At 41.6% G+C, this 230993-nt stretch overlaps 2 protein-coding genes across 7 annotated transcripts; one reads left to right on the top strand and one right to left on the bottom strand.

Moving 5' to 3' along the window:
• Nucleotides 1-13184: 13184 nt before the first annotated feature.
• Upf2 (UPF2 regulator of nonsense mediated mRNA decay) lies at nt 13185-125150 on the top strand. Of its 5 annotated transcripts, XM_076939456.1 has the most exons (23): nt 13185-13337; nt 14233-14432; nt 18875-19254; nt 22428-23207; nt 34676-34836; nt 39632-39826; nt 44603-44752; nt 47465-47568; nt 50881-50966; nt 66466-66574; nt 73152-73265; nt 81650-81766; nt 86222-86407; nt 89608-89811; nt 90689-90964; nt 92867-93050; nt 97651-97790; nt 104304-104405; nt 104672-104770; nt 108454-108621; nt 114490-114631; nt 115557-115677; nt 123890-125150. In XM_076939456.1, exons 3-23 carry the CDS (start codon nt 18893-18895, stop codon nt 123897-123899), a joined length of 3810 nt encoding a protein of 1269 aa, XP_076795571.1. In that variant the 5' UTR covers nt 13185-13337; nt 14233-14432; nt 18875-18892; the 3' UTR covers nt 123900-125150. The 5 variants fall into 5 exon arrangements, with proteins under 5 accessions (XP_076795571.1, XP_034366000.1, XP_034366001.1 ...); XM_034510109.2 differs by lacking the exon at nt 14233-14432 and having other exon boundaries at nt 13228-13337; XM_034510110.2 differs by lacking the exon at nt 14233-14432 and having other exon boundaries at nt 13228-13337; nt 108457-108621; nt 123890-124038.
• A 31858-nt stretch (nt 125151-157008) lies between these two features.
• Proser2 (proline and serine rich 2) lies at nt 157009-188559 on the bottom strand. Of its 2 annotated transcripts, none has more exons than XM_034511032.2 (4): nt 188370-188559; nt 170208-170428; nt 161565-161817; nt 157009-160009 (listed from the first exon to the last, which is right to left on the bottom strand). In XM_034511032.2, exons 2-4 carry the CDS (start codon nt 170343-170345, stop codon nt 158985-158987), a joined length of 1416 nt encoding a protein of 471 aa, XP_034366923.1. In that variant the 5' UTR covers nt 170346-170428; nt 188370-188559; the 3' UTR covers nt 157009-158984. The 2 variants fall into 2 exon arrangements, with proteins under 2 accessions (XP_034366923.1, XP_076795570.1); XM_076939455.1 differs by lacking the exon at nt 188370-188559 and adding an exon at nt 187931-188249.
• Between the last annotated feature and the right edge of the window lie 42434 nt (nt 188560-230993).

Raw genomic sequence — 230993 nt, 5'->3', positions numbered from 1 at the left:
CAGGTCTACATCTCTTATCTCCCCAAACATAAACAATGAGTTTAATTGTGTACCTGTATCTATCTCCTGTTTTATAAAAATTTTTCTCATTGTACTTTCTATCACTCAGTGATTTATATCTCCTACTAACCCTAGATCACTCAGCAGAAATAAAGTTCGAAGTTATGAAAAATCAACCCATTATATTTTCATCCAATGTGAACTGGCAGACATTATTTATTTAATGTATCCAGTACCTACCATACGCCAAACCCATGCTAAGAGTTTCAGGATGCAGAAAGATAAGAGCCACACAAGGTCCATGATGTTAGGAGTTTTCAGTGCAGGGGTAGATAGTTAAGTAATGAATTGTTATTGTAACAGTGCCATTCGGGACAAATGCAGGATGAAACCAGATGAATGAGAGGCTCTTACCTGGTGTGGAAGAGGATGTGCACTCAAACCTTTAAAATAAAGTAGGGGCTAGACAAGCAAAACCTGTAAGAATGGGGGCTTTTCCTCCTGTCCACAGGCTTCCAGAATAACGACTCTGAGACTCAATTTATATTTACAAATACCTTGGCCATAAGCTTTGGCTGTTTCCTGACTAGCCTATATATTAATCATCCTGTTATTATATCCTAAGTTCTACCACATGAAGGGTCACCTCTGTTCAGCCCCCATGCTTCTATTCTCCTCCATGTTCATGTACATGTATGTACAGAGGCTGTATGTCAATCTCTGCCAGTATTTCTCAAGAACCACTGTTTGTATTTACACAGGGTCTCTCATTAACCTGGGTTCACTCATGTGGCTAGACCATCTGGTCATTGGGCTTCAGATAGCATCTCTGTCTCTGCCTTTCTAGCACTTGGATTATAAGTGAATGCTACAATGCCAGGCATTTCCACATCAGTCATTCGAGATTGGCCACCAGTCCTCAAGCTTGCATGTTGCTGGCTGAACCAGCTCTTTAACCCCTAAATTTTACCTGCTTCTTCATCTTGGGTCTGCCATTTTCTAGCCAGGACCTTGGGCAGATTCCTAATTTCTTTACACTTTACATTACACATCAGCAGAATGGGCATATTAACAGAATCTACTACAAAAGCTTAATAATTAATGCACATAAAAACATAGTTCTGTAGCTGGAGGTGTAGCTTAATGAAAGAATACTTGTCTACCACAAATGAAGCATGGGGTTTGATCCCGAGGAACACAGGGGATGGGGCAGGGAGTGGAAAAATACCTGTTTGTAGACAGTAAATTCTAAATGTTAACTGTTGTTATTATTATATTGAGCTGTTTTAAAATAGAGAACAGATGTACAGTAATTGGCCCATAATAAGTATGCAAAGGTAGTGATTGTTATTAGCTTATTATTATTGATAGTGACCTTTTAATGTGAAAACATGAATACAAAGTAACATCTATATTTAGGTGAGTCTTTAATTAAACAGGAAACAATGGATTGGCTCTTCCTAAAGCCTTCATAGGGAAATAGATTGTTGTGTCTGCAGTGTGGCTGTCTTAGTCAGGTTTTCCATTCCTGCACAAACATCATGACCAAGAAGCAAGTTGAGGAGGGAAGGGTTTACTCAGCTTACACTTTCCACATTGATGTTGATCACCAACAGTCAGGACTAGAACTCAAGCAGTTCAGGAAGCAGGAGCTGATGCAGAGGCCATGGAGGGATATTACTTACTGGCTTGCTTCCCCTGGCTTGCTCAGCCTGCTTTCTTATAGAACCCAGGACTGTCAGCCCAGGGATGGCATCACCCACAATGGGGCCTCCCCACTTGATCACTAATTGAGAAAATGCCTTACAGCTGGATTTCATGGAGGCATTTCCTCAAGGGAGGCTCCTTTCTGTGATAGCTCCAGCTTGTGTCAAGTTGACACACAAAACCAGCCAGTACAGGTAATTTCCAGAAGAAACACATGCTAGAAATGATAACTCTATCTTTATCTCCAGCAACTGAAACAGAGAGTGAGAACATGAAATATTCTCTTGGAAAGAACTTTTCTCCCAGTGATATTTCTCAATACAATATCACCAAGTTATGAACACAACCACTTTGCACTGGTATTTTAAAATACTTAGAAGCAGTGGTGGTAACATGTTGCTAGAATCAAATTAAAACAATACAGTTTAAAATTCTAACTTAATTCTATAATAAGCCACCTGAATCCTAAAGTTACAATAACTTGGCCTCTCTTTTGAGTCCCCAAAGTCTCTGCTCCCATATGGAAGATCAGAGGTTCATGCACCATGCCCAGCTAAGATGACGATTGTTGTAAAAATCTCACTTATGACACACTTTGTTTTTTTGTTTGTTTGTTTGTTTTTGCTTTTTTGAGACAGGGTTTCTCTGTGTAGCCCTGGCTGTCCTGGAACTCACTCTGTATACCAGGCTACCCTCGATGTCAGAAATCCGCCTGCCTCTGCCTCCCAAGTGCTGAGATTAAAGGCGTGTGCCACCACCGCCCAGGAGATGACACATTTTGTAAAGAGATAATTCTTCTCAAGACTTTGAAGAGTGTTTAGTTCTCAGAAGGCTGCCCACTGGAGATGGTATTGGCAAGCTGGTAATGAGCAGGCTGTGAAGAAATTCACAAAGACAGAAAAAAGGCAGAAGCAGAGTCTATCAATATATCGAAGCCAAGCACATTTGTGCACACCTTTAATCCTAGCACTTGGGGGGGGGGGCAGAGGCAGGCTGATTTCTGAGTTCAAGACTTAGCTTGGTCTATAGAGTGAGTTCCAGGACAGCCAGGACTACCATAGAGAAACTGCCTGCACAGAGGCATTCCATGATTGGGAATTTCTCCACAGGCAGCGAAACAGTAACAGATATGGGCCACCAGGGGGTCAAACTTCTGATTATTTGTGCATACTCATCTTTATTGTATGTGTATGGGTGTGTACTGCCTGCATCATGTGCCTGTGAAGCCACATTGGATGCTCTGGAACTCAGCTATCATGTGGATGCTGGGAATCAAACCAAGGTCCTCTATAAGAGCAGCCAGTGAGTGTTCTCAATCTCTGAGCCATCTTTCCAGCCCCTGTCATTCTCATTAAAGAGTGAATTCTCTACAGTTCTACAGGATACCCTAAGACAGACTACAGCCAGGACTTGTTAATGTTACCTTTGTTAGATCCTGGCCAGAGGCAGCAGGTGCTGTTGTGCCAAGCTTGCCCTGAGGCACAACAACCTTTTTCATGTGCCAGAATGGCTCACTGCAGCTGTCTTGGAATGGGCCCGTAAAATCTACTCACTGTATTAAGGAATCAAAGATTCCAGCTTTCTAGCTGATGTCGTAGTCCATACCTGTAGTTCCAGGGAAGGATCAGTAGTTCAGGATCATCTTAGGATACATAGTAAGTTTGAGGCCAACTTGAGCCTCTCTCCTCTGGCACATAAGTATACACACTAACACCAATATTAAGATGAAGTGGAGGTGAGCAAGAGATTCACTTTACTCAGTCCTGTTCTGTACATATGTTGGCATTAGGCCAGGCCTTACCACATATCACTTTGTCACATTTGTCAAAATGTCCTACATATACACACAAGAAAAGGTAAACAGGAGAGGGATCAGTATTCAATTATGTTGAAAATTTTAGCTCTGAATTGTGTGTGGACTATTTCATCACAGATACCCCACACCAGGTACTTAGCAATTCAGCTAGTGCCAGGTAGTGGTGGTAGAGCACACTTTTAATCCCAGCACTCAAGAAGCAGAGGCAGGTGGATGTCTGAGTTGGAAGCCAATCCGGTTTACAGTGAGTGAGTTCCAGGACAGCCAAGGCCACATAAAAAATCTTTGTCTCAAAAAACAAACAAGCAAAAAAAAAAAAAAAAAAAAAAAAAAAAAAAAACCCAAGCAAACAAAAACAAAGAAGGAAAAGGAAGAGAAAGAGAGAAAGAAAAGAAAAAGGAATACAGCTAGAAAGAAAACTAGTTTTCTTACCTTACCAGTCTGCTTCCCCAGAGGGTACCATGACTGGTTATTCTGTGCACATTTACAAACCTCAGCCATTACTGGCTACCAAGCTGAGAAGAGTCTTCCTTCCCACCCTGCCCTTACATTTCAACCTTCATTTTGAAGTTCATTTCTTTGGCACAGATTGCTAGTATTTGGGGTAAAAGGAGTCAGGTTCACTGGTTTGTAAGTTTTAAGACAAAGAAAGTAGGGAAAGTTACAATACTATTATTCAAACTGCAAAGCCTTTGGATTGAGTTTATTATTTGCAAAATGATTTGGCAATAGACAGCACTCATCAGACACAATCGTGCTAAGTGGATTTATTTAGATCTTTACAGTTTACTATTTAAAACACCCCAGGAAAAAGCACTGTTAGAATCTCTCTCTCTCTCTCTCTCTCTCTCTCTCTCTCTCTCTCTCTCTCTCTCTCTCTCTCTTTCTCTCTCTCTCTCTCCTTTCTTTAAGGCAAGCCTCAAACTCTCTTTTCCTTCCCATCTTCTAGGTGCCAGGATTCTAGGCCTGCATCACCATGCCCAGCTGTTATCATGACTCTTAACCAAAACCTAGATGCAATTCAAACTTGTTAAATTAAATTGTGCTGGAGTGTAACTCAATGTAGAATCCTCTCCTAGCACTTGTTAGGACTCTGGGTTTGATTCAATCTGTGGAAGAAAATAAAACAACAAAAACAAACAACCAAAAACCCTAAAGTTCAGTTACATACTTAGCTCTAGTTGAAACAGACACCAAAATTGAAGCAGGATTTGAACTCTCGCTGGACAATTGCATAGATGGGCATTCATTATTTTCCATGCCTGATTCCCAACCATTTCTCTTGCACACTCGAATTCACTGATGCTTAGAGTCCCACTCTGTCTTCTTTGCATCCTTTCCTCCCATCAGGCTGTGAAGCCCACACATCCCCTCATCTGTTTTGTTTGACTTCTCCTTCCTCCTCACCCATTGTCAACCCCATGACCATCATTTTAACCCCGCTCTTGCAAACATTCTCATTCTCTTTATGTCCTCCTCCTCTGACATCTCTCTCCTCTACCTACCTGTCCATCTCTTCCACAGAAATTGACATATGAGGTCTTGCTTCAAGTAGCCTGGCCTGCCAATTCTTCAAAGTGCATTTCCCATGTTCTCTCATTTCAGATCCCCACTCTCGCCCCTCACCCTCCTCTTAGTTGACGACTTTGCTTCAGTTATATCACTCAAACAGAATCTCTGGCATACACGAGCTATGGCTTTGATCCTGAGCAACTGTCAAAAGGAAAGTGGGGGGGGGGGGCGAAAAAAGGAAGAATAATATGAGTGGATTGGGGAATCTCAGTGAAGTCCTTGCTGCAAAAGCATAGGTGCTTGGCTAGGATCCCAGCACCCATGTTAAAAACTGGGTAGGTCAGCCGGGCAGTGGTGGCACACGCCTTTAATCCCAGCACTTGGGGAGGCAGAAGCAGGCGGATTCTGAGTTCAAGGCCAGCCTGGTCTAAAGAGTGAGTTCCAGGACAGCCAGGACTACACAGAGAAACCCTGTCTCGAAAAACCAATAAATAAATAAATAAATAAATAAATAAATAAAAATAAAAACTGGGTAGGCTGTATACCTGTAACCCCAGACCTGGGGAAGCAGAGACAGAAGGAATCCTGGGCTGGCTGGCCAGCCAGTCTAGCTGGTTTTTTGACAACTTTTAGTGAGAGCAGTGTTTCCAAATAAATAATAATAATAATAATAATAATAATAATAATAATAATAATAATGTGGAGAGTGTTCAGGGAAGACATTTGACATCACTGTGGGTCTTCTCAGGAGCATTCACACACACACTCAAAGTAAGAGGGAGGGGAAAGTCCTTCCTGATTCCCTCCTAATTTACAAGCTCACTTTTACATGTGCCTGTTGTCTTCTAATGTCCAAATGTCTCTGCTTGAACTCCAGTTGCTGTTTCCTCCCGCACTTGCAAGTCTTTATCTTCATGTCACCACAAGGAGTTTGTCCCTAGGGTGGCCTTTTTCTCTATTCTATATCATCAAATATTTGCCTCCCTATTGGATCGTTTTCATATATTCTACATTTTTTCCACTTAAAAATACATCCAGGAACAGGAAAAATACAGCAGAGATACAGGGTATGTATGTTGTGGTGCTGTGGTAGAGGAATTCCCCAGCATGTAAAACACAGCAGAGATACAGGGGATCTTGTGGTAGAGGACCTCTCCAGCAAGTGTGCGACACTGGGCTTCTTCTCAACACTGTGAAACAGAGAGCAAACAAATCCCCTAATCTCTCTAGTGGTTATATTTTTTTTCTGCTGCTCTTCACCATAAAAATCTTCCAGATATCTGTCTTGTGTTTTTTTTCCCTCCAGCTCCAACTTAATCTTCAACCCTCTTAAGAGAGACTTATCTTTTTAAATATTAACCTGTCATCTGCAAGGCTGAGATGCTTCCTGAAAGCTCATTTAATGGTAAGTGCCTCTTATTGTTGTATTCTTCATTTTCTCCCTTCCCTTCCATGGAACATCCGTTCCTTTGCCTTTCATTACACCATCACTCTTACTGGCTCTCCTTCTTCTCATTTATATCCCATTCACAGACCTAACTTTTATATATTTAGAAGTTTCTCTGGGACTAGTCCTGAGCCTTCTGCTTCTTGATATTTTCTTTGGCAATCTTCCCCATTCTTATGGTTGCTAAGAATGGTCCCCTATGTGACTACAGTTTAACTTAGGATTTTTGACTTTATGATGGTACAAAAGTAAACTTATATTTAGCAAAAACTCACAGTTTGAATTTTTTGTTTTGTTTTGTTTTTTGCCTTGAGCTACTAAACTTTGGCCTGGATGCTAGGCAGCTGCAATTCCCAGTTAGCTCTGTTAAGTACTCATGAGAGATAGCAGCTATTACCTCTAAACGTACTGTGCAACTGAGCTAGGATGTTTAACAGGCTAGGTGGCTGAAATAGTTTCTTTTTTTATTTTTATTATTAACTTTTAAAAAATGTTAAACAAAGGTTTATAAGTTTGGTAATGCTCAATACAAGATGCCTATACAATCAGAAGTGTAACCCAATACCCAACCTAGATATACCAACTATCTTTGACGGGCAGAGACATGCAAACATCTGCCTCCATGTCCCCCCAACCTCTCCTCTCCTAGCTCCTCCTCTCCTTCTCCTCCTCCTCTCCTTACTCCTCCTCTCCTTACTCCTCCCACCTTAGCTCCTCCTACATTATCACCCTTACTGTTAAAATAAAACTTTCCTCTCAAAATACAATTAGAGCATAACTATACCAATTTGTATCAGTAAGGTACAAGATAGTCCTAATACCCAGTCCATCATTGTGTTGACTAACCAGAACCTCTGTCATCTCTCCTAACTAAAAGACTTAGTTCTGAACCTGGCTTTTTTCTTGGCTTTAGAATGAATGTCAGCTGAAAACCATCCTCTCAAATCTTTTCTCTGAAAGTAAATAGTCCGGGTTGGTGATGAGACTATAAGTCTTCAACCCCATCAGGAATCCAGAATGACTGAATTAACTGAAATTATGAGAAACACAAAGCATAGCTTCTAAAACTTAGCCAATTTATAGAGACTGCTGAAAACTGGACAGTCCCTATACTACAGAATGTTGGAGCATCCGATCTTCGGCCTTCTGGCCCAGGATCATCTGACAGACCTAGTGATGCAGAATTATTAAGGGCTGATTACTCTGTCTTGGCAGATATAATCAGTCGACTATTGCACAAGTGTGTCCTTTTCTGGACAGTGATTTGTCTGTAGATGAAAAGAGGCAATTCTTGCCTAGTGGCTATCTCACCACAACTGGAGTAACTCCAAAGATGCTCAATTTCTTCTTAGAATCCAAGACAGGAAGTTGTCAGGAGCAGACAGGTCTCTAATCAAAATGGACATTAATACAGAAATGTTTGTAATGTCAATTCTGTGGATTTCTGATGTTTTGAAAACCAACTATTTATGTAAGGCAATCTGGACTGTTAACTCCTCTCAGCTATTTCTAAATAAAATATGGAAACCACCCTAACAATAAACTCAGAGCCATGAATTTGTTATAGACCTTAACTCACAGGCTAACCATCACAAATCAGTTAGAAAAGTTAAAGAAGGACTGGGTCTAACCCTTGTATTCCTAAATGTGTTATATAGGCACAATGTCTATGAGAGTAACAATAGTAATCTTACTTTTATATCAATAAGAAACTGGTACCAATGAAAACCTTAAATTTGAAATCAAAATAAATTTTGTACCATTTAAGAAATTATAACTTCAGCTTAATAACAATTATACAGATTTTTACCAATAGTTTATGGCTATGCAATAAATCCTAGCTATTTCTCCCTGTTCCAGTAAAACCACTACTTTTCCCTAGAAAGACAGCCCAATATTAATCACCTCAGTCCCCAAGCCCAGGGAATAGGGGCACTGACACTTTATTAACTTCTTCAAGCTGATTATGAGAGCTGAGATATTAGAAGAGGGGTGTGGGGGAAGTAAATTGATAAGCCTCTGACACTGTGTCTTCACTGCATCCAGCTGGAATTCCATCCAGGACATCAGAGGTTCCAGCAGGTCTGCTCAGCTTGCTTGATGAGTAGATACACCAAGGCTGTGTATTTTGCAATATACAATTCTCAAAACAAATTTTAGTATCAAGATGTTGACAACCGCACTGCCTCATGCTTTGGGCTAAGTGCTTTGGTCAAGAGAGAGAGTGGTGGAAGAGATGCAAAGAATGAGACAAGCCAGAGGGTCTGATCAAGTCTCGTTTCTCATTTATTGTTTCCTCTTATTGTCTCCCCTTATTGTTTCCTTCTTATTGTCTCCTCCTATTGCAAAGAAATCCTGGGTATTTATAAGCACAAGCAGGGGAATACAACTGAAGACACTTTATCACATGCACCATGCAGCTGGGGTCACTAAACAGCAAAACAAGATATGTGGGATAAACAAGATGTTTATCAGGGTGTGCTTCAGCTGTTGTAGGCTGTTAAAAAACAAGTCTCTATTCAGGATATATGGCTCGAGATGGCTGCAAAGTTGATAGCCGATTTCTGCTAAAAGTCAGCTCCCAACATCAAGATAATTTTTTGTTTGAATTCTGGGATCTAGTCTTCTGGCAGCCTGCCTCTGTCATGTCTAATCCATATAATTTGAGGAGTTTCTATGAGGGTGTGCTTCCACCATCCTCCCATTCCCGCCCCCCTGCTCTCGAATTCCCCAACACTAGGGAATCCAAACTTTCAGGCATTAAGGCCCTCCACTTCCACTGATGCCTGACAAAGCTACCCTCAACTACCTATACAGGTAGAGCCATGAGTCCCTCCCTTTGTGTTCTTGGGCTGGAGGTTTTAGAATGGTTACTCCAGCTTGTTTCTTAGGACCATTTGCTTGAAAAATTGTTTTCCAGCCTTTTACTCTAAAGTAGTGTCTGTGTTTGTCACTGAGGTGGGTTTCCTGTATGCAGCAAAATGCTGGGTCCTGTTCATGTATCCAGTCCATTAGCCTATGTCTTTTAATTGGGGAATTGAGTCCATTGATGTAAAGAGATATTAATGAACAGTGATTGTTGCTTCCTGTTATTTTTGTTATTAGAGGTGGAATTATCTTTGTGTGGCTATCTTCTTTTGGATTTGTTGAAAGAGGATTACTTTCTTGCTCTTTCTAGGGTATAATTTCCCTCCTTGTATTGGAGCTTTCCTGATATTATCCTTTGTAGTCCTGGGTTTGTGGAAAGATTGTGTAAATTTGGTTTTGTCATACAGTATCTTGGTTTCTTCAATTATGGTAATTGAGAGTTTTGCTGGGTATAGTAGCCTGGCCTGGCATTTATGTTCTCTTAGGGTCTGTATGACATCTGTCCAGCATCTTCTTGCTTTTATAATATCTGGTGAGAAGTCTGGTGTAATTCTGATAGGTCTGCCTTTATATGTTACTTGGCCTTTCTCCCCTACTGCATTTAATATTCTTTCTTTGTTTTGTGCATTTGGTGTTTTGATTATTATGTAATGGGAGGTATTTCTTTTCTGGTCTAGTCTATTTGGCATCCTGTAGGCTTCTTGTATGTTTATGGGCATCTTGTTCTTTAGGCTAGGGAATTTTTCTTCTATAATTTTGTTGAAGACATTTATTGGCCCTTTAAGTTGGTAATCTTCACTCTCATCTATACCTATTATCCTTAGGTTTGGTTTTCTCATTGTGTCCTGGATTTCCTGGATGTTTTGTATTAAGAACTTTTTGCATTTTGCATTTTCTTTGACAGTTGTGTCAATATTTGCAATGGTATCTTCTACACCTGAGATTCTCTCTTCTATGTCTTGTATTCTGTTGATGATGCTTGTGTCTATGACTCCTGATTTTTTTCCTGGGTTTTCCATCTCCAGTGTAGTCTCCCTTTGTGATTTCTTTATTGTTCCTACTTCCATATTTATGTCCTGGATGTTTTTGTTCAATTCCTTCACCTATTTGGTTGTGTTCTCTTGTAATTCTTTAAGAGATTTTTATGTTTCCTCTTTAAGGGCTTCTAACTGTTTACCCGTGTTCTCCTCAAATTCTTTAAACATGTTATTTATATTTTTCTTAAAGTCCTCTATCATCACCATTAGAAGTGATTTTAAATCTGAATCTTCCTTTCCTGGTGATATGGGGAATTCAGGACTTTCTAGTGTGGGAGAACTAGGTTCTAATGATGCCAAGTACCCTGGGTTGCTGATGCTTATGTTTTTGTGCTTGCCTTTTGACATCTGGACCTTCGTAGTGCTACCTGCCCTGTCTCTGACTGGAGCCTCTCTTTCCTATTATCTTGGTTGAACCAGTGCTCTGGGCCAGGAGTCAATTCCTGGGTTCTAGTTACTCCCTGTTTGGGGTGGGTGTTGCTGTCTCCTTACCTAAGATACTGCCTGGGTTAGAGCTCCTGGGAGGCCCACTTCCTCTGGGTTTTGTGAGATTGGGTGCAGAGCTGCCAGCTTGGAATCTGCTGAGTGCTGTGGCCCAGACCAGAAGGACAAATATTTTCAGTTTCAATTTGGATTGAATTTAAAACAGATGTAAAGAAGATGCACGCCTGTTGTAATTGGAGCAGCACCTGTAATGTTTAGTTTGATTACATTTTCATCCCTTGGGCAGAGTCTCTTCCCATGTTTCAACTGTTCACTTAATTGTATCTAGCTGGATAACACGGGCTTAAGTGTTTAGTGTAGGAAACATATTATGAGTTAGTGCTTTGGGAGCAAACATAGGGTTGTTTGCATGCTAAGTAAATGCTCTACCATTGAGCTGATCCTTAGCTCTGCTTTTTTGATCCCTGTGACGACAAGGTTTCCTAATATCACCTGTTAACAAGACAAGGGTTGACTTATTTAGGATAGGAACTTGTTCATCAATACAAGAATAAATCTTTTTTTCTTCCTTTTTTAAAAGTTAAAACTATATGTGTGTGTGTGGATGTATACATGTGAACTTCAGACACCAGTAGAGGGTACCAGAGCCCCTAGGTCTGGAGTTATACAGTTGGTTGATTGTGAGGTACCATGTGGGTCCTGGGAACTGAACCCAGCTATCTGCAAGAGCAGCAGGTGATTCTAACTCACGAGCCATCTCTCCAGCTCCCATATTTCCTCAGTTTTTAAATGGTATGCTGAGTTAGAGGTCAGGGCTTCAGGAAACATAAGGCAATGCTGTAAGCTACATTCCCCAGGCCCAGAAAATAAATCCTTTCTTTTTTGAGTAGGATTTTGCTATGTGTGCCAGACTGGCCTCTGACTTGTAGCAATCCTTCTGCTCCAGCCTCCCGGTGCTGAATTACAGATGTGAACCACCACACCAGATCTGGAGAGGGTAAGACAGACAAAAGAAGAAAAGGAAACCGGAGACCTGCAAGTGGTTCTCAGTTGTGTGGTATCATAGAAAAAACTTCTCATAATTACTTATCAATGGTATAGAATGGCAGCCTTCACGTCTCTCTCCTTTGGTACCCACACAGGAAGTGCACAACTTGAAAGAGATAACACAGGGAGTGCACAAATTGAAAGGTAATTTATTTGCTAAAAATAATGAAGGGGGTAGGGAGAAAGCAAATGGGCTAAGGCGGAATAAAAACGGGGCAAAGACATCTCAAGCATTAAGATTGGAGGCAGATCATTGTACGGGCTTGAACACCGACGTGACTCCTCGTGTCCAGCAAGAATCCAGAACTTGTTTTGCACCTTTGTTCCTTTGGCTACGGGCCAGCCAGAACGGAACCATAGGCACATTCAAGCAGACCACAATTTCAACAAGAATCGGAGGTCAGACGCACATTATATCCACTTGGGAAAGCAGGTTGAGCAGCTGATAACGCACTTCAAAGTCAATTTGGTTCAAGTTCGTAACCCTATCCCTTTAAAAAGGGGCGATTTCGTTCCACTGTGGAATTTAAAATACTTACAATAGAGGACTTTCTATATTTCCCATATGAGAAAAGCCTTGATTGTTCTCCATTCTAGCTGTTTTTCAGGTCCAACACCTAAAACCGGTTCTGGAAATTCCCTCACCAGTCAGTCTAGTCCTACTCCGAAGCAACCTCTACCTTCCTCGCCAGCCACGTTCTTTAGCTTCTCCAGTTTTCAATATCTTAAATCTTCATCCTTTCGGTATTAGTCCAATCAAACTTTGCCTCCAGGAACCTCTTCCTTACGTTCGCATCAGGTAACTCTTCTGAGAACTAAGTAACCAAACTTGACCTCGATAGCGCCCCGTAATTCTACTATCCCACCACTCTTCTACGCCTCCTTAGAGTTCCGCCCCGCCTCACTCCCGCTCCCCCCCACCCATCCGTGAATTGCTTGCGCCTGCGCATCTCCAATTCAGGCGCTTTCCCTTTCCTGACGACCAATCCACTTCCCGCCTCCGGTCCTTGGAACACTCCTCCCCTCTGCTGGGGCCCTGATCGGAGGTGCTGGAAGTAGTTGTCTTATTCATTGCCTGTATAAAAAAAATTTTACAGATAGGAGAATTTCAACAAATCACCGAAGTAGACGCACATGCTTGATAATAGATGTATATTTATCACTTAAGAACCAAACTGAGCGACTGAACACGTAGAGAGGATCGGCAACGAGGCTCAATTTGGATTAGGCAGTAGTTCGGACAGCCTTTTCCTTTCCCCTCCTTTTCTCCGCCCCGCCCCCTAGCAGCCCGGCCGCGTTGGTGAGTGGCGGGCGGGAGGGCCGACGGGAGGAGGGAGGAGGGGGAGCTGAGGGAAGGCGGGCCCTCGGCTGCGAGATAGGTGGGGGGAGGGGAGGGGAGAGCCCGAGCGCTGGAGTTGGTGCTGGGAAACCCGGGGCTAATGTTGACAACAGGCACTAGGTGAGTCCCAGGGATCTTCCTTCCCCTCCGCTCCAACGATAGGGAAGAGCTGGCGCGGAGGGGTACCGGCCTGGACTCCTACTCCCCGAGGGACCCGAGAGGCGACTCCGCACTCCAGCTCTCCGGGGGCGGCGAGCAGTGGAGGGACGAGCGGGTCGGACGTCGTTCTCCTCAGATCCTTCTCCCGGAGGGTCTGGTCAATGTGGGGGTGTCTCGGCCGGGCCGAGGCTGGCGTGAGGCGACAGAAGAGGTGTCTGCCCCACATGCCTGGGCCCAGCCTCGGGGCTGGAGGCGGGGGAGCCTGCTGTGGAGGGGGAAGGTGTTCGGGGGCGTGGAAGAGTGCGAGGAGAGGCTGGGGCGAGCTCCAGAGTCTGGACGGAGGGAAGCGTGGACGAGGAAACGGGGAAGATGTAGAGTAGTCAGACAAGCTCGAGAGGCTTCGGGGCTGAGGCAGTGTGGGCTGAGAAGTTAGGGTTGGGGCTTAGATGTCCCCACGGAATAGGAGTTGTGGACGGGAAGTATGTCAATGGTGGGACCCTGAGCCACAGCGGGGGTTTGTGGGAGATTTGTGGGTGATGCGTGTGCAGGGGAAGAGGCTTGGAGTGGACCTGCAGATGGTGGAAATGGGGCTGTTTGGGTTTATTTCCTTTTAATCAGGTAGTAGGCTGGTTGATTCTTCGATTCTAACTCAAGGCTCTCATTACTTCCCTTATGGGTACTGTTGAACTAAAGAGGTGATCACAGGGTGTTTGATCTGGAGAGGCAAGCAGAGGCTGCTTCCAGGTTTTGGGGTACGCATGGTAGCGAATAACCCTGCTCTAAAAAAGCCTTAAATGTACCGATTGACACATTAGCTGAAAGTAAGACTGTTACTGACCCTTCTCATTTGTCATAGTTTTTAGGTGTTCATAAAAGTCGTACAAATCATCAGGAAAGCCATTTTTGAGCTGTGGTGAAATTTCTGAAAATTTTGAATAAGACTCATACATACATATATAAGGACTTTGTAAAAGAATAAACTCAGAAACCGGAAGATATATCTGTGCTGTTCTACCTTTAGAACATTTTGAGTTCAAAACACAGACTTGAAGAAAGGTAAACCAGCATTCTCTTACTCTGTATTATTTTCAGAGCAGTCTGATTGTGATTTCATACATAGACCATATGGTACTTAGCAAACTTATAGCTGTATTAGGGAAACACCTCCGTTCTCTGTCCTCTCTCCAGGACACTGCCTTAGAATCTGTTTTACTAGTAAAATAGTTTTTACTTTCTTTTGGAAATATAGAATGTACTTAGAAAGGCAATAAAATAATACAGATCAAGTGCCCAGGGCAGTATTTTGGGAACTAGAAAGGTGGTTTTCAAACATACTTTCCTTTTAAGGGCTGTCTGAATATAATTGTATTTAGTAGTTTGTAAAAGTTAATCCTATTTCAATTTCAAGGCCACTAACTTTTCTATTCGTTTTTTAATATAATATTACATGGGCAATTTAGAAACACTTTAGGTGTTATATTTAAAAACAGCTAAATTTAGCTGTTATTAAATAAGAATCTAGCGTTTTTATTAGATTTAATTTATTAAATTTAAATTGACAGGATACAAATGTGTGTCGTTGGATTCATGTTTGTTTTCTAGTTTACTTGGTTTTCAAAATCCTGTGTGAGCACAGAGGAAAGGAGCACTGGGTAGCTACTGAAGCAGTTGAGTAATCTTGGGCAGCTCACACTGCCTTCAGCACTCCGGGTAAACCTGAAGCTTGGAGTGCGTGGAGTCCCATAGTCTTTAATCCTAAAGCTCTCTCCTTTTGTAAAAGCCTCTCGGTGTCAGGTATGAGAGAGAACTGACATTTATTTAACGTCTTTGTCTGTGGTGGCTACACAGTGCTAGAGGTTAGTAACTCTAGGCCACAGCAGCTCCATTGCATTGAAAATGACAAGGATGAACAGAGGAATTAAGTCGCCTGATTCCATAGCTAGTAAGGTACAAAGCTGGGATGCACACTTAAGGGTGATGTCAACACCTGTTCTGTTTGCTCAGTCTCATTGCTGCCTTTTGTTATAAGTTAGTGAGCTGGAATTTGGTTCTGACACCAAGACTTACAGATGTTTTTGGGGATCTGTTTTATCATCCTCTGAAGCAGGATTTGTCTTAATTTATCATTGACTGTTACTGTTTGTTAGTGTGGTGGTTATTTACATTTGCTGAATAAATGAATATTGGTGAGCCATGAAAGTTTGGGAGCCTGGTGAGCTTATAAATGATGGTCTTTCATGGATTTGTCAGATAAAAAGTGAGTTTGTTGAGTCTGTGGAAGAATTTTAAATTTAATTTGTAAGGAATACTTTAGTTATAAATTCTGATGTCATTGTTTTTGTTGTCTGAGAATTGTATGTTCTTGTAATTTTGAAATATCTTGTTGATTCTTCAAATTACAAAATACAAATTCCATAAAATTTTGTTACATATAATGATTAATACCCTTAAATAAGATTGTGTTGTTACCTTAAACATTACGTTGTCTCCATATGTTCAGCCAGAGTGTGCCAGTAAGTTAATAACATTATGTAGCAAGTGCTTTGCCATTATCAGAGCCTCTGCTGAGATTCATAATTCTATGATTTGTCATAGTCGGGTGTCTGTGATCAAGTCTTCCATCTCACAGTTTGGTACTCTCAGGGTTCTTAACTTTGGTTAAGACTGTGAATTAACATTCCAGTTCTATCACCAGCTGTGGAGACCTTGGTCAAGTTACTTGGTTAAGTCTCAGTTTACTCATTTATAAATAGGGAAAACAATACCCACCTCATAAAAATTTTAGTATTAAATGAGATAATGTACATAAAATGTTTAGTGTGGTACCTGTGACTAGGTACTGGTATTATACTGTTTGAAGGTTTGTTTTAGAGTGTGATATTTTCACATTAAAGATGGGTGTATACTGGATAAGAAGGTAAATGAGAATAGAGGGGAGGCTGAAGGAGGGCGAAGGCTGACAACTAAGCTATCTGTGTACCTTCAGGATTCTCCTGCTCTCGGTTGTCTTTCTGATAATATTTAACTCTAATACATTCCTTATTTATTTATACTTTATTATTGCAAAGGCTTTAGCTATTAACCTGGGATTTCTTGCTATAATTTAAATGCTGAAGTTGAAAATATTTAAGAATACTTGTATATCCTTAACTTTTACTAAGATACCAAGAAGTTTAAATAATTTTACACTTCTTAAATAAAATTGTGATTTTCTTTGTATGTAACATGCAGATAATTTAAAAGTAAAAACGCAAAAGTACTGCCTGAAAAGTTATGTGTGATAACTAGCTCTAGGTAGAGAGATACATTTTTTGATATCTCATTTTGGTGAGATATACAGGTTTTTTTTTTTTTCTTTCAGTATATGTAGTTTCCAGTTGAGAATGTGAGTTTGTTTAGTGCTGTCCAAATAGCACTTTCTGTGATGGTGAAAGTGTTTGGTATCTACACTACTCTGCTTGGAAGCCACTAGTCACGGGGGATTGAACACTTGAATTATGGTGGTCCTGAGTAACTGAATTACAGGTTTATTTATGCTGAGTTTGTGTTTAAGTGGCTTAGTGCAGTAGTTTTTCAGCTAGTGATACTTCTGTCCCTCGGAGCATTTATTACTATCTGGAGTAATTTCTTGTCATTTACTACCTGGGAGGCAAAGAGGTGCTTAGCTGCTTCAGGTGTATGATAACCTTTTAGTTCCACAAAGAATGAATTGTCTTATAGGCTGAGAGTATAGCTCAGTGGTAGGATGCTTACCTTGTGGGCAAAAAGCGTGAGTTTCATTTCTAGTACTGCTAAACAAACAAACAAACAAACAAACAAACCAAAAACCATCAGACTTGCTCATAACGATAGTAGTGCTGAGTTTTAGAAACTCCTGGACTACTGGCTACCCTACTGACAGATGATATAGATGATACAAAATATACATTATTTTAATATTAATCATTATGTTTATAAATATTGTCTTGTACTATTGAAATTGAAGGCCTGCTCTAATTTGAGAGTTAGTTTATTTTAAAAGTTTGGTAAGATTATAGTAATGGGGTAAAGTGTATGACTCTTCTATTCTCTGCTCATTGATTAGTAGGAAGCAAGAGTCTTTGCATTGTAACTATTCTCTTGTGTAAATACATTCCATGAATATTGCATAAAATAGTAAGCCAAGATCGCTGTCTCTACCCTCATTTTTGAAGTTGCTGAGAATTGGGCTTCCCTCATGTTAGACAGCATTCTCTCAGTGAACTGTGATCACAGCAAAAGAGTCAAACTTGTTTGTTTCACAGTGCCGAGGATCAGATTCAGGACCTAAGACATGCTAAGCGCTTGTCCACCGAGCTGCATCCCCAATGTTCAGTTTCTTAATCCTTTAAAAACTTTTTAAAAAAATTTACTTATTTAGTGCATTTGGAGGTCAGATGACAACTTGTAGGAACTGGTTCTCTCATTCCATCCAGCCTGTGAGTTCCTGGGGTGGTCAGAGTTGGTGCAGCACCTTTACCTACTGCCACTTCTTGCCAGCTGCCTCCTCTTCCTCCTCCTCCTCCTCCTCCTCCTCCTCCTCCTCCTCCTCCTCCTCCTCCTCCTCCTCTTCCTCCTCCTCTTCCTCCTCCTTTTTCTTTCTTTCTTTTTTTTTTTTTGTTACGGACTTAACTGTATAGCTAAAGCTGGTATGCAATTCACTATAGGCTGACCCCTTAACTCACAGCAGGTCCTACGTTGGCCTACTGAGCATTGCTCTTGATACATGAAAAAGCTTGGGTTAAAACTTACTCGTGATGTTTCCAGTTACAGTGATGAACTGTTTTGAAGTTAATCATGGTTGGAGCTGATGGTATGTGAGTAGAAGTTCTAAATGCTGTGCTACCACTGTTTGTTTTGTTTATTTTTTGAGACAAGGTTTTTTCTTTTTCTTTTTTTTTTTTTGGTTTTTCGAGACAGGGTTTCTCTGTGTAGTCCTGGCTGTCCTGGAACTCACTCTGTAGACCAGACTGGCCTTGAACTCAGAAATCCGCCTGCCTCTGCCTCCCAAGTGCTGGGATTAAAGGCGTGCGCCACCACCGTCCGGCGAGACAAGGTTTTTTCAAGCCCTGGTTGTCCTGGAACTCATAGAGGTCCACTTGCCTCTGCCTCCTAAGTGCCAGGATAAAGGTGTGCACCACAATGCCCAGCCCATTTTATGCTTAAATATTTCCTCAAAGAGTAAAAGCAAAGCAACAATAAAAACCCTAGATACAGAAATAACTAATAATAATAAAACATGTAATGTGACCAATTTTTGGAATGGTGCCGGGGATTGGTACTGTGCGTGCCCGGCAAGCACTTTACCACCAATCTAGCCCCAGCTGAGGCGATAGTTCTCCTCACAGCATAATACTTCATAGCATTTAAAAATGCCATGGTTGCCAAGCTTTATTAATATGTTTTGTTTTAAAAATAATGCTGTGTTGTTAAATAAAAACCGTTCTGCCCACAGTACTGACATTCTTTTACCCTTACAGATTGTCCTGGGTCACATAATGCCAGCTGAGCGTAAGAAGTCAGCAAGTATGGAAGAAAAAGAATCTTTACTAAACAACAAGGAAAAAGACTGCAGTGAGAGGCGCCCTGTGAGCAGCAAGGAGAAACCAAGGGACGATCTCAAAATCACTGCCAAGAAGGAGGTCAGTAAGGTCCCAGAAGACAAAAAGAAGAAACTGGAAGAAGATAAGAGAAAAAAGGAAGACAAGGAACGCAAGAAAAAAGAGGAAGAGAAGGTGAAGGCAGAGGAAGAATTAAAGAAGAAGGAAGAGGAAGAAAAGAAGAAACAAGAAGAGGAAGAGAGGAAAAAGCAGGAGGAGCAGGCCAAGCGGCAGCAGGAAGAAGCAGCTGCTCAGCTGAAGTAAGAACCCCGGGTTTTAGGGGTAAAGGGGTGAGAGTGGGTGCCTAAGGATACAGTGAGGAAGTGGTTGTGTCAGGTGACACCTGCTTGCAGCTGTGAGGTCTGGGAGGATGGCAGCTAGACTCATTGCTTCCCCTGACCAGGGCCATGCTTGAGGTGCATTGCAGTCTTTAGTGTTTTATAGGCCTAGGGTGATCAGTGTTTTTGTTTGTAAAAACCTTGTTCGTGATACTTCCTTCTTCTCACTTCCTACCTCAGTGGTAGGAAGTAAACCTAGAACCTTCTGCATGCTAGGCCACTGCTCTTCAACTAAAGTTTACTGAGCAACTCAACTTTACAAACCTTCTATTTCTCCTTTAACAAACAAAAGAGGTGTGTGTGTGTGTGTGTGTGTGTGTGTTGTATGCATGTGACCAAGGAGACCTGAAGAGAGCATCAGATTCCCTGGGGCTGTAGTTGTAGGTAGTTGTGAATCATCTGATGTGGGTCCTAGGAACCAAACATGAATCCTCTGGAAGAGTGGCAAGTTGTCTTAACCAGTGAGACATTTCTCTAGTCCCAGTTCTCTCTTCTTAATCAGAAGAAAGAGTAATAGTGAAAGAAAGAGTAGTAGCACTGAAAGGCAGTAGTAGTGGCCACATTTAGACTATTCACGTCCATGATTCTTCAGAATTTCTTATTTTTCTTGCAAAATTAAAAAAAAATTTAAATTGTGTGTGTGCATGTGCACTTTCATGCGCACTTGTGTGAAGGCCAGAGGACAGTGTTGAGGAGTTGATTTTCTCCTTCTGCTCTGGGCTTTAGGGGTCAGACGCAGCTGTTAGGCTTGTGTAGTACATGCTGATCCTTCTTCTAAAGTTTTCTTTCTTTCTTTTTTTTTTGTTTTTTTGGTTTTTTTTTTTTTGTTTGTTTGTTTTTTGTTTTTTTGTTTTTCGAGACAGGGTTTCTCTGTGCAGCCCTGGCTGTCCTGGAACTCACTCTGTAGACCAGGCTGGCCTCGAACTCAGAAATCCGCCTGCCTCTGCCTCCCAAGTGCTGGGATTAAAGGCGTGCGCCACCACTGCCCTGCGTAAAGTTTTCATTCGTAAACATACTTGGTTTCACAGCACTTCCTTTGCCAATTCAAAGTTGGCTGTTGTTGTTTTCCTGAGACAGAGTCTCACTATGTATATGTAGCTCTGGCTGTCCTGGAATTCACTGTGTAGGCCAGACTGGCCTCTAACTTGTAGAGTTGCCTGCCTCTGTCTCCCAAGTGCTTGGGTTAAAGGCATACACTGTATACACCCAGCTTCGAAGTGTTTTTAAAGTATGAAAAAAAAAAAAAAAAAAACCCAATTCTTTTGTTGTTTTTGAAGATTTTTATTAATTTCATTATTTTGTGTATATAAGTGTTTTGCCTGCATGTATGTCTGTGTACCACATGCATGGAGGCTGGCTGAGGCCAGAAGATGGTGTTGGAGTCTCTGGAACCAGTTATGGATGGTTGTGAGCCACCATGAGGTGCAGGAAACTGATCCCAGGTCCTCTGGAAGGATAGCCAGTGCTCTTAACTGCTGAGTAATCTCTCTAGCCCCACTTCCTAACTTTTTACTGGAAAAAATTTAAATATTTATGAAGACAAAATGTAATAAGGAACCAGTCTTACCCCACAGCTCTTATTTGCCCTATTCAATAATTACCTACTTTTCTTTTTTAAAAAATTATATATATGTATGTATTAGTGGAGTTGGACATTGGACTTGAACCCAAAGCCTTAGAGAGTGAAAGGCAAGCAGTGTGCCATGGAACTATATCTCCAAATCCTTTCCTAGAATATTTTAAAGCACATAGGGATTTTATAGTTTATTTGCCTGTAAGGGCTTTATATTTTAAAATGTTTTCAGTACAGGATAAAATTGATTTGCTTAATTCAAATGCATAATGAGTTATGCTTTTGTTCTTTTCATTACAAGTCCTGTAGTTTATGTGTGACTAAAAGATTTGTATACTCAAATGCAGCCCCTGTGTTAATGCATTGTAGCTTTTCAGCAAGGGGCTTGGAGTTAGCATAAGGTATTTAAGAAATGATTTTTGCTGAGAAGAGGAAAATTACTTTTTTTGCAGATTTAAATTTAAAACATATATTCTAATATTTTAAAATCAAATTCACTCTTGTCTCCACCTCTGCCCCAAGTCATTACTTCATTTTAAACATCTAGGTGAAAACAAGTTATGTCAGCTTTTAACTGTTCTTTTAGGTTCAATTTTTATTGCACTCATTAAAAGATTTTAAACTTGTAGTTCTCCTAGAGTTCCTTTCCAGACTTCCTAAGTCATGAGTGTTTCTTGTTACTGATGCTCTTGAAAAAAAAAATTGGATTTTTATTTTATGTATATGATGAGTACTTGCCAACATTTATGTCTTGGCTCCACATACATGCAGTGTCTTAAGAGGCTTGAAGAGGGCAGCAGAGCCTCTGAACCTGGAGTTCAAGATTGTTGTGAGCTGCCATGTGGGTGCTGAGAATTGAACCTGGGTTCTTTGGAAGAACAGCCAGTGTACCTATGTTTGAGCCATCTCTTCAATCCAGGATCTTCTTTTGGTGTGTGGGGGGAGGGGAAGGGGGAAGTTTCTCGTATAACTTAGGCTGGCCTTTACTAATTGTTTGATAAATGCTGAGTATGGAGAAATCTTGACAATTCAGAATCTTTTAAGTACATTTTATAATTGTTGTTCTTTAACTGAAATGTTTCTTGTGTAAATGTTTTTCTATTTACCCAGTGCTTTTGTTTAACATTTTATATTATTCCCAGGAATATCATTTTATATTTTACATATTGAACATTGTGTCTTAGATCAATTGAACTTGCAAATTGACAGAATGCTTAACAATTTAGATGATTGGAAATCATTGTACCACAGCAGGTATCTAATTTACTGTGCTGTCAGTATATTAAGTCATTAATACAATGCCTTTGAAAGTAATGAAAGAGGTGGTGAGTGCTTTAGCATGCACAAGGCTCAGGTTCTGCAGGACCCCGGGCAACAAAAGCAGTGGGGCTCTGTTTGCTCCTTTTGTTCCTCTTGGATTCTGATACTTAGATTGTAGTTTTTCATTGACTTTTACTCTTAAGTGATTTATAAATGATGTTTCAAAATGTATGTCTTTATTTGTGTTTTGTCTTTTACATAGAGAAAAAGAAGAATCTCTTCAGCTTCATCAGGAGGCTTGGGAACGTCATCAGTTACGAAAGGAACTCCGTAGCAAAAACCAAAATGCTCCAGACAACCGACCAGAGGAAAATTTCTTTAGCCGCCTAGATTCGAGCTTAAAGAAAAATACTGCTTTTGTCAAGAAACTAAAAACAATTACAGAACAACAGAGAGATTCCTTGTCTCATGATTTTAATGGCCTGAATTTAAGCAAATATATTGCAGAAGCCGTAGCTTCCATTGTGGAAGCAAAATTAAAAATCTCTGACGTGAACTGTGCCGTGCACCTCTGCTCTCTCTTTCACCAGCGGTACGCTGACTTTGCACCCTCACTGCTTCAGGTGTGGAAAAAACATTTTGAAGCAAGGAAAGAGGAGAAAACGCCTAACATTACCAAGCTGAGAACTGACTTGCGTTTCATTGCAGAATTGACAATAGTGGGAATTTTCACTGACAAGGAAGGTCTTTCCTTAATCTATGAACAGCTAAAAAGTATTATTAATGCTGATCGGGAATCCCACACTCATGTTTCTGTGGTGATTAGTTTCTGTCGCCATTGTGGAGATGATATTGCTGGACTTGTACCGAGGAAAGTAAAAAGTGCTGCAGAGAAGTTTAATTTGAACTTTCCTCCTAGTGAGATAATTAGTCCAGAGAAGCAGCAGCCTTTCCAGAATCTTTTAAAAGAGTACTTTACGTCTTTGACCAAACACCTGAAAAGGGACCACAGGGAGCTTCAGAATACTGAGAGGCAAAACAGGTGATTTTCAAATGTTTCTCAGAATTGAGAATTTATTGTGGAGGTAGTACTTAAAATGTTTAAAGTCTTCATGCCACTGAGAGAACTTAGGGAAAAGGGCTCCTTACAGGGGATTTCTTAGCATTCCAGGAAAATTTCAGCAGTGTAATAGTCTTAAGTACTCATGTTGAAATGTGAGTCTACAATAGATTTTATTGCTGATTTTAAAGAACCCCAATAAGAAGGTGGTAATTTTTTCTTTGTTGATATATTTTCTTCCTGTGGTGTAAAAAAAATCTCATTAATATTGAGAGTAGATTTTCTGTTTCTGTCACTTTACCTGACCTGCCACTATTTTTCTGTGTTTCAGCGTTCCTCCTAACAGGTTTGCTTTCATTGTTTTGTGTTTTAAGTTGTTAATGTCACTGCTGTTACTGTTACTTGCTCTTGTAAAAAAATGAGTCATTCGTTAGTAGTATTTCAGATCAGAATTCTGAGAAGTAGCACAAAGTTAGCTATGAAAAGTGTCCTTGATATTTTTTTTTAATTTTTTTTCCTCCTCCTTGGGTAAGTTAAGTGCGTTGACAGGAGTATTCTTCCTGAGTACTCCTGTTCCCAGTTTAACGGAGTCATGTATTGTTGCTGTGGTCATTGGTGAAAGGACCCTATTAGAAACCAGATTCAGTTGTCAGAAGATACTGTAGTTACTGCACTGAGGAGACAACAATCAGCTAGACAGTTTGTGTGCATTGGGCCAACTTGAATGAGGCTGTTGATTTGTTGGAGGTTTGGGCCTTACAGAAGGGAGTAACAGCAGTTCTACTTGGCTGAGTACTTTACCACTAGTTAAATTATAGGCTTAAGAGTCTAAAACTTTTCTTGATCAGCAATTAATGAGGAGGCATACCTTTTTCTGTCCTCATGAGCACCCAGTGGGGGAAGACTGGTGTGAGCAGTTATCCCTGGATGGTGATTGATTTAACCAGAAAAACAGTGAGTATATCACTGTAGCAGTATATTGTACAGGGTCATATTGATGCTCAGTCCTGGTGACCAAAGGTCACTTAGATGAGAATTATACTCTCTGGGCAACATAATGAAATCACATCTCAAAGAACAAAGTAAAATAGTGTTTGTGGTTTTGAATACTAATTTTCATCTATTTAAATCTTCTTAATTGTGATTTGCATAATGCCTTGTCAGTTCATCCACCTGTCCCTTTACAGTCTACCTAATACATCTGACTTTGTAAACATAACACTTGATGGGTTTTATTGTCTACTTTAAAGTTTACGTATTTACTTCTAGCCTTATGTTGTCATGGTAAGAGAAACTGCAGTGATTTAATACCACTGTGAGACATGTCTGTCTGATCTCTGTGATTTCTCTTTCGTATTTGCTGACTGCTAGATGCTTTTTTTTTTTTTTTTTTTTTTTTTTTTTTTAAAGCATAACTGTCTTCAATTCTGCACTCTTCCAGTCCTTTCCAGACACTCACTATCCTTAGGACATTTGGTTCTAATTTGTTCTTCTGTGACTAAATCGCTGTAGCTTATTTAGCTGTCTTGTCCTTTGTCTTTCTGTGAGGACTTTCTACACTGAAGCCTGATTCTCAAACGAACCCTTTTTTTTTTTCCCCACATCCTCCAACAGTTGTTGGTTGATTCTTTCTTTCTTTCTTTCTTTCTTTCTTTCTTTCTTTCTTTCTTTCTTTCTTTTGGATATATTCTCTATTTACATTTCAAATGTTATCCCCTTTCCAGGTCTCCTGTTCCTTTTTAAATTTTTTTGTTTGAGACAGGGTGTCACTAGGTAGCCTTGGCTGCTCTGTAGACCAGACTGGCTTTGAACACAGAGACCCACTCACCTTATCCTCCAAGCACTGGGACTAAAGGCATGCACCACTACGCCTGGTTCACATTGAACTGCTCTTACGTTAGTTCTTTACTTTGAACTAGTGCAGTAAGTTTTGCCCTGAATACATGCTTCTGGGCTCTCCTTTTTTTTTTTTTTTTTTTTTTTTTTGCGGTGGCATCTCACTCTGTTTGCTTAACTCAGGCTTATTTAAATGGTTTGGATATGTTATTTTAACCTAATGATTTTGCAGATGATGTTGTGTGTGTGTTACTAAATGCTAAGGTAAGTAAGTGGGTATTTTGTTTTTCAAGACAGGGTTTTTCTGTGTAGCCATGGCTGTCCTACAACTTGCTCTGTAGACCAGGCTGGCCTCAAACTCAAGAGATCCACCTGCCTCTGCCAGCTGGGATTAAAGGTGTATGCACCACCAACAGGCAGTAAATGGGTTCTTATCTGTTGGGCCACTTACAATTTTGATAGGCATATCTTCTGTTCATTTATTATTGTGGCCTTTCTTCAGAAACTTAGCTGCTTTGATAACAGAACTGGGTTGGGGTTTTTTGATTTTTGGTTTTGCTGGGGTGGTGGTACTGGTGGTGATAGTAGTTTCGAGACAGTTTTACTGTGTATCCCTGGCTGTCCTGGAACTCACTGTAGAGCAGGCTGTTCTGGTTCTGCCTCCTAAATGCTGGGGTTAAAGATGTGTGCCCTTACCACCCAGCAATAACAGAACTGTTAATCTACAGTTTTTAGAGTTTCTGTCCAGTATAGACGGACATTAACATCATGGAAGTCATTTATTGCAGCATATTTTGTCTGCTTACTGATGCAGTAATTAGGGATGTGACAATCTTAATAGAAAATATTTGACATCTGGCTTACTTTGAGCTCAAGATACTTCAAGTTGCTAATCAGCTTTGATAGTGAAGGTGCAGATAACCCAAGTAAGGAAAAATAATAAACTTGGGAAATGGATTAACACAGAATCTCTTTTGGTTAGTATCCTTTCTTCTGAAAATACTTTATTACAATTTACTTCTGAAGTAATCAGTTTTTAAAAGTGTCTTCTTTGAAGACATGATCCAGTAGTTGTTTTCAATCAAATGTCAGACTTGGGCAGTAGTTTCTCCAGTAAGATTTCTCTTAGTTGTGATACCCTAGAAAACTGAGTAATAAGTGATCCAAGACTTTAGACTCACATGTAATTAAAAATTTTTATGCCTTTATTCAGTGCCTTGGGAAAATCAAGTGCACTATTTTTAGTCTAGAAATCATAAGTGTTCTTGGTCATTATGCTGTTTAACGTGTCAGAAAGCACTGTTCTTAGAGCTAGTGAAATCTTATTCTGTGTGCATTAAAGTTTATACTTTAAATTTGATTCAGCCAAATTTGTTGATGTCCTTTTGAGTCATATGTGTAACCCACATTGGCCTCCTGCTCACCGTCCTCTTTATTTCAGCCTGAAGTATTGAAATCAGGTGTGTGCCACCAGTACCAGCTCTGTCCAACTAAGTTTTAGAGATAGACTGACTCAAAATTTCTGGTGCTTTTCTTGGCTGGGCTCCATGGCACACACCTTTAATTCAGCTCTGGAGGCAGAGGCATGCAAATCTTTTTGAGTTCAAAGCCAGCCTAGTCTACAGAGTGAGTTCTAGGATAGCCTGGGCTACACAGAGATCCTGTCTCGAAAACAAAATAAAACAAATAATAATAAAATAAATTCTGCTGTTTTCTTAAAGACACTGGAATGAATGACAGTGTGAGTGATAATGAGTTTTCTAACTATTCTTTACTCATACTTGGGCCTATACTATATGCTTCAGTACTGCTTCTAAGCCCCTGAGGAATTTATAGTTTTGACCAGCAATACTTTAGGTAAGGTTAACTTTGGCAAATTTGAATTATAAATTTTTTTTACTTTAAAAATATCATGTTTATTATACATTTTGCTTGTGTGATCTTAAGCAACTCTGGGAAGTTACAGCATATGTAGATTTTAAAATTAATATTTGACAATTGGAGTCAATAGCTTTATATGCTTGGTAAATGTTTCTTCTGTTGTATTCAGGGATCATTTTGTTAATAAAGATCTTACTAGTTTTTTTTGACATTTAATAAAATAGATTAGTAAATATAATGTCATAGTTAACAGAAGATTTTCTTTCAATGGACTGAAACAATATATCTAAATATTAAGCAGTCAATTCTCAGTACTCAAAATGATTAGTTTCTTGGTGCTGTGACAAAAACCAGGGCTTGTGTTTGCTGGGCTAACACTTCCACCAACCCCTAAAGCAGTGTGTTGTGGGGTTGCCTAAGACCACCACAACAGGAAATACAGATACTTAACATTATAGTTCATAACAGAAGCAAAATTATAATTAAGAACTAGCAAGGAAAAGGATTTTATGATTGACGTTACCACAACATGAGGAACTGAATTAAAAGGTTGCAACATTAGAAAGGTTGAGAACCACTGCTCCAGAGTGTCTTTATCCTTCCCCACAATGGTAATTGATGGAAAGAGTAGTAAGTTTTGTTTTTAACACCTTTAAATTAGTCCTTTCCTGATTGCCCAAATTGTTGGCAATAGCAATTTGATTTTAAAGTTTAGTAAAAATTGTAAATAGAATGCAAATATTCCCCTTTCTCTACTGTTAATAAAATCTGAGAAGTACTATTAGTTTGACTAATGTTGAAACTTAAATATACTGATTTAAAATTTACTTAATTTTAAATTGCTTTTACCTTAATTTCCTTCAAGTGGGCTTTACCTATTCTCACAGGTTGATCAGTTGGTTATATTTACACACTATTAAGATACTGCCTCACGCCTCATAACTGTACATTCAAGGTTATATGTAGAGTCTTGGCAGTGGTGGTCAATTCCTTTAATCCCAGAGCTTAGGAGGCAGAGAGGCAGGTGTGTCTCTGTGAGTTTCAGGCCAGCCTGGTCTACAGAGCTAGTTCCAGGTCAGCCAGGGAGACACAGAGAAACCCTATCACAAAAACAAACAAACAAACAAAAACAAAAACAAAAAAAACCCAAAAAAAACAAAACCCTTAAAAAAATATTGCTTTACTAAAATTTTTTTTAAGCAAGCTCTAACAGTATTACAAGAGTCCTGTGTTGTTACTTCCTCTTAGTTTACTAACTCTATTTAAATGAATTTAACACAGTAAATGAATACACACTGGTGTCTTTTCCTAAGATAATCATAATCAAATTTAAATGAGATTGTAAGAAAATTTAATATAATTTTATGGCTTATTTTTGTGATGATTTGAAAAGGTAAGAAGCAAATGGGAGGTAAAACCCAGTATTTTTTGTTTGTTTGTTTGTTTGTTTTTTGGGTTTAGTCATGACCATATTTTCAAGATTTTATGTCTCTTATTTTCTGTGATTGTACAAGATCAAAATTAAGAGGATGTTTGTACATTTGCTGAAATTTTTAAAAATAAATTTACTTTACATCCTGACTATAGTTTCATAGATCAAAATATTTGGCATTGAAGCTTTTTACTTTTTTTTACAGTGTTTTTAGTACTTTTTTTCTCATGAAAATAGCATTTTCTATTGATATAATAAATGACATGCATAATCTTACTGATGTCTTCACAGTATCCCTAAAAGAAATATCTGTAATTTGAAGGTGACTGATGAAGTAATTTGAGGTTTTGTCTAAGGTAATGTGAAGAGCCAGTGACAAAATAAGTTTTTTTTTCTCAGAGCTATATTCCTCACAGTTGTACAGCGTCCATTGCTGTCACTCTTAGTAGTACTATTGCTCGCTGGAAAACTGGCTGGCCGCTCAGTTCTTACCGACTCTAATGCAAGCCAGAGGAATCCTGGTTATATTTTTGGCCAAAAAGAGAATTTAAAATAGCACCTTGATTTTGGTGGTTTGCTTTTGGTATGTACATTAAAGAGAGTTTGTAATTCCAATATAATGTACAAAACAGAGTAATTTTAATTTTAGAGGCAGTCATAGTCTACTTTTTAATAATGCAGACTCCAGAAGCAAGGTATTCAAGTTCAAAGTCTAGATCTGTCATTTACTCTGTATTCTGTATTCTTGGGCAAGTTACCTCACACACCTGTGCTTCAGTGTTCCTAGCCTTCCAACGGAGATAATAGTAGTGTTCCACTTCTGATGTAATATAAGCTCTGTTGTGAATCGCTTGTGTACGTGCACTTTAACAGCATCTGGCACTACTTTAGTGCTTTTAAAAATGTTTGATCTTTCTGTAAACCTCTGAGTGAGTCATTATTGTTTTGAAAATTGACGTGTTAAATGTTTTAAACACCAACAGCCAGCCTTGAACTGATATTTCAACCTCAGCTTTGCTTGCTTTAAGAATGTGTTTATAAGGCAATATAGAGCAAATAAGTAATCTATATAAAATAAAAGAAAATAACAAAAATCAATTCATAGAAGTGAAAAAATGGGAAAGAAAAAGTATGCCTTTTAATATGAGGCATTAATGGGTGAATGCTTGATTCAGGAATGAACTCCTTGATGTTTCCTGTCAGTGTTATAAGAGTAGCATAAAACCCCTTCCTGAGTGTGGTGGTCGTCCATGCCTTCAGTCCCAGCGCTCTGGAGGCTATGGTAGTCAGAGCTCTGTGAGTTTGAGAACACTTAGGGTGTTTCTAGATGGTGATGTTTCATATTGTTTTTGCTTTTGTTTGTTTGTTTGTTTGTTTGTGACAAGATTTCTTTGTATAGCCCTGCCTGTCTCTGAAACTCACCCTGTAGACCAAGCTAGCTTCGAACTTAGAGATCCTCCTGCCTCTGCCTTCGAAGTGCTGGGACTAAAGGCGTGCACCAGCAACACCTGGAGAATAAGCTGATTGATTTTTTTAAAATGGGGTCTTATTTCTATAGCCCTGGCTGTCCCTGAACTGTTCTCCTCTGCCTCCCCAGTGTTGAAATTAATGGTGTAACAGGCAAGAAATCTTTTTTACACATATTTTTGTTATAATATGACTTGGGATTGGGTTTATTTCATTACTTTTTACCTCAGTGTAGTACAATCATGGAGAGGGACCAAGGTAGTTAATAAATGTGATGATTAATTGATTTGACTAATTGCAGTACTGTGGCCCACTGGTCTGAGCAGGTCATTGACCAGTTTTCAATGCCTAGTGTAAAAAAATGTAAAAGGTGACTGCTTTGTGAAAATTACATTATGTTGACATCTCACTGTTCTTAGAAGTTTTATCTTAGCATAGTAAATTCGTGCATTTTCATACTGCCTGGCCATTACTGTTTGCTACAGTAGCATTGAGCAGTTTCAGTGAAGATCCTGTGGTCTGGGAAACTTAGAATATTGATTTCTTGGTTCTTTCCAGAAAAGGTTTACTGACCTCTGATTAACAGTGGTTTCAAAAGAATGCTTTCAGTTCAGCTTTATATAGATATGTTTCTAAAAAGATTGGAATACTATATGTTAATCATTAGTGTAGTTTTGCTTGTATTTTCAGTGTTAACATTCTTATGCACTTTGTATAAGAAACTTTGGTGAAGGGTAAAGTAGGGCTCAAGGTACATTGTTTGCCTGCCATGCATAAAGCCCTGACTTCTGTCCCCAGAAATATGTAGGAAAAAAAGGTGAGGTTTGGATTTTTGTCTTTTTTTAGTTTTAATTTACTCTTTAATGGAGGCCTTGACAAAGCTAGAGTCAGAACTCCATTTCTACCCAATACTTTTGATGATTGATTTCTGTTGCTAAAATTGAAATAGTCTTAGTGTGTACTATAGATTCTGTGAGCTGTTGAGTAAGCATGTGCTAGATAATTGATCAAATTAGGTACCACTTTGGGCTCTGTTTGTAACAGAACTTGAAATTCCACTGTTGGTATCCTGTCCTATTAACTAAGTTAAGTTCTCCATGTATGATGTAGTTAGAAAACAACCCAAAATCATAGTTTCTATTTTCCTAAGAGGTCTTTTACTGAATAGTTAACCTAAATACATGTTTACTAAGCAATTATATAAATCGTTGTTAAAGAATTTGATCATGGTCTTGGGGTTGGTGATGTATGCCTGTAATCAATCCATAGTATTCAGGATCCAGAGGCAGGAGGAATTGCTAATTCTATACCATCTGTGTAGTACATTGAGTTGAAGGCCAGACTACACTATAAAACCCACTGGCCTCTCCTTCCCTCCCCTCTCATCCTTTCTCCCTCCTTCCCATTCTCCTTCCTTCCTCTTCCTCCTACCCTTCCTTCTAGACTAGGAGTTGAACCTAGGACCTCACAAGGGTTAGACAAGTGATCTACCACTGAGCCTCATCACTGAGACCCCGGTTTAAAAAAACAAAATAGCAACAAAAAACAGAAATGAGATTTGAGGGAGGGTTAAGGGGTATCTATGAAGGTTTAAAGCTTATTTTTTAAAGATATATTTATTTGTATTTTATGTGTATTTTGTCTCCATGTTTGTTTGTTTACCACATACATCCATGGTACTCACAGAGGTGTTAGAGCCTCTTGCATTGTAGTTACAGACACTTGTGAGCACATGTGGGTGCTGGAATCTAAGTCAGCTCCTCCAGAAGAGCAGCAAGTGCCCTCTCCAGTTCCAGTTTTTGTTTTATTTTATATATATATATATATATATATATATATATATATATATATATATGCTTTTCTTGTGTGTTCACCACATACGTACTTGGTTATTCCCAGTTTTAGAGTTCTAATTTGGTCTCAGAGGAACTGGAGAAGAACTAGAACCTTAGATACATTGAATTAAATTTAATCATTGATTTGAATCTAGTCCATACAAGTACTAGAACATGAAGTTGATCCTGAAATAGTTCTGTTTTCAGTCTTGGTAAAATAGTTACCACTTTACTGCTTACGTGCCAGAAGTTCTTAGTGTTGTATATTTCAGTGGACTGAGTATATGCTCTTTGGATGACCAAGAAGTTAGAACTTGAAAGAGAAATACATTTCTAAATTGTGTTCTAGGCTTCCCCTACCCTGGTTTTGTTTTGTTTTTGTTGTCAAACATGGCAGTCATGTTACATTTTTCTTTATTAAAAGCCTATGCGTGTGCACAGGTGTTGTATGGTGTGTGTGTGGTCGGAAGACAACTTTTGGAGGTTGATTCTCTTCTTTCACTCTGTAATTCCTAGGAACAGAACTTAGGTCATCAGGCTTTGTGGCAAGCACTTTACCTTCTGAGCCATCTTGCTGACCCCAGTGGTACATGGTAACATGGTAATATTCATTAGCTGTACTGACATTATTATTATCATCTCTCCTAACAGAATTGTTTTTCTTTTCTTTTTTTTAAATTAAAGTTTTATTTTTCTATTATGTATACAGCATTCTGCCTGTATGTATGCCTGTAGACCAGAAGAGGGCACCAGGTCTTATTGTAGATGGTTGTGAGCCACCATCTGGTTGTTAGGAATTGAACGCAGGACCTCTGGAAAAGCAGACAGTTCTCTTAACCTTTGATCTATCTCTCTCCAGCCTCACTTCTTTTGTTGTTTTGTTTTCTTTTTGTTTTTCAAGTCAGTGTTATTCTGTGTATCCCTGACTGTTCTGGAACTCATTCTGTAGACCAGATTGGCCTCAAACTCAAGAGATCTGCTTGCCCTTGCCTCCTGAGTGCTAGGATTAAAGGCATGTACTACCGCTGTCCAGCTCAGAATTTTCTTTAGAATAAACTCTTTAGTTCTTACCACCTTTGACAATAATTTTCATATTATTCTTATTTGAAATGTAAAATTTACATTTATGTATGTATTGTATGCAGGTGTGTATAAGTGTGTCTATATAACAGTGTGCATCTACTTCTCTAACATTTTGGGTCCCAGAGATAGAAGTTGTGTTGTGAGGCCTGATGGCAAGTGTAGTGGCTAGACCATTTGACCACCCACTGAGTATCTTAAAACTAGAGTCATTTGGGGGCAGTATTTTTTTGAATAACTTACTGGTTTTGATTAAATTTTTTTCTGAATTTTCTTAGGACTGATTAAATATCTTGATAAGTTCATAGTAATGTTAGTTTCTTTCATGAATGTACATATTTTTAAGTTTTAAAATCTATAAACTTGCTGAAAGAAACTTTTGTTTGTTTATATATTTTATATATATGGGTGTTATGTCTGTATATATATTAAAAGAAACTTATTTTTGCTTATCACATTACTTTGAAGTAAATAACAGGGAAAACGTAAGACAATAAATAGTTTTGGTCTTTATAGAGAAATACCTTTAGCTTAGGTAAATATGGTTATACTGTTATCAGTTGCTAATTTATTTTTAAGTTGTAAGATGAGTGAAAATTTCTAAAATTTTAAGCATATCTGATAGTAAGTCATTTTTTCTCCTTCCCTCCACCCTCCCCTACCTTCCTTTCATCTTTGCTGTTCCTACAATTGGAATCCAGGGCCTGTGCATGCTGGGGAGGTGCTCTTCCACAGTTACACCCCTGCTCACACAAGCTCTCTTTGTAAGAAGACATCACCTCAGAAAACAAGACCATATTTAATTTATAAGAATGCTCAAATGCCAAGCAATAAACTTATAAATATTTACTTTTGGAAATGTTTTAACTTAAAATTCATAGTTTTTGTTTTTTGAAAACTTTTGTTGAAAGTTGGGGTGGAGACAGGAGGATTATGGAGTTGAAGGCTAGCCTTGGCAACAGAGTGAGCTTGAGAACAGCCTGGGCTACAGGAGACCCAATTTCAACCATTCTACAAAACATCTTTTATGTGTATAGCATTGTTTATAAATAACAGTTATACTACCAGATGAATATTTAGTGTTGAACAAATTGCATCCTTCTGTGTAAGTCTTAACTGTCTATACCAGTATAGTGGGAATTTTGACTTTATACATTTTGGTTCTTTTCCAGTAGTTTTACATTAGTAATCAAGAGTAACTTACAGTACTTTTTTGTGAAGTAGGAAGAATTATATCCTTGGGCTTCCCCATGAAAGCATTGAGTAAGTGGGCTGATCATTTCTGTTTATCCATTGAATAACTAATACTGTAAATTGAAAACTGACTGTATTAGAGAAGTGGATTTTGTAAAAGGTAATCTTGATTTAAATCATAGAAGTTCATGGATGATAATTCTGCCTTTGAACCTGTTAAAGCCTGTTATATTGGGAAAAAAAAGCCTGTTATATTTAGAAACCGACTTTTGTAGATATATTTTTGGCTAATAGTATGTCTTAGGAAAGCATAGTTTAACAAAATAACTTATTTTACAGTAAATTTCAAGTCATTGTTAAGGTTTAAGGATAACTGATTCTTCTCATAACTTGTTGCTTTTGAAAATCAGTGATTTGGAGTAAATATTTTTGATTAGCTGGAAGTCAAAGGGTTCTATTCTTGTAACATAATCTTTAGTTATTTAGTAAAGTTAAATATTATGGTGATTCTGAATGTATATATTATTATCTTTGAGTAAGCTTAATTGGGTGATTTTTGTTGTATGTATTTTAATTTTAAGGTAGATCCTGAGAACATAAGATAAAAAAATAAGTTAAAGAACATTATGTTAAATTTCTGTGGTCTGATAAAGGTTTATAGACTGTTCCTCACGGTCATGTCTGCTTTGACAAGCTTATCAGATTATTTCTCCATTTATTTATAGGCGTATTCTGCATTCTAAAGGTGAGCTAAGTGAGGACAGGCACAAGCAGTATGAGGAGTTTGCAATGTCTTACCAGAAGCTGCTGGCAAACTCTCAGTCCTTAGCGGACCTTTTGGATGAAAACATGCCAGATCTTCCTCAGGACAAACCAACCCCAGAAGGTAAGATATAACACAGCCCATGTGCACATGTGTTTGTACAACTTTGTGGAGGCAGTTCTCTGCTCTAACTATTTTGGTTCTTGAGATTGAACTCAGGTAATCAAACTTGGCAGCAATCTTTGCCCACTTGGTCATCTCACCAGTGCATGATATACTTAATCATCATTTTTTTAAAATCAGTTTTTGTATGTATGAGTGAGAGTGTATTTTTGTGGTGTACAAATGTTCAGAGATAAATGTCAAGTGACTTCCTTAGTTTCTACCTGTTTGTGTATGTGTGTATGTATGTATCTCGATGAGTGTGTGTGTGTGTTGAGGCCAGAGGTTGATGTCAGGTGTCTTCCTCTATTGATTTTTTTCTTCCCTCCCTCCCTCCCTCCCTCCCTCCCTCCTTCCCTTCCTTCCTTTTTCCTTCTCCCTCCATGTTGCCTCTCTTTTTCTCTCTGTCTTGGTTTCTCTTTCTATCTCTTTCTCTTTGTCACATTTTGACAAGGTTTATACACACACACACACACACACACACACACACACACACACACATATCTCCATGGCTGAGGGATCAAGAGATGGCTCAGAAGTTAAGAACACTTGTTACTCTTGAAGAAGACTGGGGTTTGATTTCTTGCACCCGCATGGTGGTTCACAACCATTCTTAACTTCAGTTCCACAGGATCCTAAGGTGTCTTCTGACCTACTTAGGTACCACACACACACACGTTACACATACATACCTGCAGGCAAAACATATATATAAATTAAATAAATATTAAAAAATGTATAGCCCTAGGTGGGCTTAGCATCATAGAAACCCACCTCCTCTGCCTCCTGAGTACTTAGGTTAAAGACATATACTGCCATGTCCAGGTGCCTCAATTTTTAAAGATTGTTTCTTGCGGGGCCTAGAGATTTGGTCAGACACACTGGCCAGCAGGTCGCTGGGACCCACCTGTCTTTATCCCCCAAGTTTGGAGATTATAGATGTGTACAATCACACTATACCGATGTGAGTGCTGGGTATTTGAAATAAAGTTCTGGGGCTTGTGTGGCAAGTACTAACTGTCTTCCCAGCCAGATCATGATTAAAAAAGAGAAAAGAAAGAAAAGCACTTAATTTAAGGCCTTAATTTAAGTTCACACTAATAAAAATTTAAGTTTTATAAATAACTTCGATTTTTTTTTTAAGTTAGGTATTACAATCTAATAACCTTCTATTACCACTTGAAATGAATCCTTGAGTAGACAAGGCTGTGTACCTAGAGAACTGCTCCTTTCATACTATGAGTTCCTTCAAATTCTTTTGTTAGAGTTTTCCTCAGATCATGTCCAATAAGGACCTGCTGTAAACAGCATTTGGGATTAGAGAAAGATTTATTTTGTCAGATGTGTAATAAGAAAATGAATCCAGTATTGTAGTTCTGATATTTCTGTACTTTTTTGCATCTATTTACTTAGTAGTGTGTGTGTGTGTGTGTGTGTAGGTCAGGGGATAGCTTCTATAATTCAGCTCTTTCCTTCCTGCCATATGGGTTTCAAGACAACTCAGATCACCAGTCTTGATGACATCTTTACTTACTTCTTGCTAGCCTATGTATTATTATTATTCTAAGATTTTTATTTTTAGTAATGTGTATATGTGTGTATGGGTTGTGTGCACCTGCTTGCAATCCCCACAGAGGTCAGAAGTGGATGTCAGATCTCCTGGAGCTGAAATTGCAGGCAGTTGTGAGTAAGCCACCCATGTGAGTGCTGGGACCGAAACTCTCATCCTCTACCTAAGCCATTTCATTAACAGCTTAATTACAAATTGTATCTACTTTTATATTATTATTTATTTGGTGCCTTCAAAGGCTAGAAGAGGTTGTTGGAACCCTTGGAACTGGAATGATTGACAGCTGTAAGCTGTCATATGAGTGCTAAGAATTGAACCAGAGTCCTAGAAGAACAGCCAGCGCTCTTAACTGCTGAGCCATCTATCCGGGCAAGAAGTTAAGTTTTTAAAAGTGATTTCTTGCTAGTCTAGTATTTTTATCTGTGTGAAATTCTTGCTCATATTTTAGGACTCAAAATATACGCTGGGCAGTGTTGATGCTTCCCTTTAATCCCAGCACTTGGAAGGCAGAGGCAGGTAGATCTCAGAGTTTGAGGCCAGCCTGGTCTATAGAGTGAGTTCCAGGACAGCAATGGCTACACAGAGAAACCCTGTCTCACCCCCACCCACCCCCAAAAGAGTTTTTGTTGTTGTTGTTACTCTTTTTTATTTATCTGCTTAGGCACTATCAGTTTTTGTCTTATATTAGTGTATAGAACTTTTCAGAAACACATACATACACTTTTCTGTATTCTCCCACAAAACTTTACTGTTGCCAGATATGTGCCATTTTTCTCATACTGGCCAATTCTCTGATATGATTTGTTTATCTTAAACTTCATTTCTGAAACTCCCTAGAAGTAGTGCTAACTCTCACAAATAAAGTACTAGATTCTGGCTGGGTTTGGTGTTTTTTGCCTTTAATCCCAGCTCTTGGGAGACAAAGGCAGGCAGATCTCTGTTGGTTCAAGGCTAGCCTGGTCTACATAGTGAGTTCCAGGACAGCCAGGGCTATGTAGAAAGACCTTGTCTCAGAATGCCCTTCCCACTAAAGGATTAGAATCCCTTTAATGTGTTATTTGTGATAATTGTTCAATAGTCCCCACCTAAGATGCCACTGCAAGTCTGGCCTCTTGTTCTATCTGTTGAGCCGTAGAATGCAGGACTTCTGTAGGTGCCTCATGTGATTAGATAACTTACTAAAATGGCTAGTAGAACTCAGGGAAATAGTGTAAACTTACCAGATTATAATGAAAAACTATAAAGGATACATATATGCAACCAAGGACATTGTTCTTATGTAGTGGGTGTAACCAACTCTTCCTGTATAGAGAAGTATTCTTTCACCAACCTGGAAACTCATCCTCTCTCCCTATTCCAGATGGTTTTGTTTTGAAGGTAGAGTTCCACTAGATAGGATTCCTCATATTTTTCAACTTTCCTATTGCAAAATTTTTTAAAACTAACCTCTGTCCTTTCCATCTTAAGGTCTGTGAGTACTAATTTGTTTTTCCTGATGACTAGACTTATTATAAAGCTAAGTGCTCAACTATAACTTATCCTGTTAGCAAAAGCTTAAATAAGATAAACTTTGAATAAAAAAGCCATGTAACTCAGGAAATTGCAAGAGTTTCAGGGAGCTTTGTTTAAGGGATCAGGAACAAAACCCATGTTTTAGTATATAAATACATATTATATATATACTATGTATATAATATTGCATAAATTTTTTAATAATATATATGTAATTACATATAATCTTATAATACCTTATAAATAACTTTTTTTGGTATTATAGGTATTGTCTAGTTTGTTTGAATTTCTGCTTTTGCTTATATTTTTTTTCCCAATAGAATTTGTGAATCTGTCAGTGTTTTCCTTTTTGGTGTATGGGTTATGCCCTAGTAAGGCTTTGTTAAAATACATTATTTACAAGGAGTGCAGAGTAATTAAAGAGCCAATTTTTTGTTGTTTTTCTGTTCTTTTTTAAAAATGACATTTAGTGAATAATTAACCTCTATGGGGTTAATTTTAATCTACATGATTAATTACGGTATTTGTTTATTTCCTGTGTGCATATGTGAAGAGCTTATATGTGCCATGGTGCACACGTGGAGATCAGAGGACAACTCTGGGAGTTGGTTTCTCTTTCTACCTCTCCCTGTGTTCTGAGGATTAGACCCATGTACCAAATTTTTCTTTTCCCCTAGGTTTTAGAGGTACTGAGGACAGAACCCAAGACCTGGGACGTGTGAGGTCAGCACTCTGTCAATAAGCTGTAGCTCTAGTCTCCCCTCCCAGTATAATCTCTTAGAGAATGAAGAACTATGTCTGTATTTATTCGTTTTTCCCCTCCTTTTTTCTCTCCTTACATAAAACCATAGAGTAATCTGCTCAGAATATAAAAATAAACTAACAAATTAATAAAATTCCTACTTCTTAATCATGAGGCCATCCACGGGCTTTATTCTTTCTGTACTTATCTCCAAGCTAAAGTCACAAATAATCAGGCATGTGAGGTGGGTAAAGTACTCGCCTCACAAGCCTCATAACTGGAATCGGATTCCCTGGATCCACTCAGAGCTGGGAGGAGAGAACTGACTCTTAAAATATTGTTGCCTGACCTCCAATACAAACTTAGTAGTACATGCGCACATGTGCTCACACACACCCACACGCACACACACACACACACACACACACGTGAAATATTTATGATAATTAAAATATTAGTGGGTGAAAAGATGGCTTAGTAGTTAAGAGTACTACTGCTCTTCCAAAGGACCAGGCTTGGTGTCTAGTCACCCACATTAGGCATCTGTAACTCCAGTACCAGGGAACCCAGTAAACTCATGCAGGTGCACAGACACATACACATAAATAAGAATAAATAAAGTAAATCTTAAAAAAAAAAGGCCAAGCATGGTGACTCTAACCTTTATTTCAGCACTCAGGACACAGAGACAGGTGGATCTCTTAAGTTCAAGACAAGTCTGATCTACAGAATGAGTTCCAGGAAAGTCAGGGCTACATAGAGAAACCTTGTCTCAAAACAGAATAAAAAAAAGATAATCATATGTAGTCTTACATGCTTGCTGATTCTAGGCACTTGAAACATGGAGATTTAACAGCCACAAGATTGAAAATAGTGTAGTGCTGTGTTTACCTCCTATTTCTTACGTGTTCTCTGCTCACGGTTTATTGTAGAGCATGGACCTGGAATTGACATATTTACACCTGGCAAACCTGGAGAATATGACTTAGAAGGTGGCATTTGGGAAGATGAAGATGCGCGGAATTTTTATGAAAACCTCATCGATTTGAAAGCATTTGTTCCAGCCATCTTGTTTAAAGACAATGAAAAAAGTCAGAACAAAGATTCTAACAAAGATGATTCCAAAGGTAAATTATGCTTTAAAATTATAATAATTATTTATTTATTGTGTGCACATTTATTGTGTGCCACAGGTTGTGGGTCATGCGTGCAAGTCAGAGGACAACTTTACAGAGTCAGTTCTCTTTTTCTACCTTTATTTGGGTTCCAGGGATCAAACTTGGTTGTCAGGCTTGCAGGGCAAATGCTTTACCAGCTAAGCCAACTTACCCACCTTCCAAAGATAAATTCTCAAGGAAACAGCTGACATTCATGTGGTAGGAATGATACATTCAGAATGGTATGTGTTTAAAAACAACTGGCGTTACAAGCATAGATTAAATGAATAACATAATGGTGAGGATCAGAGGGTTGCCATGTGTGGTTGGTGTGCATACACATGGAGGTGTACAGGCCAACTCCACATATGGAAATCAGAGGAGGGCTTTTCCTGCCTTCCTTACATTCCATGTTATTCTCTTGAGGGTCTCTTACTGAGCCTGGAGCTAAGCTGGCAATTTGCACGCCCCCTGTCTCTGCTCCATGTCATCATTCTGTATCCTACACACTCCCGTAGTGATGGGTTATGGGTTTCTGTGGCCAAATCTGTGTTTTCTACATGGATGCTGGGGATTAGAACTTACTTTTCTATATGTGCTCCTACCCACCCAGCTTTTGGCGTACTTTTTGGGGCTACATTGAGTTATGTTATTTACCTCTCTTCCAACCTATATTCTACCCCAATCCCTTCTAACCTCACAGTGGGTAGAGAGACAGAAGGTTAGAGGGGAAAGGGGGTATCGACCTTGTTAGACTACTTCCTGCTAATTAGGGGGCATCAAGATTCTTGGGGGCAAGTCCTATCTTCCTAAGATATCTCTGTGATGGTTTGTATTGTGCTTGGCCCCGGGAATGGCAGAATTATTTTTACTCTCCTTACTAACATTTTTTATTTTAAGATTTATGTGTGAGTGTTGCCTACATGTATTTAAATGTATCATGTGTGTGCAGGTCCTGAAGAAACCAAGAGAAGGAGTTGGATCTGCCGAAAGTGGAGTTATATGCAGCTCTGAGCTGCTGTGTGGGTCCTGGGAACTGAACCTGTGGCCTCTGGCACCTGATGACAGATGTTCTTAACTGCTTAGTGGTCTCTCTAGCCTCCTTACTTAACTGATATTCCTTTTTTTCTTTTTTGTTGTCATTTTTGTTTTGTTATTGGATTTTTTGTTTGTTTAGACAGGGTCTCACTTAGTATTCTTGGCTGTTTTTGAACTCTGTGTAATCAGGCTGACCTTAAAGGTGAAGAAAACTTGCTTCTACCTCTGGAGTGCTGGGGTTAAAGGGAGCACTGCGGTGCCCAGTGACAATCTTACTTTATTTTCCTCTGAGACCAGATTTCTCTGTGTGACCCCAGCTGACCTGGAACACAGAGATCTGCCTCTCTCTACCTCTTAAATATAATGGGCATCCCAGGGATAGATTTTATAGCTTTATCTGAGTTTGGAATTCAGTTTAAAATTGTTATTGTTGTCTCTAAAACACTGCATAGTTGTCTCAGAGTTACCATATCATCATGTGTATTAATACCTTTACTTCTCTATCTTAAATGTTATTCTATGAAATAAGCCAGTCTTGCCTGTGCCTCTCAAACATTACTAATATGTTGTCCCCCACCATACACACTTGACTTATTTATGAATATTAGTTTAACTTCCTGTAAATTATACATTTCTTAGCTATAGGAGACATTTTAAGGCTTTTTTTTTTTTCTCAGTATTCAGTAGCTTAGCATAGTTGTAAATGTGTAGTAGCTAATCAGTAAAATTTTTGTTTTTTTTAACCAGGGACTGAGGCATGCTAAGTAAGCAGTCTACACTGAGCAATAACCCTGTGCGGTAAATGTGTTTTGTAAAATAAAAAGAGACTTATTCTTTTTTTTTCTTGTGTGTATGCACATGTGCTCTAGCACACATGTGGAAGTCAGGGACTACTTTTGGGAGTCAATTCTCTTTCCACTCTGAAGGCTCCAGGGATCAAGACTGGGTTCGTTGGGTAGCAAGGGCCTTTTTCTGCTGAACCATCTTGCCAACCTATTTTTGATAACGAGATATTAGTAAACATTGAGGAGTAAATACATGCTTCGTTTGGGAAGCAGCTTTTTTCTTTATATTAGTCAAGTATCTCTGGTGTTTAGAGCAATATGTAGCTGAACAGTAGGACTTCAGCAAATAGTCGCTGAATGAAAATGAGTAATCATTCTGCTTTTAGACAAAGCGAGAGCAGTCCTTAGAGCTAGCTTCTTTTCTTACAGCTATGGGAAGGCATTGAGTATCATGATATAACTAGAGGCTATAAGACATAAAACTGCTAATAATTTAGGTGGTTTAAGTATACATTTTAAAAATTGTTATAAATTATATGTGTGGGTTATACATAAGTATAAATTTTTGACCTTGAGTTCTTAAATTTTGTTTATTTATTTATTTTTAAGAAAGGGTTTCTTTCTGTAACCCAGGATGGCGTATAATATAACTTGGGTATCCCAGACAGGACTTGAGCTTGTATTAGTCTTCCTATACCAGTCTTCTGAGAACTGTATTATAGGCACGAGCCACAAGAGCACACATTATCATTCTCTCTTTTACACTCATACACTAAATAGTTTTTTTTTTAAATCTCAAGGAGAAAAGAAAAGCTAGTATGATGAACTCATAGTTACCTATCACTCTACGTCTACAGACATCAACATTTTTGCCAATTTTTTGAAGATTTGGTTTAGTTTGGTCTTGTTCATTTGTTTCCTCTAACCAATTTTCTAATTGATCTGTCCTACTTTTAGTCTTTTCTTATTTATTTAGTATATTGCTACTAAATTGGTTTTTATACCAAATTATATTTTAGTGTTAGCACCTGTATAGCCCAGGAAAGATCATAATACTGAATATAAAAATAAAGGGGATCAGAGACATACCTTAGTGGTTAAGAGCACTGGCTGTTTTTACAGAACCTCAGTTTGATTCTCAGCACTCTCATAGCAGCACATCACCATCTGTAACTCCAGTTCCATGCGATCTGATACCCTCTTCTGGCTTCTGCAGGTACTAGTCACACAAGTGGTACACAGACATATATTCAGGCAACAAATTCATACACATAAAATAAAGTTGAGAGAGATAGAGAAAATGAACTTACCTTGGAGTTTGAGTGCTTTCTTACATGAGACTCCTCTAATGAACTTTTTTTCCTGTCTTTAGCATAGACCTGTTAACAGGTAAGCTAGCCTGTGTAGTGGTTAGCCACTTTGGCTTCTGTCTCTTTGCATAGCAGGGGCTCCCAGCATCTCTGAGCTTAAGCTCTTTGTATATATCAGAACCAGCTGCAGGAGGAAATCCCCACATGGCTTGGTCAGAATCTGTAGCCTGCTAAGAAGCCAGTCCTCCTTCTCCTGATCTTATGTCATGATATGTGTGTATTCCATCCAAGAATCTCTAAACAATTTGTAATAGTGAGTTCTTGCCTGCATGCCATTTGTAGCAATGTATTAGTTAAACCGCTTTGGCTCCCAGCAGGTCATGCCCATGCTACACCTGCCCAAGAGCTCTCTGGGTTTGCAAATCAATATCTCTCTCTCTCTCTCTCTCTCTCTCTCTCTCTCTCTCTCTCTCTCTCTCTCTCTCTCACTCTCACACACACACACACACACACACACACACACACAGAGCTAATTTTGATTTGCCTTGACTAGCTCAGTGGTTGGGCATTTCTAATCCTCCCTGTGGCTAGCTTTTTTTTCCCCTCCAACTTTCCTGAGTCACCTTGCTAAATCAACATTTTATCTCTGCTACCCCAGACTACTAGGGCCACTATCCCGAATTCGTTCGTACATGGCTGGTTGCTTTCTTTCCTGCAGCGCTTATGTCCTGATCCCTCATTTCCAAGTCTTGGTGATTCTCCCCTCTTCTCCCTTGGTTCCTTTCCTGGCAATCTAAAAGTCCCTCCTCTTTCACCTTGCCCAGCCATTGACCCTTGGCAACTTTTTTTTCCCAATCAGAGCCGACTGTGGGCAGGCTTCCTTTAGCATCTGAATGTGCAGTTGCCGGTGATTCTGGGAGCCAAATTAAGACAAAGCATTAGAACCAATTCCCAATATGCCTGCTTCCATCACTTTCTTTTTACCTTCCTTCATTTTTTTTTTTTTCTTTCCTCTCTTCAGTGAACAAATGGTGTGTAGAACTGTCTAAGTTGGGCTCCCAGAAAGCTCAGTTTGTTTTATAAAAGTCTCAATTTTTTTTTAAGTTTTCATTCAGATTTGCCAGATATATACCTAGATTTTTATCCAAGTTATATAGATTTGTCAATCTCTAATTTTACTTTTTGTATCAGGATAAAAAAAGAGAATTTATATAGATTTTGTGAATGTTTTTGTAGCAGGATTTAGAAAGTTTGCTTTTTTTTTTTTTTTTAAATGGGTCAGTGTTTTGCCTGAATGTATGTCTGTGCACCTAATGCTCCTGGAGGCCAGAAAAGATGTCATATCCCCTGGGACTGTTGTTATAGGTAGTTGCTACATCTACGATGTAGATGCTGGAGATCAAGCTTAGGCCCTCGGGAAGGCCTGTCAGTGTTTTTAGCTGCTGAGCCATCTCCCTAGCCCTATAGCAGGATTTTGAAATGACCTTGAATTAAAAAATATTTTTGTTTGTTTTTATATATTTTGATTATTTTTGCTACATGAACCCAATGTCCCCTGCATGCTAAGCAAATAGTCTGCCATTATACTTTTCTTATTCTTTGTTCTTAAACAGAGGCAAAAGAACCAAAGGATAATAAGGAGGCATCAAGTCCCGATGATTTGGAACTTGAGTTGGAGAATTTAGAGATTAATGATGAGACTTTGGAGTTAGAAGGTGGAGATGAAGCCGAAGATCTCACAAAGAAGCTCCTTGATGAACAAGGTAAAGGGCTGTGCCATCAGTTTTTATTTGTTACTCTTTTACAAAGACCGCTTGCCTTAAAATACAGATTTTTTTTTTAATTCTCTGTTGTTTTCTTAATGCTTTTATTTTATTTTATGTGTATGAGTGTTTCACTTGTATATATATATGTGTGAACCATTTGTGTTCCTAGTACCCATGGAATACAGAAGAATGTGTCAGATTCCCTGGAATTGGAGTTAGGGATGGTTATGAACCATGTGGGAGCCAAACCCTAGTCCTCTGCAAGAGTGACAAGTGTTCTTAACTACTGAGCCATCTCTCCATATTTAAATTTGGATTTTTAAATATCTATGTTTCTGTTGTCTTTATTCAGTCACTATGTAGAATTTGATTTAGAATGATAGGATATTACTTAATATTATGTGACTCTTAGCTTTACTAACTGTAGCTGGACTTGGCTGCTTTGTGAGTTCTTCTTTTCCCACCCTTTAATCCCCTGAGGCCCTAGCATTTTTATTCCCTCTGAAAAGTCCCCAGAATTTCAAATGTCACACAACTGCAGAAACTACCTGCAGCTGACAAAACCATGCCTTTGCTTGCACGAGGCAAATCATAGCTACTGTGGGCAGTCCAAAGCAGCCCCATAGCCCACACCTGCGATTAAAACAAAAACATAATATTTCTGTGTTTTTTAAAAGAAACTAAAATTCTAGAATTCTTACTACAGCTGCTCATGTATTACAAATATTTTAATTATAAATACATTTAAATATTTTCCCAACAAGTTGTTTTCATTTTCCTGAATATTTTAATTCTGTGTGTGTGTGTCCACGTGTGAGAGCGCGTGCGTGTGCCCATGCACATGTGCACATGTGTGTGTGTGTGTGTGTGTGTGTGTGTGTGTGTGTTGGCATGTATATGGAAATCAGTGTGACAGCTGGGACTCTCAGTGCCTGCTTTTGACCTTCTCTGTGACAGGGCCTCTTTCTGTTCTTTGCCTCCTAGGCCAGGCTGCCTGGCCTGTGATGGTGGAGGTTCTCCTGTCTTCACTTCCCACAGGAACAGATTAGAGATGTATGCTACAGTGCCTGGCTCACATAGGTTTCTGTCTCCCCAGCCTTGAATATTTTAAATCTCTTACTATCATTGTTATGACACTTGCCATAAATGTGTTTGACAGCTACTCTAAAATTGTTGACTTAGAAATGACTAGAATTAAATTGTGACAGTGTTAATATTATTTGTCTTTTAAATTGAGTTTTTTTTTATTTAGTAATAAGAAATACATTTATTGTTTTCTAAATATTTTCTTTTTAGTTTATTTTTAGAATCTTATTTTTGCAGTATGAGGGAATCAAATCCAAGGCAAGCACTATACCAATGAGCTTACGTCTCCAGCAACTATTGAGTTTGTTAGGATTCTTTTTTCTTTTAAAGAGTTTATTTATTTGTACATGTATGTATCCATGTGAATGCACGCTATGCATATGTGCAGGTGCCTTCAGAAGAGGGTGTTGGGTTCTCAGGCAGTTGTGAGCTGTTTAATGTGCCTTCTGGGAACTGAATTCCTCTCCTAGAAGAGCAGCAAGTGCTAACTGCTGAGTCATCTTCCTAGTCCTTGTTAGGATTTTAAGATTTATTTATTTTATATATGTGAGTACACTGTTGCTGTCTTCTGACACACCAGAAGAGGGCATCAGATCCTATAACAGATGGCTGTGAGCCACCATATGGTTGCTGGGAATTGAACTCAGGACCTCTGGAAGAGCAGTCAGTGCTCTTAACCACTGAGCCATCTTTTTCGTTCCCCCTTGTTAGGGTTTTTAATTAGAATGATACCATCTATCAGTATTTATTTTCTCTGTTTACTTCATTGTTTTATGTAGAAAATTTTCTCTATATCAATAAGGAAAGCGATGGACATGGCTAGTGAGTTCCCCAGACCTAAATCATACCAGTTAATGATATTAAAAGAACTGCGTTTCTTTTACGGCCTGTGTATAAATATTACAGAAGGACTTAATTCCATGCTCTGCTTATACACTTGGTCCAACAGATGATAGTGTGCTGTACTTTGGCAGTGACCACCCTCAAGGTTAGACAGAATGGGGAGGCTTAGTTCTTTAAGGGAAAGAGTTGGTAGTGCTATTAATTGCAGAACATGAGAAAATAAATGTCCGGCAGATAAAAACACTAGATTTTCTATATACATTTTTTTGAGTAGATTTTCTTTACTTTTTATTTATTGTGTGTGGATGTTTAAGGGTAAAAGTTGTTTCTTTATAGCTAGTATCTGAAATATAATGACTTGGTATTATGATATTTAGGCATGTTCTCAATATCCCAGGCTTTTAGAAATATCTTGCAAAATAAATTTTCTGGGCTGAAAGTATGGCTCACTGGTAAGGAGCATTTGCTGCATAACTGTAAGGACCAGAGTTTGGGTCCTAAGACCTATATGGCAAGGTGAACACTGTCTTCATCAGGGATGGGAGGAACATCGACACTGACTGTGTCAGTCTAGCCAAAAGACATGAGTTCTAGGCTCAGGAAGAAACTGGACACTGACTCGCTTCCTCCTGCTCTGGCCTCTTTACAGGTTGTACACATCTGCACACATATCTGTGCATACACCACACACATATCCTCTAGGCGGTTCATTTCTCAGATCACTTAATAGTTGGATACTTGTTCTTTTTTTAACCTTTCCAAAAACTGATTTCATATTAGAACAAGAAGATGAAGAAGCCAGCACTGGATCTCATCTCAAACTCATAGTAGATGCTTTCCTCCAGCAGCTACCCAACTGTGTCAACCGAGACCTAATCGACAAGGTACTCTTTTTTTTTTTTAAATGAGTTTTTTGTTTAATTAAATTTGATTTTTTTAATTAAAATTACATAATTTCCCTCTCTTTTGTCAACTCTTCTTAGGTTGTCATCTCTTATGCTCTTGAGTTCCTGGCCTTCTCATTAATTATTACTATTAAATATATGTGTATGCATATAGAAAGTTAGGGGGCTTCTTCCTGGAGGAGGATTTTTTCTGCTCTAGGCATCCTTTTTCTGCCCATAGCTCTTTGACAAGGTATTCTTAGCATTATATGATTTTACAAAAGCACACAGATCTTGACAAGTGTTAAATGTTGAATATCGGTGGTTTTCAGGCTTTTACAACCCATACAGTGAACCATTTTTTCAGAAGGAGTCTTTTGTGAGAATCCAGAGTAAATACAGATAAAATTAGAGCTGGTTGTACACTCTTTGTTTGGAAGGATAGCTCCAGATTCCTGATGGTCTGACACCTTTCCCCTTATACAGCAGCCTCCATGTGGTTTTAGATGAGAGTTTATTTTAGATGAGTGCTGTGGAGATTTGCAGTGGCACCTAAGGCAGCCGCTCTCTTCATAATACTCAGAGTGCCCTGCCTTTTTACTGCTGTGGTGTTTGCAAAGATGGTAGTGAGGACTGTTGCTAGCACTGTATGTGAATGAAAGCATTAGTGCCATTTTATTCTTTACACCTATGAATTGTAATTTTAAAAAATGTTAACTTTCATATAATATCCTTGCTAATTCTGTAAAAATAAGTGATTTTATTGTATTTCACCTTATATATCTATATATGTTTTTCTCTTTTTATCATTAGATTTTTGTTTTGTTTTGTTTTGTTTTGTTTTGTTTTGTTTTGTAAGATGGAGTCTTGGTATTTCTTTAGCCCAAGCTACCATGGAACTTGCTGTGTAGACTGAGGCTTGTCTGGCATTGCTAGTGCCTTTACCCTCAGATCCATTAACCACTATATATAATAATGAGAAAAAAAAGAGTTTGTTCGAGTCTGCCAACCGTTTTAATCTTTTGCTTTAATTTTTTCTTACTTTAAAAAAATATTTACTTTTATGTGTACAATGTTTTGCTCACATGTATATCTGTCTGTGTACCGTGTGCATGCCTGGTGCCCACAGAGGCCAGAAGAGGGTGTCAAATGCCCAGAACTCAGTTACAGATACTTGTAAGTCTCCTTATGGCAATTGAACCCAGATCCTCTGAAAGAGCAGCCGATGCTTTTAATTGCTGAGCCATCTCTGTAGCTTCTCTAATCTTTCTTAAGTCACTAGACACATTTGTGTTATCTCTAGTTATTGTTCTGAAATCTGCTGATGGAAAAATGTACACAGTCACTAGATGTGGGCTACTCACCATCTACTCAAGTGCACTGTGAGCCTCCTTGGCTCATACATTGTCTCCTTCCCAGGAGGTGATTTACTTTTGTTTATATGCACTCATAAGCAATTCACTTTTGACTTTTTTAGTTTTTCTCATAGCTTTTAATTATATGTTTATAAATACATGTATATATGTATATAATTTACCCTAAGGTATTCTCTTAAGTGACTTCTATAAGTAATGCCATTCATTTTTCCCCATGAATTTGATGATCAGAAAAGTTTATTTTTGTTCAAAGTAAAACAGTGATTATTGAGCTTTATTTTATTTACTTGGGCATTTGAAACACATTCTCAAAAAGCTGCTTAATGTGTTGTTATGCACAAAACACATATGACCAACCTTATCCTTATATGACAGATACTGATTAGCCTGGAGTTTAACTCTGCTTTGTGTCTTGAGTACACAGGTGTGTGCCTCCATGCCCAGATTTTTGTTTTGTAAAAAATATTCTCAAATATATTAATTCTGGTAGTTTTTCTACTCAAGTGTTTTTTATTCATTTTACGTAAACCCTGTGTATACTATATTGACATTCTGTATTTAGCTTCTGATATGTGGCACATTATAAAATTTTTTATTAAATTTATTAATAGTGTGTGTGTATGTGTGGGGGGGAAGACACTAGAGCACTGTTCCAGGGAGTTCAGAGGATAACTTTAAGGGAGTTGATTCTCCTAGTGTACATTAGGTCTAGAGGATTAAACTCAGGTTGTCAAGCTTAGTAGAAAGTACCTTATCCTTCAGGCTCTTTTGTTAGCTCCCATGTAGAACACTTTAACACAGCTTTCTGTGTGTTTCCTTTGATAATTATAGTAAGAAGAGTCTTATCTAGACCTTTAATCACCATGCACTCAGGAGGCAGACGCAGGCAGCATTTGATGCCAGCCTGGTCTACAGGGCCAGTTCCAGGACAGACAGAAGTACACACACACAAAAAAATTATTGCCTTGTCTTTTTCTGGAATTCATTTAGATGATGCAGGGTAAGTACAGGCATCCTTCCATATTTGCTGGTTCCACTTCTGTGGATTCCACCAGTCACATATAGTAAATATTTTTTGGGAGGAAACTGTATCTGTCCGGAACACATACACACTTTCTGTTTAGGTCATCATTATTACTTATACCTATTTATAAAGCATGCATAAATTATAAACTGTTGTGTTACTGTCAGGAATCTAGAGATGACTTAAAGTGTATGAGAAGATGTGCCTAAGTTACATGCAAAAACTAGGCTATTTTACATAAACAATTTGAACACTTGTAAATTTGCATATTCTGGGAGATTTCTGGAACCAATCTCTTTGTGGGTATGCAGGGACAATTGTACCAGCTAACTAATGTTTCTGTTTTCCAGGAACTTTCTAGAGTGTAAATCTTTTCTTGTTTTTCTTTTTATGTTTTTATTAGATCTGAGACATTGATGAAATACTAGTTACATTTTAGTTCCTAAATACTGTGTTTTGGTTGTCCTTATTAGAATTAGTAGCTTTCTTTACTTAGGCTAAGTCTTTCTGATGTGACCCCAGGCCTCACACATACTAAGCAAGCATTCTGCCACTGGATTGCGCCACAGGCTCCTTATCCTAGAACTTATTTACTTATTTTAGACATAGATTCAACTTTAAGGATACTTGCCAAATACTCATGGTAGGTTTGGAAGCTACTGTTAAGTTCTGTTCTCAATACAAAGTTGCATATTTTTAAAAGTAGGAAATGTATATTTTGACTCACATAGGGAAAGGACTTGTAGGCTTAATGTTGTAGTTTGGGATGTGCTTATTGTTTATAATTCTAGTGTCTTAAAACTGTTTTGGGGTGTTTAAGAAGAATTAAAACTTTAGCTAATTTTAGTAGCTGAGTTGAGGATTTTCTTTTTTATTTTAAGAAAAAAAAATTTTTTTTTTCTCCCCCTTTAGGCAGCCATGGACTTTTGCATGAACATGAACACAAAGGCAAACAGGAAGAAGTTGGTTCGGGCACTCTTCATAGTTCCTAGGCAAAGGTCAGTATTTGGAATATTAAACTGTTTGTGGGAATATAAGATCAACATTCTTACTGAGTTATTTCTTTAAAGTGATCACTTGGCTTAGTTTTATTAGCTCAGCAGCTATTATTATTAGCATATTTTCTAGGGCCTTATTAATTTTTGTCTTGTTTTGTTCTGATAGAAGTAATTCTTCTAGTATTTACATACTATTTTAAGATAAAATATTTAATAGTAAAAATAACTTGGTGTGTGTGGTGCACTATACTATAATCCCAACACTCAGAGGAGGCTGAAGCAGGTGGAGTAAGCTTAGACTATCTGTGCAGTGAGACTCTTACCTTAGAAAACAAGCCAGGCTGGGATCAGTGGCATATGCCTGTCCACCTGAGCACACTCAGGCTGAGGCAGGTGAGTCTCTTATGAGCTTAAGACTAGGCTGGTCTACATAGCGAGCAAGCTCCAGGCCAGTCAGGGCTACACAGTGAAATCCTTTCTCAAAAAAGTAAAAATAAAATGAAACAAAACAAAGCAAAGAAAAAAAAAAAATAAAAGAAAATGGCCAGGTGTGGTGAGCCACATCTTTAATCTCAGCACCCTGAGGCTGAGTCAGACTGTGAGACTGTGAGGAGACTGAAGCATGTAGTTCAGTTCAAGGCCAGCTTGGTGTATATAGTAATAATATCCAGGACAGGCAGGGCTATGTAGAGAGAGCCTATCTCAAAAAACAAACAAATAAAAAAGTAAAACAACAGAAAACCTTTAAATAATAAACTTACTAATGGCTAGAAGCAATTGGTTAATTGGTTTATATTTTTCCCCTCTGAGGGGAAAATAAAATAAGTTTTGTAGAGTTTTTTGGAAGAGTTTATATTTTTGTATAGATATGATGGTAATTTAGTATACGTAACTCTCAAGCTTAAATGAAAATTTTCAAATTGTTTGAGCTATAATGTTAGAGAAGGGATATCCTGCATAGACTTTTCACTCAGTAAAACTGAAAACTATGTTAATGATGCTATGAAATGAAAGCTATGTTAATGATGGGGCTGTTAGTAACTCAAGATACTCAGTTATGTAACGCAAAGAGAAGTTTGATGCTCTGTTATTCTAATTGAAAATCTCTACTGTATCTTTCAGAACTATTCAGACTTTGACCTAGATCTGAAGGAAGGCTATTTCTGTTATTGTAGTATTCTTTTCTTTTATGAAACAAGATCTTAACTATTGAGGCTGGCCTTGGAACTCTTTCTATGGCCCAGTCTGCCTCAAATTTGAGTTTTTCCTGCTTTAATCTTCTGAACAATAGGATTATGGGTGTGGCCACTGTGCCTGGTCATTTCTGTTCAATAAAAAATTATGAAGTTTGCTGGCCTTGAGATGATTCAGTGGTTATAAGGACTTGTTCTCCAGAGGACAACCCAGGCTTGACTCCCAGCATTCACATGGTAGCTTATAAATAATGTCTGTAAGTCCCGTTTCAGAGGACTTGACCTAATGCTCTATTGTGCCATGACATTGGCGGGCACTAGGCGTACATGTGATACATATACATACATGTGCTCAAAGTACTCATGCATGTTAAATAGAATAAAATCAATGAATCTGAAAGGAAAGGAAATATGTTAACTGCTTTATTAGTTTACAGTATGGCTAAGATTGGTTCTTGCCTCCAAAGATAAAGGATTTTGAGGGATCTGATTGAAGAGTTTCTAGTCTATTGATACATAGAGACCAGAGTTACTTTAGTACTACTAAAACTTTCTTAGTGAAACCAAATCTTTACTTAACTTTTTTTTTTTTTTTTTTCCCTAAGACAGGGTTTCTCTGTATAGCCCTGGCTGTCCCGGAACTCACTCTGTAGACCAGGCTGTCCTCAAACTCAGAAATCTACCTGCCTCTGCCTCTGCCTCTGCTGAGATTAAAGGCATGCACCACCACTGCCTGGCTTACTTAACATTTTATCTTTAAAAAATTATTTTTTCTTTATTATGGGTCATGAGTATTTTGATGGCGTGCATATTTATACTGTATGTACATCTGTTGCCCAGATAGGCTGGAAGAGGGTGTAGGATCTCCTGGAACTCGAGTTAGACATACTGCTGAGCACCTTAGATGGGTGCAAGGAATTGAACCCAGGTCCTTAATCACTGCTCTTAAACTCTGAGCTGTCTCTCCAGCCACTCTTTAAAATCTTTCTCAGCAGTGTTAATATGAGTGTGGGTTTTTTTTTTTTTTTTTTCATTTTAATAGGTAGAGAGAGAAGGAATACTAATACAGTGAGATAATAATCAATATAATTCAGAAAGATGACTTTGTTGTCTATGGCCATAACATTTGAAATCATATACTTTATCAAATCTGAGGTGCTACTGATTTATGTGTATTATTATCTTATGTACAAGTAAGAGAAAAATGTTGTCAAATATTAAGGCTTTACTTGAGGTTCTGTTTTCATACAAATGAAAATAGAGATAATATATACACTTTGAATTGATGAAAAGTCCACAGTTTTCCCCCAATGTCTTAGATTGCTTTAAAAATCTCTATGTACATATATAATTTCATTTTACTGATCTATTTTGTGTTTGGGTGTACGTGTGTACATTCACATACTTGTAATGCTTGTAGCAGTGCCCATGTGGTGATCAGAAGACAACCAGAGAGTTGGTCTTCTCCTTCTACTATGTAGGTCCTGGGGGTTGTACTCAGCTTCTCAGGCTTGGTGACAAATACCTTTTCCATTAAAGTTATCATGCCAACCTACTTGAACTAATTTTTTTCAGGTGATTTTACCTTATAGAAAGGAATACTTGTTTTTATGCTTTTTTTCATGTGTTTTTGTTTGAATGAAGACATGTATCAATAATTATGTAGACTCATTTTTATAATATAACAACAAGTCAGTATGCAAAATGAAAATGTTATTTAACAAAAGGAACCATGCTGTGTGGTTTACCTATAAAAGACCAACTTCTTTCTCTGTATACTGGTACCTCCACCCAAATCTGAGAAAGAAAAGGATTTTCTTTTTGTTCATTTGTTTGTTTAATCTTGTCAAATGTTCTTTAATTTCATAGACAATATGACACATACTCTGTAGGCACATAACAGTTTTGCAGTTTCCAAGTATACACAGATTAGAATACAAAGGTTAAATGCTGGTGTACTGACCACAGCTAAAACTTTAGATAAAACTTTATATAAAATATACAATTCAATTATCAGCCAGTTGAAAACTTTACTCTTCTCATAAGTGACTCTCGATATATTTTTATAGTGAGTCTTTATAAATTCTAATGTTGAATTTTTAATGATTATTTTAAATGTTTATATAGTTTATTTAGTAAAAAGTTTGTATCTCAAAGAAAAAGATCTTTAAGCACCATTTGTTTGCGTGAGTGCAGAGGAGGAAGCTCAAGTTCATGTTTGTGCAGCAGGCCCTTTACCAAGTGAGCCCACTCCAAGTCCTGGGTAGAAAGTTACAGTAGTTCAATTGTGCTAAAAACATAGACCTGAAAATAGGAGGAATTTATGAGTTTAGAGTAGCATTCTTAACCAGTTAGTCAAAACCCCTTTAGGGGTCTAATGATCTTTTCACAGGGATTGCCTAAGACTATCCAAAAACATATATTATGATTCATAACAGTAGCAAAATTACAATTATGAAGCAGCGATGGAAATAATTTTATGGTTGAGGATCATCACAACATGAAGAACTGTAATAAACCATAACAGCTTTAGGAAGGTTGAGAACCACTGGTTTAGAGGAAAGAAAAAAATGTGAAAGAAAGAAAAAGGATGCATTTAAACTGGGTGTGGTGGTACAGATATGTAATCCCAGCACTTGAGAGAAAAACTGCCTGGAGGAACAGGAGTTGAGGATCATCCTCAGATGCTTAGAGCATCTCAGGCCTGAGATATAAACTCCTGTCTCAAAGATTTTTTTTTTACAAAAATTGTATCACATCTTAAACTCTGAGAAATAGACTTCATAGTCTAATATTACCTTAAATGCTTAATATAATAATTTAAGTTGTTTAATTAAACATATAAAGATGAAAGTATATTCTAAAATCTAATCATTAAATAATTGTCAGCTATATGTTGTGACTATTAGAGAAGATATAATAGTGAACAGATTGATTTCACTTTTGTATTTGTATAGAGCTTAAAATGTATAGAGAAGATGGATGAATAATTCTTAGTTTTATTATCAAGAAGAGAAAAGCCTTTGAAATATAGAGCAAATGGAATTTGAAGATTTAGTCTGGGGCAACTAACTAAAGAAGGCTCCTACGAAACAAGAATTGTGTAATAGGAATACCAAGCCATTAGCTACCCAAAGGGTGAGCAAGGAAGGCAAGTCTGGGGGGACAGATAGCAGTCTGTGTACAGAGACTGGGAAGATCATGGCCTCAAGCTACAGCACAACCCCTTTCTTAGATTCCCGGCCGTGTATGGAGGATATTGTTTTGTATACTGTAAACTGCAGGAAGGGGCCACATTTACTACTTTATCTCTAGCACTAAACACAATGCCTAACATCAGAAGTCGATAAAATTATGTGACATGTTTAGTTTTAATGCCTTTTTTTTTTTTTTATTGTAGTTTGTGTTTGTTTTCAGATTCAGTCTTAATTCTTAAGTCCTCTTGTAAAATCCTGATGTGTATAAAGTGACTTCTGTAGAGTGACCTGCTGAATATTTTTTTCTCCACCCCTGGAAGTGGAGTTCTTTCTACCATATGGGATTCCTTGGTTTTTTACTGGGAGTGGTGACTTACCTTGTAAGCCCTAGTACAGTAACCATCTTGCTTGAACAGCTGTTCTTATTTCCCTTGTGTAAATGGAGTGCTCTTTAGGGTCTTTCTGTCATGTCTTCATGGAAGAAATCAGGCTCATTATGTTCCAGTTGTTGACTCGCTGCCTGTATTGTTACCAGACTGTAAAAACAATCAGCTCTTCAGGAGACAGGACAGGAGCTTTGAATTTTACACATCTCTAATACTAAGAAGTGCTTTTGAACTATACTTAGCTGGGTATTGTAGTGTATAAGCCTATAAGCCTAGAACTTGAGAGGCTGAGACAGAAGGTTTGCTCCAAGTTTGAGGCTAACCTCAGCTATACAGTAAGCTCAAGACCACCTTGGGTCACAGAGCAAAATCCTGTCTTAGAATGAAAAACAAAAGAAAATGCTTTGTCTAAAAACATTTGAATTAGTTTTATATGCTATTAAATTAGTTTTATATACTATTAAAAAATAAGTTACATTCTCAAAAAAGTGTCAGGCGTCTTTCAGTAAAGAAGTATCCCTGAGAACCACTGTCTCGATTCTTACATGTATCCTCAGGTTTATTTTGCATATACAAGAAAGCCAAGTTAAGGTTCTTCCCAACCTCTTATGTATATCTTTCTTCTCAGTATGATCTTTCTCTTGTTCATTCTTAGAAGGCTGCAGTGTTTCTCTTTATGAATATACCGTATTTAACCATTTCAGGCTTCCCAGCCCTTTCCTGTGATTGACAAAGTATATTTGTACTTCCTTTTTGTCTTCTTGATTATATTAACTAGTGGTTTATTAGTTCTGGTCTTTTTCCTACCAAAACTCCCCCTAGCTTTTAGATCTTTCATTAATTCTATTGTGTTACTATTGTAATTTTTGGCTTTTTAAAAATTTATTTCTATCTTTGAGGTTATTTCTTTCTGTTACTTTGTATGTGTCTTGGCCTTTTGAGTATGGATCTAGATATTCTGTAGTTTTGACATGTGGTGACTTAATGTTTTCTAGAAATTTTATATCTTTCTATGATACTTGTACAATTTGGCTTGCCTCTGAAGAAGATGATTTGGTTCCTGTCATTCATGTCTCAGTTTTCTCATTGCCATTCATTTGGAAACTTTTATTATTTCTTGACTAAGAAAGATAACTGGTACAGTTTAAAAGATGTGTTTGTGTATGTGTGGGTGGGAGGGAGGAGACAGACAGACAGACAGACAGAAAAGAGAGACAGAGAAAGGGAGAGGGAAGGAACACAAGTGAGTAGGGTTTAGTATGGATGGTTAGACTATTCTGGAATGAGAAAGAAGTGTTAGTGGTAAAAAGTTACTCTTTGATCTGTCTGGATCATATAATGTTGGCTTGAACTCACTTGAGAGAAAAAGCAAGAAAATTGTTTTTATCATCTACTTAGAATCCTGGCTTCCTTAGCCATCCATGCATATCTCTTCTTCAGCCTCCTGTCCTAAAAGACTCCTCCATTCTGTGACACTTTGATGATCATCCTCCCTAAGGAGATGGAGTCTTACAGAGTGTCTATTCCTTACTGTGGCTGGGATTCCTTTCATCTAACATAGCCAGGCTAAAGGTATGCTAGCGAAACTAGTAACGAAATAGATCGTTTACTAGTTATATATTTGAGTATATAAGTCTATAGATTATATGTAGATTTTGGTAGTGAGCTTAGCTGTTTTCCAGTGTGTATACTTTGTTGAGGAAAATGCTGAACTCTTAATGACTTTTATCCTTCTTTTCCCTTTTAAATAAAAACTTTCGGGGCTGGAGAGATGGCTCAGTTAAGAGCATTGTCTGCTCTTCTGGAGGACCCAGATTAAATTAAATTCCTAACACCCACATGGCAGCTCACAACTGTCTGTAACTCCAGTTCCAGAGGATCTGACACCCTCATACAGATATATATGCAGGCAAAACACCAGTCAATGCTCATGAAATAAAAATAGATAAATCATTTAAAAATGTAAAGATAAGGCTGACAAATATGAAAAACAAACAAAAATTGTCTGTAGTGGACAGTTCTTTTAAGTAGAATCACACAATACATGACCCCTTATATCTGACTTCTTGACTGTAGCATAATGTTTTCAAGATTCACCCATTTCCTAGCAGGGACCTGTACTTGAGTCCTTTCTGTGAAACTTTGCAAATATGGAGTGTTGTTGTTTGAGTATTCGTAATAGCCACACCACATTCAGAGAGAAAATAAGAAGTTTTTACATGGAATATTTAATCTTTAAATAAGCATATGTGTCTGCCACCCAGATCAAGTTATGCAGCATTTCATCAACCCAAAGGTCATTTACCTAAGCTAGATTTTGATAAAGTGCGAACCGGGGAAAATACCTTAAAAATCTCTTTCCTTAGTTACTGCTGTCGTGTATGTTCTTTTAGTGACTTTGAATCCACATAGAGTTAACCAAGTGTTGAGAGGTAAATGTGCAGGATTTTCTTAGGGTGGTGCAAACACAACTCTCTTTACATGTATTTCACTTGGTTTTGTTCCATACAGGGTCCTTTTGTAACCTTGGCTGTCGTGGAACTCACTATATAGACCGGGCTAAGCTTGAACTCACAGAGGTCTACCTACCTCTGCCTATAAGTGTTAGGATTAAAGGCCCAGCTGGTTTTTGATATTTTTTTATGAGACTTTCAAATTGGTTTTCTATCCTCACTAAATTTAAAATGGAAAGAATCAGATTTGTTTCTGTTTTTGTTTTGCGTCCTCCTTTACTTCTTAGTAAACTATACCACGTGGTGGCGCTGTTTTATTTAGGATGTCAGCAATAGAAAAAGAAAATGACCAAGTGACTTGGTTATGGTTTTCAGAGAAAATGACCCCAGCCTTTATTATATTTTGTCATTTTAGAATAGTACTCTACTTTAGTATTATTTTCTAATTGTGAGAGTATACTGCATGCGTGCGTGCGTGCGTGCGTGCGTGTGTGTGTGTACTTATGTGTAGCGCAGGTAGGCCATGTGAAGGTATAGGACAGCCTGTGAGAATTGTTCCTCCTTCCACCGCTGGGTTCCAGGGATCAAACTTGAGTTGTCAGACTTGGTGGCAAATGCCGTTTCTCACTAGGCCTTCTTGTCATCCCTGTTGTAGTGTTTTCTATGGTAAAATTGCTATTGTTGTTTTGCAGGGCCAAGAATCAAATCTGGGGTCTTACACATGCTGAGAAAATTCTCTGCAACTCGGAGCTCCTCTACTTTCTAAATGGAGCCATAGCAGTATTTTCTTTCATATTCAGTGTTTTCCAAAGCAGCTTTGAGAAGAGATAAAATTCATACCTTTCAACAGTAAAATATGTTTTTCAATTTTTTTTAGATTAAAAATAGAGGTAGGCTGAAGCAGGAGGTTTGTGAGTTTAAAGTTAGCCCCACCTACAGAATTAGCAAGTTTATGGCCAGCTATGCAGAAGGGCTCTGCCTTCAAGGGAAAAAAGTGGGGAAGGGGACATTTGTTTTAGAAGGCTAACTCAGTAGTGGGTTAAAATGCGGGAAGACGTTCTTCTCAGGAGCAAGCACATGTGAGTTCTCTGTCTTTGTATTTCTTGAGCTTAGTGACTGAGTGCTGATCATCAACTGTAAGTGATGTATGTAAGTCTGTGGTTCTTAGAAGTACAGCTGAGGTTTTGTTGTTTTAGGAGAATTGTTTTTAATGTTGTTCACTATTTACTGTTGGTTAATAAATAATTATTCCTATCAGACTATTTAGAACTCAGCTTTGAGAATAAGGATCTTTGAGAAGAAGGATCTTAAGTTATTTCTCATTTAATTTTTAGAAAACTGAGTAGATTTTGCACTATATTGTGATGCAGAAGTTTACTCTTTGCCAGGCCTAGTGGCATTTGGGCTATATAAATGTGGTTCCAGAGATGAATGAATCAAAAAAAACCTCTCAAGTTCAGGGTCTCCCTGGTCTTGGGAGACTTTGGACAGCCTTAGCAACTTAGTAAGACCTTGTCTCAAGAAGCAAGATGAGAGCAGGTTATTTGCCTAGTATGAGTGAGGTCTTAGATTCAAATCACTGGCATGGAAGGAGGAGAAATGGAGAGGAGAGAGAGGAGGGAGGGTGGGAGAAAGGGAGGAAGGGGAAATGTGGTCTGTAAGTTGACTAAAATACCTCATTTTCTATTTTAATAACTTTAAAATGGTTGATGCTATCTACATTTTACAGTTCAGCTCACTTAGGATTCTATGTATTCTTAGGAAGGGTGAAAAGACAAAGCATCCTAAAGTGTTCTGTATTGTCCTGAGAGTGACTTATGTTAGCTATGCTTTCTGTTTTAAATGAATGAGTTTATTAAGCAAAAGTAAAATAATAACTAGCAAGTGGTAGATTTATAGAAACAGCAGATGTAGATTTATAGAAATAGCAAATGTCATCAAATCAGGCTGAGACAACTGGAGTAGTCTCACTGAGAGAGCCAAGACAGCACCATCATATTGGGCTTACAAACATCCAGCAGAATTACTAGAGAAGCCCAAAGGAGGCAGTCAGTTCCCGATTACAAGTCTCAGATGGAGCAGAGTATCCCCTTAGATAAGGCTTCTAAGTTAAAGAACAAGTAGCAACAGATAATGTCATCAAACAGAACACTTAGAAACATCCACAAAATGGACCAGAGAAACTGGCAGTCAGCTGGAGTTTCAGATTAAATTTCTCTTCCAGGATAAATTTCCCATTGCTCAATTTATGCTGCTTGTTTCCACTACAGTTTGGTTGTTTTTGTTTTGTTTTGTTTTGAGATGGGCATCTTGCTGTGTATACTCAGGTCTGCTGCCTCCCAAGTGTCCAAGATCTAGCTAACTCTGCCTCAGTGCTTCGATTAAAGGCCTGTGCCACCACTGCTCCTGGCACACTGCAGACATTTTTAATAATACAAGATAAGTAATAGTAACATCAGTTAGAAAGTAATCACAGCTAAATGCCCATGCCTGCCTGGTATATTTCCTCTCCTCATTGTAGAGCCAAGAGGGACAGCCTGCCTCAGGACAGAGTCTTGGAGGATACTGGAAGTAAACCTGCTTGAGTCTGGGATATGAGTCGGCTTTCAATAAGCTTAAACAGTATATGACATTTTACCAATATAATGTACAATTCAGAGTGCCGTGACTAGCAGTGAGCTAGACATATTTTATTTACTGTCTTATTCACAATGTAAGGAATTTTGTGAAGCAGTGAAAGGACACAGAACTAAAGATACAGCAGGGTAAAATTCAGTATGAGCTATTTATTTTATAGGAGTAGAATACTCTGAGGAAATGGAGCAGGTCACTGCTACATGAAACAAAAATTAAGATTACTAATTACCTGAAATGGTATGAAAGACAAACTGTTCTTGAGTCCTTAAGCTGTTTAAAAGATACGCAGTTTGGCCAAAAGCGCCTACTTGTGGATTCCTGCTCACTTTAAGATGGGAATGAATGCCATCACTTTTGTTTGGATCAGGAAAACTCTCCAAGTAGATTCAGTTAATTGGAGAAAGAAGGACACATACATACACTGGGATGATTATTATTGGTTGTCAGCTTGACTGCACCTGGAATTAACAAGATGGAAATGGCTGGGCACTCCTATGGGGAATTTTTTTCTTAAATCATTTGAAGTGGGAAGACCCACTTTAATGTGCATCTTTGAGGTGGGATGATCTACCTTTAATACAGATCTTTTGAGGTAGGAAGATCTACCTTTAATATGAGATAAATTCAAGACTGAGTCTTAGAAAAATCCAGGCAGATATGTAGAAAAAGAAACATTAAAGATTTTAAATATATCTATTTTAAGGCTTTAATGTTTCTTTTTATATATGTGCATATATATTTGTATATGTACTATATGTGTATATATATATCTCATATATATATATATATATATATATATAATCTCATAGTTTGATATGTTTGAAATATTTAAGAGACACTGGACGGCTAGAAAGATGATTCAATGAGTAAAAAAGCTATTGGTGTATACAGATGAGGCCCTGAGTTTGAATCTTATTAAAAAAAAAAAAAAAAAGGAGGGTGATGGTACTTCTTTAGTATGGTGGGATAATATGCATCTTAGAGTACTTGTTAACAGTGCACTTGAATGAGATTTGTTTATATAACACATATGAATACAGAGTACTAACTTTGTTCCAAGAACTACCTTTGAATGTTGGCAAACTATCTCCACACCTACCATTTCACGGGGGGAGAGATGTCAAGATAAAAAATAACTTCAATAAGTAAATTATATATGATGTTAAAGGTTCTTTTTGTTTTGTTTTTAATTTGTGTGTGAGTGCCTTGCCTGCATGTATATGTATACACCACAAAAGCCAGAGGAGGGTGTCAGATCCCCTGGAACTGGAGTCACAGATGGTTGTGAGCCACCATGTGGGTGCTGAGAATTGAAGTCAGGTCCCCTGGAAGAACAGCCAGGGCTCCTAACCATTGTGCCATCATCCAGTCTCTTGTTTTTGTTTTTGAGACAGACTCTTACTTTGTGGTCTTGCCTGGCGTGGAGCTTACTGTGTAGACCAGCCTGGCTTCAGATTCATGGGCAATCTTTGTGCTTTTGTCTCTCAGGTAGAATTATGGACATGTGCCACCGCACTTGACTGTTAAATTCCATTTTAAAAATGATTACAGGATAAACGAGGTGGGGGTGGTGCAGAGAGAAAGGTGGATTTGCAAATTCACTGGGATATTCAGTGGGTTTCATTGAAGTGACTTGGATGCAATGAAGGAATATAGTATGAGTGTTGGGAAAGTGTATTCTCCTCAAATGAAGGAGGGATGCCGAGGTTTCAAATGAGGTAGATGAATGCTAGTGTGCAGGGAGTGAACAGAACGGCTGTTGCATTGGCCCTGACATCATGGCAGAAGTACTGTGTGCAGGGCCTTAACCAGGCCCTTCTAGTTTCTTGTTCTGTTCTGCAGCCTCAGTTCTTGAGTCAGGAGAACAGATGATTAGTTTAAATTTCCATATTTGAATTAGTTTTGAAATTACTTTTTTAGATTTATCTATGTGTATGAGTAATTTTTTGCCTACCATGTATGTGTTTGCACCATATGTGTATGGTACCTTCAAAAGTCAGAAATGAGTATTGAATTCCCTAGAATCAGATGATTGTGAGTCAAACTCTGGTCTCTGGAAGAGCAGCCAGTGCTCGTAAGCACTGAACCATCTCTCTAGCACCCCTGACAATTGATTATTAATTGAAAAAGACCATGTGCTGTTAAAGTAAGTGTGGAAAACAAAGGACCTGTATTTTAGAGAGAATTTATAATGTACAGGTTAGTATAAATTTATCTTGTTGATATAAGAAAATTAAGAGTTCATTTGTTCCAGGTTTTTTTAAAGTATGTATTTCAGATATAGAGAGATAGCTTGAATATATTTTAAAGGTTTATCTGTTGAAAATCAAGTGTCTGACATACAAAGTGTGTGTGGGTGTATATACTTGTGTATATACTTGTGTATACTACTTGTGTACATGAGCCATTGGAAGTCAGAGGGGAATTAAATCCTTTGGAACTGGAGTTATAGGTGATTGTGAGCCTCTGTGTGGGTGCTGGGAACCAAACCTGGGTTCTTTGCAAGAACGGTAAGCACTCTTAAGCACAGAGCCATCTCTCCAGTCCTCCAGGATTTTTTAAAATACCAGCAGCAACACCCAAGAAATCTGTTTTTGTTTTTGTTTTGTTTTTCAAGGCAGGGTTTCTCTGTGTAAGCCTGGCTGTCCTGGAGCTCACTCTGTAGACCAGGCTGGCCTCAAATTCAGAAATCCACCTGCCTCTGCCTCCCAAGTGCTGGGATTAAAGGCGTGCGCCACCACTGCCCAGCAATACCCAAGAACTCTTAAGGTCAATAGCTATATGTTTTCAACCCCATCAGAAATCCAGAATGACTGAGTTAACTATAATTGTGGGAAGCACAAATCATAGTTTCTAAAACTTAGCCAATTTATAGAGACCTCTGAACACCTGGACACTCGCTCTACTTCAGAACGTTGGAGCATCTGTTCTTCTGCCTTCTGGCCCAGGATCATCTGACAGACCTTAGTGCTGCAGAATTATTAAGGGCTGATTACTCTGTCTAGGCAGATATAATCAGTCGACTATTCTGCAAGTGTGTCCTTTTCTGGACAGTAATTTGTCTGTAGAAGGAAAGTGGCAATTCTTGCCTAGTGGCTGTCTCACCACAACTGGAGTAACTCCAAGGATGCTCAATTTCTTCTTAGAATTCAATATAGGAAGCTGTCCGGAGCAGACAGGTCTCTAATGAAAATGAACATTAATACTGAAATGTTTGTCATGTCAATTCTAAGGATTTCTGATGTTTTGAAAACCAGCTATCCATGTAAGGTAATCTGGACTGTTGCCTGTTAACTCCACTCAGCTATTTCTAAATAAAACATATAGAACACCCTTATAATAAACTCCAAGCCATGAATTTGCTATTGTCCCTTACCTCACAGGCTGGCCATCTCAAATCAGTTAAAAAAGTTAAAGAAGGACTGGGTCTAAGCTTTGTATTCCTAAATGTGTTATACTGGTACAATGCCTATGAGAGTAGCAATATTCATCTCACTCTTATATCACTAAGAAGCTCATGCCAATGAAAATCTTAAAATTTGTAAACAAAGTAAATTGGTGCCATTTAAGAATTTATATCTTCATCTTGATATTAATTATACAGATTTCTACTAATAGTTTATGGCTATGCAATAAACCCTAGCTAATCCTATCTATTCCGACAAAACCACTACTTTTCCCTAGAGAGACAGCCCAACATTTACCACCTTAGTCCCCAAGCCCAGGGAATAGGGTCGCTGACTCATCATTAGCTTCTTCAAGCTGATTATGGGCGTTGAGATATTAGAAGAGGAGTGAAGAACTCTTAAGGAAATTTTAAATCATTGAAAGTGTTCTGAACACAAACATTTAATATCAAACTTTAGATATTTAAAATATTTTAAAGGTTTCTCTGTTCAAAGTTAAGCATCTGACCTACAAAAAGGATGTGATGTGAGCCCTGTCACTCCTTGATAAAATGATAGTACTAAGGTATTCCTTAAGAGAAACCTTTAAAATATTTTAAATATCTAAAGTTTGATAATAAATGTTTGTGTTCAGAACACTTTCAGTGATTTAAAATTTTTTTAAAATTTATTTAAACATGAGTGGTTAGCTACCAGTCTTGTGTCTGCCTTGTTAGTTCTGACATGCTGAGTATAGTAGTCATCTCCTGCAGAGGTTGAGTAATATATGTGTGTGTATATTAGGATTAGGACTAGCCCCACCCTACTACTTTCTTTTAATTTTTAAGGTTTTTTTTTTTTTTTTAACGTAAATTACACTTATTTAAATGTGCCACAGTGTGTGCATGAATGTCAGAGAACAGTTTGGGGGAGCTGGTTCTTTCCTTCCACTATGTGGCTCACGTGGGTTGAATTTGTGTCTCCTGGCTTAACTCACTGAGCTATCTCTCTGGCCTTCAAGTTTTGTTTAGAATATCGAGTTTGGTTTTTTTTTAAACTTACTTTCCTACCTTAAGAACAGACAGTCCTTTTCCCTTCTTATAATGGTAGACATTCTGAGGTTAAGGGGTATTCTATCACACATAAAAAGGTTTTGTTTAAAAACGAAATGTTAAAATTTAAATGTTTTAAAAGAAATTATAGGGGGTTAAAGATAAAACAAGTTTTTAAGACTTTTAGCTCTAAATTTACTTTTCCTTCCCATAATCCCATATCTCCAGTCTTCCTTTAACCCCCACCCCTTTGTCTAAGGGTCAGTCAGGGACACATGTGGGGATAGGTAAGAGTTGGAGGATTATTTGTTTGTTCTAAGTGCGTCCAGACATCATGGTTTGTACTGGTGTTTGTAGTGTTCACTTCCTGTCTCAGCCCTGGTGGCCCTGCTGTTGCCAGTGAAGCTGCTTTTTTTTCCTCTGACTGCTTTTCATCTCCAGCCTGTGTGTGGAATGGATGAATAATGGAGGTGTGTAAGATATGAGCTGTGATAGGATTGAAAATAAGTTGTAGTTTGTGTTGATTCCGGTCAGCAGTGCCTGCCTGGACTATTGGATTAAGTCAGCAGGATTCTGGAGCTGCATCCACACTGATGGGAAAGAAAGAGTACTCTGTCCGTGGAGGGGGAGGCAGCATGAATGGAACACACTGCCACTGGCTACAGTGACATCGGGAATGAGGGTCTGGATGGGTCTGTGATGAATAGAGTCTGCTCGGACTTTTTGATATTAATATTTTACATAATACTTTTTAGTTCTTGATTACTTTCTTACTTCAGAAACTGAGATTTGTAAATGACTTACTCCTGGATAAATAAAGGAAGCAGTTTGAAAGAATTCTGATTTGCAGTATTTAAGTTGGCTTTAGGTTTGTAAGTATTCTGTCACTGTGCAATTATATTATTAAAATTTTAATTCATGTCAGAATGCATTTTCTTCACATAGTATTTCATATATCAAAATTACATATCTAATTGAAATACAGACTAGAAAATGTCAGGTTATTAATCCACTTTTACAAGGCTTACTGAATTTTTAGAAACTTAATAATAGCATTAAATTGGCATATCTGAATGATTATTAGCTTTTTAAGAAATTATTTACTATGTGAGTAAATCTGAGAAAGTTTAAGTTTTAAAATGAATTATTTCTGGTATGTCTTTCTTTTTACACATATCACATATAACTTTTGCAGGTTGGATTTGCTACCATTTTATGCAAGATTGGTTGCTACATTGCATCCCTGCATGTCTGATGTAGCAGAGGATCTTTGTTCCATGCTGAGGGGGGATTTCAGATTTCATGTATGTATTTAAGCATTTATTTTATAATAATTATATGTTCTAATAAGTTGAGTGAGGATTCTTTGAGCATAATTTTGTTAATAAGCATAGTTTGAAATTGATAGTGGCACAACAGTTGAGAATTTATAAAATTTAAAATTTCAAAGTGTAGGTGTACTTAACAAATTTTTGAGTTGATGATGCTGCTCCAGCCGGAACAGGAGCTATTGTTACTCTCTTGTATGCCCATGATAGGTCTTGTACTTTTTTCTTGTTATAAATTAAATTCTCCAAGGGTAAGACACAGACCTTTGTTGATCCCAGAAGAAAGAGAATTAGCCTGGAAGACAGTTGGGTATGCTGCCCCATAAGTGCCCTGTTAGGTATTGAGTTCTAAAATTTTGAAATGTAACAGCTTTTATCAATTCTAAGACATCAGGGAATTCTGCTGTTGCCTGTGTTTTATTGACTCTTGGATAGCGTTAAATTCTTTAAAGAACACTCTGGTAAATACCAGCTCCTTTACCAGGTAGCTTCCCTTCCTTTCTAGTTTTACAACTGGACTATGTTAGTAGTTCTCCTGTCTTACTTACCCAGTCACCTTATGGAATTAAAATTCACATCCTCAAATACACAGTGGTAGGTGACAATGACACTGCTAGTGACTGACAGTGGACATTGATAGCCTTTGGAACAACTTGAAGTTCTGTTTACAAAACTTTAGAATAAGTTGTTTGGAATATCAGTAAAACTGTTGTTTACTGTGTTCAGTGAACACTCATGTACTCAACTGGACAAGTCAGCAGAATTGCTGAGCAGCCAAAAGAAAGCAGATAATTTCTGAGGTCAGGAACCTCACAATATAGCTCAAAAATAAAACGTAAATATAAAAGCAAGAGGAAAATAATAAATTATCATTGTATACTTCTATGATTATAGACTTATTATGGAGTGGGTGCTATGAATTCAGAGCAAGAAAATCTCATGAGGGACAGAATGATCTCTAGTTACTGCTTGTAATAAGTGTTTATTTGTTACTATCTTTGTGATTGAGATTTTCCTGGGCTATGTTTTGCTTAAGTGTGGTTTAGATTTTCATAGGTAAAGTTGAGCCAGGTAAGCTTTCTGTATTTAGAGAACTTGGGAAACACTGAGCTCATTAAAGCTTAACAGTTTTGTTTTATTATAAAACTTTGTGAGGGTTATTGTGCTCTGTGAATGTCCTAGAGGAGTATGAGTATATATCCCACAAAGAACACACTTTGATAAATGCTGCTATTTCAGGAATAGATAGAGCAGAAGTCAGAGTCTTGGGTATGTAATGGATCCCTTGTCCATTGAGGAGCTGTTACAGCAGTGAGCATTACGAGAATGCAGTATTAATTACATGCATTGCTTTCCAACCAAACTCCCAATCAAGCAAAACAAAGAGTGTTGGACTAAGTATGATTAGTAACTTTGGTGAAAAACTTAAAAATTAAGAGCGCCCTATACATGTATACACCTCTCCTACCTTGAAAATTGAAGTGGTAGTTGAAGGGACTGGCTTAGTTTATACTGCTAGTTGAGTTGATGGATTATTTTCCATCTCTCTCAGGATCTCTCTTACCTTATTCTTCAAACCTTCTTTCCTAAGTTATTTCTGTTAGGCTTTAAGTGTGTTTAATGTACAAGTATATCGAATGAAAGCAAAGTAACAGCTACAAAACCCACGTATGTCTATCTGGTTAACACAGTACACTCTACAACACTCATCTTTCATTTTTTTTATTTTGAGACCAGGATACCCAGGTATCCCAGGCTAACCTCTAGTTCACTGTGTAGTGGAGATGACCTTGAATTTAGAGGGAAGACTTTGTACTGGGATTATAGGCATATCCTATTTTTTTTCCTTTTTATTGGAATTTTTTAGGATATAATTTTTTTTCCCTGAAATCTTCACAGCAACACGCTTGATAGAGACTACTAAATTGTCATGATTACCAATTAGTTGATGTCCTTATAGATTCTAAACCACTGGATTATGCTGATTTTTTTTTTTTTTTTTTTTTTAAGAAGACATCATGCTGGCTCCACTATGCTAACATTGTGAGTTGGGCTTAGTTACTCAGGTGCTGAACAGGTCTGTTTAAGGAGAATAATTTTGCTCTTTGAAGCAGTATTTATCCTTAAATGAGATATTCCAGGTGCGGTACAGTACCTAACCTAAATATCATTAGAATACTTCTTCTCTATATACTACCTGTTTTCCTGAATTTACTTATGTTTATTATCTTTAATCTTTTTTAAAGTTGGGTTTGTATCCTTAGTCTTTTGCCCTACCTTTTTGTTTGTTTGAGACAGGATTCATATAATTCAGACCAGCTTCAAACTCATACTTGTAGTCGAGGCTGGCTGTGAATTGACCCTCTGTGTTCCACTTCCACATGCTAGGATTCCAGGTGTGTACTACCACCCTCACTCAGTCCTGATTCTCCAGTGGGAACACAGTGATATGGCTTCAACTGATGCCTGTTTTCCCAAAAACGTCAAGTCACCAAATGTGTGTGCGTTGCTAGAGCCTCTCCAGTGCATAATAGTTTTCTTGTCCTTTTAGAAACCAATTGTCTCCACAAAACAGACTCAATATTTTATTTTCTTCTCAAAACATCCTTATATTTTACTTCATTGAATGTACTTCTGTATTTTTCTCATAATCCAGTATATTTCTGTTCAGCTGTCACAGTCCCCTCATTCACTCTGTGAAGTTCCCAGCTCTTACTGTCACAGCATTCTGAAGCACTCGATTCTAGCCACTTCTCACGATGCCTACTGCCACTGTCTTTCATAGTCCACAGCTCAAGTATGACAATAGCTCTTTAACCAGGTTTCCCTGTCTCTGTCTTCTATCTAGGTCCAAATATATTGCCACAATATGATCATATTTGCCCCCTTAAGAATCTCAGCTGAGAAGTAAAGCTGATAAAACTATATGTAGTCAAAGAAATTCTAGTTAAACAATGGATTTGCTAATTTGACAGATCAATAAAGCTAATAGAAGTGAGAAATCAACATTCTTATATACTTCAATCAGGTAAGAATTTAGATAAACACTTTGGCAATATGTTTCTAGATCTTTAGAGACATTCATACATTGAACAGCTCTGAGAAAAAAATTTAAAAAGCTTTGTTTACATCATGAACTGTAGTAGGAAAAACTGATTATCTCAAAGCCCAACAATAGTTTTTTTTTTTTAAAGGGGGTCTGATAATCATGGCGCCAAAGTGATACAGAGTCACCAAAAATAATTTTTCATAAAATTTTATCTTTAGATAGTGCAACTATGAGGAATATTTTTGTTTCTAGTTTTCTTTGTCCTCCAGAGGACATCAGAGTCCACTTCCTTAATTGAGAGGACAGCTTTTACATGAATAGTCCTCACTGACATTCTAAACAAATGGGCTTTCCACATTTTTTAAATTAAAATTCTTTATTGGTATATTAGCTTTTCATAATTGACCAAAATATCTCAGATAAACAACTTAAGAGATGAAGGATGTATTTTGTTTGTTGTTTTGAAGAGTTCAGTCATGAGTCATTGACTCCGTGTTTGGGGAGAGCATCATGGTGGCTGGAAGATGTAGTAGAGGCTTTTTTATGTCATAACGGATGGGAAATCGCAAAGGAAGAAGAGAGCAGGGGCCAGATATCTTTGAAGATAAACACCCAGTGATCCACCTCTCCCACCTAGGGCCTGCTTCTCAAAGTTGTTCACAATGTTCAACACATAAGCTTCTAGAAACATTCAAAGCCAAACTAAAACAGTTGGTCAAAATAAGTGGAATACAAATATGTTGATGCAGTATGTCTGCGTTTTATTGTGTGTATGTGATTTTAAACTTACATTTGCAATTACAGCATTTTATATACAACAAAGAACATAAAAAGTAAATGAAAACTCTGAGGTAAAGTGTGTGAGTCCTCACCCCTCACTCCCTGTCCCAGTAGGTGGATGGGACACTTTCTTCTGAGACCAGTATTCTACCAGATGAGGGAATACATATATATGTACATTAAAGCATATTCTTTATAGATTCAGAACAGATTACAAGTTTAGCATAAAATAGATTTGTAGAAAAGTGTGTTGAATTATTTAGTGGATAAAGTTAATATCAAGTCAAAAGAACAAATTGTAGAGGGAAAGGTATCTTTTTGGACAAGTATCTATTAGCCCTTCTAGAAGGCAAGTAGTTTCTTATAGGGGAGTAGTAAACGATGGGAATAAAATAACTGAAAAATTGATGTGTGAACATAAGTCTGAAGAGATCATTTGGTGATGCACACTAAATAATTAGTTTTAAATATTGAGTTGGAATCAGCATTTTTGTTAAGGATAATTGGTAATGTAAGAAAAATCTTACAATAGTAATCACTAAACAAATGCATATTGTTTTTCATCTGTATTTAGTTTTACAGAAGTAATACTTTTCAGCCTTTCGGCTAAGATCAAGTGTAGTTTTGCATATGTTGTTTGATTATAAGTTTTGAAATGATAGTGAAAAACTGCAAGTGAGGAGTTAGGATAACTTAGTGGGGTCCTCTCCCCCAGGTACAGTCTTTGAAGATGTTTTCAGCTTCTTTACTGAACATTAGGAACAGAGATAATATAATAGATCTTCATTTTAAAAGACTCATGGTTTTGAAGGGAAGAAAAAATAGAAAAAAAAATCTCATAAAATTGGGAGTAAAATAGTGATTACTAGGGCTGGAGAGATGGCTCTGTGGTTAAGAGTACTGGCTTTTGCAAAGGTCCTGAGTTTGGTTGCCAACACCCACATGGTGACTTATAACCATCTGTAATTCCAGTTCCAAGGGATCCAATGTGCTTTTCCGGCCTTTACAAGCACCAGGCACAGATATATACTTGGAGGCACTTGCACATACACATAAAAATAAATTTCTTTTTAAAAAGTGATTACCAGAATCTGGGAAGGGCGAAGGTGGGGAGAAATGCAAAGAGAATATCTAAAAGGTATGTGGAGTGCAGTTGGGTGCAAGAATAACTCTTGATGTCCCACAATACAGTAAGTTAACTATAGTAGGTAATCTTTCAAAGCAGCTGGTAGGGCCTGGTGGGAGTGCAGAGATAGAGCACGTACTTGTTCTGCTCTGGCTGTAATTTCTGTTTGTCTCCAATCACAAAGAGATTGTTTATCTGTAAATAATATGGGTAAAGTTTTCTGGTATGCTTGTGATTTTGTGTTTGTGTAATATACTTTTGTTGATATTTAAGGTTAGATTTAGTAATAATGGCCTCCTAGTTTGCTCTGGGGTCTTAATAAGTATGTTTTATTTTAAAATTATCACTAAAGAGTCTGGGTGTGGTGTCACACACCTGGAATCCTCCCATGCAGGGAAGCAGAGACAGGAGGATTGGTGCAAGTTTAAAGCTACCTAGTCTATGAAGGAAGCTACAGGTCAGCCTGGGCTACATTGTAAGACCCTTTATCAATCACTAATCAATCAAACAAATCAGGTTGATGCCTGAAAATCAACCAATTCCATTGAGTGCTTAGTTGTCTGGTTCAGTAAAATAATGATCATGAAGTGTATGGCTTCTTATGAGATTAGACTTTATTTGTTATCTTGAAATTCCATGATATTATTGGAGGTAAATTTCAGTTAATAGTTGGGAAATGTGAATCTTGGTATTTACCATAGTCAAGTCATATGACACTTCTGGGATCTTGCTCCCTCTTTCCCTTTCTCTCTCCCTTCTCCTACTGCACGAGAGGAGTAACAGCTGTCGTTTCTTTTCCTGAATGTTATAATATGGACAAAATAAGTAGGTAATCTGGAAAGAACACTGAATTAGTTGGAGATGCTGCCATCTCATGATCATTGTTTACATAGTAGATTTCTAGGCTGTAATCTGCATTTCTTATGAAACTATAATCCTACAGTTAAATCTAATTACACTTATCTCAGTGTGTCTGTCTTAATACTGTTATACTTTTTAATGGAATTTTGCTATATTTGATTTTTTAAAATATACACACCAGTGTAGAACTTAAACTTGCAAAAGATTTGAACTTTGACACATGATCATTTCTGATAATAAAAACAACAATGAATATATTGCATGTTTCATTGTAGTTAATTCTATTAAATATGTAATACAGTTGATAATATAGAGCAACATCTAAAAATATTTTTCATTTAAATGAGCTTTTAGCATTTTTTTAAAGCAGCATTTCCTAAAGTGTGTTCTTAAAATACTAATCTGATGTTCTGTTAACTGATAGTGGTTAATATGTTTAAAAGGCATAGATTATTAAACAAATTTGAGAAATATTGATTCATATTAAACAGCTTACTTTGAGAGCTTATTCAAGCCTGACAAAAATGTTTTGATTCCTCAAATGACTTGATCATGGAGAGTTTTGCAGAGCACTTCCTAGAACTAGTGTATACAACATGGGCCAATTTTTCCTTAAAATAATTTGAAGACAAGAAATCTTACCCAATTTATTTGAGGTGAATTAAAACATATTAAAGTAGTTCTAATTATAGGTTTTTAAAGTATGAACTATCTAAACATTGTCTTTTAATTTCTAGGTTCGAAAAAAGGACCAGATCAACATTGAGACAAAGAATAAAACTGTCCGTTTTATTGGAGAACTAACCAAGTTTAAGATGTTCACCAAAAATGATACACTGCATTGTTTAAAGGTAATTGCTGCATTGTTCTTAATAGAGAAGTTTTAAGTTTTATTTATAAGTTGTAGGCAAAATGATTAAATATTTGATTAATTTAAATCAAATATGTAAAAAGGAATATTGTTAAATACATTAGCAAAATAGAAAACAAATGGTGAGATGGTAGATACAAATGCAAGAATATCCATAATTAAATAAAGGGACAAAACAATACTTGCTTAATTAATTTTGTGTTTCTTAGAGATACAGATAAAATAGGCTAAAATAAAAAGACAGAGAAAATACTAGTCATGAAACTGGTTTCATCGAACTGTTTTCAAAATCTATGAGGCAGAAAGCATATTGGCAGAATTGCTCTCCTTTATGGAGAGGCCATTTTAACAAAAAAGTATTATGTATCTGACAAGCTTAAAAATATATAAAGAAATAATCACAGTAATAAACAGGCAGCAGCAATATGGACTGTTAGAGTTTGATGAACAATTTACCAAACCCTTAGATAATTAACATTATATTTGTCACCAAAATAATCTCTTGCTCTTGCTCCTCTCTTGCTCTCGCCTTCCTGCCCTGCTCTGCCCTCTTGTCCCTCCCCCCCCCCCCACATGCTCATGGCTGGCCTCTACTTCTCTACGCCCCTTCCCCCCCCCCCCCCCCGCCTTTCTCTGCCTCTGTTACCCTCTCAACTTCCCTCCCTATGCCCTGAATAAACTCTATTCTATACTAAAACAAAACAAAAAAACCTCTTGATGTTCATGGATTGGTTACTGAAATAATACTGCACATTATTTTCTCTGTCCATAATGAAACTAAATTAGAAATCAAATAGTAACATTGATTTTATGTGGTAAAATTAGAGCAGAATTGATAAACATGCATTTCAAATGATCATTAGTTTTCTAAAATTCTTTTTTTTTCCCTAAAATAATTTTTCCACTGAAACTGCATGTTTTTATAGTTTTAAATTACTAATGGTCACTGTAAATGTTCAGAGCATTAAGCCTCCTAAGCTTACCTAGGAGGTCTTGGAAGAATGTTTATCGGCAGAGTATGTCTCAGGCAAAACTCAGGCAGCTCAGGTTCAGTTCCCAGCACCCACATGGCAGTTCACAACTGTCTCTAACTCCAATTCCAAGGGATCTGACACCCTTAAACAGCATACATGCAGGCAAAAACACCAGTGCACATAGGATAAATAAATCATCAAAAAAATTTTAATTAGCTAATTTTTGTGTAAATAACACAGATCTATGTAGGAACTATACATGTTTTCTGGCATAGAATTCTGTTTCTAAGAGTTGTTTTAAGAAGATCATTATCAGTATATGCATAGATTAGTCTGCAGACATTTTTGTCATAACTGTTTTTTTTTTTTTTTTAAGAGTCTCTCAAGTTTAGTATATTCTTGCCTTAGGTACTAAGATAACAGGACATGTACCAGTAAGCTCAGCTTTCATACCATTTTGGGTTTTTTATTTGTATATTTGTTTTCTGTCATTTTCCACAAATACTTCAGATCTGAAGGTTGACTTTTTGCTTTACCCTCTGTTTTAGAGTTTCACTGCTGTGAAGAGACACAGCAACTTTTATAAGGGAAAACATTTAATTGAGGCTGGCTTACAGGTTCAGAGATTTTTGTCCATTATTGTCATGTGGGAAGCATGCTGGCACACAGGCAAACATGGTGCTGGAGGAGGAGTAGAGCGTTCTACGTCTTGATAGGCAGACCACACACAGGAAGACAGAGAAGCACCGGGTCTGGCGTGAGCTTTACAGACCTCTGTGGTACACTTCCTCCCACCAGGCCTAACCTTTCACATAGTGCCACCAGCACCTGATAAGTTTATGGAGGTCATTTTGTTCAGACCACCACACCCTCTGAAAAGATTTACATCACTACCCTTTTTAAAGTCAGTATTTTGACTATCATACAAAGAAATGGGGTTTGTTGTGGCATTTTCTTTCTTTTTTCTTTTTTTATATGTGTACACGGTAGCTGTCTTCAGATACACCAGAAGAGGGTCAGATCCAATTACAGACGGTTGTGAGTCACCATGTGGTTGCTGGGAATTGAACTCAGGACCTCTGGAAGAGCAGTCAGTGCTCTTAATCCTGAGCCATCTCTTCAGCCCTGTTGGGGCATTTCATACACACACGTTATTATACTAGTTCCTTTTCACCCTCCCATTCTTAGTAGTCTCTTCCCTCCCTCCAAGTAATTACCCTCAGCTTTCATGTGCTCTATTACTTTCTTGTTCTCTCCTTGCCCTTTTTAGACTTCTTACTTCTCCCTCAGTGTGTGTGTGTGTGTGTATTATATACATACATATACACAGTTCAGCCTAGATTTCACATGCTATCAAACATGTCTTCCTTTTTCATTTAACATAATTTTCCACTTTTCTATAAGTCATATTATTTTCTTCTTTTTTTTTTTTTAAGATTTATTTATTTATTATATATGAGTACACTGTAGCTGTCTTCAGACACACCAGAAGAGGGCATTAGATCTCATTACAGATGGTTGTGAGCCACCATGTGGTTGCTGGGATTTGAACTCAGGACCTCTGGAAGTGCAGTCAGTGCTCTTAACCACTGAGCCATCTCTCCAGCCCCCTATTTTATTCTTCTTAAACTTAAATAAAGTTTTGCTGTGTATCATTACTACAGTAGTTCCCTATCTTGCCTATTGTGAGTAATTCAACAATAAACATAAATGTTCAAGTATTTCTGTAGCATATCCTTTGGCCATATGCTTAGAAGTAATATAGTTGATCATTTGGTAGTTGGAGCTTTTGGTATTTTGAAGCATTTCCATACTGACTTCCATAGTGGCTGCACAAGTTTGTATTTTTATCAGCTCTAAATAAGGGTTCTTCTCTGCATTGTTCCTAATCAGCATTTGTTGTCTTTTGTTTTCTTTGTATGTGTTTGCATGTATGTATTCCTTCAGAGGTCAGAAAGGGCATTGTTTTCTTTGGAACCATGGTTACAGATGGTTGTGAGCTACAGTGTGAGTGCTGGGACCTGAACCCAGGTCCTCTGAAAGAACAGCCAGTGCTTTTAACTGTGAGCCATCTCTCCAGCCTTTGATGGAGTTTTACTTTGTATTTTCCTAATGGCTAAGGAACACTTTTTTCTTAGTTACTTGTATTTCTTCCTGTAAGGATTTGTTACATGGATGGTTTTGGTTTTTTTAGTTTTTAATTGTGGAGGTTCTTTATGGATTGTAGATGCTCCTCCCTTGTCAGGTTCTTTCTTTTGCTGGATGTCTGTACATTCTGCTGCTTGCTTGCTTCCTTTGTTCAGGCTTTTTAATGTCGTATGTTCCTAATTGCCAGTCCTTAGGACTGGTTTCTGAGAAATTTGAGTTCCTTTCAGTTATTTCCTATGTCTATATGTTGAAGTGTTTGCCCATGTTTTCCTCTAACACTAAGGTCTTTGGCTCATTTTGAATTGATTTTGTGTAGGATGAAAGATGGATCCAGTGTAGTGTGTGTGTGTGTGTGTGTGTGTGTGTGTGTGTGTGTGATATGTTAGGTGTCTTCCTCAGTTAGTCTTTTCAGTGAACCTGGCACTCATTCACTTGACTAGACTGACTATCAAGCTGTAAGGATCCAAATTTAGGTTCTAGAGGTAAAGTATTTGATCCTCTGAGCTTTTTCCACGGGCTTCTTGTTTCCTGATTTCACCTTTGTCTGTGCAATTTTTCTGGCACCATTTGAAGAAGGTTTCTTTTTCTAACTTATGTTCTTGGCATGTTAATCAAAGATTAGGTGAGTGTATGTGGGGTAGGAGGTGTTACTGTTGTGTACTGTGTCCTAATCCATTGGTCTATGTGTTTCTTTTTGTGTTAGTACCATGGTGTTTCTTACTATGTTTCTGTAGCGTAGTTGGAGGTCAGAGATTGTGGTGCCTAGTGTTGTTCTTTCTGCTTAGATTGCTTAGATTGTTTAAGTTGTTTTGTGCTTCCATATGATTTTAAGATTTTTTTTTAATTCCATGAAGAATATTATTGGGATTTTGTTGGAAATTGTATTTTATCCTTAAATTGATTTCAATTATATAATCATTTTTTAATTTATTCATTTTATATTATATATGAATGTTTTGCCTGCATGTATATCTGTGCACTGTTTGTGTGCCTGGTTCCTTAGGAGTCAGAAGGAGGGTATCAAATCCCCTGGAACTAGAGTTGTATCAGTGATAGTTGTGAACCACTGTATGGGTGTTGGAAATTGAACCTGGGTCCTCTGGAAGAGCGACAAGTATTCTTTACTTACTTACATACGTACTTACTTACCTACCTACCTACTTTACATCCAGATCATAGTTTCCCCTCTTCTTCTCCCAGACTCTCCCTCTTACCCCCTCCCTGCATCCACCCCTCTTTCTTTTCTCCTATGGAAAGGGGAGGCTACCCAGGGATATCAATCAACCAGCCTTGGCATATCAAGTTGCAATAGGACTAAGCACTTCTATTGAAGATAGACAAGACAGCCCAGTTAGGGGAAAGGGATCCAAAGGCAGGCAATAGACTCAGAGACAGCCCCTGCTCCTCCCACTTCATGTCCCACATGAAGCCCAAGTGTTCTTAACGGTTGAGCTGTCTTCCAGCTCGTCATAGTACAAAAGCTTTCCCAGTATTGATTCTGCCATCTATGAGTATGCAAGCTCATCTCCGTCTCTCAGTGTCATCTTCAGTTCTTTCTTTGACGTTTCACAGTTTAGTTGTAAAGTTGGTCACTTCATTGGATTACCTCCTGCCCCCAGATTGTTTTGTTGTTGTTAAACTATTGTGAATGGGTTTTTTACCCCGTTATTTCTTTCTCAGTAAGTGTAATAACCAACCACAGAGCCATCTTGTTGGTCTGATTTGCACTTTTGCTGGGAATTTTTATATCTGTGTTCATCAAGACAATAAGTCTATACAGTTTTTTGTTGTTGTGTCTTTTTCTAGTTTTAGTATCAAGATGAGACTGGCTTTATACAATGAGTGTGGTAATGTCCTTCTGTTTATGAAGTAGTTCCATGAGCATGGGTATTGGCTCTTCTTTAAACACTTGGTAAAATTTAGCAATGAAGCCATCCTGCCCTGGGCTTCGTTGTTAAGTGACCTCTATTGTTTGAGCCTTCTTGCTTGGCTAAGGGTCTGTTTAAGTTGTTTGTGTTCTAGAATTTTATTCTGGCACGTAATATATATATATTTAGGAATTTGTTTCCTGTATATTTTCTAGGTTCTTTTGGAATATGAGTTTCAAAGTATTCCTTAATGATATTCTGGCTTTTACTGGAATCTCTTTTCATTTTTTTTAAATTTTAATTTATTTATTTTACTTTACATATATGAAAATTTTGCCTGCATGTATTACCTGGTGCCCATAGGGATCAGTGTCAAATCTTCTGGAACTGGAGTTATAGATGGCTGTGAACCATCATGTAGGTTCTAAGAACCAAACTCGGGTCCTCTGAAAGACCAACAAGTACTCTTAACCACTGAACCATTACTCTAGCCCTTCCTTCCTCTTTCATTTCTAATATTATTAATTTGGGTCTTCTTTCTCATTCTTTTCTTTAGATTGTCTTCTGTTTTGTTGCTCAATCTTAATTTTTTTTTTCTTGAGTCTATATAATGTTTTTTTGAAGCATTCATTTTATTAACTTTTTCCCTGATCTTTATTTCTTGCTATTTATTCTTTGGGGGTTTATCTTGTTTTTATTTTTTTTATATATTTATTTAAAATCTCTGACTTAAAAAAAAAGATTAGCGTGTGTTTGTGTGTGTGTGTGTGTGTGTCTGTCTGTGCACGTGTGTATGTGGGTATACATGTGTTCCCCATGTGTGCTTGTTACCTGTGTGTAGGTGCCTCCAGAGATTAGAAGAGGGCATTAGAATCCATGAAAATAAAATACCTTTCATAGGAGAAAGGGAGGAGGGATGGATGCAGGGAGGACGTAAGAGGGAGAGCCTGGAAGAAGAGGGAGAGGAAATTGTGATCTGGATGTAAAGTAATTAACACCAGGTTGTTGTGAGCCACCCAGTGTGGTGCTGGGAACTGAACTCAAGTCCCCCGTAGGATCAGGCATGCTTTGAATACTGTGCCATCTCTAGCTCTGAGATTTCTGACTCTTTATCTGTAAGCACTTACACCTATAAACATTCCTCTTAGAAATGCCGTAGCTGGATCACAAAGATTCTGTTAAGTTTGACTTCCATTTTCAATTGAATCTAGGAATTGACATTTCCTCCCTCATTTCTTCAGTGACCCACTGATCATTTAAGAGTGTATAGCTTAGACTGGCCTTAGTGCATGTCATTAATCCCAGTACCTGGAAGGTAGAGGCAGAGACAGAAGAAGTCTTTCTGAGTTCAAGGCAGCCTGTTCTTCATAGTGAGCTCCAGGACAGTAGAGACTACATAGAGAAACCCTGTGTCCAAAAAATGTATATCTACTTGATGTATAATAGTATTTCATTATGTTCTGATAACATACAAAATTACTTATATTCTTTAAGACTTTGTGGCTTAGATTACCCTCTGTTTTAGTGATGGTTTTAACTCTGGATTTTCAATATAGGGTTTCTCTAGGTAGCTCTTACTGTCCTATAGACCAGGGTGATGCCACCATGCCTGACTTCTAACTTAACTCTTAAATATCTTTGTTGATATTAGTTTGCCTGACTTACCTAAAGATAGGAATAGAGTTGGAAATCACCCATTATAGTATTAGGAACTATGTCATCTCTTTACCCATTAGTGTTTGTATTATGAAATTGGGAGCTCCCAACATTCAGTGCATTTATCAATTATTGTTAAATCGTTTTGGTTTTTTTCATACCTTTATTTATTTTTTTTAATTGTATGAATGTTTTGCCTGTATATATGTCTCCACCGTGTGTGTGCCTGGTTTCTGTGGAGGTCAGAATAGGGAATTAGATCTTCTGTGAGCTATTATATGGGTAATGGGAGTAAAACTCAGGTTGGTCCTCTGCAAGAACAGCTAGTGCTCTTAACCACTAAGCCATCTCTTTAGCTCTGGTTTTTGTAGTTGTTACATGTATATTTGTGTGTGGCTGTGTGTGTGTGTGTGTGTGTGTGTGTGTGTGTGTGTGTGTGTGTGTGTGTAGGGTCAGAGTTGATGCCAGGTGTCTTCCTCTGTTTATCTCTACTTTGTATGTTGAGACAGGGTCTCTCACTTGAAACTAGTACTCACTGATTTTGCTATTCTAGCTAGCCAGGTTTCCTGGGGAATTGATTATCTCAGTCTCTTGAGTACTGGAGTATAGGTAGCTACCATATCCACTCAGCTTTTACATTGGTGCTAGGAATCTGAACTCTGCACTTCATTGCACATACTTTACATGCTGGGCTATCTACCTCCCTATCTCACAGCCCCTGGTATGTCTTTTTTGTGAATTGTTCACTTCATTATTATGTAGTTGCCTACTTTATCTCTTTTTGACTTTTGGTTTGAAATCTGCTTTATTTTAAAGTAAATCTACTTTATTTTCATTGTTATCATGACATAATCTACAGTCACCTGAGAAAGAAGTCTCAGTTAAGTGATTTTGCAGATCACTTTGGTGTACAGACATGTCTTTAGGTGATAGTCTTGACTGGTAATTGATACAGCAGGACCTACCCACTGAACAGCACTGTACCCTGGGCAAGCAAGCAGTCCTGGACTATATAGAAAACTAGTTAAACATGAGCTGATGAGCAAGCTAGCAAGCAGTATCCTTCTTCCATGCCTTTTTCCTTAAGATCCTGCTTGAGTTTCTTCCCTGATTTCCCTCAGTATTGGACTGCAATCTGAAAACTAAAATATATTCTTTGCTTTCCCAAATGTGGTCAGACTGTTTTATTATAGCAACAAAAAGGAAATTACAATGAGATATAAGAATAGCTATGCCAGCTTGTTTTTAGCTTTTCTTTGGTTTATACATTTATTTCCATCCTTTAACTTAGTCTGTATCTTTGTTAGTGACATGTGTTTTTTACAGACAAGTAGTTAGATCTTATTTTTGTTTTATCTAATAAGCTAGTCTATATTTTTTATGTTGATGAATTGAGCCCATTTATATTTAAAGTAAGCCATTCACATACATGTACACACATACATAAACTATACACATACATTATTAAATAATAATAATCTAAAAATTAATACAGAAAACGCTTTGATATCAGTTTCTTTTTCTAAAAGGAAAGATTATAAATATATTCAAGGGTTTTTTTTTTCTAGTGAAAATTTGATGGTAAACAAAAAAATGTTCTGCAGTAAAACTTTCTGTTTTGTCTTACAAGTTTTACACACAGACACATGTATTGTTTTCTTTCTCTCTTAGAAATGATGTGTTCTTTGTCGTTTTTTTCATCGTTCTTACTATTTCAGATGCTTCTATCAGACTTTTCTCATCATCATATTGAAATGGCATGTACGCTACTGGAGACCTGTGGACGATTTCTTTTCAGATCTCCAGAATCACACCTGAGGACCAGTGTGCTTTTGGTAAGGACTTGAGGAACCTGGTAAAAAGTTGAGGGTCTTGATTTACTTCAAGGATTAAAAGTATTAATGGATGTTGGTTGTCTTCTTCTACCATCTGACTACAAGCATTTCTTCCTAACCTAGAACATCCTGCACAAATGAACAGCCATACTGGAGAGCCACCTTATTGCCAGTTAGTTCAAAGAAGAACTATTGAGCTGACACTCTAGTTCACTTTTTGCAAGCCTGACAACCTGAGCTTGATTCCCAGAAGTCACACAAAGTTGGAAAAAGAGAACCAACTCCATAAAGTTGTGCCCTGGTCCACACACATGTATTGTGACATGCACACACATACAAATTTTGCATGCACATGCTAATAATATATTTTTTTAAATTAAAAGATAATGAAATGACCCCCCTTAGACAAATTATTCAAATAAATAGGTACTTCAGTACTGTTAGGTAGGGATCATCTTTCTTCTTGCTATGTCCCTACCAGTTTTTAATGTATACATAAATAAAGTATAATCTAAAAATTATAAAATGAAGTTTTATAATAAAAAGTTGTAAAGTGGGACTGGAAAGATGGTGTAGTGGTATATATTTAGCTGACTCACAGCCCCCTGTAACTCCAGCTGCTAGAAGTCTGACATCTTCTTCCAACCTTTATAGCCATACACATATATGTATATGTGCAAATCTGTATACACATAATTTTAAAATAAATAGATTTGAAAGATTATTGAAAAAAATCATAAAATATAATAAAACATTTTAATTTAGAAGAGATGTTTAGCTGATTATGATTTTGAAATGGCCATCAAGTTTATTAAGCATTGTTATATTTATTGGTATCTAAGCACCTGCTTGCAGACTTTGGTGTAAAGACAGAGAGCATGTACAGGAGGAGTTACCAAGTTAGAAAGAGCTCTGCTTTAAGAACCTCTAGGCACTATCTATCATTGTGTCAGTATTGTTATTACAAATCCCCTTTTCCAATTATTTAGGGAATATTTAGTGTGATGGTTTGAATATGCTTGGCCCAGGGAGTGGCACTATTAGGAGGTATGGCCTTACTGGAGGAAGTGTGTCACTGTAGGGGTGGGCTTTGAGACTCTCCTAGCTGCCTAAAAGCCAGTCTTCTCTTGTTTGCCTTTGGAACAAGATATAGAACTCTTCACTCATCCATTACCATGCCCGCCTGGATGCTGCCATGCTCCTATCTTGATGACAATTGACTGAATCTCTTAACCTTTAAGCCAGCCCCAATTAAATGCTGTCCCTTACAAAAGTTGCTGTGGTCATGGTGTCTCTTCAAAGCAATGAAATCCTAAGCCAGAAGTTGGTACCAAGAGTTGGGTATTGTTGTGATAGGCCTGACCATGCTTTTGTTTGGACAAATGGATTTGGAGACTTTAGAGTTGAAAAGCAGTAGAATTCTTTAAGTGAGGCTTAGTGGGCCATCCTAGTAGGAATATGGAAGACATTGGTGCTGAGGGTGATTTGAACTGTGGAGGCCTGGCTCTAGTGTTTTCAGAGAAGAATTTTATTATGTGTCCTAGTGCCCATTCTTGTGATATTTTAGTGACAAACATGGCTGCTTTTTGATTTTGTCCAAAGAGTCTGCTGAGGCTAAAATGAAAAGATTTAGACTAATTGCATTAGCAAAGGAAAATTTATATCAAAACAGCTGGATATAAATTCTGTTGTGTGGTTACTAAAGTTCACTCTCATGGAGAGTGTTTTGATGAAAAGGAGCAAGCTTAGAAAGGAAAAATACAAACTGTATGATTCTAGTAATAAAAGGACACCAGGAAATGGAGCTGAATCCTGTGTTCAAGGAGATAAACAGATTAAGGGAGTGGTGACTTTGGGTCAATATCCCGCCCAGATAAACTTATTGTTTATGCTTTTGCAGTTGAACAAGATAATAGTTATGCCATGATAGGCGTTATTACCTGATTATTGTTTTCATTTGGATTTTTAATATGGAATGAACTACAATCCAGAAGTGGAGGACACAGGCTTTTGATCTGGATCTTGAGGAATAGTGGCCATGAAAAGCATGATAATACATGCTTTTAATCTCAGGAAAAGGGGGCAGGCAAGTCTCTGAGTCCACGGCCAGCCTGGTACAGAGTAAGTTCAGGTGTATTGGTATATGTCTTTAATCCCAGCATTCAGGAGACAGAGCCATGCAGATCTCTAAGTTCAAGGTCAATCTACAGAGCAAGTTCCAGGACAGCCAAGCTTAGGTAGTGAGGGAGTTGGAAAATCAAAAGCTGGTGATAATGTCATAGAACAAGGGGGTCATGTTTCATCCCCACCAAGCAGCAGAACTTAGGCAGCTTTGGTCATGTGGCTCTGGCTCTAGAGTCAAGAATAGAAGGGACTGCTGGCACAATTGATGCTGGTTAGCTGGAGCTAAGAAAATAGTGGTGATAAAGTGATTCATCATCACTGAAGTGAAATCTTCTGGGAATTGTTTTCTGAGAGCACAAAGAAGCCATGTACCAGAGATAGCCAAGTTTGTACCTCATGCTGCAGCTGTACTTGGTAATTGTGTAAGAATTACCCAGGTGCTACTGATCTTGAAGGCATGAAGGGGTCATGGAGAACAGCTGAGGCTCGGCACTGTGAGAGGCCATGGAAGGCCATTGGTGAAGAAGGTGCAGCCTCAGCTGCAGTTGAGGGCCCAGGACTGGAAGGGTCATGCAAAGAATATGAGGCTTGACATCATAAAAAGAGTCTATGAGAGGCTATTAGTGAAGCTTAGTTGCAGCAGAAGACTCCAGCAAATTAGAGATTCCAGTGTTACAGGATGATCACCAAGAACAACAACAGCAGTGAAGTGGAGTCAACCAGAGCCTAGATTGCTATAGAGGAAAGAGCTGAAGAAGTTACCCAAGCCCTTTGAAAGGTCCCAGAAGTTCATGTGTGGATCTCAGACGATAGAACAAGAAGCTGTAAAGTTGAAATTACCTTGGAAACCCTAAGATGTTAGAGATGTCAGGGCTGGGGGCTGCCTGCTGAGGAAAGCTGCTAACAGGGAATGGAACCAGCCCAAAAGAAAGAATTTTGTTACCTATCAACAAATATGAAAGGATTTGGAGAACTGAAGGTAAAGCTTTTATATCAGACACAGAGATGCACAGTTTGGAGTTTGCCCAGTTTTTGGTTTTGCTTTGGTCCAGTATTTCCTCACTATGACATTTTGGAATAGTAATATATGTCCTGTGATATTGGAGATACATGATCTGTGTTTTGATTTTGATTTTATAGGGGATTACAGTTAAGTGACTGGATGAATCTCAAAAGAGACTTTTAACTTTGGATTTTAACATTGTTGAGGCTGTTATAGACTATGGGGACTTTTGAAGTTGGACTAAAATGTATTTTTTATTATACTATGGCTAGGTGAGGTTCCAGTAGACTCATGTGTTTGAACAAGCCTATGGGGACTAAGGAGTAGTGAATGGTGGTTTGAATAATCTTGGCCCAGGGAGAGGCATTATTAGGTGGTATGGCCTTGTTGGAGGAAGTGTGTCACTGTGCGAGTGAGCTTTGAGACCCTCCTAGCTGCCTAGTAGCCAGTCTTCTCTTATTTACCTTCAGAACAAGCCTAGACACTGCCATGCTCCCACTTTTATAATAGTGTACTGAACTTCTGACCTGTAAGCCAGTTCATTTAAATATTGTCTCTTATAAAATTGCCTTTGTCACAGTGTCTCTTCACAGCAATGAGACACTAAGGTACTTAGTTAAGTAGATTATGCAATCAAGCCCACTATACACATCTTGGTTGTGACATTTACGTATCTTATTTTATAGCCTAGTTTTGAGGCTGAGTAATTTATTGGTGAGATTTGAAATGAAGACGCATGGATTTGTGTGATTTCATAGCAGAAATTATTTATGTGATGTCCATCAAATAAAGCCAAAATGTACTCATTCTAGAACTCTCTAGTTTAACTTCTGTTTTCAGTGGTAAGATTCAAGACTAAAAAGAAAAGATGGGGCAGAGGGGATCATTTAACTTCTTAGAATGTAAACTATTGTGCTACTACAATTTTTAGAATGTGTTAGTTTATGGCTAATGGCCTTAGGTCATACCCCATAAAATATTCAAAAAGTACTACTACAAAAGTGACTTGATTTATAACTATTCCAGCCTCTCTTAACCCTAAGGAGCAGAAGGCTCAAATGTGTAAGTAAAATTAAGGAATAAGAATCAAATAAAGGTAGAACTTTGACTTGAGCTGTTCTGTGTGAAAGTGGTAATAATTCCTTCTTAGAGTTGATGCCATCCAGTATTACACCATTTAATCAGGAGTGTCTCTACAGACAGGAAACTATTAGCTCCCAAGGTCTTAGAACTTAGTGTTGCTCAGCTTCTATGCTTTCCAGAGTAGGTAAGTGTTTTTTCTGCATACATTGTCGAATGTTTTGGTTAATCTAGATATTTTCTTTTAGGAGCAAATGATGAGAAAGAAACAAGCAATGCATCTTGATGCACGATATGTAACAATGGTAGAGAATGCATATTATTACTGCAACCCACCGCCAGCTGAAAAGACAGTGAGAAAGAAACGTCCTCCTCTTCAGGAGTATGTCCGCAAACTTTTGTACAAGGATCTATCTAAGGTCACCACGGAGAAGGTAAAATCTGAATCAAATCTAGTAATAGTCTCTTTGAGGTTTGTGATGGTGCTGCCCTCATGCATTCTAGGACAGATAGGGGTAGATCTGCGTTCATCAGGAATGATATTGTTCAAATCATCCTAAGAAGACATTCATGGGATGGATGCTACAGAATCTTAGAGATGGGTAGTTTGGATTTTTTATAACTTTTTATCATTATAATGTTTCACTTCTCATTTTAATTGTAATGCTATACATATTTAAAACTTATTTTTATCTTTTTTATTGTTACTCTTTTTGTGGTTTTGTTTTTGGTGTTTGCAGGGGTGTTGGGGATAGCCTGGGCCTTATGTATGCTAGATAGGGAACAGGTTCATGATTCCTCTGCAATTTATAATTTTGGATATCTATTTCTATTTTTCTGGAAAGGATCACAACAGGATGATTTTTCAGAAAAGGCTAAAAACCACCGACTTATCTTAGTTATTCTGGTTACCTTGTTAAAAATTCCACCTTTAAGACAGTAGACAGAATGTTTCCTTGTTAGCTTTACAGGTTTCTGTAACAAGAGTGCAGAGCTCCTTTCTGTTTGTGGTAGAAGGTGACAAGGAGTGACAGTGTACCTGTGAAAAGGGATGCTGTCTTCAGGGTTGTTTAAAGCCGTTTTAGGGAGGAATAAAAGTATGGAAAGCACTGAAAGTGCCTGTAGTGATGGGGATGGCATATCCAGTGAGAGTGCTAAGGGAAAGCAGGCTTAGTGCTTGAAAGATGGTTCTAAAAAGTGGGACACATGAAAGGACAATTTCACAGTCTGCCAGAAATATCTGTTTTCCTTCATAACAGAAGTAGAAAGAGTCTGTTCTCAGGGCAGGCTTTGTTAATTATTGGGCTTCTAAGAAAGTGTGAAATAGTAAAGCTGACACACGGAGCGCTTTTGTTTTACCAGTCATTGTAGTAAGCACTGCACATAGTTTAGCTTGTTTGAGCCTAACTGTGAAGTAGGAAATAAGTCTAAGTACTTATTATTTCCCATTTTACACACAGGAAAACTGAGGTTGTCCTCCCTCTTTAGTGACCTAGAACATTTGTGTGTATGCATGTGCATATATACAGGTTTGTGTGTGTGCATGTACATGTATTTATAAAGGCCTAGTGTCTTTCAGGTGTTTTTCTTTTGCTTAACCTAGAATTCACAAATTCAGCTGTCCTCACTTTCCAGCAAACTTCAGGGAGCTTCCTGTTCTTGCCTCTCCAGCATTGGAATTACAGGAGTGTGTAGTCCACGCGAGCTTTTTATGTGGACTTTGTGGGTATCAAACACTCCCAACTCGATTTTTAATCTTTTTAAAATTACCAAATAGTGGGTGTCGCTTTGTCATACATAATGTGTCATTACTCCCCCTACCCTCTCTGATACCCTCCTCTTGTTGCACTCTGCCTGCCCTCCCTCTGCTGTCATAGCACATGGATTCCTTTGTCCTCTTTAGTCCACCTTTCCCCTTCATTGTATCTCTTTGTCCCCAAGCTTTCTTTGTACTTCGTATCTTACAAATACACACACACACACACACACACACACACACACATATAAATTTGAATTTAGAGCCCATGTGAAAGAGAACATGTGATACATTTCTGAGCATGACTTATCTTGCTTAACATAATGTTATGTAGCTCTATTTTCCTACAAGTCTCATAATTTCATTTTTCTTTACAGCTAAGTAATATTCCATTGTGTACTATTTTTTTTTTATTCATCTTCTGTTGGTGGGCATCTTTATTGATTCCCATAACTTAACTATTTTTTTAAAATGTACCAGTAAACATGGATGTTCAGGTATCTATGGTACAGTGAGTTCGAATACCCAGAGTGGTATGGTTTGTCATATGGTATGGCAGTTCTATTATTAGCTTTCTTGAAGAATATCCACACTGACTTTCATAGTAGCTATACTAGTTAATATTCTTACCAGTTCTGATGCCAGGTTCTCTTCCTCTTCCTCCTTCTCCTCCTCTCTTTCTTTTCTTTCTCTTCTTCCCCCCAACCCCCCTTTTTTGGAGACAGGGTCTCTCTATATACATATATAGCCCTGACTGTCCTGGAACTCACTCTGTAGGCCAAACTGGCCTTGAACCCACAGGTCCACCTGCTTCTGCCTCCTGAGTGTTGTGATTAAAGAGGTGTGCCACCACCACTGTGGGACACTTCCCACACTGTATCAGGATTGATTGGTGTTTGTTTTCTTGTTGATAGCCATTATGATTGTGGTGACATGGACTCTTGCCTTTCTTCAATGGCTTAGGATTTTGGACACTTTTTTACATATTTATTGCCAGTATTTGACTAAACAATAATAATAATTCATTTCCATTCTCTGTATCTCTTCACTCTGGTGATTTTTTTTTTCCTGTGCAGAAGTCTTTTAATTTCTTACTAACTCCTTTGTTAATTTTCGTAATTATTTTTTAAGTTCTTTGAAGAGGTCTTTCCTATGCCTGACATGTTTCTTCTGTTGTCCTCTGGCACTTTCAGAGTTTCAGGTCTTTCATTAAGGTCTGATCCATTTGAATTGATTTTTCTGAAGGGAGAGAAATAGATGTAGTTTCACTTTTTCCCTTATGGATAGCCAGTTTTCCAGTACGACTGCTGGCAAGGCTGTCTTGTTTGGTTTGGTTTTCCACTGGTTGTTTTTGTCAAAGATTAGGTGACTGATTGTGCAGTTTGTTTCTCAGCCGTCTATTCTGTTTCTAAACATGGGTTTATTTGTTAGAAATAGACTTTAAGTGAGATTATTTATGTCAAATCATAATACTAATTTTGGCAAACCATGGCTTTTTTTCTTTCAGTGAGCTTAGTCTTTGACTATGTACTGTTTGTTTTTTTGTATTTCACTCTGTATATTTTTTTATGTGTGTATGTGCTATGTAATTACCTACTGAGCCATCTCATCAGCTCTCATTTGACTCTTTTAAGACCCAAATACTGTAGGACATTTTTAGGAAATACTGTAGAAATTATGGGAAGTCTAGAGAATAATGATAAATTTTCATAATTAATAAATCTCATTTTACTTCTTTGTAATATAAGAAAACCATTAAAAGCCTACTAAAGTGTTTCAGATTTTAAAATTTTTATGTCTGCACAATAATAGGACTAGAGTTCCTGGATTATTATACATGCTTATCTTAATTATTTAAACAACATTTTCTTCATGTAGGTTTTGAGACAGATGCGAAAGTTGCCTTGGCAGGACCAAGAAGTGAAAGATTATGTTATTTGTTGTATGATAAACATCTGGAATGTGAAATACAATAGTATTCACTGTGTGGCAAACCTCCTAGCAGGGCTAGTGCTCTACCAGGAGGATGTTGGCATCCATGTTGTGGATGGAGTACTCGAAGATATTCGATTGGGAATGGAGGTAACAGATTTTCTTTATAGTTACACCCATTAGAGTTTGTGGAGAACATAAAAGTCTTCAAATCCTACTATTGAAAAATATTAACTTGAGCTGGGCAGTAGTGGTGCACACCTTTAATCCCAGCAGTAAGGAGGCAAAGGCAGGCAGATCTCTGTAAATTTGTGGCCAGCCTGGTCTACAGAGGGAGTTTCAGAACAGCCAAGGTTATAGAGAAACTCTGTCTTAAAAAACAACAAAAACCTGTTCCTTTCTTGTATTAAATCATTCACAGCTTCTTGGGAGCTACTTATGAGTAAACTTATATATTAAATTTTCTGCTGCAACCTCAAACAATCATTAGTATGTTTTTTTTATTCTTTTTCTGAAGCTGTTTTAAGTTTATTTTGTCAGATTATACTAAATTGTTATTATTTCTAGGTTATTATTGAGACTTACAGGAAACTATAAGCTTATTAATTATAAATATTTGATAATTATAGGAATTGTCTTTAAGTACTTTCCTTTTAATATAAATGTTATATAACTAGCTACTAAGTGTTTCTTGATTTATAGGTTACAAAGAAAATAGCTTGGGTGGGCTGATAGGAAGACTTACATTGTAACTATTTAGAAAAAGCTCATTTAACGATAGCTTAATGTTTAACTTAGTATCTAACATGTTCTTTTTATTAAGGCATTTTAAAGATAACCATTTCTTAGAAAATTACAGGCTATTTAGATATAGCCACATTATTAGAAAAGGAATATAGAAGCTATCATTATTTCTCTGACAGACGTTCTTTGAATAGTTGGTACTCTTATGTTAAAATTAACCCTTCCAGTTTTATTGCTACTCTTCAGTGAAAACCTGTGGGATGTTTTTTGTTTTGTTTTTCAGGTTAATCAACCTAAATTCAACCAGAGACGTATCAGTAGTGCCAAGTTCTTAGGAGAACTTTATAATTACAGAATGGTCGAATCGGCTGTTATTTTCAGAACTCTTTATTCTTTTACTTCATTTGGTGTCAACCCTGATGGGTCTCCAAGTTCCCTGGACCCTCCTGAGCATCTGTTTAGAATTAGACTAGTATGCACTATTTTGGATACCTGTGGCCAATACTTTGACAGAGGTTCCAGTAAAAGAAAACTTGACTGCTTCCTTGTATATTTTCAGGTATGAAAGCACAGTGTACAGTTTTATATTACTGAATGCATATGTAACAGAAATTTTAGCAAAGAAATTATATATTGTTTATGTATGTTCACAGTTAGGTACTTACTGTAGAGACCTTAAATTGTGTGATGGATTCATACATAAAAGAAACACTAATTTCTTTGCAGCTTATCATTGATAATGATAGGTTGCTGATTTTGAGAAGAAGTATATAGATTGTGAATTTGACACAATAATTTACAGATTATGGTATTTGATACAGTAATTTTTTAATTAAAGTAAAAACCTGTGGGATTTTTTTTGTTTGTTTTGTTTTGTTTGGTTTGTATGTTACCATGTAGCCCAGGCTGGCCTTGAATTCTTGACCTCCTGTCCCTTCTTCCCAAGTGCTAGGATCATAACCTGCCACAACCAGCTGCTTGTGATTTGATAACATTCTTCTCTCGTGTCTGTTTTAGTTTATGCCCAGAATGCTTGTTTCTACGAGATCCAGTTTATCTAGTTATTCATTGTTTACTTACCTACCTTAGAGAAGTAGCAGTTCACATAAACATATATAATGTAGAAAGCAAATGTATTTATTATTAGTAAACTCTTGGGCTGTGCTTTTCATATTTTTCTTTATTCCATAATTTGTGATTTAGAATAAGTATGAGGTAAATTAAATTCAGTACAAATACAGGGATAATCATATAATCTCTATAAGGTTTGTATCACAAAAGTTAACTTCTAGGTTGCTTACGTGTTCCTCAGTCACCATTCCCTGTATAATACGACATAGTAAGTACTGACTAGAAAGGACAGCTTATCATCAATTGCTTAAGACACTGCTGAGTAAATATCAATCAATAGTATTTGATTTTACATAGCCACAGCTATCACAGTTTACCTCTTGAGAAAAGGGAGGTTTGGTATTATAACTTGAGGCACCAGAAATACATTCACATAGTGGCTGGGATTAAAGTAGGAGTAAATAATGTTGGGGAATTTCATTTTAACTTTTTCATACTTCTATCCCTATTGCCTTATCTTATACATTTATGAACAAGAAATGAGGAAAGGAGTTTGCAGGTTTGAAGGTCAAAGTCCCTGTTGTATATAAGACTTGCTTAAACTGGAGATGTTTATATTAAATACCTGAGTTTTGCTCCAAAGAATATTAATATCCAAAGTGGAATTTCTTATTTGATGCCTGCTATTCCATCCTCAGAGAAAAGAATCTTTGAGAAATACATAGGACCAAAAATCAACAAAGGTGTTTTCCAAACTAATTTGACAGAAATGTGTAGCAGAGATAGTAAATGTTTATAGTTTATTTATATATTTTTCAAAAAGTTTTATCCTCACCAGGAGTGGTGGTGCCTTTAGTCCCAGCACTCAGGAGGAAGAGGCAGGCAGATCTCTGAGTTCCAAGACAACCAGGGCTACAAAGAAAAATCTTGTCTCCAAAAAAAGTGGGGGAGGATTCATCCTTAAATACTTTAATAGAACTTTTTTTTTTAAAGCAGGTAGCATAGGAAAAATGATGACAATTTATCAAACTAAGGCATCAAATATACTTATAAAGTTAAATGTGTCAACTTTGTTTGTTCGTAATCCTGAAATGTGTTTGACATTTTGTTTATACTTTTTCCATGTCTTCTTTTTTTTTTTTTTAACCTATGACAGCCAGAATAAACAAATCTTTTAGACTAAACTCAACATCTGGTTCAAAAATTATATAAATAGGAGAAAATAATTGGAACTAGAATCATTGCTGTTGTCCATTAATAAAATTATAGGTTTCTGGTTCAACCTTTTATCTTAGTTATTATAACTAGGTAACATCACAATACAACTTACTATTTTAAATTTTTGTTATTAATTTCTTATAGCTAAATTTATTTTTTTATTTGTTATCAGCGTTATGTTTGGTGGAAGAAAAGTTTGGAGGTTTGGACAAAAGACCATCCATTTCCTATTGATATAGATTACATGATCAGTGATACACTAGAACTGCTAAGACCAAAGATCAAACTCTGTAATTCTCTGGAAGAATCCATCAGGCAGGTACAAGACTTGGAACGAGAATTCTTAATAAAACTAGGTAAGCAATTTATTACAGAGAGAAAATGAAGGGGATTTGGTCAGATTATCTCCAGAATCTGTTTTATAGTGTTTTCAGCCAGAGTTTTGCATTTGCATACTTTGTATCTTTGATATTGGGTACTGCATAGTAGTGTTAGGTGTGACCTGGTTGGCTTCACTAAAGTGAAATAAAATGTTCAGGCAGGACTTAAGCAAGTGACAGTGAGGAAAAGATGCAGTCTTGTCAGCTGCTCTTCCTTTTAGACTCTGGTGTCTGGGCAAACCTTTGAAAGTGTCTCACATGTATAGCATATTTTCAGCTGGTATTATTCCTGAGAACACAGACTTTGAAGTATAGAAGGGAGTACCTGTTGAAAATTTGGAACAACTCTACCAGTTTTCAGATCTTATTCATTAGTGGAGTTGGCTCTTTTTCTGGGTCTAGAGAAAATGTGCTGCTAGAAGATTATCTGGACAATGCGCTTTAGCTTTCTGAGGTGGTTCCAGAAGACTTAACCTTTGAACATCACCCTCTGTGGAATGTAACAGTTTACTAGTTTGGTCAACAGGTAACAAGTACAAGGTCAAGTCATACCAACCTAGTTAGTATGTTTTATTGTAGCATTTTCAAAGTCATTATCTTCTCAGAGGTGGTAAAGTTATTTTATTTCTCATTAACACTTGGTGTGTTCATATGCATCCTTCCTTCAGTTACATTTAGAGTATTGCTTTATTACGTTGCTTGTCTGAAAGAACCAGTTTGAAGTGAAGGTATAAATGACAGTCCCTTCCTTACCCCAGGCATCCAGAATATTGATGTTTGCCAAGGTAAACATCAGAAGAAGACTATGCTTGTGTTTGCCTGTTCAAATCTCTGCACTGATTGTGCAAGTACTAATGTGTCCCTCCTGTTCACTTCACAAAAAAGGATGAATTAGGGCTTTTCAGACTTGACCCAGGTTACTCAGTTTCTTTTTCCTTTCAGATTTCTAATTAAATAAATCACTTCACACAAAGAATTATCATGTTCTTTGTATCTTTTGAAATTGCTAAGATGTAGTCTAGGGTCCAGAAATTTTCATAAATGGTACAACTTCAAATAGGGGCATAACGAAGAAGAAACAAGATTCCCTTGTCTTGTTGTAAATCAAAGGGTTAAGACATTCAACTATTTATGAGGAACATGAAGAAGGAAAAATGAGTCATTGTTATGGCTTGAAACTATAAAGATTGTGGCTCTTAAAATCAGTCTCCATTTTCCTCCGGGTTTTAGAGGTTAGATAAAAGGAAAGGGTTGTTTGCAGAGTATGTGTTTTAAGTAAACTTCCTGCTGATAAAGCATAGTATCAAGCAGCATTTGCCATTGTCTTCAAGCACCTGGGGGCTTCTCATTTTAATTTTATAGTATCCAGTGCAAAGTGAAACTAGTGGAAAATACTAAAATTATTTTTTACTCTCTTAAGCCGTTTATAGTATTAACATAGATGATGTTTATGACAGTAATCCTGAGAATTATAAAGAAGACCACCTGTATTGCAGTTAGAAAGAGTGATATGTTAATATTATTTGTGGTGGGTTTTTTTTTTTTTTTAACTTTTCATGTTTTTGCAGTTTTGTAACTGGACTTTTTAAAAATTTGGGCTTTTTGTTTATTTGTTTTAACATATTGTATTCCTTTGTTTGGATGTGCCATGCTTAATTCTGTTGTTTGACTCTTAAGGTTTATACCATTGTACTACTTTTTAAAGTGATTTTTAAATCTTTAGGTAGACAGAATATATAGGTTAAGACATTTTTCCTTAAACTATAAATAAAGCCAAGATTATCTAATTTTTGTTTTGGGAGCTCCAGGTAATACAGCGAAGAACAGAAATGAGAGAAGTAAAAATAAGATAGTCATATGAATAAATGTATTCTAAAGCAAAAGAGTATATTTCTTAAATTTTAAGCAAAGCCAAAAACTATTAAAGTCCAAAAGTAGTTCTAATTAAATACGAGGCAATTTAGCATATAATGAATAAGTACTCTTAAAAATTAAGTCAGTGAACCAAATGGCTTAAAACGATCTAGTACTTGTGTTTCCAAATTTTAAGTTTGCAGAAGAGTGCATCCAAAAATAACATATCTGGTTGTTTGAAATTTTCCCATATGTGGTACAGTGCAGACACCTGTAATCTCAGCACTTGGAAGGCAGAGGCAAAGAGTTAAAGGCCAGTGTGATTATTAAGGGAGACTCTGTCTTAGAAAAACAAAACAACAAACCTACAAAATAAACAAATCCCCATTAAAATATACATATTTTATACAATTTGAGGTTAAAAGAAAAATGATTTCCTTGCCAGGTTATTACCACTTTTGTATGAAGTGTACAGGCAAACTGATGGAATGGTATCTGTAAGGTTAGGTAAAATGAACGTGGCATATGTAAACCAAGAATGTAGAGTTTTATTGAGTATGGTTTGTTTGCCAGAATGATGGAGGTGTGACAAACAAAGTTCAAATTAAAGCAGCAGCTAATGTATAAGACAGGACAAACCATCACATACCCTTATGACTTCCAAGTGTGTGGAAGACATGTTCAGCTCTCCTGAATCTCTGGAGACAGAGGTGGTGTAGCTCTGGCTGCTCCTGGTGAGCAGGAAACTGAGTCATCCAGCAGTTTACGGTAAAGGAGAAATGGGTTTCATTTTATTCCCATATGCACTTGTAACATTTTAATATTCTGTGTTTTGTCTATATTTTACATTTTGTTACCAATAGCCCTTTATATGTTTCATATACATTGTTTACATTGACAGTTTCCTAGGTATTCATTCATAGTTTGATCATTCTTGCATAGTAAAGCAAATTGCAAAAGGCAGTGCTTACAAACTGGTTTTAAAGCTTTGTTGTGGTCCAAATGAAAATATGTTAGAATAATATTATTTTCCTGATACTTTGGAATCATGACTATCAGAACAGTTGCTTACATAGTTTTCTTAGTGATGCATATTGAAAGTAGAGAGGATAGTGGTATAATAATATTTCATATCACTTAACTTATCATTGGGTTGTTATGTTTATTGGTTAACATTTAGATTGTAAACTCCTGGCTTTGCATTGTTTGCCTTTGATAATTATCAGTCAAATATTTTGTTTTTAAAATCCAGTTAGAGATCTCTAAGATAGTTCAGCAGGTACAAACCTGACTGTGGGTTTTGGAACCCACATGGTAGGAGAGGACTGACTCCTGCAGATTGTTCTCTGACTTCCACACTTATGCTATGGCATGATACACATTCAATATATATATATGCATGCAAATAAATAGTTTAAAATTCAACTAAACATATATAAATCTGCTCCTTTTATATATGAAAGCCAGTAAACAATAAGTAAATACTTAGATTAATGAGACATAACCTGCAACACCATCTGTTTTTCTTCAGTATCAATTTCACTATTAAAACAGCTAGTTCTGAGTGTCCTACATCTGTTCTCTTTTTCCCTCAAACTGAAAATAATACTTTAATTGCTCTGTACTTCTGTAATTTCACCAGCTCCCTAGGACTTAGAGCACTAGAGTAAATTTTTGTTGTTACAGATTTGTCTGGTTATTCAAACTCTGACATTCACTATTTATAAAGTGAAAGGATTAATACATATTATCAGTAATTCTTCCTGTATTTTACTAAAATTCTGTGAATAACTAGTACTGATTTACTAAACCTACTGTCTACTTATCAATTTATAGCCTTTGCTAAATTTGAAACTAAGTTCTTTGTCCTTAATGGTCTTACAACATTTATGAAATTATTAGAAAAGAATTAAGATGGCATAGCATCAACTGTAAAGAGGTTCATGTGCTTCCGGACCAGGCAGTCAGTAGACTTACACGAGATAGGAAGGTCAGGTGACATTTCAAGAGACATATTCAAGGATACTTCATTGAGAAGGATATTGGATGAACAACATCTAAAGACAAATTCTATGCAATTTGTAGGAAAGAGTTGGGAAATAGGTTGGCCTATGTTTTGTGTTTCTTTAAAGTAGAGCGAGTAGGTTGAAATTAATCCAATGTGAAGAAGAGCTGCACAGTGGAACGTAGGCGCCATGGGAAGGGAAAGATTTGAGCAGCAAGTTCCTCATGGAAGAAAACACTGTTACTGAAGAAAAAAATTAAACTGTAGAACAAAGCTGTGCATTCAGATTAATAGCCAGATATAATTTCTCCACTAAAGTGATAGGATTTTTATATGTTTATGTTTTAGAGAGTGTTGAAATGTTTGTAGAATATGGTACAGGTCAGTTTTATGTGTCTGAGACTGAACTTTATATGTGGCTTTTGTCTTTATTCATCTGAGATTGAGTTTAAACTGGATAATCTTTTCAGTATTTGGAGCTGTAAGAAAAGGGAAAAAGGTGTGCATACATATTATTTTTCTTTTTTATAGTCTAGTGGATAAGAAAGGTATATTTTTTTCATGTTTCTCACAATTACTTTCGATTATGATCATTTATTGTTCTTATAAAATGGCTATTAAGTTACTTCATACTTTTTAAGTGAAGTGACATAAAAACCATAGTATAACATTTATCTTTCTAAATGTATTTTTTCCCACTTTTGTCCTCCTGTCAAGGCCTAGTAAATGACAAAGAGTCCAAAGATTCTATGGCAGAAGGGGAAAATCTTGAAGAGGATGAAGAAGAAGAAGAAGGAGGAGCTGAAACAGAGGAACAGTCTGGAAATGAAAGTGAAGTGAATGAGCTAGAAGAAGAAGTAAGTACTCTCATTTCTGACATGCATTTGTCGGTCTATGTGAGGGAGAATATTGCGATTGAGTAAATGGTTTTTTATAACCTATTACATTTATTTACTTGTACACACAAATACCTTGGGCTCAGGAATCAATTTTCAGGAGTATCAGGTCCTGGGAATTGACTTAGGTCATTAGACTTGGTAGTAAGTGCTTTTCCATGCTGAGCCTTCTCTCCAGCCTAAGTGAAGATTTTTTAATTAATAAAGATCTTTTCCTTACTTAATTACTGAGAATGTGGCTAGTAACATATTTCTATTATAATAACACCCCCTTAATTAAGGCTTCTTATAGAAACCAGACCTAGATTGACCATAGTATATTTATTTTTATTTATTAGCAGTTTAAGAAAAATAGTTTTGATCTTCTATGTATGTTAATCTTATTGTTGAATATGGGTAATCTTTGGGCTTTACAATCTTAAAAACAATTTTACTGTCTAAATATTCATACACTTTGCTTTATTTTTACCAACTGTAGTAGTTCTGAAATTCGCGATTCATTGTGTACATGATTATTAGTTTGCCCTTTTGGTGTTATGCTCTTAGGCCAAACTATACGAAATTGTTTCCCTGCCGTTTAGGAGCCTGTTTTCTTGGGACCTGGGGAGATAGCTTACTTTGTGATATGCTTGCATGCAAGTAGGAAAACCTCCATTCAATCCACAAAATTTAAATTAAAAACAAACAAACCAGGCATGGTGGCACATGCCTTTAATACTAGTGGATGGCAGAGGCAGGTAGATATCTATGAGGTCAAGGCCAGACTGCTCTACATAGTCAGTTCCAGGACAGTTAGGCCGATGTAGAGAGAGCCTATCTTAAAACAAAAAAGGCCAGGCAAAGTGTTAATTGCTTAAAGTTACAGATCTAGAGTGGAGACAAATGGATCCCTGGGGCTCATTGCCTAGCCAACCCTGCCAACTTGGTGAGTCCCAGACTAATGAGAGACCCTGTCTCAAATAAACAATAAAGGGTTAGGGTCTAGTAGTTAAGAGCACATACTGCTCTTGCAGAGGACCTGAGTTCAGTTCTCAGCAGCCACTTCAGGTGACTCAGACTCACCTATATCTCCAGCTCCATGTCCTTCTTCTGGTCTGTGTGGTCACATGTATATACCTGAATACAGAAGTATACGTACATGTGATTTAATATAAAGTAGGAGGTGGGGGCTGGCGAGATGACTCAGAGGTTAAGAGCATTGGTTATTCTTCCAGAGGTTCTGAGTTCAATACTTAGCAACTACATAGTGGTTCATAATCATCTATAATGGAATATGATGCCCTCTTCTTTCATACATACAGGAAGATAGACCACTCATGTACATAAATAAATAATTTTTTTTAGAAAGTAGTAATGGCTCCGTGCTTATGAGCTTATTACACTTGTAGAGGACCCATGTATAGCACTCAAATTATAGATAGCTAACAACTACCAGTTCCAGGGATACAGCACCCTTTCTGTCCCTAGGCCCTAGTTACACATATAGTACACATGCATACAGACAAAATGGTCATACATAAAGTAAAATAAATAAATAAATCCTTAATGTATATATATAATTAAAAATAAGACCATTTTGTTATAAGTAGGATAAATGTAAGGTAGAATGACAATGAGAGTAAAATTTAATGCAGAAACTGAACTGAATAATTACTCCCTGGTTCTTGTATACATCAAGATTATAAAATTATTATGATTTAGTGTTTATGACTTTTTGTGTTGAGTGCATAAAGCAGTTAGGATAGTGTGATAGCTTAGAAGTATGGTTTTCTTTTTGCTTTTAAAGATTTATTTATTTATTTTATGTATGTGAGTGCACTGTCACTGTTTTCAGACACACTAGAAGAGGGCATTGGATCCCCATTGCAGATGGTTGTGAGCCACCATGTAGTTGCTGGGAATTGAACTCAGGTCATCTGGAAGAGCAGTCAGTGCTCTTAACCGCTGAGCCTTCTCTCTAGCTAGAAGTATGATTTTCATTAAACACTGAAAAGTGCTTATATTAATACTTAAGTATTTGGGGAATTTATGTTGTAAAGTTTTGGGTTGATTATGTGGAACTTAGATATTTAGAAAATATGTAGTTTAGTGCTTAAAATAATATTAATTGTTCATAGAGTCATAAAATAGATGTTTTTAAAGCTCTATCTAGAAAGGACCCAACAATTTAAGGTTAAGATTTTCCCACCAGGCGGTGGTGGCACACTCCTTTAATCCCAGCACTTGGGAGGCAGAGGCAGGCGGATTTCTGAGTTCGAGGCCAACGTGGTCTACAGAGTGAGGTCCAAGACAGCCAGGGCTACACAGAGAAACCCTGTCTCGAAAACAAAAACAAAAAAGATTTTCTATAGGTATAAGTGAAAATCTGTAAGACCCGGTTTCCTTTAAGCCTGTAGATTCTCTAGCTGCTAACAGATATCTCATGTGATTTAACTACTACCCAAGTCATTTAGTCAGAAATGGATGATTGGGAAAAGCAGAAGAGTTGGTACTTTGTGGCTTCCATAATTGGCTAGTATTTGCCAATTCCAATAGGAATGTACTTTTAAATATTTATGTGCTACTAATTTTTCTTTGGAACCTTAAAGCTCCCTTAAAATAGATAAAAATAAATTAACAGTTGAGAGCTGGAGTATGTTTCCATAATTGGTTTCAGCATAATAAATGAGCTTTATATTAATTCATTTTCAAAATAAAATTACTATAGAAAAATTCTGAAATATAAATTTAATTGGCTTGCTAAGTACTTCATATAACAAAAGGAAATGAGACAGCGATTCCTTTTAGATTTTGAGACTAATAGTTGTCTTTGAGTTTTTCTGTGGTATAATTAGATGAACAAAGTCTAATGAATCTAACATCCTCAGTAAATATGAAATAATTTCCTTGTGAAGAATTTGAGGTGTATTTTTTAAAATGTATTTCTTTGTTTTTAATATTGAACTTTGTATTTGGAAGGGCTTACCATTTTAAACTTGTGTTTCGAGACAAAAAGGAAACATTACACAAACATATCTCTGCTAGGGAGAAAAGCACACAGAGTGTTCAGTTGGAGGAGGTGCATGTCTATCTGAAAAATATGTGTTGACTTTGACAAGAATAAGATTGGAATACTTGTCTTTACCTCCAAGGTTTACCGCTATCCTCCAAACAGAAGCAGAGAAATTATTGAAGAAGAAAGATGTGTTATGGAATAATAAACATGGGAAGGAGTATGCTAACTGTTTACTCCAGTGGAGAAAGAAAAGGCAAGATTCAGCTCATTAGGAACAGTAGGGCACCGGCTGGTTTAGTTCAGTGGTAGAGAATCTGTTTAGCATGCATATAGCCTTAGGCTCTGCTCTTCAGTGGGCTCAGCTCTCCAATCCCCACAGCTACAGTTCTCTTTTCAGCTTGGTTCTTTTTAAGATTCTGTTTTATGTGTAGGAGTGTTTTACTTATGTATATGTATGCACAGCATGTATTTGCAGTGCCGTAAGAGGAGGGCACTTTGCAGGTGGACCTACAGACCATCGTCAGCCATTATGTGGCCTCTAGGAACTGAACCAGGATCTCTGCAAGAATAGCAAGTGCTCCTAACCACTGAGCTATCTCTCCAGCCCCATCTTGGTTCTTTTATTTGTTTTAGCAACTCCCAACCAGGATATTTTCTCTTAAGTATCAGTGTGAAACCCAAATAACTGTTGAAGATTAAGTAGATAGTCTATTAAAATATTATTTTCTATAACATGTAATTTATCAAAAGAAAGTATAAGACTCATTGTTACAATAGCAATAATAGTTACTTACTGAACATTTGTTATTCTATTCACTATTGGAGGTACTCTATATCATTGTTTCCTGTGAACACAGTTGATGTTAGTGAGAAACTTAAGTTACAAATAGGTTAAGTAATTTGCTTACAATCTCAGAGTAGTGCCAGAGCCAGGATACAACAGTGGGCTTTTGTTTGTTTGTTTGTTTGTTACATTGCCTCTTCTGCTTGCCTTAGCCAGTTCAGGTTTTGTGGTATATTAATTTTACCCATTATTATGTTAGTATATAGGGAGATCAGGACAAATGTATTCCTGTTCAATATTTTATTTGTGAAAATGAATGCATTCTGTTTAGTTGGCCCTCTTCATCTATGCATTCAACTATTCATGTCTAAAAAATACTCAAGGGAGTAATAATACATTTATACCAAATATATGTAGACCTCTTTAGTCATACCCTAACAGTGTTGTGTAGCACTTACATTGTATTAGGTATTGTAAGTGACCTGGAGATAATTTACTCCATGAGAGTCCTTGTACCACTCCCGACATAGAGCTTTATTGACTGAGCATTAAAAGGAGGGGGTTTTGTTAATTCATTTAGCTTAGCTCAATCTAGTTTTTTTTTTTTTTTTTTTTTAAATAGGAAGCATCTTTTGTGTATTAATTGATTCATGGGGAGGAGGTGCTGGGAAAATGGTTTATTTGGCAAAATGCATTTGAACACCTGAATTTTATCTCCACCACCCACATAGAGAAGCCTATAGTACTGTCTATGGAGAGGCTGAGAGGATCCCTGAGGATCGCTGGCCACCCAGTCTAACTGAATTAATGAGGCTTAGGTTTCAGTGAGAGACCATGTCCCCTCCCAAAATATGTACACACACACACACACACACACACACACACACACACAGAGAGGATTTATTTCCTTCAGGGGGGATTTAAGATTAACTTTTTGTTTTGTGTGTTTGCTTGCTTGGTTGTTTGCTTGCCTGCTTGCTTGTTTTTGAGACAGGATCTCATGTATCCTAAGGTGCTCTTGAATTTACTGTGTATTTGAAAATAGCCTTTGTCCTACTTTGATTTTTGTTTCTGTGATAAACACCATAATCAAAAGCAACTTGGGACGGAGGAGGGTATAGTTTATGGTACAGATTGCAGGACATCACTGAGGAACCTAGATGCAGAAAGTAAAGCAGAGCTGGTGGAGGAACACTGCTTACTAGCTTAATGCCTTGCCCATTTACTTTCTTATATGTAACCTAGGACCACACACCCATAGGTCAGACTGAAGGGGGCATTTACTCAATTGAGGTTACCTCTTCCCAGGTCACTCTAGCTTGGTTCAAACAGGAATTTGCCAGTACAATCTCGAACTCCTGACCATCCTGCCTTATGTACTGGGCTTTATTTAATAAAAGCATATAATGCATGCATAGCTAAGAACATCATTTGTGAATTCAATTTTAAATTAGAAGATTACCTTAAATAGCTATTGCATTTAGAAAATAAAGTTTTATGCTTTAACCTTTTTTTAGCTCTTATTATTTATTAGAGGTGAGTGTGTAAGTATGGACATACCTGTGTACCACAGCACTTACGTAGCGGTCATAGGACTGCTTGTGGGAGTTGCTTCTCTCAGTTTATTCTGTCTTCCAGTGATCAAGCCCAGGTCTGCAGGCTTGGCAGGAAACACTATTACTCGATGGTCATTGTATTCTTTGTGAAACCTTTCTGTGTAGAGCTCTAAAACCTTAGTATAGGAGGATACTGTTGGGACCTGGAGTTATTTTCCAAATATACACAGCCAACAGTAGTACAAATTTAAGTCATGGGTTTTAGGGAGTACTTGTCACTTACCTTGGTACAGTGAGAAGCAGCTTAGTTTAGTATAGTGGACTTAAAACTTTTAATGATACTTTGTTTACTGTATTTATGGAATGTATGGTTTGTGATACCTAGATACATTGTGTAGTGATCATATTAGTAATTATCAAGTCTGTCTCTGCAAACATTGGTGATTTCTATGGGTTAGAAAAAAATGTGGTATGCTTAGAGTATGAAACGTTCATTCTCCCATATGAAAATGCTATCTTGTTATTTGTGCCAGTATGAATGGAACTGGAGGGGGCATTGCGTTAGATGGAATAAGCCAGGCACAGAAAGAACAGCACGTGTGTTCACTAATTAATGGAAACTAAAAATAAGAATGAATTTTGTGTCTCACAGAAAAGTAACGTGTCTGTTTAAAAGCAGTGGGTCCATAAACCCACGTAATGTTTTTGAGCTGCAAATTGGATTTCTATTTTGTTTTTAATGTAAAAAAAATGGGAACAATAAAGGACAAGAGAACATTCCTACATAGTGTTATATCATGGGTTTTAACTGGTGGTATTAAATTTGAACTTTGTAGGATTAGATGAATTTTAGTTTTTTAATAAAACTACAGTGAGAAATTTTCTTAGAGGAAATACTAAAGGTTCAGGAAACTCCTTCCTCATGTAATTTATGTTACTGCAGAAGCTTTATATGCTGTCTGACCTGTGATTAGTGTTCAGCTCTTGGCATATAGGATTGTTGGCCTTCTGACTTATCCTATCATTCATTTTAAACAGACTCTATGAAAGGAGACTAGGAGTAAGTAAACTACCCGTCTTCGTAAGGCATGTAAAGTTCCCTACCGAAAGTTTCAGTTGTCTGTTGATGTTCATTTCAGGAGGGTTCTGATGATGATGATGAGGGAGAAGAGGAGGAAGAGGAAAATACAGATTACCTCACAGATTCCAACAAGGAGAACGAGACTGACGAAGAAAATGCTGTATGTATGACAGTATTTTTTGTTTTGTTTGGTTTGGTTTTCAAATTGTATAGTTGTTTTGAGTATTTGATTTTAGTCATTGAATTTTTGCTTGTGATTATTAAAAAAAAAAAAATAGCTTTCTTGGGAACTCAATGAGTTTTCCCTTGGGAAAAAGTTCTTTTAACCTTTACCTTTGGTTATGTTGACCACGTCATCATACAGAAAGGCTCTACCTGTGAAACATTACCATGAAGATAAGTTGTGGTTTTTTTTTCTTTGGTAAGGAGGTGATGATTAAGGGAGGCGGACTGAAGCATGTTCCTTGTGTAGAAGATGAGGACTTCATTCAAGCTCTGGACAAAATGATGCTAGAAAACCTTCAGGTAGGAAATACCACTCTCTGGAAGACAGAGCATTGTAGTACACAAGATTCTGATTGATACGAGGATCCCTTATTTAAAGAGCCACCCTGTGGCATAGCTCCCTAATGCACACAGATTGTGACTGCCCGCTCGTCCTATATTCCGAATCCTCATTAGCAGTTCTTGAAAAAGTGGAGAAAATTTCAGAGATGTTAAGACAGAGAATTCCTTGCCTTTGAAAACTAAATAGAAGCTTAGCATCAGAGAACACAGTGACAAGAATAATGGGAACCCTTAGAAGAGCAAGTCCTATATGAAGTCAGTTCTGATAGGGGCAGGACTACAAACGCTGAAGCCTGGGTAGATGGCTATTTTGGTAATTGGCAGGTACAGATGGTGATCTGTCTAACACATAACAGGAAACAGACACATGTGAGAGCTTTTTCAGTTGGTGGGATGAACTGGGTTCATTAGGTGCTTGACTAGATTGAGATGTGACAGATGCCTGAAAGAAATAGTTCAGTGGAAGAAGGATTTATTTTTTATCTTTGTTTCAGTCTGTTACATAGCAGCACAGAAGCATCATGAAGGAAGTTTGTAGTGTAGGAAGCTATCACCCCATGGAGACACATTCCTGAGAACATCTATGCCCTCAGTAACCTGCTCCTGCAGCCAGGCTTGTGTTGGTTAGACCTGTCACTGTGACACTTGAGAGAACAACTTCTAGGAAAGAAAGATTTCCTTTGGCCCCCATTTTCAGTCCATTATTGCTTTATGCCTGAGGCATGATAATGAGAGGCAGAAAGGGGCCAGGGACTCTCTTTCAGAGGGTCTTTCTCCAGAATGCACTTTCTCTTCCAACAAGTTCTCACCTCAAACACTTCCCAAAGTAGCACTCCTAGCTGGGGACTGAACTTATTTTGTTTTGTTTTGTTGGGATTTTTTGAGACAGAGTTTCACTGTATAGCCAGATCAATCTTGCCTGGAACTTGCTTTATAGATCAAACTGGCTTTGAACTCACAAGGATCTGCTTGTCTTCACCTCTTTAGTGTTGGGGTTAAAGACATGCACTAGCACCCATACCCAGCCTGGTGACTCCTTCTAACATGACTCTATAAAGGATCTCATGCTAAAGCCTTAGCAAGGTTTCACTTCCTAAGTTTGTGTTACTTCTCAGTGATACCATCAGATTATGACTCCACTAGTAGATGAATATCCCCATGATCCAGTAATCTCTCAAGACCACTAGGGTCTATGAGATGGCTTAGCAGGTAAGAGCATTGCTGTCAAGCCTGAAGATCTGAATTCCTCCCCAGGACCCACATGGTGGAAGGAGTAAACGAGCCATTGCAAGGTGTCCTCTGACCTGTGTACTCACTGGAGCGCATGTTCTACACTCCTCTATTGCTCCCCTAGGGGAAAAACCATGCAAAATAAATGTAAAATAAGTCCTGCTGTGTCTATCAGTGATAAATGGTAGTATCTATCAATGAAGAATCAGATAAGAAGATATGCATGCATTTATATATGCTGCCCACCCCATGAGTATATGTTCAAATAGAAAGATGCCCCAGAATAGGGTTGTAAAGAAAAATATGTGCCATACCTATAATCCTCATGACTCAGAAAACTGAAGCAGGTGGATCTCAAAGTTACGGCCTACATGAACTACAGAATGAATTCAAGGCTACTATAGGAAACTTAGTGAGCTTAATCCTGACTCAGAAAAGTAAGATGATGATGATAGTTGAATTGGGGATACAGATCTGTGGTAGGATGTTACCTGGACATGTTCAAAGCTCTGGATTCAATCTCTGGCATTCTGGCATTGCAAATTAATTATTTGTGTTTAGTATAGGACAGTTTGCTTGGAAATCGTTGTTTGATTATTTGTATATGTTAGTATGTAAGGGAAACTGGAAAAACAACCCATTGCTAACAGTGGTTGCATCTTAGGCTGAGGAACACAGAGAGAAAATGGAGGAATTAGCACAGACACTAGTACACTTTTGTATTTAAAAACCTTAGAATATGTTAATTTTCTAGTCAGTAATAATTCAAAAATATTTTGCAGGTCAAGATTTACCTATCATAGTACTTTTCATTTTTTAAGTAAAAGATCCTTATAAATCTAATAAATCTGAAGGTACTTCAGGGCAATTCTGATGAATTGTAACTAGAAAACAAAAAACAATAAAATTTTGCTTGATAGGCAAGTCTCTTGAACATATGAAGTTTGCATCAAAAGATGATTTAAATGTTAGAAAAGCAATGTTGAGACCTCAGAGGAATCAGTCTGCTGCATTCATTAGGATGCAGACAGGAATTGATAGCATGAATGTAGGATCCCCTACATTCATTTTATTTCAGACCCTACTTTTGCATCTGTTCTTCCTAATTTTTTTCTGTATTCTAAAAACTGCTATTTTACTATCTGCTTAGAAGAAGTTACACTAAGTCTTTAATGTTCTCATAAGTCCTGTTTCTATTCAGTCTTTCATGAAATCCCTGTGCTTGCCTTCTCTCAGTTAGGCATACTCCATGTAGGTGATGCCTCTGATGTATTAATAGTTTATGTGTATGTCTCATTTAAAAGTTTATGAGCTTTCTGAAGGTATACCAAATCAATCCCACCACCACCTCTGCATGCATGCATGTGTGTGTATATACTAAAATTGACATTGTGTGTCTTCATCTATCACTCTTCATATTTTCTTTCTTTCTTTCTTTCTTTCTTTCTTTCTTTCTTTCTTTCTTTCTTTCTTTCTTTCTTTCTTTCTTTCTTTCTTTTGGTTTTTCGAGACAGGGTTTCTCTGTGTAGCCTGAGCTATCCTGGAACTCACTCTGTAGACCAGGCTGGCCTCGAACTCAGAAATCCGCCTGCCTCTGCCTCCCAAGTGCTGGGATTAAAGGCGTGCGCCACCACTGCCCGGCTTCATATTATTTTTGAACCTAGAGATTTGCTTACACAGTCTTGTTAGTGAGCCCCTATCTGGGATCTTCCTGTGTCTGTCTCCTGGGGCTAGAACTACAAATACTATACCCAGCCTTTTATATGTGTGCTAGCCATCCAGACTTAGGTCCCCATGCACGCATAGCCTGCACTTTGCCTACTGAGCCATCTCCCAAACTCCAGAACTAACTTGTTTTAATCTTACTACCTCCAAACTTAATGCAAAGTTAGTCATCAGTGAAGATTTATGCAATTAATTTTTGGAAAATTTATTATAAATGCTAAAATCAGTTGATACCACAACTGAGAAATTAATGTGAATTGCTATAGATTTCTTTTGTTTTTGAGTGTTTGATGAGTTCCTGTCATATGTACAGTGTTGCTTGTGAGTGCTGGGGAGAGGTTAATAAACCATGGAAGAGTCAGACTTCACAGACCCCGAGATTCTCTGTGCCATGAGAGGGAAAGGGACAGGATGCTTTTGAAGAACTCAGTCTGTGGGACCCACAGTGCTGTGTGCCTGTGGAGGCTGGCGCAGTAAACAGAATCACAGGGTTCCTTGTAGGTCAGACTCAAAGGCTTTTTGGGCATTGAGGAGAAACATGTCTTTGTCTTGTGTTTCCCAGTCTCTGACTCTTAAGATTGTGTTTTAACAAATACTATGTTGAATGAATTGTTTGCAGTTTATTTTTATATCTCTCTGTGTGTGTTTCAGAATATTTATATACTTTTTAAATTTCTGTCTTGAAGCAGCGAAGTGGTGAATCTGTTAAAGTACACCAACTTGATGTTGCTATTCCTTTGCATCTCAAAAGCCAGCTGAGGAAAGGGCCCCCTCTTGGTGGTGGGGAAGGAGAGACAGAGTCTGCAGACACGATGCCGTTTGTCATGTTAACAAGAAAGGGCAATAAACAGCAGGTAAGATTTGTCCCCTGGGTAGTTAGTTTTTTTGTTGGTTATCAGATATGAGAATTTACTTTGTTTAATAAATTTCAAGTTACCCTTTTCCTATAAAAAGAGATGTAAACTTTTAGCGTATTCAATTATAGAGATATTATTCATAATAATTGGTTGATTGATGCACTGATTGACTTTAAACAATGTGTGTTTATGGAAAGGGCTCTTAAGTTCTAAGTGTGTATATATTTGTAAGAACATATAAATTCTTTGACTTGAAGTAGAAAACTATATAAGGTGAAAGATAGAAAAATCATAAGTTGATCCCCTGAACCCTACTCTTAAAAGCAAAGACATAAAAACCTGTAAGTCAAACACTGTGTTGCCTCAGTCCCAGGAAATTAGCTGACCATTTGAACAGATGGCCCTAACTAAACAAATCTTAAGATTCATGGTGTCAGGATGCTATGGGCCCGAGATTAGCTTGGCCGCGCTTTGAACTAACAGCCCTGAGACAGTTGGTGCCAGGATGTTAAAAGTTTGAGATAAGCCTGACCCCCTTGAACTGGAGCTCATGATATATAGTGTGAAACTACTTCGAAATAGCCAATTATAAAGTGACACACCATGCATCTTAGGAATTTGAGATCAAATGTATCCATGACCTAGTGACCTGTTCTCCCTCCTTCCCCCTTCCCTAACTCCACTCTCAGCCTTCCCTCTTCCCTAACTCCACCCCCACCTGGTTTGTAGATGCCCCCTTAAAAGCTGTAAACTTCTTTTGTGCGGCTGCTGAATTCCGCTGCCCCTGCGCGGGCTTGAAGGAAAGACAGCCCTGGCTAGCCAGTAAACCTCTTGCAATTTGCATCAAGTTGTGTTTCTCGTGAGTGATTTGGGGTGCGTCTGCAGTTCTCCACGGATCGGTGAGGTCCTTTTCATTTGGGTTTTACAAAGGAAGCTCAGTATTATGGGTGTAGGATAAGGGAGAGGAGGATATGGACTAACATATACCAAGAAAGTACTTAGTGCCAAGGTTTGATTGTTTTCTTGAAGTCTGTTATCTGACCCCACACCTTCTCTTACATTTTTACTATACTCTTTCTTTCTTTGCTGTATGTTAGCATATGGTCCCTGAAAGTCATTTCGCTGGCTACTGAGCCATTACTTTGGGGATTCATGTGTTCATTTAGCAGATGTTTACTGAGCATCAGCCATGCACTAGTAAGCATGTGTATGAGTCTAGGTCCTAGGACTATAGGTCACAAAAAGGATGGAGTACCAACTGTCCTCATGGGCCTTATCTCCTACTGAGATAATAAAACATGGTATACAAGGATAAAGGCAAGCTGTCAGAAACAGTTCCTGCATGCACAAATACCAGTTCTGCTTTTATGTCTTATCATTTCTGATATTAGGTTCATTTCTAAATTAATTCATGTTATAATTAACATTTTTGTAAAATGATATGTATTAGAATGAAAGAAATAACAACTTTTAGGAAATAAGGTAGCTGTCACAGGTAGTCAAGTCTAATTAACTGGTTTACATGCTATTCACATGACCATTTGTCTCATTTGTGTTCGTGCTGGGCCCTTTGTGTAAAGCATAAATTAAGTAAATTCTTCTCTCTTGGAGCTTTCTCTCTGGTTTAGTAAAGGAACTCACAGTGTCAGCTTGGGAAGATGAAGGATAAAGGAAGTGAAAGGAGACAACAGGCTTAGGGACAAGCATGAAGGGAGGCTCTGCTTGCAGACAGGCCATTAGTGAGTACTGTCTATGCCTGAAAGACACAGAGTCAGTCAGTCTCTCTCTCTCTCTCTCTCTCTCTCTCTCTCTCTCTCTCTCTCTCTCAAGGCTTTCCTGGGGATGGGGGCCAAAAGATCCTATGAAGAGGTTAACGGTGAGCAAGAATCCCTGAAAGATTAGCAGGGCTAGCTCCTGGTGACACCACGTTGGTCTTGGATGTCTGCCTCTCTGTCTTGAGGACAAAGAACAGCTCTGCAGCACCATCCTTAGGATGGGAGCCCATGTAAAGATTCTGACTCCCTTTATACGCTTGCTGAGACCTAGCCCCTTCTTGAACCTGGGGCTCATGGAGGCCACCTCCATGCCCTTAGCATTGTTAAGTAAGAGTACCAGAACCTGCAACTCAGCAGTAGCCACCACCCTCTGCATCTTCCTAAGGAACCAGAGTGGGTGCCAGTACTCAAACCCTGGGAATAAGCAAGATGAGTCATTTAACTCCCTGCACATAAGAGGAGCTCTGACTCTTGACCTCCAGGAGTATGGCTGGGAGTCTCTATTCTTGGCAGTCAAGCTACTAGGCAGGTATGAGGGCTGAGGGCCTACCCCTTGATAAAGACAACCTCACTAAGTTAAGACGGACACCCCTCCTTCCTTTTCAGTAAGAAAACAAGGAGAGATTAAGATAATTATCAGCACCCTACCCCAAGGTTGAGGGTCACCTTGCCCTGTGCTCACCCACCCTCCACAGTGCTGATCCCAGCCTAAGTTTGCGTTAGATGACTACATACAATTCCCCTCTGTGTTTTTTTTTTTTTTTTTAATTTCTAGATGAGTAACTCTGTTCCTATCCATAATTTCCTGTTTAAATAAGTGATCATAGAAGTCCCACTTTGTACCTTTATTTTGCTGGCTAGTGTATAAAATAGCTTCAGTAATAGTAGAATAATAGGGCTTGCAAGGACTACATCATGACTAACATTAAAGTTATCATGGTAAAGTCAAATGCTTCCTTCATCACCTCCCACCCCTCTCTGTACAGGTATGCCTGTGTGTGCATGCACACACACACACCACGGGGTTGGGGGTAGCTCTAACCAGGCTTCACCCCTCTACTGTCTATAGACCATGAGTGTGCTCTCTGTTCATTTGGTCTCTAAGGAGGAAAATGAGAGCCAGTTTTGGTAAGACTCTTGAATTTGGGATTGTGCCCAGATCTTTGCCAAAACTGCTTTTTGACTACCTGGAGTTGGTAATTTGCCACTGTGACCAGGATTCTCAAATCCCAGTTTTAATGTTTTCCCCTAGGCTTGCTTACTTTTTTGACCTAGGCTTTTTAAAAAATCTTACTCATCATATTTTCCGTCTCCTTTATTCTCTGTGCTCTTCCTTCATACTCCCTACCCATGCCAATGGCTTTTCTTGGCACAAAAAAGAAAGTCTGAAAAGGTCATTTAATTCTAACATTTTAAGGCATATACTATGCACAAAGGCTTTACAATGGCACAAGGGGTCGGGGCAAAGGACAGTATTTAGCAACTGTAATAAGTGTTTCTTGGTTCCCATTACTGCATAGCTACTAAAGTAATAACATGTATCTCGGATTCTAGTTTTATTAACTAAAAGGAAACTTAGTAATATCTTTTCTGAATAAAATAAAAAACAATACTAGTTTTCCTCTTTGTTATATCCAGGTATACATAAGAATGCATTGTCATCAACTTGAACATGCTGGTTAGTCCTTATACAACACATAGGCTTCGACAGTAAGTTAAGATGGCCAGGCATGGTGATGCATACTTATAATTCTGAGAGGCTGAAACAGGGTCATTAATTTGAAAGCCAGTTTCAGGAAAATTATTTTTAAAAATATCATGGTATTTTGTGGTCTGAGTAAGAAAGTGTATTTTGTTCTTTTTTTTTTTTTTTTTTTTTTTTTTTTTTTTTTTTTAATTTAGCTTTTGACAGTTGGCCTTCTGGTGCAGTGGCTTTTCTACAAGTTTGAAATGTATTGCTGTATAGGAGTGTTTAATTCTTTCCTTCAGTGAAAGATGCCTTTGTACTACATTTGTGTTTAGAGATACCTTTCTGTGACAGTCAGCAGCGGGAAAACTGGATCGGTGAAGTGAGTAGGTGAAGAGAAGTAAAAGGAGAACCAGAACAAGTTTTACATTTGCATATTATGAATTTGAGTAATTAAAGTAAAACATTTAACATGCAGCTCTGCTATATAGTTTAGCATATTTTATTTGTAAAAATGCTAAGTGGGGGTTAGGGAGATCACTCAACAGTTGAGTGTTTGTGATACAACCAGGAGGATAGAGTTTGGTCTGAAGCACCATAAAACAAACCAGGATCCCACAGACATCTGTAATTCCGGCTCTTAGGGACCCAGCACCTACTTCTCTCCTTCCCCACAAGCAAAGGTGCAAATAACATGAATGTTTGAAAAAGGCAACGTATATTTAACTTAGTACTGGAGGTTTTACAGCCAGTATTCCTAACGAATTCTGACTTGTTTCATCTGAAAAATGAAATCAGGTTTTTACATTTTGACTGGGATAATCAGTACTTACTGTAACGTGGCACTTCATAGTATGTATACATACGTAGTTTTATAATGTAGCTATGTGCATGATGCAGCTTAAAGTAACATCTTTCTTTATAATACTTTATAAAGTATTATATATAAAGTATATAAAGTATACTTTATAAAGTATAAAATACTTTATAATTTCTTTATAATACTTCATACTATTTTATTAGTATACTGGCAATATAATTAAGTTTTTCATAACTGAACTTGAGAAGAAATTTCAGGTTTTAGCATGGGAATGTAGTAAAGAGAAAAATGTTATTATTTTACTGAACATCTAAATGTAATAGAAAAAAGTATCTTATAACAATTATCAAAAAATTACCTATGTATGTTTCTTATTGGCTATCTTGTTCTAGTATTTTGTAAGACTGTTAGGCTATTTCCTTCTAAAAATTTCCATATATTTTTAAGTGCTTGAGACCAGGAAGTGTAATGACTGAGAGAACCAGCCTCCTAACCAAGGATTAGGATACTGGTGTGTGTTTACATTAAGAAATCGGGTTGTTTTTTTTTTTTTTAACTATCTAAATAGATAAAGTTTAAAAAAATGAAATTGGGTTTTTACTTCTTTATTGTTTCCATCTCAATCACCCTGGGCTAGAAAATTAGTTTAACTTAGTATGTTTTATCTTGGTATGTGAAATGTTGTCTGATATCATAAAAACAGAATACAGTCGGTGAGATGTACACATTGTATGTCTGACCTTGTGTGTGTAGTTATCATGTTATTGCAGTCTGAGAGGGACACTGACTGACTGATGTCCACCATAAGGAAAATGGCGATAAAGAACACTTGAAGAACTAAGTTTTCAAGTCAGAGGGCAATGAATCAGATCTCGTGTAATGTTAAATGTGATGGCTGAGCAGTCTGGAGGCGTGTTTCACAGAGAGAGGTCTGGGATACTGAGCACACATGGCTCTCAGAAGCCTGCCTTTCCACACCGTGCCTTTGATCCAGTCACAGATGAGTCTCCTATGTGAAGCACACACACTGGGGGGGGCCACAGAGTTTAGGTTATGAAACACTTCGTTTTATTTTTATGCTTAGCTAGTTATCATAGCTTACCTAAAATTTTCCAGGGAGCCATGGGCTGTATTTTATAGATTTTTATCTAGGTTTGTTTGCCGTGTGCATTCCTAAGCTAGAAACATCATGCTGAACATGGGCTTTCTGAGAAAGGACCTGGCCTCTGTCAGTTATGTTACCCTCCCTCCTCGCATCACGTCTCCGTCTGAGCTGGGAAGGCAGGGAGAAATGAAGGAGTGTGCTGCTCATCTTGCTGTTGTTCACCTATGACGTGTCTGTGGGATGAAAGGTGGTCCTGTCTCTGGGTGCGTGCTTCAAGAGCATTGCTGTTCCTGAAGTCGGTCAAACCTGGTAGCCTTCCAGTGCCCATCCACCTAAAGGCTTTGTTTCTTCTTAGCATAATACAGCTTTGACAAATCTGGTTTTCAGTGAAGGATAGATAGTATGTTTTGTAAACTCATTTAATTGTCCTTGCTATGTTATCAGGCTGTTTCTGATTCCAGTGTCGTTTTTCCTCCAGTTTAAGATTCTCAATGTGCCCATGTCATCCCAACTTGCTGCAAATCACTGGAACCAGCAACAAGCAGAACAAGAGGAAAGGATGAGAATGAAAAAGCTCACCTTAGACATCAATGAACGACAAGAACAAGAAGATTATCAAGGTACAGGCTAGGAATGGTAGCACAGGTCATTGCCCTACATGCCATCACTCTGCAGGCTGAGGCAGAAGGATCACCATGAGGACAGCTTGGACTACATAGTAAGACTATTTCAAAAAAAAAAAAGGAAGCTCACTTATTAACAATGTATAGAGGAGCTGGAAAGATGGCTCATCAGTTAAGAGCACATACTTCTCTTCCATACTTCTGAGTTTAATTTCCTTCAACTACAACTACATCAGGTGGCTCACAAATTACCTGTAACCAACTCCTCTGGCTTTTGTCTGCACTCATGTGCACATAATCCACTTATGTACAGAATTAAAATTAATAATAATTTTTTCCTTTTTTTTTTTTTTCAAGACAGTGTCTCTCTGTGTAGTGCTGTGTTGGAACTTTCTCTGTAGACCAAGCTGGCCTTCAACTTAGGGATCCATCTGCTTCTGCCCCCCAAGTGCACCACAGCAACCAGATATAAAAATAAATCTTATCAACTTGAATAAAAATAAAAATGTGGGAAGTTGGGGCTATAAAGTTGAATTTGTAGTATGTTTACGATGCAGGCATAAGGACTTGAAGTTCCCAACACTCACATAAAAAGCCAGGTGTGTAACCCCAGTGCTGGGAGGCAGATTCCAACCAGGATCCAAGTCCAGTGAGAGCTGCTGTTGGAAAAAACCCGGATGGACAGTGCCTGTGGAGAACAACGCCCCTAGGCGTTCAATGTAGTTATCACAGTTATTACTTCCTTTGCTTTTTCATGTTTTCAATACTTTGTAATCATTACCCTATATAATATTCCTCTTTGAAAGAGTCAGCTACCTACATGTAAGGACTAATGAACTTTATTTCCCTGGTATTTCGTAGGTTTGTAGAGTTCTATACTTACAAGAGCTAACAGCATTTTCCTCTTTGCTTCTAATCACAGAAATGTTGCAGTCTCTTGCACAGCGCCCAGCTCCAGCAAACACTAATCGTGAGCGGCGGCCTCGTTACCAACATCCAAAGGGAGCACCTAATGCAGATCTAATCTTTAAGACTGGTGGGAGGTAAGTAACCTTCACTGGCTTCTTCCTAACAAGTGTTTCTGTTGCTGACGCTTCTGTGAACAAATTGAGAATTTATGATTAGACTCAGTGATAGAGCTTAATTTTATTGAAGCCTGTTACATTGCCACTAAAAATACAAAGTAGCTTAAGAGGCAGTGAGAGGTATTCATTTCTTACCTATTCACTTTCTAAAAGTAGCTTAAAGTGTATGCTGTAGTGTTCCTGATAATATCTATCTCCTTTTATCATCATAGGGACCAAAACTACTAGAGTATTTCATTTTAATATTTCTCATAATATTGACATTTCCATTTGGTAGGTAACTTCTCAAGTATTTTTGTCAATACCAAAGACTTTCTCTACTCAGAGTAAATGTCTTTTAATCATTTTTATATGTTGAGTTGTTGAAAAGTAGAGGAAAACAAGTGTCAGTGCTCTCAGAGCTAGCGTCCACTGGAAAAATGAACTTGTGAGTGCTTTAGAGTTAATTCTGCCCTAGTTGTTCTTGTTGGTTTTGGCTTTTGAGTCTTTTGTTGTTTTCTTGGTGGTTGTTGTTATTATTGTTGTTCTCGGGGGAGGGGCTCAAAACAGGGTTTCTTTGTGTAGCCCTTGCTGCCCTAGAACTCAGTCTATAGACCAAGTTGCCCTTGAATCAGATCTGCCTGCTTCTGCTCGAAATTAAGGGCATGCACCAACACTGCCCACCTTAGTGATTTTTTTTTAAATGAGAGACTTAATATGAAGTACTTTCTAGGAAGTAGGAAACAAAAATAACGTGTGGAGAATAGATACATAAATATATAAATTATATAAATTTATACATGAACGTGTATGCCCATTGAGTCTTTCCTAAACTCTTCATTAGCATTGTCCCATGTCCCTTCAGAGTTTCCCATTGAGAGGAGGAGCCCTGTTTGTTATTCCTTTCCTCCAGGGAAGGCTGTGACTTAGTCCGCCATTATGCTGAAGCTTCACTGGGCACCCTTACTGCCCCTTGGGCATTGTCTGAGTCATGCTCACAGTGTAAGCTTTGTTTTCTGGTTTTGGAGGGGTTTTTTTGTTTTTTTGTTTTGTTTTGTTTTGTTTTTGTTTTCTTGTTTGTTTGTTTGTTTGTTTTTGGGTTTTTTTCTTTTACACTTTTAATTTTTTGTGTATGAGTGTTTTGCCTGCATGTATATCTGTGTGCCATGTACATCCCTGGTACCTGAGGAGGTCAGAAGAGGCATTGAATTCCCCGGACCTGAAGTAGGAATCAAATCTGACTCCTCTGAAAAAGCACAGGTGCTTCAAGCCACTGAGCCATCGCCCCAGTCCCACTCCCCCTTTTTTAGGATAGGGTCCCACTATGTAGTAGCTCTGTGGCTTTGGACTGAGAGATCAGCTTCTGTCTTCTTCCTAACTACTGGGATTAAAGTCATGTGTCACCACACCTGGCTCTCTTTTCCTGATGTACCCACCTCTTAGTTTCTCTGACTGCTGGGGTCTGGTTTTTTCCCATCTCTCCATCCCACTCTCTCCAACCTCACTTAACTCTGTGAGCACAGATAGACAGTACAGATGTCCTTTCCCTGTGGGTTCGGTCCTCAGCCTCCTCTTAGCCTTCTATTTTCTGTACAGTTCATCCCTGCTGTGGTCCGTTTGCTATCAAGTCTTACCAATACTTTGAACTTGAGTTTCTGTGTGTCTGAGACAAACCTCACATGATGATGCCCTGATCCAACCCCCCTCTCCCACTGTGCTCTTCAGCTTAGTTAATGCAAACATTGCCAGCCCATTTATCTGCACCCTGAAAAGGAGGTTTGGGGTTTGTCTCATCTCTCTCCTTCAATTTTAATTAATAATTGTCTAAACAATAAGTTAATTTCTCTGTGGTATTCTACTAAGTAACTCTTAGATTTGCCCATGTTTTCCACATCAGTGCCATGATTCAGATCAAGGGACCATTACTTCTCTTGTGGAATACTGCATCACAGGTCTAGCTAAGGTCGAGTGCAGGCTGCTGCTTTATACCTAGTATTCTGAGATGCAGTCTGCCATCTGACCTTGTGAAGCCTTCTACCTAAAGCCCTTCAGTGGCTCCTCATGCTGAGCTTACAGGATAATGTCTGAATTACACAGCTTGCTTAACATTTCTTAATGTTCTTTCTCATATTCTTGGCCAAGCTTGCCTCTTAATTAACTGTATTCCTAACTCCCTCATTCTGGAGCCATATCCTGCTTTTCCCCAACCCTAGGTAATTCTGTTCCTTCTTTAGGGCCTGCCTTGGTATTCTTGGAACTGGCCTAAGTGAAGATATGCTGCCATGACTCAGTATATTCAACAGAGCACTTCCTGCTTAATTACCCGTCAGCTTGTCTCTGTTCCCACAGAAGGTTGCTTTAGAGGCAACGACTGTTTTATCTTGTCTCTCCTATGGGGTACTTACTCCCTGGCATCTAACAGAAGCAGAATAACATCATTTGTTGAACAGATAAAGAGACTTTTACAGTCCATGTTTAATCACTTCATTTTCTTCTCCGTCTCCTCTACTCTTCAGCTAACTTCTTGGTCTGTTTTATCTAACACCACAACTTTAAAAAAAAAAAAATATCCATCATCTTAGTTAGGGCTTCTATTGCTGCAACGAAACATCGTGACCAAAAAGCAAGTTGGGAGGAAACAGTTTATTCAGCTTACACTTCCATGTTGCTGTTCATAACTAAAGGAAGTCAGGGCAGGAATCTGCAGGCAGGAGCTGATGCAGAGGCATTCTTTCTTTTTTTTTTTTTTTTCTTTTTTTTTTTTTCTCATGTATTTTTTTCTCATGTATTCTCTCAAATATTACAACCCAAGCACAGTTTCTCCTCCCTATCATCCCCCAGTCTCTCCCCTCAGAAAAAAACAAGCCTTCCAGGTACATGAACCAAATACAAATAACAGCTATATTAAGACCAGACACATATTCTCACATCAAGGCCAGATGAGGCAACCCAGTAGGATAAAAAGGGTCCCAAAGGCAGGCAAGAGAGTCAGAAACAGCCCTTGCTCCCACTGTTAGGAGTCCCACATGAACACTGAGCTACACAATCATAATACGTATTCAGAGTTCAGAGGACCTACGTCAGACCCATTCTGGCACCCTGATCTCTGTGAGCCCACTTGGCTCCCCATTGGTTGATTCTATGGGACATGTTCTTGTAGTGTCCTTGATCCCTCTGGCTCCTCCTATCTTTCCTCCTCCTCCAAAGGACTCTGAGCTCTGATATTTGGCTGTGGGACTCTTCCTCTGGATAAAGTCTCTCTGGGCTCTCTAATGACAATTATGCTAGGCTTTATAGTCCCAGCACATCCTGCAGGCATGACAAACTGTAGGTCGGACGGTTTATGGCTGGGTTGGTGTCCCAATCCCTCCACTTGAGGCCTTGCCTGGTTACAGAGCATGGCTAATTTAGGCTCTGTGTCCCCATTACTAGGACTCTTCACTAGTGTCATCCTCGTAGAGTCCATGGAGTTTCCACTGCACTCGGTTTCTACCTCACTCCCAAAAGGTCCCCCAATCCCAGCTATCTCTCCTAGTATTCTCTCCCTTCATCCCCCCAACCTGATCCCTCCTATTCCCATCCCCACCCGCCCCCAGTCCACTCTCAAAAACCTATTTAGAAGATCCTTGCACCCCCTCTTAAGATCTCCTTATTGCTTAGCCTCTCTGGGTCTCTGGATTGTAGCATGATTACCCTGTACTTGATGGCTAATATCTACTTATAAGTGAGCACAAAGCATGTTTATCTTTCTGGGTCTGAATTGCTTCACTCAGAATGATAATTTTGTTTTCTAGTTCCATCCAGCAAATTTCATGATATCTTTTTTTTTTTTTTTCAACAGCTAAGTAATTGTGTAAATGTACCACTTTTTCTTTTTTAATCCATTCTTGAGTTGAGGTACATCAAGGTTGTTTTCCAGTTTCTGGCTATTATGAATAAAGCTGCTATGAACATAACTTAGCAAGTGTCCTTGTGGTAGGATGGAGAATCCTTTGGGTATATGCCCAAGAGTGGCATGTCTGCCTGCTCTCTTATAGAACCCAGGACTGCCAGCCCAGGATGACACCACCTACCCTGGGCTGGTCCTCCCCTGCTGATCACTAATTGAGAAAATGCCTTGCAGCTAGATTTTATGGAGGCATTTCCTCAGCTGAAGTCCTTTCTGATGACTGTTAGCATGTGTCAAGTTGACATACAAAACCAGCCAGTACAACTGACCCCTTGTCAACCTAACACAGAAACACATCACTATTAAACCACTTTTCCTTTCTTATTCATCCCCAAGATCTCACATTAAAAACATAAATAACTTTTAAAAGTCCCACAGTTATTAAAAATTTAAACACATTAAAACTTTAGTCTCTTTAAAATATTCATTCTTCCTAAAAATTCCAAAATCTCTTTTAAAAGTCAAAGTCTTTATCTGTGGGCACCTGTAAAAATCAAAATTAAGTTGCATACTTTAAAGTATATAATTCAAGAGGGAAGAAGAACCAGGGCACAGTCACAATCAAAACAAAACTCCAGCTGTGTAAACAATACTATGTCCAATGTCTGGGATCCACTCAATGAGCTTCTGGACTCTAAAGGGCTTGGGTCACTTCTGCAGCTTTGCCCTCTCTAGCACACAGCTTGTCTTCTAGGCTCTGGAGGGCTCCACTCCACTGCTGTTGTGTCTTCGGTGGTTGTCCCATGGTACTGGCATCTCCAAAACTGCTGGGGTCCTCTTCATGCCAGCCTCAGCTTCTCTTCATGCCCCCTTCATTCTCAGGCCTTCACCTGCTGTTGAGGCTGCACCTTCAGTAATGGCCTTCCATGGCCTCTCACAGTGCCGAGCCTCAGCTGCTCTCTGTGACCCCTTCATGCCTTCAAAACCAGTACCGCCTGGGTGACTCTTAAATGGCTAAGTTCTGTTGCCAACATGATGTACAACTGGGGTTGCCTCTGGAACAAAGCTTCTCTGGCTCTCTGGAAACACTTTCTAGAAAATTCCACCTCATTGTTGCTGGTCTCTTAATCACCACTTAATTCTCAGCACCAACAACATCGAGTATCTCAGCAAACCAAAGGCTCCACTTTAGTAGTTCTGGTATCTTGTTAATTCCAGCTGATTGTTCAGCCCCAGTTAACCAGAACCACGGTATCTTAAAAGAGCAAATGGCCCTAGTGGAATCTTTAAACTTCTTTCTGAAATATCCCAAGCCAGGCTCGTGGTTTGTACACAGTTATCTTCTGAGCTCCCACAGAACATCCCACTGAGCTCTCCACATTCGATGGCTTTTCTAGCATAGTGCTCAGGTCTGTCACAGCAGTACCTCAGTTATACTGATACCACGTTGTTTTAGAATTATGACTAAAAAGCAAGTTGGAGAGATCAGGGTTTGTTTGCTTACACTTGCATATTGCTGTTCATCAATACAATCAGGACAGGAACCTGGAGGCAGGAGCTGATACAGAGGCCATAGAGGAGTACTTACTGGCTTGCTCCTCATGGCTTGCTCAGCCTGCTTTCTTATAGAACCCAGGACCACCAGCCCAGGGATGGACCCACCTACAGTGGGTTGGGCCCTCCCCAATCAATCACTAATCAGGAAAATGTCTTACAGCTGGATCTTATGAAGGCATTTTTCTCAATTGAGGTTCTCTCCTTTCATAACTCTAGTTTGTGTCAAGGTAATATAAGACTAGCCAGCACATCCATCTTTAAGAATGACCCTCTGAGCCTTGCGTGGTGGCACACACTTATCCTAGTACTTAGCTAAACAGAAGCAGGTGTTATTTCTGAGGTCAAGCCTGAAGTGGAGCAGGAATGGCATGTGGCTGGAAAGATGGCTCAGTGGTTATGAGCACTTTCTGAGGACTTATATTTGGTTCCTAGCACCCACATGGAGAGTCACAACCTAATGTAACTCCATTTCCAGGGCTCTGATTCTTTCCTCTAACCTCCATGAGATCAGGCATGTACATGGTACATAAACATACATGCAGGTAAAAAAAAATCACATAAGTCTTTTTAACGGCCCTTTGTAACATATAATAAACGCTTTAAAAATATAGGTGCGAATGAACATTGTAAAAGAGAAGACAAACGTGTAAAGAGGTGTTAAGCCATTTGGAGTAGCAAGTGGTCTCTGATTTTACAATTTAAATTCTAAGTGAAGAAATATAGTTATTTGGAAAAAAAGAAATGACAGATGGAATCTTCTGGTAATTTGGATTCTGTTTGGTTTTTTTTTGCTTTTCACATCAAGATAGCATTGGTAGAAGAATGTGGTATCATCCAGTGTTGTAAGTGTGCTGTGGTAAGGAGTTTTCTGTGTGAGGGAGGGAACCTTGTGCCTATGAGATAAACACCTGAGAAACTGCTTCCAAATAGATTCTTGAGGTGATGGATTCTTTTTAAAGCCAGTTATTAATGTTCATGACATGATATGGCAGTTAAAGTGAAATTTACTTGCTGGCTGGTTACTGCAATAGTTGTAACATCTTTGCCTAGGGATTTGATAGGCTTAATCAGTTGATAAGAACGTAAATTAAAACTTCAGTTCTTTAGAAAATTACAAGTATTTACTTTGAATGAGGTAATGTGCTTTAAGTAAAACTATTTTCTAGGTTTTTTTTTGTATTTTTCTGAGGTTGCTTTCAGAGCAAGTTGCTTTCAGTTCAGTTATTCTTAAAAGCTGACACTATGGCATCTTCAGCCAGTGTTGATACTGACACCCAGCTGCTTCAGTTTCATGTGGATTATTGCAGTGTTCTCTAAACTTTGCAGATGCCTATCAGTTATTTACTGACTTAAGCGGTTGGCCCCTGGCTTAGTTCTCCATCTCATCTTTTCAAGCAGCTAGGACAACTGGCTCACAACTTTTTTTATATTTCCTACCCACATTGATGGGTAAATCACCCAACAAGGTATGTGCTCTTCCACTGAGTTAAGCCCCCAGCCCATGGCTTTCTTTGACACAAACTCTCCCTATGTGTAGCTCTGGTGGGCCTTCAGCTCTTGTAACTCCAGACTCTGTTCCACAATACCCCATGTGGGAATGTCTTTACATCAACATTTTCAGGTTATTTGGTAGTTTTGTTAGATATTTCCTAGAATAGCATTAACTCGAGTATGTATTAGAGATACTTTTTTCAGCTCTTAGAATCACTGGGGATAATTCTTTATAAGATAGTCATGTGGCACTCTATTAGAAGTCTGTCTTACAGATTTGGTCCTCATCCACTGCACTTAGTTACTCTGTTTCAGAAAGCTGCTTGTATTACTTCAGGACAGACTTTTGTGTCTTCAATTTCTTCCTGTCAGGGAATGATTGTGTTGGTATTTACCCTCCTTTTTTAGTTCAGGTCTTGAAGAGATTTTTTTTTTTTTTTTCTGAGTAGACACAGCTCAGGATACACTTCTCTGTGTTTGTATTTTATTCCTTGAAAGTGTCTTGCTACTCTGACCTGCTGTTTGATAAGCTATAGTGTAGCAGTTCCTTCTCCTGCCCTGAGTGGCTTCAGCAGCAGAGCTGCGTTGTCTCAGTCGCGGAGGCAGGAAATGTGGATGGGGCTGATTTCTTCTGAGCCGTGGAGAACATGTTCAAGCATCCCAGCTTCCAGGAGTTTGCTGGCGGTCCCATAGCTTGTAGGTCTATCACCCTAGTCTGTGTCTCTGTCTTCTTTCACACAGAAAGAAATAGCATTCTTCCTGTGTGCATGTCTGTGTCCATACTTTTTTCTGTAAGAACAGTATCATGTTGGGAGCTCAACCTATTCTGGCATGGCTACATCGTAATTGATTACATCTGCCAACAACTGTTTCCAGATAAGATTATAGTCCGATGTTTTAGAGGTTACACTTTACCATATTGATTTCTCAGCATCTTAGAAATTATATGTAGAGGGCCAAGTATGGCAACACATGCCTATTTATAATCCGATGACTGGGGAGCAGGAGACAGGAAAATCAGGAGTTATGATTACCTATGTAGTAAGTACAAAGCCAGGTTGGGCAGTGTATGACCATATCAAAAGTGTGGGAGAGGAAATTAGTTGAAGAGGAGGTGTAGGAGCCTTAGGTGTAGGAGGTGGAGAGCATATAGGATCTTCAAGAAGCATTAACTATGCATGGTGGTTGCTGATGATTGACACTTTCCTGCCCCATGTGGTAAAGTTCCTAATGCCACCGTATTTGTACTTTTAGGAGACGTTGATCCAGCAGCACGTGTCATTTCATTAGGTCCTGTATCTGATGTTGTGGATAGTGGAGTCCTCCAGCAATTGAATGAAAGCAGCGGACACATCTCAGCATGTCGGTCTAGAGAGTTGCGAATCTAAACCTGGGACAGGCTGGGGCCATGAGGCAGAAACACCAGCCTCTGCCAACACCGGAACAAGCCGACGCTTCCAGACAAGGCAGAAAGGCCTTTTGTAATGGAAATCACGTGAGGGTTAATCTTCTCTTGAGAATGGCAGTCAAGAAATGAGAAGGTTCACTTGACTACTGAGCAGTTACACCAAGAAGAGCGTCCATGAGGTGACTGAGCCAGAGAAGAAACGGTTGAGATGGGAATGGTATGGGGGAAATGAACTTGAGTTTTAAACTTGATTTAAGTTACAGTGTCTCTGAATTGAACATCCCATGTTGGAAGAAGATACACTTGGGGGCTCCAGGACTACAGTAGAAAAGTATAGAGCAAGCAGTAAAATCTTCTAGTAAAAACTTACATGCAGGACAACAAAATGATGAAAGATATCCAAATGCCAGATAAGCCACCAGGAAAGGTTTCGTTAAGGAGTTTGTTTCAAGAGGAGCAAGGGATGGGGGAGAAAAACCTGTGTTAACCATCAGAGTCAGTGATGTAAAGTTGCCTATTAGAGTGAAAGAAACTGTGAAGACTGTTAATATGCACAGCATTAGTGCAGATGGTTTAGGAGGTCTGATACCAGCCTAAGAACAGGGATATAGTTGAGCCCATTGTAAGTATCATTGAAAACAAACGGTGCCAGTGAGCATGTCGCAGAAGAACGAAGGACAACAAGAAGCGGATCAGAGTACGTTGTTGACCTTCATGGGTTACAGCCTCTGTCTAAACAAGATGTGGAAACAAGTAGAGCCTTTCCTTTGCTTTTGTTTTCGTTTCCTTTTGTTCCCTTCCCCCAATAGAATGAGGGTTCTTAGTCTGTTTCTGACAGTCTGTTAATTTAGTAGGATAGGTATCCTTCATTTGCTTTCCAATAGGCATAGTAATTTAGTTAAAGAACACATCTGTATGCTACAACTTGATTACATCTTTTTTCTATTTTGCATCTTTCTTTTACCATGTTTCAGTTTCTGCATGTAGATTTCAATAAGAAACAAAACTTGTAAAGTTGTAACATTTCACATGGAAATGCTGCCCAATCTTCACCAGCTTCAGAAATCTGACCTTTGCCGATGCTGCAATAAAGTGTTGTAATTTGGATTTGGCATGATTTGTTTTATTTGGTTGGGAAATCTTTCAGTGGGTCAATTAGTATCATCCAGGGTCATCTTCATGCTTCACTAAAAAATATTCTCTGCTAGATATGGTAGTACATGACTGTAATCCCAGAACTCACTACTGAGGTAGGATCACAAAAAAACAAACAAACAAAAAAACCAGAGTCTCCCTGTAGCCTTGGCTCTATGTACTTACTCTGTGGACCTTTGGACTCAGTATGAAGACCTAGAACTCTTAGAGATTTGCCTGCCTCTGTCTCCCAAGTGCTGGGACTAAAGGTGTCTGCTGCCATGCATAGAAGACATTGTCTCTAAAAGCCTGATATGACCCAGGCCCTGTGTTGAATCTCTAGAAATAGGAATGAGACAAAGGGATGGACTTCCTCCCGATGTCATTAGTCTTCTCCCTTCCCCACATCTACCAAAGATAAACAGATAGTATTACCCTAGAAAATAAAGATACGTGTGGAGAGAAGCATTCGTTCTGCAGATCAGAAATCATCCTGAGAGATATCTTGTCTCTCCGTGTTAGTAATTGGGAATCTAACTACTCAAGGTCAGTAATTGTGGGATTTTTATTATAAACAACAAATAATTTTACTATAAGAAGTAAATGGTGGAATGTTGAGAATACTTTGCCAGTGGTAAAGAAAGACCCCAGGCTTTCTAACAACTCCAACTGTATCTAAGATCTCTATCCAGAATGAGAAACTTCAGGGCAGAAATGAAATTAAATGTGCCCTAGGTCCCCATTAGAAGTGATTTTAAAGTGTTTTTACTCTCGGGATGGAGAGATGGCTCAGTGGTTAAGCGCATTGGCTTTTCTTCCAGAAGACCCAGATTCAAGCCTCAGCACCTACAGGGTGCTCAACAACTATCTGTGACTCCAGTTCTAGGGTATCTGATACCCCTGACCCTGACCCGTGACATTACTGGGCACACAACTGGTATACAGATACACATGCAAGCAAGACATCCACATGCATAAGGTAAAAATAAATTTAAAAAAACTAAAGTCTTTACACTTTAGGGGTTAACTTTGACTTATCTAGACTCTGGTGTGTTGTTTACTTAAAATGAAAGATAATTTGAGTTTGCTTAAAGCAAAGGCGATTATTATAAGAATTGTAAGGACAAAGCAGTGTTCAGGAATCCCTGGATGTTAGACAAGTAAGTGCAAGCAGAAATGGTCTCTGCTCTTCACCTTTCATGCTCATAGTAGACTGCTCTGGTTACCATGACTGGGCAAAAAGAATGACTTTCTTCCAGTTCAGGAAGCTGCATGTCTGCATGTCCAAGGGTTGGCAGAGTTGGTTTCTCCAGAGGCCTTCTTTTGTTTTGCAGAGGCTTCTTTGCTGTATTCTCACATGGCCTTTTTGTGTATAACCCCCTCCCCCTCAAAGATACATAGCCCAATCTATTTTGGAACTTGGTATGTAACAAAAGATTGGTCTGGGCATGGTGGTACATACCTTTACTCCCAGCACTCAAGAGGCAGAGACAAGCATATCTCTGTGACTTTGAGGCCAGCCTGGTCTACAGAGTGAGTTCCAGGACAGCCAGGGCTGTTACACAGAGAAACCCTGTCTCAAAAAGCCAAATAAATAAGCAACTAGGTAGATAAATAAGACTATCTTGAACTTTTATCCTCCCAGGCGCATACGTCATTGCAGTGCTTATGTCATCATTCTGGGCTTCAGCACTGCTGGGGATCTCATCCATTTTAGATAGACACTCTACCAGCTGAACCACTTCCCCAGTCCTATCTTTGGCAACAGAACGCTGAGGGGTTTGTTTTGTTCTGAGACTCTCAATATCTCAGGCTGGCCTTGAGCTCATGGCATTTCGATAGGTGCAGAGGCTGATGTAGTGGACTGCACCAACTGTAACTATCCAAGACATTCTGGCCTGCCTTGGCTAAAACATCATCTGCAATCTGATCCCTGCAATCCCAGGATCCCTGTGAACTATCCAAAGAAAGAATGCTTTCTACGTTCAGCTAATTCACAATTTTAGATGCATAGCTTCCCAAATAGCTGTGTCTCATTTCTTTTTTTTTTAATCTATTAAGTATTATTTTTATTTATATTACTTCAGAGCAGACCACATTATATTAGATAACTAATTAGGGGGCTCATCTCTAAGAATTTCTAGAATTCCCAAATGTTTTTCATAACAATGCTAAACAACCTTTCATTGTATAGGCTGGCCCTGAGGCAATCAGACCGGTGCTTTTGACTTTATGCTAATATAAAATACAGGTAACTTAAGTTTTATAAATTCTGTTGTATAAGATGTTTTTATGTTCTACTTCACATATGAATTAGGTTATCTTGTCAGGCTGATGTTAAGATTCATGGATTTAAACATTTATATAAATACTTGGGAAAGATGGGAAACAAGACAAATATTCATTGAATCTGATCTACATAGCAGGCACTCTTCAGAGCAGTGGGGATACAGAGGTGGGGGTTGAAGGGTGCTCCTACCTACAAGGGATTGATTTGCTATCAAGGACACAGATAATATAAGCAAGAGGAATGACATGAAGCTCTGTACAGTGCTTGGTAACATTCAACCCATAGGAAGTTCATTTTGTCGTTGTGGCAGTTACACTGAAGTATCTAAACTGCCCTTTTAGCCTTGCTTATGCCTACTTCCTCTCAAGGTCAAGAAAGGTCCATGCCTGTTCTCCCAGCACATGAGAAGCTAAGGAAGAAGACCACTCATCCCAGGACAGCCTGGTATATCCAGCAAGACGGTCTCCATCTCTCAATTTATTAAATAGCTTTAGTTCAGGTACTACCTCTTTGTTTTAATTTTTTTGTTGTTGTTTTTTGAGATGTTTCTTTGGATAGCCCTGGCTGTCCTGGAACTCTGTAGACCAAGCTAGCCTCTGCCTCCCTAGTGCTGGGATTGTGTGCCACCCACTGCCAGGCCAAGTACTACCAATTCTAGAAAACCTAGCCATTCTCTCCTTTTAGTTTGATTGAAGAAGGTAGCCAACCTATGCGCCTGCCTGCCCACCCGCCCGCCCGCCTGCCTGCCTGCCCACCTGCCCCTGGAGGAGCACAGCCCATGTGTAGGGAGGTAAGATGAGAAACAAGCTACCTGACCGATGCTCTCTCTCCTAGACTCTGGGTCAAGCCTAAAGAGTAGGTATGCCATGCCTGATCGCCTGCCGTCCTCCGTGGTTTGAAAGGGTGGTCTTCCTGGTTCCCAGGCTCCTCGAGCTCCCTGTCTAATTTACCTTGACTAGTTGAGCTCAAAATTTTGGAAAGTAGAAGCAAGTGAATGGGTCTGTCTCTCCAGTTCACACTCTACACCAGTAGAGTGGCCATGATGAGGTAGAGTCTGCTGGTATCAGTGCTAGCAGAAGCATCTTCATAGGCAGTGAACAGCATGCTGGTGCCATGAACTGTGGCAGTCAGGCCTCAGAGCTACTTACTCTGAACTAGAACTTCAGGGAAGCCCAAAGGCAAAAGAAATACTTTCTGTGTTCAAGGGAGCAAAGGAAGAAGCAAGTAGCCAACCAAGGTTACTCTAGGTATAGATTATCAGCTCCAACACTGTCTCAATAACTTCCCGGAGTTATTGGCTTCAAGCCTTCAGCTTTCTCATCTATGAAAAGGGAATAACCTAGGGTTGTATGAGGAAGTAATAGGATGATGAGCTTGAGACCCAGCACAGAGGCTGAGAGACTTCAATGTGAGTAGGGGTACCATTTCCTCTGCATCTGTGTGCCTGGTACGGAGCATGCAAAGTGAGCTGTGTCCTTGATGGTCTCACAAACCAAATATACAGATGCAACGTCAGGTTTAGACCCTGAAGCCAGAGGCACATGGGCAGATCCAACCAGCAACTAGTTGTTGTAGTCCATAGAAAAGTATGCAAGCAGCAATATGTATCCTTTGAATGGAGCTAGGCTGGGCCAAGTTGTGATTCCTTGCCAACTGAAGAAATAACGTTCCCATTTCCTCAGAGATCTGCGCACATAAACCTTTTCTTTTTCTTTCTGTTTTCCATGCACATCTCCACTACTCAATAACAGAGGCTGATAGTTGCATGAATATTATGGAGCAATATGTAGTGTGTCCAGTTTATGATTTCTGTATCCACAAAGGTCCTGGCACTTTTTTTTTTTCTGAGCCCTCCAAAGTACCAGGCAAGAATGGTCTGTTGCAGGGCTAGGCAGCTCAGCAGGTAAAGGCATCCGCTGCCCAGCCTAACTGATAACCAGAATTCAATCCCTGGGACCCAGATGGTGGAAGGGAAGAACCTATCTCTGGAAATTGTCTTCTGACCTCCATATATGCATTGTGACATATCCCCCCACACCCCCCACACATACAACACACAATAAATAATAGATAAATAAATAATCATAAAAATTCTTAAAAATGGGACTATTAGTCCAAATCACTTTGGGATTTTTTTTTTTTTTCTGAGAGAACTGGCATGATCCAAGATGAATCTTAAAAGGCTGGAGATCTTTGAAACCCCACAGGCTGGAGGCCTTTTCTTTCAGTGGCTAGTGGACCAGTAAAATGCTCAGACATCTAGATATTGTGACGATAGGGCTTTACCAGGCTCCCTTGAAAAGAGTTGGCAAATAATTAGAAAAGAGGACATAGTTGTATTCCTTAGTCAATTCTGACCACTCGTGTCTCCGGCACATAGAGGTCTCCATTCATGTTTATGACAGTCTGTCTGGGGGACATTGTATTAACAATTGAGTCTGTGAGGACAATTTGTAATCTGATCAGCACATCCAGAATATTCCCCTTCATCTTTTTTATTGTTGTTAATTTATTCATTTTACAACCCAATATCACAGCCCTTTCTCTCCTCCCAGTACCACTTACATAAGTCCTTCCCCCATTCCACCTTCCCCTTCTCTTTTGAGAAAGAGAAGCCCCCTCTGGTATCACTCCTCAACTAACACGACACCCCACCCACCCCCTCTACCCACACCACCCTTTTACATCAAATCCCAGACAAGGCACAAGATCCCCATTTATGGACGGGGATCTACAGGCAGGCAACAGGCTCAGGGACAGCGCCTGCTCCAGTTGTTGGGGGGTCCACTTGAAGACCAAGCAGCTCCTCTGATACATATGTGCAGGGGACTGAGGGCTAGCCTGTGCTCACTGTTCCCCTTCATCTTTGGACATAGGACCAACTTTGTAACTGTCCTCTTCCCATCATTCCTGTGTAGGCAAGGGATTCGGGCTGTGGAGTTAGCTGAGGCTGCGTTTGAATTTGGGTCCTTACCACTTCCTGAATAACTTCTGTAAGCGGAGCCTTTTTCAAGTCATTTATACAATGGGAGAGAGAGAACAAATAGACAGCTTTTCCAAGGCATTGTGAAAATTGAATGCAAAGTGTTCAGTGCTTCCTGTATGCTGACTTTACTTGATATGCAAGGTAGACAAGGACCTGATTCTGTGGAGCCTCTGTTAGAGGACAGAGCAACCCAAGAGCAAGCGTGAAAGCCATCAAACAGGAAAGTTAGGGTGGACACCGCCTTACTGCGCAGCCATCTTTTTGTAAGCAGTTGTTTTGAAAAGTACTTGGTAGGCAACATTTGGCTGATAGGCCTAGGGATGGTCTCAGCTGCGCTTGGCTACGGGCAACCTGGGAAAGGTTCCATATAAAAACAGATCAATGCAGGTTGACAAGGGTCTGGCCATCTGAGGCCCAAGTCAAAGCAACTCTAAAGGGCCAATCTACCTGCAAAGCTGCTGGTCTGGCCTGTCAGTAGGTAGTGACAGGAACCACAGTGGTGGTTCAGTGGCAGGTATCTACTGAGATTGGGTGTAAAGTAGGAGTCATTTGCTCTGAGAAGGCTGAGCCAAGACCTGAGTGACACACAGTTAGCCCTTAGGTGGGGCGTTCACTCTTGGTGAACTGAGCAGAGAAAGAAACAAGAAAGGCCATCTGAGGAGCCAGGAAGAAAGGAAAAGGGGAGAGAAGAATGGAGACCAGGACCCATGCCAGACAGGACCTTGTAAGCCAGAGCAAGAACTTTAGACTTCTGAGCTACGGATTCTGGTTTAAAAACCTGCCTTAAGCTATACATCATAAATGAGATTAGAGAAGCAGGCAAGCGTATAGAGAGACTCTAGACAAGAGACGGTGTTCTGTGGGGGGTGTTGGTGGACTGAAGAGGCAGAGTCAGCGTATGTCTTCTGAGTAGTTCTCACTGGTCCTGGTGGTGGATGAGGTAAAGGAGGCTCCTGAACTGAGCCCGTGTAAAAGGTGGATGGGAGACCATTGAAGACCAGTGAGTGACCAGTTGTATTACTCACTGAAGGGTAAGAGATTCACAGTGCTGTTCATGTAGTCTGGGTAATCTGCTGCCATGCTTTGTATTTCCAGTGAAAATGGCCATTACCAAATAGGCCTGGTTTCTGGAGACTTCAAAACCTTCAAATGGGCAGACTAAGTCTTCCAGATTTCAGAGACTATGTTGCTCCAGGACAGTGCACAGGAGACACTATGGTGAGGTGAAGTTTCTCTCAGAACTGCTGTTCAACAGTGAGGCTTTTAGAGCCTGTCATCTTGGGACCTATAGTTCTGGGCATGGGGCTTGAGGGGAGATGAGAATGTCCTCAGTAGGGACAGAAGCTTCATGAGAAAGGGGCTGACTGGAAGCTGGCTTCTCTGTCTGTGCTGCCTGACCTGGTGTTGCCTTTCATTTGATTTGACTAGTATTTGTTTGCTCAGTATGTGTTTTGCATTGTTTCTGAGGGAGGCTCATGAGACATAGGCCAAGTGGTCTGTGGTGACAGTGTCTGTGCATGCTATATACCTGGATCAAGCAAGACTCTCAGCCACAGCCTGCTGTTGTCTCTCCTGGACATCTGAGCCTCCCTTAGCAACCCTTGTTTCCTGTTGCTCAGTGAGGCAATGTTTTTATTCTCACGGTCTTTGATACTCTACATAAGAACTCTAGCCCTGTCTCCGGGACTCTGCTTCTTCTGAGTTTTATATTTTGCCTTCTGTATCTAAGTGATCAAACAAGTTAGTCTTTTGTTTGAGTTGTGAGATTTAGGTCTCTGTGTCACCCCTCCACACCTCCCTTGCTCTAAGGATCAAACCCAGAACATGCTAGGTAGACTCTGTCTGAACCAACCACATCCTAGGTTTAGAGTTCTTTTGGGCCAGGAATATCTAATTCCCACAGTACCATTTGAAAAAACCATCTTTCTACTGAATGGGTTCCGCACCTTTGCTGGCCTTTTGAATGTAGTTGCGTGGATTTATTATTCTGCTCCTTTGATCTCAGAGCTTCCTTCCACAAACACCATACAGCCTTGATAACTGGAGCTAAACAGTAGGCCTTTGGGTGGAGTGACTCTTCCCACCTGGTTCTTTGTCAAGATCGTGTCATCTAATCTAGTTCCTGCCAAACAAACATTAAGACAAGTTGTCTAGGCCTGTTAAATACTTGGCTGGAATTTTGGTAGGAATTATCCTAGTATTTTAGGCTAGGATAAGCGGAACTATTTTCTCGGCTCCATTTCCAGGTTGTTCATTGCTGCTATATAAAAATATAGTTGATACTTTAACTAGCTTGGGCTCTTTAGTGCTGGCCATTGTTTTCTGGATTCTCTGAGTTCTTCACACAGGATTGCATCTTGATTTCCAATACAGACATCTTCTCTGTTTTTCTTGTTTGACTGCACTGGCTAGAATCTCCAATAGAGTCATCATTAGAAGTCGATTTGTGCTTAGCTTGGTCCTGATCTTGGACCCCTCTTACCCTGTAATGTAAACAAAGAAAGCCATATACCCACCATGAAGAGTCAAGAGAGGAGAGGTTGGATGAGGACAGTTTAGGAGGAAGAGGGGCCCACCGAAGAGCAGGAAGTTCACTTGTTCTAGTAGATCAGCTGGCCCCAGAAGAAGGTGGACTGAGTACTGCCTACAATAGCATGGTTTGCTATGTCTTGTGGTGGAGAAGTTCAGCTCTCTCTTTATCATGCCTTTAGGGGGAACTGTAGCTGGATTTTTGGCTACTTTGTGGGTTCCTTTCTCTACCACTCCCTCCCCACCCCTGTTTCACCCTTCCAACCCCCCAACACTAGGTAGGAGAGAAAGAAGGCTAAAGGGGATTACACACACAGGGGGCATGGGCAAGCTCTGCCCTGGGAGATTTATGGGATTTTTACCTCTAATTGGTGTAACACTTAAAAACCTGAGGCAAGAGGATCAAGAGTTTGAGGCCATCTTGGACTGCATAGTAAGGCCTGATAAACAAACAAACAAACAAACTGCCCAGAGTAAATGTTCTTGGGGGACGCAGCCCTTGGAAGGCTACCCAGGCTCCAGTCCCACAGGTCCTACATCTGTGCACACACAGGCATTGCTAAGTGGACTCAACAGATTTTTAAAATTTTTTTAAAAAGCACATGATGGTGGAAGGGAAAAGCAATGCTGGGGTAAGAGAGGAATTGGGGAGAAATGGGGTGCACTTCATCAAAACACACACAGTATATGCATGGATGCATAAAAAAGACTGATATGGGGCTAGAGAGATGGCTCAGTGGTTAAGAGCACTGACTGCTCTTCCAGAGGTCCTGAGTTCGATTCCCAGCAACCACATGGTGGCTCATAACCTTCTCTAATGGGGTCTGATCCACTCTTCTGGCATGTCTGAAGATAGCTACAGTGTACTCATATAAATAAAAATTTAATAATAAATCTGTTTTTAAAAAAGACTGCTATGAAGTGTGTGTGTTGTCTGTCTGTAGTGTATGTGTGTGTCTGTGTGTCTGTCTGTCTGTGATGTGTATGCCACTATGTACATCGTGTGTGTGTGTGTGTGTGTGTGTGTGTGTGTGTGTGTGTGTGTGTGAAAACCAGAGGTTGACATTAGGTGTCGTCTTAGTTAGGGTTTTATTGCTGTGAACAGACCCTGTGACCAAAGCAACTCTTAATTGAAGCTGGCTTACGGTTTCAGAGGTTCAGTTCATTATCATCATAGCAGGAAGCATGGCAGCAGGTAGGCACACATGGTGCTGGAGGAGCTGAGAGTTCTACATCTCGCCCAAAGGCAGCAGGAGGAGGGTCCCTTCTGTACTGAATAGAGCTTGAGCACCAGGAGCCCTCAAAACCCACCTACAGTGACACACTTCCTCCAACAAGGCCACACCTCCTAATAGTGCTGCTTCCCATGGGCCAAGAACATTCAAACCACCACACTTTCCATCTTACTGTGTAAGATGAGAACTCTCACTACACCTGGAGCCTGCTGATCTGCTAAACTAACCAGAAAACTCTACATCCTCCTCTCTCTGCCCCCCAGGGTTGAGATCACAGGAGCACACTGCCATACTGTGTGCTAAGTATCAAACTCAGGTCTTCATGCTTGCAAGGCCAACACTTTACCAACTGAGTCTCCTCTCTATCCCCTTCATGAGACTTTGACAGACAATTGGCAAAACTTTGAGGACACCCTCCAGCAGTGAAGCTCCATGTGGACATGACTCTCTTGAGATCTTTTGAAAATGTAGTGTATTCCTGTGGGCCTGGGATAGGGTTTGGTTCGGCATTTCTGGGAAACAAAGATGATCCTGTAGAGCTGACCGTCACAGTGTGAAGAGCTGCCTGGTGGAGAGCATCTGATATGGATGGGCTGGGGGTGCTGAGTGAGAAGAGCTGGGGAAGGGGTAGAAGCCAGATCCAAGCTGAGGAACTATACTTGGCAAACAATGCAAGTTCTGAAGGTATTTGGGTCATGAAGTGAGCCAACTTAGGAAGATTGGCCTGGAAATCACTCAAAGACTACAGCAAGGATAACTCAGAGGTGTGTCATTCATCCATCCCCCTATCTATCTACACACCCACGTGCCATCTCTACCTGCTATTAGCATATTCTTGGGGAAAGATGAAGAGTACAAGGCTTTGTCCTAAGGGATGCCAGTGTCTGGATCAATGAGCCACATTATGTGAGCAGGGCTGTTGGCACAGACACCTATCATGCAGCACTGTGAACTGTGGGACACAGAAGGCAAAGCTAAGTGCTGAGGACGTTCCAAGAAAGAGAACAGTACGTCTGAAGTGGTGGGAAAGGCCTTCAGAAGGAGGAGACTTGGAAACCTGTCTTGGGAAATGTTCTAAGAACACAGGATGTATGTAGGTTATGGAGTCCAGTTGAAACATCTCGAGCAAAGGCCAGGGGGAGAAGCAGATGGTGGGGAAAAAATTGCTTTCAGGAGCTTAGGGTTGATGGAGAAGGAAAAAAAAAAAAAAACATCTGTGGGGCTAAAGAAGTAGACTAGTCCGGGACTAGTAGTCTGTTTACAAATAACAAAACTGGTTCATCTGATGTTGGTGAGTTAGTAGTTCACAAAGGGTTGGCAAACCAGCTTAAGCAGGTGTTCAAGGTCCTACCCTATCCCCCAAGATAGAAAGTGGAATCAGTTGTCTTAGAGTTATTATTGCTGTGATAAAATACCATGACCAAATACAAGTCGGGGAGGAAAGGGTTTGTTTTTGCTTTCATATCACTGATCATTATTGAAGGAAAGATAGAGCAAGAGCTCAAACTGGGCAGAAACCTGGAGGCAGGAGCTGATGCAGAGGCCATGGGGGAGTGGTGACTACTGGCTTGCTCCTCATGACTTATTCACCCTGATTTCTTATAGAAGCCAGAACCGCCAGCCCAGGGATGGCACCACTCACAATTGGCTGGGACCTCTTCCATCAATCACTAATTAAGAAAATGCCCTATGGCCAGATCGTATGAAGGCATTTTCTCAACTGAGGCTCCATCCTCTTTGGTGACTCTAGTTTGTGTCAAGTTGACATAAAACTAGCCAGCACATCAGTGAAGAGGCAGTAATTGGAGGCAGTAATAATACCTGGTAACTGGGCCATTTCCACATCCCTGGATCTGTGCAAAGTGCTTCATATATAAATCATCCTGTGGGCTGCTCCCTGTGACATCAGGAGTGTTGTCCCTACCTTTACAATGAGGAAAGCTGGGCTTAAGTTTGGTGGCTTGCCCAAGGTGACCCACCTACCAGGCACTGGAACTTCAAACAGAACTGTCTATTAGAACAAAAACCTGGAGAATGACATAGAAAGAGTCAGACTCAGGCTATCGAGAATTTGGGCAGGGCCAGGCCCATGTCCAAGGAGTTAAAGAGCCGGGAAGATGCAGTGTGGTCACTCAGGCTCTGATACTGATGTGACAGCTGTAACATCCATCCGAGAAAGGCCGGGAGCTAGCATGGGAGGGACCATACATTGAAGGAACTAGATAGAAAAGCAGGACAGTGAGCAGGGAACAGAGAATGTTATATGTGCTCTGGAAACATCCTAGTCCAGGGATGTGGAATCAGGAGAGATGTCAGAATGCCCTAGCAAGAGGGCTGGAGCCTGGAGACACAGGAGAGCATAGAAGTCAGGAACTGGCACTTTGCATCAGAGCTAAAGGCTGCATGCAGCTGGATGCCCTAGTGTGTGAGATGGACCAAATGGTAAACCCAGAAACATTTGGAGGAATCTCTAAAGGAGAAAGGGAAAGAGTACTTAGCACATGTGATAATGAGGAATGCAGGGACAGAGCAGGGGAGCCAAGGACAGAACCCAGAAAGGGCAGCTCACTGGACCAGTGCTCAGTGACCCATCCAGTGTGGCAATAGGCAACGAACACTACTCAAGATCTCCTGTCACCCAATGTTCTGGATCGTTGAACGAAAGACACATACACTCAGCCTTATATTTTAATATGCCTTAAACATCTCAAAGGCGGGGCCTCTCCAAACCTCCATGTAGCTAGCACACTCTCCCATCTGATATTCCTGAATTATTATTTATTAAAGCCTATATTCCATCCTGGCTGCCCTGGACCCAGTCCTGCAGTCTTCCTGGGTCATAATCCGACTCTTACATGTTGGCGGTTTCTCTACCCAACCATTAGCCACTGGCAACTTTATTTGCCAATCGAAATGAGCTGGGGGCAGGGACCCTCAGTGCATTACATATGGGATTCTTGTGTAATTTTGAGAACCCAATTAACATAATGTGTTAGACCAAACCCACAGCAATCCAGTACAGTCATCCTGGCATACACACACTCTTTCTGTCTTCCTGTTCATCTGCTGTGGTTTCTGTGTGCTGGAATCTGAGGATCTGAGGTCTTCAGTGGGATAGTGTTGAGAGGTGATGCCTCATGGGATTGGGTTACTGGCTTCCTTCCATGAGAGAGTTCTTTGCAGAGCCGATCAGTTACCAGCAAAAGTAAGTTTGTGTGAGGCTGTTTTCCTTTTGACTTCCTAGACTCCAGTGCTGTGATCCTACATAGATTTTCCTTACAAACTATGCAGTTTCAGGTATTCTGCTAGAGCAACAACAAAACTAAATTAAACCAGGCATGATCGTGCACACTAGTACTAGTAGTCCTAGCTGTCAGGGAGCCTAGACAGGGGATTGCTTGTTCCAGAAGTCTTAGCATAGCCAGGGCTACATAGCAAAACCGTGCCTCTAAAAGGATAGGGAAAGAGCAGTGCTGGGAAGAAGACTCAGCTGGTAGGATGCCTGCTATACAAGCATGAGGACCTGAATTCAGATCCCTAGCCTCTACACAAAATGTGTTTATAAACTCTTAGCATTAGAGGTGTGGGGTAGGGAAGAGATAGGCAGTGAGTTATGGGGATAGCTCACTGTCAAGCCTGGCTGCCCAATCTGTGAACTTCATGCTCAGTGAGAGACTGTCGCGCCCGTACTGCCCGGCTTTGTGGGCCAAAATGTTTCGGCCTGCTCCACTCCACGCTTGGCGGCCACTGTGTCTTGGCCCAAGCTGCCGCTCCGGTCCGAGGGTCAGGGTCTAGAGAGAGAGAGAGAGAGAGAGAGAGAGAGAGAGAGAGAGAGAGAGAGACAGAGAGAGGGAATAAAGGGGAAGAGACGCGAAGAATGGAGACAAGACATAAAGTCTGATCAAGTCTCGTTTATTGAAGGGAATTCTGGGGTATTTATACGCTTTTGCCATGTGCCTTGCAGGTGTTGATATGACATGCGCTCAGTAAAGTGTCCTGACAGAGTCTCACTGGGGACAGAGACTTCAAAGGACACGTTTGTCTTATAGTAAGGCCTAAGAGCCATGTAGTTCAGGCCCTTATTTTACCAGCAGGTAAGCCGAGGCTTAGGGGGAGGCTAAGGGATTTGCACAAGGTCATACAGCAGATGGGACCCAGACAAAGCTGAACTTCAACTATTACAGGTGTGAATGGAGATGGACACCCTCCCATCCCCCACCCCGCAGGCACACCCTTCAGGAGCCAGTCTGTTGACCTGAAACCACAGTAGAGGGGAACAGGCCCACCCTGAAATCTGAAGTAAAATTTGCCTGGACTTCCAGGAGACTTCCTGTTTGAAAGAGTTGTGTCATTGGAATGAATGGAGGGTGACAGCTGTGTGGTTTCTTTTGAAAATGGCTGAGTCTGGCAGAATTTGATACTAGGCCTCGTAACTGCTCTGAGATTCTTCTAGACTTGTGTTTCTATGGCGGTGATTAAGAAGCTCTTGAGTGCAGGAGTCTTGCCAGGAGGAACCAGGAGGGGAAAATCTACCCCTGTGTTCTGGTTTGGCTCAGCGGCTTGACCTTGGGGGTGTGGGCAGGGACCAGGAGCAGGTGTTTACATTGGTTGGGTAACACAGATAAGTGGCCCTTTCTGTTTGTATTTGCAGATAGGGGGCCAAGTTTTGGTGAGGAAAGTCAAGCCCATAGCATGCAGCAGGAGTTAGGGAGCTGGCAACCACGTCAAGGTCTGTCACTGAGGGATGGGAGAGCCACACATTCAGCTAAGAGTCTGTCCTCACTGTGGAGAACTCTACTGTTTGTTCACCCACAAGGGCTTCTCAACTGTCCACCCCGACCTTGCTGTACTGAGTCAGCACAAAAGTTTAGACTTTTATTCTTCTTTTTATAGAAAATGTTTTTTTAAAATGATATATTAAAAGGGAAGAAAGATGCATTAAAAAAATAAATTTGGATGATGCCTTTCAAAGCCACAAGTGCTATTTGGTAGGAAAATAAGTGCTTCTGAGACCCACCCTGCCTCTGTAATACTAGCTGTTGACCTTTTAAACAGTCACTCCCAGCAGGAATCAGGAGAATGTGGTCTTGGGAAAAGCCACATCAAGATACAGCAATAACTTAGGCCTTCTTTCTACAGCCTCGACCTTTGTTCACCATTTCCTGACTGTGATAAAGCCATGGCCCCTTCAAAAGGAGAGGAGGAGGTTGAGATTGGGGCAAATGGTTTCTACCTTTTACCACCAATCATATTACCTGTTCTGCACAGCTCAGAGACCGCACATGTGCATGTGCATGCAAGCACGCATGTGCACCTCAGCACTATTTACAAAACATAAATCAGTGCAGGGAGCCTGGCTCAGCTCTCTGTGACGCCTAGACTCCAGGCTACTTGGTGCAGCCAATTCACACCTGCAGGAGTTCACACCTGCAGGAAAGCTTAGCCACCTATATGGCTATAGACCAGTGTGAACTGCCAGAATGGTGCTGTCTTTGAGGGTCCCAGAAGGGGAAGGGGAGGAAGGAGTGCTGTGTCCCTGAGACCACAGGATGAGTTCTGCTCCCCTTCTTCCCAAGGACAACTTGAGTTGCAGGGTCTTCAATTCACAGTGTGGCCAGTGGATCAAAGGGCCCCAGCTCCCATTTATCCTAGAAACGAGAATGCAGTGGGTTTGCAGAAGGGCCTTTCTTCCAAGCAATGTGAAGTCTGTTTTTGATCATTGGGTTGTGTCGTAAATATGGGATCTGACTGGGTGCTTTGTGACTCTGTGGGTTCCTGTAAGCATGTGGGTGGGATGGATTTGGGGGCTGCAAGTGGTGCGGAGGAGAACATAACCCCTTCAAGTCAACTCCTCTTTTTTGTTTGTTTGTTTTGTTTTGGGTTTGTTTTCTGAGATTGGGTTTTAGCCTGAAGCCCCAGACTCACAGCAATCCTCGGCCTCCGAGCCTGAGGATTATCTTGCCCATACTCCTTCCGAGTTGTAATTAGCTCTTCCATGCTCTTTGCCAACATCCTACTCAGATGGAGACAGGAGATTAGATGATGCCACCCACCTACCCATTTGACTTTGGGTGTGCCCATTGAACTAACTAACATACTGTTTGCACAGTGAAGCCCAGAGTGTCCTGTTTCCACCTGGCAGTTTTAAGAGTCTAGATGGGGGCCAGGTGCAATGGAGTCCAGTGACTAGTTTGTGCCTCATCTGTCTGTCATTCTCTGTCTCTGTAACCTTGGAAGACCTTAGGCTCACAGGTTCTTCAATGGAGAAAATAAAGGGCCCACCTCACCACTTGCCATGAGAGGAGTTCAGAGGACTCACACAGGACCATCAGCAACATCCCTGGTGTGTAGACAGCACATGCTCATGACCTGCCATTACCCAGTCAAGGTGGAATCACGTGGAAGTCAGCTTTCCCTGGGTGACGAAAGCACTGAGTCTGTGTTGAACGGGCCTTTGGATAAAGGAGTGGCACTGTCACTGAGCCATGGGGACCTGGTTTTAGTGCTATCTCATCTTAGAGGCTTCACTGCCCTAAATGATGACCACAACTTGAGTGGACTCCCACAGAACTTGGGGACCAGCAGGCTCATAGACAACACCAGTGCAATGGTTCTTAGGGTCTCCAGGACTAACAGACACACCCTTCTTCAAGCAAGATAGTTGTCATGGTTTGTATATGCTTGGCCCAGGGAGTGGCACTATTAGAAGGTGTGACCTTGTTGGAATAAGTGTGTCACTATAGGTGTGGGCTTTAAGACCCTCATCCTAGCTGCCTGGAAGCCAGTATTCTGCTAGCAGCTTTTAGATGAAGATGTAGAACTCTCAGCTCCTCCTGCACCATGCCTGCCTGGATGCTGCCATGTTCCTGCCTTGATGGTAATGGACTGAACCTCTGAACCTGTAAGCTAGCCCCAATTGAATGTTGTTGTTCGAAGAGTCACCTTGGTAATGGTGTCTGTTCACAACAGTAAAACCCTAACTAAGACAATACCCAACCCAGTATGGATAGAAGCTAGAGAGCCTGACAGAGCAGGCCACAATAAAGCCAGTGAGGATGGAAAAGATTCCTTGTACCTTGGAGATAAAGAGGGAGGGGATCCAAATTCACAAGACAGGTGCTAAGCTGCCATTTCTGGCCTGACCTGTAAGTCACGTTGGGTGGGCCAAGGTCACCCTGTCTGAGCACCTCCTCCGGAGTGGCACCAGGCAGCCCTGAAGGCTGAGGCCTGACAGGAGTGAGAGAAGCCTGAGGTACAGCAGATGAGAGATGAAAGGCTAGCTGAGGAGGAGGAGAAGGCAGAGGCGGAGGAGGTTGATAATTGCTGGTTGGAAATCCTAGCCAAAATCCTGTGGGGTCTCCCTGGGGCTTTACCCTTGGCTAGGAAATGCACTGGTCCTGGCAAAGGGCCTCAGAATGGAATGTTCTGAGGCCAGCAGGTGTGAAGCAATTGCTACAAATGCTTGCACAGTGATGTCAGAGATCAGTGGTGGCAGAGGGCCAGACTCCCAGAGGTGAAGGTCACTGCGTTGACCTCGAACTCTCAAATGTCAGGTTCTTTCCTCAGGCTTCCAAGTAACTAAGGAGTATAGGCATGTGCAGCCATGCCCAGCTCTATGGTCTCATTCAGGTCTCAGTCATGGCTCCCTTCTTTCTCCTCTCCCCTATTTAGACCATTTCATTAGGAAATGAGCATGCTTAGGCTGAGGCACCAGTGACTGGCTGGGTACTTGATCTCCCTTTCTCTCCTGAGCAGGACTGATAGGCCCTGGGTTTGATTTGGATCTTCGGGAACTATGCATCCTTGAGATTACCTGGAGACGAGCCAGGAGGTAAACAAAGCCATGGGATAACTTGCTGTACCTTTTGGAATGTCCATTTTATTGAACCATTAGAGAGCAATTAACTATTACAACAAACATAAGCACACACACACACACACACACACACACACACACAAGTGCACAGTAGAGAGGAAAGAAGGGTTTTCTTCCTAAAATTTATTTTTATTTTATGTGTGTGAGTGTTTTGCCTGAGCTGGTGTGCATATGTGTATGTGCGAGAGAGAGAGAGAGAGAGAGAGAGAGAGAGAGAGAGAGAGAGAGAGAGAGAGGATATCTAGAGGGACCTTAAAAAAAAAAAAAACCCTTTTATTTAGTCTTTGTGAATTTCACATCAGGTACCCTCACCCCACCCCTCCCCACCACCTCCAAGGAAATAAACCTCACTCTGGAAGTTGTGGTGTCATGGTGTGTCACATGGTGTGTCACATGGTACACCATTTGGCCGTGCCCTAGCCAGCTTCAAAGGGACCTTTTAAAGTGTACAAATGTTATACAGAAATGTAGGTAAGTAACAGTGCCACGTGCTGGTGGGTAATCATGTTAGTTTCTGGTGTTGACCTGCTGAAAGGCAGGCCAGCATAGCCCCCCCACTGACAACATGCTGGAAGAACAGCCATCTCTCCAGCCCCGTCATCAACTCTTTTGGCAAAAAACCTCACACATTCACAGAAAAGCTTTAAAAAAAAGTTTTGTTTTTGTTTTGTTTTTTGTTTTTTTAAATCAGATCCATTTGGGAAAACCTTGTGTAGGGGCCTCATCACCTTCAAATACTATGACACACATTTTGAGCAAGAACACCTTTCTGTGTCACCATGATACAGGCGTCAAACAAAGCCTGGACATTCAGGTTGACCAATGACTACCATCCCAGCCTGTTCAAGTTCCTCCAGACTTCCTGTGATGTAATGAGAACCAGAAAAAAATAATATAGGCTAGAGAGGGGGGCTCTGATGGTGACGCTTGCTGCACAAACATGGGGGGCCTGAGTTAAAATCGCCAGAACCATGTCTTAGAGAGCAGAGTGTGGTAGTGTGCTCAGCATGGTAGTGTACACATCATGTTAGTGTGCAGAGTGTGGTAGTGTGCATATCATGGTAGTGTGCACAGCACGGTAGTGTACACAGTGTGATAGTGTGTGCTGGTGGTCCCAGGGCTGAGGAGACAGAGGAAGATTCCTGAGTTTTGCTGGCCAACCATGGAACCTACTTGGTGAGCTCCAATGATCGACCTTATCTAAAAATAATAAATAAATCCACAAGGTGAGGCCCCAGAGATGGCTGAGTGGGTAGGTGCTTGCCATGCAAACCTGGTGGCTTGAGTTTGACTTCTAGAATCCACATAAAGGTAAAAGCCTGAAGCAACTCTAACCACCACACTGACATCATACACACAAATAATAATACATTTTTTAAAAAGTGGATGACGCCCGAGAAACATCTCCAGACATCCTCCGTCCACACCTCTGTGCACATATGTGCACAGACACATGAGCACCCCCACGTACACAAATGTTTAAGCATGCATGCATATACACGTGTTCACGTGTAAAAACAACACCAAAACAGTAGTGGTGTTTATTAGGGACAATCTGCATGTGGGACCGTGTACACCTTAGGAACTATGGCATATCCAAAGAGACTAAAGCCAGGGGGCGTTTGTAAACCTACAGAGGGGGAGGAGCACACCAAATGGTTTTGAGTCTATAATCCTTGGTGATTAATTGCTACCAAAGTGTTGTCAGTCTAGGATTAAACGGACAGTTGTGCAGCAAAACTTGTACCAATAGAAGTAGTAGGTTTTATAAATACTGTTCTTTCAGAAACCCACAGTCCCTTTATGTGTGCAGGTGTGTGTGCACGTGTGTGTGTGTGTGTGTGTGTGTGTGTGTGTGTGTGTAGGTCCCAAGTCCATGTCGCTTGTCTATCTCAATCACTCTCTATGACATTTTTGGGAAAGGCTATCTCTGGAATCTGGAGCTCATTGGTTGAGCTAGGCTAGCCAGCAAGCTCCAAGGCTCCACCCGTTTCTACCTCCCCTGGGTTGGAATTGCAGACAGAGCGCTAAGCCCCGCCTTTACCCAAGTGCTGGATTCTGTGGACCGATTCTGGTCTTCATGCTTGCATTGCAGACACTGCCAACACAGCCATCCTCCCAGCCGTAAATTCCCAGCTCCTTCTCCTTCTGTTACTGCTAAGGTTGACACAGACAACTCCATTTTGAATCTGACAGCTGTGACATTTCCTTCATGTGAGCAAAAGGATCCAGCACAGACATGTGTAGTATTTGATGGCTATGTCTTTTATCTCCTGTCAGTCTCAGAATCTCAGGCCTTTTATCAATTCATGAGGACAGCATTTGAGGATTGCTAAGTCAGCTTGAGTTTTCTGTCCTGTGATGCAGAGATTGGGTGGAGGTTTCCTTCCTCCGGAAGGAACAGCAGGAAGTGACACTGTGCTTCTCGTGGTGTGATTTCTGCCATGCCATCCCCAATGTACCTGAGTTATGTGAATGAGGTAGCATCCCCCAGACTTCTCCATATAAAGTTATTTTTCCTTTGTAATTAGTTAAGTATTTTGTAGAGTGGTATTTTGAAACTACATAAAAATCTTTACTCATCAAATAAATAATTATGGTTAATCAATCATTAGTGATAACTATGCTTATGAATATAACTATGACTAGTATAATTAATTAATGTGCATGGATTCCTCTTTTATTTAATGGGCTGTAATTGGGCTATAATCTATTATCACTACTTCATACTTAAATGATGTCAGATTTAGTCAATGGGAGGCCCTTCAAGCTGGCTTTGAGTATTGCATGTCAGCATCATTCAAACATTCCTCCTCTTCCTGCTCTTCCTCCTGCTCCTCCTCCTGTTCCTCCTGCTCCTCCTGCTCCTCCTCTTGCTCCTTTTCCTGGTCCTCCTCCTCTTCTCCTTCTAGTAAAGTCTCACTGCACAGCCCTGATTGATCTAGAACTCTCTGCATGGACCAGGCAACTGACTGGCCTTGAACCTGCAGAGGTCCACCTGCCTCTGTCTCCCAAGTGCTGGGATTACAGGTGTGCACCACAACCCCTATGTTATTTTCTGTTCTCTGCCTTCCCTGTCTGAGCTCTGGAGTCACCTCCTCTCTCTAGAGTACTTCTCTCATCAGTGAAGAATGAACAGTGTGTGCCTGTGGAGATCAGGCTGTGACTGTCCTTGAGGCCCTTGGGGACTGAGCTAGGAGACATACACAGGTCTGTCTATGCACATGGATGTGCAGATGCACATGTGAGTTTGAGGACAGTCTGGTCTATATAGTGAGCTCCAGGATAGCCAAGAGCTACTGACTCAAGCACATACCCCCATTAAAAAAAGAACCTTGCAAACCCAGAGGGCAGCCTGGGTGATTCCTCCCTCGGATGAGAATGATGCTTACTGGTGCTTACTTCAGGAATGATGCTTACTGGTACTGTTACCTGTGAGCTGTCTGTGCTAATGATAACACCTGAGTGGAATAAGCCCTTTCTTCTTCCTCAAGCTGCATGCTGGAGGGTGGGTGGGTTATCTCCTCCTGTTCCACCAACTTCCTGCCCACAGGGAATTTCCCATCTTCTCTTTGGTTCTCCTTGCTCTCCACAAGCAGGTATGTGCCAGCCCTTCCCACCTGAATCACTGCTCAGCAACCTGCACCCCGGGCACACCCAAGGGGCCGTGTTCCACTCCACGGGGAGTAGATAGTGAGGCCAGGTATTTGGGGGACTTTCCTTCAGACCTCTCCCCCCAAAGCTGGCTTTCTCACTTGAAAAAGTAGCTTTGTTCTCTTTTTCAGAGAAAAGAGACACTGAAGAAAAACACGCAGGAGCCTTGATTCAGGTAAGTTTTATATTTCATGGCTGTTGGTTGTTTTTTTCAGACAGGGTCTCACTGTGTCTCACTAGCTGGATTCAAACTTTTTATGCAAATCAGGCTGGCCTTGAACTCGCCTGCCTGAGACTCCCAGATGCTGGGATTAAAGTCATGTCACCATGCCTGGCCTGTACTCTAAAATAAATGTCTCCCAAGTTGGCTAAGCTGCTAGCCAGACAACCCAGGCCTGCCTTGGTTCATGTCCCTCAAACAACAGGACTCAGGCTCAGTGAGCCCCAGAATGAAGGGGGAAGTTCCTGGGACAAGACCCCTGTGAGGGGGACAGCAGCTCAGGGTCACCGCAAGAGTGAGACCATCTGGACTCACATAGCAGCTCTGGCCCTGACTAGCTGTAAGATTGTGCTGTATCGCAAATGCTCCTGCCTCAGTTTCCTCCATAATATATACAACCTGCTCAGGGTTGACCTGAGGGCTCAGTACAAACATTCTGGCTGAGTCCCCAGGCAGCTCTCAGACAGCTTCTGCTGTAGTCTTCTTAGAAAGCTGGTGATGTCAGAAGACATGAGCATCCTGTAGACTCCCTGGTCTTCTCATTCCACAGGGCAAAATCTGCTCCAGAATTACTTCATTTAGCCAAAACCCGAGACCCTGGCGACAGACTCCAAGATGGATGTCCTAGGTTAGTGGTCTGGCCTCGCCCACCATATGTGTACACGTTTGTACCTCAGCAGTAGGAGGCAGAGCCTTAAAGCCTGACTCTGACCCTGTGAACAGTGGTTCACTGTTGCACGAATGCCTCTTCCCAGCTCAGCTTAGTGATGTCATGCGCTGGAAACTGTCCAGGCTGTGTAGGGGTATTTACTTCCTCCGCAATAGGCAAATACTACAAATCAGGGCTTGGCATATTGCTCAGTGGGTGGGGTTGCACTTCAGAAAGAAATAAAGGAAGAAACTGAGGCAGATTAAATGAATTATGCCTAATGCGGTGCCCTGTGAGCAACGCTTTTGAAAAAGACCCCTCCCCACTTAATAAATACAACTTCCAATAACTATAACTTGAATAACAATCACATAGCAGAGCTAAGGACAATAAACTTAAACAATATTTACTTACATGTATATTTATGTGTCTACGTGTCTTTGCTTGTATGAGTATATGTCACATGTGTCCAAGGGATAAGTATATGTATGTGTGTCTCTGCATGAGTGTTTGTTATCATGTGTCCAAGGGCCTGTGGAGGTCAGAAAGGAGAGTCTCGTCCCCTGGAGCTCTAGGCAGCTGTGGGCCACCTGATGTGGGTGCTGGGAACTGAACCTTGGTCCTCTGCAAGAGCGGCCAGTGCTTTTGACCACTGACCTTTCCAGCTCCAGAAACACACAATTGTGCACACACAGAGATGCTGTTCGCGGAGACCAGTGAAAGCAGTGAAAGCACTTCCGTACTTTCTCTGGCCCTAGGCTATGCCCCCCCCCCCCCCCCGTGACTGTCCAGGACTGTGACTGTCCAGGACTGTGACTGCTGTGGTTCTGGGTGTCACTTACTGAACTTTGTGAGGACAGGGAAGTCTTAGTGCCTCCAATATGTAATTTTGCCTGGCACTCATTCCAAAATGGAACATGAATGAAAGCACTCAGCAGTGGGGTGTGTGTAGACCCTGCTCCACACTTTCCATAGCTGGCTCTTGGTAGGAGCACACTGACTTCCTGACACCCTGGTGGTGTGATGCAATGAGCCCAGTCCAGGGATGGTTGGTAGGAGGAGAGATATCATCCAAGTTTGGCCCACCAAATGCTCCCAGTGCCTCATCCTTCTCTGCTACAGGGACACTTTGGGCACGGTTGTAGTCTATCACATGCTCTTGTTCCGGACTACCACCGTGTGGCCATTTATAAACAAGACAAGTTTCAACTGGCTCACAGTTTTGAGTTCAGCAAATCCCAGCTGGGGGGTGGGGGGGGCTGTGTCTGGTGAGGGTTTCTCTCTGGTGGAAGGGATTGTGTGGTAAAAAGACATGCCAAAGCTGGCAAGAGAAGGCTGAGCTCACTCAGTCTACAGTCTACAGTCAGGGGCAACAGTTTCCAGGAGGCCCCACCTCCTGCACTGTTACACTAGGGATGGAAATTTTAATACATGGGTTTTAGGGAACTGTGTCAAACCATAGCATAGGCTGGTACCCGCAGCCATAGGAGAAGGAATACCAGACATACAGGATGTCTGTAAGTAAAATAGACTTCATTTTGTTAAGCCACAGAGACCTTAGGTGGTTTTTCTTATCAGAGCATGGTCTAACTTCTCCTGGCTAGTCCCATGAAGAGTGGAGAGATGAGAAGTGACCTGGGCCAGGCTGGGTGCCCAGTGTGTTTGTGGCAGGGTCAGGCCTAAGCTCATCTTTATGTTCACAAATAGACCAGTTTCCACCTCCACGTGTTCTCTCCTCCCACACAGTTCAAAATACAAAATGAGGGGCTGGAGACTGGGCTCGGGTTCAGGAGTGGGTTCATACAGTGGACCTGAGTTTGTTTCCCTACACTCGGGTCACACAGCTCACAGCTGCCTGTATCTTCAGTTCCAGGGGATCCAGCATGCTCTTTTAGACTTCATATGCATCTGAACTCACGAATGCACATATCAACCTACAGACCCATGCTCACATAACTAATTTTAAAAGGACATGCATCTTTTAAACAACCGTTCAAAAACAAAATGTGAACCCATAGGCAGGTTTTGTTCGAGGTCCCTATTTCAGGCAGTCTAATCAGGACACTCAAATGATGATGCCTCTGAAGGCGGCCAACCCACACAGGAGGAGGCACACCCACCGAACATCCTCTGTCATTAGAGGATCAGCCAGTGTGGCTGCTGTCTGCATCTGAGACTCCATCTCCCATTAAGTGTTATTAGCCTGGCTCACAGGCCCCTCCCTGCCTGCCATGCACCACTTGCCTGGATGCAACCTGGGAACCGGATGGACAGAGAAGAACCGGTTTTAGAAATGGTGCTCTTGCAGCACGGAACTGAGACCCCAAACGCCGCCAAGCTGAACAGATAGGGCTTCTTGTTCCCAGCTTCATAGACCTTGGCTCGGTTCCCCAAACATTTGCTAAGTAGGGTTACAGTATGGTGACATACACTAAGACTAGCATGAGGGAACACCACGGGTGCTACATGGAGGAGCACCATGGGTGGTCCATGAAGGAGCACCTACATGGAAGAGCATTGTGGATGCTGCATGGAGGAGCACCATGGGTACTACATGGAGGAGCACCTGCATGGAGGAGAACCACAGGTGCTGCATGGAGGAGCACTCTGGGTGCTATATGGAGGAACACCATGGGTGCCCCGTGGTGGAACTGGTATAGCACTGTGTAGTGTAACACATGCAATATTTTTTATGTTTTGTGCCTTCCTAGGAAGCTTGGGCATTTTCCTTTTCTTTGATTTTAAGCAGGGATGTTGAAACCCTCTGGCTGAGGTCACAGAGCTCCAGTGTGGAGATTAGAGTTGACTTGGCACATTCCCAACTCCTAATTGCCTGTGATGGCACTGACCTTCCATTCCTGGGCCCCACCCACCTACCCTGTCAGGAATTCCACCTATGTCCTGGCCACAGCTCTCTTCCCACCTTTCACACAATAACAAGTTCAAGAACAGGGCCTTTTTTTCCCCTCTTATTTTATGGTATGCTGAATGGTGCTGTTTGTTGAATGACTATTGGGTTGTAGGACCTGAGTGATAAAGGACCATGGCTCTTCTTACAGGCCCTTCCTCACTCACGGACAGTGTTTGTCTGTTGACAGCACAGGCATCTGTCACTCACACACCCTCCTCTTCCTGACCTGCCCTGGGTCTTGGTCTGTGTGATTTCTTTTTCCTGAGCTCACTCTGCCTGCCTTTTGGTTCTGGCAGCTCTGGTTCTGTCCTCCAGGTATCAGCTTGACCATCTCCCCCTGCCCTCAGTGCTGCAGTCCCACATTTACGCTTTTGCAGTATGGTCGCACCCCAAAATCAGCCTGTCTGTCCTCCCACCTGCAGGCCTGTGGAGGAAGCCGCCTGAATTGTCTGCTCACTACTATGTGATCAGCTCCTAGCACATAGTAGGGGCATGGATGCTAGTAGGATGTATCCATGAAGGGCTGGCCACAACTAACACCTAACCTTTTGGTCCACCCAAAGATCATGTGTGGAAGATGCAGGAGTCATAGCCTGGTCCTTGTCCGAGAACGGGGTCTCCACTGGTCATCTATGGGGTTATGCTCAGCTTCTCAAAACGGCCTCAGCCTATTGTTTACTCTGTCTCGGAGTCCCTGCCTGTGTCCCTGTCTTCTGAGCCAGACTCTTCTTGGTAACAGACTCTTGCTGTAATACTCTTATTCTCTCACAACTATTCAACTTAATAGCTGTTTTGGGTACCTACTATGTGCCAGATGCCGCATTAGGTACACTGTGGCTGCAAAGGTAAGTGTAACGGGGTCCCTACCTCAAACTGTAGGTCAGCACTTTAGGGTACTTCATCCACTATGCACCTTGGCAGTGTGGCAGAGGGACACACTTCCTGTTTTCTGGTTGTGCATTAGAGTCTTACAAAGGGCCTCCAGAACCTCCGACTCTGCCAGCCCTGTGGTGGTGCATGCCTTTAAGACCAGCACTCAGGAGCCAGAGGCAGGTAGATCTATGTATCAGGCCAGCATGGTCTATTTAGTAAAAAAAAAAAAAAAAAAAAAAAAAAAAAGGATTATGTATGGGACACATCTGAGGGCTATTGTCGGCCACACAGTTCCCTGGTGCTCTGGGAGAGCTGGGCTGGCATTGCCTCTAGGGAGGAGACCTGGAAGGGAGGCTGTGTCCTCCGCCAGCCCAGAAAGGAGGCAGGCGGGAAGTGTGAGCTCAGATGTGTGCTTTGTTCAATGCTGGGTTTCTGAGCAGGAAGCCAGGCACACGAACCCAGCCCCAGAGAAGGAAAATAAACTCAGGACTCATATTTTTAGAAAGTGGGCAAGCCCTGCAGCTTGCTCTGTTCCCCTGTGGAATCTAAACCAGTTGGTTGTGTCTCTAAGCAGGAAGCCAGGAGCCACAGGCTGCTTGCTAGATGGGGACCTCTGTGGAACGCCAGAGTTCTCTGTCCCGCTGTGGCTGTCACTTCAGGTCTTGCTTCAGGTCCCCAGGGCTATGAGGGACTTCCCTATTGTGGTATGGGCAATGGCTGTGGGATGGAGGTGTGAGCCAGGTATGTGCTAAGCCTATGATCTCAGTCAGGTCCCTCCATGACTCTGAGAAGTAAGAATGGCTCATCTGGATCACCTATGTCACAGGCTGAAGCCTCAGGGCAGATCTCAGCTCCCAACCCCCTACATCCCCACCCATGCCACGAGGACAGTTTCTGTGCCTTAGCATGGGCCCCCATGAAGGTAAAAGCCCTTAGTGCTACAATGTAGCAGCTACACAGTTTACAGCAGCCCCTGGGGCCTTTTAGAGCCTTTCCACGCCCAGGTTCAAGGTGCTTAGCCTTTTCTGGGCCTCTTTCCTTCTCACCGAAGCCTTGCTCTGTGCTCTGTGGAGTCTGAAATCCAAGGATCAAAAATTTGAGATCATGTGGAACCGATTTGTTTGTTTGTGTAAAGTTTTATGTAGTCCAGGTTGGCCTCAGACTATTTAGGCCAGGATTGCCCTGCACTCCAGATCCTCCTGCCTCCACTTCCCAAGAGCTGGGATTACAGGTGTGTACCCACGCCCCTGACTGGATCTGATTTTCAGAAATTGCAGATCATTCCTAGAATTAAGGCTGTAGGAGGGAGATGACTGGGTGGAGGGGGTGGGGAGGTTTAAGAGGAAATGGCGAGGTGTTCTTTTTACAATCTGGCCTAAAGGCACAGAAGGTAGTTATTCCCAGAAAAAAAAATTACAAAAATAGCAACAAGCTTAGGCAAAGGGTAGAGTCTCCCAAGGCAGGAAACACTGTGTTCTTTGATGCAGGCACATCCCAGCAGGACGGGAAATAAATGTCAGCAATGCCGTTTACGGACATTGGTAGAATTGTCGTCATTTGTGCCAAGACGCTTAGAGGGGCCGGAGGTCACACTGTGGATGTATCATAAAAGCAATGGGGCTAGATGCATGGGGGCCTTTGCCCTCTTAGAGGCTGCAGCCCTGGCTACAGTCCCTCTCCAGCCCCCCACCCCTGCCGGAGGTCTCCCTGCCTTTCCAGTAACTGCGGTGACTTCCAAGGACTGCAGTGGGCAGCTGGAAGCCCACCCCTATTCAGGAGTTCCCACCCAGCTGGTTAGGAGCCCTACACAGCGGGTACTTCTGGGAGAAGGGCTAGAAACATGGAACAAAGGTCTTGCCTTGAAGTGGTTCATCCAAGTCAGAGGTCAGAGGCTCCTACCCTTGCTGCAGGGTCTGGCATGCTGCCCCCCTTCGCCCTGAAGACTCAGCTGTGTGGGCTCCAGGCCCAGATTCAAGATGAGCCAGCCTCATCTTATTCAAAAGGAAAAGCCCTCCTGATCTTCTAGTTGGAGGACCATAATTCCAAGTCTGGGAGAGAGCAGGATCTGGTTCCAGGGAAGGGGAGACACCAGATAGGACACACATACCCTCCTCTTGGTGACCTGGCAAGGTGCAGCCAGCATCACACCTAGGAGAATCCAAGCAACAGTCCTGGCCTGGCTTGAGGGACATCAAGAGAAGTGTGGGAGGCAAGCCAACTGCAGCTAAGCATCTGTAGCCCAAGGACCAGAGCAGTGGAAACAATAATCTCAGGAGGACCCGATAGAGAGGAAACCTTCCTGTGAGTGGCCATTGTGCGTGCACACACACACACACACACACACACACACACACACACACTGGGGTAGTAACAGGGCAAAAAAAAAAAGGTACTTATCACTACTTTGTGCCCACTCTGTGGAAGAGGTACAAGCCTTTACTGAATAAAGAAACTCAGTCCAATTTGGCACCTCACAAGCTTTAGAGAGTAAGAAAACAAGTTTTAGGTAGGGTCTGTGTATGAATCCCTGTAACCCAAGGTCCTCTAGAGACTGAGGCAGGAGGATCAGGAATGTGATCAGCCCTAGGTCAGCCTAGGCTACCTAGTGAGATCCTGTCTCAATAAACAAATATCAAATGATTTTTTTTTTAAGTTAAGGTCTCACTCACACCGACTCTTTGACATTATACACATTTTAGTTCTGTTCCGTTTAGTTTAGTTCTGAGGATCCAGGCATCGTGGTGGCACACGCCTGCAATCCCAGCTGGAGGGCCAGATAGGAAGACTGAAAGTTTGGGGATAGCCTGTGTTGTATAGTAAGACCCTTTCTCAAAACAATGACAGGAGAGAAAGAGGGAGAGAGAGAGAGAGAAAGAGAGAGAAAGAGACACTGAGACTCTGCAGGTAGGTGATGGTGGCTTGCTGGGGGAAGAGTGCTCGATACTCAATCATTGGGATCCCCAGAACTCATATAAAAAGTCAAGCATGGTTATATGTGCCTGAAACACCAGCACTGGGAGTCAGTGGCAGAGACAGAGTGACCAATGAGGCTTGCTGAAATCAGTAAGCTCCAAGTTCAGAGAGAAACCTTGACCTGACTCAAGGGAAGAAGGTAGAGGGTCATAGAAGAACACAACAGATATCTTCCTCTGTCACACCCACAACACCACACACACACATACACACAGACACATACATACACATCACATTCATGCTTGCACGCTAGTAAACCAAAAAAGAACCTCACAAAAAGCCTTAGAAACACAGCTAGGTTTATAAGGCAGGCAACAGGTAGAGGGACTTTAGTTAAAACATCATCGTAGGCTCCATCTTCCCCAAACTCAAATGCTCACACACCAAGCAAGTGGGGGTGGGGAGGACAAAGTCTATCCAATTTCATGGACCAGGAAACGGTTGGGCAATAGGAGGAGAGGCAAGCTGAAGAGGTCTTTGTAACTTGCTGTCATAGCAACCTACAACCTGCAAGCCTGATTCCAGGTGTACCAGGGCTTATGTCATCTCCTAAGGGCCACAGAGACCCAGAGGCATCTTTAGTAACAAGGTCAGACCTTTAGCTGTCTTGGCAACACCCAAGGTTAATACACTCACCTAATGAGTGCAATCAGAGATGCCAAGGACTGAAGTCAGTCTGGTCATGCTGTGAGAGAGTACACATTCCCTCGTGAGCACTCGTGCACGCACGTGTACACACACACACACAAACACACACACACACACACACACACAGACACACACGCGCGCGCCAACTCCCTTGTTCACTCAGCCTCACCCTTTGAAAGCATCTCCAGAATTTTGGCTAGTACCCTTGGCAGCTTTGTTTCACACACACACACATATTCTGAAGTCAGAGTTTATGGAGTGTGGCCTGTCTGTCAGTGACTGGGTTCCATTAGGTTAGCTATGACTACAGCAGGAAGGTACAGCCTGCAGTGGGGACTGGAGCCCTGACCCTAAGAGTGACTCCCCTATAACCTGGAGTTTCCCTTTCCAAATGCTCTCGAAGCTCAGAAGCATGAACCCAGAGAGGAAATAGATAGCTCTGAGGATTCTAGGGTAGGCTTGGTGTTAGCATGTTAGCTCCGCCCAACAGTTACCTAGCAACAGCCAGGTACAAACCTGACTTGCTATAAAAGGACTGTTTGGCCTCTCTGGAGTTTTCTGACCCACCCTCTGACTCTCTGACTTTCTCTCTCTCTCTCTCTCTCTCTCTCTCTCTCTCTCTCTCTCTCTCTCTTTCTCTCCCTCCCTCCTCTGTTCCCTCTCTTTTTCTGCCTCTATTCCTTTCTCAATCTCCCTTCTCATGCCCCAGAATAAACTTCATTTTATACTAGACCCGTCCTCCTATGGCTGGTACCTCAGTGGGGGATGCCTCAGCATGGGCCAGCTAAGGCACCCCCCTCCTGCCACGCCATACCGTGTTTTTTCAAAACATATCACTTGTCATTAAGCATACATGAAGACCCCTCCTAGCCCTCCTTGCTCTAGATCCCAGGATACCTTAAAGCAGCGGGGCCTGAATGAAGACACAGGGCAGACCACTCAGGGCACTGCTTGGAAATTTCTGAGACACAGGCCACTCAGTCCTGCTCTACTACTTGAGGCTGGAGAACGCATTGTAGGTCACATGGACTTTTCTGGAAGTCCTCATTATTCCTCCTTCCCCCTCTGGTTGCACAACAGAAGGTTCATATAGTCCAGAGGACAAGGAGGAAGACTACAGGAAAGAGTTTCTGTTCCTTGGAGTTGTTTGTGGCTGCACGCCCCTCCCAGGGAAGTCACCAGGAGGGAGTGTGTGTAAAGCCTGCTGTCACCGGGCAACTGGCATTTCTGAGGTCTTGCTGGTTTTGAGACTGGCTCTCATGAAGTCCAGGCTGACTTCAAACTAGCCGACGATGACCTTGAACTCACCTGCTTGCCTCCACTTCCCAAGTGGGACTGACATTAGTCGCCATGCCCAGCCAGAAGCCTTAGGAAATAGGACTGTGAAGGACAGTTTTTCTGTATCTTTCTGAATCAAGGTACCTCTAAAAGCACTTCAACTGTCACCCACAAAGGTTAATTCCTTCTAAGCCTAAAAGTTCGTGATGGATTTAAGCATCTCGGCAGAGGCAGGATTCCCAGAGTAGCTTACACTTCCCAGGGCTTTGATGGCCAGAGAAAGCTGGTGATTCTGGTGCGATGAGGGTGAATGGGAGGCCAGAGGCTGAAGTACCGACTGGGCCTCTGTTTCAAATTCGGTCACAAAGAGTTACAATGTTCCCAGGACACGGCAGTGTATAGCTCTGGCTTCTGTTTCCTCAGGTATTTGAAAGCAGGGCTTGTCCGACTAGCAGATTAGAAAAAGATAGGGGATGTGTCCCCATACTTTAAAGGCAGGGGAGAAAGCCTTGTTGTGAAGAGAAGACTCAGAACCTGTTTGGTGACTTGTCACTTCAGAGGGAACAGAAACCTCTCCAGGTGAACATTCAGGCTCCTCCCCTTCCTCCTTCCATCCAGCAGCCTTGGCTGGGGACCAGGGCAGGGACAAGGGACCCAGAGAAACAAGGCAGAGAAACAAGGCTACTGCTCAACCAGACAGCACCACTATTGGGTGACAGAAGTCTGAGAACACGGGGAGCAGTTTAGGGCAAAAATGAGTTTATTAATCTTGCCAGGTCACATCGATAAAGTAGCCAGAGCTGAACAGTGGCCCCATTGTACATGAATCACGGTTGGACAACAGCTATTGCACACACACATATTTTTTGGATAAGAGTAAATTGTTGCCATGTTTATCTTCTCTTTCTTCCTCTTTAATACATGTTAAAGAGCTGATATCACCTGCATTTAGAAAAAAAAAGAAAGTCACCACTGAATCCTGGGAAAGGTCAGATCTTGTAGGTTTTGTTTTGAATTGATACTAGGTTTCCCTTGGCCTCATTGATTAAGTCCATCAAGCTCCTTACGAAAGCTAGTTCCCAACATGGTCCTACCGTGCTCCCCACTAGCTGTCTGTGCAGAGAGTTCTACAACCATAAACCTGCTCCCGTAGCCCTGCCTGCATGTCCCCTCTCATGGCTGAGGAATCCATGATCAGTCTCAGTGCATAGCAGAGGCCTCGGCATGGCCAGTGGGCAGCATCCTTCCTTTTCTCCTCAAGATCCTTATGAGAGAATGTAACCTGAGTGGGGAAGAAAGCAAAGCTCAAAGCGTGCACACTAGGTAGGGCCCATGATGTGGTAGAGGGGAGGCAAGAACGGAAGCAGATGCTTCCCTCCGGGGATTGCTAGGTAGGACTTTGACTTGCAAGACTCTAGCTTGGACATCTGTATAAAGGAAGGTTCCTAAAAGCAAAAGAGAAATTGTTGTTGTTGGTGGTGATGATTTTCTAAATTTTACATAGTATAGAGTTTCCTAAAAATGAATTGCTGTTTAAATGTTACCTGAAGAGAACCCGGGACCTCAGATCCACCTTTCCTTTTCATGTCAAACTTGCTTTGAAATATGATCCTTCGGTACTGGGAACAAGATGTCATTTAAGAATGCCGTGTCACATAACTACAGCACGGAAACTAATGCTTTTCAGCAGACAAGACACACAGCAGGGGCCTCATCACTCACAAAAATGGGACTTTAATTAGGGCTTTGGACATAAGTAACAACTAAAGTAACAGTCAGTATAATTATAGATTAAACAGAGAGAAAATATGAATAAATAATAGAAAAAGATATAACCCTTTAAAGGGAAATAATATCGTGCATAACATAATACAGTAGCTTATAGGTAAGATAAAATTTTGTTTTCCAAAATGGAATTATGAGAATATATTAATATACAGTCAAACTCAGTCTACTCACAATAAGATCATAGAAAAGGGTAGAAAGAAATAATTGTCTATAAAGGATCTGTGACAGCTGAATGGAGACCTTCAGTTATTAAACACTGCGTATGGCATCTCACTTTGTCAGAAGGAACATCCTGGATCCCCTCCGGAAACTCATCATAAGTAAGAACAAAATTAAAAACACTTGGAAAAGTTTAAAGACCCTCTTTAAGATTTTTAAAATGTTTGAGCTGACTTCGGAAGAACAAGAACTGAACAAGTTGTTAGACCTTGGTTCCAAAGAAATAAAACCTAGTCATTCATTCACTTATGAGCTAAGTGGAGAACCAGGAATGTGTCCTTCACAGCTCACTAGAAGTCGGAGTCTCAGTAATACTCAACAGGAAAAGCAATGCACTCTTACAGGGAGTGCTGCTGAGGACCCACAGGCAGAAGGGTGTGGCTCTCAGGCCAGCCCTTCCCTAGCTATTTTTAGAAGTTTGAGACTCCAGCCTTAAATGGTTTTGATAATAACATTGTGGCCACAACTCTTAGACAAAATCTGGGAGAAAACTCCATGCTATATAACTGAGTTTCGTGTTCTCCTTCAAATCAACCCTGAGACAGGGCTCCTGGAACATAACCAATCAGATAATTTTCTTTCGTTTTCCTAGTTACTTTGTCATACAGAGCTAGTGAGGTGACAAAGATTTTAATTTTCCTTTAAATTCTAAAGAATGTTAAGTAAACACAGGAACTGTCTTGCTTATTTGAAATCAGGAAATATTGCTTTAATTGGGAACGGAGCTTACTGTTACGGAAAAAGTACTCGGGGCTCCTGTGTCCTTAGCCAACTTCCATAATAGGAAGAATTCTTAGTGTCTCATCTCAAAGCTGAGGTGTCTGTCAGAGAAAAGGAAGCGCTCATATCCTGTAGTTAGATAACGGTGTCTTCAGAAGTAGATACTTAAGTAACAACGAATGTGCATACACAGACTCCTGATACTCGTGTGCGCCTTAGAATAGGCGTGTGTGTGTGTGTGTGTGTGTGTGTGTGTGTGTGTACACACGCCAGACTCATCCACACATCCCAGGAGCGGACTTTTAGAGTCAAATGAGACTTGCTTTCTCAAAATTACCACCTTTTCCAAACTTGACTCATTTTTTTTTCACTCTCGCAATTCAAAATTACAGCAAATCCTACCCTAACAGGTTCATTTAGATTTTCAGTTACGAAAATGGGGCAAACAAAATTATGTCAATAAACAAACCTTGATTGGTAAGGTGCCAACTTCCACCCTTCAAAAACAAACACACAACAATTAGACCTCAAAGTGTATAATGACACTATAAAAATTTAACAAGCATTTCTTTTTTTATTTTCCAAGAGGAGAGGGAATCCTGAGCATCAGAGAGTTACACTGGCTTTCAAGTCCGGCCGGTAGGATAAAAGCCGGATCAGAGAGTCTGGACCCACTCAAGCCAAGGTGGTCTTCCCAAATGTAAGTCATGGGGCATCTGCAGTCATGGAAGCCCATAGGTCCTAAAGTTATTCTGGGACCCCGGAAAAGAAAAGGGATAACTGGGGAGCGCGGTTGGACTGGGGTCCTTGCTTTGCTGGCTTCTTGACTGACTCCACATTGCACTGGGACTGAGGCAGAAGCTTCGTGCCACCCAGTTCCTGTGCTTGCAGAACGGGACACCCCAGTGCGGACATACATGTTCTACCCGGGCCACTCCAGCAGTCCCATCCACGGCCCTCACAAGTTCTCCTTCAGTAGCCCGAGTTTGCGCAGAGCCTCGCGCCGAGCTTCCTCGGTGGAGCCTCGGCCAGAGAACTGCACTGTGATGCCCTGCGGCCGGAAGCCCACCGCCCGGGGAAGCGAGCCCGTGCGCTTGCGGGCATCCTGGCTGCCGTCCGGGCGCGGTTCGTACAGGCTGCGGCTAGCATTCTGGCGCGCCAGCTTGCCGGTCACAGCGGGGTCTGGCCGGAAGGTGATGGTCTTGCTGGTGGGGACGAAGGAACTAGGCTCGCAGCGCAGGGCCTCGTGCACGCTCTGAAAGCCATTGGCCAGCGCCGGAGGCTGCTCCGTCTGCACAGCCCGGGACTGCTGCGCTCTGGCCGGGACTCCTGCACGCAGAGCCCCAGGCTCGCCAGCCATGCCCGCTCTGCCCAGGGTGCGTGCTCCATCTGCAGAGCCACTCCTCTGCTCCTCTGCCTTCTGCCACCGCTCTTCCGATGATGTGTCACCTGCAGCAATAAAGGACATGCCATTGATGTTGGCCAGGACCTGGGCCTTGCGCTCCTGCACATTGACAGCCGCCTTGGAGATGGTCTTGTTGAAGTCCTTGCCCGCGCTGTTGGTCACGCTTATGTTGCTGGGGAAGCGATGGACCTTGGGTGCTGGCTGGGCAGTGTGTCGGTGCCACACGCCGACATGGTCCCCGTTTCGAGAGGCTACAGAAGTCGGCGTCCTCCATTCCCCAGGCCTGCCTTCTTTTGAGGGGGATGTGGGGGACAGGGCTTCATTTCCTGCCAACTTCTCAGAAATTTTCTGAGCAATCACCAGAGGAGTGGGCACGGAACGGGGCAGTTTGGGATGCTCTGCTGGAGGAGAGGGGGACATCGGCTCCTTTCGTGGCGCAGAGGGAGCAGGGACCGGTAGAGAGGGTGGCAGAGGAAACACCTCGGGACCCCTGGAGTCTGGTGGGGGCAGGGAATTCTCAGCGGCTTGTTTCCCACCTTCAAGAAGTGGAGTGCCCTGTTTTGCAACAGATGGGGCCCCTGAAAGGAGAAGAGAGACTTCATAAGTTTTTGCCCCAATAAAAGTTAGATGCATGTTTCTGCCCACGCTACTCCAGAGAGCCACAGTGGGACATACTATGAACCTCTACAATGTCTAATCAAAACACTCGTCCGGATGCATGGACTACAGAAGAGGCAGTCCATCATTCTCAGGTCCATACGTTCAGAACCGACAGATTCCTGACAGGGCGGTGACTATCTAGAGCCAGAAACATCCAGTTAGGAAGCAGTCTGGAAAGGTATGCTTCTGAGGATAGATCACCTTGTGGGCATTCCCCCCCCACCCCCCAGCCACCTCATCAGGGGATTGTACAAAGGTGACACTGAGTGGAAGATAGGGGTGCCCACTTTGAATCCTAGTGCGTAAGAGGCAGAAGCAGGTGGATCGCTGTGAGTTCAAGACCAGCCTGGTCTACACAGTGAGTTCCAGAACAACCAAGATTATATAAAAACCTTGCCTCAAAAAAACAACAAAACAAAACAAAAGAACCAATCAGAAGAGCTATAAAAAATAGGTTAGAGAACCAGAACTGCTGTGCACAAGTGCTAAATTTTCCAAACCTGTTTTCTTTGGTGTGATTATGTGATCTAATCTTTTTAAGGGATCAGCAAGTTCGAATTACCTTCGGAACTATGCTTCAGTGGAGAAGCGCAATAGAAATGCAAAATTCAGTGTTTCTTCCCTCAAGGGCTGGCTGCAAACCATGCTCTCTTTTTATATGGAATCCGTGCCATGTCAGATTCTGAGTAATGCTTCAAGAGAAGATGCGTGTAAGCTAAGGCTGGTGGTATACACTGTGATGTCAGCACTTGAGAGGCAGACACAGAGGACTAAGTGTCAGGCTGGGCTACCCAGCAAGCTCCAGGCCAGCCCCGGCTGTACAGCGACACCTTATCTCACAGTACACCCCTGTCTCCCAGAAGCTTATGATGAACACCAGTGTTGACAGTCTGTGTGTGCACAAGTATTTTCTCTCTCCTTTCTTGTCCTGCATGTCCTAGGTGTCTCCTCCCCTTGTCTTTAATATAAGTTCCCATCAGCAAATAAAGGCTGTAAGAAAATTTCACTGACCATTTCCTTCCGGTTCTACCTCATAACTCAATGGGCATAAGCTTATCTCTTGGTTGCCACTGCTCAGTGCCAACTCGAACCTTCTCTGCCCATTTTTGACTGCCTCAGAGAGCCATGTGTTAGAAATGGGATATATTCTTGCAGCACAAATCAAGTGCCCCCCCCCAACACAAAACACACATACACCTATATGCTTGCTTGGTCTTTCTTCCCTCTTTTCCCCCTCCCTCTCTTCCTCCCTCCCACCCTCTCTCCTACTCTTCCTCCTTCCCTCCCTCCCTCCCTCTCTCTCTCCCTTCCTTTCAGAGTTCTCTTGCTGCAGAGCCTCCCTTCTAGAAGATAGAAAGCTTTAAGAGTGTCTGTATGGACCAGCACAGGGAAACGGAGCAGGAAGTGGGAACATGTCTGGAGTGCGCCACCAAACCAAGTCAAAGGTGCCGGGACCTGTGTGCCACTGCTCACCTGTTACTTGAGGCACACCTGGAAGGCTCTCAGCTTCCCCAGACACAGGAGCTGGCTGTACTAAATCGATGACATCTTCGGGCTCTGAGTGGCTGGAAGGGCTCTCTTCCAGAGACTGTGGAGAGTAGCAGTGAATGCCACTGTCACACAGGGCTGGCTCGTCAAAGTCGTATTCCAGGGAATCGAGAGTCTCTTCAAAGAACAGGATGACATCCTTTTCCTCATGTGTGAGGTGCTTCAGGCTCTCGTCATCCTGCAGTGACGTCAGCAAAGAGAAAGTCATGAAAAGTAGGAGTTGATTCCCTGTATCCTAGAAGGTCCCTGCCGTTTGGGTTATCCCACCCCACTGACAAGTGGCCTGTAAGTCCTTCACTGTTGTACCTCATGAAAAAAAGATATCGTCAAGAGATGCAGAAGCCCTAGTCCTTCCCACCATCATGAGCTCTAGCAGGGAGTCGCCAGCGCTCAGTACAACAGAGCATGTACAACCGGGAGCTCCAAACCATCTGTCTCCATACTATCAAAGGAGATTTCTTTGAAAAAAAATATTTCTTTTTTAATTTTATGCTTATGGTGTGAGTGTTTTCCCTGCAGATATGGCTGTGCGCTGTGTGTGCTGGGTTTCCTGGAACCAGAGATACAGAGAACTTTAAGTTGCCACGTGGATGTCAGTCTATATTTTTAAGACAGAGTCGTGAGAACTAATGATATGGGAGTAGTGGCTACAGGAAGAGGGGATTTGTGAGTTTTCTGAAAAGCAGAATTGGTTCCTCACATAATGTTCTCTTGCACCATAGCTACTGAACACCCAGACTTTTCATTTCCATTAGACTTTACACTTAAGAATCACCTGGATATATGAAGGCACGCATGTTTTCTTGCATCCCACAGGAGCTATTTTAACCAAAATGTCAGGTGCCATTTTGACCTTCTGATGCTTAAAACATACGGTGTCTAAGAAACCCAGGAGTAGTCATTCTGTCATTAAAAGGGTGTTCTCACACATATGTACATATGTGTGTATGTCGCAGGGGAGAAGGCTCAGTAGTTAAGGACACTTTTTAGTATTGTAGAGGACCTAAGTTTGGTTCCTAGTACCAACATGGCGGCTCATAACCATCTAGAACTTTAGTTCTGGGGGAGCTGATGCCCTTTTCTGACCTCAGTGATGCACAGACATACATGCAGGCAAAACACTTACATACATAAAATAAGATAAAATAAAACCACACACACACACACACACACACACACACACACACACACACACACTGGTGGGGACACCTGAGTGTCATAACGCATGGCCTTCCTTCTCCTCTTCACCCCACTCCTTACTTTTGCTGGACTGCCTGGTCCCCACTTCCCACACACACCACCCCCAGCCACTGTATGACAGTTCCTATCCTTCTTGTCTTTTTTATTTTCTCCCTTTCGACAAGGTCTCTCTGTGTAGCTATCCTGAAACTTGTTATGTAGACCAGGCTGACCTTGAACTCACAGACATCTTCCTGCCTCCACTTCCCTCCTAAGTGCTGGATTAAAGGCATGTGCCACCAAGCCCAGCTCATGCACTGTCTCAGCTCAAGCCTTGCAAGTCTGGAATCATCAGGGCCCCTGGCATAATAAAGATCCCTCTAGTTAAGTTTTACCTGTTATAGATTTTGTTAGGGTGCCATGACAGAGATAACATTACACAAGTGTTGGACCGCCACTGCTGAAACACAAAGTCTAGAGAAATAAATGAATGCTCTCTCCCTACTGTGACCTTGATGCAGGGTATTTCAGTGGGGTGATGTATGACTCTGAAAGTATTTTTATTTTTAATGATGTGTGTGTGTGTGTGTGTGTATTTGGGGGCATGTGTGAGTGTATGTGTGTGAGTGTATATGTGTGTGTGTATGTGTGAGTGTGTGTGTGTTTGGGGGCATGTGTGAGTGTATGTGTGTGGAGTGTGTGTGTGTGTTTGGGGGCATGTGTATGTGTGTGAGTGTGTGTGTGTTTGGGGGCATGTGTATGTGTGTGAGTGTGTGTGTGTGTGTGTGTGTGTGTGTGTTTGGGGGCATGTGTGAGCATGAGTGCAGAGTCCTTTGAGGCCAGAAGAGAATGCTGTATCCCCTGTAGCTATAGTTGCAGGCAGCTGTGAGCTACCTGCTGTGAATGCAGAGGACTGATATATCTACCCAGATATAGTGATAATTTGCTTTTTGTTTTTAAACCTAACTATGTTATGTGGATATGTTTTGTTTTAATCCTAGGTGTGGGACATGGGGCTGTTTGTCCACAGCCATCAACTATAATTGTCTCATGCTCTAGGAGGTGCATGATTTCTGCCAACTGCAGACAGTTTAATTCTGGAGACATGGGGAAGGAATAGATGCCAGAGCCCAGGAGGGACGAGAGGCCTCAGAAGAAGATGGCCATCCCCTTCTGCTCCTGTCTGATGTTGCTGCCATTTGTCAAGTACTCAAGAGCAAAGAGACAAGAAGGAGAAGTTGGAGATATCCTGATGATGATGATGATGATGGACTTGCCCCCAAGGAACCTGAGAGCCCTAATTTGCAGGAAGTAGCCCATTTTGTTGGCTGGGAGAGGTCTATGGCCCCTTTCCCCTCTAACCTCTTTCTCTGCTACCTAGCATTGAGAAATTGAAAGGGATCGCAGTGGAATATGGGTTGGAAGGGAGGGAGAGGTATAAGAACTCAATAAAATAAATGATGATGATGATGATGGTGATGGTGATGATGATGATGATGATGATGAACCAACCAAACAAAAAAACCATACCAACACCCAGCCCTCCCTGCAAGAGCAGTGTGCACTAGAACCACGATTCTTTCTCCAGCCATATGCATGAGTCTACTTCAGTTGGGAATCATTCTCCTTGGTTATACAGTAGCACTGAAATTGCACTGGCCTGGCTCACAGTCTAGCTCAAGGATAGAGAACTTGCCTAGGATGTTCAAGGCCCTGAGTTCTAACCTCAGCTCTATAAAATAAATTAACATAAAAGGTTCAAAAGCAAGGTCCTAAAATGGACCCTCAGGTTAAGACACATTGCAATTTCCTACAAGAAGAGGACACATTCAGAAAGGACTCTAAGGGGACTGGAGAGACAGCTCAGTGGTTAAGAGCACTTGTTCTTGCAGAGGACCTGGGTTTGATTCCCAGCACCCACATGGTGGCTCGAAGGCATTTGTAAGTCTAGTTCCAGGGGATCCAATTCATCCTCCTGACCTTCATAAGCAGCAGGCACATATGTGCCGTACAAACACACACACAGGCAAAACACTCGTATACACCAAAGAACAAAAGGATGGACGATAAGACCCACATCTAATCCAACCTGAAAGCAATCAGTCCCAGTGCAAGGCGGCATCTGGCTTAGGAGGACGCGTCCCACACGCCTGCTCGAGTCTGTATAGAAAGGCCTGGCATGCCTTCCCAAGGGTCTTACAACTACTTCACCAAGGGGCCAAGCCTAGTGAAACTAAGAGCTTTGCTTGCCTTCTCTTTTGCCCTGCCTAATCCTATTCTAGCAAGTACTGACAGATCTCGCAAAGAGGCTGCATGCATCTTGTGCAATATACCTGGGAGTTCTTCAGCTCTCTCTTTTTCTTCTGTAAATCACACAACCTGAGTTACAAATCGGCTCCAGCCGATCTGCTCAGAGACAAGACCTCCCCCCCCTCCCGTCACTCAGACCCTTGCATTCTCTCTAGGGTAGGGGCTGAGGGAATGGCATGCTTGCTTTGTAATCAGACTGGCCTGGAGACCTGGACCCTGCAAGTCAAGCATGCTGTGGATTTAGTATGTTGCCTCACTTCTAAGACTTGAAGCTTTCTCCCAGTGAACCTGGACTCTGTGCATGCCTGAGAGAGGAAGGAGGACAAGGCTAGGCAGTGGAGCAAAGTGTACCAGAAAGCGGGGCACTTGGTACTAGGCCAAGATGGTTCCTGTCTACTTCTCCTATTCTGGGGAGACGCTGAACATTGCCTCCGACAGGGGTGTAAAAGGAAGAATTCTTGGTCCTGAGAGAGAAGCTGGGCAGGGAGAGGCATGGCATTGAGATACATCCAGAGTCTGAAAGGAAGTTAGGGCCAGGGGTGTGGAGCCGGGCATGGGAGGCGACAGGATTTCTCTGGAAGAGATGAAAATGTTCTAGAATTGACTGGTGATCTCTGGACACTCACAGAAACCATTCACTTTAACTGACACACGAAACATAAAAATTGTGTATATTTGTGGGGTCCCATGTGACACCACACTCAGCCAGATAGACACATCTTTTAACATCTTTCACTATGGTGAAAACGTTCAAAATCTTTTCTTCCAAGTTTTCACAATTGCAGTGTACACTGTTGCTGTCAGTAGTCAGCTGTAAAATAACACACCAGAACTTTGTTCTTGTTTTCTAGCTGGCTGTGACCTAGTACCACTGATACATCTCTCCCCATTACTACCCTACCTAGCTTCCGGTTACCACAATTCTGCCTGCAACATCTATGAGGTCAACTTGTTTTTTCAAAAACTGTCTTCCTTTTCTTTTACTTTATGTAAATGGTTGTTTTGCCTGCAAGTGTGTCTCTGCACCATGCACATGTCTAGTGCCCATGGAGAGGCCTCAAGGATTGTAGGATTCCCTGGGACTGGAGTTACAGATGGTTGTGACCTGCCATGTGGGTGCTGGGAACCGGATGTGGGCCCTCTGCAAGAACAGCCAGGGTTCTTAGCTGCTAATTCATCTCTCCAGACCCAAGACCAAGTATGTAAGATTCTGTAGGTCAGTGCGATCATGTGGCTCTTGGCTTTCTGAGTCTGGCTTATTTCACTAAGTGCAATGGTCTGCATCTGGCTCCATCCACATTGCTGCAAGTGACAGGATTTTATGGCCGAGTAGCATCCATCCCACTGTGTGGATGGGCACTTAGCTTGTTTCCATGTCTTTTTTTTTTTTCTGTGTCTGGAGACAGGCTCTCATCATGTATAGCAGGTTTGGATTCACACAGTCTGGCCTCAAACTCATGATCACCTCTGCCTCAGGCTCAAGTCCTGGGATTAGAGGCACACACCACTATGCTTGGCCCTTGCATTTCTTAGTAATTGTGAATGCTGTCACCATAACATAAAAATGCAGGATGCCATTTGATCACACAGCAGATCTATTTTTTTCATTTTTAAAAGAAACTCCACCCCTTGCTTTTTATAGCAGTGCTAACACACACACACAGTATGCAAGGAAATGAAGACAAACATAAATGTCTTATTTATTGAGACTGAATTATTTTAAAAAGTAAGTTTGTCTGCATTAATAAGGAAGGTTATATGCTGACAGGAGAGTTTGTTGTTTGTTTTTTACAAAAACCTTTTTTTTTATAAATGTTTTATTTGTTTGTTTGTTTGTTTTTTGAGACAGGGTTTCTCTGTGTAGCCTAGGTTGTCTTGGAACTCACTCTGTAAACCAGGCTAGCCTTGAATTCAGAGATCCACCTGACTCTGCCTCCTGAGTGCTGGGACTAAAGGCAAGTGTCACCAAGTCCTACCCCTAGAGTAATTTTTTAAAAGGTAGATGACAAACTTTTCTTGTGTGTGTATGTATGTGTGTATGCAGTCACACATATGTGAGTGTAAGCATGCACGTGCCATGACAGGCATATCCGCTCTCTTTCTTGTTTTGGTCTCTTGTTTGCTTCTGTGTATGCCAGGCTGACTGGTCCTTGATCTTCCAAGGTTCTACCCATTTGTGCCTTGCATCACTCAGTGGGAATACTGAGATTGCAGGTGCACACTACTGTATGTGGCTTTACAGAGGTTCCAGGGATGTGATCCCGGGTCCTGACACTTCACAAGCACCCACTCACTGAGCCCGCTCCCCAGCGTACGACACACTCTAACTGAATGTTGATAATACTAACAAAGTCAATAATACAGATAAGACTATGTTAGAACCCATTAGGAACAAGCGTGTTTGGAGTGGGCAAGCAGAAGGATACTAGAGAGAGGAAAAGATCCAAACCTTTAGTCGAACTAAGACCTGAGAAGGTTTAAGACACACATTCTAAAATCTACCTTAAAGACACCTGGCTTTTACTCCTATAATTAAATTAGGCTTTTCTTCCCCCCCCCCACCCCAAGAAAAAAACATTTAGTTGGATTACAACCTGAAGAATGCACAAAGGGACCAGAAAGACCAAAGAAAAGAAAATACATATTGTAAAAATGAGGACAACCAGAGCCTGGTGGGGTGGCACCTGTGATCCCGGCACTTGGGCTGAAGCAGGAGGATCGTGGCAAGTTTGAGGCCAGGATGGGCTATGTGTAGTCAAGTCTATGCCAGCCTGGGCTGCATGGCAAGACTCATTCACAAGCAGGCAAAGCAAGCAGAGGTGACCAAACAAATGCTGTGAAAGAAGACCTGAACCAAGACTCTTCACTGATTGTCCCCAGGTCGGCAGCCGCGGATACTTTGTCTTGGTGGGTTCTGATTTGGTGATCGATTTTTTTTAAAGATTTATTTTTATTTTATGTGTATGGCTGTTTTATCTGCACTCACACCATATGCCTAGTGCCTAGGATGTCAGAAATGGGTGTTGGATCCCCTAAAACAAGAGTTACAGATAGCTGTGAGCTGCCAGGTGGGTGCTGGGAACTGGACCCAATCCCCTGGAAGAGCAGTCAGTGTCTTTAACCACTGAGCCATCTCTCCAGCCAGATCACATGTTCTCAAGAAACCAAAGGCCTGCTTGACAGTTGAGCAATGCTTCACTGATTTAATTATGTAAACTGATGCCAAAACAGGATCAAGGCAGAGGGATGCCTCGCAGCTTAAATGCTGTGCTGTCTCTGGCCAACCTAGGCAGAGCCACTGGAAGCACACATGGTATTTCCCTACGGGAGAACAAGGGTTTAATTATGCTTATTTCTAACTAGACACTGTTGTAATTTTTTTTTCTTTTTTTTTGCTGTGGCTAACTTCAACCTGTACATCTGTCAAGAAAGGGACACAAACAAACCAGCAAAGAACGAGGTCTGTGTACAGTTTTGATTACAGAACTGACAGAGAATAGCTTCAAAGGCTTATAAGCTGGGGTTCGGTGGCTTTAAACTTTAAACTGGCCACAGAGCCCTTGATCTCCTGTTTGTCTGATGTTCGGAGAGCCTTAGAGGCTGTGCCACGCCACCCCAGCTCCCCGCACATCTTGATGTGATCTTGAATAAAATCAAGTTCCATTCAGCTCTTGTGCATAATAAGCATTTTAATAATGTCTAATGAATTAAATAGAAGCTCGCTACCCATGTCTTCAAATAGCTCACTAGACCGGAATAGTTTCTGGTCTGGTTCAGGGAAGAAGGCAGCCCAGGGACACTTACTAACCGGTCTGCATATCCCGTCTTTCCTCTAGAAATCACAAAGCAAACGGCTTATCAAAATCCTGGGACATTATGTAAATTTGTGCTTAATGTCACCCCGAGAAGAGCAGTCCCCCACAGCCCAACAGCCCTCCGTCCTTGCTCTGTGACTAAGGGGCATGCAACTGGGCAGATCAGTGACTGTAGGACATAAAGTCCATTCGTTTTGGGAGTTGGGGGGGGGGCGGGGATTCATGAGAGCTCACTGAGTATTAAATTTTAAAACCTTGCCAGAGAATCTGGATGGCTGTTTTTGCCCAAGTCACAGGGGAAAATGATCAGGAACTGTGGAGTGCCCTGAACCCTCAAAGAACTGGACATAGATTAAGGGTAAATTCCTTAGGAATCAACTCTATGAAGACCTCTCTACTCTTTCCAACCTTCCAAAAGCCCATCATTTTCTAACGGATGCTCCAATATGTCCTTGGCAGATTAGGCTTTAAAAACACATCAAGAATAAGAACTCAAGGTGGCCACGGTGGCACATGCTTTCAATCCCAGCACTCGGGAGGCAGAGCCAGGAAGATCTCTGAGAGTTCAAGCCCAGCCTGGTTTACAAAGCAAGTTCCAGGGTAGCCAGGGCTGTTATACAGAGAAACCCCCATCTCAAAAAAAAAAAAAAAAAAAAAAAAAAAAAAAAAGTCAAAACTCAAGACTATAAAATGTGGCTTTGCTTCCAGAGGGGATGGACATGGGATGCGTCATGTCATGAAGTGGCTTAGTAAGCCTGCTGCCCAAATCAGGTTGAGAACAGGTGGCCTACTATCCCAAGATTTCTTTTGGAAGCACTTCTGGGGTTGGGGGGGAAGGGGGCAAGGGGGCGAGGAATCTGAAAACAAACAAATCTTTCAAAAGACCTAACATCCCCGGGTTTGTTAGCACCATGTAAGAGTCTGCATCGGAAAGCACAAGCTTTGTAAAGTCCTCAAGTCTGTCTGAAAGTGAGGCATCTTTATCCTATGGGATGGCTCCCCTGCCCCCGCCTGGGTTATCAGTGCCTTCAGGCATAGTGCTTTCTGGGGCTAAGCTGCCGTAAGTTATCATCTGTGGCCAGAGAGTCCCTCCATTGCCACCACCACGTGCAGAATTTACAGTGATTACAAAGAAAATGCCAGTTCACAGAGAAGTATTCCAAGACATCCAACAGGGCTTCGTAAGCTACTCCTCAGGGGTGAAGGAAGGGTGGGGCCAAACCAACCAAAGCATCTAAAAGCTTTAAAGAAAGCAACCACTCACCATAGTGAAACTTCTGGACCGAGAGCTGCTGCTCCGGCTCTCCAGACTGCCGCCCCTGCTCAAGTCGCTGAGCCTGCAGCTGGGTGACGTGTCAGAATCCATCTCCAAAGACTCTGGTTTCTGCTGGTTCCCAGGCATCCCCACACAAAGCTGTCACTGGCTAGCTCACAGGAAACAGGATAGGAGCCAGGGTCCCATTCTGAGGCAGGGGAGGGGGTGTTCTAGGGAGATAAAACACATAGCAGGAGTTAGCAACCAGAACCTTGATCACTCTAAAGTAGGAGGTCAGTCCCACACTCAGGGACCAGAAGAGTTAGCGCTGAAAATGGCTGTCTTACCCAAAGCAATCTACAGATTCGATGCAATCTCATCAAAATTCCAATGCCATTTTAAAAAACAGAAATAGAAAAAAAAAATCTTACATTGCATCTAAAAACACAGAATAGTTCAGATAAGCAAATGAGGATATGTTGGGCCGAGAGAGAAGGCTCCGTGGGTAAGAGGGCTTGAGTTTGAAACTCTGGCACTAAGTAAAAAAAAAAAAAAAAAAAAAAAAAAAAAAGCCAGACACTTGTAACCCTAGTGCAATGGTGTCTGTGTTGAGGGTCAGGGGGAAACAGGGTGACGATCACTGGGGCTTGGTGGCCCAAGTTCAGGAAGAATCTGTCTATGATAGGTGATAGAACAGGACACCCAATGTCCTCTGGCCTCCACACCTGCATACATAGCCCATCCCCACAATTAATAATGCTGAATGTATCACCATACCTGATTCCAAATCATGTTACAAAGCCAATATGATATTGACACAAAAATAGACATGGAGATCAATTGGACAGTATGTAAGACCCAAACATAAACCCAGTGAGTTTTGAGAAAAACGCCAACTTTATCTACTGCAGAGAAGACATTCTTCTTTAACAGACAGTGCTGGGAAAACTAAATATCCACACACAGGAAACTGGAACGAGAGCCTTCTCTCTGACCCCGCATGAACAATAACCCTGAGTGGACCAGAGACCTTCATGTAAGACCCCAAAACTCTGAAGCTGGGAGGAGACATTTTAAAACAGGTATCACTAAGAACTTTCTGAACAGGATTCTAGTCAACAGGTGACAAGTGGAATCCTGAAATGAAAGTCTTCTGCTCAGCAAAGGAAACAGGGTCGGGATCAGAGAGAGAGAGAGAGAACCCACAGAATTGGAGACAACTGTTGCTAGCTATAAGATTAATATCCTATAGATAATATCCTATAGATAACAGAGGATTAACATCTAGATAACCACCTCAAAATACTCAACAAATTAGGCATAGTGACACATGCCTTTAATCCCAGCACTCTGGAGACAGAGTCAGGTGGATCTCTGAGTTTGAGATCAGCCCGGTTTGCACAGTGAGTTCCAGGCCAGCCACGGCTAGAGTCAGGCCTGGTCTCAAACAACAAACAAATGAAAAGCTATTCAGAAAGCTAAACAGAATGATACACCCAATCCAAAAACAAACAAAAACAAACAAACAAACAAACAAACAAAAAACAACCAACCAAACAAAAAAACAAAAATAAAAACAAACAACAACAACAAAAAGCCCACTGAGCTATGTAACTGCACAGGTCTCCCAAGAAGAAGAGATACAATGGTCAATAAATATTTTTAGACATGTTCAACACCCTTAGCTGTCAAGGGAATGAAAATTAAAACCATAGTGAGATTCTATCTCATGCCAGTCGGAACAGCGGTCACCCAGAAAACAAATGACAACACACGCTGGCAAAGAGGAGAAAGAGGGACCTTTATCCACTGTAGGTCAGAGGCTAAACTTACCTTGGGAAACAGTAGGGGGGGGGCGGTTCTCAAAAAACTAAAATCAATATTTCCTCCCGTGTGGCCCAGATGGACCACTTCTAGGCAAACACCCAAAGGATTTAGAACCTGCTGCAGTGATGTCAGCACTGCCGATAGTCATTGATCTAGTCACAATGGCTAGGAAATGCAATTAGCCTGTATATCCATCTACATGAGCGGATGCGTGCGTGGGAGCACGTACGTGCACACACTCACACACACACACACGCCATGAGAACATATAAATATTTTTGAGAAAGGGTTTTACTATGCAGGCCCAGTTGGCCTATAGCTTGTTATGTAGACCAGGCTGGCTTCAAACTCATGGAGATCCATCTACCTCTGCCTCCTGAGTGCTGGGATTAGAGTCATGCGCCCATCACGTCTGAATGATTTTTATGAAGGAATGGAAGCATTAAAAATGACACCATTTCTGGGACTTGGTGAAATAAGTCTGGCATCTTTTTTTTTTTCCCTCTGAGGGTCTCCACGCTTAGGCTCTGGTACATCTTCTCTTAGGGTTTCCTGGCCTACCTGCCTTAGCCACCACAAAACAGGCTCCTTCTCCAGGTCACTGCACTTGGGGACCAGAGCTCAGATGGTCGGAAGCATGATTGACATCTCTAAGCCTGAAGGGTGTCTGAGGCCCAATGATACTGCAAGTTCTACGGAAGGTGGAAAATACTGGAAGGTGACCCTAGGAAGGAGGTCATGTCCCTATTACTCCCAGGAAAAAAAGCACCCACAGTTAAGAGCACTTACTGCTCTTCTGCTGAAACTAGGTTTGGTTCCTGGCACCAACATCAGGTGGCTTACAACTGGTTAAACTCTAGTTCCAGAGATTACAATGACCTCTGGCCTTTGTGGACCCTTGTACACACTGTTCACAGAAACATAGGCACACACAAATACACAGATAAATAAAAATAAAAATAAATACTTTTTTAAAAATGTCGCTCGTGCATGAATACACACACACACACACACACACACACACACACACACACACATACATTTTTTTTTTAAAGTGCCGAACCAGGCATGGTGACACATGCCTTTACTTGCAGACAAGTCTCTGAGTTTAAGTCCAGCAACATGTACAGCGTGAGTCCCTGGCCAGCCAGGACTACTCAGAGAAATCTGTCTTGAAAAGTCAAACAAAGAAAATGTGACCTTGTAAGGTAGTTCATTTTCTGACTTTCTTAGCAGAAGACCTAGCCCAGCACCCTAAACACTAAATGAGTTCAGTAAAATATTCTAGAAGATCAAAGAGATGATGGAAGAGGAACAGCCTCTAGCTGACTGACTTAACAGACAGAGCCATTTGTGGAGACAGTCAATCAATATAGACCCCCTGCAAGGAGATTCACTAAGTCGGGTGACTTAAAGAGAGATTCCCCACCCCATCTCTCTTCATGCTTTCAGTGAGTAAGCCCAGGTCAACTCAAGAGCAAGGTTAGGAAACCAGAAGAGTGAGCACACTTGGCGTTTAGAAGATCCCATTACATCAAATAGTGCAGGGAAAGATTCAAGTGTCCAAACGCTCCGTGTGTGTGTGTGTGTGTGTGTGTGTGTGTGTGTGTGTGTGTGTAGCATAAGTTGGAAGACAGCCTAAACTATATAACAAGACCCTGTCTCAAAACAAAAAAAATAACAAGGCTAGATGTGGTCCACACCTGTAGTCCCAGCACTTGGAATGCAGAGGCAGGAGAGCCAGAAGTTCAAGGCCTTAGCCCCATAGTGAATTGAAGGCCAGCCTGGGCTATATGTGAACCTATCTCAAAAACCCTAACCAAACCACCACAACAAAAGCCAAAGGGTTCAAAATCCATGTAATAGCATGTGACCTCAAACAGTAACACAATTATATAAATATCCAGAAGACTAATAGAATAAAAGTCAGGCTTTCAAATAGATACGCAGGTCGGACTCCAACGTAATCAGTCTCAGAAGAGGCAAACATCTAGCAGGCATCTAGTATAAACGGCACTGCAGACCTACTGGGAGTGCTGACAACAGGGGCCAGTGCAAGGCCCATCAAAGGCAGAGAGATGCATGTGTTTCAGCTATGCTGGACCCAAGACAGGCTGGAGTCAGGCTAGGCGAGCCAGCCCAGGCAGTGAAGGCAGGCTAATTCTTGCATCCTTCCCGTGGCTCCCACCCACTGACTCAGCTCAAACTGGGTCCTGACCTGAGTGAATCACAGCTCCAAGGAAAGGGGAGGGGCTGTTGCACACCAGCCTTCCCTGGGAGTCAGCCAGGTGAGGGTGGGGTAGGAAGTGCTGATTCACCCACACAGTTCAGAACTCTCCAGCCTGTAGGAAGGCTCTGGAACGGTGCCCGCCCGTCTGGGCAGGGATGGCAGCGGGCAGCACGTGAGCCCTCACGGTGTAGCCGGGAGGTAGTAACTTACTGTGCTTTTCAAGCAGACACCTTTTGTATGTGTTGCTGTAATTTTAAAAGCTAAGAAACTGTACCTTTAGGTTCCCTTAAGCTGTTGTCTCTCGCATTTCGCATTTTGCGTATGAGGAAGTTAAGCAGGGTGTTCTACAAGGCCAAGGTGGCAGAAAAGAGCAGGTGAAACCCTGGTTCCACATGCCTCCTGGCCATTGTTTATTTCTAAAAGAACTGAGGATTTCATGGTCCACTGTGATCTAAAGGAGTGAGCAAACAGGTGATCTCCATCTGGCCTGGAATAGGACATCCTGAGACAGGGACCATTTAGCTGGAACAGACAGGATTGACAGTACTGAGCACAGCCATAGGTCTATAAGGGTCATTACCACTTGGAAATATCTACTGTCCTCGTCCAGTCTAGGGTCTCTCTGCAGTAAGGGAGGCTAGGGTAAGCCTACGGCACGAAGAAACCGACTCTTCTTGGGGTTGCAGGGGCAGAGCGCCAGCTTCGGGAAAAACTCAAAGACCAGAAATATAACCATGTCTCCTGTTCTTTGGTGTTTTCTATGATTACTCGAAGCACCCCAGCCCAGTTTATCTTTTGAGCAAGGAGAACAAGGCCGAGGTCATTCATTCATCATCTTAGTGAGTCTGCATCTGCCCATCGTGGTTTAGTCTGGAGGACAGCAGCCAGCTGAGGCGAAAAGTCCAATAGCTATTGACCTGTGACTGGAAAGAGGCGAGTGACATCCCCCTCCAGCTCAAAAAGACCCACCTCATTCTTCTTACTGGGCCATTCCAGAAGGATGGTGCATGCCCTAGAGGGTAAGCCTACTACTACCTTCCCTCCACCACCTTGCCAATAGCCAGTAGGCACACACAACAATCCAAGCGACTACGTCTCGCCACCGTGAACCTGAAAGCTACTGAGCCTGAGGAATCCCCACACTGACCTCTTCTCTCAAAGGCCCGTTCACAGGCACAAAACTCTGAAGACACTGTTGGCTCCTCCTGCCTCCTGACACTCACATCCAGCCAGCCCCGCAGAGTCTCCTTACTTCCAACAACAACACGCCCATTTCTTCACGGCGCCCTCCCTAGTACAGACCCACTACTGCCCACGCTGACCCACTGCCAACCCGCCATGCCCATCTTGATGTTCATCCGTCTTCCCGCCCCTCCTATACTTTCCAGGCACTGTTACACCGGATCATACTCCTTGGATGTCATGACTCCGGTAAAGCAATCAACTCTAAACCCCTCCCTACAGATGTCACAATCAACCAGACTGTAGAAGACTCCAGAAACACGGTTAAAGATTTGATCTAAGCAGTGTTTACACTCCAGTATACCAGGATAAAACAACCTCACAATATGCATTCCACTGACCAGGTATGGTGGCACTCCCCTCTAACCTCAGTACTCAGGAGGCTGAGATAGAAGGCAGGAGAATACAAGTCCATCCTGAGCTACCTACCCAGGTCCTGTCTACACATGACAAGCATTCTTTTCATTTTATAAAGAGAGATGAAAATGGCTGACATACTGGGTCACAAAGCAAGTCTCAGTGCATTTCAATTCTGACATTAAGAAACTCTCTTTTGACAATATAACTGTATCACAAAGCCAACAAAGATAACTAGAAGAATCCACCCATGTAGCCATAAGAACTGAGTCCTGGGGTTGGAGAGATGGCTCAGCTGTTAAGAGTGCTTCCTGCTCTTCCAGAGGTCCTGAGTTCAGTTCTCAGGCCCCATGTTGAACTCCAGCTCTTGTGGATCATATGCTCTTTTCTGACCTCAGAGGATGGACACACACACACACACACACACACACACACACACACGGCATATACATAAACATAGTCTTTTTTTTTTTTTTAAAGCCTTAAAAACTCACTTCTTAGTAACACTTGGAAATGATTAGAATTAAGTATTCCGAGCTAAATGACAAGAGGGACGTTAGGAAAGGTCCTAGGATGCAGTCAACGCTTGTGACGTCAGAAAAGGAGGCAGAACCATAACGAGCCAAATCCATCCTAACTTAGCTCAGACCAAACCAAAAATAAACAGAGCAGACTACAGGAAAGACATGAACACAGAGAACCCAGATTTAAATAAACACCTTCCAACTACAGCAGGATCCTTGGGTGACCTCGACCCCTCTCCCACTCACGGGGATTTTAAGAACATGCCTTCCCAAAACTAGGACACAAACCAGCCTAGCAAAGAAATAACCTTTAACTTGGTTCTGAAAAATCTCAATACGATGACATAATAATAACCAAATGACTTATTTAAAGATATGGTTTTTTTTCCCTTGACCTTCAAGGACATTAAAATGCAAGTGTTTCACAGTAGGAACTGTTTAGAATGGTCCCGGCTGATTGCCATGAGTGGGCTTTCCATATGGTGAAAGTCGGTGACAGAGACAAGCAAGCACAGAGCGGCCATTGTGGCTCCTGACAACATTCGTTCCTATGAACAGGCACCCGAGTGGCTTCTGTGTGACGGGCATTTTGTTGGTTTTACAGCAAGACAGAAGCCCTATGTTCACAGTCTCTATCTGGCTGTGCTAATTCCTCTGTGTGTGAAGCTAACGTGTGTTAACAAGAATGAGTTTTATAACATGGAATTTACAAATAGAAGAAGCAATGACCCTGTGCTTACCATTTTATTTTTTTATTTTATTTGGTTTTTTGTTTTGTTTTGTTTTGTTTTGTTTTTTTTTGTTTGTTTGTTTTTTTGAGACAGGGTTTCTCTGTATAGCCCTGGCTGTCCTGGAACTCACTCTGTAGACCAGGCTGGCCTCGAACTCAGAAATCCGCCTGCCTCTGCCTCCCAAGTGCTGGGATTAAAGGCGTGCGCCATCACCGCCTGGCGTGCTTACCATTTTAATAAATCAATTCTTTGGGTTGGTTTGTTTGCTTTTTGAGACAGGGTTTCTCTGCATAGCTCTGGCTGCCCTGGCCTGGCGCTCCATCTGTTGACCAGGCTGGCCTAGCACTCAGTAACCCACTTGCCTTTGCCTCCCCTGTGCTGGGACTCAAGGCATTTGGTCACCGTCCCCAGAGGCTAATTAATCTATTCTTTATAGAAAACTTGACTCCCAATACCCTTTTCCATTATTCAAAACATTGAAGAATTAAAGATTCTTAGTCATTCTTAGTTTATTTTCTTTTCCATCAAAAATAAATTATAAACCACACCCACGAAGCACCTTTACTTAAGTCTTTACAGAGCACTGGTTAGCTCTGAGCACAGTTCTCAGCTCACCTAGAAAAACTACAGTCTGACTTTCCACAGCAAGCCAGATCTGTGCCTCCTCTTCCTCCCACACCCAAGTTGCCCATCAGAACCACCCCAAGCCCACAATGAACCAAACCGCAAGGTAAAAGCTGGTCCCGGGACTCATTCTCATCCAAGAACTTCTACTTTCAAAAACTTTCTTAAATGCAAAACAAATACTTATTCCCACAGCCTCCAGCAACCTGCCAAGTTCTCATGCAGCCCTTCTCTGACTCCAGATTGCTCTCGGGGTACAGACCTCTCAAGCCAGCAGCCTTTGTATTCTCCTAATGAACACCGCAAGGAACCCAACCGTAGGCACATAGACTCAGAGCCGTCCATCTCTAGATCTAGCCTGCCCTTACCTCTTCCACACAAATGCCCACAACATAAACCCTTTTATTTACTTCCCATAAAAGGGTAATTCCCATTAGTCTCCACGTCTTCCTGTTGCTCTTTTCCCAGCCTTCTAAATCCAGCTCAAAACTGCATCAAACTTATCACTTCCTCCATGATATATCCATGCTATCAACCCTCCCCCAAGCCCCAGTTCACACACTCTAGTGCTTGAGTCTTGGTCTCATGTAGCCCAGGCTAGCCTCAAACTCTCCATGTACCACATGAAGGCCTTGAACTGCAACTCTTCCCTCCACCTTCCGAGCCACACCCAGTTTCTTCGGTGCTGGGATCAAACCTGGGCTCTGCGCATGCGAGGTGATCATTCTACCAACAGAACGACACTCCAGCCCCTTTCCCATGAACCGCTACGTCTTACCGCCTTCTCTGCTCCATCCTTTTGGTCTTGCTGTTCATATTTCACCACTGCAACCAAATGTGTGTGTGTGTGTGTGTGTGTGTGTGTGTGTGTGTGTGTGTTCACATTTTGGATGATAAACTTGTCACGAAACATAATCAATATTCATGACTTAACTACATCCCAGGATACGTACTGTTTGACACAGGGTTTGTCTTAGGGTTTTACTGCTGTGAACAGACACTGTGACCAAGGCAACTCTCATAAGGACATTTAATTGGGGCTGGCTTACAGGCTCAAAGGTTCAGTCCATTATCATCAAGGCCTGAACATGGTGGCATCCAGGCAGGCTTGGCACTGGAGAAGGACCTGAGAGTTCTAAGTCTTCATCCAAAGGAAGCCAGGAGCAGATGGTCCTCAGGCAGCTAGGAGGAGGGTCTCCAAGCCCACCCCCACAGTGATACACTTCCTCCAACAAGGCCACACCTCCTAATAGTGCCACTCCCTGGGCCAAGAACATTCAAACCACCATAAGGTCTCACTAAGGGCCTTGGTTAGTAGAATCTCAAGGAGATCTGTTTCCAGCTCCTAAATGCTGAGATTAAAGGCATACAAAACTGTGCCCAGCTAAAACCACCCATTTTAAAGCTCTAAAACCATCTTACTTTCTTGAGGAGAGGGATTGAAATCCCAGAAGTAGATTAGTTTCTGAGACAGCATCTTGAACACAGCTCAGGCTGGTCTGAAACTCTCCACCTTCCTGCGATGGCCGTGGGTTTCTGTTTTGTTTTGAGCAGTATGAGAGTTCAAAGCCAGAGCCCTTGTTCAAGCAAGGCAAGGGCTCTACCACCACTGAGCTTCAGTCCCCCCTAACCAGACTTTTCCAGCTTGGCCTTCAGAATCTCAAAATTCAGAAGTGGCTGAAGCAAGAGATGTTCCAGGCCAGGATTTACTATACGAAGACACTCGGCTGTTTGTTTTCAGTGCTGAAATCTGGATCCAAGGTTACTGCAGACGCACACAGAGGAGCACACACACACAAGCCCTACCCTTGACCCTTACCTTTCCCTTACACAGGGCTCCCCGTAGCCCTCCCCCACAGCACTGGGCCTTGAACGCAACCTCTCACAAGCACACATAAGCACACCACTGCTCCCAGCCCCGAGCCACATCCTCAGTCTTTTTAAAAATGTGTTTTATTTTGAGACAGGTCTACATTGACAGGCTGGCCTTGAATTCACCCAGGTAGGCCTTGAACTTGTGATCCTCCTCCCTCAGCTTCCCAAGTAGCTAGGATTAGAGACCTGTGCCACCAGGCCTGGCGGTATTATCTTAACTTCTGACGTGTTTTTATGTAAAAAGCAAAGACTGTACATCCTAAAAGATACTCAGCGAGAGGCAAGATGACTGTGAATTTGATCTTTGAAAGCACAGGTATGCTTTCATTTAGATAGTTAGATTTCTGTTTTTGTTTTGTTTTTTGTTTTTTTGAAAACTCTCTCAGAGCAATGTAGAAAAACAATAGAAATTTCAAACACTCCCTGTTGTTAATAGGAGGTAAAACGAGAGTGAAAGTCACATCACATGAAAGTAACCAATGGCCTATACTGAGGCAAACAACCGGGCCCATGGAGCCTGCAGGGAGTAATAGTCCAGGGGCTGAGGTTTCTTCTTACTAGTTTACTATCTCTGAGCAAGATATGAGAATCTGATGTCTCTAATAATGAAAATCTCACCTAAGACAGCCTAGTTAGCAGGAGCGATCTCTGTCTGTGAAACTTACTACAATGGAGTCTTTGCCCAGACAGGTGTTGCCAGTTTTCACTCAGCTCTTATTTTAAAAACTGACATTTTAGGTGCCTATTTTAGCTGGGTGTAGTTTAATCCCAGCACTTAGATGCAGAGGCAGGCAGATATCTGTGAGTTCAAGGCCAACCTGAGTTCCAGGACAGCCAGAACTACATAGACCCTGTCTCAAAATAAACAAAACCAAAACTCCCCAAAACAAACAAAAAATACAAAAAGCCTATTTTCTTTCTAGATATCAGGGGCAAGGTTAGAAAAACAGAAGAAACCCCTGGTTAAGGCTATTCTTTTGAGAAACAACTTTGTGAGCTTCTATTCCGAAAAGCCTACCGAGCACCCACTACGTGCAGCCTGGTGAGATGAGATATAGTCCCTGTAACTCAGAAGCAATAATGACACCTTCTTGTTTTACAAAGCCTTTTGTTCCCGGGAAGCTTAAAATTCTCACCTGACATTTCCAGCCCTGGAGTTGTTTATAGGAGTATTTATAACACCTGGTTAGACTGGACGCTGTAGCGATCTCCTTTACCTCTTATCTCAAACGAACAGATCTGAATCAGAATCACAAGGAAAGCTCATATGAGACCTCCTGCTGGGCCCGGCTTTTCTTTTTTCTTCATGCATTGCTGGGAGTAGAACCCAGGGCTTTGCATGTTTGGCTATTACGCATCCGTAGCCCTTGCACAGACTTTTTAATCGCATCTCCATAACTTCTTTGCTAGCTTTTGTCAGAGAAGGGAATGAGGTCTCTTCCTGGGGCTGTGCACACAGGTTCCTCCTCCTTCGTAGACTCTGCACACAAGAACTCAGTAACAACTTCCTGAAGCACTCACTTATACGTGGGCCTGTGAATAGAGTTCCCAGCCCACTTTGAGCAAGGGGCTCTTAGTTCCTTGTTATGAAGGAGGACCACCAGTGTTTGTTGAAAACACTGGATGACTCTAATCTACAGTTCAGCTGTGCTATTTTCAGAATGGAAGGCTTGCCTGTCGGTCCCTCCAGGAAAACCAGAGCACCTTCAAATACTTCAAGAGTAGAGTTTGACAATTATTCAAAGTATCAAAGGGTCAGTTGTCTGCAGAGCAGTCAGGCTTGTAACCTGAAATCAACCATCCTGGAAAATAAGCCCACAGCTCCCATCACACGCAGAGGAGACTAGCTAAGAAACACAGGTTTAAATGAATAGCACAGGCTTTTTTATTATGTTTTCTTTTTCTGCAGAGTAAGGGATTGAACAGGCCAGGCAAGTTCTCTACCACTGAACTAGTGGCCTGAGACCTTTTTTTGTTTTTTGTTTTTTTTTTGTTTTTTGTTTTCCTGAGACTTTTCAAAGTCACTGGCTAAATTCTTGCTGTGGCTGAGGAAGGAAGGCCTGGCAAGTGGTCCAGTCAGAGGCAGTTGCCATGTGCACAGGTTAAGCACAGCTGAGTATCAGTCATCACCAGCGGTCGACACAAATTTTATTTTTTTTTTTTTTTTTTTTTTTTTTTTTGGTTTTTCGAGACAGGGTTTCTCTGTATAGCCCGGGCTGTCCTGGAACTCACTTTGTAGACCAGGCTGGCCTCGAACTCAGAAATCCTCCTGCCTCTGCCTCCCAAGTGCTGGGATTAAAGGCGTGCGCCACCACCGCCCGGCTGACACAAATGTTCTTAAAACTGGGTTTGTAGTTAATACTGTAAAATAGTGCAGTAATGAAGTTCTGGTTTAAGTAGGGTTTGTTTGGTTGGGTTTTGGTCCTCCGGGTTCAGCCTTCCCAGTGCTGGGATAACGGGTGTCTGCCACCACACCTGATGCCCAGTATGGTTTAATTATTGCTGACTTCAACAGCTTTTCCACAGAAAGTACCTCTAAAATCAGAATACGAGTCAACGAGGTGGGGGTGGGGCAGTTTGGGGGAGGTGTTGACCCACTGACCTCAAATACAGCTTAAAGACTTGCACAGAGCAAGCATGGCTGGCCTGAAGAGCTTCTCATTGTTTCCCTCCTATACTCAAACAGGAGTTAGCAAGTTCAAGGCCGTCAGGGCTTAGCAGGTCCCTGGGGCTGCTTCTTGGCTGTCTACCTTCTGCACAGCACTTTTAAAGACTTCTGCAGGAAGAATTCTCCTGGACGTTTCTCAGGAGCCTTTGCTGGCTTGGAGCACTGCATCTTCTGGTCTGCATACTTCTACCCACCCTTCCTCACTCTAGAGCGCTCTGTGGAAAAGTCGGCTCCACAGGAAGGCAGCATCTACTCTGACAACCATACGCCTGAGCCTTGTGTAGCCAGCGCCCAAGGTAAAAGCTGGACTCCACAAGAGATGGTCACAGCACGACTCTCCCAAGTTAGCCTTACTCCCACAGTTCTTCACTCTCCCCTTTATCTCCCAAAGATTTGTGGGAGTCTTTGTTATTATCAGTCCATACTGATAGCAGTATGTTTATCTTCTTTTCTTTCTTTCTTTTATTTATTTATTTATTTATTTATTTTTATTATCTGAGACAGAGTTTCTCTGTGTAACAGTCCTGGCTGTCCTGGAACTCGATTTGTAGACCAGGCTGGCCTTGAACTCACAGAAATTTGAATGCCCCCGACTCCCGAGTGCTGAGATTAAGGGCGTACGCCACCACTGCACAGCCTATTTTCTTCAATCAAAACTTCTAGAACAATTCCCAATGCGCTGAGCACGAGAGGGAGGGTATTTTTTTTTTTTTTTAAATATTTCTTTCTTTCTTTCTTTTTTCTTTTCTTTTTCTTTTTTCTTTCTTTCTTTCTTTCTTTTTTTTTTTTTTAGACAGAGTCTCATGTAGCCCAGGCTGGCCTTGGACTCCCTATGTAACCGAAGATGACCTTGAACTTCAGATTCAATTGCCTCTACTTCTGTAGCGTTGAGATCACAGGCTTCCCCCACTATAGCCAGTGTATGCAGTGCTGCTGATGAACCCAGCACTCTGCGAACCGCTACACACCCAGACCCGCCTAAGAGGAACTTAAGGGGTCACTCAAACTTTCAGTCCTCTGAAGCTTTACCAAAAATGCCAATGTCCCATTTTAGAGGGCAGCAAAGGGCCATTCTTCGAGTCTAAATGCGACCCCCACCCCGCTGCCCCAGCTTATAATCAATATGTACAAATGAACTATTTTAAGCACCTGTGGAGAACTGAGTTTGTAAAGGGAAGCAGAAGTGAACTAATAATCTAGAGTCTTGCATCTCAAGGTCTGCAGCAGCCCTGAGAGGTCACACTCCTATCCCAAACTACAGAACAGGAAACCCAGTTACTGAAGCTACAAGAGGGAAACCCCAGGGTCACACGGCTATCTATTGGTGAGGAAGGCCAAGTTGAGGAGCCTCTGTGTCCCAGTGGGATGTGGCTCTCTCTCCTTGCCTGTCCATTTTAGAAATACATTTGTAACCTAGCATAGTGGCCCATGCTTTAATCCCAGCAACTGGGAGGCAGAACCAGGTAGCTCTCTGTGAGTTCGAGGCCAGCCTGGTCTACAAAGCAAGTCCAGGACAGCCAAGACTGTGCTACACTGAGAAACCCTGTCTTAAGCAAACAAACAAATAAAATAAAGATTTGTAATCTATACATATCTGTTTGTCTGCCCACTGACTACTTCAGGGTTCAGCCCAATGACAGAACAGTCTACAAAAACTACCGAAGAAACACTTTCGGATAATTAAGACAGGCAGAAGATTAAGTATTTCACAGTACTAGTCAGACAACCGGCCCCTGAGAAAGAGAAGCAGTGTCAGAGAGAAAGTAGAAAAACCAAACAGCCCACCACAGAACAAAGGGTTGAAAGAGAACACAATCCACAGACTGCAGTCCCATGCACCGTTTTGGTGACGTAAAAAAGCTGAAACAAAACAGAACCACAGTTTGCACAGGCGTTGAGTGTCTCCACAAGGGCTCAGGTGTTGGGAGCTTTGTTCCCTGCAGGTGAGGCTATCTGGGGAGTTTCTGTGACCGTCAGGTGGTGTGGCCTGGATGAAGGAAGTGGGTCGCTAGGGGTAGGTTCTTGTGGGTATCTTGTCCCAGGCACCTTTCTACCCTTCGTTCGTTCTTTCCTTCTCTGCTTCCTGTGCTTTCCACCTCCAGCTGACTCTGCTGGCACAGATGTTCTGCTCAAGTGCACTGGCACCAAATTAACCTTGCCACCTCTGAGTTGTTCTCTTAGGTGTCTGGCTCACAGGAATGCAAAAAGAATTAATGAGAGAACTTCTCTAATGATGTAAAGAAAGATGGCTGAACAGCTGTCAAAGTGCTTGCAGAGCAAGCCTGATGACCCAAGTTCAGTCCCCGGAGCTCACAGTGAGAGAAAAGAACTGACTCCTAACGTTGCCCTTTGACCTCTGCATGTACATAGTGGCAAGGAATCCACACCTTCCCTCCCACATAAATAAATAAAGCAAAATAAAAACAATAAATAAAGATGTATTCAGCAGCCTTCTGCTTATCTGGAGGGGACACTCTCCACGAACCTCAACAAATGAATGGTACATAGCACACTGAACCCTATAGAAAATGTTTTTTTCCTGTGTATGCATATATTCAATGATAGAGTTCAACTTATAAATAAATTAGGTGCAGGAAGAGATCAATAACAACAGAACAATTAAAACAATATGCTGAAATAAAAGCCATGTGAATGCACCCCCTCTCAGTTTCAAACTACCTTCACTCCTTACTGAACTCCAGGAATATTGTCAGGCTGTGGTTGACCGGGAGCAAACACACTGCGGCTGAGGACTGGGAAGAAATCGCCGTTAGAAAAGTACCCGCCAAGCATGAAGACCTGAGTTCAGACGCCCAGCATCCACAGAAAAGCTGGCCACATTGACACACATCTATAACCACAGCGCGAGGGACTGGGGGAGGAAGACACAGATGGCTATCTGGAGCTCAGCGGGCAAGCCAGCCTAGCTCCGGGCTCCGTGAGAGACATAGTCTCAAGCAATAAGAAGAAAAGGATGTGGAGAGTGACTGAGGAAGACACTAGACACTGCCCCCTGCCCCACACTCGTTTTATGTGTGTATACTCCCTAACACACACACACACACACACACACACACACACACACACACACACCCTGCCAGCTAGCACAGTTCTCAACACTGTTTGTCATTAGCAAACTGCAAATCAAAACCACAATGAGTGACTACTTCATGCCATTAGGATGACTTTACAAGCAACATGTGACCTATACGTCTGCCGGAACACCAAATATTACAAGAAAAAAGGGATAAAGGACCAATACGCTGCTGACGAGTCTTAATATCGCAAAGGCCAAATATTTTAAGATTCCATCTGTATGAGAACAGGCAAACCGGGAAACAGAAAGCAGATTAGTGGGCCCTGGCGGTTTAATAATTGCAGTTTCCCCCATGGGGGAAGGGAGACTGTTTAATGGAGAGGGGTGATGGAAAAGTTCTAGAACTAGACAGGTGTGATGGTTACATGCCACTATTAATATACTTAATGATGGGCTTTAACAGACGTTAAGATGTATGTAACTATATACTTTATAATTTACTATATTAAAAATGATAATCGGACAGGCGAAATGGTTCAGTGGGTTTGCTTGCCACCAAACCTTCATTCTATACCAGAGGCTCACATGGTGGAAAAAGAGAACCCGTCTGTGTAAACTGTCCTTTGACCTCTACATGGGCACTGTGTCACATGCACATACATGTGCACACACGCACACACGCACACACAAATAAATGTCATAAACTTTTTTTTTTCTTAATGAGAATTGTTTCAGCACTTGGTAGGTAGAGATAAGTGGACTGGAAGTTCAAGTTCAAGACCAGCCTCGGCTAAATGAGAATCTGACAGGAGCAGGAGGGGGGCGATGAATAAGAATCAAGTTTTCCCAGCGCTAAGGTATCTAGTATGGAGACGTGCTTTCATAAAGACCTAGCCGATTCTGCTCCAGAAAGGTAGGGTGTTAGGCTGCACAGACCCTGAATATAACCAGCTTTTGTTAAATTCTCTCAAATATCAAGATTGGTGCTGTTACCCTAGGAGGAAGCAAGAGCTTTACTAAGAGGAGAAACTTCGGGCCATTATCAGGGATGTCACTATACGAAGAGAAAGCCATCCAAGCATGCTCAGAGGCATTCAGAGACTGGACAGAGAACCATCTCTGTAGGACATCCATGAGGAAGCCATCACTGAAACCCCAAGAAGTGCAAAGGAAATAAATGCTGCCTTGACCATCAAAGCACTCAGGTTCTGGGATGCTCCTAGGATTCCCCTGGCACCTACCAAAGGGCCTGGATGCCATTGGCATCCATCCCATAACAGCTCAGATAAGATATACTGGAACTTTTTGTTCCAGAGGATTCCCTGTGCAGGGCTCTGCTCCGCCCAGGTCGTCCACTTACCTCCCTGCAGGTTTCAAGGCTCCATTCTGCCTCTAGCGTTACCTGAGCTGATCTTCAGATCAACACGAGGTGCCAACTGTAGGCTCCTGAGGTGTCTGAGAACCTTGGAGCCGAGACCAGGTGTCTCATCAGTCACTGAAGAAGGCAGGATTACCAGATCTGGGTTTAATCAGTTTGGACCATACGGCTCTTATCTAGAAATTCTGCATGTGCATTGGCAAGTCAGGGCTCAGCACACTGGAGCTGGTCAAACAGACCACAAATGTAAGGATGAAGGGACTGAGAGCCACACCAAGCCTGCAGTAAAACAGGCCACTCCCTCTGCAATGAAGAACCATGCGGCTCTTTATTTTCAAAAACGCAACTCATCTTTGTAACTGCCACTTATTCTAATTTCAAATGTCTGTTTCTATGAGTGGAGAAAAAAATGGACTTTAAAATTACCAGCATCAAAACTTTCCAGGAGAAGCTCATTGGAGGCACTGTGAGAGGAAACCAATCCAGTCACTGAGAAAAAGGCTATTACTCGTCTGGGCAAGAAAATACAGAAGATTCCATACATACACTGTCAAGCCTGGCAAGAAAGATCTTAGCCTGACTTCCACCCTTCCCACCCAACCCCAAGTAAATAGGGCATTTGTTTGTATTTCCACATTGGCCGCACCAACGAAAGTACCTCCTCCACCTAGAAAAACAATCTGGAACATTCAGGCATGGAATACGAGGGCAAAGTTTTAGCACACACTGGAGCACCTACAGAAAATTATTTTTCATAAAAGTCTGTCCTGCAAGCACTTTCCCTGAGTTTACACTTAATACCTGGTTTGGTATTTCTAGATCGCTCCAGGACAAAGCTTTTTGTTGTTGTTCTCCATTAAAATTGGAGCCAGAAGGAATCTTCCCACAAGAGAGGACTTGAAAGTTTTACTCTGTTTAGGGAGAAACACACACACACACACACACACACACACACACACACACACTCCCTCCTTCATTTTCTCCTTTGCACCAAATAGGTTCAGGCAAAAAATTAAAAGTTGTCCTGCGGTTAAGTACCTAGGGGAGGGGGGCTAGTTGCTTAAATTTAGAATCCATAAAACAATGCTGAGAAACTTTCCGTCTTGGGGAAAAGCTACAGTTTATTTGACTGTCTTTTGTTAAACCTGGTCCCATTAACCACATATTCGGTCTTTCTAATCCTACCGTCCCAGTTTACCAGGCAGACCCACACAAACATCCCCCTCGAGATTCAGTTACCTGCGGGGAACCGGCGGGGGCACGAAAAACCTGCGGAAAGATTCGAGCAGAATCCTGGTTTAACAGGTGGCTCTGGCCACCTCTGGGTTTCAGCCTCGCAAGGGACACGGTCCTCACGCGCAGTCGGCTCCAGGAAAGGTAAGGGACCAAACCCTGAGAGTCGGGGACTCAACTCAGACAACACGCCACGAGCCACTGAGCGTTCGCCCTCGGGAAAACCCCGAGGTGGAAAGCCACGCGTCGCGATCCCTGAAGTCCCGGGTTGGAGGCCATCCGGTGGCACTGACCTCGGCGACAGCAGCGCCCCAGCTGCGCGCAAAGGACTTCCCCAATTTCCGAGACCCGGACCCGGCGCCCTGGATGGTCCGGACAGCTGCTGCTGCGCTCGCGCCCCGTGCCCTGCGCCCGGCCTGTCCCTGCTCAGCAGGGCGGAACTCACCGAGCCAAGTCCCCTCCGCGGGTCGCAGGTGTCCTCGCCGACTGAGACCCTCAGGGCTCACGCCGTCCGCCAGCCAGCAAGTCAGTCGTGCACGCACGCACGCCGATAGTCCTGGGCTGCTCGGCGCGCGCTCCCCAGGGAGCCCAGCACCTCCCCGCCGCGCGCTCTCGGCCGCGCGCGCTCCGCCACCAGCCCTCTCTGCACCTCTGCCGCGCGTTCCCGGCGACCGGACTCCAACCGGCCAGAGGTAGTCTGCGCGCACCCGCGATTCTTAAAGGGCCAGCGTCCAAAGCTGTGCATCTCAGGTCTTCAACTTGTGAGACTGAGTTGAGGGTGAACCTTGTGAAATCGCAATGCGGATGTGCTTTTGAAGTCCTGAGTAAGAAGGGACTTCTCCAGCAACTCCACCACCAACGTTGAGAGTTTCGTTGGTGTTTGTTTTTTGAAGTGGAATTTCATTATGTAGGAAGGCTTCAAGTTCATGATCCTCCTGCCTCAGCCTCCTGACTTCTGGGGTTACAGGCATCAACAACAACACTATCTATCCTGAGGAGACCACTTTCATTTAATAATAATGACTGTTATTTACAAAATACTTATACTTTCAAACAAGACACTTTACATACATTATTTCATTTAATTCATGACATTTTCTTTTTTCCTATTTATTATTGTTTTGGGGGCAGTGGGGTTAGGTCTTTCTTTGTTTTTGTTATTTTTGTTTTTGTTTTGTTTTGGTTTGGTTTGGTTTTATTTTGAAAAGGGATCTCATTATGTCGCCTTGGCTGGCCTGGAGCTCACTATGTAGTAGACTAGGCTGGCCTCCAATTCAGAGAGATCCATCTGCAGGCTGGGATTAAAGGCGTGTGCTACCACGCCCAGCTTTATTTCATTTTTAACGAACTTGTAAGCATTGCCCATGTGTGAGTTACTTATGTGATGCTCCCACACGTGTGCACATTGAATGGAGTTTTTAGCAGAGTAAACATGGCTAGCTCCTTAAATATTTATCATTTGTCTGTCATGAAAAATGTCAAAATCCTGCTTTTCTGAGGACTTTGGTTTCTTTTGGTCCATCTATCCATCCACACTCATTCATTCCTTCAGGTATGTGCGTGTGCGTGTGCATGTATGTGTGAATTGCTTCAAAAACTGAAGGTCAGCGAACAGCTTTCAGGAGGTGATGCTCTCTTTCCAACACATGGGATAGAATTTAGGGCTCAGGGCAAGTCCCTTAACTCAATGAGCCATTTCCAGGGCCAGTGGATCCTTTGGCTTCTTATGGTCATTTTACAGAGAGGGACTATTGAGGTAGACAAGGCTGAAGAAGTGCCCCTCTTGATTGTTTCGATGTCTTTGCCACTGGAAACATTTCTGAATAACTAATAATAATAGCTCGTTGTGGCAGCCTTTCACAAATGAGCAGAAGCTAATGTTCTCAGAAAGAAGGCGAGCGGCGTGGATTTAATTCATTTTGTAATGCTTGGTGTGGCTCGACTGGCATCCGTGCGGCAGTCTGTGTCCCCCAAGTGTTTGCGTTTATTCCCATTTAATAGAAAATGAAGAAGTGGCTGGGCACACAAATGACTGGGTTACAGGCAGCTGACAGGGCTGAGTCCAATTCCTCAGTCCTGAGATCATACCTTGGTCCTCCCCAGGAAGAAGAAGTACCTGATTAAAGGGAAGAAAACTTTTTCTCTAATAACACACTGGCCTCACCTAACTCCCTGCATCTTTAATTAATGTTTACAAAGCACTTTAATCTACATGCTAGTTAATTAGGCAAGAATTATTATTTCCCTCTTTCTGAGCCAAATCCAGAAGAGGATCTAATCGGATAGTTCCCTGGTCCTTGGTGAATAAAGCTTTTCCTTTCTGATTTTTTTTTCTCATTTTTTCCCTCTCTCCTCTCTTAAACTTTTGTCTCATACTGTGTTAAATGTGGACGCATTTATCCTAAGTGATTTTCAGAGGTATATAATATTAAATGCTGTGTGTTAAAAGTAGTACAGTTCACCCTTGTCTTTAAGAAGGCACACATCTTTAATCTCAGCACTTAGGCGGCAGAGGCTGATGGATCTTTAGGTGTTTGAGACCAGCCTGGTCTACACAGTGAGTCCGGGCCAGCCAAGGCGACATAATGAGATGTGTCTCAAGTGAAGAGAAAACAGATCAGGTAAACAAACAAAAGAACAAACAAACACCCCAGGCTTTTTACAAACCCTTCACAGGATATCTTTTCACCTTTATTATTGTTCTTGATAAGCTTTTCTTTGGGGTGTGTGGTTTTTTTGAGGGGGTGGTTGTTTGGTTTGCTTCTCCCCATACCCAAGACAGGGTTTCTCTGTGTATCCCTGCCTATCCTGGAACTCCCTTGTAGACCAGGCTAGCCTCTAACTCAGAGACCTGCCTGTCTCTGCCTGCTAATTGCTGGGATTAAATGTCTGCACTACCACCACCTCCAGGCAGATGGAGTCTTTTAAAAGTCTTCTTGGAAATGAAGTAAAAAGGGAGGAAATGAAAGGACGGTGGAATTATCAAGGAAAGAAAGAAAAAGCCCTCCTGTTAGCAAACGCCAGTGTTTGTGAGAATTAGTTAGAGGGCCTGTAGAGAGTCATAGGACTGGTTTAACTATGGAGAACTCACCGACTTCTGCTCGTGGTTCGCCTCTTGTAAACAAAATAAAATTACTAGAGAAAGACCGTCTCCCATAGTGGTTCTCAACCCGTGGGTCGCGACCCTTTGGGGGACCTGAACTATCCTTTTACAGGGGTCGCCTATGATAAGCCTCCTAACAATAGCATAATTGCAGTTATGAAGTCTCAATGATAATTATTTTATGGTTGGGGTAAGCAAAGTAAACAAAGATGTGTATCGTGCTATTCGGACGCGCACATGCTGGGTCTATGGTGAGAAAAGACAAAAGCTTAGAGGGGATGCTGAGGATAGTTATCCATAAAAATCCTTAATCTCTAGAAAGGAAACCTCTAGAACAGTGGTGCTCAACTTTCCTAACGCTGTGAACAGTTCCTCACGTTGTAGTGACCCTCAACCATTAAATTATTTTCGTTGCTACTGCATAGTTATATGTTACGAGTCATAACACAAGTATCTGTTTTCCAACGGTCTTAGGCAAGCCACCTCTGTGAAAAGATTCTTCGATTCCCAAAGGGCTCGCGACCCACAGATTGAGGACCACTACTCACTCTAGAAGGTTTTTGTCTAATCTTAATTGGTTTTTATTCTTAATTGGTTTATTTTTTCGAGACACTGCGTACGTGTGCTCTACTCTGTTCTCCCAGCCCCAGCCCCACCCCCACCCCAGCCACAGCCCCACCCTCACCCACAACCCTTTTTTTGGTGGTGCTGAGGACTGAACACAGAGCCTTGCATTTATTTAACAGATAAGTGCTGTAATTCTGAAATACAGCCCTAGTCTTTGCTACAGCTTTAAAACTCAAGAGATTTGCTGGGCAAGGTGGCGATGCTGTGGTATATTTTGATTGGGCATATTAATCAGGTGAACCAAATGGAGCTTTTGATTGGTGGAACTTGTCAAGAGGAAGAAGTGGCCACATAAGGGAATAGACAGTGGTGGCTCGCTTTAGGAATGTAATGGGTTTGTTTGTTTGCAAGGCAAAGGGAATGGGGGAGAAGTCAAGGCCTGCCAGATCTAGGCTCACCATACTCAAGCTGGCCAGAGTCCTTTCAAGGAGGGTGAAGTTTGTACTAGAAAGAAATAATCAGAGGCTGGATAGACGGCTCAGTGGTTAAGAGTGCTTGCTGCTCTTGCAGAGAGGAGCAGAGTTCAGTTCCCAGCACCCATGTTGGTAGCTCCAAACCACCTGTAACTCCAGCTCAAGGGGATCTGATGTCATCTCCTGGCCTCCAAAGGCACCCACACATGTGTATAGATGAACAGAAATAAGCGTAAGTCTTTTTTGTTGTTTTTGTTTGTTTTGTTTTGCTTTGTTTTTGTTCAAGATAGGATTGTCTGTCCTATTCTTGGCTGTTCTGAGACCAGGCTGGTTTCAAATTCAGAGATCCATCTGCCCCTGCTTCCTGGGTGCTGGGGTTAAAGGTGTGCATCAACACTGCCCAGCAAAGCTTTAAAAAAAAAAAAAAGTAATTATTTCATGGGTGAGGAAATTATGACCCGGGGATTCTGAGGTGATGGATGGTTTCAAAAAGCTAGAGAAAGCCAGATGGTTTCACAAATGCATGGTGTTATACTGTCTGTATTACAGGTCAATATTTTGAAGGGCATAGATGGGAGAAAATAAATTACATCTAAAGTAATTAATTAGCTAGTTAATTAGTGCTCACTAGGCAAGTGCCTATCACTGAGCCAAACCCTCAGTTTCTCATAGTTTGTTGTTGTTGATCTGTTTGCTTTAGTTTTGGTGTTTTAGAGACAGGGTTTCCTCTGTGTGGCCCAGGCTAGCCCTGAACTTCCTTCTCCCAACCTCTTAGGTGCTGGGATTACAAGTGTGTTCCCCATACCCCTATCAAGTGCTGGGACTACAGACACTTGTTCCACACCCAGCCCCATGAGCCTGGTTCTTTGGCTTCTTCTGGTCTTGGCTGGTTTGCTATACAAAGAGCTGGAAGATCTCATGGGGTTTGGAAAATGGCTTAGAAAATCCTGCAGAGTCCAGGGAGGCTGGGAATTGGGCAGCTGCTGACACTAAGAGGTTTATTTTTGAGGCAAGTTCTAACTATCTGCCCTTGTCCAGTCTCATTGCTTCAGGCATTCCAGGCCAGTATGAAGTTTCCTGGGCAAGATGTCACTGAACCTTCTCCATTTCCCAACAACCTTCAATAAAACTCACATTCCCGCATGGATGCTCTGGGAGTGGACTCTCTCCTGCAGATTTGAATATGGATTGAGACTGGTCTTAGGTGATCACAGCCAGGGCCCAGCTTCAACCCAGGCCTGTTGGCTAGATAAAAGTGGCTCCATGTTGAGTTCAGGAAGTAGAATGACTGACATTTCTAGTTTGTGTCACCTTTCTGCACAGTTGAATTCTACTTTTGTTTTGTTGAAACAGTCTCCTTCTTTAGCCCAGGCTGGCCTCAAACTCCAAAGATGGCCCTGGATTTCTGATCCTCCTGACTGTACGTGGAACTGAAGGCCTACACCACAGATGTACAAAAGATCAAAGTCAGCCTCATGCATACTAGGCCAGCACTCGACCAACTGAGCTATACTCTAGCCTCTGCAAACCTAAATTCTTGTCATCTGATTTCATTTAAAGTGCTTTGTGATTACAGATTTCTGAGTGTGAGGGCTGGCATTTTATCATACAACTTAGATGTGATCCAAGACGCACATTGCTGTTGTCTCTGACCTGGAACAGAATGCTAGTGGTGTTAATTTCAGGGGTTCTGAGTAATAAGCTCTTCTCCCTGGGTTTGAAATTGAGATGGTCACCCAAATAATGTGACAGTGAGACCCAGGTCTTCCCATCTCCAACAACTCTCTTCCTTTCATGGCCTCAAACCATGAGGTCAGGCTCCCTTGACTTAGGTCTCCTTTCTATCTCCAAGTTACATTTCAGCAGAGGGGAGGGTAAGAGACCGTGTTGACAGCTCTCTGAGATGCTTAAAATAGATTTCACTTTCTAAATTGGTAAATAGGAGTCAAATAAACAAAGTCACAACAGGAAAACCAAAACAAAGCCACACAAAATTCCTGCAGTAAGTGGCCTTTTCCTGTTATCCTAAAATTGCAGCAGAATACTGAACCCTCAGCACCCAGAACAGGTATTTGCCATCTCTTAACATTTTAAATTTAGTTAAGTTTACACACACATACACATAGAGAAAGAGAGAGAAAGAAAGGAAAGACAGAGACAGAGAGAGACAAGGAGACAGAGACAGAGAGAGGAAGAGCGAGCGAGCCCGAGAGCCCAATGGCTAACCCACCAAGGGCTGATAGTCAACACATACAAACTGTCCCCTCCAGCGCTGCACCCACCACTACTGTCCTTTCTGTAGCTTTCTGAGGCTGAGCCATGCTTCCACTACATATGCAAACTGAAGCTTATCTATTAATCTGCAGATGGACAATTGGTTCTTCTCCCATCTTTTGACCTTTGTGAATGAGGATATATAAACATTGCTGTACAAGTAACTTTTGTGTCCCGGCTTCACTGGCTTTGAGTATCCACCCAGAAGTGAAACTGCTGAAGCATGTGGACACCTGATGTTTAACTTTTTGAGGATCCCACCCCCAAACACACACCATTGCCAGGCACAGACAGACACTTTCTTACATTCCCACCAGCACGTGAAGGGTCCAGCTTCCTGCAGGCCTTCCCAGTATCCATTGCTCTCCTTAAAATAAAGAATAAAAAGTTAAGGCTGAATCTTAACTACGGAACTGGGACTGGTGTGACCATAAGAACTTAGCGATTGTTAATTTGTGCAGTCTAATCACTGATGTGTGGAAATGGGAATTTGTTGGGAATTTGCTGGAGACAAGATATTGAAGCAATAAAACGATTTCATTTTTATAGCCTTAAATAAACCAGTTATAAAAATAAAGTGCTAAGCAGAGGGAATTCTTTCCACTTGGCTTTTTCTTAAAATTCTTATTCACTTCAAAAATGTTTTACAAGGGGGATAGGACAGGCTAAGTATATTTATTCCCATTACCATTTTATTTTCCTCTGATGCCTGGCTTCTGCTCTCACAGCCACTCAACAGCTATAATCTTTTGTTTTTAGCCCCCATTCTCATTTTCAATCACTAGACAGTTTGGATTGTGCATTCATTGTGACCAGTTCCTCCACAGCTGAATATACAGCTCTGAACTGAGATACCTCTTCACAGGTGAAAGGACCCATCACCTTGGCCTCCAGCATTACCTCGGTGATCACCCGAAAAACTTCAACTGCTGGCACAGTCTGCTTCATTTAATAGTTGAGCACCTCCTCTGGTTCTGATTGAAAAGCTTGTTTGGCTGGGCATCATATTCGCTAAATCCATTCATCCATCCACCATCCTTATTTGGCTGTGAAAGGCAATGCTCTCTCTTTGGAATGCTGGGGGGTGGGGGGGAAAGAATTATAGACACAAAGAGGAGTAAACTCAAAATAAACAAAACCAAGTTAAGTCCTTCCATGTGAGACAGAGAAATCCACCAGCAGGCTGTTTGTCGCCCTGGGTTGAGCACTTGTCTGTTGTATTTGAGGCTTACGGATGGAGATGGAGAGAGGGAAGTATTTTAGAGGCCAGGAATGTACTTCATCAGTAGATTGCTTCCCTAGTTTGTACAATGTCTAGGAACGGGCCCAAGCACTACATAAAGCATGTGGTACATGTCTGTAACAGCAGCATTCAGAGGTAGAAGCAGGAGGATCAGAGTTTCAAAGTCACCCTTGAATACATAGCAAGTTTGAAGCAAATCTGGGATACGTGAGACTCTGAAGCCCTTTGGAGTCTCACAAGATGAAACCTGGAACCCTGAAGATGGATCTAAGGAGGAAGGAGAAGTGAAGAGCTCGCCAGAGTTGCAAGAAGTCCACATCTTCGTGTATAGACACAGATCTAAAGAATTCTCGGTGTTGAAGAACACCCAGGCTCTAAGATGGTAGTGATGTCTGACATTCAGATTATGTAGTCATTTCCTCTGGTTCTCTTAACGCTTCAGTCACCAGGAGTGAATGGGGAGGGTCAGATCCCACCGTTTTCAGAGAAGGAGACAGGGGCTGATACAGAGCTGTCAGTCTCTGAGCACGTGGAGAGAATGCAAACTCCCTTGCCTTAGAACATGATAGAGAAATCAGGGAGTGTGTTCTATACTACAACTAATTAAAGGCCCCGACTCTGGTGCTGAGGGATTGGATCTTGGGACTTGAGCATGCTAGGCAAGTGTTCTAGCATTGAGTTACATTCCTAGTTTGCCTTCCATTTGGGCATTAAATAAAACAGTGTCAAGAAGCTGGAAACCAAATAGATATTGGGGTTGTATCAATATTCACACAGACAACCTGGGCCAGTGACATTAAGTGTCCCCTCTTCATACATGTCAGTGTGATCCTGAGACCAGATTGTGTGTCTACCACTACTAAATCTGTTATCTCAGACTTTTGACTTTCTTTTTTAAAGTCCTTTTAAAAGCATGGAGACCTTAAGCTAGAGAGGTAGATAGCTTACTAGGTGAGGTATTTGTTGTGCAAACACAAGGACCTAAATTTGGTTCTCCAGAATATATTTTAAAGTGGAGTATGGTGGTGCTTGCTATCCCAGTGCTAGGTAGGTGGAGACAGCTGGATCTCTGGGGCTTTTTGGTCAGCCAGCCCAGCCTACTCTTGAGAGCGCCAGGGCCATGAGAGCCCCTCCCTCAAGCAAACAAACAGAAGCCTAAGGTGGATAACTCCTGAGGAATGACAGGTGAGGTTGACCCTGGCTTTGATATACAGACACAAACACAAAACCCCCAGAGATCTGGTTCCCCCATTTCATAATATAAATACCATAACACTTTTATCTCTATCATTTTACAGTATACAAAACTCATTCACCCACATCTGATTCTTACAGTAACCTTAGAAGATGTTCCTGTTTTACAGATGAGGAAAACAAGGCTCCAAAGGGTTTGGATGACAGGCTCAGAGTAGTTTGTGTAACAAGGAGCAGATCATCACTGAGACTACTGCCTTGTTTGACCTTTGTTGTGATGGTTAATCCTGGTTGTCAACTTGACTGGATCTGAAATCACCACAGAAACACATCTCTAGGTGCATCTTTGAGAGTGTGCACAGCAGTGTTTAACTGAACAGGGAAGGCTCGCCCTGAATGTAGACAGCACCATCCCAATCATGGATTGGGGCGGTGGTGTGAATATAAGGAGCAAGCAAGCCGAGAGGCAGCACTCATCTCTGTCTGCTTCCTGACCCTTCCGGCCAACATGGTTTCCCTGCCATGATGGACTTGTACTCAAATGGTGAACCAAAGTAAACCCTCCTTTCTGGAGCTGCTTCTGGCAGGTGTGTTGCCACAGCAACCAGCAAGGGAGCTGATAGAGCCGCCCTTCACAATTCTGTGGTCACCCAGAGTAGCGGAACCTGGGTTGCACTTTTTCGTTTTGAAGCCAATTAAGGTATTTGTACTCCAATTATTGACTACTTTCAAACCTATCAAATTAGCCATGGGGGAAAAAAACCACAGCCTTTATGAGAGATGAAGGAGTAGTAATCCACACTGGGAACGGGAAAAATCTCATTACAGATGCCGAACTCTTCCTTTATTAAATATTCATCAGAGTGACGGTGCTGAGGAGACGCTGAGTAGAAGCTTGGTCGTTTAGTTAGAGTCTGAGAGTGATGTGAAAACCCAACAGGATTTTGATGGAAAGCCTCAAAACTTTCTCTCCAGTGTTCAATAAAGCATAACTAAACACCGAAACTGAACTAAACTAAACTGAAGTAACAGCATAGACTTATAAAAAGATTCTGTGCTCCCCATACCAATTAGATCTGAAACAGAACAATTCGCTTGAGCGCCATTAACATCCACAGAGTCTCATCTTGCCCTGAGATAGACAAACGCCCTTCATTCAAGCAAACCACAGAAGCAACAGAGAGGCCACATCTGGGATTCTAGCTCCCTGGAAGTCTTCATTTTATAGGCTGAGGGAAGAGCTGGCCCCAAACACAGGCTGCTCCACTGCTGAATTCTCCCAGCAAGAACAGATGGGCTGTCCTTCTAAATTGCTTATTACGGTGGGGCAGTCATTCTCAATGGTGTATTTATACACCTCATTTTCAAGAAGCGTCTGGAGGATATCCTCCAGATAGCAAGGATCCTTGATCTACGAACAATCCCATAGTGGATTTGAGCTTTGTATTTCCACAGTCTGCTTCTCAAGTCCCCTAAAAACAAAATGAACCCATTTCCTTTTCCTTGATGGCCTTTTCTCCTCCCCCTCCTGAGAAGAAGCCCAATAGGAGCTCCAAAGAGGAACAGGCCTGGTTGAGGTATAATTTGAAGGCATCAAGCAATTATGAACTGCCTCCAGAGCACCACGGGATGTACAAGCAAAGAGTCATCTCATTTATGGAGTAGGATAACAAGTCATTGCTAGATTACATTATGTTATCTAGTTGTCTTGGGGGAGGACTTGGGAAGTAAAATGCTTGCTTTGCAAGCCTGAAGACCTCAGTTGAAACTCTCAGAATCCACATGAAGCCCAATGTGATACCTGTGGTCCTGGTGCTCCTGTGGAGAGAGTGGAGACAGAGGAATTCCTGCAAGTTCTCAGTCCACCTAGAGGTGGTGTTAGGGAGAGACCCTGACTCAGATAAGTTGAAAACTAGGGACTCACACCCACATGTATCATGAGGTGTGCACCTGCATTCACACACAGAGAAGATAATTTTAAAAACTGTTTATTGCTTCTTTGTGATTTCCCATCATGCACTTTAATCACATTCATCTCCCTATCCCCTTGTATCTGCCCTCCACCCTTGCAATCTACCCCCCAAATTAAACATTTGCACATGCGTGCACGCACGGCGCGCGCACACACACACACACACACACAAAGCATAAAAAACATCTTGTTGTGGAAGCTGTAGTGTGACACAGTGTGTGGACAGATACCCTCTGTCCACACATCTTCACTTGCAAATGTTCATTGCAATGAGTCATTGGTCTGGTTCAAGGTCTCTGGCTCCTGTGACTCCATCAATATTGGATCTCCACTGGGACTCCTCTCAATTATCCAATTATCCTATTGTTGCCCTCCAACCCCCTTGTCATGGAGATCCTGCAGTTTTGGATCAGTAGGACCTCCCCTTTCCACACCCCAACAGCTTACAGATGATGTGGATTTTGGGGTGGGCCAACTCAAAGCTGTGGATCTGGGCCTGGACAGTAGCCGAACTGGTCAGTACATGGGCTCTCCCTTTATGTGCACTACCAGGGCAAGTTCCCCAGCACTGCTCCAGTTAGGCCACCCAGTGCCACCATCAGCAGGAGGCAGGGTCAGCTCTCCTGCTCTCATGCCCTTGGGGCAGGCTCTCCTGGACCTGCACCTCCAGAGCCAGCTCCACTGTACTGCCAGTCAGGGGTCAGCGCCTGTTCTCCAAGTGCAGCCTCAGGCAAGGGGCTGGAACAGCTCGCCTGCTCTCAAACCCGCAGGGCTGGCTCACTTGCGCCTTCACCTTCCCGGGAGGCTCCATTATGTTGCCCAGGCAAGGTGCAGGGCCCACTCTCCTGCCAGTGGGGGGGCAGGGACAGCTCTCCTGCTCTCAAGACCTCACGGCCAGCTTTCCCGGCCAGCTTTCCCGACTCTCACAGGTGGTGAGGGGCTGTGGGAGAGCATCTCTCCTTAGCCTACTCCACTTCTTAGCAGATGAGCAGAGGGGGTCAGCTCTCGTGCACTCACGCCTATGGTGCCAGCTCACCTGTACCCCCTCCACCAGGGCCACCTGCGCTGTCTAGGCAAGGTTCAGGACCTGCTCTCCCGAATGCTGCAGTGGCAAGGGACAAGGCCAGCTCACTCGTTCTCCTGATCCCGGGGCCATCTCATGGCAGAGGAGTGTTGACGCTAGCTAGTATCCCCATGCCCCTGACACCAGGACCAGATCCCCTGTGCTGTCACAGGTCAAGGCACAGGGCGGGCTCTGCTCTGCCAAGTGCTGCAGCTGGTGAGAGCTGGGGCAGCAGATGGGGCTCTGTGTGTCTCTGGATATCTCCTGTCTTAACCTCCACTGCCATCAGCACAGCCCCGCGGTGCTATGATGATCTCCCTGTCACTGACCTCAGCACAGAGGCCAGAGGTCCCAGGCCAAGGCAAGTCAGGAGAGAAAAATGATTTTAAAATCCAGACTGGAGCTCGGATGGCAGCTCAGTTGGTAGATGGCATGCACAAAGTCCTAGTTTTGATTTCTAGTGTCTCACGAACGAGGTGTAGCACATGGCTAGAATCCCAGCATAAGGTGTTGATACAGGAGAATCATAAATTCAAGGTCATCCTTGGTAGCCAAGGAAATGTAGCATCTGGAGTTCTGGACTACCTGACACCCTTATTTAAATAAATAAATAAATAAATAAATAAATAAATAATAAAATCTTGAAACATGTTCAAGGGAAAATATTTTTATTTCATAGATACATTTACTAAGCTAAGAGCTCCTTTGATGAGCTAAGAAAAGTCAGGGGCTAAGGATGCATGTGTGAAATCACGGGTATGAGCCCAGTGCCCCCCTACACACACACACACACACACACACACACACACACACACTTTCATGTAGAGCAGTTGTGAGCTTTAAGTGAGATTTCAATTTCAGTGAAGGGTACTTTGGAGGTTATTTGCATATGTGAAATGCAGAGAGCCCATCCCAACCCTCCTGTGGCTCTAATTCCAAGAGGAGGTGGCAGGGGAGAGCATTCAGGTCACACACAGCTTTGGAGGCACACTTTAGGCTTCACTTCTTCCTGTTACAATGAGTTACATCTTACCTTGGACCTAGAAAGGTCCCCATGCATGAGCCTCAAAAGTACCCTTCAGAATTAAGCAGATGAATTATTTATCCTGTTTTCAGAAGAGAAACTAAAGACCCAAGAGAACCAGAAAGAAGGCCAGGGTTCCAGACCCCGGTCTGGCTCTCTTCAATAAGATATCTCATTTTTATGAACACTACCAGACAGGTTGGGTTGGTGTGAAATGCTTTTATTAAAATATAAAGCAGTAATAGAATACCACATCTTTTCGACAAAATAACTTACAGATAATTAAGGAACAAAAGCCATTCACCTTAGTAGGACACAAGGGTATGTAAATATGTATTTTAACTCTATAGGCTTCATTCTGTTGCCCAGAGAAGAGATGTGCATAGGATGGCATTGGATGGACATCTTTAAATTAGTGAAAAAGTATCTGGTAATTGAAACAGGAGGATCGTAATGTGCCAAGGCAGTGTGACATTTCAGCACCAGCCTGTGGCTGACCACACTTGCTGGGGCTCCCTGTCCCTGACGGCATTGCTTGCTATCTCAGAAGCCTTCTGTTTCAGCTGGGCTTGCCTTCCAGGATCAGCTAGTACCCTGCTCCACCGGGGAAGGAGCCTTCTTGGCAGCCCTTTTCAGATGGCTGAGTGATGACCCACTTCTCTCAAAAGTCGACTTGGAAGACAGCTGCTGCTGGGGATTTCAGTGGGGTCAGATGGAGCCAGGTAATCTATCCTCACCCCAAAGTCTATTTTTTTAAAAAAAATAAGAAAGAGGATTGGAGAGTCAAATGTTTGTCATGCAAACATGAGAAGCTGTCTGATCTCCAGAGTCCTCCCTCCCAACACAGAAGCTGAATACAATGCTTATAATCCCAGAACTGGGGAGGTATGGACAATAGAATCCTTGGGGACTTCTGGTCACTCACATAAATGCCAAGCAAGTGTGGTAGGCTGCCTGTAATCTCAACACTCAGACGACAGAGCCAGAAGATCCCTGGAGAGAACCATCCAGCTAGACTAGCAGAACCTGAAAGCTCTGGGTTTAAGTGCATGACCCTGACTCAGTAAATATAGTGAGAAATCCAATGAGACATTTGACATCAACCTCTGGCTTACACACCTACACATATATGTGCACATGCATGAACCATGTGCCATACATATACCCACACATATGGACATGCACACACATGTAGATATACATACATACATATACATACCAAAAACAAACAAACAAACACCAATAATATAGACAGCACCCAATGAATGACACCTAAACTTGACCTCTGGCCATCTAGCTACATACACACACACACACACACACACACACACACACACACACACAAAACATGTATGTGCACATATGCACACACACACATCTGAACTTGCACACATACGGACACACAAGCCCTGGCTTGTGCTCTTCTCGTCCTTATAAAAAATGTTGTTGTTCTCTGAAGCTCAGCATAAATACTATTCCATGTCCAGTGTTCTGACCAGTGGCTGGGTTGCTTCTACACCTACCTTATTCTGTATACCCAGGGGATCAGAAAGTCTTCAATGGCTATAAAGCCAGATATCATGTACTCATTCACATCAGGACCTAGATTATGGACCTATTGGTTAACAAGTAAAACTTATTAATGGGACTAACAAAAGAGACCAAGGGGTTGAAGATGTGCCAAGCACGGTCCCTAGGCACTGAAGAAGAGAGTCAAAGCAGGTCGTCACACTTTCTTCTCCTTTTCTCTCCCAAAGTGACAGATACCCTGCTCTATAAAGAAAGTTACCCAGGGATGCTAAGAAGAACCTGAACCAATAGGCCTTGCTAAGTCCCCGTCCTGCTTATTGCCAATAGAACAGATCTTCTTGCCCTTCAGTCATCTTCTTGACTGCCAGCCAGGTGTGGGGGTGCACACCTGTAACCCTAGCACTCAGCATTGGGAGGCAGAGGTAGGGGAGTCAACAAAAGTTGAAACCCCGCCTGGTCTATGGAGTGAGTTCCAGACTAGCTAGGGCTACACAACAAGACCATGTCTCAAGATACAAAACAACACAACAATAACAACCATAACATTTACGCTGATTCCCTTGTTTCTTTGGGTCTTAATTTCTGAAGATTCCAGAGGGACATAATTAGTTAGATTTGTTGTTTTTCTCTTTCTATTATATCTTATTAGAGGGGTTCCATCTAAGACCTCAGGATGGATAAGGATTGGAGAATGTTCTCCTCTGCATAAGCCAATGAGACTAGAAATAACATTGGTAATAAGAGGCAGAGAAAAAAGAGGTTAGGTCATTGGAAAGTGAAGACCATTTCCTGGCAGGGATCATGGCTACGCAAGAAGGAACAGCGTGGGGAATCTGGACAGAGAAATACTAAACTGAGCAAGCACTGCACAATAACATAGCACTGCTCCTTAAGAAGCCCCGGGGGACTCAGGGGACATTCCAAATGGCTCAGGGCAATAGCATCTTAGAGAGGACAAGAGTTACAGTGAACAAGCACAAGGCCACACCTTACTCTATTGTCTTTTGCTACAATGGGATACCCTATGCTGGCAGCTATATTAAACAATGAAGTTTGTTAAACTCGTTCTGGAAGCTGACAGTTTGTGTTGTATCTGGAAAGGGCCTTCTGTTCTAGGATAATGTGGAGAGCTGTTACATGGTGGGGTGCACATGCTAGCTCAGGATTCTTCCTCCGTGATAAAGCCACTATGCCATCACGGGGTCCCACCCTCACAACCTCATGATTTCCTCATGATGGCCTCTCCTAAAGAGCTGCCAACTATGAACCTTACAATTAAGGTTCCTACCTTCGGACATTCAAATGACACACTCAGATCACCACATCAGTCTACGTTCCTGAAGAAACACAAGCATACGTGTAAGTGGGTTCCTGAGAAGACAAAAAAGTCAAGACAGAACTGAGCAAGATGGCTCAGTGGGTAAAGGCTTGTGATACCTGGATTTGATACCCAGAGCCCACATTGAAAGAAGAGAACAGACTCCTGAAAACTTGGATCTCTGCACACACCACAAATCTAGAACATCCTTGTGTATTCTTGAAAATGAATAAAATATGTTTTTTTGTAAACCCAAAACACCTAGGACAATGGTAACAACAACTCATGGTAAATTTGTAGGTTTCAATGCTTCTATTGAGATGACCTGTGTCTATAACGTAGCTGACAGGCAATTGTGAGGAGGGGCCCATATCATGGAGGGTATATATAGGACCATTGACCAGTGCTGGTCTGCAGCATAGCCAGAAAGAGAAAGTATTATTTATGAGTAGAACTAACCTTGTATTTTCTGTACTCTGAAAAGCCCAGTGTTGGGGTGGTGGGTGAGGGGAGGTGGCATGGGAAGGACCAAAAGCCTCCATTCAGCACCAATGGCTGAACTCTTTACCAGAGTTGGAATGTAATTCATGTAAGTCGGAAAGGAGGGGCTGGTTTTGCTCCTTGGAGTGGGGCCTCAGTGTGACGCAACTCCATGAATACCTGCAGTATGTGGGAGAAAGAGCCATGAATAACTCAGCACAAACCCTGACTAGAGGCCATTCTTCTGGGCAGGTATGAAACTCAGGTGATGAACCCTGGAGGGAGCCTGAGGGACAGCCTTAATCAGAGCTAGCTGGTTGTTGCCAGATTTGGGTTGCTGCAATCCCTAAGGTTCAACCAAGAGAAGAAATGGACTTTTTTATGGTGGGCTGGGGATTGGTGTGGGGGGTGCAGGGTCTCTTGTAGGTCAATCTGGCTTGGAACTTGTTATATAGCTTAGGATGGTCTTGAATTCCTGATCTTTCTGCTTCCATTTCTTGAGTGCTGGGGGTATTTTGTCTTGACTTTAGTGGTGATATTTTTTCTTAACCCCTTTAATTCACTCTGTAGACCAGGCTGGCCTTGAACTCAGAAAACTGCCTGCCTCTGACCCCAAGTGCTGGGATTAAAGGCATGCGCCACCATTGCCTGGCTACCCCTTTAATTCAGAAGTATTTTAATTTACGGTCCATTGCACTGATTATATTCTATTAATTATATTCTATTAATTTATAGTCCATTGTACTGATTAGCAACTATTGGTTCTCTGCTTGGGTCTCAAACCCCTTCTCACCAAAGGCGGGCGATGTGAAACACTCCATGAGGGACCCCTCCCCTTCCCTCCAAGCCTTTGAGACATTGTGGAAATACCTTAACATCTCTACAGCAAATATGGAAACGCTAGACGTGAGCAGAGCGGGTTGAAGACAATCTAATCAGGAAATCCTGATGGCTGGCAGCTCCTGCTGAAGCCAGAGTCCTGGGAGTCTGGCATGCTGAAAAGAACAGGTAACAAATATCCTCTCTTCTTCCTCTCCTCTCTTTCAACAGAATCCACTAGCCTGCTCACAGTTCTTCTCTAAGGTGGTCATGTCTTCACAGGCTTCAGAAAAATCTTCTCCTCCCTCTACCCCTCACCTGTGTATCAGTGAACAAAAGCAGACGTATCAAACTTGTGGTCTAGGTGGGTCCAAGTATCTGCTGTTGGCTGTGGCATTGCTTAGCATGAACGTAGCTTGCTAGACCCTAGCCAGATCTCCTCCGGGGACCATGGTAAGAGCCTGGTGATTAATGCCTAGCTGGAAGCCAACTGATGAGATACTACTTAAGATCTAACGGAAGCAAAGATAGTGTTGCCTATTGTGCTGTGGTGACATAAGCCCTGGGGAAACCTACATCTAAAGCTGACAAATCAGGCATGAGTGTAGTCTAGAGGGTCTGCTGTGCCATGCCTGCAAGAGAACGTCTCCAGGAAATCCCCCCCCCCCACTCATTGAATCCAGTCTCTGAATGAGATAAATGAGAGACAAATTGAAAGGCAGGGTTTCAGGAGGGGACCTGAGGGCCTTAGAGAGGGCTCCTCTGAAGTTAAATGTTGTAATAGGCCAGTACTGTAATTGTGTCCCCTCATTTCATATTTTGGCATTCTAAGTCCAGCACCTCAGTGTGATTTGGTGTGGATGGTCCCTCAAAAGAGACTTATTTAATTAAGTTAAATAGGATCATTAGTGTGAACACTGAGCCAATAGGACTGGTGTCCTTGTAAGAAAATGTGGATTAGAACTCAACTAGTCACATGAAGACAGAGAGCAGGTGGATAAGCCAAAGACAGGCTCAGAAGCCACGCCGCTGACACCTTGATCCTGAAGACCCTGCTCCAAGCCTGGGGCAAAATTAACTTGGGTTGTTTCAACTTTGCATGCTGTCAGGGAGCCAGAGATGAGACCTGAGTGAAGCTTTGATGGTTCAAGGGTAACTGGATTGTTCTGGATTAGGGAAGAGGATGAGGAAGCTGAATTGAAAGCCTAAAGAAAAGATCAACATCCTTAGTCGTCAGGGAAATGCAAATCAAAACAATCCTGAGATTCCACACCAGTCAGAATGGCTAAGATCAAAAACTCAGGTGATATCAGATGCTGGCGAGGATGTGGAGAAAGAGGAACACTCCTCCATTGTTGGTGGGATTGTAAGCTGGTACAGCCACTCTGGAAATCAGTCTGGTGGTTCCTCAAAAAATTGGATATAGCATTACCTGAGGACCCAGCTATACCACTCCTGGGCATATACCCAGACAATGCTCCAACATATAACAAGGACATATGCTCCACTATGTTCATAGCAGCCTTATTTATAATAGCCAGAAGCTGGAAAGAACCCAGATGTCCTTTAACAGAGGAATGGATACAGAAAATGTGGTACATTTACACAATGGAGTACTACTCAGCTATTAAAAACAATGAGTTCATGAAATTCTTAGGTAAATGGATGGAACTAGAAAATATCATCCTGAGTGAGGTAACCCAATCACAAAAGAACACACATGGTATGCACTCACTGATAAGCAGATATTAGCCCAAAAGCTCGCAATATCCAAGATACAACTCACAGACCACATGAAGCTCATGAAAAAGGAAGACCGAAGTGTGGATGCTTCGGTCCAACTTAGAAGGAGTAACAAAATATTCATGGGAGCAAATATGGAAAGAAATCGTGGAACAGAAACTGAAGGAGGGGTTGTCAGGAGACTGTCCCACCTGGGTATCCATCCCATGTGCAGTCACCAAAGGTAGGCGCTGATGTGGATGCCAGGAAGTGCATGCTGACAGGAGCCTAATATAGCTGTCTCCTTAGAGTTCTGCCAGAGCCTGACATATACAGAGGGGATGCTCGCAGCCAACCATTAAACTGATCATGGGGTTCCCAATGGAGGAGTGAGAGAGAAGACTGAAGGAGCTGAAAGGGTTTGTGCCCCATGGGGCGAGCAACAATACCAACCAACCAGAGCTCCCAGGGTCTAAAGTACCAGCCTGGGAGCACATAGGGAGAGACCCATGGCTCCAGCTGTATGTGTAGGGGAGGATGGCCTTGTTGGGCATAGGTGAGAAAGTCCTTGGTCTAGAAGGCTGGACGCCCCAGTGTGGGGGAATTCGAGGGTGGGGAGGTGGGAGTGGGCGGGTGGGTGGGGGCACATCCCCATAGAACGAGGAAGAGGGGAATGGGATGGGGGTTCCTGGGTGTGAGGGGGAAATGGAGAAAGGGGATCACATCTGAAATGTAAATAAAATATCCAATTAGAAAAGAAATTAAAAAAAAAAAAAAAGAAAGCTAGTTTTTGAGGAAGGTTGGGTTGAGGTGGAAGCAGCTGGGCTGGCTCTCCGCTCTTCACTTTATTTCCACATGTGGGTGCCACCTCTCTCTGCCTGACTCACTGCTTACTAGTTAGGGACACAGTTGCCACAAAACCATCATGTCTCTCAGCAATACAGACGACTTGACAGAGTGTTCCTGAACACGGGGGTTCTATCTTTTGTTTTCATACGGTGTTGGGGATCGAACCCGGGGCCCTGTACACGCTGGGCACACTACACTGGGTCACAGCCCCAGCCTGACAATGGAGACATATCTCATTCCTCCTCTTGTAATCTTTACTGATGGATTGTCATTATGGCTGTAGTAAAAGAATTTAGTAAAGGGGCCTTCATATTATCATATCATATCATATATCATATAGGAAATGCCTGCTTCTTCTCCTCTTAAGCTGTCCTAATCGAGGTAAACTGGTTATAAAACTAAAAACACTACAGAAGGCAGATAGATCCAGATGGAGTCTGGTGCCTGACTTGTCTCATATCCTGTTTCCTTTTTTTCTTTCGTATAGGTGGGTTTTGCTCAGGGATTCTCTGAGCAGCCCGGGCCAGCCTGGAACTTGCTCCGTAGACCAGGCTGACCTGGAACTCAGAGATCTTCCTGCCTCTGCCTCCCAAGTGCTGGGATTAAAGGTGTGTGCCACTACCTCCTGGCTCCTGGTTCATCTAGTTTTTGTTTTGTTTTGTTGAGACAGGGTTTCATGTAGCCCAAGCTGGCCTCATGTATCCAAAGATGACTTTGAACTTCAGATCCTACTGCTTCGCCTCCTGAGTGCTGGGATTACAGTTCTGTCTGTATTCAGTATCTGGTTTTCAGTGCTGGGGGTAGAACCCAGAGCTTTGTGTGTCTAGGAGGCAAGCACTCAGTGACCCAGCTACAGAGCTATCCCTGTTTTGGCAATCCTAAAACAATCAACAACTGCCCAACAAAATTTTAAGATGGGCTAATGATGGAAGTTGTGTTACTGAGTGCACTTCATTCTAAGTTAGTTATTCAGGGCTGGAGGCAGGACTTAGCAGTTAAGAGCCCTGGCTGCTCTTCCAAATGATCTAGGTTCAATTCCCAGCACCTACTCAGTGGCCCACAACCATGTGTAACTCCAGATCCACGGAATCTTCCACACTCTCTGGCATCTGTGGTCACCACACACATGAGGTATACAGACATACACATAGGTAAATATACATACATGTAGATTATTATTTTTTAATCTTAGAAATATTATCTTAACATTTAATATATTAATAAATCTTTTTAAAAGTGCATCATTCCATTAGTCTTGATTTTGCTACAGGCAAATGGAGAAGTTATGCTACCCACCACTTCCACTCGAAGTGAAGAATCAAGCTAAAATACCGTTCAGGTTCTCAGTGGCTATTGGGTAGCGAGCCAGTTCTAACCCAAGTGTCCCTTTGTAACCTCTGAGGTTGGAGAGGACTACTTACTGATTTCCAGAGGGGGAAAAAACTACTCATTTTGCTCATTAAATTGTTATAATTTTCTTTTAATAACAGGTCTGTAATAGGTAGAAATTCCTGAATCTTTGGAGAGAATGGCTTCTTGTTTCACTATAATTTGGGTAATTATAGATGGCAGCAGTTAATGTAGTTGGCACCCTCTGAGGGACCTGGACCTTATCTTTTTGGTAATACAGTTCACAACTGTCATTAGTGTAATACTATGTGTACTGGTAGAATTCTTGAAAAGTCCACTAAACATCGTTTTTCTTTCTGAATAGTGTCCTTTCCATACAAGGAAATGTTAATAACCATCCAGGGTAGCAACATTAATTTTGTACTGGAGCGATTCAGTGATCCCATTAATGAGATTCTATACTGGTCTTTTGTCTTGTGGCTAAGTAGTCATGTCTTTTGGGTGACTATATCTACTTTGGGTCATCGCTTTATTTATTTATTTATTTATTTATTTATTTATTCTGTTTGCTCTCAGTATGAACACCCCCCAACCCCTGCAGTAAGCGGGGAGGTCAAACAGTATGCTTTTTTTAGAATGTGCCTTCAGAACACAGTTCCCTTCTGCTGTTTGTGGATCAAGATGCAGAACTCTCAGCTGTTCCAGCACCATGTCTGCCTGGATGCTGTCATGCCTCCTGCCATGATGACAATGGACTGAACCTCTGAAACCATAAGCCAGTCCCAATTAAATGTTTGCCTTTATAAGAGTTGTCTTGGTCATGGTGTCTCTTCACAGCAATTAAACCTTAAGACACTTAATTTGTGTGGTTTGATTGGGGACAGGGTCTCCTATATCTCAGTCTGGCCTAAACTTGCCACGGTATGGGAACAGGCCTGAGGATGGGGGTGGGAAGGGTGAGAGTCTTGTGATGTATCCCCAGAAATCAAACTTCACAGAGCAGCACTAGGGTGCAGATCTGAGTTTATTGCCCAGCCTATAAACTTAAATACAGTATTTGACCCAATCCCAAGCTCTGAAATCTTTGGCCAATTATATCTCACCACTGTGGTCCAATGAATGCCCTGACTGAAGAAGTAACTCAGAAGAAGTGGGGGCAAGTATCCCCACCTGTGAGGATTTCGGGGGGGGGGAGTGGGGGAAGCATCCATCACCCTGACCCTCCGTTCCTTTTTGTCGTCTCACCAGAGGGCCAGGACTCAGGAAGTTGCAGGAACCTGTGGAATCCCATTTTTTTCCTTCCTAAGATTGACGTCTACATCCCCCAACCATGGCTTCTGTTTTTCTTGCTTTCCCCTTCTGAGTGCTGGAATTATAGGCATGAGCCGCCTCAGTTCTTGTAGCGCTGGGGATCAAACCCAAGCATTAAAAGCTTCAAACCAGGCCTTTCTGCAGGCCTGGTGAGCGCTGTGCCAACGGACCTGCAGCCTTAGCTTTACCTGTTGTTTTATTTTGAGAAATGGGAAGCAATTGTGGAATTCAAATCCAATAGATTATGCTATGGATTTCTCAGGACATGTAGAAGCATTGGTTGTGGAAAAGAAAATCTTCAAGCAAAAAACAAACAAACAGCCAAACCAATAAAACAACAACAACAACAAAACCAAAAAATCACTACCACCACCACCACCAAAAAAAACCCAAAAACAAAAACAACAAAAACCAAAAAAAAAGAAAGAAAAAAAGAAAAAGAAAAGAAAGAAATAAGGTTATATGTGTGTCAAAGACATTTTCAGAAAAAGATATAAACTATAAAGATCTTAAAGAAATATTAAATAAATGAAAATGTCATAATTATAAAAGACTCAATATTATAAGGCAGTCAGTTTATATCAGACTTGTCTATAGATATAATGCGATTTCTTTTGAAGTTTTACTGGGACTTTAAAAAAATGTTAGATAAGATGAATTCAAATGTAAACTGAAATGAAAAAGTGCCAAGAATAATCTAGAAGTCTTCCCCAAAGGAGAGGAATTTGGCAGGGTTCCTTCAGAGAACAAAATTTACTACAGAGCTGAAGCCAAGATGATGGAATTGCTACAAGGGAAAAAACCCACCAGTGCAGCAGAATAAATGTGAATAAAGAAGTCAGGCCTACAGAGAAGGAAAAGATGGGACTATAGTGTCTTGAGTAAATGAACCAGCCACACACAATTCACACAAATCAATTCTAGGATGATCAATAGCTTTTCCCCAAAAGCCAAAACACTCTAAGTCTTTTAAAAAATTGGAAAACACTTATATAAATATATTTATATTATATATTATGTTAACATAATATATGTAAATGACATATATTATGTTAACATAATATAATATGTTATATATGTAAATAACTTAAGGATAATAAAGAATTTTTTTTCATGTTTAAGACCCAGGGGTCAACTTCCCAGCTCCATCAAAAAAAAAAAAAAAAAAAAAAACAGGAAGAAAAAATTTTCCTTTTTTTTTTGGACAAGGTTTCCTCTGTGTAGCCCTGGCTGTCCTGAAACTTATACAGTAGACCAGGCTGGTCTTGAAATCACATTGATCTGCCTGCTTCTGCCTCCCAAGTGCTGGGACCAAAGGTGTGTGCCACCACACCTAGCAAAAAGTATATTTCTTTTCTTTTCTTTTTTATTCTTTTAGGAGGAACTGGGGAAGGTTCTTTTTAAAAAAATATTTATTTATTTATTTTATGTATGCAAGTACACTGTCATTCTCTTCAGACACACCAGAAGAGGGCATTGGATCCTATTACAGATGGTTGTGAGCCACCATGTGGTTGATGGGAATTGAACTCAGGACTTCTGGAAGAGCAGTCGGTGCTCTTAACCGCTGAGCCATCTCTCTCCAGCCCCCCCCAAAAATATATTTCTTAAGACAAAAAAGCATATGCTGAAAGGAAAAGACTGGTCAGCTTGTCTTGGAATTGAGATCTCCTGTCCAAGGCAGGTGTCCTGATGCAAATCTGTAATCCTAGCACTCAAGAGGCATTACACAGAGTGATGGCAAGTTCAAGGCCAGTCTGGGCTACACAGTGAGTTCAAATCTAAGCTGAGCTACATAGTGAGATCCGGCATCAGAAACCATTAAGTAGGGGCCAGTAAAGTGGTTCAGTGGGTAAGGATGCTTGCTGCCAAGTCTGATGACCTGAGTTCAATTCTTAGGACCCATATAGTGGGAGGAAAGAGTTGACTCCTATAAACTTGTCCTCTGACTCCCGTATGTAGATGGTAATATGCTTCTAACACAAAAGATAAAAATAAATAAATAAGTAAGCAAATAATTAAGCAGATAAATGAATTTTTAAAACACCACTAAATAAACACAATTTAAAAATAACCCTCCAAAACAAAAGACCTTCTGTTTGTCAAAAAAAAAAAATGTTATAAGAAGACAAGCCATGAACTCGAAAACATATAGCCGCCAGTGAGGTAATATGTAGAATTCCTCAAAATAATGCAAAAAATATTGAAACAACTTATGAAACCCATACCTGACACCATTATTATCTTAGACAGGGCATAGACCTAGGAGAGAACCTGGGACTATTCTGCTTAATGACACAGTGTTAGTCTGACTCCTGATGACTTGTCATTAGACCCATGGATCAAACCATCTCTCAACACTCACCAAGGATCTCTGTTGTTTGTAACCCCCCCACACACCCACAACTGGCCAAGGAGTAGAAAATAAGAGAGTGCAGGATCCTCAGCTGTGAACATAGAACCAGCACCCCCTCTCCAAAGGCTCGAGGATTGTTGCAGAAGAAGGGGCAGAAAGAATGAAGAGTCGGAGGTGATCGATCAATGATCCTTAAGGAAGCAGTGTCTTCTGGATCCAGAAGGGAGCCTGAACCATAGGAATCACTGCAGCTGTGACAGCATGCACAAACCTGCTAAACCCAAGTCAGACCTAATCCCAGCATGGAGGAGGGAGCTGGGCACAGTCCCACCCTGGCCCAGGAACTATTGGGATTTCTTAATTGCTGATGGAGAAAGAGCTGGTTTTCTCTTTCTATCAAGAATGTAGCCCTTCGCCGGGCAGTGGTGGTGCACGCCTTTAATCCCAGCACTTGGGAGGCAGAGGCAGGCGGATTTCTGAGTTCGAGGCCAGCCTGGTCTACAGAGTGAGTTCCAGGACAGCCAGGGATACACAGAGAAACCCTGTCTCGAAAAACCAAAAAAAAAAAAAAAAAAAAAAAAAAAAAAAAAAGAGTGTAGCCCTTGATAAATCATTCATACCGCAGTGAAGATCCAAGGATATTTGGGCAACACAAGCTGACCTTGATGAGGAGAAAAGAAACAAAGAGCTAGGTGGGAAGGGAAGTAAGGTAGAATGGTGTGATGGTTTGTATGCGCTCGGCTCAGAGGGCTGCACTATTAAAAGGTGTGGCCTTGTTGGAGTAGGTGTGGCCTTGTTGGAGTAGGTGTGGCCTAATTGGAGTAGGTGTGTCACTTTGGGTGTGAGCTTTGTCCTATCTTCCTGGAAGTCAGTATTCTACTAGCAGCCTTCAGATGAAGATGTAGTTTCAAAGAACTAATTTTAAAAAGCACACACACACACACACACACACACACACACACACACAGGCTTATGTTATTTCATAGAAGATTAAATGTGAATGACTCAACAAAAATGAAAATATGGCCAGCCTCAGGAAGGATCCAGAAAAATGCAACTTAAAACACAGTGTGACACCATCACACACCTACCTACCTGGTAAAATCGTCAGCCACTTTCAGTCAGTTAGACTCCAACTCTCACATTCCAATGCAAGGAGGTGGATTGATTGTCTTGGGCCGTCATACCAAGCAGAAACTGCAAGGTGCCTTCAACAGCAGGTTCATTGTCTACAGTTCTGGAAGCAAGACATCTAAGATCATGCTCTTAGCAGGGTGGGTTGGTTTCTGCTAAGGACTTCCTCCTTGGCTTGTGGACATCCAACTTCTTCCTCCTCTTCATATGCCTTTCTTTCCACTGTACTTACAAAGACACCAGTCCCGTTGGATTAGTGCCCACTCTAATGATCTCATTTTAGCTTAAGGGCCACTTTGAAGACTGTCATTCCAAATAAAGTCAACCGAGACTAGATTCATGTTATGAAGAAAAAGTACAAAGACACCCATGAGGATCTATTATTTTAGACAGCATAACCGGAAAGGTTTTTCTAATGAGGTGGCATTTGAGCAGTATACCATGGAAGGAGGCTTGCAGATATGAGGGGGTCTGTGAGAGCTCTCCAGGTACAGGTACCCGTGTATTCGAAGACAATATGGTGAGAGCAAGATGGTGTCCTCAAGAAACAGCATGAAGGGCTGGGAATACAGGTCAGTTGGAAGCACTCGCCTTGGAATTGCTTGCCTTGCTTGCACAAAGCCATTGGCTCAGTCGCCAGCATTGCGTAAAACTGGGCTTGGTGGCATATACCAGTAATCTCAGAACTCAGAAGGTGGACTCAAGAGGATCAGGGATTCTAAGGGAGGTACTTTGATGTCAGCTTGAGCTACATGTGAACAGCTGTTCCTCCCCTGCCCCCCATCCCCCAGAGCAGGAAGTAAGGGAAAGGGTTTCAGAGAGGTGGCTAAGAACAGGGCATCCTATGCAATGGCAGGAACTGTGGATTACAGAGTGATAGGGAATGCTGGAGAATTTCAAACAGGGAGTGTTAAAATCATCATACATCGAGAGCAAAGTGGACAGAAGGAACAAATCAGGACGCCTTTGAGGATGTCAGGATAGAAAAGGTGACCCAGGTTAGGGTATGCAGGTGGGATAGTAAAAGGTGGGCAGATACTGAAAGCTAGTCCAGAACTGTGAGGTTATGGACCAGCTGTAGCTTGTAAGGCACCAAGAATCACGGATGCTTCTGGACTCTTTTGTTAGGAGCTCTTGAAGACGGCAGCTTCAGACAGGGACTAGAAATGTCTGTGGAGCTCTTGCGAGTAAAAGATGTGAGTTTTCAGAAGCTGGTCAGTGTGTGGAGTAAACTCCAAACTGTCTTAGCATTGATTCTCCTATCAGTCACTGGTGGAGAAGAAACAAGTGCCTGGAAATGACGAAAGGTTATGAGCACACAGTGAACTTTCTTATGATGTCCAGCATGCAGTGGCTCCAAGGCTTCAGAAGGTACTGCTCACAGTGGCTGAACCCCTGTGCCATCGAGGGACAGAAAGCAGATGCAACAAAATCTCAGAGATACATTGGCGCCGAGCTTCGTGGCTGCTGCCTTTAGTAACCTAAATGGAGACACATGGAGTCACTGCAGTTTGTCTTTCTTCCCCCCCCCCCCCCCGGTTCTTCTTCCACAAGGTAGACTCTTGCATTTTGCATCAAATGTCATTTTCCACTAAGTAACTAGTGAGCTTATAAGCATACCAACTATAGTGGGAGGGATGACTGTCCTGCCCCCGATGCTTGCCTATCCTACCCTTCTATCTTCCAGTGCCACAGAGCAGTCCCTGAGACACCAAGGGCCACGCTGACCACACTACCTCTGTTCTCAGCACAGGTTCCTGTCAAGTGCATTCAGACCTCAGACCCTGGCTGCTTCTCTGCAAGCTGGCTTAATTGAATTTCTAAATGAACAGCAAGCACAAATGCTCTAAGAGCCAGCAAGACAAGCGCTCAGTTATCATAGCTGAATTCCTCTGCTTTCCAAGAGGGAGAGGGGCAGATACCTCCTCGGATGGTCTCCAAGGAGCCTTTCTGATGAGGAATTAAGGTCCCTTAGAGGCATGACTTAGGATGCCCTCCACGTTAACTAATGAGGCAAACCTCCTAGCTCAGCTTCCTGTCCTGGGTTATAATGGCCGCTGCAACCTTGCTAATCATTTCCTGCAGTCTGCCCCTCTCTATGATAAATGTTAATGCCTATAATTGGACATCCCTCCTTTGGGGCCCAGCTTCTGGTAGGAGATAAGTTTACTTGCTTAGCCTTCCTCAGAGATGAACAGGGCTCACTTTCTGTAATGGCATTTTCTAGGTCTGGTTTTTAATCCAAACCTTCCCCTTCTGTCCCCCAAAGAAGAGAAACCTATAATTAGAGATGAACCCTAGAATTTGAAGCTCTTTGTGGTCTCATGGCTTGTCCAAAGTTTGTTTGCTCTTGAGAGCCCTTAGCCCAGGCTTCGAAGGGGTGTAGCGATGTGCTGAGATTACATTTGATGTTTTGTTTGAACAAAATACATACCTTTCTTCTTCTAGGTAACGTATCATAAGTCTCTTTGGGTTTTCTCTTTCTATAAAATTATTGGTTTTTTTTTTTTAAATTGTGTGTGTATGGGTGTTTTCTAGCCTGTGTGCACCACTTGTATAGCTGGTGCTAGGAGTGTCTAGAAGAGAGCATTAGAGCCCCTGGAAGTGGGGGTACAGGCAGTTGTGAGCCAGGGAGGGTCCTAGGAATTGAATCCATGTCCTCCAAAGAGGAGTCAGTGTTCTTAACTGCTGAGCCATCTTTCCAGCCTTCTTTGGGTTTTAAAACATGATACCAAAATAAATTAAATAATTTTGAAACCCTGTTTAACACTTCCAAAGAAGAATAGTTTTTTTGAGGAGGGGTTACTTCTGGGTGACCCCACCACCCAACATGTGGGGACACAGATGTTGTCATATCTTCAGGACATGATGAAGAGAGGACCACAGAGCATCAGATCGGAAACATCCCCAACACCCACACAATGGCTCACAGCCATCTGTAATCCAGACCCAGGGATCTTCCTCTGACCTCTTCCAACTCCTGCCACACATGTGGTGCACAGACACACAGGCAGGCAAAACACCCATACACATAAAAAAAAAAATCAATAAATTCCAGCACTCAGGAGGCAGAGGTGAGTGCATCTCTGTGAGTTCTAGGCCAGCCAAGGCTGCATATTGAGACCCTGTCTCAAAATAGAAAAACAAAAACAAACAAAAAAGGAAAACTGATGTCCCCCCCCACACACACACCACCACTCTCTCATTTTACAAACATACAAACAGGAACCGGATTTCCCAAAGCAGGAGATGGTTTGTCATACCCTCTGGAGTTACAGAGCTGAGCCCCAGAACCTGAGTTGGTAAGTTCTTGATTCAGATAATTCCCCCACCCCCACCCCCATTCACTTTTAATCAGGAGTAAGGTGACAAACCGCACTCCAAGGTCTTGTTTTTCAGACACAGCTTTCAAGTGAAGCGATCTCAGGAAAGTGAAAGTTCCTAACAGACAATTATTAGCAGAAAAGAAATCTTCCCAACTCTTTAAAGTGCTTTTCGTTACCCACCTAAGAAGACACTTCCTGTCTTTCCCATCCCACAGAGAAGCATTTTGGGTCAAGTTGGAACCCCAGGAGGGCTTGTTTATACTTCCAATTTCCTCCAGAATTTCCAAGTCTTGTCATCAATCCTCTAGGGCTGTCAAGTCAGAGAGATGTTTCTGGAAGGATTAGCTAGCTGTACTTTAAGATAGTTGTCAAGTGCTATCCCTCTGGACCATGGTTCCAAGGCTTCATGGAGCCTTTCAGGGCCAGACAAGATTAATATAGATTAATGAAGACAAGTGGAAGAGCACAGGGTGGTGGGAAGCTTCAAGAGAACCCTTCAGAGGCCAAACTCACAGCTAGGGTGGTTTGTAGACATTAGGAAGTCTTTTCTCCCCGGTACCCATCCCCCTCACGAGAAGCTGATGGAGTTCCCTAAAGGTTAAACAAAAATTCAAAACCAACCACTCCAGGCCTCTGGACACTAGCCAAAGGTGAACAGCAAATTAAAAATCATTTACCAAGGAGAAACAGCCAGAGCTTGAGGCAGGAGCAGTAGAAACCTCCAGCCATCTTTGTGGGCTCTACTCCGGGCTCCACCCTCTTCCTTGCGTTTGTCAGTCACTTTCTTAGCAAGGGGCCCAGCCAGTATTGACATCAGCTTTGCTGCCAAAGACAGTAAATCAGTAAGCCCGATTAGGGGCAGAGGGCACTCCCTCAACTCAAGACACGGTATTGACAGCAAGCTGTAGAACTCACTAGAAAACAATTCAGAGAAAGCCAAGGCTTTGTAAACCAGAGCATGTAGTCCTGGCTGGCGTGAGAAGTCACCAGCTGCGAACTGCATAAACTTGCTTATGATGCTGTCCCGAGGCACAGCGTGCTCTCCACAAACGCTGTGTGTAAGTGATAGCTTTGATGCTCTGCTTAATAAAGTCTCACATCTCCTGACCACTTCGCGTGGAAACTTATTTGCTTTCTTCTTTCTTTTGTGGTCCTGAGGATGGAGCCTCGTGCCCACCACACACATGTTCCATACTGAGCCACAGATCAATGATATGTAATGAAGGTCCCTTCCTCTTGGTTTTGCTTTCAAAACCATATTCTTTTCTATTGGGGCAGGTGTCTCTCTATTGTGTAGCCCTGTCTGTCTTGGAGCTCACCAGCATGACCTAGAATTCACAGAGATCCCCCTGCTTCTGCCTCAGAGTGCTGGGATCCCTAAAGTTATGTGCCACTTTGCCCAGCTTTCAACGTCGTATTCTGAGGTTGTTCAAGAACTTAAATTCCAAATGTTCAAACCGATTTCGAGGTTCAGCTCTTCTCCAGAATCAGAGGGATAACAAAAATGTACATTTTTATTCCCCTCACTTCCACAGTCAGCTGAGGGCCAAAGTATTCCTTTAAAATTCAACTAAATAGCATTTAGGATTTATAAATCATGGTCTAATCTAACCTGCATGAACCATTGAACATCTGATTGGTGTGATCAGTTGTACAGGGGAGTTTCTCTTCCTCTGTGTCTCTGTGACTCTCTCTCTCTCTCTCTCTCTCTCTCTCTCTCTCTCTCTCTCTCTCTCTCTCTGTGTGTGTGTGTGTATAAGTGAGTATGAATGGATGAGAAGAAATTCTGTTTTTATGATGAAGGAATCTGGCAGCCACCTACCTTGTAAGTTAAAGAACTGGCCATTTCTTACCTCTGTAACCCTTTGTCCTATAAACACACATGCAAGGAATACCTGAAGAACCAGCTGCACACTTTATAACTCGGTGCAAAACGGGGAGAAAAAAAAAAGGTCAAGGTATCAACAGCAGATCTTTAAACTACAGGAGGCCCTCCTGAGTGGGCAGATCACGTGCTCAGAACATTTAGGTGTGTCTCCTGACATAGCACAGCCCTTAGTGAAATAACACCCCTTCCCCCAGGTGACTGTCTTCACCAGAAGCATTTCCTAATCATTAAACCCCTTCTCCAGTCTTTTCCAGTCTTCTCTGGAGACTTGCCCCGCCTTTCTGTGGCTCTGTGGCTCCAGTTCCCCCTTCCCCTGGGGAGGTGTGGGTGAGGCTTGCTTCGGTGAGCATAGTAAACACATCTCTGTCACGGCCTCTCCCATCTGGCTCCTCCTTCTGCGGTTGGCTAACTTCTTGAACTCCGCTGGGTGTGGTAGGAAAATCATAAAAGTCCCGTGAAACAGAGTGGCTGGCAGGAATTCCTGGCATCTGTTTCCTCTCTAGCCAATCCTTTTTGGTTTAGTGGGTTCTGAAGGGTAGATGGAGGTAACTCACCTGCTGGGTAGTGTCAAGTGCCAGCCACTCCTGTGAACCCTGCCTCCCTCCCTGTTGCTAGCTCAGAAAGACGACCATATCACCAGCTCAGCGTATTCCTTTCCTTCTTCTCATCCTGAGTCTCTTGTTTGCCGGTTTCTGATCAGTGTGAATAATGGGCATTGGTACCATGCCTCAGGTGCACACAGAGTCTCTTGGAAATTAGACTGCTTCATTTTGCCTACCTAACTCCGCTTTAGGTGTGCCAAAAGGCAAGGACAAAGACGTTATTCCCAAGCTTTTTCCAGAGGTCGACCAAGCTGGTCAAGCCCCTTCCTTCTGCAGAGTTAGGTAATGCTGTGGGGAGACGTTCTAGAAGGAATCCTTTGTATATGTGGGAGCATAGTGGTAAATGACCACTTCAAGAGGAAGTCCCCAGCTTCTGTGTCTGAGCCTCTTGAATCCTGGGTCTCCCAGGGTTGAGACAGCAAGGCCTTAAGAATTGTAGGGGTACAGTTTTCTCCCATGGTATATAGGATCACCCCCCCCCCCATACCTTAACTTCCCAAGCCTATGATTATGCTAATTTACTTGGCAGAAGAAACTTTTTATACCTGATGAAGTGAAGGCTCCTGGGATAGGGAGGCTATCTGGGTTACACAGGTGAGTCTAATATAATCCTGAGATTATTATCAAGAGGGGGCAGGAGAGTCAGGACAGAGAGAACAAGATGGGATCAGGAAACCGAAGCCAGAAGGATGCAAGTGCCAGTTGATTCTTACGTGAAAGAATGTTGGCCGTTTCCAGAAGCTGGTCAAGGATGAGTTAAGGAATTGCAAATATTTCCCTTGCATCTTCCAGAAGAAAAGCAGCGCTGACCACACCTTCACAGCTCAGTGAAACCCATTTCACACTCTGACCTCCAGAACTGAAGGGAAGCACATATTTCAGTTGTGAGGTCACTGGGTGTGCAGTCATTTGTCATAGCAGCAAGTGGATGCTAATACATCCTACATCCGTTGTTGAGTTTTCTGATTCTTGAGCTGATGGTTTCCTCTCCCCTTCAAAGGTGTTTTTGCTGTAGGGAGCACTATGCAAGCACCCAAAACATTTAAGAAATCTAAAGTAGCTGTGCACCGTTTCCTGCTGAAATCCTATGCGACAGTCTAACATAAAAGAGAAGTTCTTTGTTGAAGCTGGGGACCCACAGCAGAGGAGGCAGAGGTGACAGTGACGGAAAGGCAGACATTGTGTGTATAAGATTGATTGACCACACACACACCCCCCCCACGCAAACACATGAGTACACCTCTTTTAAATTGGGTAGAGCTTAAAGTACCGTCATTATGAAGGAGGTGCAATGGTTTGTTTTATTTGGAGTGCTCAGTGTGATATGAAAGAATAGAACTCATCTTTAAGCAATTCTTTTCCTTTCAAGATTCTCATTTCCAATCTCTTCCTATCTGGGAACTTAAGCAGGAAGGTTATGTCCCTTTCTTCCACATTGGTTTTAGGCATAACTAGTTTTTCATAGCTATTGAAGTCGGGTTTTGTAGTCTCCCGAGTCTCTGGGGGAAAGTCCCTCATACCGTGTGTTTTCCATGTGATGTTCTTCTGTTAGCCTTAAAGTCCAGCTCTGCAGCATCCAGACTCTGAGGTCTCCGAGGCAGCTCTCTGTTGTTGGTGTCTAGAGTAAAGGACATCCTGAGACATGGAGATCAAATAACCTCAGGGTAAAGTTAGGAAGGCAGCAGACGCCCAGCTTTTTCTATCAGCATTGTAGTTCTCTGGGAGGAGGCCAAGGACAACATAAACATACAGCCGGGCTGTGAAATCAAAGCACCATTTAAAATAAGCAAACAAGCGGAGCAGGCTAGGGTTACTACTCCCTTATTAAAAGCAACCTAGGACGAGACAAAACAAACATAAAAGTGGAGGAGGGTTATTAAATGTAAATTCACCTTGGAGAGGAAAACTGCTAACGTGGTCACTTCGCGAAAGGATACAGAAAGCAAACTGAGAACTCATGCATAGGTGATGTTCCTTGGCATCCATTCAGTATAGGAAGCATCTTGGCTTAGCAACCTGTTAAGAATGCAAGTTGCTGGGACTGAGGGGATGGCTCAGTGGTTAAGGGCTTGCTGTGAGTTCAGATTCCTAGAACCCATTTAAATTCTGTGTAAACATGTTTTCCCTCCTACAGTCTAAGCCTCTGAAGGTAGAGACAGGGGAATCCCTAAGGCCTCTCTGGCTAGTGCAGAGGTTCCCCCGCCTACCCCCCCCCCTAATGCTGCAACCTTTTAAGACAGTTCCTTGTGTTGTGGTGACCCCCAACCATCAAATAATTATGTTGCTACTTCATAGCTGTATTTTTGCTACTGTTATGAATTGTAATGTAAATATCTGATATGCAGGATATCTGATATATGACCTCCAAAGTGGTCTCAACCCACAAATTGAGAACCAATGGGCTAGCGAGTATAGTCATATTAATGGGCTCTGGTTTTGATTGACAGACCCTGTCTCTGAGTAAGGTAGAAGAGCAGTGGGGAGCGATTCCTGACTTCAAACTCTGCCCTCCACATATATGTGCACACACGTGTTCCCATGCCCATGCATGTGCTTGTACACGTGCAATTATGCGCACCATGCATACATACATGAAAATGGAAAAAAAGAAAAAGACTAACAAGGCAAAGTTTTGTTCCTCCAGATCTATGCATTCTGCTTCAGCAGGTCTGTGATGAGACATTCCATGTTCTCAGATGGCAGAGTCAGAGAGAAAACACAGCAGCCTGAGGCCAGCACCTGAGCTACCAAAACAGAGAGGAGCCCAGGGGTTCGAACCCATGCTCGGAAACGCTTGAACAGGGAGAGGAGGGTTCGGTGAGGTTGTTTTCAGCTTTCAAGGTGCCCTTCCTCTACAAACTTTTATCAGGGGAAGGTGTAATAGTTCTCGATTCAAGACAGAAGGCAGTGTTTTGAGTGTTGTGGAGTATTAGTTTTTTTTTTTTTTTTTTTCTGGCCATTTAAAACGGCTTCCAGGGCTGGAAAGATCACAGCTGGTAAGAGCTCTCAAGTATGGGGATCTAAGTTCAAACTCCCAGAATGCTGTCTGTGGCCATGCACCTGTAATCACAGCACTGTGGGGAAACACAGAGACAGGAGGTCAATGGGGCTTGCTGCTCTCAGCCCAAGTTTAGGTCCAGTGAGAGAACTTGTTTTGAGGAATAAGGACAGAACAGGACCCTCTCTGGTATGGCCTCAGGTGCACATATACCATAACCCTCCCTCACACATATACACACAGACTCATACGCAAACAATAAAGTGACTTCAAGTTGCAGATCCATGCATCTCTCTGATACTAGGATACGGCTGTTTGAAAAACCTTGAAAATAATTGGATCCAACTGTTCATCTTTCTTGGCTCTTCCTGATACGTCTCTTCTCCTTATTCTCCAGCATCCTCCCTTAACCTTCTGTCCTACCTGACTTCCACCAGCCATAACAGGCCAGCTAGGACTCTCAGCCAATGCTGTCATATTGCTCAGGTCAAACTCAAGGCCGTGTCTGCAGCAACTTGCTTACTTTCTGATAATGACCCTGGCAATGCTTCCCGGCCGCGACCTGTTCTTTCAGGCTGCATCGTTCGTAGTCCCCCTGGTTCCTTTGGATAGGACTCCGATCTCCATGACTTTTCCTGGCACATGTCGATGGGGCTGTGCGGGTGTTCAGACCTTACTATCATGGGAAGAGTCCCTGGGCAAATGGTATACTTTCCCTTGAGCAAGGGTGGTGTCACTTTGAGGGGTGATTACAGTAGAAGGCTGGATGGACACACACACACACACACACACACACACACACACACACACACACACACGGCAGGTTTGACCAAATTACACAGTCCATGCTTTTTCCTTCTTGGTCCTTGCCACCCCTGCATCTCATTTACAGCCTCGTCACCATAATGACACTATTCAGGCCTTTGGTTTGGGAAGAAAACTTTGATCTTCCTCAAAGCTCATACTCTCTGAGCAGCCCTCCAATAACAGGATCAACTTACATATATGGGACATACATACAATAAGACATCTATAAATACAGGACATTCTCAGCACGATAAGTATGATACACATATATGATACATATGTAGCTATAATATACACCGTAAAAGAGAAACATGAGGTACATCATGCTGTGTGAAAAAAAAAAAAAAAGAGAGAGAGAGAAAATGTTATTGGAGAGGTTTTGTAAAGGGAAATCTTGGGACCAGCAAGCTTTTTTCTTCTTTTTCTCTATTATGGAGAATTGCTTTCTCATTGAGTGTGTGTGTGTGTGTGTGTGTGTGTGTGTGTGTGTGTGTGTGTGTGTGTGTTTATACTCGGCGGTAGTAAAGAATGAAGCCATATGACTTGTGAAAGCATTGTCAGAATTGGGAAGACATCTTTGTGACTGGCACCAGTGGGTAGGCTCAGAAACACTGTTCTACAGACCATGGTGCACATGTCTGAACCCTGAACCAAGGACTGTCTGTCCCAAAGGTTGCCGAGAGTTAGAAGCCCTGCTCTGGAATCCTCCTGGCCCATCCCAGGATGAAAACCAAAGTGACTGACAGCAGGCTACAGGGTTCGTAGATTCTACCCCTAAAACCAAAATTAGCAGACAATTCTTTATGAGCTTTCCCTTCCTCTGCTGCAGCGGCTGTCCGAATGACTTAACTGTATGCATGCTCAATTGGTTATTTTCATTCTCAAGATTAAAAGCCAATGGGCATAGAGCTCAGGGGTAGAGTGCTTGCCCACTCTATGTAAGGTACTAGGTTCAGTCCCTAGTACTACCAAAGCCCAAACGACAATTGCGATTTTTCCCATCAAGTAACCTGAAGCAAGTTCTGCTTAACGATTCAACCCAGAGGTAAACAACCATCACCCTCTGCTGGAAGATTCTGTAACTGCTACGTTCAATGTGGCGAAGCTAAGTTAACACAGGTTACTGTTAGCACATGCAGGGGAATCACTCACTTTTGCCTTTGAACATGTAATTGCTTCTAAGGGTGGGGACTGTATTGGTTTATACAGCCAATTAATATTTTAGATAATAATTTTATTCTTTGAAATTTTCACACATTTATATAGTGTATACATCTATCTGCTCTCCTCAACTTCATGTCTTCTTGTTTATTCCTGGAGTCCAATTACTGCTGTCCGTATGCATATGGGTATGGGGTGATCCCCTGGGGCCATGAGCAATCTACCAGTGACCATATCCCCAAAGGACAGTGACTTCCTCTCATTAGCCGTCAACTGCCAAGAGTTCTCCTAAATAACCATAGTTCCTGTGAGCAGATGCATGCAACAGGCATGTGGTGTCAGGAAACAGGGTTCACAGCTCTCTCCTCTCTACCCACGGGCTCTTACCTACTTTTTTTTTTTTACCCATCTCCTGGGAAGTTTCCTGAGCCTTGAATGGTGGGAGGGTAATCCTGATAACCTGTCCAAGGCTAGACACTTAAAGTTATTGACACTTGACTTTTTGACCCGTTATGGGTCTCTGCATTAACCACTACCTACTGCAGAAAGAAGCTTCCCTGACCAAAGTTAAGAGTAGCACAGATCTATGCGTATGAACACAGATATGTAGAAGTCAGTTGGATAACATGAGCACTTAGCCAATCCACAGTGGTAGGTTCCCCCATCGGGCCTTTGATCTCCTCAGCCTTGGGCTTTTGACCAGGTTTGTTGAGCAATCCCCAAATCCAATAAGAAAGCAGTTGGATATATACCCCCATAGCTGTAATACCACAATTACACCAATGGCCATATGTTGCCAGCAGGTCCGTATCATAGCATGCTGGGTCCAGTGCCAGGCAAGACATTGATTTTTTTTTTTTTCCTCCAAGAAGCCTGTAGAACACTTCTGGCACTCCATAAACTAGTCAGCAGGGGCAGGGGTTCCTGGCCAGTTTGAGACCGATTTCTTTATGCCTGCATCCGAAGTAGGTGGCATCTTTCCCAATAGAGTCTTACTACCTAGCCATGGTGGACAACTGGGAGGAATGGTAATAGCTCATGTTATTTTGGGAGCCTCTGGGTCCTCTCTGCCCAATAGTCATAGAGAGGTAACCCATGGTCGGCGCTAAGATTTTTATTTAACAATCCAGGTCTTTGGGGAACAGCACCGTCCACCCACGCAGGGCACTTCTGTTCAAATTCTTCCTTTAAAGGCGTTTTTAGTTTGCTTACAAACTAGTTGGTTTCCACAAAGCTTTTTCATGAATCCTTAGTTTTGTCTAACCCACAACTACCCTGTCTATTTCCCAGCCCACCTATGCCCACTTACACCTTTACCCTTGAGGGTCTCCTGTCTGCGTTCATGGATCTGTGTTGTATTATCCCGCCTAACTGAGTTCCATTTTGAGTTAGAAAACCACAGGGTTTTATGTCGCTTTTTCATGCTCTCCTCATCTTGGCTAAGCCTTCTGCTAACATGTCATTTCCCATTCTTTGCCTCCTCTGTGCTTATACGACCAGCTTCCTTTTTCATGTAGGACTATGGGTTTACAAGTTGTCGGTGGTTATTAAACACTCTGTCTCTTCTCTGACAGGGCAGTATCGATGAACTAAACAATACCAAAGTTTAATGATAGGACCTAGAAGTAGATCGTAGGGTGTCTTAAAAATAATTTTTATTTTGATGGGCTTAGTGGGTAAAGTGCTTGTCATGTGAGCATGCTCGAGTCCCAAAATCCTCATTAAAAATTCTATGGTTAGTGGTTCATGCTTGCATGCTTGTCCTGAGAGGCAGCGGCAAGCACGTCCTTTGGCTTGTTAGCCAGCTGGCCTTGCCTACTTGACCAGCTCCAAGTCAGCCAGCAACTCTGGCAAAACACAACAGACAGCACCTGAGGAATGATACCTGATGTTGTTCTTTGGCTTCTATATGCATACACACACACATACATGCACATGCATGTACACCAGCACACATTCTAACATGCATACACACATGCCTGTGAGCACACATACACACATATTTTTTTGGTTATCCCAAGGTAAATTTTAGTTATAACATGATTCTTTTGTTCACTTTTTTTTTTTTTTTTTTTTTTTTTTTTTTTTTTTTTTTTTTTTTTTTTTTTGGTTTTTTGAGACAGGGTTTCTCTGTGTAGAACTGGCTGTCCTGGAACTCACTCTGTAGACCAGGCTGGCCTCCAACTCAGAAATCCACCTGCCTCTGCCTCCCAAGTGCTGGGATTAAAGGCGTGTGCCACCACCTCCCGGCTTCTTTTGTTCACTTTTGAGATTGTATTTTAATTATGACATCTCTCCATCCCTCCAGCTCCTCTCAGATGTCCTTCCCTGTTCTTCAACTCCATGGCCGACATTTTATCAGTTGTTATTGCATATATATATTCCCAAATATACCCTGTCATGCATATTTTTGATAATGTAATGTGATAGGAAATGGACTAGAGAAGTGGCTCAGGAGGTTGACCTAACTGAAAAACCAACGTGGAGCCAGGAGTAAAGCCACGCCTTTAATCCCTGCACTCAGGAGGCAGAGTGAGTTCATAGGCTAGCCTTGGTCTATCAGGCAAGTTCCAGCCAGGGCTGTCACACAGAGAAACCCTGTCTCAAAAACAAAACAAAACAAACAAACAAACAAAAAAACCAAAAGAAAAAAAAGTCTTTCCAGACACACCAAATCTTCTAGGTGATTTATAAATCTAGTCAAGTTGACAAGATTAACTATTTCAAGTCTTCCCTTGCCAGCTAGACATCCAAACACATCACTTTAATCCATACTGGTTCATTTCTGGCTTCCATACGGTTCTGGACACATCACAATGTAAAATGGGTTTAGCCCGATTTCAAACATCCCCATAGTCTAACAGTACAAACACTGTTCAGAAGATCAAGGTCCTCTCTGATGCTTAGGGACATCTCTTAATTTTCCTCTTTAAAAAAGTTACTTTTTCTAACATTCTGGGGTTCAAAGTAAACGCCTCCAATTGGAAGGATAATAATGACATCAAACACCCGCAGGTGTATGTCCAGTGTCCAGCATTGGGGCGTGGGACAGTAACATCTGTGTTCTAATGGGCTTGGGCAGCCCCACCTCTCCAGCTCACGGTGTGGAAGGCACCCGATACAGCGGCTTCATGGTGGCCAGGAGCATGTGGCACCTCACTTGCTTCTCACAGACCATAAATGCTGGCATTCAGCTCATTTCCCCCTTCTTCCTCTTCTCTTCCACCCAAGGCTGCAGTCCATGGGCTGGCTCTTTTTCTTTCTTTCTTTCTTTCTTTCTTTCTTTCTTTCTTTCTTTCTTTCTTTCTTTCTTTCTTTCTTTCTTCTTTTCTTGACCTTACAGTCTCTAGTTCTATGGATTTGGCCATTTTTGAGAGTGCCCATTTGAGTCTCTCCTACAGAGTTGTGCCATTTGACTGAACCTAAAGAAGCATGTGCTCCTCCACTTCCTCTCCTCCAGCCTCCCGGACAACTCTCTTCAAGGTCAATGGGAATGGCTCTGACTTTCAATTGATTTCTGGGAGATGCTTCCTCCTGCTGCTGGGGCTGATGATACTCCAGCCGGCTGCTCTATCTCGACCCTGCACTTCCTGTCACTTTCTAGCTGCTGGAGTTCTTGTTACCTCTCCTGTTGGCATCTTAGCCCGTGTTTGCCCTGAAATCAGAATTTAAGACCCAGGTTTCCATGTAGGTAGGTGATTTATTCTGTAAGGCGAGCCCCTGGGATAGGAGTATATAGAAAGGTATAGATCAAGGGTGAGCTTTTGAATTGCTCACTGCAGAAGGTAGCCAGGGCTCCATCCTGATGGGGCTATCCAAGGAGTCTACCCCCATCCCCTAGAGGTCAAGGCTTAAAATAAAAATGGCTGTCAGCCCCTTGTTCTTCTGTGATGAGTATGTGATTTGGAGATTCCTGAGTTGGCGTCTACAAAAGTAAGGGCAAGGTGACCTGGGAAGAGAAGTGGCTGGACAGAGAGAAGCCATGGGCTTGTCTGATGTCTGGTTTGTGTATTCCTTCCTTGGTTTGTGCATTTGTTTTGGTGTTGCAAAGAACACAATGACAACTGACCTTTGAGCTCCCTGATGCTAGTGGACAGGCTGGCTGCCTGTGACAGTAATAGTCTTTCTACTTCAGCCTCAGCATCACTACCTGAGTTCCCTTTTCCTCCTGGTGGGTTAGAACCCTAGTTTTGTACCCTTGCTTCTTTTGTGTTTCCTCTGTTGACAGGGACATTTTCCCCATCCTTTCTGGAAAAAGGTAGATGGATGAGGTCATCGTCTTTATGACATGTACTCCTGGAAAAAATTCTTGTTTTATCGTCACATTTTAGGAAAATATTGGCAGTCATGTTTCTTTGATGTTTGGAGGGATTTGCCCTGTTGTTCATTAATTTTGGCATTGTTGTGGAGTCTGAAGGCATGTTCTTAAATGTTTGATGTGAAGGGTTTTCATCTCCATTCCATACAGTCTGAAGAATGATATATGACAGCCACACTTCCAGTCTTAAGTGACTGGGTTTATTAAGTATATGATAAGCCAAAGTAAAAGAATAAATAGCAATGATAGATGGATAGGTAGGTAGATAGATAGATAGATAGATAGATAGATAGATAGATAGGTAGCAAAACAGCATCAAATCTGGTCCTCAAAACATCCAGCAGAAGGCTGGATGTGATGGCACAAGCCTTTAATCCCAGCACTCAGTAGGCAGAGGCAAAAGATATCTGTGAGTTTGAGGCCAGCCTAGTCTACAGAGTGATATCTAGAACAGCCAGGGCTGTTACACAGAAAAACAACAACAAAAACAAAACAACCATCCAAGCTGTCTAGGGAAGCCCTTATTGAGGCAATCAACTGGGGTTCCCAGTAGAGTCCCAGGCAAACAGAGCCCTTGGGTGAGATTTACATGTAGAAAACTATAGTGGAAAAGTGCTGCCATCAAAGTGGGGAAGCTTAACAAACACCCAGTAGGAACCACCTTGGGAAGTAGAGGCAGTCAGCTGGAGTCCCCAGTTGAGCTTATTCTGTGGATGAGCTTCCCCTGGCTGAACTTCCCAAGGCCAGACATTGGGTTTCTGGTTTCCCCTGCAGGCACTTTTACAGCCTGAGATAAACAACGGGAGCCTCTGTTGGAAATAGTTTCTAGTTTTTCTCAAGAATGCAGTCTTATTACTCTTGAGCTCTTTTGCTGGTCTCTTCCTTCTTGGTCACAGGGTGGGGGGTGAGGGGGTGGGGAACTCGTCCCAAGACAAAAGGGCCTTAGAAAATATTTCAAGACAAACACATCTGAGTCTGAAATTGCTTGGGGTAGGAGAACAACTTCACTTCCAGAGCCAGCATCCCAGTGAGCTCAAACGGCAGATGAGGACTTAAGCAATATAATGTACATTGTAATTTGTATCTACACCCATCGGCTTCAAGCATCTTTTCTCTGTTCATGTCCTGAGATTTCTTGATGATTTGGGTCAGTTTTTACCCATGGTCTGGGCAGACATGTCCTTTTAATGTGGAAACTGGTTTTTAGTTCTGGGGATGTTGCTTGAATTATTTCCTTAAGGGCTTCTTTCTCCCTTTCCTCTGTTCTTAATTTTGGGACTTGCTATTAACTGTTGCTTCTGAGCTAGTCCTTCTAAATGTCTCAGCCCCTTCCCTAGAGTTTGTGTTTCAGGTGTTTTCAAGAGGTTCCTCCCACCACCCCCCAACCCCGTTTAATATGACAACTTTGTTGAATTTATGCTTTTAAAGACCTTTTAGAGTCTTGTATGTTTCTTTCATGTACATACAAAGTCATATATGACATATAATAATGTATAAAACATAAAGTTTCCTGTATTTGGGAGATGGCTCAGTCAGTAAAGTGCTTAGCTTGTGTTGTAGTTAGGATTTTCATTGCTGTGAGCAGATGCCATGACAAAGGCAACTCTTAAAAAGAAGCCTATTTAATTGGGGCTGGCTTACAGTTTCAGAGGTTCAGTCCATTGTCATCATGGCGAGAAGCCTGGCAGCATCCAGGCAGACGTGGTGCTGGAGGAGCTGAGACTTCTACATCCTGATCTACAGGCAGCGAGGCAGAGACTGACTTACCCTGGGCAGAGCTTGAGCATATATAAGACCTCAAAGTCTGTTTCCACAGGGACATATTTACTCCAACAAGGCCACATCTCCAAATAGTGCCACTCCCGATGGGCCAACATTTAAACGTGAATCTATGGAGGCCAAACCTATTTAAGCCACCACACCTTGTAAACAAAGGGACCTAAATTTGATCCCCAGAATCACATTTAAAAAGTTGGATATTGATTTAGATGATTTAAAGGAATGGAACTTAAAAAATAGAATCTGTCTGTCTGCCTGCCTGCCTGCCTGTCTACCTACCTACCTACTCACATACCTATCTATCATCTACCTATCTAAAGTGGATTTATTAGACTGGCTTATAGGCTGTGGTCCAGCTAGTCCAACAATGGCAGTCTGCCAATGGAAGGTCCAAGAATACAGTAGTTG

Source organism: Arvicanthis niloticus, chromosome 8 (genome assembly GCF_011762505.2).
Source record: "Arvicanthis niloticus isolate mArvNil1 chromosome 8, mArvNil1.pat.X, whole genome shotgun sequence".
Lineage (NCBI taxonomy): Eukaryota > Metazoa > Chordata > Mammalia > Rodentia > Muridae > Arvicanthis > Arvicanthis niloticus.
The sequence above is the reverse complement of the archived record's forward strand: the minus strand, read 5'-3'. Positions and strand labels throughout refer to the sequence as shown.

Coding starts and splice junctions, on each gene's coding strand:
- Upf2 (XM_076939456.1), top strand. CDS start 18,893: ATGCCAGCTGAGCGTAAGAAGTCAGCAAGTATGGAAGAAAAAGAATCT. Junction 47,569..50,880: donor ACCGAGACCTAATCGACAAG/GTACTCTTTTTT, acceptor CTCCCCCTTTAG/GCAGCCATGGACTTTTGCAT. Junction 66,575..73,151: donor GGGGGGATTTCAGATTTCAT/GTATGTATTTAA, acceptor TTTAATTTCTAG/GTTCGAAAAAAGGACCAGAT.
- Proser2 (XM_034511032.2), bottom strand. CDS start 170,345: ATGCCTGGGAACCAGCAGAAACCAGAGTCTTTGGAGATGGATTCTGAC. Junction 161,818..170,207: donor GGTCCAGAAGTTTCACTATG/GTGAGTGGTTGC, acceptor ACGTCACTGCAG/GATGACGAGAGCCTGAAGCA. Junction 160,010..161,564: donor AGGTGTGCCTCAAGTAACAG/GTGAGCAGTGGC, acceptor TTCTCCTTTCAG/GGGCCCCATCTGTTGCAAAA.